The sequence below is a fragment of the Dasypus novemcinctus genome, chromosome 21, assembly GCF_030445035.2.
Source record: "Dasypus novemcinctus isolate mDasNov1 chromosome 21, mDasNov1.1.hap2, whole genome shotgun sequence".
Taxonomy (NCBI): Eukaryota; Metazoa; Chordata; class Mammalia; order Cingulata; family Dasypodidae; genus Dasypus; species Dasypus novemcinctus.
Genome location: NC_080693.1, coordinates 55,584,103 through 55,872,460, shown reverse-complemented (window position 1 = coordinate 55,872,460; position 288,358 = coordinate 55,584,103). Strand labels below are relative to the sequence as shown.

The 288,358-nt window shown below is 46.8% G+C and overlaps 4 protein-coding genes, 1 non-coding gene and 2 pseudogenes across 6 annotated transcripts; 5 read left to right on the top strand and 2 right to left on the bottom strand.

Annotated features, from left to right (window-relative positions):
* The first annotated feature begins 22,138 nt into the window (after positions 1-22,138).
* NGFR (nerve growth factor receptor) lies at positions 22,139-38,324 on the top strand. Its single transcript, XM_004455412.5, has 6 exons — positions 22,139-22,313; positions 28,670-28,811; positions 31,732-32,091; positions 35,709-35,967; positions 37,142-37,302; positions 37,904-38,324. Exons 1-6 carry the CDS (start codon positions 22,239-22,241, stop codon positions 38,203-38,205), a joined length of 1,299 nt encoding a protein of 432 aa, XP_004455469.2. The 5' UTR covers positions 22,139-22,238; the 3' UTR covers positions 38,206-38,324.
* Positions 38,325-83,600: 45,276 nt separating this feature from the next.
* Positions 83,601-91,398, top strand: NXPH3 (neurexophilin 3). The gene is made up of 2 exons (XM_004446587.5): positions 83,601-83,760; positions 86,015-91,398. Exons 1-2 carry the CDS (start codon positions 83,707-83,709, stop codon positions 86,717-86,719), a joined length of 759 nt encoding a protein of 252 aa, XP_004446644.1. The 5' UTR covers positions 83,601-83,706; the 3' UTR covers positions 86,720-91,398.
* Positions 91,399-105,173: 13,775 nt separating this feature from the next.
* On the bottom strand, positions 105,174-203,507 carry SPOP (speckle type BTB/POZ protein). The gene is made up of 10 exons (XM_058284020.2): positions 203,234-203,507; positions 127,981-128,124; positions 126,835-126,956; positions 124,847-124,998; positions 124,594-124,721; positions 116,970-117,147; positions 113,828-113,883; positions 113,199-113,321; positions 107,590-107,732; positions 105,174-106,455 (listed from the first exon to the last, which is right to left on the bottom strand). Exons 2-10 carry the CDS (start codon positions 128,056-128,058, stop codon positions 106,311-106,313), a joined length of 1,125 nt encoding a protein of 374 aa, XP_058140003.1. The 5' UTR covers positions 128,059-128,124; positions 203,234-203,507; the 3' UTR covers positions 105,174-106,310.
* Positions 143,493-143,562, top strand: LOC111765140 (small nucleolar RNA MBII-202). The gene has a single exon (XR_002797563.2). It is a non-coding gene; the product is annotated as a small nucleolar RNA MBII-202 (small nucleolar RNA).
* Positions 159,971-160,515, top strand: LOC101433458 (transcription factor BTF3 pseudogene; annotated as a pseudogene).
* Positions 198,566-199,282, top strand: LOC101430826 (U2 small nuclear ribonucleoprotein B'' pseudogene; annotated as a pseudogene).
* An 18,665-nt stretch (positions 203,508-222,172) lies between the features above and the next one.
* On the bottom strand, positions 222,173-279,292 carry LOC101428912 (protein FAM117A). Of its 2 annotated transcripts, none has more exons than XM_071210611.1 (15): positions 279,082-279,292; positions 250,574-250,743; positions 240,649-240,744; positions 238,689-238,799; positions 238,077-238,211; positions 236,663-236,864; positions 235,218-235,368; positions 227,422-227,537; positions 226,705-226,835; positions 226,378-226,408; positions 225,694-225,851; positions 224,658-224,784; positions 223,378-223,484; positions 223,067-223,220; positions 222,173-222,503 (listed from the first exon to the last, which is right to left on the bottom strand). In XM_071210611.1, the coding sequence occupies exons 1-15, from the start codon at positions 279,275-279,277 to the stop codon at positions 222,451-222,453; spliced, it is 1,938 nt and encodes a 645-aa protein (XP_071066712.1). In that variant the 5' UTR covers positions 279,278-279,292; the 3' UTR covers positions 222,173-222,450. The 2 variants fall into 2 exon arrangements, with proteins under 2 accessions (XP_071066712.1, XP_058140001.1); XM_058284018.1 differs by having other exon boundaries at positions 227,434-227,537.
* Between the last annotated feature and the right edge of the window lie 9,066 nt (positions 279,293-288,358).

The window sequence follows — 288,358 nt, the reverse complement described above, 5'->3', positions numbered from 1 at the left end:
GCACTGGGGAGGCAGAGTGCGTCCTGAAGGGGTGGTGTAACCGTGTATTAGTTTCCTTTTGCTCCTATAACAAACTACCACAAACTTAGTGGCTTAAAACAATACAAATGCATTCCCTTATAGTTCTGGAGGTCCAGCGTCCAAAATGGGCCTTACTTGGCTGAAATCAAGGCATTAGCAGGACTCTAGAGGCTCTGTTCCTTGCCTTTTCTAGCTTCTAAAAGCCACCTAGGAGAAGTGGATGTGGCTCAAGCAATTGGGCTCCTGTCTACCATATAGGAGGCCCAGGGTTCAATTCATGGGGCTCCTGGTGAAAGCAAGCTGGCCTGCATGGTGAGCTGACCATGCGGAGAGCTGGCCCATGGAAAGTGCTAGCCTGAGTGGAGTGCTGGCCCACATGGCAAGCCAGCCCGAATGGAGAGCTGGCACAGCAAGATGGTGCAACAACAAGAGACACAGAGGAGTGGCAATAAGAGACACAGCAGACCAGGGAGCTGAGGTGGCACAAGAGATGGAGCACCCCTCTCCCACTCTGGAAGTTACCAGGATCGGTTCCCATGCCACCTAAAGAGAAGACAAGCAGACACGGAAGAACACACAGCAAATGGACACAGAGAGCAGACAATGGCGGGGGCGGGGGAGATATATAAATAAATAACTCTTTTTTTTTTTTTAAGCCACCTAGGCTCCTTGGCTCATGGTCCATCCCTTGTACTCAAAGCCAGAAGCATTAACATCTTCAGATTTCTCTCTCTCTGCTCCTCATTGTCATAGCTCCTTCTCAGGCTCTTTTTAAAAAACACTTGTGAGTGCTCTGGGCCCACCTGGAAATCTGGGATCAGCTCATCATCTCACTCACATTGGCAAAGTCCCTTGGCCATGCAAGGTAACATATTCACAGGGTCCAGGGATTCGGAGGTGGACATCCTTGGGGAGCCATTATGTTTCCCACCACAGCAGATGATGCCCCCCCACCTTTCCTCATTTCTCTTGCATTTCCTCTTCAAGAAAGCCCTCCCACCCCCAGACATGACACGACACGATGGCCACAACCTGCTCCTCTGAATGTGTCCTATGCCCTTTGATATTGCTGGGACCGGAAGCAGGTCTTGCCCCATCAGACCTGACACCCCTTGAGGCCAGAAGATGTTTTTCTTCAACAGCTGCGGCTACCCCAGTGCAGGGCACTGGATCTCGGGGGCCTTCCCTGTGCTGGCGGCCCTCTTCCCAGGCAGGGGGTGTCTCACCCAGCAGTCTGAGGGTTGACCTGAAGGACCCTGTCACCAGCTTTCTCCGAAGGAAGATTTCTTTTTCTTTTTTGTTTCTTGACATGTTTGTCCTCCCTCTGCCCTCCGCTTACAGTTGGACAGCTGGCCCTGTCCCATGACTAGTCTATCCCTCTCCACTACCTTCTCCCCCATCCCACCTCACCCCACTGCCTCCCCCAAGCAGGAAGCCTCGGGTCAGATCGGGAGAGCCTGGGTGGTCACGGATGAGCGGTCCCCACCCACTCAGGGTCTCTGTGGTTTTGTAACGGCCTGGTGGCTTGTGGTTGGTGGCGCTGTTTGGGGTTTGGGGGAGCATCGGGACTGTGTCCTGGGGCCTAGCTCTCTCCGCACGACTGCATCCATCCCCTCCCCAAAGAGAAGGAGTGGGATTCCACCCCTGCCCCCAACTGGGGTTCCCCCCTCACAGGACACTGCCGACTCGACCGGGAAGTCCTTGTCACCTAGCAGCCAGCCACTCTGATGCAATTTGAGCTCCTGAGTGACCTGAGTGACCCTTACCTCCCAGAGGATTTATTTCCCTTCTCCCCACCCCACCACAGAGGAAACTGAGGTCAGGGGTCGGCAGAGAGGAGGCCAAGTTCATGGCCTTGGTGCTCGGAGGCCGGGGCCAAGAGGGAAAGGCTCTGATCTACAGGGGGCCAGACAAGGGAGACAAATCCCCATTTTCCAGGGGAAAAACTGAGGCCCCAGGGGTCTGCCTGTCTCACACCGTCATCTGGGGATCAGGTTCGTCCTACCGCTCTTGACCGCCCCCTTCCCCGGGGGCTCTTACTTCCTCAAGTTTCCACAGCAGAAGCCCCCTTCCCCAAGGAGAGCCCCTGAGGTTCCCATGCTCCCTGTGCCTCTTCTCTCCCTCCTTCTCCCCTCAGGAAGGCTGGACTTCCTAAAGGAATGTGGTGACCTTCGGCCCTGCTGGTGGTCCCTGCTGCCTCGGCAGGTGCCCACTCCTGTGGGAGGCCCTTCCTGACTCGGTGAGCATCTCTGAGCCTCAGTTTCTTCACTTGCACAGTGAGCCCAAGGATCCCTTCCAGCTTTGCAGCTTTTTGTTCTATGAAGTCCAAATAATTGGGGGATGGGAGACGGGGTTCAACCACATACTAGGGGTGCCCACAAAGGGGGTGCAAGCAGAAACTGCAGCACCATTCTGACATCTATCAGCGGGGCCACTCCCTGGTCTTCCTCATTTTATTTCTCTGCTGACCCTCTTCTTTTGGGGGGAGACATAGGCCCTGTCCCTTAAGGAGCCACCGTCTGTCGGGGAGGCTCAGGCCCTTTGGAAAGCAGAGCGCCCCCTGGCCTAGGTAACTCTTTCAGTCTTCTGACGTCAAGGCACAGACTCATTTCTCTAACACCAGGAGAGACTTGGCAGTCGCCCCACTTCCTGGGGGCTCAGAGAGGGTGAGACCCAAGTGTGAGACCACCCTGTGAGCGAGCCACCAAGGCTGGGAAGGGTGGATGAGCTCTCTGCTTTTCTCCATTCGCAGGGGCACCAGGAAAGGGGCAAGAAAGCCAGCAGGTTGAAATTTCCAAAGAATGCACCAGAATCCAGCATATTTTCTCAGCCATCCCTAGTGTGGTTTTAAATGGAAAACACAGCCCATCAGGGCAGGAGCATGTTTGGATGAAGGGAGCCCCTCCCTCCCCCACCCGCCTGGGAGCCTGCTTTCTGCTGAGGCAAACATGTGATTATATTTATTTCGCAGGCCTGGGAGGCCGGATTGTCACTCCTCCCCTCCTCCCAGCTGGGGGCACGCAGCTCTGGGCTTCAGCGCCAGCGGTTTCTTCCCCCAGGAGCTTGGGGGGTGGTATGTGGAAAGTTGCTGGGCTCAGAGAAGGCGGAAATCAGGGTTCCAGCCCGTGCTTTGGAAGAGATCTGGGGTAACTCTGAGCAAGTCTCTGTTTTCTCCATCTGCAAAGTGGAGGTGAGCAGGTCTCCTGGTGTAGCCAGCCTCCCTCACAGCCACAGGGAAACTCACCTCCAGGTACTCATGCTCTGTGTCCCCTTCCACATTAGGTGGCACGTGTCACCCATGGAATATTGCAGAAATGGCAATGTGTGACTCCTGGGGCACAAGGCTTCCTCCTGCTCTCCTGGATTACTCCCTCTGGGGGAAACCAGTTGCCATGTTGTGAGACACTCAAGCAGCCCTTGCGAGCCAAGGGAATAAGACATCCTGCCAACAGCCAGCACCAAATACCAGCCACCAAGTGAGCCAAGATGGACGAGGATCCTCCAGCTCCAGTCGAGCCTTCAGATGACGGCCGTCCCAGGTGACATCAGACTGCAACCTCTTGAGAGACCTCTAGCCACAATGGCTCAGGTAGCCACTTCCAGATTTTTAACTCTCAGAACCTCTGTGAGATAATAAATGGTCAAAATTGCTTTAGGCCTCTAAGTGTGTGGGGGGGAGGTAATTTGTTATGCAGCAGGAGATAACTAATCTACCCCAACGGTCCCTAATCCTTCTGGTTTGGAATACACCGGCAGCTGCCTTCCTGCTTCATGGGTCTCTGGCCCCTCTATCCCTTTCTTTCCACCTTTTCAATGCTAGAACCAGCCTTCTTTAGTTTTGATCACCTCTTAGTGTTTCCCACCCTTGCCTGAGTTTAGCAATCACCGAGGACACTTCTTTAAAAAAATACATAGTCTTTTGGGGAGTGTGTAGCTCAGTGGTTGAACACTTGCTTCCCATGTATGAGGTCCCAGTTCGATTCCTGGTATCTCTGCAAAAACATAATAAATAAATAAAAATAAAACAACAGTCTCCCTAAAGGGTGAGTCATCCCAGTGAGTCTTTTGACCAAGCAACTTTGGAAAACTTTAACCTGTGTGGAAGCTTCTTACATAGTCCCTAGCACATAGTTATTAAAAAATACCCTTTTCCCCCAAAAGCTCCATTTCCACTCTCATCTTCTCATGGGATACCACATAATGAACATATGCCACATACCAGGGACTGTGCTAAGCATTTGTGTATTTAATTCTCGCTTCCCTCAGGTCATCTGTGCTGGAAAGCTATAAGCCAGAATTTGAACCCACTCTTTCCCACTCCAAAGCCCATTCAGCCACACCCCCACCCCTCCTGCCATGTGAAGCAGCCCTCACCCAGTGTCTGGTGTCCCCGAGAACTGCCTTCAGACTCTTCTTGCACTGCCATCCAGTTCATTCCACTTTGACTCAACCCAATCCAGTCCACCATCTGACAACTCCCTGTCTCCCAATCACCTCCTTCACTAGGTTTCACACCTGTTGTTTCCAACCCCCACCCCTCCTCTTATCCTAAACCCTATGGCCCCCTCTGCCAGGAAGCCTGCTTGAGCTGCCCCCTTCATTTTCACCCCAGCATCTCCATTGCTGGGTCTAGGGTGGAACCCCAGGTACATCAGTCTGGATGCCCCCTCCTGCCCTCACCCACACCAGTCTAAAGGCTCCACAAGAACCAGAGATTCTGCACAAGAGTTGATCACTTCCACTGCAGCCCAAGAGGAGCTGTGTGACTTTGGGACTCTCGCTTGATTTTTTTTATTTTTTATTTTATTTACTCCCCGCCTCTTGCGGCTTGTTTGCTATCTGCTCTCTGTGTCCATTTGCTGCGTGTTCTTCAGTGTCTGCTTGTCTCCCTTTGTTGTGTCAGCTCTCTGTGCAGTGCGGGCTGTCAGCTCTCCGCGCGGTGGCAGCTTGCTTTCGCAAGGAGGCCCTGGGACGCGAACCCAGGGCCTCCCACATGGTAGATGGAACCCTTTAGATTGAGCCACAGCCTCTTCCCCCTCACTTGATTTTTTTAGCCTCAGTTTCCTTGTTCCTACAATGGAAACCTGCCTCCCATGGGCTATAGTGAAGGTGAGATGAGACCACAACTTTGAAACGCATTTGACAGATTGTAAAGTGCCATATAAATAGGAAATGCCAGCTCTCTTACCCCATATGCTCACTCACTTTGCTGCAGTCCAGGGGTCTGTGTTAGTTCTCCTCAAAACATCACGCCCTGTAACATACCAAGGTTTTGCTCATGATACTTCTGCTCTCTTTTGCCTCTGCCTGGCTTCCTCCTTGAGCCCAGCTCAAGGGTCACTGGCTCCACGAAACCCTGCTCTCCCCCCGGCAGAATCAGACTGCCATCCACTGCTTGTAACTGCCTGCTTAAGTATCCACCTCCCCCAATGGCCCATCTCATTCTCCTCTGTATCCCTAGTGCATGTAGCAGGCGCTCAACAAATGCACATTAGATTTACTTCCCCTGCTGTGCATTCCAGTCCTACTTAACAGTAGTCTGCTATTTTTTCTTGCTATCCACAAACACTTCCACTTCCAGATAGGTCTTTAGGATTCACTCCCACCCCCCTCCAAAAAAAGTCTCCATCAATTACCTGCCCTCTGCAAAAAGAGCCAAAACGAAGCGTGACTGTGGTCTGGCACTCAGCCTCTCTCCTGGGGCCCAGGACAGACAAGAAAGTCATGGGGAGGGGTGCTGGCGGGCAGGAAGCTCCGGCACCCACCCCCAGCGCACGGGGGAACTGGCTTTGGCTCCACTGTTGTGCAGATGGGGGTGGGGTGCGGGTCAGTGTTTGGTTTTCTGGCATTTCATTTATGCCTTGGAAGTTAGCTTGGGCTGTCGGGGGGAGCTGGGGAGGGGAGCGGGGCTGGTGGCAAGCGCTGTCTCCCTGAGCAGCCCCTGCCATCCCGTTGGCTTCCTCCCTGTGCTGAGGGCAAGATCAAACATCAAACGGGCCCTGCTGGTGCCTGGGCTAATGGAGCTAGGCAAGCGCCTTCCAGATGTGCACAGCTGTTTTCTCCCACTCCCCACCCACGACCCAGGGTCTAGGCTTGGAGACCCGTGCCAGCTGCTCTGTGGGTCTCATGTGCCCAGGTTTGGGGCCAGGGAGGCTGGCCTCCCCTTTTCCCCACTGCTCCCACCGTGACCCCATCCGCTGCCACCGGAGCCTCTCTTACCTCCCTCCCTTGCCCTCATGCTATCCAAGGAGTCTTTTCATGTGCTATTAACTGGGAAGTCCTTTTTGCTGTGTAGCTTGTATGCTTCCTGCTGTAAGAGCATGTCTCCTGGGACTGGAGGAAGGTAAGGGAGGGGAAACTCTCTCAGGCAGAGAGGAAGGAAAGAGGGATCATTTAAGAGGGGGGAAATGTGGGGAGATAATGAAATATGTGGAGCTCAAGTTAATTTGAAAATGGGAGCACTCCACTTCGAGGCCCTTAGCCATCAGAGAGAATGTCAGCCTCTCAGCCGCCCGCATCTCTTTTCCCAAATGCTATAAGCTTCTAATAAGGATGTAATACAATTGAATTTATTACAAATGTAATTGTTTACAGAAATTGACCCAGACTGGGAAGACTGGCCCAGGGGGAAGATGGGAGAGCTGGAGAAATGGAGGAGGAGAAGGGAGAGGGATGGAAGAGGAGGCGGGATGGAGAGAGGCCGGGGAGAGGGAGACACGGGGAGCATGAAGGAGGAATGGTGTTTGGAGAAGGAATGGGAGAGAAGGGAACATGGGTACAAGAAGGAAGCAATGTAAAAGAGAATAAGGGAAAATTCAGAGGAAATACCAGGGAAGCAGGGTCTCAGAGAAAAAAAGAAGAGTAGTGAAAAGCAGAGAGTGTGAGACACAAGAAGCAGGGAGAGGGGGGAGAGGGAGGGAGCCAGAGAGGGGTGGGGCTGGCTGCCCAGGAGGGATGGCCTCTCAGGCCCAGAGACCCAGGTCCCTGGCTCCCAGCCCCCCTCAGGGCAAATAGCAAAGGAGGGGGGAGCCTGGGGTCTTGCTGCCAGAGGGAGAGGGAGGAGTGTCCTCTCTAGGCCAGAGGGCTGGACACTGGACTGTTGTAGCAGTTCGATATGGTTATGAATTCCAAAAATAGGTATTGGATTATATTTGTAATCTGGTCTGTACCTGGGCGTGACTGAGTTATGATTAGGGCTTTGACTGGGCCACATCATGAAGGCATTGAGTCCCCACTCCTTGGTGGGTGGGGATCCACAGATAAAAGACATGGCAAAGGACAGAGTTGGGGGTTTTTGATGTTGGAGTTTGATGCTGAAGCCTTAAGCTGGAGCCCTGGGAAGTAAGCTCACAGGGGAAACAGAGGTAAGCCCCAGGAAGAGAGGAACCCTGAGCCCAGGAAGAAGGAAGCCCTGGGAAGAGAGGAACCCTGAACCGAGGAAGAAGCAAGACCCTGGAAGGGAGGAACCCAGGAAGCCTGAACCCTCACAGACGTCGGCAGCCATCTTGCTCCAACACATGACAATAGACTTTGGTGAGGGAACTCAATTGTGCTTTATGGCCTAGTATCTGTAAGCTCCCACCCCAAATAAATACCCTTTATAAAAACCAACCAGTTTCTGGTATTTTGCATTAGCACCCCTTTGGCTGACTAATACAACTATTGATCACCCTCCTCCAAGGTGGCAGGTGCCCCCAGGTGGGAAAGATAAGGCTTGTCCAGAAGGCCTCTGGCATCTGCAGAATCTGTGCTGAGGAGCTCCAGCCAGCTGCCTGCATCTCTCTGGGCCTCCCTCTGTGAGACGGGGGAGGATCCCTCTTCCCTGGCATCTCCCAGGAATACTGTGGCATTTGAATGGCATTGTCTGAGAGCTGGAAGGAGCGTCAGATCAGCCAGCGCTGCCCCTGTTTTCAGATGGGAACCAGATGCCCAGGCCAGGGGAAATGAGGTTTCCAAGATCACCCAGTGAGTTAGAGGCAGGGGTGGGATCAGAGCCCAGCACCATGCTCATTCTGCAACACCATTAGAGCATCTCGGTGTTTATTTTGAAGATGGCAGAAAAGCTGGAGTAATCTGGAAGTTTCCATTCACCTGAGACCTGGCCCTCAGCCTGTGAATTCCTGCTTCTCCGTGGCCCTGAGTCTATGGGCGGACGCTGTGATAAGTGGGTCCATCAGTCCCTCACTGCACTCAGGACTGGGAGGGGAGGTGGTATTGACCTCTTACACAGGTCCAGGTAGTGGCCAAGGCTTGTGAAAGGGGTGGAATTCCAGAGGCAAGCTTTCCGGTATTGGTGCGGAGACAGGTGCCAATGTGCGGAATGCTTCTGCAGGAAGGCTCATGGGGCTGCTCAGAGCAGGGGCTGGCCCTTCTGGCCATTCCCAGCAGGATCTAGAACCCTCCCTGACTATGGGCTCATATTGTATAATCCTTCCCTCCGGCTGTCCATTCCCTCACCGGACACACAGAAACACAGAGGAGCATACACTCATTCAAAAAGCGAGCAGTGCAGGCACCAAGGGCTGCTGTAGGCCCTTGGGCTTCTCTAACATGGCACCCATCAAGTAGCTCCCAGCCCATGGCAGAGGCAGATGGAGACAGTCTGTGACAGTGAGAGGTGCTGTACAGCCTGACACAATGAATATTTGTTGGATGAAGAGGGTGGATAGACTGCTGAGGAGGCCGCCCTGTCTGGGGAGCTCGCTATGCAGTCACTGGGGGGTGGCATTCAGGAGAGGCTCAGAGAACCTGAAAGTTCTTCTTAGGCAGGGGCAGTTGCTCTAGCCATCCTTGGATTCCACCACCCAGCACGGTGCCTGGCACAGAGCAGGAGCACGGTAAGTGACAGAAGAACGATGCATTAGTCAGGAGCATTTGGGGGGCCAGTGACAGAAAGCTAACTCGAACTGGCTTAAGCAGAAAAAGGAATCTCTAATTCAGCACAACTAAAATTCCATGGAGTAGGGTTAGGGTCAAGTCCACGCAAAGCTAGGTTCAGGTGCTAAAGAGATTTCTTCTGTGTCTGTTTCAGTCTCGGCCAGGTTCTTCCCAAGGAGTGGCAAGAGGGCTTACAGTATTCCAGCAGAAAGAGAGCATCTCTTTCCCAAAATTCCCAGGGAAAGCTCGAGGGCTGACTCTCATTGGGAAGATTTAGGGATGTTCCCATCCTTGAACCAGTCAGATGGCCAAGGGTATTTTTATGCACTATTTCACCAGGCCTTGGTCACATGACCATCCCTGGAGCCGGCAGAGGGGTGAAAATGGAGTGAAGGTAAGCTTCTTCCCACAAAAGAGTTGGAAAGAGGAGATTTCCCATAAGCAAAGGAAGGGTAAAGAGGTACTGGGCTACAAATTCCATGCCAAATGAAAGCCTGAATGATTGGGTGAATGAATTGGGCCTTGAAGGGTGAATAGGAGTTCACCAGGTAGAGAGAAGAGAGAGGGGCGCCTTATACGCATGTGTGCTCAGACACTGATTTCCCATTCCGTTTTCATTCTCATTCCTGGCGCTCATTCATGTCTGTCTCTCATCTGTGTGTCTGGATCATCCCGGAGGCCCCAGAGGGCAGGGACAATGTCTGCAACGTTCCATCTGGCCACAGCCCAGGCCTGTCCATTTAGACGTTTAATCAGGGCTCTTTGGGCCCTGCAGCTGCCCTGCCCTGTAAGCAGGGTGCTGTCTCCCTTGCCCAACAAATCTGGGCTGGGCAAGGCCACCATCCAGTCACAGGGAGAGGGTCAGAGCAAAGAGGGCCAGAGACATGGGAAGGGGATGGTGGGGAGCCCCTCTCCTCTCGTCTGAAGCTTCCTCCTGTCCACCAGCATCAGTGTGTTCTGGAAAAAGTCACTTGTGAGTTGTAAACGATAGCAGGGCATAAAAAGAAGGCTTGTTAAAAGGAAAAAACAACCCAGTCAATTGTTCCCTTCCAGTCCTTGAGCACATGGCATAATGAGTCTTGACAGAGTTGCAATCCCACTTTTTTCTACTCATTACTCTCGCTGTGCTGTCTCTTCCTTCCTAATTATAGTTTTTAATGGTTGCATAAATCCATAGACGGGCCACACCTTCTTTTACATCCCTGTTCCTCTCAAGTGCCTGTCTAGGCTGCTGTTGATTCATTCATTCCTTTATCCATGCATTCATTCACCCATAACTCTTGAGGACTCACTACCTGGGCCTGGCTCAGAGGCCATGCCCCTCCCCAAGGGGCTCAGCTTCCAGGAGGGGAGAAAAGGAGATCACCCACCATGCCACAGTGTGCTGGAGACAAGGAGGGAAGGAGAGGTGCCCAGGGTACCGGCTTGCTCTGGCTGGGGCAAAACAGAGGGCCTCCTGGAGGAGGTGTTGCCTGTGCCACATTGTGGAGGATGAATAGGAGGGGTTGAGATGATCCTCAAAGGAGACATGGAGTGAAGATGCTGGAGAAATAGAGGTAGTGAGGATCTCTGGCTTAGAGCACTTTGGCTGAATCCTCTCCCTTCCCCTGCTGGTACTACTTTGCTCACCTGTTGCTCACTCCCTCCTGCAGCTCATTCCTACCCGCCCCCCTCAGTGTCAGGCACAGGGTTGGGTCCTGTGTGGCCCCTCGGGGACTTTTGTCGGAAGCCATTGAAGTGGAGCAGCCAGCAGCCCCCTCTCAGAGTCTGGGGGTGTATGCTGGGTTTGGGGGGGGTGTATGGAAAGAGTGGGTTCTAGGGGAAGGAAGGGATGAGAGAGGAGATTCTTTACTAATAAGGAGAAGAGACAGCATTTTGCCCAAGTTCTGTAGCTGGGCTGAGATTGAGGGTCACTCCAAAGGCCCCCCTAAAGAGTGACTCCTTACCCCACCACTGGTCCACTGGAAGAGAGGACTTCGTGGAGGACAGGGATGGGAGAGGGACCTCAAAAGGCAAAGGAAGGAGAGAAAAGCCGCCAGGGGAATTACACGTTTCCGAAGCCGCCTGGGCTGCTGTAATGAGAACCAGAGAAGGGGCTAATGGAGAGCAGATTGCCCCGGGGCTGGCTCCCAGCAGCCCCCTCCCCAAGTGCTGAAAGGAGAAGCCGGGGGACAGGATGTGGACAGGAAAGGACCACTCTGCCCACCTGGTCCCCTCCTTCATCTCAGCTGGAGGAGGCCAGGGGGGGCCTATCAAAGAGCAAGTGGCCAGAGGCAAGGGGGAGAGTCAGAGCCGGCGAGAGCAGTGCCCTGGGCCTTGGGCTCCTCATCGGGCAGCTCTGGCCACGGGCATCAGCCCTCTGACCGCAAAGGCCAGGACGAGCACCCCCAAAGGAAGAAAACCTGCACTGCACCTTCCAGGACTTCTCAGCCCAATGGCAGAGACCCAAGGCAGGAAGCCCCAGTCTGGGGTGGGGGCCCCAGTCCCCGCCCGCCATCGGGGAGCCCAGTCTGGTAAGTGGGGTGGCCGGTGCAGAGGTCCTGGAAGCGCTCAGAGGAGGGGTGAGATAAAGAAGATAAAACTGGCTCTACTGCTACCGCCAGTACTTCTCTACTAGTATTCATACAATAACCGCAAACTTGAATTGAACATTCATTTCATGCCAGACCTTCAAAAAGATTGTTGTACGCATTTAGCCTCATTGACTGTTCACAGCAACCTTTGGAGGAGGAAACGGCTGGCACGACCACCCTTTTAGAGCCAGGGAAGCCAAGGCTCAAAGAAGGACATCACTCGGCCAAGGCCACAGTGCTGGATGGAGCCTCCCCACCCCCAAGTACGGCCCTGAGGGCTCAGGCACAAAGGGGCTGCCGGAGCCTCATCTCCCGGCCTCAGCTCCAGATGGCCCTGTCGCCTGGACACCGAGGGCCCAGGACCCACTGAGCCGGAGCCAGAGCCCTCTGTGGGCCCCAGACCTGCCCTGGCCCAGCGGGGAGCCCTGCCCCGCCCCCCCCTCCTGCCTTTCTCGCTCCTTTCTGCCTCTCCCCTCTCCTTTCTCCTCCTGCCTCCCTCTGCATCTTTCTCCCAGTCTCTCTCTTCCTCTCCTCCTTTCTCTGTCACTGCCCCCCTTTCTCCTTCTTGCTCATTGTCTCTCCTTCTTACCCCTCTCTTCTCCTCTCACTCGTTCTCTGCCAACCATTGTCCCCCACCTGGCACCCGCCCTCCTGCAGGGTACTGGAGAGGCTGTGGTCCAGGAAGGCCACAAGCAGACCCAGGAGAGGCCACGTGCTCTTGGCCTGGTCCCTTCCCCCAGGGAGCCAGGTGGTGAGATAAGCCTGCCTGTGGGGGGCTGCCAGGGCCACTTGGATGGGGCTCATGACTTCTCGAAGGAGCCACCAGCGCCCAGAGAGGAGACGGGCTTGGATCTCCGCGTGAGGCAGCTGGACAGGGGCTGTTGAGAACTCCCTGGGTCTCCTGGAGGGGCCACTGGGGCAAGGTGGAGGCGAACGTGCTCCTCGCCCTCCCCCGTTCTCTTTCTGCTTATCTTTCTTCCTCCTTCCTTTTTTCATCCTCACTCCTCTTGCTCTCCTCCTCTCTTTCTTTCTCCTCTCCCCTTTTCATTCTCTCCCCTCCCTGCACTTAACCTCGAGCTTGCACTTCTCCCTCTTTCTCTTTCTCACTCTCTCTTCCTCCTCCCTCCTTTCTATCGATCAGTCTCCCCAGCTCCAGCCAACACAGAGCCTTGGATGGTGCGCACAGTCTTGCTTTAAAATTTATTGCCCAGTAAAGGAGGCGGCAGATGGAAGTCTCCACCACCCCGCCCCCACCCCTCCGTCTCCTCATCCCAACAAAAGCCAACCTAGACGCGAATGTCGTCCATCAAATGCACCAATATGGGGTTATTTATAGGCTACCCCCTTGCAAGAAGCAGGGTGGGGTTTTCTCCTCCTCGCTCTCTTTTCTCTTTGTGTTTTCACAGCTCAGGAGTGAGGGGGACAGTCAGATTTGATATTTGAAAAGCTGCACAATGAGGTTCCCATCTCTCAGATTCTAGGGTAGGGGGGCGTAGAAGTGTCTTGATTGGAAATGAATTAATTAGAAGTGAGGCTCTTGAAGTCTCCGAGTTGGGTTATTTATAGTGTTCGGTTAATTTTGATAATTAACACTGGGGAGGAAAAGCGAGTTCCCGGCAATGCCGTGCCCGCCAACAGAGGCAGGCTTCCCGCCCGCCGGCTCCCCTCCCCACACGGCTCCGTTTGGACTCTGTCAAAATAGGCTACTCCCTGGTGCGGAGTCCCTGGCTTTCCTAAAAGTAGAACGAACGAGGGAAGGGGAAGGGCACCGGGGCCCCTTGGGTGAGTATCTGCTTCTGAGAAGTAGGGGACTCAGGCCACCAGATCCCGGGCTGGGTCTCGCATCCGTCCAGCGCCCGGCAGCGCCCTCCGCCCCCCTGCCCTCTCCTGCCAGGCTGCTGGTCTGGGCAGCACCTGCAGAGGCGGCCCATGGAACTGGGTGAGTGGTACAAGACGTGGCACAGAGGCCCGTTCCACTCAAGCAGGCAGGGAAAGAGGCTGGACTGGCCAGGGTGACAGGAGCAGGGACAGCTGGACCCGAGCCACCAGGTTGGAAAGGAGAGAGGAGGGGACCCGGGGAGAGATTCTCTGAGCAGCAGGGTTTTCCTGGGAGCCTGCTGCCTCCCCCGGGGGCAGAGAGGGCATTTCGGGGAAAGAACATGCTCCATCACCCACAAAGAAAAGGGGTCGTCAGGCTTTGCCCCCAGCGTGCCTGGCCAGCTCCATCTTGATCCATTTACACCCTTACTATCCCCTGCGCAGCCCTCAAACTGCTCGCTCGTTATTTCCACGCACCCCTCTCCCTTCCATGCCCCTCCCCCTTGCTCACGCAGCCCCCCCTTCTCAGAATGAGACCCCCGGTGAGGGTCTACCATGTTCCAGGCCCAGCTCCCAGGCTACCTTCTCTGGGAGCCTGGCTGAGGTGATGACTCCCCCCTCCTTGGTGCTCCCCTAACTTTGGGGGAATTCACAGTGGTAGCAGGGTGCCGGTGGTAGAGGCGAGTGGAAAGACATGGGGGACTGGCCTCTGTGGCACCCTCGTCGGCCCCCTGAGGAGCTTGTCCTCTGGAGGTGATGGGAACCTGCTTCCTCCGCCTGGGAGCTGAGCAGTGAGCTGGGCTCTGGGCTGCTCCTGAATGCCAGGGCGGTTCACCAGGAAGTGACCAGGCCCCACCCCTAGTGCAAGGCAGGTGGGACCCCCCCAGCAGGTACAGGAAGTGGTGGGAGGCTTTCTCTGGGCCCTGCTGACCCCTTCTGCAGCCTCCTCTCCCACAGGAGTGCAGAGGCCGCCTGGAACACGGAGAGCAACTTCAAACGCAACTGTCCTCCCTTACGCTCTCGGAGGGAAGCTTGACTCCCAGGCTTGCCAAGGGCTGGGGCCAGACCGGAAATGGGATTGGAGACCAAGGGCCGTGGGCTCCTGCGGTTCCTGCAGCCTGTGCCAGCTCCCCCGCCCTCCCGCCTCCCCCTGCGGATGTTCTCAGGTGTCCTGACCTAATCCCTTCCCCTGCTGCGGCTTGCCCTGCGCTCTCACTCCTGCTCCCTGCTGTGCAAGGAGGGCGAAGAGAAGGGGAGCCCTTCCTGCCTGAGGGCTTCTCCCAGCCCCACACCCCCCACCTCCTCCGCAAAACCGGCTGCCCTGTCCCTAGCTGGGCTGGCCCCCCGCCTGCAGCCGGTCCCCTCACGGCTTCCCGTTTGCTCTGAAGTCCCCCTGCAGAAAGCCACCGCCCTCCCACCGCCCGCTTCGCCGTTGTTCTTTCACTCTCCTTCTCTACATGGAGGTGCACCGGGCTTCTAGATGGGAAGTGCCCCATCCACTTCTCCTTTCCGTCCTTAATCCCCCACATCAGGGCCCAGCCCTCCTTGAATCCATGACCTGTGCCCCCTGTATATATTCTGGGGACTTGTGACCATAAGGTCTAAGTCTCCTCCCTCAGCCTGGGGGGCTCCCCAAGAGTGAGGGTCAGTGGTTGTGGCAACCCCCAGGTCCTGGGTGCTGACCCACCCACCGCCTGCCCGTTCTCGCCCTGTCCTGGCCCCGCTGCCTGCTCTGGGCAGGGCCTGCGGGCACCTGTTGGCTCCAGCCTGGGCCCCTGACCCCAAGCGGCCGCAGGCCAACCCTCAGGCACCTCTGAGGGCTCTTCCCTCGCTTTTCAGCCCAGGGGCCTTGGGGGAGCCGCTATTCTGTCTCCAGCTTCCTCCAAATGGAGAGCACATTTTTAATTAAAGTGGAAAAAGAGCTGAAAATCTGTTCGCATTTAATCATCTTGACGACCTTTTTGCTTAAGAGTTTCCAGCTGGGGGGTGGGGTGGGGTGGGGTGGGCATGGGGGGGGAGCAAAGGCATTTCTCGAGACTGGGTCTGGGTCGGGAAGGAGGAGGGAGAGCCTCTTACTGGGATGAATAATGGAACAGGAGCGGAGGTGGCGGGCTCGGATGCCGACTCAGCACTTCGCTCGCCTCGCTGGCTCCTCCGGGAGGTGCCCCACTCCCCCTGCCTCCCCTCCCCCAGGCACCCTGTGGGCTGGGCAGGGTGGGGGCTGGACCAGAACCTGGTCTCGGGCTCCCCAACGACTGGGGGGTGGCGGGCAGGCCGGAGCAGGGGCCAGCTAGGACAGGCAGGTTGGGGAAGGCGCCGTGGGTACTCTCGGGTCCGGCAGGGAGAAGCCCGGTCTCCTGCCCTCTTCACCTCGCCGGGTGGAAGCTGCTCCACAGTTGCCTTCCTGGCTGCTGGCCCATGTGCCGTGGAACCTGTTGTGCACATCTCCAGGGTACCTGAGACTGTCCCAGCTGGGAAACTTGCCTGTTTTACCCCTTAGACTAGGAGACCGCCAGGGCCCTGGGCTGTGTCTCGCCCTTCACCCTAGGGGCTGAGGTTCCCTCTGAGAGTGTGAGAGGAGAGTTTCGTGGGAAGCTCCCCTCTGTGCTCCTGAGGGAGAGGGACTGCAGCCCAGAGACCTTGTCTCTCCTGGCCCAGGGGACTTCCACGGTGAAGGCTGTCTGCACCCCTTCTGGCCAGGGGACTTTGAGAGCAAGGGCTGCGTCTCCCACCTCAGACTAGGCGACTTCCAGGGCAAGAACTGTCTGCCCCCTCAGACTGGCATTTCCCCCCTGGCCTGGGCTGTATCTTCCTCCTCTGAGTGGAGCCCGTGGGACAGAAGTGCAGCAAGAAGTGCCGACTTGGGTTTTCTGCTCTTAAATGTTCAGCCCATCTCAGCCCTTCACCCAGCAGACCAGACCTTGGGAAGGACTGGAACTGATCCTCCTTCTCCAGCGCCCCCCGCCCCTTCCTGAGCCTGGTAGGGGCCTGCCTTTGACTAGGGGACTTAGCTGGACTGTGTTACCCTTTGTCCTCCCTGGCTGGAACTGCACCCAGACAATTGCACTTGACCCCACTTCCCAGGCGCGCCAGAGTGGAGATAAGTCTAGGGCTGGGATGTTTCCTCCCCCAGTGATTCCCGTGGGAATTGTGTCCGAGCCAGGGGCCTGTTATAGCTCTGACTCTTATCTGCAACAGGAAGGACCCCGAGCCCCAATCTCCCAGTGCTGAAATGTCATCTCTCCCCTCTGCAGACCGGAAGTCACCAGCAGAATCAGCAGCAAATAGAACAAGACTGACACCTCCCCAGCTCCCCTGGCTTTCACAGCTCATTCACCCTCAATACCTCCTTGATGCCTCACAGTAATTCTTTGAGACTGACAGCTTATGCCTGTTTTGCAGATGAGGAAACTGAGGCTCAGAGCAAGGAAAGGACTGACTCAAGGCCACAAAGCAAATAAATGGTAGACTAGCAGCCAGGTCTTACCCTCCTGTCTTTCAACTTGATGACTTCACACTGCCTCTACAATGGAGTAACTCTGCTCATTTTTTTTCTTCACAGCATCTTTACTCTATCCTTGGATGCAAGAGAAAAAGTCTGCAGGAATGAATTCTTCAGAAATGCAGGGCAGCTCTGTGATTCTTCAGGGCTGGGAAGGACCAAAGTTACAAGTCTAGAGGAAGCTTCTAGCAGAGGAAGTGCCGTGCAGAGAAAAGGAGCAGAGAGGCTGGATGGAAAGGCAGGGGCTAGGGGTGGCCCTAGAGGCAGCAAAGACGGCTGCCCGAGGCAGGGCCTGCCTGACTGCTTTCCCTGTACCCTTCCCACAGTGCCTGGAGTCCTCCCGTCCAAGGACATTCCTCTGGCCATAGCAGTGCCCTCACTGGGCACCCCTTCTGCAAAACAAAGTTCTGGGGGAAACTAAGTCCCTGACAAGAGGTATGGGTGCAGCAGGGGGCATGGGTAGGAGAAGGGAGGTCTTTGAAGGAAGAGAGAAGACTACAGAAGGGGGAGATGTAAGGCTTCGACCAACTCTACTGTGAGAGGAGCCAACTCTCATGGGCTATGATCCATGCAAAAGCTCGGAGCTGGGAGAAGCTGGCGAACGTGGGTCCAATGGGATTCCTTGCAGGAGAGGGTAGAGGTAGGAAGGCAGCAGAGGCTCCGAGGCTGGAGCAGATGGCGGGGCTGGCCCTGCGGAATTGGCCCACTTTGACGCTTGAGTTCGTCTAACTGGACTCCAAAATTGACTAATTGCTCCCACCCCTCTCACTACTAATTAAGCTCCAGAGTAAACCACACTGACCCCAAACCAGTCCCAAGGCTTCGCCCTGCCCCCTCATCGGACAGGTCCCTTTGTGGCCCAGAAGGAGTGGGCTCAGAGGTAATCACCGCATCACGCTTCAAAGCCATGGAGCCAGCGCCTAATGGGGGGCAGCGGGTTTCACTTACCTTGCTCTGGACACCTGCCCAGGGCTGATTGGGTGCAGCTGGGGAGACCTGGCACCTCCTCTTTCCCTCTCTCCTTCCCCCTCTCCCTCGGATATTGCCTCCTTGTTCACCTCCCTTCATTCCTGTTCTGGCTGGACATTGGAAGTGGGGGGTTGGGGCAGTGATTTCCCCCAAATCAGGAAGAGTGAGGGTTCACTAAGAGAGTGTGGAAATCATGTCTTTGCTCAAAAGACACAGGTCACAGCCCTGGCTTGGCCCCACCCATCCTTCCCAGGCCCCCATCCCAAAATTCGGTGACTGTGTGTCAGGAGGGGTACCTGATAGGTAGCGGGCGAGGGCAGAGTTCAGCACTATCTCACTGGGGCAAAGGCTGGGGGGCCAGGATGGAGGGGAGGAGTGACCTAGAAATAGGGGGGTCAATGGCAAGAGCGTGACGGGGGCGGGCCTCGTGCAGCGCAGCGGCGCTCTGGCAGCAGTGGCATTGCTGCTGCCTGCTGGGGGCTGTTGGCCAAGGGGCTGAGCTGCTTCCAGCCTCGGGCTCTTCATCTCTAAAGTGGTGACCCCAGTACTGCCTTCATGGGGTTAAGGGAGATAACTGTGTGGATCTCCTGGCCCATAGGAGCTCTTCGTACACATGAGCTCTCATTTCTGCTTGGAAGTGGGTTCCCCAATGACTAGGGTCAGTGGGCACGGGGGAGAGGGGACCGAGGTGGAGGGTCCAAATGGCAGGGAGTGTGTGTGAAGGAGCTTGCCTCCCTGGTGGGGTAGGGGGAAGGCAGGGTGGTGAGGTGACTAGGGGAGTGGCCAGCCCCCCCATCTGGACACCTGATGACCCACCACTCCCACTCCCACTCCCAGGCAGAATTGCATTAATATTCTCAACCCTTCTGCCTTAGAGTCACTATTGGGCTCAGGAAGCCAGAGGTGTGGGGGGGGGGTCTGGTAGGGGAAAGGATCCTCTATGTGTGCAGCTCTATCGCTTCTCCTTGGTGCTGCCTGTCCAGGCACACTTTCTGGCTAGCTCCTAAGTCCCCTCTCCCTGTGTCCCATCCCAGGGCTGTGGCTGCAGGTGCTGAAGTCTGGGTGAAAAGGGCCTGGGGCTTGCAGGGCCAGGGAGAGATATTTGAAGAGTACTCGTGTTTGGGGCCAGGAGTCCAGACTAGCAAGGAGCTAAACTTGGGCAGGCAAAGACTCCAGGGGGCCTCCAGGACGGTTCCTAGGAAAAGGGATGGACCCAAGCACCCAGAAAGAGTCCACTCTCGTTAGGAACAGGAATCCTGCTGCTTGTGGTGGACAGATACGGGAAGATTGGTGGGGGGCAGGGTGGCCGTGGCCATGGCAGTCATGGTGGGGCTGATCACGGTGAGGATGCTGAAGATGGTGTGGCCAGGAGCGATGGTGGTGATGACTGTGGGGAGGGTCGGGGAGATGATGAGGGTGAGGGTAGGACTGGAGTTGGTGTAGACGGTTGTGGTGGTCGTCAGGGTGGTGATAGTGATCCCAGAAAAGGAGTATCCGCATCAGAGCCATGCTGTCTGTGGTGCGGCCAGGCCACGGTGTCACATTATAAAATAACCCTTCACATCCAATAATGAACACACTAGAACATTAGCTCCACGTGGGCAACGCTGTCATCCGCCGCTGAACCCCCAGTGCCCAGAACAGAGAGTGGCAGCTGGTAGGTGTTCAATAAATAAGTGTTAAATGACAGCAAGGGGCTTGAGTGTCTTGTGATTAGCACTAGGTCACCTCATTTGGTTCTCATTACGTCCCTTAAAGATGGGAGTTGTTTTTTTTTTAAAGATTTATTTTATTTATCCGCCCTTCCTTGTTGTCTGTTCTCTGTGTCCATTTGCTGAATGTTCTTTGTCCACTTCTTTTGTTGTCAGCGGCACGGGAATCCGTGTCTCTTTTTGTTACGTCATCGTACTGTGTCAGCTCTCCGTGTGTGCGGCGCCATTCCTGGGCAGGCTGCACTTTCTTTCGCGCTGGGCGGCTCTCCTTACGGGGGCACTCCTTGTGCATGGGGCTCCCCTACGCGGGGGACACCCCTGCGTGGCAGGGCACTCCTTGCGTGCATCAGCACTGCTCATGGGCCAGCTCCACACGGGTCAAGGAGGCCTGAGGTTTGAACCGCAGATCTCCCATGTGGTAGATGGACGCCTAACCACTGGGCCAAGTCCGCTTCCCAAGAGCTTTTTTAAATTCCCATTTTCTAGATGGGGAAACGGAGGCTGAGAGAGGCACAGCAACCTGCCCAAGGCCACACAGGGGCAAGCAGAGGAATCCCAGCCTAGTGTTCTTTCCTCCACACGCTCCATGGCCTCTCCCCGCCAGCTCACAGCATTACATCATGGGCTCAGGCTTAATCATACAAATACTGCTAATAATAGTAACAATTGCTCTTAGTGATTGTTCGAGTAAGGCTTAAATGATCAAGGCGATGGAAATTATTAATAAGCCAGGCCCAGCCATGGTACTGTGGGTCATATTCAATCGTGTTGAGATGGATAACCTTGGCAATAATAGTAACCGGTCATAAATTAATAACAGGAGTATTTAAATTAAGGCCACGCCGTCGATACCCTTGATAGTCAGCAGCCTGATGCTGTTGTTGGTACTAATGTTGCCCCGTGCAGCTTTCCTCGAATTCCACCGAGAGGACAGGCAGGGCCGTAAAAGCAGGGGAGGAGCAGACGTCTTAGAGATGGTCCCTGTCTGGGAGGAGCAAATCCTCGGGACTTCTGAAGAGGTGCTCAAAGCTAGCCAGGAGGCAGTGGCTCAGCACCAGCATGAAGGTCAAGGCCTCAGGACAGCCACCCGTCCCTCCCGGGGCTGTTCCCCAGACTTTGTTGGTTATTCGAGAAAGTGATTCAGAGGGTAAATTTCGTTTATCCATAAATGAGGTTCAGCTGAGCTAAGTTATCACTTGCCGAGCGATAGCGTGCCCCCTTAAGCAGTGCTCCTCATCTCCCCTCGTTCCCATTCCTCTCTTCCAAAGAAAAAACTGAGGTCCAGGCATGGCCAAGGTCAGGATGCTGGGGATGGGTGGGATTTGCCAACTTGCTCCTCACAGCTCTGTCCTCCTCTGGCTTCAGATCTGGGGACCAGGAAAGGATGAAAACAGTCACTGGGCTGGAGGGGACTTTGATTTGGACCCGCAGAACTTTCTAGGGGCTGGTGAGTGTGGTCCTGGGGAGACAGTCTGGCTCTGCTTGGAGATTCCTGCCCTCAAACTGCACCTACATAGTACATGGATGCGTGGACAGAGAGTGCATCTGTCTGCAAGTCTATCCAACCACTTATCCATTTCTTCCATCCTATAAACCTTTATTGAACATCTACTATGTACCAGACATTCAGACAAGAAGACAATGTGCTGCCTGCCAGGAGCTTTTGATCTAATGGAAACCATCTGTGAGATCTTTATTGTTAAGGGTATATCTGTGTGTTTGTGTATAGGTGTGAGTATGTGTTCATGAATGTGAGTGTCCACGTGTGTAAGAGACTATACACGTGAGAGCTGATGTGGATGTGACTGTGTATATGTGACATTGTACATGTGCATGGGACTGTAGGTGAGTATGTGTGTTTGAATGCTACATCTACATGAGGGATAAGGGTGCACATGTGCATACTGTGGAGGTACATGCTTGTTCATGGTTTCCCACCTGCCCTGTGTGTAGAATGTGCAGGTGTACACGAGTTCAAGAGGATGGAGTGGGCCTATGTGAGTGCAGGGGCACATGTTAGGTGGAAGCTTCTGAGTGTATTTGTGTGTATTCCTGCATTTCGTGTACACACCTACCTCTAACCTCTTCAAACCCATCATCTGGGAATTCAAATGATGTCGGTGGACTCCCTCTGAACGTCCCCGCTGCGCGCGCGCACACACAGGGTGAGGCCACCGCTTCCTCTCCTCCCCGCTGGGTCTCTGCGCTGAGAGCAGTGCCCGGGGCAGGGGCGGGCAGTGGGCACTCTTAGAGCTGAGGGCTGGATAGGGAGCAAGGCACGGGGGAGAAGCTGAGCCAGAGGCGGAGGAAGATGGTTAAGACAGTGAACCCTGTGGCGGGCGCCGCGGGAGAGGAACGCGAACCGCTGTGGAGACGCCCTGGCCCGGAGCGGCATCCGGACCCAGGCGCAGCTGCGCGGGCCGGGCCCAGGGTACCAGCGCGGCGTGGGTGAGTGGCTCTACGGCCCAAGGCGCAGAGAAGCGGCAGCAGGGCGCGCGGGCGCGGCTCTCGCACGCCCTCCCCTCCCCTCCCCTTCGCTCCGCTCCGGGAGGCAGCAGGGCGGGCGGGCGAGGTTCCGGGGGTGGGCGGGCTAGGCGGGGAGGAGGCGGGGCCGTCGCACTGGCTTCACCCAGCCCCGCCCGCCCGCCGTCAGAGCGAGCCGAGCCTCGGCCACCTCCGGCCGGCGGGCGCTGGAGCGCAGCGCTGCCCTGTCTGTCCGCGGAGCGGACTGAGCTGGAAGACGCGCGCTGCAGCGGGCGGCGGGTGATGGGGGCAGGTGCCACTGGCCGCGCCATGGACGGGCCACGCCTGCTGCTGCTGCTGCTGCTGCTGCTCCTAGGGGTGAGTGTTAGCCGAAGGGGAGCCCGCTTCCTTCCCAGGAATCGGAATCCCGAGGGGAGCCGGGCGCAGGGCGCCGCCACCCTAGAGAAAGAACAGAGTATGGGGGTCCCAGATGCTGGAGGTGGGTGCGCAGATGCCGGATCCTCAGAGAAGCATCTAGGGTTATCCAAGCGCCAAGGCGACCCTGTGTCCCAGGCTAGAAATGCCGACAAGAAGGGCGCACGGATGTCGGTCTTCGGGTATGGCAGGAGGATGCGAGAGAAGCTGAGAGGGGTGTCTCGGGAGGGTGTCATGGGGTTCTTGGATGCCTGAGTTCTTCGGAAGAGGGCTTTGAACGTGGGGATCCCGAGGGAACTACAGGGTGGTGGGACAGAACTGAGGGGAGATAAGGAGAGGCCGCGGGACGGGGACTCTAGATGCGAGTGGTGAGCGGGCTTGGGCGGGGAACCGGAGACGCGGAGATGGAACAATGAGGGAAGAGGTTGAGGGACTGGAGGCGGAGGGGACCGGGCATCGGACAATGGGGACCGGCCAGACAATGCGGAGGAGAGGTTCAGAGAGCTGGAGGGCAGTTTAGGGTTGGGGAGGGCAAAAAAGGGACAGTGGCGAAGGGAATAGGGAGTTGGAAGCAAAAGCAAGGCGATCGAGAAGAGGGTGCGACCCTAAAGCGGTCGGGGTCCGCCTGCCCGCTGAGGGATGGGGGGACAAGGGGAGACAGCGGAAGCATGGACGCCGAAGAGCCCTGGGGACGTGCCCCGCATGTCCCCCGCGCTCTTTCTCGGGGGCTTTGCCGAGTCTGGGAATTGTGGCTGGGGAGCCGGGACTGCGAGGGGAGCACCCACTTCGCCGGGGCGAATTCGCTCTCCGGATGCGCCCACGGCCCGCGGTCTCCGACGTCGCGCGTGGTCCCGCGGTGCGAGGCAGTGCTGCCGACCAGGAGGTTTGGAGCGGGCGTCGCCCGACACAGCCTGACAGCAGCCGTGCCTTGGGGTGCAGAACGCGGGGAGCACTAGGCGGGGACCGTCGGGGCGACGCGCAGTCGCGGGCCGCGTAGGCGGCCGGCGGCCGGCAGGGGGTGCTGCGGCGCGAGGGCTGTGTCACCCCGAGTTGCGTCCGCGCACGGGACTGCGCGCCGCAGCCCGCTAAGTTCGGTGACTGGAGCGCGGCGCAGGCCGCTCGCTCGGCTCCTGCGCTCAGGAGGGCCGGGATCCCGCCCGCGCCCCGCCCCGCTTTGGGTGGAAGTGGCTTGGCCCGAGCAAGGTTGGGGTGCCTGGACGTCTCGGCTTCTTTGGCGTGTCCTTAAGCACCCATTTGGCAAAGGACGGCGGGTCCTCGAAACATCGGAGTCTTCGCAGGAGTTCCGACAAGATTTTCAGGAGATGTGACCTGGAGGGTGGCTATAAACTGAGCGCCCTGGGAGCTTTGGCAATGGAGAAGGCGTTCTCACTCTCACTGCCATCTTCAAGATCTCTCATCGGAACATCGAGTCGCCAAATTCCCGTTTTATAATAAGGAAACGGAGGCTCGAAGGATGTAAACGACTTGGTCAAGATCCCTCAAGCAAGTTGGGGCAGAATCATAGCTAGACAGACGCCTTATCACCTGATTGCCCTTCTGACCCCGCATCCCTTAAGCGGCAGCCGGCGCCCCAGCCCAGGGGCGGGGCGGGGCTGACACCATCCCCTAAGTCAGATCCGCGGTGGTATATAGGGGTGCAGTGGGCAGAGGCCCTCTCCGGGTAGGGGCCCCGTTCTTGAATCTCAGCCCCGGTCCCCTGGAGCTGTCAGTACCTGTGGCTTCGTCTCCAGAACGTGCCGGCACGTTTGCTGACTAACGCTTCCTGGAGGAGCTGCTTCTCCAGGGGCGGAGGGGGGGGGGGGGACGCGGACTGGGGAGGGCAGCAGTGTGGATCCTGGAGGGCGCGGGGGCGGGGGCAGGGGCGGTAAGCTCGGGATCAGGCCAGGAGAGTGTCCCCCGAGTAGAGAAGAGGAGGGGGGGCAGCTGGGCTTGGAGGGCCTGGGGGCTCGGGGAGGTGAACCCAGCGCACAGTCCGCCGCTGCCGCCTTGCCGCCGGGGCTGCGGTGGTTGGGTCGCCTCTGCGCATCGCCTCAGTCCCGGTCCCTTCCTGGGCCGCGGCGAGAGAGCGCTGAAACCAGAGCGCTTCCCGGCGGGTCGGCTGAGCGCGTCCCGGCGGGTCGGCTGGCGGGACGCGCCGGTAATGGAGGCACTTTGTCATTCAGACGTCTGTAACCGGAGCCGCCGGGAAGGCTAATGCGCCTAATAGGGATGCAGCTAAGGCAGCAAATGGGCGGGCGGGAGAGGCCGAGCTTGGAGGGGGAGGGAAGGAAGGGGCCCCACCTGGCTGTACCAGCCCAGCCTGGTTCACACGCCTCGTTTCTTCCCGGGGGGTCGGGGGTGGAAAGGCAGAAATAATACAATTTGTTGGATACCTACAAAGTGCCACGCACGTCCTGAGTACTTCCTCTTGCGTCATTTAATCCGAGTTGTTCCCATTTTACAGGGGAGGAGGCTGGACCTCCCACACTTTGAGGCAGGAGACCAGGCTCCCCCAGTTAGTAAGTGGTGGCCCCTTGTTGGAACCCAGAATGCTTGGCTGGGAATCCGCTCTTTCCTCCTATGTCAGGGCACCATCTCCCCTCTAGGTCACGGCGATGGGTGCCCTGAACCCACACCAACCTGGCAAATCGGATCCATGCTTCATGCTCTCGGTCCCACAAATTTGGAACCTGATTCCCCCGTCCTCCACGCAGAGCCCCCACCTCCCACCAGGTGTCCACACTAGCCTAGGTCTCCCACCCTCAACTCAACACCTACCCAATGGGGGGCTCGTGCTTTCCCTGGGTTTGCATCAGCCTCAAAGACCCTCCAGATCTGGGGTTCTTAACAAAGGAGTCCATGAGCTTGACTCTAAATTTTTAAAAAATTCCTGTGGGGACATGTTGGTGCCGGTGGGATATATTCATCAAATAATACACAGTGTAGGGTCTGTGGTTTTCACCTGACTGGCAAAAGGGTCCTTGGAACAAAAAAGGTTCAGAACCCCTGCTCTAGATATTTGAAAAGCCCCCAGTCCCACTGAAGTGGCCGTGGTTCTGTTTACCTGAGGAACCCTTTGCGGACGCTGTTGTGAATAAGCCCCTGTCATCACACTAAAGCGTTCATATAGTACTTTTCAAATACTTTCAACTATTTTGGTGTGTTTTTCTATTTTGTCCCACTTTAAAAACGTTTTAAAGATTCTTAAAAGTCGTTTCAGCTAAGGGCATTTCCACCTTAGTTCCTTAAAAAGCCTTGAAAGGCTGAAAAATAGAAACAGATAGAAAATATTCCTGAAAATGGGATGAAACTCTATTGAATTTTAAATAAGTGTGATAAATACAAATTTTAGGCCAATGTGTCTATCATTTTGGTAAAGTGATCGTTTTGGATCTGATTTTGGAGCAGTTGACCTGTACCCTGGTCACCCTGCCCTGCCTCCAAAGATTGCTCAGCCTTGGACCTGAGGAGGGTGAAGCAGGGACTGCACATCAGGCCACTTGGCTGAGTGATCTGTCTGGTCCTGTTTGTCCATCTGTCAGAGAAGGATGAAGGCAATTCCTTAAGTCTATCCCCCTCAGCCTCTTGGCCTCTGGAGCAGTTGTTTGGGATGACATGTCTCTCCCTCATGGGACTGTGACCGCCTCACACACAGGTCAGGGGCCACATCTCATCAGAAACTTAGCAAATAGTTGTTGAGTCCGTATATTTTAACAATAGCAATTTCCCACCTTTCTTTGGTCCCCATGCCCTCTTCAGATTCTCCTTGGAAGGCAAGTATCTCTTGATGTATCTCCGGCCCCCTGCTCTCACAGCTCTCACCCCATCCAGAACTGCCGCAGACAGAGCCCCTCAGCTCTCAGAGCCCAGGGCTCTACCGACCACAAGTAACTGGAACACAACCCAGAGCCACAGAGGAAGAAGTCAGACCTTGGAGAAGAGAAAAGAGGGGCTCCCAAAGCCCCTTCCTCAGCTACTCATTTCATGCCTCCAGCAACTCTATGAGGCAGGCACTGCTGTTATTACCTAATGAGGAGGAAACCCAGGCACAGAGAAGTTCAAAACCTGCCCCAGGTCACTCAGCTCCCAAGTATTGAGCCAAGATTCAGAGCAACAGCAGGAGTTAAGGAGGGAGGCACCGACGGAGCTCACAGGTTTTACTCAGAGTTGCCCCTTCCAGATCCAAACCCTCTCTACGCTCACTTTTTAACAAGGCTAGTTACCTCGTTTCTAGGGATTCAATTCGACCTAATAAATTAGAATGGTGGGGGAGGAGCAGATTCAGGTCACACACCGGTAGCAGCAAAAATTGACAACTGATATCTAGACAGGAAGGGAGGGACAGAAAAACCATTTAAAAAGCTGACAGGAGGACTCACAGGTGAAAGTGTGGTCATTTGGGAGAAAGAACACAAGAGCTTCACCGCATTGCAGCCCAGAATAATCATTGGTATAAACCCTGAGTCATGGGGAAATTGTGAAAGTATGTTCCAGAGACAGAGCAAGGTGCAGCTGCCATGGTTAAAATGGACAACATTAGATGATTCGAGGAGCAGTCTCTTGACTCTTTGGAAACTCACCTATCCAGAAAGAGTCATTTTCGTGGTCTTAAATTCCATAGAATGTACATTGGGTTCCTACCATGTCCCTACTGTGTACCAGGTACTGTGCCAGACTCTGCCCTTAGAGAGCTGACAGTCTAGCAGAGTCAGTAAAGTACCAGGTCGAACCACAACAGTGGGCAGAGAGAGCCTCTCACCCGGCAGTTCAGCCTGGATCTGGGAGGGGTGGGGGCGACAGGACCATTTCCCTGAAATAGTGACATTTAAGTGTAGCCCTAAAGGATGAAAAGAAATCAGAGCAGACCCCTCTGGAATCCCGTGTCCTGGGGGAAAGCCTGCGTCTGGGGGCTTTCTGGGGGCTTCCAGGCGCCTGGTCTGCAGAAGTTCCCAGCACTGTGCGCTGCTGCCATCTGGGAGTGGTGGTGGTGACCCACTTCCCCCTCCTGCACTGCCTGGACCCTCTCCGCACACCTCGTGAGGACCACAAGCCACCTCTAGGGCTGATCCAGACCCCTGCCTGCTCGTTCCCGCCCCTCGAAAGCAAAGGGCTGGAGGGAACAAGCCCCTTGGCCATAACCTGGCCAGTGGGGAGGCATTGGCATGCCCGCAATCACCTTGGAAAGCTCCCTCCTGACTCCACGACCTGACAGCCCATACTTCCTCTCACCATTAAACGGGGGGCCGCATGGTTTGGGGCCAGGAAAGCAGGCTTTGGAGTTTTATGAGACATTAGGATTTTTTTAAGGAACAGAAACCTAAAGCAAGCCTCCAGCAGCCCCACCCTCGAGGCAATCTGGTGCTAAATCGTTCCATCCGTGGGCAAAGATGCTTCAGCAGCAGGAATCTGACTCCCCTTTCCCCTGGTCCCAGTGCTGTTCCCGGCGGCTGTGTGGGGGGCAGGGTGAGAGAGGAGGGCTGGTGGCTGGAGATCAACCCTGGGGGAGCAGGGCTGCTGACTGGTGAGAGCAGCCACTGTCCTGTCATTGATAACAGGCATCCCTTTCTCCCTCTGCTGGCACCAGAATCCTGCCGATTGGCTGGTCCTTTGCCCTGGCACCAAGCTGTCGCCATCTCTATCTGTATGGGAAAACATAGATGCCAGGAGGAACGGCCAGGCAGGGCAGGGTAGGCCAGAACTCAAGTGCAGACTCAGAATTCGAACCCAAGCCTCTTCCCTCTGCCATCTGCTCTTGGCTTCAGATACCTCCCACTTGACAGTGAACCTGGTGGAGTTAGGGCCCAGGAGTAGGGTGCTGCTGGCCTTTGGGTGAGTTAGAAGAAGGCTCTGGGCAGATGCAGCCCTGCAGGTGTGCGGCTTAGCAAATGGACATGGGCTGGATTTCAGCTCATAGTTGCCCCCCTGGCTGGGACCCCTCTGCATGCCCACACCTGTCCAACCATTCACGACATCCCTGCCCCAAGGTCCCCTTCTGGACCTCAGGCCCCTGCTCCATGTGGTGTATCCTTGGGAATCCAGGAGTTGCTGTAACCCCAAGATGAATTTGCAAAAGGTCAGCATCTGAGGCTCTGACCTCAAGCCCCCAGTAGCCTGCAGGGGTACATTGTACCCCCACTGTGTTTCTTCCCTGCCAGCTTTGATGTGTCTAATGCCTCCCTGGTGAGCTCATCCCAATCCAGGTGGTTCCAATAGAAGGCATTAGGAGCGGGCATCTGATCAATCAGAAGAACCCCCCCCCCCAACTTTCTCTCCCCAGTCTGACCCTCTGATCCCCCCAGGTGTCCCTCAGCAGTGCCAAGGAGGCATGCCCCACAGACCTGTACACCCACAGCGGGGAGTGCTGCAAAGCTTGCAACCTGGGAGAGGGAGTGGCCCAGCCTTGCGGAGCCAACCAGACCATGTGCGAGCCCTGCTTGGACAGTGAGTATGGGGTGTTTCAGCAGAGGAGAGGGAAGGGCCAAGGGGGAAGAGCCTTGCATGTGCTCTGCCTGCTGGCAGTCCCCTGCCCACCACTGCTTGGGCCCAGAGTAGGAGGCAGAAAGGAGGAGCTGAGAATGGATGAGAGACCTAGGCAGAGGGAGGAGAGGGACCTGATGGGGGATCCCTAAGGGATGCCCCTTCCCAGGCCCCAAGCAGAGAGGCCACATAGAAGAATGTGGCCAGGCAAGGGCGAGTAGCTGATGCTAAGACCAGCTAAAAATATCTACACTGCAAAATCAATGGTTGCCACTTACCCTCTGTGTGTTTGGGGGAAGGGGGACAAGGTTCAAATCCTGGTTGCCCTGGAGACTGACCTTGGGGGATCCTGGGGAAGGTGTGGCTACCTGCCCCCCAGACCCACTGCTCTCCAGCTTTGACCTAGGATGCAAAGCCTTCAAAGAGGAAGCCGGGTTGGGGGTTGGAGCAGGGTGAAGAAGGAGGTCCTTCCTGTGGGGTGATGTCAAGTTGTGGCGGAGGGGAGCTGTGGCCATTCCTGCCTGAGATTTTATTCCAAGGGGCAGAAACTGTTCCAGGGCTGGTGGCATGGCAGGTGTGGGCTCCCTGCCCCCAGCCTTATCTGGGTTCTGAATTCTCTGTGTTTTTGAGTCAGGCGTTTCTGTCTCTACTGGGTGCCCCCAGTCTTCAGAAACCTTTGGCTTAGGGCCTGCCTTTTACCTGGCATTAATTGCCCACCTGGAGGTCTGGGAGGTCGGGGGATCCATGGTCAGGTTATGCTCTAACCACGCTGGGGACAGAGCTGGCAATTCTCAGTTCACCTGCCTGCCTCTCTACCTACACACACACACACACACACACAGAGCCTATCTATTCTTTAGGCAGCCCTTACTCCTTAGTGTTCCCAGAAGCCAGTTTTCCCACCTATGGATCCTAAAGCTCCATCCCTCTCCTCCCCCAGCAGAGGGCCTCCTGGGCCTGGGCAGGGAGGCTGGACATGCTGCAGGGCCTTTGCATTTGCCCTGCCCCAGGGCTAAAAGGGTGTCGAACCCAGGGTAGGGTTAGCCAACCAGGGGCCACCCTGGACTGTCCGCAGTCAGCCTCTCTAGTTCATGGGCTCCAGCTCAGGGCCTCTCCTCCTAAATCTCCGGGACCCCACTCCCTTCTGCCCAGGGGTCCCTAGGGAGGGTGGGGGAGCCCTGCGGAAGAGGAGGGGAGGTGGGAGCAGAAGCAGATGCAGACTCTTCCTTCCCCCTCCTCCTCCAGCTGCATTAACAGGCCGCCTTTACGAGGCTGCTTTATGGGGTGGAGACCCCAGTGGACTTTCTCTCCATCCTCAAAATGTTTCCACAAGGAAACCCATTAAGCTCCTGCCTTCATTCTCTGCCAAAAAAGACCACATTTTTCACACCCCCTAAAACTCTCCCAGGAGTTTTCTGCTAATTTTCTACATTTTCCCATGGGTGGGGCTCCCACCTTCCCCTCCACATGTGACTGGGGCCACCCCCCTGCCTACACCGTGCCGGACAGATAGGACACTTGTTTGTGCAGCTTGGACATCCCATCTCAGCTGTTTCTGTCTGCAAGTCCTTGCTGCTGTCTGACTCCCTCCGCCACTGAAGTGTGCCTGTATTTATCACTGCCCAGCCCAAAGGGCCAAACCTTTAGAGAATCCCTGCTGTGCACCAAGTGCCTTACATGCTGGATTTCGTGTCTTCTTCACCACAACCCTGTGAGTGGAGATATGGAGATACATTATTTCCTATTTGGCAGAGAAAGAAAATGATACTTAGAGAGGTCAAGTAAAACATCCAGACTCACACCGCTAATAAGTAAGGAGACCAGGTTTTGAATCCAGACTTGCCATCTCCCTTGGAAGAGAACTTGCTCGGGAACCTGTAGTGTGTCTCCAGGTCCTTTTCCCTCTGTCCTTTTTTTCCTTCCCCCAATTTGTGCCCCTTTCACTTCTCTTTCCTTGTTTGCTTCCCTCCCCTCCCCAAGATAAAGGACCCTGGGCTCCATCCTAGCTCTGTGTGCCGTTAGCAAATGTTGAGCTTGGACTCCGCAGCAGGCCTCAGTTTCCCTCCAAGGGGACCCTGGTCTCTACTTCTGTTTCCACCTTCTGGGCAAGCCTTCCTTCTCTGGTTGGCGGGTTCCTAAACCCCTGCTCTTCCTGCCCTCAGAGCAAGGACCGCTTCACGTGGGCTCAGGTTGGCACATAGAAGGTGGAGAAGACCTGGCTCTGTGCCTGCCACCTCCCTGCACGCACGCGCGTGCACACGGCATCAATTAAGAGAGCATGAGTCAAGAGTGAGCTTGAAAATCTTCCCTTTATGCCAGTTGAAAGGGTAGAGGACTATCTCTGCAGGTCCTTCTTGCTTTCTAGCTTCAATCCTCCTGCTATACCTGAACTTTCTTGCCTGGAGTCCCATCCCCACCCTCAAGAGTCCAGCCCTTCAGGAGGCTGGGGAAGCGCGGTGGGTGGGAAGTCCTGCTGTCCAATCCTAGTTACTCCATTCAGACCACACCTGAGCCCCCACCTTTGCAGGGAGGCGGGGTGGGGACAGGAGACAGCCAGGCAGCTGAGGTGGGGAGGCTGGTAGAAGGCCGGCGATGCCTGGGCTGGGTTCACAGCCCAGCTCTGGCCTGCAGGGAGGGCTGGGTGGGAACCATGCTCGGATTATTCCTTAATTATGCTGGGAACAGGAAATTTACCTGCGGCAACTGGGCTACTCCACGGAGTCTCAGGGCCATCGCTACCAGGAGGATGGAGTTCCCCAGCTTTCACGGGCAGAGGATCAGGGACCTAGCAAGAGGGTGGGGCCTGCGGGCCATGGTAGCCATGCCAATGGGCAGGAGGCTGAATTCTGGGCTGGCTGCTCCCCTTCCGTCCTTCTGCCCTCAGGCGTGACGTTCTCCGACGTGGTGAGCGCCACCGAGCCGTGCAAGCCGTGCACCGAGTGCGTGGGCCTGCAGAGCATGTCAGCACCCTGCGTGGAGGCGGACGACGCCGTGTGCCGCTGTGCCTATGGCTACTACCAGGACGACACAACCGGGCGCTGCGAGGCGTGTCGCGTGTGCGAGGCAGGCTCGGGCCTCGTGTTCTCCTGCCAGGACAAGCAGAACACCGTGTGCGAGGAGTGCCCCGACGGCACGTACTCCGACGAGGCCAACCACGTGGACCCGTGCCTGCCCTGTACTGTGTGCGAGGACACCGAGCGCCAGCTGCGCGAGTGCACGCGCTGGGCGGACGCCGAGTGCGAGGGTGAGTGCGGCTGGGACGCAGGGCACTGCGCAGGGCGGGGCTGGGGCCGTGAGGACAGGCGCCCCTGGGGCCGAAGAAGAGTCCCCTCCTGGCCTGCTAGGGAGGCTCCGTGACCTTGAGGCAGCGGGCACCCTCCCTGGACGGGTCTCCTCCCTTAGGGAGGAGGTGGTTCCCATCCTTTCCTTACAGAAGGCCTCGGCTCTTTGGGGTATTTTGAAAGCCTCTGCCATCCTCCCAGTCTGTGGGTTACTACCCTGGGACTCATTCTCCAGGGCTTTGATGAGCTGTGGCTGCCAGCTGGCCGTTGGATTGGCAGGAGATGAGCAGCTCGAAGGCGGCAGCCCTGGAAGGGGGGTACTTTTGCCTAGAGCAAAGAGGAGGCAGCTTTCTGACCTGCGAGAGGTGCTTGAACGCCTCTGGAGTTGGGCCCCTTTGGCTCTGAGGCCTCTTTGGCTCTGAGTCTAGGTCCAAGGTGGTTTGTGGCTCTGGACTCAAGTGCCCTTTGGAACCTGGGGTGGAATCCATCTCAGGGGTTTTTGGGGGTCACCTTGTCTCAGACCTGTTTCTTCACTGGTCCTGTGGTCAGCAGGGTTGTTGTGGATTACGGGAAGTGGCTGGTCCACTTCAAAGTGTGGTATCTGGGGAGGGGTCGGCCATCATTGTGACAATCTAGTGAAAGATGATGTTGGACACGGGGACCCCTAGGAAGTAGGTGGGAGGAGGGGCTTTGGGGCAGAAGAAGAGGGGCTGGGAAGCCTGAGAACGGGGCAGGGTGCGTATGGAGAGCTCCCAGGTTCTGCATGGAAGGGAGTGGGGGTTCCCCACCTTAGCCAGGCACAGGACCCCAAGGAGATGCAGTAGTTCCCAGGTTGGGGCAGGAAGCTCCGGGGGGCCCTGTGTGCCAGGGCAGAGCTGTTTTGGTCTCTGGTGAGGCCTGTCTCATGGAGGGGGGTGGCCATCTGTCACCTGTGGTCTTGTGCCCAATTAACTCTTTGCCTCTGGGGACCTAGCCCTTAGAGTGCCCTCAATCTGAGCAGGCAGCACCGCCCCTCCTTCAGGTAGCCCCCAGGGTGATGGGAGAGAGACATCCTCTGCCCTCGGGGAGCCCCAGTTTAATGAGGGAGACACAGTCCCAGCACTTGGTCCCCAGCTGAGGGAGAGCACAGCCCCAACTTTCAGGAACCTCTATTCTGATGGAAGCAGCACAGCTTCTGCCTTCAGCCAGCCCCCCACCTGGTGGGGGAAATACATCCCAGCACGTGGGGAGCCTCCAGGCTGACAGAGGCTCCGACACACCCATGCCTTCCTTCCCACCACCCACGGCCTCTGGCTCAGGGAGCTCCTGGTGGAGAGGGCTATCAGGCTGGGCGGAGGCCATGTCTGTGTGTGAAGCTTGGGAGGGTGGGAGGACAGAAAGTGCTGGTTCCCCGGGCAATTGCCCTGGGCTGGGAGATAGGCAAGCAGTGCCAGTCACCAGGCAGAACACGGAGGGGGCTCAGCAGCCAGCAGCCCTGCTCCCGATCCACAGGCAAGTCTGGATCAGCCAGTGGGGTGCTTAGGGGCACGGTTAGAGCAAAGAAAGGCGCTGGCTGGGGAAGGGGTAGGATCTGCCTTTGGGAGCATTCACAGATTCCTCCCAGATACCACCCCATTCCCCCCACCACCCCGAGGGAGGAGGGTACCTCTGAGGGGTGGGTTTATCCTTGCCCCTCTTTCCCTTTCAGCTCCAGCCTCTGAAGGGTTAAATGTCAGCTGGAGAGAGAGGGCAGAGGGACCATTTCAGGAAATGGAATTTGATTCTTGGTTCAGTTGCCCACACCCCCACACACACACCCCTGTCCGTACTTTCCTGCTTATACATTTCAAATGTCAACATGGTGACTCACTCACCCTTGAGGAGAAGGGCTACCCCCTTGCCCCAGTGAAGTGTGGGTTTAGGAGGGGTAACCTGGTTCCTCCTTCCACTCCCAAGTCTGGCAGCTCCCATTCCGGAAAAGACTGTCAGGACCAGCCAAGGGCTGAGCGGGCTGGAATGCTGGTGGACAGGGCCACATCTGGATCTCATCCTCCTGCCCCCATCAGAGGGATGGAGAGATGGGGAGAAAGTGCCCTGGATGACGCTGTCTGCGCCTCTCTGACTTCTTCCCGCCCTGCCTCAGCCCTTCCCCACTGCTCACTAACCTCCATGGTGGCCCGATCCCCCCCACACACACACCCTCCGCACACACGCACACATGCACACACACACACCCCTTCAGCCTCCGGGCTGGGCCACATCTGAGCTGGGCTCTGTCTCCAGCCCTCTCAGCTTGCCCAGTCCCCTAGCAGGCAGGAGAAGCCCTCCCGGCCCAGCACTCTTTCTGGACTGCCTCTCCTCTACCTCCTGCCCCACTCTGTCCACCTCCTCCTGGGACTGAGATGGAGGAGGGTGAGGAGGGGTGGCAGGTGACAGCCCCTCCCCACCGCCAGCCAGATGGATTCCAGATTCATGTTTGGGGGCCTTAGCCCTCAGAAGGTGCTGGAAATGGGGGCCTTTGAAGCACCTGCATCTGGAGCCAAGGAGACCCAAAGACCACTGGGCAGCTTCATCTCCAACTTGGGTGGGCAGACTGTGGGCTGGGAAGCAAGGTGCCCTCCTCTGTACCCCGCTGGCTTGCTTTACCCCGTTGTCTGCTTTCCCTCCCTGCCCCAGGCATGGGAAGTGAGGATGGATGGGGTGGGTAACTTTGCCCAGACAGGTATTCCCGGGCCCTCCAGAGCCCACAACCCCTGGCACTGCCCCCAGCTGGGTGGCAAAATGGAAAATCCCTCCCATGGTGCCAGGAGTTGCTGGGTCCCCTGCCAGGGAGGCTGGCCATGCCCAACTGGCATGAGGGGGGCCGAGATGGGTAGTGAACCATGGGCTCCTCTCCCTGCAGCAGTCAGCAGTACCTGCTTTGTAGGCACTCCTTCCACCTGAGGTCTGCTTGCGCCCAGGGAGGCTTCTGATCAGACTGTATTGGAGCCAGGCAGAGCAGGAAACTGAGGCAGGTCACTAAGAACTGGCCAGAGAGCAGCAAGCCAGCTGGGCACCCACCTCCCCCCACCCTTAGAGCCTGGAACAACACAGGCTGGGTGGCAGCTCTCAGGAGGGGGTGTGGGAGCAGGCACCTCTCTAACCAGCCCTGAGTAACTCCATCCTACTTAGGACAAGGCAATCTGGGGTCGTCTCCAGCCAGTGAGGTTGTGACACTCGCCCAGAGTGACTGCATCTTGCTGTTTCCCTGTGGCTTACTCTCCCTTCTTCGTGTGTTCGTCTCCTTGCCAGGCTCTTGGTTACCCAAGAGAGGCAGAATAGAAGTCTAGGACCACAACCATGCCCAAGTAGGAAGGGAGCCAGTTGTCTGAACATTCCCATTCTGTAGATGGGGAAATTGAGGCCCAGAGAGAGAAGGAACTGGTCCAGAGTTACACAGCAAGACAGGGACAGGGAGGACGGGAACCCAGTTCCCCCAACCCCCTCCACCATCGTGGTGTCATGTGCACAAGCACCCGGAGCCAGGGGTGGGAGCTCAGGAAGATGAGCTGGGGGTCTGTGGGGTGGAGAGGGACCTCACTGCGGGGGCCCTTTCTCCCAGAGATCCCCGGCCGTTGGATGACACGGGCCACGCCCCCGGAGGGCTCGGACAGCCCAGCCCCCAGCACCCCGGAGCCGGAGCCGGAAGGACCTCCAGAGCCAGACCTCGTAACCAGCACAGTGGCAGACGTGGTGACCACAGTGATGGGCAGCTCCCAGCCCGTGGTGACCCGAGGGACCGCCGACAACCTCATCCCTGTCTACTGCTCCATCCTGGCCGCTGTGGTTGTGGGCCTCGTGGCCTACATTGCCTTCAAGAGGTGAGGAGGCGGCGCTGAGGACAGAGAGTGGGACCCGCACCCTCAAGGAGGCTTTGCCCTGATCTTGACCTGAAAACACCCTCACCCTTTTAACTCGACCCCAAACCGAGCTCACCTTACCCCCCAGCAGCCTCAGGTGCGGCAGGTCAGCGGGAGTGAGGGAAGGGGATTCTCCCCATCCATTCCTGGCCCCGGCACCTCCCCACTCCCAGACCGCTCCCCTCCCAGCCCCTGTCCCCAGCTGCACCCACAAGAGAGCCTTCCCCACCAGCTCCTGGGTCTCCAGCCCCTGCACCCCACTCACCCACACCATCCCCTGTGTGTGGACATTCCCCCTTCCCTCCCCGTGTCACACATGGGATCCCGTGGCACCCACACCCAGGAATCCAGGACATGCAAGAATTTCCAGAAGGGGTTTTACATTTTTTAATGCATTTTTCATTCTTAAAAAAAAAAAATCAAAGTAGCACATGCTCGTGGAAAATGCAAATAAGACCAACAGTAAAGCAAAAAGTAGAAGTCCCCTTTCACCTCCCCAGATCCTCCCCCTTTCCTCCCTGAAGCCTGTTTGGAATGGACGCTTCCCAAACACACATGTATATATTTTTTATAGTTATACATAAACACACAGGTTTTTTTTTTGTTTTGTTTTTTTTAATCTGTGGCATCACACCGTACATATTCTACAACTCACTTTTTCACTTAATCTCCCTCGGGAGAACTTGCCTGAGGACATATAGATTATCTGATTATCTGCAGCCACTCATTCAATAATATGGATGGGCCGTAATTTATTTAACCAGTCCCCATTGATGGACATTTGTGTTCAGTTTTTGTTATTGCTTCTCATTGCAGAGGAAATCCTTGTATATATCTCTGCACACATGTGGAAGTATTTTAGAAGGGTAGATTCTAGAAGCGGAATTCGTAGGAAGTCATTTATTTGCACTCCTTTCATTCCGTGAACACTTATTGACTGCCTTCGATGTGCACCAACCCCTGCAAGCACCCCCTGCCATCCGGGAGCTTTCCGTGTAGGCCAGGGGCAGATATGGGAAGAGACAGAACCTTGGATGGGGTGGTTGGGGTGGTGTCTGGGCACCTCCCATGCCCCCGACCCTGTTGGCCAGCACAGCCCCGTGACCCCGAGTCTGGGCCTGTCCTCCGGCTCCAGGTGGAACAGCTGCAAGCAGAACAAGCAAGGAGCCAATAGCCGGCCCGTGAACCAGACCCCCCCACCCGAGGGAGAGAAGCTGCACAGCGACAGCGGCATCTCTGTGGACAGCCAGAGCCTGCATGACCAGCAGCCACACACTCAGACTGCCGCCGGCCAGGGTGAGCAGAGGGACAACTGGAGGGACTAGGGTTAGCCTCTAGGAAGGCCTGCCGGAGGGGCTGTGTAACCGTGGGCTCCGTGGGGATGGATGGGAGAGGCAGGGAGCAGGGGACGGGCGGGGGTCCTTCCCAATGGGATGATTGAGGATGTGGAGGCTTTTACAAGTCGGAGCAACCAGACTCATCAAGCTAATTGTCCCCCCTGGGGCTAATTACTCCCCAAAGTGGTTGCAATTAGCCTCCTGCCCTGGACTTCTGGGGAACAAGTAGTTAATTATGTATCCTAATTACTAGCCCGGCTCCAGGACACTTGCTGCATCTGAGTCTGGGATTGAGAAGCCCAGTCTCCTTCTCCGAGGAGTCATCGCTGGGGGAGAGGAGGCAGTGGAGAGAGTGCTGGAGCTATGAGCGAGGAGGGGGCATGAGTCAGCGTCCCCTCCACAGCCCTGTCCCCCCAGGTCCCCCATCCAGGATCTCATCTTGGCCATCCCTCTGCCTCAGCCCCTTTTGAGTCTTAACCTAGGCCCCCATGCATACAGGGGAGGTCCAGGAGGGGTGGGTCCAGCAGGTAGGACCTGACTGGGCTCTGGGTTTTTGGCAGCCCTCAAGGGTGACGGAGGCCTGTACAGCAGCTTGCCCCCGGCCAAGCGGGAGGAGGTGGAGAAGCTGCTCAACGGCTCCGCGGGGGACACCTGGCGGCACCTGGCGGGCGAGCTGGGCTACCAGCCTGAGCACATAGACTCCTTCACCCACGAGGCCTGCCCGGTCCGCGCCCTGCTTGCCAGCTGGGCCGCCCAGGACAGCGCGACGCTCGACGCCCTCCTGGCCGCCCTGCGCCGCATCCAGCGAGCCGACATCGTCGAGAGCCTGTGCAGCGAGTCCACGGCCACGTCCCCCGTGTGAGCCCACCCGGGAGCCCCCGCCCTGCCCCCACATTCCGACGACTGCCGCTCCAGCCAACCCCGCAGAGCCCGCCCCCTGGGGCAGGCGGGCCCGCCAGAGCTGAGCTCCTCTGGCCAGTCCCTCTGGCCAGTCCCGGAGCCCAGGCCCCAACCACAGCCCTCATGCTTCCCGTGTGGTCCCTGCGCTTCCGGTCACTCTCCCTCTTCAGGCAGAGCAGTGCCCGCTGCCTAACCCCCACCCGCCCCCGCCCCCTCAGACCTTCTGCTCCCGTCTTCCCACACCAGCCCCCTCCCATCCTAGCAGCTGTCCTAACTGGGGGCTGACACCGGAGATGGTGTTAGGGGACGGTGACAAGGCCCCAGAGACTCAGGGGGCTGAGCAACCAGAGCTGTGGGCTCTCCACTGTGAACTTGGGAAGGAGGGAGCATCACAGTGCCCTGAATCCCTCAGCTCCTTCTCCCCGTCCCTGGCCTGGGAGGAGGGTGGGAGCCGGAAGGGAGTTGTGAAATCCAGTCCACCCCTTTGCCTCACAGACAGGACGGTGAGGCCCGGAAAGGTGACTTGCCCAAAGCCACCTGGCACTGTGGAGGCCAAGGGCGGGCTGGCACCCTCCTCTCTGCACGAGGGGCTGAGACCTCAGGTTTGTTCGAAGGTCAGGGGAGGGCAACTCCCCAGGGAAATGTCTCGAAGCCAGGTCGGCTCTGCCCTCCACCATCCTGGCCTCTCCACACCCCTGTGGACAAGAGATGCTTTACCCAAGGCCTGGCCCGCTAATCTGTCATGATCTGAGCCAGGTGTGGGGTTCACGGAGACGCATGGTGGTGTGGCATTTGTGCCAGAGAAAGGACCAGTGCTCTCCCTCCCCAGGTCCAACTCAGGCAGCATCTTCCCTAGAATCAGCCGTGGGGGTCAGTGACGAGGAGCCCTCCCCCAGTCCCCGCACCACACACATGCTGGATGAGGAATCTCCCTTTCCTCCCCGAGTTCCTTCTTTCGGGCTGAGACCGGATCCTGCCCAGGGCGGCTGCCAGAGAATCAGCCGAGGGAATTGAGCTCTGTGCGCTCTTTCCGCGCCCCCGGGTTTGGCTGGCCAAGGACTGCTGAGGCTTGAGCTGGCGTCTGTCTTCCGCCGAGAGCCTGCACGCGGAGGAATGCCCGCCCGGCCCCCCTTCCCATTTCCCTGCGAGCTGGGCTTTGGCTGGGCCTGGAGGCTCGTCTGGGTTGGGATGAAGAAGAGTGGACAAGAGGGGCCTGAGAGCGGCCGTATCCCGCGGGGTCTCTGCAGAGTCTAAGGGCCCCACGAAGGTTTGCTTCCCCCCAGCTTGGTGCCAGAAGGGGCCTTGAGGTCTCAGTGGCCCCTCCTCCCCGCCCGTCCTGCTCGTTCAGTGTGATGTTGGAATGAGTATGCCTCCCCCTCTACTTAGCATGAGTGAGCTGGGCGAGGTGCGTGTGGACAGCCCCCCTCTCCCCTCCCCAGCCCTGGGGACAGACTGGGAGCTTTGTATGTAGATGGCTTTTTCGGACCTCAATCTGTGACTGGGGGAGGAGACTCACCCGCTGGCCTCTCGCTCACGCACCTGGGAAGTGGGACAGTGTCTGAGTGTATTTATTTTCCTCCCCAGCGGGGCGGGGGGGATGGGAAGGGGGTTGAGGGGGCGGGTTTGCCAGTATGTTTTAGCATGTGCTCTGTTCTGGGGTCCCACGTGCCTCCCTTTGGGCTGAGATGGAACCCTCCGGCCCCCCCACTGGAGGCAGGGAGCTCCAGACCCCTCGTCACCCTCCCCGACGCGTCCCCATTGCATCCTGTGTAATCATTTCTTGGGCCCTCCTAAAACCTACAGATAAAACATAAATGATGAACATTAAATAGCAAAGAAAGAAAAATAGTGCAAAGATTTTCTGGACGTACACGTGGCTAGACTTGGTTGAGGGCGTATGTGTGTGGAAGGGACCCAGGTATCATTTCCAACTCAGAGAATTCCTGTCCTACTCCCCCCACCCACCACCACACACGCGCGCGCACACACACACACACACAATTGGGAAGTTTTAACAGAAATCCAGCAAATTCACATGTGCAGCCACGGAGTTAATTCCAGTGAGATGGAGAAAGGAGCGGGGGCCCTTTGCCCCCAGATCTTGGATAAGGAAAGTGAAAATGGCTGTGCAGGAAGTGGGCCAGCTGTGAACTTGACCAGATGTCAGAAGGGAAACTGACCACAGGGCGCCAGGGGCTTGGTAGGAGGTCCAGGTCATAACCTCAGGGCTCCCAGCCACCCACATGGCTTGGGAGAAACACACTCTGGATCTGGCTTCAGATGGCCAGCAGGAGGCTGACTGGTCTGGCTTGGAGTTAGGGAGGCCCCTCCCTCAAGGCTTTTCCAGGCAAGTCCTAGCAGCTCCTGCCGGCCTAGCTGTGAGCTCTGCGGGGCCCAAACCTGGACACTCCCCTCGGGTCTCCAGCCCCAGGCCTGTGTCCTTCTCCCAGGCTGGCTGAGCTGCTCAGAGCCTGCTGGTTGCTGGCTAGATCCTCTGGTGGGGCTGGCGGATGGTTCTAGGAGAAGGCAAGGAAGGCTTGCTTTTCCCAGAAAGAACAGCAAACAAGCCTTCCCCTGGCTGAGGGTTGTGAGGAGGCCAAGGGAGTTTCAGAGGACGTGAGAAATGATCCCTGTACTTGGGGAATCCCCCGTCCTGTCTGATGGGGTAGACATAGTCCCAGACTTGAGGATACCTGTAGTCTGACGGGGGAGGCACAATCCCTGTTCCAAGGTAGCCCCCCTTCTGATGGGGGAACGCAGTCTGCGCCTTGTCTGAAGGGGGAGAGCCAGACACTGTCTTGTGGGAACAAGGGGGACACGGGCCCTCCCTTCAGAGAGAATTCACCCCTGAAGGGGAGCCAGGCCCTATGTGGGGAGCAGTGCCTCAATATAGCGAGTGGGGGTCCCGACCCAGACCAACCCTGCTCAGGGAAGGGACAGCTAAACTGGGACCCTAAGGTGCCTTGTTAGTGAGCTAACAAGCTGGGGAGGGAGACTGTTCCTGGTGGAGGAAGCAGCTGGAGCGAGAGAGAACAGCATGCAGCGCACCTGAGGGAGGTCCTGGGCCTGCAGCACCTGAGGGAGGTCCTGGGCCTGCAGCGCCGGGAGCAGGAGAGGTCCGTGGGGCCAGATGCTAGGGCCGGGTGATGGTCTTAGAACCCTGGGGCCCTTGAGGGCTTGGGGGGCAGTGTGCGGCGACTAGCTCTGGCTGCAGTGTGGAGGTGGAGGTGGAGCAGGACAGACGGGCAGACCGAGCGTGGAGGTGAAGTCTGTGGTGGCCAGAAGTAAAGGAGGGGCCGTGGGGATGGAGGCACGAGGCGGAGTCTAAAAAGCTGCTCAGAGCACAGCAGGACTGGGTGGGGTCGAGAGGTGGCTGACACTGGCCTGGGACTCCTGGGGGGCGGGCAGGGAACCTTAAAGACATCCCATCCGAGATTCCTTCTTCACCCCCCTCCCCCCACCATGCACACAATGCAGAGGAACCTTTGTCCTCCTTCAGCCTACCCTCGACCCACCACCTCCAATTCACCCTCGAGGGCCTCATGCGCCCCGGGAAGGGCTGCCGGAGGCTCTTTCCTGCCTTGCTCCAGCCACCCTCTTCCTCACTCCTCAAATCAGCCTTCTTTGAAGCCTTCAAGCTCCCCTGTTCCCTCTAGCCACAGGGCCCTTGCATGTGTCGTCTCTTCTGTCTAGAACACTCTTTCCCTTCCTTTCCCAAGTTACCTCCCAATCCAGTGCTTTTTTGGGAAAGCCATCTCCACACTCTGGGCCCAAGTCAGGCATCTTCACTCCAGGTTCAGAAAATACCATGTTCCACTCCTTTACTTCAGACCACTTACCTCTCTCTTTTTAATTAGACACCTGTCTGAATGATTATTTAATTACTATAAACCCCAGGAATCCAGAGACACGGTCCAGCCTTGCTCATCTTCTTATCCCCAGCACCTTGCCTGGCAAATTGTTGCACTTAATACAAATTGTTTAATAGATGAATAAATATGCTCTAAACTATAATAATATGAGCAACATATGTCACTTTAAATGTTCTTTGAAAAGTAAAAAGAAACAGGTGAGTACATTTTAATAATATATTTTATTTAGTTCAATATATCCAAAATATTTTATCAACATATAATTGGCATTTAAAAATTACTAATGAAATATTTTACATTTTTTTTCCTACTAAGCTTTCAAAATCCAGTGTGTATTTTATGTTTCTAGCACCTCTCAACCTGGACCAGCCACATTTCCAGTGCCCAATAGCCCCCATGTGGCTTGTGGCTACCACACTGTCCCAGAGTAGGGACTCATTCTGCCTTCCTTGGGCTCAGAGGACAGACAGGGCCTCCCTTGCTTCTTCCTTCTGCCATCCTCCTGTGTTTGAGGCCCACAGTTCTGCCCCCTTCTCTTCCCTCCTGCCCCAGGCCCCTCTCCTCTGGGCTCAGACCCTGGAGCGCCTCTGGCTCTTTCATTCTCCAGGCTAAAGGATGAGTCCTTCCATCTTTGCTGCCCACCAGCGCCCCGTCTCCTCCTCTAGCACATCCTGGCCTCCCTCCTTTCTGTCATTCAGGGCAGTGAAGCCTGTGACTATACTTGGAACAATGTGAAAGGCCTCTGCCCCCAGTCGGGGACAGGTGTGGCGGGGCCACTGAAACCACGGCCCTGTGCGGCAGGGAAAAGAGGGGCCAGGCTAGAGATGGGTCAGGAGGAGACATTTCCCATGATGCACTGGTTTGGGGTCTGCTGACCATCTGTCTGGGGGAGGCGGCTCCTTTGATAATGCAAAGCAGATCCTTCCCCAGCATTGTGGCAGCTGGTGGGCAGAGGGCCAGGGGCCAGGACTAGGCCCCCAGGCATCTGGACACAGCAGAGCCGAGGCAAGGAGGGCTCCTTCAGGTTCCTGCCTCCCTCGCTCCGGGTCCCCCCAACATCCCTGCCCTCAGGCTGACCCTCCCCAGCTACACCAGGCTCCACTCAGCAATGCGCCTACTCCAGACCACGCCCCAGGCTCCAGACGGCTCGCCAGCTCCCTCGAAGATCACCAGCTCTTGGCACCCACGCGCTCTCAGCACCGAGTACCCCCATTCAGATGGGCACCCAACATTCTTCTTCCCCTGAGCAGACCTCTGTTTCCCCACTGGCTTCCTGGAATAAACCCCATCTCCGTGCCTCAATTCTACCTATTCCAGCCCCTCAGCCATCCCAGAGGAGGGGCCAGAGCATTTCCCAAAGGCTCCATCATGGAAGCACATTCAGGAACATTCCAATTCTCCCCTCCCATTCTTCCAGGCACTTCCCAATCCTTGCTCTCCCTTCCCTCCAATCCCTCCCCCAGCTGCTTCCCAGCAACATTCCCAAAGGGCTCCTGGGAGAGGTGGGATTGGGTCTCCTCCCTGGGCGGGGACTGTGCCCTTTGGAAAAGTCTAGGGATGCTCCCATGCCCCCTCCCATACTTCTAATGACTCAGAATCGGGGGCCCTGAGTCATCCATGGGAGCCTGAAGCCCCCCTGAGAAGCCCTCAACACTCGAGGCCCTGGGGCTGGGGCGCAGCATCCGCATCCCGGACCCCAGCCCTGCCCCACAGCCTGCGGCCTCAATCAGCAGTCCAGATGGTTCTCATTCTACCCCTACCTTGGATGCCAGCAGCCTGTGCTAGACGGTCGGGCCAGGGCACAGGGCAGTCAGGCTTCCATCCATCAGCCTTGGGCTAGGGGGTCACACCATGGCCTCCTGGAAGATGGTGTGAGTCCAGAAGCTGGCCACCTGGGAGCTCCCCTCGCCTCACCCTGCATACCAGTTAGGATTATTTGTGTTGCAAAAGGGAGAGAACCCAACCCAGGATGGTTTAAGGGAATTTCCTGTGTGCCGTAACTGGAATGTCCAGAGGCAGGGCTGGCTCTAGGAGCAGTTTGATTCAGACAATCTCCCCAGGCCCAGGTTCCTCTCTCACCATCCCTTGCCTCCATTTCCTCAGCTAGGCTCTTCCTGCTCTTGTGACGGCAAGAAGGCTGCGCAGCGTCACGGTCAAGTCCCTGGGAGACAGCCCCTCAGGCCTAGCAATCCCAGCAAAGTCTCCAGGGCTGTCCTTAGCTCGGATTGGCCATCCTTGTGGCCAGGAATGTGATCACCGACTGGCTACGGTGGAGGCCACATGCTCCACCCCAGAGGCAGGGGTGGTGCCCCACTTGATGCCTGGGGACCAAGAGGGGGAAACTGAGGTAGAATTACCAAAAGAGGGCCCCCCCAAAGCCACAAATGTGCACTCCAGCCCGCATCCTAGACCAGTACCTGAGCTCCTTCCTCTTCCCCAGGCCACCAAACCCCATTCCCTGTTTCTGTAAGAAGACCCTCTAGACAGCACATTGTGCAGGAGGCACTGGAGCTGCGAAGGGGAGGGAAGGCGCGTGGCTGCAGGGACCTGAGCAAGGGCCTGAAGGGGAGCGATGTGGCCCTCACCTGGAAGGACGGACAGGATTTCGTGCATGGGGATGAAAGCAGTTGGGAAGAAAGGTTGAGGCTGAGGAAACAGCCGAAGCAAAGGCACAAGAAGAAGGGGGAGCTGAGAGTTGACTTTGGCCAGCATAAATAGTAAGGGAAAACAGGGTGAGAATGGGGCCCGACCCAGCGGCCTCGGGCGGCAGGCGGGGACCTGGCCCCAACAGCGAGCTGTGGAGGTGAGCCGAGGAGGGTGCCCGGAGGGGCCGGCTGGAGGCAGGAGGCCCAGCGGGGCGCTGGTGCTGCAGGCACAGGACCTGGCAGTGGGGAGGGGAACAGGGAAGCAATTCAGGACATGCTCACGGGGCAGAATTAACTGGACTTGGCTGCAGATCCAACGGGAAAAGAGTGTGGTGGAGAGGAGTCTAGATGCCTCCCAGACTCCGTTCTGAGAACCATGGTAGAAGAAGGTGCCATCAGAGAGACGGGGAGCCTGGGGGAGGAGCAGGTTTTTGCAGGAGATGAAGAAATCTTGTGTTCATGTGGAGTTCGAGAAGCCCACGGCAAGTTCAGGAGAGAAACACAGGAGGCATCTGGTTATACACGTCAGGAGCTCAGGGAGATGCCAGCACCAGAGTGGAAGGCCTTAGGGTCAGCGTGCCACCAGATGCTTTCCTTGGGAGAGGCCTGCTTTGGTGACCAGAAGAGAATGAGGGGGCAGGGATGACCAACAAGGGCCGCTCAGCTAGATGGGGGGCCAGCATCTTTTAGCGTCAATGAGGTCAAGGGAAGGGGCATGTTTCCAGGAGGCAGCAGGCGGTCCCGGTGCAGGCGCTGCGAGGCGCAGGAGGGCTGGGTGAGCCTGGAAATGGACCACGGGGAGGGTGCAGGAGACAGAGGGCCGTGGTCAGAGGAGAGGGTGGCAGGGGGACAGGGGAAGGCCCCTGTGTAATTTGCCACCTAGAAGCATTGCGGGGAAGGGAAGGAGAGCGACAGGGCTCTCCCTGGGGGGACAGGGTGTCCCTGGCCAGGGCTCCCCTGGGCAGTCCCCTCGCTCCTTGGACTCTGAGGCCTCGTCCTCCAGCCAGGTCCTCTGTGTGCAGCTCCAGCCTCTAGAGCCAAGGCCGAGCTGAAGACAACCGGCTTTGGTCCTGACAGCCCCAGCCCTCTTGTCACCCCAACCAGTGCTACCCTTGACCCCCACAGCCCCCGCACGCCCACCTGGCTGCCATTTGTGTGGTGGGTTAATTAGCAGGACCCAGGGCTTTGTTCTCAAGGCACTCACAGTTCAGTTGAAATGAAGAGGGAAGCTGTCTTAAAAATCTAAACGGGCGTGGACTCTGCAGAACCACCACCTCTTTTCCCTGCCAACCTGCTAACTCTTTGAGATTTTAATAGGCAGCCTTAGGCCCTGCCAGTATGACCCTCACCCATCCCTCCCAGGGCAGGACTGAAGAAGCTGCCGGAACCACATTAGGTTCACGCAGAAGCCACCTCGGCAGCTCCGCACCGAGCCCCACCCACCACCAGCCCCTCTGGGGTTAGAACATTGTCTGGGCACGTGCCCAGAGAGAACCACATACCTGTCAGGCTGGGGCCTGCCTCGTGCCTCTCCAGGAAGGCTGCCACAAGCCCCGGAGCTGGGCAAACCCTAAACAATGACTCAGGTGAGGGGCCAGGTTGCACGCCCACCCCCCACCAGGTGCTAGCCAAGGGACAGGGGAGGGAGCGTAGTGGACTGGCAGTGCCAGAGGCAGGGGCTGGGTTCCCCATCTGGGAGCATGGCCATGTCTCCCCTTGGCAGGAGGAAAGTCTGCTTGACAGACTGGCAGAGAGGCTGCCTTGGGGAGACCCAAACTCAGAGTAGGCGCCCAGCGCCAGGTAGCCCTCCATCAACGAAGATCGAGAAAAGGGCAGCCATTGCCCAGGTCTGCTGGGAGGAGGGGGTGGGGGTGTCAGTGGAGGCAGAGCCTGATTCCCTAGACCCAGGCCCCAGGGTCTGGCCTCATAGTGGGGGAGAGAGCCTGGGCACTCGAGGGGCCTGACTGCTAACCAGAGCCACTGAGGCAGCTCAGCTGTGCAGCACGGCCACCGTTCCCTGGGGCAGGGCTTAATGATAACAGATAACATTTGTCCAGCCTTTTACAGTTTACAAAGCACTTTCACAGCCATAATTTCCCATGGTCTTCTCGTTAGTCCTGCTGGAGAGACATTATTGGACCCACTTTATAGACGAGACTGCTGAGGCCCAGAGATTTGCCCAGGGTCGCCCCACAGGCTAAGGCAATGCCAGCCTGGGAGTCACATCTGCCCCTCATCTCCTGTTCTTTCCCCCTGCCAGGCTGACTCTGCAGCCAAGGGGGCTGAGGGCAGGGGTGGCTGTGCTGCGAGTGGCGTGGGCATGGGCGATGTGGGAAATGGCTGGTCCAGGGAGGCGGGGAGCCCGGGGTGGGGACTGAAATTAAGAGAGGGGGATGGAGGTGGAAGACAAACAGACCCTATCTGAATTTTACCAACGTCTCCTTCCCCTTCCAATATCCCCTGCCCCCTTCCCCAAAGAGTGGCAGGGACAGCTGGAGCCCACAAGGCCAGGAAGAAAGGGGGTCCCAGTTCAGAGCCTAGAGTCTTAGCCCTGTGCCGCCGCCAACACCCCCTCCCCTCTGCTCCCAGCCCCCCATCCAGGCTGCAGGAGGCTGGCGCCACTGGGCGCCTGGCATGGAGCCACACAGGCCAGGCCTGGTGGAGAGGGCAGAGGAGCACGGCCACCCCGCAGACCCCCTTCCCCCCCTGGACCCCTCTGCTCATCCCCAGCTGCCCACTGCCCCATCCGTCCATGGAGATTCCTCAGGGCCTGAGGACGCGGGTGAGATTTACACAGGCCTGTCCCTCCCTGACACCCCCCCTTGGGTGCGGCTGGATCCCGCTGGGCTGCCCTATGGGAATTCTTCCTGAGGCCCACCTGCCAGAACACTCTCCCCACCTTTGCTGCTGGTTATCTGCCCCCACTCCAGGACACGAGTGGAAAGACTGTGGACTTTAGAGGCACGGAGTAGTGGGATCAAATCCCAGCCCTGCCACTTACTAGCCCCGGGATCTTGGCCAAGGTAGTGCCTCAGCCTCTCTGGGCCTTTGTCTCCTGAGCTATAAAATGGGGATAAACAGAACGCAGGAGATTCACGGTCAAACTTGCGGCTGATGCGCGTGAGGCTGGCTCCAGCTCAAGCTTGGCTCAGAGCAGACACTGCCAACACCATCGCCCCACCCAGCACTGAGGCTCACAAGGAATCCCACCATGCCCTTGCAGCTCTATTCCCCACCCCGCCCTTCTGCCCACCTTTCACAGCAGCTAGACTGTGTGACTCGTGTTCCCTGAATTCTGCCCACACTTTGCCATTTGGGGCCTTTGCCACCGTGCCTGTTGCCTATAGGGCCCTCTCCCTAACTCCTATCTGTAGGGCATCCCTCTGCCACCTCCTCCTGGATGCCTTCCCAGATTTCTCTCCAAAGCAAGAATATGCCTCTGGGGTCCTCCTTAGAGAGAATTCTCCTCTACAAGGATCTTTGGGTCCTTGTGCATATCTTTTATTAATCGTAAGCTGATTCATCTTTGTAACCCTCCCCATCCCCAACTGTGCCTCCCACAATGCCTTGTGCACAGTAGAGGCTCAGAACTCCCTCTTCCACAGTCCTCTTCCACAGAGCTCTCTGCCTCCTGTCTCCTTGGACCCACGTGCACAGGGAGCCTTCCCACCGTAAGGGCTTCATCAGCCAGCGAGGGCACAGCGTTGCCCTCCAACGGGAACCTGGAACGCAACTGTACCCTGGCGGATGGATAAAGAGGGCAGGAGAAAGGAGAAAGTTAAGGGGTCAGTCCTGTGACTTAACCCAGCCTGACTCCATTTGGTAAAAGCCATTCACGATTGTCCCTCGGGCTCTAGCCAGGCCAGCAGCTTGAGCCTTCCCCCACTCTTGGCTGATGACTTAGAGAAGGAGAAGCCACCCAGACACCAATTTGTCAGACAGACACAGCCTGAGCCTCTAGGCAAGAGCTGGAGGTAGAGTGTGGAGTGGGGAAAAGTCGGGGAGGGGTGGGGTAGGGGTGGGACCCAGTTGCTGAGCTCAGCTGCAGCTGGTACAGGGCTGGAGACAAATGCATCAGACACCTGTCTGCCTTCCAGCCTGCTGTCCCCACCCTCTTCCCCCGAACATCAATTCTTTTCAGGTTTTTGGTTAAGTCCCTTCTTCCTTTCAGCTGAACTGCAAGCTCCTTGAGAACAAGGGACCAGCTCTTACTAATTAATCCCCTGCTCCCAGCACTGTGCCTGATGAGTGACTATCAGTACAATCACCTCAATTTTACAGATGAGGAAACTGAGGCTCAAAGATTCTACGTGACTCACGCATGATGAACCTACTGGTGCACAGCAGAGGTGGGAACCCATTTGAGGCCTTGGGCCTCCGAATACCCTGAACTCTTCCCACGGCCCCTTGGGAAGGGCCTAAGGGCAAGGCATGCACTCCATACAGAAGCCCAACGCGCCCCACATTCTGGAGGGAGCAGGTTCCTTCCTCCCCATCCTGTGCCCCCAAGTCTCCCAAAGGGATCTCCTAGCAAGGTCCCTCACCCACAGACCAGACGCCAGAGAGGTCTCTCCCAGTGTTTCTGCCAACCCTTCCTCTCCCACCTTCCCGGGAGCGCAGGGCCTGGTGAGTAGCCTCTGCAGGAGACCGGACCCGCCTCAGGGGCTGGCTTCCAGGTTCCAGGCTTCCCCGCCTCTGAGCCACCCCGGGGTAAAAACAAAGCTCCACGCTCCCGCTTCACCTGGCACCTGCCTCGGCTCTAACCTCAGTACCGTCTGCTTTTAAGAACAGATAACAAATTGCTTGGGGGGCCTTTTCAGAAGCCCCAGACCGCTGAGAAAGCCGCAAGTCTTGTCTCTGGTCAGCTCCCAGACTGATGGTGGAAACAGGTCACATGGGGAGGACGGAGTGAGACCAAGAGCGGTGGGCGACGGTGCCGAGTGGGGTGACAGAGGTGAAGGTGGCACTATGGACTGGCAGGCCGGCTGCCCGCGGGTGTGGACTGGTGTGCATGGGGCCGGAGTAGACTCTGGCCCACGGAAGGACCTGGGGGAGCAGGGGAAGCTCGCGTGGGCGGGGGCAGAGGCGCCTGCCAGAAGCTTGCAGAGGGAGCCCAGGGAGCCGGGCGGCGGGCGGGGGCAGGACCGCCGGAGGCCCTGGACCCGGCCCCGGAGCTGAAGCCTTAGCCCGGGCCCCCCTCCCCTCCCCTCCGGTGCTAAAAAGCCCACGACATTTACGACTTCAGGAGGGTAAAGAGCCTGAGAAACTATCGCAAACCATATGGATTTGTTTCCTGGGTTTTAAAAAAATCCCTCTAATTAGGCCGGGAAAAGCCAGGGTCCTCCGCCGGCCGCGAAGCCCCTGGATTCAATTATCGCCCCCCCCCCCGCCCCACTCGCGCCGCGGCGCCGCCCGCTCCCGCGTGGGAGGTCAGGGTGGGCGCCCCGGGAAGGGGTGGGGTGAGAGGGGAGGGGGGGAGGGGGCACTCTTTATATGCGTTCCTGATGGACTCGACATTAAATCCCTTCCCGGCTGTCGCGAGCCCTCAGCGCCCAGCCCCTCCCGCCTCCCTGGGAAGGTCGGGCCTGGGACGCCCCCTTGGAGCCCCTTCCTCTCTCTGCCAGAAAAATGAGTGTCAGAGAAAACGGAACCCTTGAGCGGGTTGAGAGGTGGAATTGTGGATGCTTTAATCTGTGCATATCTATTTAAGAGTTGGTGTAATATTTTCCTACAGTAAATCGATGCTACCCGGGACATACTACCCGTGGAAGGTCCCTTGCTCCTGCCACCTGCGCCCGTTCTCGGCTGACCCTCGGTCCCCCCGCCTCGTCTAGAAACACCTTCCCTGGGCGCCGCTGCCCTCTCAAACTTGTCCTGCCCCCTTCCCTCCACAGTCACACTGCAGGCTCCGATAAAAAGCACACCCTCCTGCGCTCCGCCCACAGCCAGCAGCTCGGGCCCCGAGGCCCCGGGTGGCTTTGAACGCTTCCCTGCCCGCGCCGCGGAGGCGGAGCCCCCTCTCCACTGCCCCTTCCCGCGTCGGCGCCGCATCCCGGCCGCTGCGCGCCGCCTCGGCCCCTTCGGTCTCTCCGGCCCGTTCTGCCTTCCCCAGTAACATCACCCCTGCCCGGCGGCCGCCGCGCCCACTCTACCCGGCGCCCGAGGCCACGACCGTGGCACCGCTTCTCTCCTAGACCAAGTGCTGGGTGCCTGTTAGACATCGCCTTTTGTGTGTCCTACCTGCCACGCTCGACATTTTGTCATCATGTCTTCCTAGACTCATCTTGGCTGTGACAATTCCTCCGACTTTCTTTCCTGTTTTGGGGAGGGGGGCTGACAGCTTTGAGGAGTCAGGTGTTTTGTAAGATGTCTTCCATTGCGATTTGTCTGCTGTTTTTCTCATGATTAGCCTGGGGTGATGTGTCTGGGGAGGAAGATCGCAGAGGTAAAGTGCTCATCATATCCCGTGAAGGGTACATGTATCAACATGATTTATCACTTTTGATGTTAGCCTTGATCACCTGGCCAGGGAATTATTTGTCAGGTTTCTCCACTGCAAAGTTACTCCATTTATTTCCCCTTTCCACACTGTACTCTTTAAATGGAAATCATGATGCACAGCCCACACTTCAGAAGTGGGGAGTTATGTGCCACCTCCCTGAGGACAGAGTATCTATATAATTTATTTGAAATTCTTCTGCATAAGAGACCTATCTCTTCTTCCCGTTTATTTATCCATTCAGTCATTTGTTTAGATCCATAGAAACTCATGGGTATGTATTTTTATCCTTCAGTTTCCTTCCCCCCCCCCCCCAAGTACCAGAGATTGAACCTGGGACCTTGCACATGGGAAGCAGGCACTCAACTACTGAGCTACACCCACTCCCCTATCTTTCAGGTTCTAATCCAATACTACTTTATGTATTTTATTGCTTGAATTGCTCCAGCTTTGGCCATTGAGAGGTCTTTTGTTGACTCCTGTGTTCCCTTGAACCCCCATTACTGGGGCTTTGTTTTGTTTGAGTACTTTCTTACCTTCTGTATACTACAATATGCTCCAGGCTTATCTTGTATATTTCCTGTCCCCGTCCTAGAATCAGTCATTTCTTCAAGGCTCCTGGTTCCTTTTATTGGAGAATTGTATTAGAAAGCAATACCTGGGAAGCGTACTTGGCTCAACAAATAGAGCATCCGCCTGTCATATGGAAGGTCCGCAGTTCAAACCCAGGACCTCCTTGACCCGTGTGGAGCTGGCCCACGAGCAGTGCTGATGCGCGCAAGGAATGCCATGCTATGCAGGGGTGTCCCCTGTGTAGGGGAGCCCCATGCGCAAGGAGTGTGCCCCATAATGAGAGCCGCCAGCGTGAAAGAAAGTCCAGCCTGCCTAGGAGTGGTGCCACACATACAGAGGGCTGATGTAGCAAGATGACATAACAAAAAGAGACACACATTCCCTGGTTCCTGACAAGAATGGAAGTGGACACAGAGGAACATGCAGCGAATGGACACAGAGGGCAGACAACTGGGGGTGGGGGGAAGAGAAATAAATTTTAAAAATAAAAATAAATAAAAATTTTTAAAAAAGAAAACAATACCTGGGAAGTGATGGTGGCTCAACTGATAGAGCACCCACCTACCATATAGGATATCCGGGGTTTGGTACCCAGGGCTTCCTGACCCATGTGTTGAGCTGGCCCACGCACAGTGCTGCCACGTAAGGAGTGTTGTGCCAGATGGGGGAGTCCCCTGTGCAAGGAGTGTGCCCTACAAGGAGAGCCGCCCCTCACGAAAAAAAGCGCAGCCTGCCCAGGAGTGGCGCTGCACACACAGAGAGCTGACGCAGCAAGATGACACAACAACAAAAAAGTGACACAGGTTCCCAGTGCTGCATAACAAGAATGCAAGCAGACACAGAAGAATACACAGCGAATGGACACAGAGAGCAGACAATGAGGGGGGAAGGGAAGAGAAAGAAATAAAATAAATCTTAAAAAAAAAAAAAGGAAAGCCATACCTGGGCACTAGATATGCTTGTTGCTACTGGGGTGTGATTGCTTCTAGGCCCTCTCAACCAACAAAGCAAGGAAAGATTTGTGCATACACCAACCCATGTATATAAGCAGATCTATAAATATGCCCATATGCAACCATCAGTATCTGTTAAGTTTAAAAAGGAGTATACACTGATGTCTCCAACTCTAATCCATTACCACATAGATATTTCTATTACACTAGCCTCCTCTCCTTGGCTATCTGAAACCTCTGGCTACACAGTGAGAAACCTGGGTCCCACTACCTGCCGTCCATTTACTTAATCATTCAATTACAGTACACACGCCCGGCAGGATCAGAAATACCTTTGTCACCAAGAGCGTGGTGTTTGTGAACAGATTCTTTTGACTTTTGTCTTAAAGAGTCTACTCATTTCCAAAGTTGCGTAGGTCAGCACCTTTTTCTCCCACCCCCTTCAATGAGATTGTCTCATACATTTGGAATACAGTTGCAGTTAGATTGTTTTGCCACATACTGTGTTCCACCCTGGGAGCCCTGACCTCCAAAATGGTTTTTTAAATTTGCCTACATTAAGAATCATTCTTTGTACTATAAAGTTCTGTGGGTTTTGAAAAATGCGTCGTCATGTATCCACCATTACTGTATCACACAGAACACTTTCACAGTCTTAAAGGAAAAGCCCCCTATTCAACCCTTCTTCCTTCCCCCCAAACTCCTGGCAACCACTCATCCTCTTACTATTGCCGTTCTAATAGGTATGTACTGGAATCGCATTGTTCAGATTTGCAGTTCCCTAATGACAAATGATGTTGAGCATCTTTTCACGGGCTTACTTGCCATCCCTATGTCTTCTTTGGTGAGGTGTCTGTTCAGATCTTTGTCCACTTTTTTTTTTTAAGATTTATTTATTTATTTATCCCCCCCCCCCCTTGCAGCTTGTTCCTTTTCTTGTCTGTTGCTTCTCTGTGTCCATTCGCTGAGCTTTTTTTCTGTATCTGCTTGTCTCCCTTTTGTTGCGTCATCTTGTAGCACCAGCTCTCTGCGGCGCACAGGCCAGCTTTGCCTTCACAAGGAGGCCCCGGATGAGAACCCAGGGCCTCCCACATGGTACACAGGAGCCCAACTGATGGAGCCACAGCTGCTTCCCCTTTGCCCACTTTTTAAATTGGGTTTTTTCATTTTCTTACTATTGAGTTTTAAGAGTTCTTTGTATATTTTGGATAGAAGTCCTTTTTCAGAAATGTATTTTGCAAATATTTTCTCCCAGTCTGTGGCTTGTCTTTACATTCTCTTAATAGGGTCTTTTGAAAAGCAAAAGTTTGTTTCTCAATTTGTTCTTTTATGGATCCCGATTTTGGTATAGCATCTAAGAAATCTTTGCTTAATACAAGGTTACAATATTTTCCCTTATGTTTGCTTTTGGAAGTTTCATAGTTTTAGGTTTTACATTTAGCTCTATGATACATTTTGAGTTAATTTTTGTATGTGGTGCAATGTGTGGGTTGAAGTTTTTTTTTTTTTTTGCCTATTGATATCCAATTGTTCCAGCACCATTTGTTAAAAAGACTATCCTTTCCCCACTGAATTGCCCTTGCACTTGGTCGAAAGTCAGTTTCCACATATATGTGGGTCTGTTTCTTGATTCTTTGTTCTGTTCCGTGGATCTATTTGTCTATCGTTATGCCAAAACCACATTGTTTTGTTTTGATTCCTGTAGTTTTATAGTGGCTTGAAATCTGATAGTGTTAGTTCTCCACCTTTGTTTCTTTGAAATGCGGGTCTAGAGCAGTACTCAGTCTAGAGAGAACGCTTCCCACTACTGAAGAAAGACCTTCCCGTGTACTCTACCCAGTGCTCCTTAGATGATGAGCTTTACCAGCAGCTGGTGGAAAGAGGACCTATTCCCTCCCTGGGTGTGAGCATTGGCCCCCATTCTCTAATCTTCTTGACAGTTCTTTCCCTGACCTTGGGTACTTACCTCACACATGCATCCTGTTGGTACTCGGCCAAATACTCAAGGGGTCCCCTATGCAGATACGGGGGGTTCTCTCCCTATGTCGCTCTCCTCTCTGGTGCTCTGCCCTCCTACCTCTAGTCACCTTGGACTCTCAGTTCCATGTCCTGAGCTCAGGGAGTGGCCTGGGCTCCACTCGGCTCCTCTCCCTGAGCATGGCCTGCAAACCCACTCCAAACAGTAAGGTGGGGACATCTCAGGGCTCAGCTCATCTGTCTCTCAGGGCCTGTCGTCCTTTCAATGCCCGATGGCCTGTGTCGTGAAAACCATTGTTTCACATACACTCTTTGGTTGTTCCAAAGAGTAGATTCAGTCCTTGTTGCCTGGCAGAAGCAGAAATCCTCCACTAAAGGAATTTAAAGGCTCTCCCAGCTTTCGGTCTCGCTGTTAATTAGATTTTGGCCAGTCTGCATGCTGCATGCAGGGCTCCTCACTTAAACTGTCGGGTGGTTGTGCCAGGGGTGCAGAAGGGAAGGGATGTACCGGGAAGTGTGAGCATCCCCTGCAGGGCGTGCAGGTGACAGACTGCGGAGCAGGGCGTGTTTGGGGATGTGTGAGTAGGAAAGAGAAGAGCCCAAAGAGGAAAAGAGAGCTCGGGAGAGAGCAAGTCACGTAGCTGGAGGGAGAGAACAGCAGATGGAAGAGGGGTGGGCCTGAGGGGCTGAGGGGCTCAGGCCAATGAGACACAGCGAGTCACCCCAGAGCTCGAGCTGGTGCGAGGGGAGCCGGGAGGAACCGTCCAGATCAGACCAAACCACTCGTAGCCCTGCCCACCAGAGAGCCTGGCAGGAAAGGGAGAGGAGGAGGAGCTTGCCAGCCTCAGGGCCGCTGCAGAGGGCTCCCAGCCCCCAGGAGGAGCAGGGGAAGAGGGCAGAGCTGGGTTTTCCTGGGCCCACAGGGCCACTGCCCTCCAGGGGGCTGAGGGGAGCCCCTGCAGCATGAGGGCTGGGGCTCTCGCAGGGGTCCAGGGCTCCTACCCAGTGTGCCTTGTGATGCCAAGTGGGGGCAGGAGCTTGTGGCACAAGTGGTTGTGCCCTTGGAGGTTCTCGGGGGCGGGGGGTGGCCCTACAGTGTCAGCCTGGGAACCTGGGAAGGATTCAGTGGGGAGGGGTGGGCCTGTGATTTTGCTGCCCCAGGTGGCCAGGGATTCCATTCTGAGAAGCTCTGCTCCACGCAGAGGGTCTCTGTCCCCAGAGAGCTGCTGGCGGTCTCAGCTCTGAGAGTCTCCCAGTCAGGGGCCTGGTGGGGAGTCCGGGGCCTGGAGGGAAAGACAAGCAGGTGGTGGAGGCAAGAGCCCGGTGGCATCAGAGGTGAGCTTGGTGAAGAGGGGGCTGTCGGCACCCTTTAAAGTCCGTGTCCTGGGCTCTCTCCCATTACAGATCTTATCTCTGGGTGGCCAACCCCGGATGGAGCTTCCCCCGGGGCACCCCAGGACCTGTGGGCAGGGGAGGAGCAGATCAAAGCACAGTCATCGCAGGGAAATCTGAGATGCCTCCTTTGTCTGCATCCCAGAGGGGCCTGTGCCGGAACAGGACGGTGGGACCCCTGGGCCAGGGGCTGCTGAGGATCAACGGAGAAACCAAATCCTGCCTTATTCACTGTGGACAAAAGGAGGGGATCACAGAGGATGGGGCTGGCTTCTCTCCCCACCTGCTCTGGCTGAAGGCGTCAGGAGGTCTTGGGACATCTGGACCAAGTTCTCTTCAAGGCAGAAAAGACCCAAAGGAAGGGGCCGTTTGTACCCCTGTTGGTTGGGGAGCCAAGTCCCCTCACCCAGTCTCCCCTGCAGCCGATTCCAAGCTGCCCACACCCAGGAGGGGACCAAGGAGCAGAGGAGGGGGTGAGGGCGGCCTAGGAAGCACCCCCAGATTCTCCGTTCCCACGCCCCCGATCCCCAGCCCTTCTAGGAGAGCAGAACAGTTGCTTGGGAGTAACACTATCCCCAGGCTCTGGGCGCCCCCACATCTGGAGCCCCAGCTGCCGGGCGGAGGCTGTGACCCCTTCCCCGCAGCCTGCCCGGTCACCGCAGCAGCAGGAAGGAGCCGGCGCAGCAGCTGTCCGGGGCTGTCTGGGCCCAGGCAGGGGCACGGGCTCGGTGGAGGGCTGGGGAGGCGGGGGGCTGCACGTTCGACCTGGCCCTAGGGTTGGCGATAAGGTTGGGGCGTGCGCTGGGAGAGGGTTAGGGTCATCCTAACATTGGCTTCAACTCCAGGGGACCCAGAGACGGAGAATCCCCTCCCCCTACAAGTCACCCCCTGAAGCCAACAGGACTCCCCCCGGGCTCAGGGAGCACAGCCCGGCCAGGTGTGGGGTGGAGATGAGTGGAGGCTGGGGTGGCGTCCCCCCAAGGGCGGGTGGGTATGTGAAGGCCTGAATCCAGCCTCCTGTTCTCAAGGGATTGTCTCCCGCAGGACCCCTGCCCCCACCCCACGATGCTTCCTGAGGCTGGTTGTTCTCAGCCCCCCTGGAATTAGCTATCTGCTGCTGCGCGACAAATTACCACAAACGCAGCAGCTTTAAGCTTCACTTACTACCCCAGCGTTCCCACGGGTCAGGGGTCTGGGCACGGCCTACCTGGGTCCTCGGTATAGGGTCACACAGGGTCGCTAGAGTTCTTCATCCAAGGTCACAAGGCTGTGGGCAGAATTCAGTCCTTGTGGCTGTAAGACTGAGACGTCCCTTTCCTTGCTGACTGCCAGCTGGGGAGCTGCTCTCAGTGCTAGCGGCTGCCCACGGCTCCTTGCCACGTGGCCCTCCTTCAGACCTTCTCCCGTTCAGTAACTTGAAATCAACTGATTTGGGACCTCAATGATATCTGCAAAGTCCCTTCACCTCCGCCATAGCCTGTTGGCTAGCGCAGGCCCCAGGTTCAGGCCACACTCAGGGGGAGCGGATTGACAGCAGAAGGCTGTGACGCCCTGAGTGTCACCTCAGCGTCCCTGCCACCCCGTCCTGCCGAGAGCCCGGACGGTCAGCACACCTTCTGCAGACTTCTGCCATCTCTGGGCTGAGGCGGCGAGACTGCTGGTGGCCTGGGAGGGGCCAGGGCTGGACCCTGCCTTCCTGCGACTTCAAGTCGACAAAGGGCTTTCGAAGGAGCAGCGGCACACCAGAGGGGCGCGGGCTGGGGAGGCCTCAGCCCTGGACTCTGGGGTCAGGGGGAGGCTGACCCTGCGCAAAGAAGCCACTTGAGGTCCTTAGGGGCCTCCAGGAAAGCTTCTTAGAGGAGTCAACTTTGAGCTGGCCCTGGCGGGATTTTCAAGGCAACCAGGGTGGGAAGTGGGGAGGGAGAAAGGGCAGTTCTGACTAAGCGGGACCTTGAGCTAGTGAGTTTGGGAACAAGGTGAGGCCCACGTGGCTCTTGGTGGCAGGGCTTTAGACACGGAGGGATCAGCCTAGAAGGGCAGAGCGGGGAGCGCCGAGAATGCCAGGCTGGCCGAGAAGGCAAGGGGGAGCCAAGAGCGTTTGTGGGGAGGAGAATGACAGGTGGCACGTTGTCATGGACAGCCCTGGAGAATCCGTTTCCCTCTCGTCCCCCCGCACATCCGCACTGAGCTCCCACTACAAGCCGGATCTTGGGCCTGTGCTGGGGATGTGCGGTCCAATCAGCAAGAGGGGATCTCAGGGATCCTGAGACAAGTGGAGGACATGGGCGTGAACCAAATCATTCCCTCCACCTGGAACGTGAACTAGAGGGAAAGAGCAGGGGATTGTCAGAGCAAAGACCTGAGGACCTGAGCTCCTCTGGTGAGTGCAGGACAACCGGGGGTGGGGTGCCCTGTGTATGACGCCCCCCATATAGTCAGGCTGAGGTCAGTCTCCTCGTGCCCCACTCTTCTCCTTTCACAAAGCAACGGCCGCCAACGTGTACCGAGGCTTCCTGGGCCCAGCTCGGGGCCAGCACCCGCCCTCGGCCTTCACACACTGTGAGCAGGCTAGGAAAAGCCCCTGGCCCCGCTGCACGGGCACAGGGCCCTCAGCCTCGGTCAAACAGCCCCCACGCCGTGCCCCACCGCTTCGCTGCTCCGCGCACCCAGGCGCAGATGTTCTCACGCCCTGGCGCCCCCAGACAGCCCCAGACAGCTGCACAGCTGGCTGGCCGGTGCGTGGGACGGTGGGCCTGCCAATAACCCTCAGAAGGAGGCAAGAGGGGACACCTCAAACAAACAGAGAGGATTCCCTGCGCCAAAGCACACACGGGTCAGAGGCCTAAGCGAGCAGGGGGTGGGCTTAACCCCTCCTCTCCCAGTGGGGCCCCCAGCGCCTCCCATGTACTTGTCACTGCCATTCCCCTGCCAGACCCCTCAGCCCTCAAGCATCCCAGCAGACTTCTCTGGCTGGACAAGCAGAGTCCTTCCTTGCTCCCTGGAGGACAGATACATTCATTTATTCCTTTCTTACAGGGACAAGACCCAAGCCCCTAAATGCCAGGGTCTGGAAGTTCTTTCTGTTACCTGGCCTTGCTTCCACTCTCTGGCTTGGTCACAACTGTCCATCCACTATGGCAGCTATCAACTACTCCCCTCTGGCCAGTAGCACCTCCCTTCTGACCTCCAATTGCCCTCAGCTTCGAGGCACAAAAGCAGGAAATGGGTCTGGGGATATCAGGAGAAAGGGCCTTGGCAGGGTCCTTGTCCCAAGGATGTCTCCTCTGCTCTGGAGGCAGCGCAGTGAGAGAGTGAAGCTCGGGCTTCCATCCCGGCTCCCCTGCCCGCTGACCGCCTGCCTGTGCTTGGACAAATTCCTGGGGTCTCTGCTTCCCTATTTGCAAAATGGCAGTGAGCGGAGGATCTGCCTCCTGGGGTCCACATCGATTAACATCCCAGTGCATGCAGACTGCTCAACGAGTGCCCTGAGCTCTTTATGACAACAGACGTGCCACGGGCCAGCAGAGACCAAGTCTGCGCCAGCCGGAACGTCCACGCTGGCAGGTCATCCACAGAGACAAGCCAGCAAACCCGACCATCCCAGACTCACAAGGGACAGGAAGGAAACCATAAGGCAAGCAAGGGCCCTGATGGATGGCAAGGAGACAGCGTGGGCAGGGCTGGGATGAGCTGGCAGGTTCAGGGAGCAGGCATTTGCCCCACGGAGATGGAGATTCAGCAGGGAGTGGGCGCCAGGCCCTGTCCATGGCCTCGCAGTCCTGAGGGATGCTGAGGGAGGGCCAGGGTGGCCGGAGCACGGAGGCGGGGCCCCGTCCATCCCGCGGGGGGCGGTGAGCAGGGGAGCCCTGCGGGCCGGAGGTGACAGGCTCTGAAGGCCTGGCCAGGAATGGGGACCCTCTCCTGGGGCGGGGGGGAGTCAGGGGAAGTTTGAGGTCCAGAAGGGACTTTCGGGTGTGGGTTTGGGAAGGACCCCTCTGGCTGCTGTGAGAAGGGCCTGGAGGAGCTGGAGAAGAGGCCGGGAGCCCGGTAGGGGCCGAGTCAGTGTTTAGGGGGAATCTGGCAGCTCCTGGGGACTGACTGGACACAGAGGGGAGACCTGGACTCTCCCGAGGGCTAGACGACCCGCACCCTTCGATCCAATGCGTTCTCAGTAAGCATCTGCTGTAGGCCAGGTTTTGGGACAGCCCTGAGCCAGCCAGGCGAGAGGTCTGGGGGGCGGGGCAGGCCGCACCTTACAGGGGGAAGGAAGGCGCGTGACTTAGGAAGGAGAGGGGGAAGGGGGCTGTTGGCCTTGAATCTCGGAGGGCAGAGGCCATGCCTTCCCCATCCCACTGGAGACGCTGAGGGCAGAGCAATGTTTTCTCCACGAGTCTGGAGGCCGTGGCCTGGCTGCCAGCTGCCTGCCTGCCCTCCACACACCCCAGGGGCCAGAACGGAGAGGAGTGTGTCACGTCCTCCTGAGACACTCCCCAGCTGCCCTCCGTTTCCTGAGCTGAGTCACCGCTCCCAGAGCAGCAGGGCCACCTGCGTTATCTCACAAGCACCTTTCAGGGGTGTGGCCAGGCAAGATGGAGGCTCCTCTCCCAGAGGGTCCCACTAGGGCTAGGCCCTCGCTGTCCCCCGCACATCCCTAGCCCCGGCCTTGCTGGCTGCTGTCCCCTCGCCTTGAACTTACTCAGTCGCTGACTCCAGGGGTGACTGCCAAGTGGGGGGGAGGGGCACTGGGCTGAGGAGGGGCCTGACGGCAGGGCCAGGGCTGCAGGAAGGGTGTAGGGACCAGCAAAGGCTGGGAGGCAGGGCTGCCAGGCTCTGCCCCTCAATACCTGTGGGCAAGGCCCTCCCTTTCTCTTGGCCTCAGTTTATCCATGAGGGGAGGCCTGGGGTGGTCAAGGCAGTCTCTTCTGGCCCTCTTTTTTTTTTTATTCCAACAGGGACAATATGTCTTGGAAAACTAAAAGGTCAGGAGTTACCTCATGTGAGAGCTCCATGAAGCTAAATGCGAGGAAATGCCACACTGTGAGATCGAAGGCTAACACCCTGAAGGGACCTCCTGGGAGAAAAGAGGCCTGCATCGCTGCTCCCCGGGGCCGTCCGGCTGTGAGGGTCCTCTGGCTTATGGCAGGAGGGGCGTGTGGCCAAGGCAGCATCAGGGACAGCTCCAACCAGGCTCCCGAGGCTGGACCTCCTTTCCTGGCCTACATTGGGCTTGACCTTTGACCCTTGGCTTGGTCATGGGGCAAGGCTGTTTGTCCACTCACCCCGGATCCTTCGGGTCACCCAGGGCCTAGTGCTGGGTGCTGAGAGGGGCTCCCGGTTTGTCTGCTAGGGTAGACACAACCCTGCCTGCGGGAGGCTCCTGTCTGACGGTGGAGGCCGTCATGGCCCTAGAGGGCTCTGATCTGATGGGGTCACACAGCTCCTGCCTCGGGAGTCCCAGTCTGAGGGGCAAGTCACAGCCACTGCCTCGGAGTAGAGCCCTGTCACATGGAGACAACCCAGGAGTCAGGCCAAGACCAAGCCCCTGAGTCTGGAGGCAGCTGGGCCCAACTGCCCAGGGTGGGAGCCCTACTCAAGGCTGTGTGCACACCTGTGGGCAGGTGTTCTGGCACCTGTGCTCAGGCCTGCGGGGTGGGGGTGCTGGGTGCGCAGCCCTTGGTGCTGGTGAGCACGTGCCATGTAGATGCTGTGTGTGGTCTACAGAGGGTGAAGAGCAGGCGTGTGCCCTGCGCGTGTGGCACGTGTGTATGGCTCAGGAGGCACACACCCGGGCACGGGGACACGTGCCAGCCTGAGTGGGGGCCTGGGCACAGTCCCAAGCTGATGAAGGCACCTGGGTGATCCGCACGCCTGGCCTGGGCCCCGAGGCCCCTGCGTCCAGGGAGGGGGCCGGAGGGCTGTGTGTGGCATCCCCAGCTCCCTGGGAAAGCCCAGGGGCCCTGCACGCTGTCTCCTGGCCTTCTGTCTGCCCTGATCCCTCTCCCTGGAGCCCGAACAACTGGGCCTGACCTGTGAGTGCAGGCCAGGCCAGCTGTCACTATGACATCCATTCTCCACAGGGGGATCTGGGCACGTCCCCACAGCTCCCCCAGCTCCTGCCCAGCCCCCCTCCCACCATTGCCCCCACAGCTGGGAACCAGGCCAGGCAGCAGCTGGAAGCCTCCCCAGTCTGAGAGGTTTTGAGCCTTACGCCAGGAGCTAGGAGGGACCAAGAAGGCAAGGGGCTCTGCTCCCAGTGTCCCTAGAGTTCCACTTTCCTCCACCCACTTTCCACTGTCTTTCCAGAGCTCTGGGAGACTCCTGGGGCCCCAGCCCAGGCCAGGAAAGAGAAGCCCGTTCATTTGTATGTCACTTACATCTGATTTGCATACGCCTCCTGGTTGGCCATTTCTAGGCAACCCTGGACTGCTGGTCTTTTCTCACATCTCTGCTCCGGGCTTCTCATCATTCCTCCTTGACCCAGATGCCTCCTAAGGGACAATCACACGCGGACACATGCAGTTCCTTCCCTACAATGTCTGCATTTACACACCTGCCTCCACATACATGCTGAAACTCACACCTGTGCACACACACCCCCGTGCCCACGCAGGGATACACACTGATGCACACACGTTTACACTCACACACGCAGATGCTCAGCTGCTTATGTACGCCACATATACACACACATTTGCCTACATGTAGGTACACATTTTGCCATACCCATCAGTATATTTTACACAGGAAATTCAATGCAGAAACACACACAATTCAGCTTCCCACAGGGATCTCAGGGCCGACACGTGGTCCGTGTGAGGGGCTGGCTGCCACGGAGGTGCTCTAGGCAGCAGACCCCACTCCAGAGCCCTAAGTGGACAGGCCGGGCAGTGGTCTCAAGTGTGACTCCCTGGGGAGTGTGGTGGGGCAGCGAGTGCTGATCAAGTGGGGATTTTCAGTGGCTCCATCAGGGAATTTCAGTCCCTGAAATTCAACAGAGTAGCAGTTCTCTAATCAAAGCTTTGTCCTCACTGAACTGTGTCTCCCGCCTACAAGCTCTGGCTTATCTCCATCATTCCCCAACCAGGCCGCCGGCCTCATCAATCCCAAACACAGCTTTTTTGGGTGGCCCTGCCCTCTGCTTGTTCACCATCTTCTCCACCAAGAACAAACCCCTGCCTTCCTCCACCATAAACTCTCACACGTCTTGGCCTTTGCTCATGTCATTCCTTCCTCCTGATTGGCCTTCCCTCCCTGTCCACCTGGCAAACTCCTATACATCCTTCAAGTCCTACCTCAAATGTCCCCTCTTGGATGAATCCTTCCCCAGCTTGACCAGACGGAAATAATCGCTCCCTCACTCTGCCCATCCAGAATCAGGGGAGGGTGATGGAAAGAGAGGGCTGGCCCCAAATATCTATAGAGGAGGAGCTGGGGGCCGCAATGCTTTTGTAAGAAGGTGCCAGGGAAGTTTTCTGGAAACTGCAATGCATCGTAAGCATTTAAGTTGCATTTAAATTACATTTTGTTTCATCTCGGGGGAAAGAGCATAGGCATCAGAGTCAGACAGTCCTGCTTCCACTGGTCACCTTTTCCACTGTGTGCCCTGGGGTGAGTGTCTCAACCACTCAGAGCCTCTGTTTCCTGGTCTCTAACATGGGTTACCGTGGGGTGCTAAGAGGACCCAATTGGACATTTTGTGGCCTTTTTTCACTGCACAGGACAGACCAATTTGGCTCAAAAGAGTTGTGTTCCCTTCTCTGTCTCCCCACTGGACTGGAAGTTCACTGAGGGCAAGGATGTGTCGTTCTCCATCTTCACATTGGGACAATTTTAGGGTTGGCTCATAAACCTGCAATGAGGATTTAAGGAGTTAATTCGTGTCATGTGCTCAGAAGAGCTCCTTGGCTCTCCCTCAGCGTTTGCTGCTCTGATTAGCACATACCCTACCATTCGATTCCTAAACAGCCTCGTGAGGGAGACACTCTTATCCCACTTGACAGGAAGGAAAGTGGGGTTCAGAACGTTTGGACTTCCATGCCAAGGTCACATGCACAGCGAGGAAGTTCAGAGTCCAGTTTGAACCTGGACCTGTCAGAGGCTTAGTCACTCTGCATTCCTGTCACCCAGCCGTGGGTCAGGACCTGCCAGCGCTGGGGAAACTGACCGAATGCCTGGCTCAGGACTGCCTGCGAGCCCGCTTGCACGTGTCCGCGCTTGTCACTCCCAAACTCTCCTCCCCCCACTGTGCCTCTCCAGTGTGTAGGTAACGGAGGACGGCGTGGGGCCCTCAGCGAAGCAGCTGCCCACTGGCCAGTCCCCCACAGCCCTCAGAGGCCCATCGGGGAAGGCCAGGTCAGGGTGAGGGACAGCGGAGGGAGGTCTTTGGCCACACAGGCCTGGGGGTGCTAGCGGTTGAGCCCTTCCCGACACGCACAGCAGCAGCCTGGGCTGGAGCACACTCGTCCTGGGAAGCCTGCCCTGGAATGTGTTTCCTGGCAGCCCCACGGGCCAGGCCTCACGCTGCCCGCCCACTTCAGACCCCGGGCCAGCAGCCTAGGGGAGGCCCTCGGTCCCGGGGACAGCAGAAGGCCAGGAAGGGGGGGCGGGGGGGGGGGCCCGGCCAGAGAGTGTGTCCCCCAAATCGCACAGCAATTCTGGGCCCGTCCAGCCCCCCAAGTGTGTGGGAGCCCCCTGTCCTGCTGGAGGCTTAGACAACAGGTGGTCCTCGGACATTCTGCTGGGAGGCTGGTCCTACCGCAGTGCCTGGTCAGGTCCAGGCAGGGTAGCCTGGTGAGCCAGAATCCCAGGCGGGACAAAGGCGGCGTCTGAGAGGCGCAGCGCTTCCTGTCATCCTGGGACAACGCCCTCCTCCTCCCCAGGAGCCTGCCAGGCCTGGGATGGCAGAGCCAATGAGGCATGAGATGGGGAAGGAGAAACTTCCTTGGGATGAGATGAAGCGAGACACAGGAGTGAGAGGTTTACAGCTCGAGGCTAATCCTGCCCACAGATGTCTCTGGCTGGGGCCCAGCCAGCTCTGGGCTTGGGGAGTGGGGGGAGATGGGAGGCAGAAAGTAGGGGATTCAAGGCAGAAGGGAGGAGGGCGAGAAGGAGCCCGTGGAGGCGGCTGCAGTCCCACGAGGGAGGGGCGGCTGTCCAGCCTGTCCTGACCCTCGGGTCACCACCCCAAGGGCAGAGGGAGAAGCTACTCGGCACGCACCAGGAGGCTGCACCCCTCTCGGCCCCCGTCCCATTCCCAGATTTCTTGGGGGAAGAGTGAAAAAGTCTTCCACTCGGCCCCAGCACGTGGGGCGCCCACCCTGGCTGTTCTCCATCCCAGGGAGAAGAAGCGGGAAGGCTCCTCTGGGGGTTGGAGGACAGCGAGATTTATGATTTACTGGGCGACAGTCAGGCTTGGACGCCTGGGGTGATGGCTGACTCCCTCTCCTGGCTTCTTCAGCGCCAGCTCCTCCCGCCCCCCCCCCCCCCCCCCCCCCCCGAAAGCAGCACACATTGCTCGAGCTGCAGGAGAGGCTCAGGTTAGACGCCAAGACACCAGGGGTACGGACAGCGGGTGCGAGACGGCAACCTCTGCCCGAGGGCGCCACGGGGCTGGGAACTCCACCCGGGACAGGGGTAGGGGCGAAGGGCTTCTCCAGCCCCTTCAAATCCAGCCTGAGCTCTTCGGCCCAGGCCCAGAGAACTGGTCAGCACAGGGCTATAGAGAAAAGGATCCCGTGGACGAGGAGGCAGGGGACGCTCGGGAGACACCCAGGACCTTGGGTGCAGCGAACGGCTCAGAAGCGGGAGGAGTCGGTCAGGTGTGGCGCCGCAGCGCCCTCTGTTGGCCAGAGGCGGAGACAGCCTTGACGGGCTGCAGGCCTCTACCAAACCCCAGGAGTCATCTGAGCTGGGAGAACCTTGGAGACTCCTATTTGAACCCATATATATGGGTTCAAATAGGAGTCTCATATATTTTATATATGTATATTTTAAGACTTATTTTATTTATTTCTCTCCCCTTCCCCCGCCCCCATTGTCTGTTTTCTGTGTCCATTCACTGTGTGTTCTGTGTCCACTTGCATTATCAGGCGTTCCTGGGAATCTGTGTTTCTTTTTTTTTTTTTAAGATTTGTTTATTTATTTATTTCTCTCCCCTTTCCCCCGCCCCAGTTGTCTGTTCTCTGTGTCTATTTGCTGCATCTTCTTTGTCCACTTCTGTTGTTGTCAGTGGCACGGGAATCTGTGTTTCTTTTTGTTGCGTCATCTTATTGTGTCAGCTCTCCATGTGTGTGGTGCCATTCCTGGCAGGCTGCACTTTTTTTCATGCAGGGCGGCTCTCCCTGTGGGGCGCACTCCTTGCGCGTGGGGCTCCCCTACTCAGGGGACACCCCTGCGTGGCACGGCACTCCTTGCGCATAGCAGCACTGTGCATGGACCAGCTTACCACACAGGTCAGGAGGCCCTGGGGATCGAACCCAGGACCCTCCATATGGTAGATGGATGCTCTATCATTTGAGCCACATCCGCTTCCCTGAACCCATGTTTTATTGCTGGGAAGACTGAGACCAAGATAGGGACACGACTGACCCAAAGAGGGGGGCCTTCCTAGTCTGTGGTGGTACCAAGGGGTAGCAGGGGCTCCTTAGCCACCCCCACCAGCCATGCTCCTCACCATCCACCCCAAATACCCCACATCCAGCCGGCTATACAAATGCGGTTTCCATCTATACCTCCCACCCCTTCTCCCCAGACAGTGGGCCCAAACCCCTCCTATAACAATTCTAGGGAAATGTATTAGTCAGCCAAAGGGGTGCTGATGCAAAATACCAGAAATTGGTTGGTTTTTTAAAGGGTATTTATTTGGGGTAGGAGCTTACAGATAGCAGGCCATAGAGCATAAGTTACTTCCCTCATCAAAGTCTATTTTCATGGGTTGGAACAAGATGGCTTCCAAAATCTGCAAGGGCTCAGGCTTCCTGGGTTCCTCCTTTCCAAGGTCTTGCTTCTCTCTGGGTTCAAGTTCCTTTCTTTCCAGGGCTTGCTTCTCTTTGGGCTCAGGGTCCTCTCTCTTAGGAGCTGACTTCTCTTTCCTCTGTGAGCTCACTTCTCGAGGCTCCAGCTTAAGGCTTCAGCATCAAACTCCACCATCAAAACCCCGACATCAGAAACCCTCAACCCTGTCCTTTGCCTTGCCTTTTATCTGTGAGTCCCCACCTACCAAGGGGTGAAGACTCAATGCCCTGATGACATGACCCAATCAAAGCCCTAATCATAACTCAGCTATGCCCAGGTACAGGCCAGATTACAAACATAATCCAATATCTATTTTTGGAATTCATAACTATATCAAACTGCTTCAGGAAGCATCCATCAACCATGTGGGATCTAATTCCCCCCTCAATATAAAGGTGGAGTGGACATCACCATCCCAGGGTCCATAGGATGGAGAAATAAAATATAGATTAGAATGGATTTACTGGTATTTTATTATAAAACTATTGTGACTAGTAATGGAAGAAATTGTAGCATTGATGTGGAGACAGTGGCCACGGTAGTTGCTGAGGGCAGAGAGAGGGAAGAAGAGATGAGATGTGGGGGCATTTTCGGGACTTGGAGTTGTTCTAAATAATATTTCAGGGACAGATACTGGACATTATATATTCTGCCATAACCCACTAAATGTCCTGGGGGAGAGTGTAAACTACAATGTAAACTATTACCCATGTGGTGCAGCAGTGCTCCAAAATGTATTCACCAAATGCAATGAATGGGCCACAATGATGAAAGAGGTTGTTGAGATGGGTGGAGTGGGTGGGATGGTGTGTGTGGGGTATATGGGAACCTCTTGTATTTTTTAATGCAACAATTTTTGTAGTCTATGTATCTTCCCAAAAAATGCAATTTAAAAAAAGGCAAAAATTTCTAGGGAACCAGATGTAGCTCACGCAATTGAGCTCCTGCCTACCACATGGGAGGTACCGGGTTCAGTTCCCAGTGCCTCCTGGAGAAGATGAGCAAGACAGCAAGCTGACACGATGGGAAGGCGCGGTGAGCTGACACAACAAGATGATGCAACAAGGAGGCACAAGAGGGAAGTCAATGGGAGACACAACAAAGCAGAAACCTGAGGTGGTTCAAGCGATTGAGTACCTTCCTCCCACATGGAAGGCTCTGGGTTCAGTCCCCAAGTCCTAAAGAGAAGACAAGCAGACACAGAGAGCACACAGTAAATGGACACAGAGAGCAGCCTTGAGCACAAAACAAGGGGTGAGGGGGAATAAATAAATAAAATGAATCTTTTTAAAAAAATTCTAGAACCCCCTGCCTCCCCAGCAACCCCACTTCACCCCACCCCAACCCCCAGCCTCAGGACACACCAAGCAATTTCCCTCACATGAAGCCTTATGCTGATATCTCCCCAGGAAATGAAAACTTTTCATTTATTTCTTTTCCTTTTCCGAACTTTATTGGATTGTCTTATTATTAATTACAAACCATAGTACTCCATGTCCTTTGTATGAGGTCAAACAAACCAGAAGTATCTAAAAAAAAATTGATAATCCACTCTCTCCTTTGCAGCCCCATACCCTGAGGTCACTAGCACAGCAGAAGTGTCGTCCTTCCTTACATTTCTCTAAGGGTGACGCTCAACAAGTAACAAGCACTGAGACCTGCCCTGTGCGTGAAGCCTGGGCTACAGGCCAAGCAAGTCCACAGTCAAGGGGACTGCTGGCCTCACGGAGCTGATATTCTAGCAGAGACATGAGAGAGTGACTCAGAATGTTTCCAGTAGTGATGAGTTCGTGGGGAAAAATAAAAGGTGGGGTGACTCTGGGAGTGACTGTGCCCCAGGGGGCAGGGATGGCTGTTAGGTGGAATTGTCAGGGAGGGGCTCCATGAAGAGAGGACAACGGAATATTTGCGTTGAGCCCAGTAGAGGGCGCTGTAGACCACTGTAAGGAATTTAAGTCCAAGGTCACTTGGAACCCCCCCAAGGGCTTTGGGTGGGAAGGGAATCTGATCTGATAGTGAGCTGCACAAGGACCCCTTGGGTGTGCCCTGGGTGGAGACAGCTTGAGAATGGGCCATGGTGGTCGCCAGAAGACAAATTAGAGATAGAAATAGAGATTGCTTCTATTTATTTATTTATTTATTTAGGAGGATGAGGGATTGAACCCTGGACCTCGTACAGGGGCTCAAACACTGAGCTACATCCACTCCTGAGATTCCTTCTTTTTAAATAAAAATGGGCTCGGACAATAAATACACTTATTCTGCAACTTGCTCTTTTTCCTTCCAGTTCTTGACTCCAGAAATCACCAGGTCAGAACACACAACTCCAACTCCAAAGGGGCAGCGGATCCCAGTCCAGCAGCTAGTGCCCCACAGCTGCTGCAGCCCTGGTTGTTAATCTTTTTATTTTCCGAATTTAAAAGGTAAAAAATGTATCTCAACAATTTGAGCCACAAAGTAAATGAAATAGTATTGGATTATAACCCAAAGCATAAAATAAATATCTATGAGGGCATACTGATATAAATAAATGATTGACGGATTAATAAATAGGGGAGGGAAGCGGATTTGGCCCAACGGATAGGGCGTCGGTCTACCACATGGGAGGTCCAAGGTTCAAACCCAGGGCCTCCTTGACCCGTGTGGAGCTGGCCATGCGCAGTGCTGATGCGCACAAGGAGTGCCGTGCCACGCAGGAGCGTCCCCCGTGTAGGGGAGCCCCAAGCGCAAGGAGTGTGCCCCGTAAGGAGAGCCGCCCAGCGCGAAAGTTCAGCCGGCCCAGGAATGGTGCCACACACACCGGAGAGCTGACAAAACAAGATAACGCTACAAAAAGAAACACAGATTCCCAGTGCTGCTGACAAGAATGCAGGCAGGCAGAAGAACACACAGTGAATGGACAGAGAGCAGACAACTGGGGGTGGTGGAGGGGGAAGGGGAGAGAAATAAATAAATAGGGGAGAAGAGACAAAGCTCGCACGAAGAAAAATTCCAAATAAATTATTAAGATACTTCACACTGAAGGAGAGACTTCATAACACCCCACTCCTTAAGTGTGGGCTATGCATAGTAGCTTCCAAAAAATAGTGCGGAAAGGAAGGGGACTGAGAATGACTACAGTGGAGAAGCCTGGCAAAGACGACCTCAGTCAGGTGATCAAGGTCAGCATCAACTGTGATAAGTCATGTTAATATAGGATAGGATGTGATGAAAATGGCATTTTCTCTCACTGGTCTCCCCCTTCCCCCAAAACCAACCAACCAACCATACCCCAGTCTGATAAAAAAACATCAGACTAATCCCAATAGAGGGGTATCCTACAATGCACCTGACCAGTACTCCCCAAAACTGTCAAGGACATCAAAAACAGGGAAGTCTGTGAAACTGTCCCAGTCAGGAGGAGCAGGGTGACTACCACAATGTGGTCTCCTGGATGGGATCCTGGAACAGACACAGGACATTAGGTAAAAGCTAAGGAAATTGGAATAAAGTGTGGACTTCAGTTAATCATAATGTATCAGTATTGGTTCATTAACTATAACAAACGCACCACGCTAAACTAAGACATCACCCATAATGGGAGCCGGGGGGGTGGGGGCAGCACAGAGGAACTCGCTGTACAGTCTGTTTAATATTTCTGTAAATCTATTAATAAAAAATACAGCGTATTGTCGTTTAAATTGCATTTCCCTGACTCGTCGTGTTGAGGCTGAGTCTTTCTGTTTATTACTTGTGCATACCCCCTTTTGACTTTTTCTTATTGGTTTATCAACACTTTTTCATAGTTGGGACCATAATCCTTTGTGACATGTGTTGCAAATATTTTTCCGTCTGCTATTTGCCTTTTCATTTTGTTTACGGAAACTTATGCCCCTCAGAACTCATCTGTAGGTAATCTTTATGGCTTCTGGCTTCCCTGACTTACGGAAGAAGCACTTCTTCACCTTCCAGGTATAAGAATTCTTCTTCTAATATTTTAATAGAAGAATATTTTCTTCTAATATTTCTATCCCTTACTTTAAATCCTTACATCTTTAATCCATCTGGGATCTAGTTTGTGAATGGTGTCAAGTAGGGGGTAGGATCTGGCTTTTCTTCCAGACACGTCACCAATATATCAGCATGATTTGTAAAATAAATTGAACTTTCCCTTAGTTGACATTTCCTTTTTATAGATATTAAGCTTCCATGTAGATCCTTGGATCTACTTCCAGGAGACTATCTTCCCCCACATTCTCCATGCAATTGTCAATATCCAGTTCAAAAGTCCAGGAAAACAATGTGGTGTTTCCTCAGAAAGTTAAATATAGAATTACCATGTGAGCCAGCAATCCTGCTTCTAGGTATGTATCCTATTGCAAGCAGAGACTTGAACAGATTTGCACACCAACGTTCAAAGCAGCACTATTTCACAATTGCCAAAAGGTGGAAACAACCCAAGTGTCGATCAACACAAGGATGGAAAAACAAAATGTGATATACACTGGAATATTATTCAGCGGTAAAAAAGGAATGAAGTTCCATGCTATTATGTGGATGAACCTTGAAGATATCATGTTGAATGAAATAAGCCAGACACAAAAGGACAAATACTGTATGGTTTCACTTATGTGCAATATCTAGAACAAACAAATTCATTGAGACAGGAAGTAGATTTGAGGTCGCCATGGGGCCAGGGGGAGGACGGAAGGCCGATCATTACTTAATCAATATGGAGTTTGTTTGCCCAGAGTTTTGGTGATGGATGGTGGTGATGGTAGCACATTGTGAATGTAATTAACACCACTGAATCATACACATAAAATGATTGAAATGGCAACTTTTGTGTTCTAGATGTTATACAGTAAAACTCATATATAAATTAAAAAACGCTGAAGTCCACACCCATCTTCTCCATGACACTGTCCACCAGCCCCCATTCCCCCCACCTGGACTCCCATAGAACTCATTTAGGGCACAGAAAGTATTGAGCTCCTTCTGGGTGTCAGGTGCTGGAGAAGGGGAGGGCCAGTGAAGACGGCCGGGTCTCCAGGAACTCCTAGTCTGGGTGGGGAAGAGGGAGGAGGGGGGAGGGCAAGAGGAGAGCACAGTGTAGCCATGCTGTGAGTGGAAGGAAGCCATGCCGAGCTAGGGCAGGCCCTGCCGCAAAGTCAAGAAAGAAGGCGACAATGGAATATTATTCAGTGACTGGAATGAAGTTCTGACACAGCTACAACTGGATGAGCCCTGAGAATGGTATACAGGGAAAGGAGCAGACGCAAAGGGACGAGTAACGCATGATTCCCCTGTATGAGGTGCCTGCAGGAGATAAACTCAGAGACAGAAAGCAGAATAGTGGTTACCAGGGTTTAGGGGGAACGGGAGGGGGGTACATGGGAACTGTACTTTCTGGGTGGTTTTTCTATAAAGCTACAACTGCTCTAATAAAAAGAAGGAGGGTAAAGTCAGGCCTTGTACTCAAGTGAACAAAAAGTACAAAGTCCCTGAGGCAAGGCCGAGCCTGGTGTGTTTAGGGGGCTGTAAATGGTTCAGAGACCACAGCATAGGTGTGAGGGGAGGGGAGGGGAGGGGAGGGGAGGGGAGGGAGGAGGCAGGCTGGAGAGATAAGCAGGGCCAGAGCACAGAGCACTCTCAGACTAGCTAAAGAGTTTGGACTTTCTCCTGGGGAGCAATATGAGTAGGCTGACACTCATTTTTCCATATCCATATTTCATCTATATTATCACGTACTTAGTAGTTTTCTTTCCCTCTCCGCCCTGCCCCCTATTGGTTCCCTTGGCTGTTTGCTTTTTGTTTGCCTATTGTTTTCGGGGGTTTTGCTCATTGTCTACTCATTTGTTTTTGCTCATTGTCTGCTAGTTGTTTGCTCGTTGTCTGCTCATTGTTTGTTTTCTTTAGAAAGCACTGGGAGCTGGAACCCAGGAACTGCTTGAGTCACATCTGCTCCCTCTCCCCACCCCCTTTATTACTAAAATAAATGTAGGAAAGCAGATGTGGCTCAAGCAGTTGGTTGCCTGCCTACCACACGGGTGGTCCCAGCTCATTTCCCAGTGCCTCCTAAAGAAGACGAGCAAGACAGAGAGCTGACACAACAGGCTTGTGTGGTGAGCTGACATAACAAGATAACACAACGAGGAGACACAAAGAGAAAACACAATAAGAGACACAGCAGGCAGGGAGCAGAGGTGGCTCAAGAGATTGGGCGCGTCCCTTCCCAATTGGGAGATCCCAGGTCCGGTTTCCAGTGCTTCCTAAAAAGAAGATGAGCAGACACAGAGAGCACACAACGAACAGACACAGAGAGCAGACAGTGAGCACAAACAACAAGGGGAAGAGAAATAAGTAAAATAAATCTTTAAAAATATAGGGGAAACGGACTTGGCCCAGTGGTTAGGGCGTCCGTCTGCCACATGGGAGGTCCGCGGTTCAAACCCTGGGCCTCCTTGACCCGTGTGGAGCTGGCCCATGCGCAGTGCTGATGCACGCAAGGAGTGCCCTGCCGCGTAGGGGAGCCCCACGCGCAAGGAGTGCGCCCGGTAGGTAGAGCCGCCCAGCGCGAAGGAGAGTGCAGCCTGCCCAGGAATGGCGCTACCCACACTTCCTGTGCAGCTGAGGACTAGAGAAGCGGACAAAGAAACAAGACGCAGCAGACAGACACCGAGAACAGACAACCGGGGGAGGGGGGAATTAAATAAAATAAATAAATCTTTAAAATATATATATATATATATTTAAGTATTTTAAAGGGACAGTTTGTATCACTACCCTAAATGGGAAACCAGTATCCCTTGCCATAAATAGAAGAAAGGCCTTAAAAATAAACACATTTCTATTTAAATGTACTATAATACAAAAGGTACTCTCAGAACCAACACAACGTGTAGCTCACTTCAGGCCTCACTAGCATGGCAGGCAAAGGTGTTGCCTCTGGGAGCCAAGTCACCTGGGTTTTAATCCCAACTTCAAAGAGTCCTGGCTGTAGGTCCTCAGCGAGGTGCCTCGCCTGGCCAAGCCCCAGTTTTCTCATTTGTAAAATATAGCAGTAACAGCCCCTACCTCATTGGGTTGTGAGGTGGAAGGAGAGAATGGGGTGAGGTTGAGGGAGTGCTTTCAACTAGTGGGGAGCCTTGGGAAGCAGGAAAGGGATACCTTCACGTTTGCATTTTAGGACAAAACCTCCAGCTAGCTACAAGATGGGGGAGGAATGGTTGGGAGAGACAGTCAGGGCTCTGATGGGTCCTGAAACGCAGCCCAGGCAGAGGGGGGGTGGAAGAGAGGGAGCCAGGGAAGGTGGGGAGGCTGACAAAACTCGCTCCACAACCAGATATGGGAGAAAGTCCAGAGGCAGCATAGCCGGATTGCGCTAGGTTCTTGGCTATGTTACATAAAAGAATTTAAGAACACGTTGCTTTAGTTAGGCCAGTAGTTTATTAAGGAAATGGGAGAAGAGACTAGAAAAGGCGGAAAATCACAGATTACAGGTCCCCAGGTGTAGCTGCGGGCTGCTCCAGGCGGAGAGAGATTTGGTTTGTGCTGTTACTTTTCAAACCAGTAATTATTCCTCCCTTGCTAACGTTGGAGGGAGGGGTGCCAGCTGTTGCTGATTTGATTGATTACCCCACCCTCATCTGGGGGAGGGGTGGATGAAGGCCCCTTGAGAGCATCTGGGGCTTTTCCTTGACCCAGGACAAAAGCTCGTTGCACGTGGGAGATTCTCGCAGGGTTCTTCAGCAGCCTTCTGGTGAGGTCTTCTGCGGTCTGCCCCTCAGGGGTTTTCCAGGCCGGGTTCCTTGGCCACGTGTTTCCCGGCCCTGTTTTTCTGCCAGGTTTTAGGCTCCTCTCGCATTCCCTAAACTAGCCTGCCTGGCCCAGCTGGCCCAGAGATTCTAGTGAGATTGGGGGGGGGGGGGGAGGCGGTCCCGGCCAGACAGCCCGTGACCAGGCCGCTTTTAGGCCGGCTGGCCCTGCTGACCCTGCAGGGAGGGTCTGGGTGGCCGTTCCCAAGAGCCGTTCACCGCCCGCGCTGGCCCTCCGTGGCTCCGCTGAAACCTTGGGGTCTGGAGCGTCAGAGCACAAGGAAGACCCCATCTGGGGCAGGGGGTGCAGGGAGAAAACTCAGCGAGCAGCTCCTGCTTTCTTTTCATCGAGGGTGTAGAGGAAAGGCCCTCGCCCTGGCGTTCTCCCGTACCCCGACTCTTCCGTCGGCCGCCCGCCCCCCTCGATCCCTCCTGGCATCTTAAACCTCGGATCTGCCGTGGAATCGGAAGACCCTAGGCTCCATTTCCCCAAAGGAAGCCCAGGACAGTGGCGCTCGGGGCAGCCCTTCCGCTTCCCGGATCGCTCGCGCGGCGTGCGCCTCGCCCCGCCCCCGCCTCGCCCCGCCCCCGCCTCGCCCCGCCCCCGCCCCGCCCCGCCCTCTCCCCGCCCCCGCCCCGCCCCGCCCCGCCCCCGCCCCGCGACGCCCGGGGCGCCCGCGGGAGGGGAGCTTCTCCTCAGGGCTCGCTGACGGGGACCGCTGAGCGCTGCCACCTCCCCGGCCGCCAGGCGTCAGCAGCGGCCTGGAAATGCGCCCGGCGCCGGCCTGGGAGGGACGCTCCGAGCCCGGGGGCTTCTCCCGAGGCGGCTGCCCTCGGCGCTCTGGCCTCCGGGTCAGAATTCGGCCCCGGGCGGCGCGGAGACCAGAGAGGCCGAGCGGGGCAGGGGAGAGGGCGAGGACCCTTCCTCCCCGCCCGTCCCGGCCCCTCCTTTGAAAAGGAAGCGGGAACTTCTCACAACAGATGTTCTATTGACCAATTTCACAAAGACCCCGAGGCTCAGTTTCGGGGCCTCAAGCGGCACAGAGCAGTCGCCGCCGCCTCCCAGTCGAGCTGTGTCAACCGGGAGAGCTGCCTCCCTGCGTGCTCCGTGGTGCCAAAGCAACGCGTTAACATTTGTCATTGAATGAGTAAATAATGCGTAATATAATAATAGTCAGCCTTTATGGAGCACTTACTGTATGCCAGCAGCTTTGCACAACTACCCTGCACTAGGAACGGTTATTCCCAGGAGTAAACGGAGACACAGAGAGGTCCTGACTTGCCTAGGACACTGTGGCACATCCAGGATTGGACCCAGGGAGTCTGAGTCCAGAGTCCAAGCAGGTCAGCGCCTCTCATTTTTGTGAGGTGTCCCTTTTTACGGGTCTCTGTAGGCCGGGCACTGGTGAGGGGAAGGGGCTCAGCAGCGTGGGGGGGGGGGGGGGCGACGCGGAGGGAGCGCCCACAGGAAGTGCCCGAAGTGTCCACGAGGTGGCGTGCTGACCCCACTCGCCTCGGACGCGCCACACCCGCGCGGTCTCTCCAGCGTCCCCTGCGGGAGCTGGCACCAACCGCAGTGGCCTGGGGCCAGCCGACAGGTGGCCGAGGGAGCAGCCTCTGATTTGGTGCCAGGTACTGGTTCCCTGCCAGGTGCCCAGCAGCCTGGCCTCCCGGGTCTGGCCCTATTTTCTCTTCCTTGCTTCTCACCTCCAAGCACCCTAAAATGTAGCAGGAAGGAGTGTGGCTAGACTCCTTTTGTTCACTGCTTCGCTATCTACAGAGCACTTTCTGCCAGCTAAATTCAGACAAAAGACCAGAGCATAGTGCGTGCCCAGTATAGTGCCAGATGCTTTCACACTCGCCAAGTCCTCACCCCAAGAGATGCACAGTATGATCCCCTCCCTTTTTTTTTTTTTTTTTGAAGTACTTCTTATGTGGGAAGCCGACCCTCAACCACTGAGCCACATCGGCCCCCTGAGTTGGTTTTTTCATTTGTTTGTTGTTGTTTGTTTTAATTTTTTTATCAAAGTTAATAGATCACAAGGAATGTTTCATTAAAAAACATTAAAAAACAAGAAACATAAGAGGTTCCCATATAACCCACTCCCCACCCCCACCACATCATTTTTGTAAATTGTATTTTTTGAAGATATATACATCACACACAAAAAAATGTTACACTAAAAAATATAAGAGGTTTCTATATACCCCCCACCCCCCACCCACTCCTCCCACCCCAACAACCTCCCCCATCATTGCGGCACACTTATTGCACTTGGTGAACACATTTTGGGGCACTGCTGCACTACACAGATAATAGTTTTGCACTCTCCCCCAGTACATTCAGGGTTACGGCAGGCTATATAAGGTCAGTATCTGACCCTGCAATATCATTGAGGACAACTCAAAATCCCAAAAATTTCCCCACATCACATCTCTTCTACCCTCTCCCTGCCCTCAGTAACTACTGTGGCCACTTTCTTCACCTCGATGCTAAAATTTCTTCTATTACTCAACACAATAGTTTTATAGTAGAATATCAGTAAATCCACTCTAGTCCATATTTTATTCCTCCATTCTGTGGACCTGGGAGGGTGATGTCCACTCCACCTCAATCAAGAGTGGGCTTAGATTCCACATGGATGGTGGATGCAATTCCTCTGCTTACAGTTGTAGGTGCTCTTGATTCCCTGGTGTGGTGGTTGACCATCTTCACCTCTCTCTTAGCTGACCTGGGTAAGTCCAACAAACCAGAGAGTAGGAGTTTCCACTCTGCTGAGGCTCAGGGCCCAGCTGGCACATGGGCAGTCCAGAGATTCAAGTCCCCTGAGTATGCACCATCCCTAGCACCAACCACAAGTTCAGTAAAAGTGACAGAAGAGACATGTGTAGGAAGATCACATCCGAGTCCAGCTCTGTCACACTTAGGAGCACAAATTCCAAAGTAGGGTCCTCTGACATGGCACAGAGCTCCAAATCCATCTGCAATGACTATATACCCTGTGGATCTCCGTAGCCTTCAGGAGAGCCAGTACCTAGGGTTGTATATTGTTTGTTTTTAAGGAAGCACTGGGAACCGAACCCAGGACCTTCCATGTGGGAAGCAGGCGTTCAACCGCTTGAGCCACATCTGCTCCCAGTATGATTCCTTTTGCAGAAAGAGGAGCTGAGGCCCAAAGAAGACAGGTGGCATGCCCAAGATCACCCAGGGAGCCTAATCCAGCCCTGCTGCACTCCACGTTCCACACCCTTACCACTCCAGCATGGCATTTGGGAGCCTTTAAAGCCAGGAAAGGGTCTCTTCTGGCTGGTGAGATGCTGTGAGAGGCAGGGGGATAAACCAAATGACCCCTCAAGGCCTGAGGCAAGCACAGTTCTGGCATGTTAGTGGCAGCTGCCCTCCAGGCTCTCTGGGCTCCCTAGCTCCCTCTCCTCCCTGGCCTCCCCTCTTTCTTCCCTCCTTCCTACATTGTTTGCCCTGGCAGCCCCGTTTCCTCACCTCCCTGGTGCCCTGCCCTTTACCACCTCCCCATCCACTGCCCAGTCCTGACCATGCAGCCCAGGCTCCTCTCTGCACCCGGCTGCTCACGGCATCCTCCAGCACCTGACACCACCCAACCAGGAGGCAGCGCCTCATCTTCTCCTGCAAATGTTCTCTTCATCCTGTGCTCCTCAGCCCGAGGGCTGGGGCTCACCTTTGACTCCTCACCCCCCACGTCCCAGAGTCTAAGTCCTCGCCATCCCACCCCTTACACGCCGTGGCCCTAATCCAGGACCCACCGCCTCTCAGCCCATCCAGTCTCATCCACCCCCTCAAATCCCCACCCCACACTGCCACCAGAGCCATCGTTCTACAGTGCAAATCTGAGCCCTGTTTCAAACTCGAAAGAGTGAGAGAGAAAGGGAGGAAGGAAGCGAGGGGAGGAGGGAGGGAGGGGAGAGAAAACAGGAAAAACCTTACAGGATGAAACCCAAGCCCCTCACCAGGCCCACAGCGCCCTGCCGGCCTCGCCCCTGCCCTCCTCTCCACTGTCCTGTGCCACTCTCCCCGTGGTCACTGCTCTCGGCTTCTTGCAGCACCTCCAGCTCCTCCAATGCACGAAGTTCTTCCTGGTCCCAGGCCTCGAGGGCCCAGAAGTTTTGCCCCCCAGCTCCAGGGCTGGCCACCTTGACATGTCACCTCCTGGCAGAGGCTCCCTCTCCCTCCGTAAGTTAGGACTCCTCGTTCGTCTCTCTCACTCAGAAGTCGCTGTTTTCCTCCTTCACACCTCATCTCAGAGCGTGTGTTTTCCTGCGTTTATTTACTCGGGCTCTCCCACAGCCCACATTCTGCATGAGAACAAGACTGCAGTCTCTCCACTCACAGCTGTATCCCCTCACCCAGCCCAGGACCCGACATAAAAGTAGACATTCTATACCTATTTGTGGAACAAATGAGTCTTTCATCTCGTCCTCATCAGAAGCCCATTCCCAGGCTCTCTTTCATCTCGAGCCTTTGCAGGAGTTGCTTCCTCTGCCTGGAAGGTTCTTTCCTTTCCCTCCCACCTGGGCTGATCCACACATCATTTAAGACCAGTTTCTCTGGGATTTGTCCTTGGGGCTTCCCTTGTACCCCATACATAACATTCTCTCATAACACCTCAGACTTGCAAATTGCCAGGTAAACATGAAAGATTATTTAAAATAATGATCTACTCTCGCCTCTCCCCCTGGACCTCTCTGCTCCAGCTGGCTCAAGGGCATCCACTCGCTGCCTTTCAAACCATCAGGAGCCCCATCGCCCATTCATTCAATAAGGACTGGTCAGGTGTCCGCTGTGTTGTTTTCTTTCCTGCATCACTGCGGGGGGAGGGGGTAAGGGGGGATGCAGCAGCGGTGGTGGTGAACATAGACAGGATTCTTGCAAGGGTGAGATGAAGCAGGTGAAAGCCACAGAGGTGCTAAGCAAATCCCAACCAACCCACCTCGTGGCAACAGGGTCCACGGAGGAGGCTGGGGCTGAGGGGTGGGACTAGTCCCTTCTCAGGGAGCATCTGCTGTGTAGAGGGCGCTGTGGTGGAGGCTTTGGGGGATGCAGGCCCTCGGTGGCAAACACGCGCCCCAGCCTTACCTCCAGCAAACCTGTTGCTGTGCTTGGTCCACAGCAGAGCTTCCGGTATCTGAGGGCTGCCTTCCTACCCCGGGAACAGCCGGAGGGACCACGGTTGGGTACAATGCCAGAGGAATCATATCCAAACTCAGCAGCCACTTTTCTGCCTCTCCCTCGCCGGGCCGCCTGCTCCTTTGCCCTGTTGCTCATTCCTCGGTGCTGGCACTCCCTACACCAGGGTCTATGAAGGTGCGGTGGAGAGGCCACCTCCATCTGAACTGCCTGGGGTGACAGCAGAGGGTAGAAGCAAGGTTCCTGGACTCCCAGGACTGATGAAGGCTTCCCGGGGATGGGCTCCTAGGATCTGCCTACTGCACCCCTCTCTACCACCACCCCTGTAGCTCCCGGGACCAGCTCCTGCTGTCCTCCTTCCCCCTGGATGCCCGTCCCTCCCCAGGATCTTTTGGGGCTGCTCTTCCTCCGTCCTCTCCTCTAACACCAGGGTACCTAGAGCGCCTCTTGTACCCTCCACACCTCCAGCACCCCAAGCCAGACTTCCTTCTGCCGCAGTGTTGTCCACAGCACCCAGGTTTGACATGACCAAAGCTGACCTCACCACCCTCCTTCCAGTCTCCGTTCTCTGCGCCCCACCTGTGGTGCTCAGCTCAGCCGTCCTCCAGCCTCTTGCCCAAGCCAGGAACCTGGAGGGCATACTCGACTCCCTTTTCCCTAAACTCGGCAACAACAAATCCCGATGCTTTTTCCTCCTAAAGACATCTTCAGTCTCCCTTCTCTTTTACTCCACATCACTGCATTCATCTCCTAATGGTTCCATCCCTCCCGCTAGTCTCTCCTCTTTCCAGTGAATTCTCCACAAGCTTTCTGAAATGCAAATCTGTTATCACCAGCCCCTTAAAACCCTTTAAAGTCTCCTCCTAAACAAAGGACCCAACTGCTTGACCACATCCCAGCCTCCCTCTCCAGCCTCCGCCTCCAACCTCCCCCTTTCCCTCGGCGCTCCAGTAACAGCAAACTGCTTCCCGTTCCAGCCTCCAGACTTTGATCTTTCTGCGCCCCCTGCCAGGAATAGCCTTTGCCTGGTTGACTCCTCCTCACAATCCAGCATCACCTCCTCCAGGAAGCCACCCCTGACCTCCCCACCCCCATACCTTCCTTGGTGCATCCGTAATACCTGTACAAGGAACTGTTGTTATTCCACTCACCACACTGTGATATAGCTATTGATTTTTACGTCTCTGCTCTCCGCGAGTAGGTGAGATCCTTGAGGGTAGGGTTGATGTCCCATCCATCTCTGAATCACAACCCTGGCTTGGCTCCTGGCACTGAGGACATGCTCCGCCAGTGGTTGATGGATGAAGGCAGAGGGAGAACCTGAAGGAAGTGAGCACCAGGACTGGCCAAGAGGGAAGTGAGGGCAAGTCTGGCAGGAAGAGCAATCGAAGCAAATGTGTGGGAAGCAGCAAAGTGAGAACTTCCATTTATTGCACTCCTACGACTGCCCGCTAGCCATTGTGCTGCACTCTGTTTGCACATTTTATCTCATTTAGTTCTTGCAACAACAGATCGGGAAACTGGCATCAGAGAACCGAAGCAACCTGCCCAAGGTCACACAGCTAGTCTTGGGCAGAAACCAGGACCATCTGGCCTGATGCCTGTAGACTTTCCACTGGGCCACACTGCTCTCCAGGGGACAGGACCTTCTGGAGATGGACAAGGAGTGGGCCCAGCTACGCCTCCGCCTTGCTGAGTGCCGGAACCGACTGCCCACGCTCAGGCCAGCAGCTTCTTCCTCCCAGGCAGACCAGAGGCGCAGAGGCCAGCCCAGGAATTACCTGTGCCTTCCTCTCCTGGCTTTTGGGGGGAAGGGGGTCTTTGACTAGATATTCACGCCCACCACCACCACCCCACCAGGGAAGGGCTGCTGTACCCTGGCGCGACCAACGGGTGCTGGGGAATGCAGGGGGCTCTGTGACACTATCTGGGCTCTGCAAAATCTCTCTCCCTCATCGTGCTTGGCCCAGGCTGATATTAAGATTCATCTGCATTCCTCGCGCACCCGCCTGGCAGATGGTGGGGGAGGAGGCTGGGTGTGCGCTGGGGCCTGCAGCCAGGGACAGAGCTGGCCTCAGAGGGCCACAGAGGAGTGCCCCCTCATTGCATCCCATGGGCCCAGCGCAGGCTGGGGGGCCACCCCAAATCCTGGCTACACCCTCACCCTCACAGCCTCCAAGCAGTGCTGGGGCCTGACCTCTGATTTTTCTAAAGACTAAAGGGACCCTGGAATTCCAGGAAGGAGACCTGGAGATAAGGAGCAGGGGTGGTGGAGGGTGGCTCCCCATCTGCGGTAATCTCCAGTCAAGGTCTTCCTGCCCAGGAGGTTTGCAGAGGGCTGAGATAACCGGGGACCCCAATAGGATGGGAGCCCCCTCCCAGCCTGGAGAATGGAGGGCCCCCCCCCCCCCACAGAGCCCTGACCACCCCACTCCCCAGCTTCACAGTGGGCTTTCTCGGGACCCAGCCTCAGAATCCAGCCTGCTCCCTAGTGGACGTCCTCTTGCCAAGGACTGAAGAAAACCAAAGCTTCCTGTCACACTGGCTGCATTGGGAAAGTCTGGGGATTATCCCAGTCCCTCCAGGTAAAGTATAAAAGAAAAGCCACTGCCATTATAGCAAATGGAGTCAAGGCTAGACACCTAGAAGAACTTCCTTCAGCACAGGTTAAACAGGTCCTGCAGAGAAAATGGACTTTCAGCTGTGGGAACAGGCTATTTCGACTTAAGAAAGACATTCTTTTTCAGCTGTTAGACTGGGTTTGGAAAAAAATGACCTTTCCAAATTCCAGGTCTCCTGGGGGTAGAGGGTAGGGCCGCAGATTGCAGGTGCCCGCTACCGGGGAATGGGCGCCCTGCCAGGGAGGTGGAAAAAACCGGCTCTCCTTTCTCCCCAAGAGTTACGCTGCCCTTGCGTCCTGCCCTCTTTGGACTGGAGAGCGACTGTCCTAGGCCCCCGGCTGCGGGCCGGCAGGGGAGGAGTTAACGCAGGAGGTACTGACTGGGCTCAGTACCTGCCGCCGCCGCCGCGGGTGGGAGGGACGCGGAGCGCGAGCAGCCTGGGCGCCAGGAGCGCCCCAGTCGAGGCGGGCGCAGCGCGGGCGGCGGGCGGCGGGCGGCTGGGGCTCCGCGCGGCCGGGGGCGTCCGCCAGGGGGCGCGCCGCGACGGGGCGGGCGGGGCCGTTGGGTCTGGAGCTGCAGCCCCCGGGACGGGCGCGCGCGCGCGGGTCTCCAGCACATCTGGGCCGGAGCGGCGCCGCTGGAGCCGCGGGGGGCGCCGAGCGCGGATCCGGAGCAGCGAAGCCACCGCGCAGCTGGGCCCCTTCGAGGCGCTCGGGGCGCACAGCTGGGACCTCGATCGGGGGCCCGCGCCGCGCGCAGCTGGACCGGGGGCGGGGGAGCGACAGCTGCACAGCTGGACCGAAGGGGGCGGGGTCGGTCCAGACGCCTGTCAGAGGGGAGGGCCGCGAGTGGCGGGGACCGGAGCATGGGACAGCGAGCCTGAAGAGGCGGGGGCGAGGAGGGGGCCTGGGACGCAGAAAGGAAAATAAGCGAGAGAAGAGGGCGAGAGCCGAGGAAGAAGATGCAACTGACCCGCTGCTGCTTCGTGTTCCTAGTGCAGGGCAGCCTCTATCTGGTGAGTGGTCCACGGGGAGCTGGGCGGGGGCGCGGGGCGTGGGGGCGAGCCCAGAAACTTTCTGCCTTCACCCCGACATCCCAGGGCCGGAGGGGAAGGCTGGAGGCGGGGGGTGAGGGCGGGTCCGAGGCGGGAGACTGGACCAAAAGGGTTAATAGGGGCGGGGAGAGGGTGCTGGGCTGGCCCACCCACTCCGCTGCCGCTGGCGCGAGGTGCGATCGGCGCTAGGGAAACGGCCGGGGACCGGGTCGCCCCCGGCTGCCGACCCCTGCGCGGCGCCCCCGTGCTGGCGGAGAGGGTTGAGGGGTGGGTTGTGGAGCTGGTGACTTGTCTGGTCAGGGGGGCATGGGCCTTTCACCTGACTTCGTGGACCCAGAGAGCCCCGGGCTGCGGTCCCCCGGCGCGCAGAGCCGCGCGGGGCACGGGGAGGCCGGGCCCGGTCCCTCCCGCCCGCCCGCCCGCCCGCCCGCCCTCCGGCTCCCTCCCTCCCCGCCTGTTGTTTTCCTCTCCTCTCCCGGCTGCGCGCGGCCCGAGCCCCACAGGACCCGACAGGCGGCTCCCGCCCCGGGCGCTCGCGGCAGCTGAGCCTGGCGCCCCGAGCCTCGTCCCCGAGCTCTCACTCGCGGCTTCCCCGCGGCCCAGGACGCCCGGGAACCCCACCCCGGCCCAGCCCAGGGCTTAACTCCCCTCTGCTCCAGCGCCCGTCGCCGCCCGCCCCCCACCCACACACACAAACACAGTCCTGCGTGTCAGTCTCACAACTGGATTTGCACCTTTCCTCAAAACAAGAACCCCCTTTGCCACCACCCCTATCCCACAGAGTGCACGGACCCTTCCCTTCCCACATGCCCCCCTCTGCTCTTCTCTCTATCCCCAGCTATTCAGGTGGGACCCCAAGGGCCAAGTGCACACAGGTCTGAGCCCTGAGCCTTGCATGTCCCCCCCTCCTCTCCTGGCTGCCCCCCACCCCAGCCCTGGGTGCTGGCGGGCAAGGATAACCTTGAGTGTGATGCCAGCACATATCCGCAGGCATGGCCAGGGCCAGAACAGAGGCCTCAGGACCCAACCCTCTTTGGAGCCCTCCAGTGCCAGGCTCACCTGGCACCCCTACCCCCACCCCTGGGTCACCAGCAAGTCCAGATGCTGCCCAGCTGTGAGCTGGTGCCCTGGTGCTGGTAACAGACACACAGGTGATAGCTCTCTTTCAAAAGCTGAGCAAACACACGATGGGCAGCTGTCCTTGTCACCAACCCGATGCCCTGAGAGCTTCCCTGTGACTGAGCTGGGTCAGGCCCTTTCTGCTGGTCCTCCGCTCAGCTCCACCAGGAAGTCCCCAGAGATTGCCTGTTGCCATAGCTGAGCCTGCAGAGGCAGGAGGAGCCTTGGCAGGGTGTTTTACTGGAGATGCTGGGTGGGGATGGGGCTTGGATAAACCCCCTTTAAAAGGACACGTCTGGCCTAGGAGGCCAGGTGTGTGCAGTGTAATGGAAGGGCTGACCTGGCCCATGTGACCTTAGCCTTGTAGTGATGCGACCTCTGAACCCCGGTGTCCTCATCCGTAAAACGAGAACCACAAGAATTCCTACCTCAAAATGCAAGGGAAGTCTTGGCATGTCATCATCAATGTTCCAGAGGGGTGCCTACTTTCCATCCCCTTGGCCATCGGGGATGTGGAATTGGCTCCAGGTGTCCTCCTCCCAAAACCTAAATTACATTTGAATTGAATTTCACTGGGTGCTGGCTCTCTTTGTGTCTGAGGGTAGAAGCCATCAACTGGGGCCTCTCCCAGGATGGGATGGAGCCCTCCCCCATCAGCCTGGGCATTGGACAGAAGCAGGGATTTTGCCTCTCTTATCAGTCAGAGGGCTCGCAATACCGAGATGAGCCTCTGCCATCAGATGGCCCCGTCCCATGATCAGGAGCTGGGCCTCCTCCATCACACAGGGGGCTCTGTGGGTCTCTGGTGCTGTGGTCCACAGAGAGAATTCTCAACCATCCTTCCAGGCTTTGAGGAGAGGCCAGAGGAAGGACAGTAGGGCAAGGAGGTGGGAATGACCTCATCAGAACAGGAGATGGGACTGTGAACTCAGCTGAGTGCACACTCGGCCCCCAGGGTAAGTAGGGGACCCCTGGGTACCAAGTCAGAGCAGAAGGGACAGGGTCAGAGATGATGCCGGTGATGGGGTAGAGTGGCCTACACCTCTTGGGTCCTCTGGAGATAGGAATCTCACTCTGCTCCCAACTCCCTCCATAGGTCATCTGTGGCCAGGACGAGGGTCCCCCCGGCTCAGAGGGCCCTGAGCATGATGACCACGAGAGCCAGCCCCGGCCCCGGGTGCCTCGGAAGCGGGGCCACATCTCATCTAAGTCCCGCCCCATGGCCAACTCCACCCTCCTAGGGCTGCTGGCTCCACCCGGGGAGTCATGGGGGGTCCTTGGGCAGCCACCCAACCGCCCAAACCACAGCCCCCCACCCTCAGCCAAAATGAAGAAAATCTTTGGTTGGGGTGACTTCTACTCCAACATCAAGACTGTGGCCCTCAACCTACTCGTCACAGGGAAGATCGTGGACCATGGCAATGGGACCTTCAGCGTCCACTTCCGACACAACGCCACGGGCCAGGGCAACATCTCCATCAGCCTCGTGCCTCCCGGTAAAGCTGTGGAGTTCCACCAAGAGCAGCAGATCTTCATCGAAGCCAAGGCCTCCAAAATCTTCAACTGCCGGATGGAGTGGGAAAAGGTGGAAAAGGGCCGCCGGACCTCGCTCTGCACCCACGATCCAGCCAAGACCTGTTCCCGAGACCATGCTCAGAGCTCAGCCACCTGGAGCTGCTCGCAGCCCTTCAAAGTCGTCTGCGTCTACATCGCCTTCTACAGCACAGATTATCGCCTGGTCCAGAAGGTGTGCCCAGATTACAACTACCATAGCGACACCCCCTACTACCCTTCTGGGTGACCCTGGGCAGGCCACCAAGGCCAGGCCAGGGCTGGAAGGGCAGGTCTGCCCATGCAGGAAGCCATCTGTCTGGACACTGGGCAGGGAAGGGGAGGGTCCTCAGGCAGGGAGGGGGATGGAGAGGAGAAGAGCCCAAGAGGGGCCAGGGCCAAGTTTCAAGTGGCAGGGAAGGGGTCCCAAAGGCTGGTCCCCACCTGAGGTTGTGGCGCGACTAGCACACAGGTGCACTGGAAGAGGAGTGGGTTCCTGTGTAGTCTCAACAGGCAGGGAGACCCCTGGGGCAAGTGGACCAGCGTGGCCCCAGGGAATGTCATGGAGAAGAGCCCAAAGCCTGGGCTCCTGCGCTGCCATCCAGAGAAAGGACGAGAAGAGGAGGGATTTCATCAGTGTGGACACCATGTGGGCACCTAGGATGACTGAGACAAGGATTCCTGAGAGCCAGGTGTCGGCCATGGGCTGTGGCAGGAGGAACCCTCCAGCCCAGCCCAGGGGGCAGTCCTAACCCCTTGTCCTGGACTGAGCATGGAATGAGGCTGTCATGGTGACCCTTGGGGGCTTGGAGGTCTTGATCAATAGAGCATCTGCCCCCAGCCAGTCTGCCCCTCTCCAAAATTCCCTCTCCTGTCAACGTTCCCCCCGCCACCCACCCTCTGCTGATGGCACACCCGTCCTTGAGCTGAGACAAAGCAATCATGGTCCTCCTAGCACCAAGGCCGTGGTTGGAAGCCCATCTGTGCGCCCTGTGCCCCTCCTTGACCACACCCCTTGCTGGCTCCACTGGGAGCCTCCTTGTCTTAGTGAACGGTCCCGTCCGCTCAATAGTCAGCCTTGCCTGTCAGCTCTCCCAGGAGTGGGACAGTGCCACCCTTTTGGGCCAGTGGGGCTACCAGCAGCTTGGAGCTGGGTGAGGCTGCCCTGGGGTGCTGGGTCTGTTCCATAGTGTCTGTCTGTGGGAGGGGGGAGGGAGGGAGATCTTGTGAAATCACCTTGATTGTTGGCTTCTTGTTCTTGAGGCAGGGAATAAAGATTTCCCCGGGGGGCACTGAATTCTGAGTTGTCCAGGGGAAAGGGTCCTTCCCATCCAACCTTCCAGCCAGCATTTCTTCATCGGTTGCAGGGCATTTCCTGGAGCTGGAGCTGCAGGGCTCTAACAACTGTTGGAGCTGAGGTTCACTAAAGGCTTCCGGGCTTCCATCTCCAGCCCCCTTCTCAGGCTATCACACCCAGCACTGAAAAGCCAGAACGACTGCATTTGGCATTGGTAGGGGTGGGGGTGGCATCTGCACAAGTAGCCCAGAGAGGAAGAGCTAGCAGGTGGATTGGGCCAAATAATGGTGTATCTTATAGCCCTCCATGACTCACCACCTGGGTAAGCCCTGCAGGGCCAGAGGCCTGGGGCTGGGGGCTGGGGGGTGCCCTGCTCTGTCGTTTGCACTATGGCCTTGGGCAAGTCTGTTCTCTCTGGGTCTCTTTCAGTTTCTTCCTCAATAAAATGAGGATCTGGCCTAGCCCAGTGGTTCTCACATGTGAGTGGGCGTCAGAATCACCTAGAGGGTGTGCTGAATCACAGATGGCTGGAACCCACCTCAGCTAATAATTTAGTAGGTCTGCAGTGGGGCTAAAGAATTTGCTAGAGTGAATGCCCAGGTGAAGGTGGATGCTGCTGGTTCAGAGGCCACACCTTGAGAGCCACTCAAATGACCTCTAAGTTCTTCTATGGCTCTGGCTTACTAGGATGAAGAGACACCACCAATGCTCCCTCCCAGTTGTAATTTCCATCTGCTTCTCCTGGGGAAAACCTCACAGAATAGGGGCCTTTCTGAAAATTACAGGTATTGGGTTTCATCTGACCACATGCCGGTGAGGGAGCAGGCCTGGGTGGGGACATAAGGAGGCTTGGAAGGAGCCATTCCTTCCCACTCAACCCCACCGGAGAGGGCCTCAGACAGGCTGGCTGCTGGTGCACCTTGCCAGGGAGGTTGTGGGGCCCTTTTGGACAAGGTGTGGGGAAGGCTGAAAGCCCCACTGTCAGATCACACACCCTTCACTGGAGATCATCCACCTCTGTTCTAGGGAGGGCAGTGTTTAGGTCCCCTGGGTCCCTTTTGGTTGGGTAACCACAGTGAGGACTGCCCTAACATGAGATTAAGGTGGTCTCACCACCCTCAGTCTCCCTCCACTGCCACCAGCACTGAGCAAGGACCAATGCCCCTCACAGACTCCAGAGCAGAGCTAGATGGGGCCTTAGAAGCCACCTTGCTGCAGACCCTATTGTATGAAATGACCTGGAAGGGGAGAGCACTTGCGCTCTCGCTCCTGTTTCAGCGATTTCCCCAGCACCATGCTTCCCAGGGCCATCTCTCCTGAGCACTGGGACACACACCACCAATTCTCCACCCACCCACCCATGCCACTCTCTCCCTTCTCACCCTGGGGACAAGGTGGCTTGGGCCAGGGGCTTGGGTCCTGCCATGGGGGCTTGGAGCTGCTGGAATCTGAAGTGTTCTCCCACTGTGGACACCCATTGGACACCATCTGAGAGCATCTCCCACAGCACCCTGAGCACTGTCAGAAGAGAGGGAGGAAGCAGCAGGGCCTGTGTCTTGAGTCCTTGCCCCATCTGGCCTGGCTGAACCCTCAGCAGGACCTGGGGGCACTCTGACCTACCGCCTCCTGCTCTTCCCCTCCCGTGGAGAGCCAGATGCTGCAACAGCTGAAGGGCCCAGCCTGCTCAGCACAGGTCTGCCTGTGCAGGGGATGGGTTCATTTTAATAACTTCATTTCACCTGCACACTCTGCCGCTTTGCCCTTTCTTTTCTGCCTTCCCCAGTAGCCCAGCTGCCAATCTCAGCTAGGATCTTGTTAACAGATTTCTTTCTCATCTTAAATCTTTGGAATAGCCCTTTGGTCCCTGCTATTGCCATCACCAAGTACTTCCTGTGCCCCCTTGATCCTCATGAGTGTAAGGCGTCCATCCAACAGCTTCTGGCTAAGAGGCCACCACTCCCTGCCTCCTTGGTGAGCAACTTCTATGGCATTCCCTGGGGAGATGGACCCCCAGTTACCACAAAGTGCTTGGCGTTCCTGACCCATTCTTGCTATTCAAGCATGCACAAGAGAGCAGATTCCTCGGGAAGGAACTGGCCTCTTCCCTCAGAAAGAACATCTAGATCCTCATCTCCACCCTGAGTCCTCCCCTACAACTGCTCTAGGCAATCTGGAATCTCTTCAGACTGCAGCGGCAGGGCTGCTGGTCCCCACGGTCCTGCTCTGGCAGCACCCGCCTAGCTGGGGAGCTGGTGCGCAGGGGCCTCGCCTTCCCCACCAGAGGGAAGCTGCTGGGACAAGCCTGCCGGGCTGAGCAGGCTCCTTGAGCACACGGCCTCTAGCTCCCCATCAGGCTGGGGAACCCCTGAGGCCAGGCCCATGCCTCCCTCATCAGACTGAGGGCCCCCTGAGGGTAGGGCTGGGTGGCCCCTTCAGACTGGCGAGTTCCTGAGAGCAGGGGCTGTGCTTCCCTCATCACATTAGAGTCACCCTGAGGCAAGGACTGTAATATGGACGAAGGGGGAAAGCTTGTTCTTTTCTACGTGTCAGCACACCTGGAGGCTGCCTCTGTCCTTCAGCTTTGCACAGACCCGCTGTCTAGTCCTTATCGTTCCCATCACTAGTGGGGTGAGTCTTCCCAGCAGTCTGTGAAGCGAACAAGAGGGCATAAATGTTAGGCCAACTGGCAGCAGTGCTGAGTCTTTCTCCTGATGAAGCTTAAGGCAAAAGTGAATGGATGTCTGGGTCCCTCCTCCCTCTCCCCCACCCCCCATTCTCTTGTTAGGATGAGCAAGCGGGAACTGAGTCACCCCCTTCCCATCCTTGGCAGGAATGCTGGTGGCCTTGTGTATGGCAGGCTCCTGGGTGAGGCCCATCGCTCAAGATGCACAAGGGGGGTGGGTGGATATGGAACCTGGGGGAAGAGGGCTTATGGGGATGGAGGCAGCTGAAGGTCAGGGACCAGGGACCTGGGTCATCAAGTGAGTATGTGTAGGGAGTGTGGGGAAGCAGTTGCTCTGTGTTGGGAAGTGATCCAATGTCATGGCTGGGAGTGGGAGAGAGAAATGTTACTTCCGAAGACTCTGAGTCTTATGGTACTGCCAGGAGAACTGGGGGCTGAGTGGCGAGGAGAGGAGCCACCAGCCCCACGAGGCAGAGGCAAGATGGGGTGGGGGCGGCACCTGCTGATTATGCCAAAGTCCTGGAGTGGCAGCTGCCACCATCACCAAGGCACGAATATCAGAGAGGACCTGGTGCTCATCAGTTGGGGGGGTGGGTTCTGGTTTTACAGGGGACCCCGTTTCCTGTGGCGCTGCCAAGCTCAAAGGCTGGCCTGATAATACAAGCAAAGGAAGCCTAGTCCAAGGGTGCCCAGTTCATCATCTCAGGATCACTTGGCTAGGTGGTATCAAGGGACAAGGTGGCACGTCCTGAACCATAGAGGCTGCCAGTGAACTGGCAGCACAGGTGATGCAAGAAGATATACCTGGGCTCCAATTCTGGACCTGTCATTAATTAGCTGTGTGACCTTGGGAAAATTACATAACCTCCTCTTTACATAAAAAACTAGGACTCCAACTATCTTGGAGCATTGTTTTAATTAAATTAAATTAAATTAGTTACTCAACAAATGTTCCTTCCCCCTACCTGTTTTTACCTGTTAACTTCAGCCTTGCTCCTGGTGTGGATAGGTAAAAGGGCCCCAGGCTAGAGGTAGGAGATCTGGATTCCTGTCCTGTTCGGCTCCGTGATGGCAGAGACTTTTAATTGTCCCACAATATCCATCTCTCCTTTCTCCACAGTGATGGGATCCTCAGTTTTCACCCGGGCACCAGAATGTGCCTGAAATACGTACTACATTTCTCAGCCTTACTTGCACTGAGGTATGGCCATATGACTAACATCTGGCTAGTAAGTGACATGTAAGCTGAAAGGTTATATGAAAGCTTCTAGGAATCTTTTTTTTTTTAAGATTTATTTTTTATTTATTTCTCTCCCCTTCCCCCTCCCCCAAGTTGTCTGCTCTCTGTGTCCATTCGCTGTGTGTTCTTCTGTGACCACTTCTATCCTTATCAGCGGCACCAGAAATCTGTGTTTCTTTTTGTTGCGTCATCTTGTTGTGTCAGGTTTCCATGTGTGCGGCGCCATTCTTGGGCAGGCTGCACTTTCTTTCTCGCTGGGTGGCTCTCTTTACGGGGCGCACTCCTTGCACGTGGGGCTCCTCTATGTGGGGGACACCCCTACGCAGGGGACACCCCTGCGTGGCAGGGCACTCCTTGCGCACATCAGCACTGCTCATGGGCCAGCTCCACACAGGTCAAGGAGGCCCGGGGTTTGAACCGTGGACCTCCCGTGTGGTAGGCGGACGCCCTATCCATTGGGCCAAGTCCACTTCCCTCTAGGGATCTTAAGACAGTTGATGTACACTCTTTCCCCTTTTTCTTTGCTCTGTCCTCTCTCCTGATCCCTGAAATATGTATGTGATTTCTGGAGCTCTGTCATCTTAGACCATGGTGATAAGAGCTGCGTCCTAGAAATGACTGAGTGGAGAACTAGAAGAAGTATTAATTCCTGAAAATTTTGTAAAACAGAAACACCATACCAGTTCTAGGCTGCCTACCTTCAGATTCTTCTGTGAGAGAAAACCAAATTTCTCTTATTGAAGTCACTGTGTTGTGGGTCCCCCTTTCTTGCAGTTAAATCATTTGGCCTGATTCAATGGATGTGTTCTAGCACATCTGTAGAACTGAGACGATGCTTGGTACACATCAGAGAGGTTTTATAGAGTCACAAGCAAGAATGAACTTGGAAAAGTTCTAGTCCTCCTCCTCCTCCTCCCTGGCATCTAGGCATACAGCCTCCATTTTTGAGATGGAACAAGTTGTTGCCGTATTGCAGGGAGGCCCTGAGGGGTTCAGAAGCGTTCCATAAACCTGTCTGAAAGGCCTTCAGTCCCCAAATTCAGCTCCTACACATCTGAGTCCCCATCCACATTCTAAGGTTGGTGATACACAATCCTCATTAAGGGCCTAACTGATCCCAGCCAGATGGGATCCTAATTTAATTAAAACCCTTTAATTACCTGCAACAACACAGTTTTGGAAGTCCAAAGCAGAAGGGGGCCTGTGATGAGAGGAGAATGTTGACAGGGCATAGTAGTGGCTGCCCTCTCACCACTCAGGGTGCCAGGTTGGCAGAGTATTTCTCCCACCCTGATTGGGCACATGTTGCAATGAACAGCCAGTATGGCCTGTGGCCCTGGCTTGGTCTACAGGGTGCAGCCAAGCAGGGGATTGGGGCAAACCAGGCCCTCAGGAACAGAGCACGAGCCTCTGAGCCTGAAGCTGCCAGTGTTGGTTTGTTATCACACTGAGACCAGCACAGCCCTTTTAGGCCCAGGTCTGAGTACTCGGGAGATGCTGGGGCTGACCAGTTCACTCTGGGTAGGAGCAGGCATTCTGCTTTCTCCTGGATGGGCCTGGCTTCACAAATAGAGGGGTATCTCTGCATCCACCAAAGGAATACCTTGTCTGAGCAGGTCTATCCACAAGGTGTCCTCTACCTGGGGAGAGATGAAATGGAGTGGCTTAGGTAGACTACAGGGGCGTAATGTGGCTTCTTAGGATAGTAAGGACCTTCTTAGTCCTGGGTCTTAACTGGCTCCTCCCCATGAAGGCAGAAGGTAGGACCTCAGGGCAGGCCAGAGCCTGCCAAGCCCTGGCAAGGGCAGACCCAGAAACCTAGACCATCAGCTGGGTTATTTCTAAGCCTTATAGACATCATACTTTAATATCCCTTCTGTTCTCCCTTAATACTTATTCATTCGACAAACACTGCTTAATAATGACTCTGAAAGTTCCAGCTGATCTCCACCATGCCCAGTGATCCAGGGGAAGAGTTTCAATTCACACTTGAGCCATAGCTTTAAAGGAAGAGAAACATTTCATTAGGGTCAGTGTGATGCCAATGCCTGGAATTGAAGCAAGAAACCCTGAAGGGAAGAAGAACCTCAACAGGCAAGAGGTGGAACCACTAGGACCAACCACGCTATACCTCAAAGATCCTCGAGAAGCTAAAGCCGAGGGGTCTGTATTTCCCTTTACTGAACAAGTTCCCCAATACCTGCCCCTTTCTGCTCCCATCCTTCTCGTCCCCCTCCCTTTTCCAGAATCCTGCCCCAACTCCCCATTCATCTTGCTTCCTGTTACCCCTTAATGTTCTCAGCTCTCTTTAAAAGAGACTGCATCTCTTGGTTGAGTGTAGAGTACTGTTTACTTGCCAACTTGGAACCCTCAAAACAGAAACTGTGGGCGCTCCCCTCTAGACAACTAGAGACTGAAAACAGATGTCTTCCCCCTCAGGCTGGAGACTTTTTTAAAAATTGATTTTATTGATACATATTCCTAAGTCATACAATCCATCCAAAGTCTACAATCAATGGTATTTGGTATAATCACATAGTTGTGCTTGTGGAGACTTCTTGAGGGCAGGGGCTATGTGCCTCCTGTCCAGTTGTCCCAGAGTCTTCCCAAAGGCAGGACAGCATATTTAACGAGTTACCCATATCCAGGCATCCTGGCACATCAAACTTTCCATGGGAGGTCATTCCTGATATGCCTCATTGGACCGTGCACTGAGGCATGATCACAGCTTTCAGTCCACCAGCTTGGGAGAGGAAGTGAAAACAGAAGACAAGCTGCTGCATCATTAGTGCTCCAACATTCCCAGGTACTCCTGGCTAGCAGAGAAGATGGGACAGGAAGGGTAAGGCAGGAGAGGATGAGGCAGCATGCCCATGTTGGCATATCCCTCTTCCCACCTGTCCCTGATATTGTATGTTATCCTCTCTAGAAAGGTTCTCAGAGACCTAGGTTAGCTCTTGGGGTAGAGAGGTGCAGAGCTTTGACCTGGATCTCTCAGTCAGAGGAAAAGATCCTAACCCAATCACTTCTCTTTCCTTTGCCCCAGGTTTCCTTTGTGGCTTGGAGAAGCCCGATCTGGGAAAGAATGGCCTGCTCAGTCGTAGGAGACTTAGTGACAAAGCAAGGCCATGTCCCAGCTATGATGTGTCTGAGGAGAGTTGGGTTTGAGTCTTACCTTGTCATCTTGGCCTAGTCACAATCCCTTACTGGGCATTGGATGGCAATTCTTCCACCTGCCACGTGGTTGCTGTGAGGCTCAAACTGGCTCTGTAAACTATGTAGTTATTGCCGTCTAGCTCCTGCCTGGTCCACTCAACCACCCACTGGGGCTCAAGGGCATTCCAGAGAACCTGGGGGCTATAGGACCCAGAGCAAGGAAAGGGCTGGTTTCTAATTCTCTTTTCAGGGCAGGCAGTATAGCACTATGGTGCAGAGTAAGGACTCTGAAGCCAGGTTGCTTGGATTCAAAGCCTTGCTCTGTTGCCACTTCCTAATTGTATGACCTTAGGCAAGTTATTGGACATCTTTCTTTTTGAAAATCTTTCAATTTTCCCATCTATAATATGGGGATTATCTTTACCTCTACAGAGGCTTAAATAAGTTGAGATTTAAATAAATTGGAACATGTGAAGCACTTGGAACAATGTTTGGCACAGAGACAGTGCTCAAGATTAATTGCTACAATTACAGTCCCATACTATAACCCTTCCTGATCCTAGTCATGCCCACATGGGAAGGATGGAAACCAACGGTCATCATGCCTTGCCGCAGTACGAATGTGCAGAAAGAACCCATAGAACCCCCTCTAATTAGAGGTGGCCTGGGCATCCCCATCCCAGAATCTCCAGGATTGGGGAATGAACGATAGACTAATAGACTTACTGGTATTTTACTATAGACTTATTGTGATTCTAGCAATGGAAGAACTTTTATCATTGATGTGGAGGCAGTGGCCACTGGAGCTTCTGAGGGGAGGGAGAGGGAAAAAACAAGTGTAATATGGGGACTTCGGAATTGTCCTGAATGACATTGCAATGATAGATACAAGGTATTATATATCTTGTTATAACTTACAAAATTGTGCAGGAAAGAATATAAACTACAATGTAAACTATAATCCAGGCTTAGTGGAAATGCTCCAAAATGTGTCCATCAATTGTAACAAATGTACCACATTAATGATAATGTGGGAAAATGTGGGAGGGGATGAGAGTGGGGCATATGGGAATCCCCTATATTTTTTATGTAACATGTAATCTAAGTATATTGTTTTTAAGTATAAAAAGTATATTTAAAACAAAAACAAAAATAAAACAAAGTAGGCCTGGATTGTCAGGTGGACCTATCCCCAGGTGAGCTAGGGGACCACCTTTAGACCAAATAAGGGGGGAGGCAGCAGCATTTCAATGAAATGAGCTCCCCAAAGCCACTTTGGCCCTCCCCCTCCCAACTAAAGTATTTAGAAGTCATCAAATTGCACCTAAGACAATACAACCATTTATGTAAATGGAGAAAACAAATGCATTATTAAAATGGAAAAAAAACAACAACACAAAAACACCCAAAGGAGAGGTCAGTTGTGGTCTGCAGAAGATGACAGAAGGAATCTACTTTTATTTTCCTTGATTTTGGCCAAGAAACCAGGCACCTGGTCACATTCCTACTGCCCCTTGGGTGCAGAGTCCCAGAAGTCCCTTCGGGTTTGGCCCCTATGGGCCATCCAGAATCTCCTTCCAATGCACAGAGGGGTTTCATTTGTGTAATGTTCTCTGGGACTCCTATCCATAAACATAATACAACGCTAGAGAGAATGCAGATGGCCAAAAGGTCTTTATTTAGAAGCACACAGAGTTAGATGTCCAGTGAGCAGTCAGTCAAGTGTATTATTCCCCAGGATGAGAAGGCCCAAGCCTAGGACACGCTCCTGTTTTATCTTAACCCAGAGCCCCGCCACTGTCTCACCCCAAACCACGTATGATCTCAAATCCAGCTTCCTTCTCCCTTTCTCCTTTTCTTCTCCTCCATCTTCCTCACTTCTACTTAACTGATCATGGTTTCTCATAAGCCTGGATATGGTGCCGTCTGTGAACTTGGTGTGTGAAATATGTTCCTGTATTGGACTGTACCCTTGAGGTTCTGCCACATGGTGAGTTCCCCGAGGACTGGGCCTTGTGTGACCCATACTTTGAAGACAGCTGAGTACACAAGGTACACACCACACAGGGGCTCATCAGTAAATCCTGTTGACATATGAACTATGAATTCAATTTTTATTATGGGAGTCTTTCACAGGGATAGAGAGAAAGAGAAGTGACACAGGTAAAGAGGCAGCTAAACTGTCAGGCTGTGTCTGTAGTAGATGAGGATGATTCTAGTTTGGGTGAATAGGTGGTAGGTAGGATACAAGATTGTGGAGAGGTATATAAATGCCCCACTTATCAGTCTTGGCAGCTCCCAGGCCTGGAATAGGAGGGGGCCTGCTGCAGCTCCGTCAGGCTCTGCCATCTGCCACATCTCAGTGGAGATCAGAGCTGGAGGGCTCGTTGTAGGCAGGCTTTTTTTTTTTTTTTTTTTTTTTTTTAATAATGCAGCAAGATGTCACTCTAGTAAGTGGGACTGGAGACAGGGGATGGGCACGAGGGGTGCGTATGTCAAGGAAAATGGGAGAAATAAATATAAGTTTCCAGGTTCCAAGGAGGGAAGAAAAGTGGAGGAGGAAAAAAGAAGAGAAGCAAAAGAGGATCGTGTAGAGAAGATGGGTAGGTTATACCCATCTTTCCCAGGCCCCTCAGAGGGCAGCAAGCAACAACCAAGAAACAGGGCTCTTGGCTCCTCTCCCCAATCCGTATTTCCACATCTACAAGCTGAGGTGCTTCTGCCCTGGCCCTTACCTTCCTCATTGGGACGCCTCACGTCAAGCACTCCTAGTTTTGGAGATTATGGCAAGGATGATCGTAAATGAAGAGCAAACGCTATTTCCCAATGACTGACAGATTCAGTGCAGGCTGAATCTGCTGGGGCATCTGTAGGCTCTTCCTCTTCCACATATTCCATCAGGTGGGAGCTTGAAAAAACTCAGGCTATCAGGCTAGCTGGTCTACTCACGATGCTTTTTCCAGAGTTATTTCTGCTTCAGAAGATCCCCATACTCCCAAAGGTGCCCATTTCAGTGTCTGATCATTGATTTATTCCAAGGATCCTAAAAGGAAATGGACTCAAAAGGTCACATATGACTTTGGTAAGAAACCAAAATAATTACATAGCAAGCACACTAACACTTACCTTTCTGGGTCCTTTACTCAATGCCAGGCACCATGTTGAATAATTGGCATGTATTTTCTCATTACTTCCCCATGAGAACCCTATGAGATACATCCATTTTACACATGAGAAAACTAAGGCCTACACAGGTGAGTACTTTGGCCAGGATCACAAGTAGTGGAGGGAAATAGGAGCCAGGTTCTTGGACTTCAGGTGCTGTGCTCTCAAAATACCAGTGCTCCTGGACCTTCGGAGCCACTTGCACTCTTATCAATGCTCCCCAACTGTAGTTTAGATCACACCTCCAGCGCCCCACCCCCCTTCCCCAGGAGTTCTTAGCCATTGACCAGGTTTCTTAACACTGAGAAACATGTAAGTTCACCAGCTGCAAATTTGCTCAGCTTCCCACTACCAGACAAACCAACCTACTTGTTTCTGCAGGATTCTCCTCATACCAAGAGAAGTCAGGGAAACGGACTTGGCCCAGTGGTTAGGGCGTCTGTCTACCACATGGGAGGTCCGCGGTTCAAACCCTGGGCCTCCTTGACCCATGTGCAGCTGGCCCATGCGCAGTGCTGATGCGCGCAAGGAGTGCCCTGCCGCACAGGGGTGTCCCCCCCATAGGGGAGCCCCACGCGCAAGGAGTGCACCCATAAGGAGAGCCGCCCAGTGCGAAAGAAAGTGCAGCCTGCCCAGGAATGGCGCCGCCCACACTTCCCGTGCAGCTGACTACAACAGAAGCGGACAAAGAAACAAGGCACAGCAAACAGACACAGAGAACAGACAACCGGGGGAGGGAGGGAATTAAATAAATAAATAAATCTTTAAAAAAAAAAAGAGAGAAGTCATCGCGTGTTTTCCTATCTAAGTCTCATGCATCCCTCTCTTAGCACTCTCAGAACTTCACTGTACAGATTATCTCCCTTCTTGGAGCTTTAATAGCTTTCTTTACTGGATTCTTCCCATTAGCCTTAAACATGCTCATGTCTCTTTAATTCTATAGAAAAATAAAAATAAAACAACTCACTGCACTCACTTTCTTCCTCCAGTTATTGCCATTTGTCTTTCCCTTCATAGCCATATCTGAGGCTTGGCCTGTACTCCCTGTCTCCATTTCCTCACTTCCTACCTGCTCCTTAGTGCACTCCAATAGGGGTCCCTCCTCTGAAATAGTCTTGGCTAAGGGCATATCAATAACTTCCATGTTGCTAACTCTAATGGGCATTTTTAAAACTCTCTTATTCAACAGCATTTGACACTTTTAATTATTCCCTCCTCAAAACATCATTCTGCTGTTGTTCTCTTGACTTCATGTTTTCTTCCTATGTATCTCTGGCTATTTCAGCTCATCCTTTGTGGCTAATCTTTCTTTACCAGTCTTTAAATGTAGAGTTCCTTAGGGTTAAGTCCTGGATCCCTTCTCTCCTCCCTCTATACTCATTCTCAGTGATAGAACACAACCTGGGGCTTCAATTCTACCTATAAACTGGTACTTCCCAGAGCCATCTTGCTAGCCCTGACTTTTCCTCTGAGCTCTAGGTTCATAGATCCAATAGCCCATGTGATAACTCCATTTGGAATTCTCAAGGCATATCATAAGCAGCAGGCGCAAAATAAATTAATGGTCTAATTTCTCTCAAGCCTGTTTATCTTCTCATTGGTTTTTATTTTGGTGAAACGATCCTAGTCATACAAGCGAGAAACCAACTTGTCCTTACTCTATTCAATCCATCATCAAGTTCTGCCAAACTTGGCCCTAAGTATTTCTCAACTGTATTTACTTTTCTCCAGCTCTACCTCCCCTAGTTAGAGTTCCATCACCACTTGCCCTCCTCCACCTACAACCCCAATGTTAACTTTTTTGCTATAATCAGAGATCTTATTAAGATGCAACACCTCCCTCCACTCCTACTTAAAACTCTTTAATGGTTTTTCCATTGCCTTTAGTGCAGAAACATAAATTCTAAATGAGACCTATGAGGACTTGCCAGATTTGGCTTCTAATTTGTTCCCATACCTCTCTACATCCAACCACCCAGGCTTCTCTGGGAAACACTATGTTTCCTCCTGCCTTACAGCTTTATATGATGTGCTTCCCTGGATTGACCAACTTGACAACTTGGTTCTTTAGCTCACTTCAGAACTGCTTTCTTAGGGAATTCTTTCTGGATCCCCCAGATCAGATCAAGTTCCTGCTTGTAGGCTTTCATGGGACCTTGTACATTTCCTTCAGAGCACTTACTATAGTTTGACATTATGTATTTGTGTGATTATTAACTATGCCGGATTCCCTTTAAACTATAAGCTCTATGAAGGCAGGAAGCAGTTTTATTCACTGTTTTATCTCTAGTAACTAGCACATTGTATATTGTAGATATAAATGAACTATTGACAAAGAAAACAGAAAGGGCTGTAAAAATTCTTTCTTGAAAGGCTAAACCAAGGCTCAGGTTCTTTAAACTTTGTTGGGAGCAGAAGGTTCTGGGATGACTCAACAGATGCTGACCACTCTCAAAAGCCCTTCTCTTTCTATTTTAAAAAAACTTTTTCAGAGGTAATGGAGGCAGGGAGGATATATGGGACCATAACCCCCTGGAATGACTGAAGATGATGTTGGATAACATGTTGGTGGGGATGCCTATTTTTCATCAGTGTTTCAGTAAAGTAGCTACACGCTTCAAATACTGGTAAGAAATAGAAATAAATGGGTTAACTTACCCAGAGATATTAAAATATGTAATAAGATTATTGATCCATGTTATCTATGTCATATAAATATTTTAAAAGGCAGTATTTTACCATTAAGCTACATAAACACATTTTTAAAGTGCTGGGGTATAATGGGAAATGAGGCACAGAGATGTCAAAGACAACTTTGAAACCACATCAGTGGTGTGCTGGAGCTGGCTCACATGGCTCTCTAGAGCTAATTGTTACAGTTTCAGGAATTAAGAGTCAGTTATTAAACAGCCATTACTAAAAATTAAGCTATATAAACTTACAATTAAAAGCAAAGATAAATACTCAAAGTCCATCCTAATTATTCTAACTCCATTTTTATGATTATCTATGTTCTTAAGGTTATTTACATCTATTATATGGTAGAAATACAATTAAAATGGCATGCTACTGCACATGTCTTCCTAACTCCACATTCAGTGATGTCACCTTGATAGTCTGAAATCAGCCATGGTGGGAGTATTTACACCATGGAAATTGGCAAATGCTACAAATCAGAGCTTACATTTTTGGGATGTTATATACCTTTAGAAGCACAGCACTGAATCAAACCACCAGCCCATAGAAACATTTTAAGGTTTTATGGTAAGTGTGAAGCTAACTTTTATTTGGAAGATGGATAGGCTGAAGAAGTATAGAAGCATGTCTGTCTCTAGTAAATCATTCTCAAAATTATGTGAGGGTTTTGGGTGATCATTTTCTTTCTCAAGTTAAGGCTATAATTACTCTACAGACACAATTTTCATCACAAATACTAGTCACCAAAGTGTATGTAATTTTGTGAAACAACCTGTATACTATTACTTCTAGAAAACATGGATTGATTAGATTGAGACAGAAGTTCCTAAGAGTGGGAGAGTTTCCCTTCCTCTCTTCCTGCCAACATTTCCCAAAGTGTAGTTTGTATTCAATCCATGTTTGTTTACCTCATCAGTCGGGCCTCTGCTTCCACCATTTCACTGAAATTGCTCCAAGGTAACCATTGATCTCTTTACTGCTGAATTAATCGCTTCTACTCAGTTCTCAATCCCATGACCTCTGCCTTGTTTATGTGGCCCAATACCCTGGCTCCTCCATTAGATTGAATTACTAGATCAGAAATCTTACCCTCCACCCGCCCCAGCCTGGCACAGTGTCTGGCACATACCAGCTGCTCAATAATTGTTTGCTGAGCACAAGGTCTGGCACCTGGCAGATGTCGAGTAATTGTTTGCTGGATTAGTAGCCCAAGTCAACACTTAACTTCCCTGGATATCTTCTTTCTCAGGCACAAAAATAAAATGAACTACGTGAGGGCCCCTTCTTTTTCCTCCAGTTGGTCAAGGGTTCACCTTGAAGTGTCCTGGAAGGGCCAAAGCTCTCCCCATTGCAACTGAACATTGCGAGCTAATTACTTTACTACTAGGCAAACTCTTGGATTTTCACTTTCTCTTTAGTCCTTGGGCCTAAGCCCTAAAGCTACTCTTTTGCCCTCTTTGTTTCATGGCTCAGAGCCAGGTTGTGTGATCCTGAAGTTACATTACCACCTTCCCAAACTACATGACTGGGATGAATGGGAGGTACACAAAAGAGATTAGAAAGTGTTTAGAAACCCTGTGAGATCTGTGAGCTGCAGGTACTGTTGCTACATTCCCATACTTGAGTTATGCATATTTTATCTTCATAATGTTTTTCCCCTGGAGTTGATCCCCTTCAACTCCTTAATCATTTCTGTTGCTTGTACTGAATTCCCTCAAGTCTAAAGCTCCTTTTTTCCTAGAGCTGCAGCCAAACAGTATTCCAGATGTCATTTTACACTCCAGCATTACAGGACTTACAGAGGGGGAACCACCATTTTGCTAACGGCTTAGCGGCATAAAGATCCCATCAGTAGACAATATTCAAGTTTCCACTCTCATCTGGAGGTCAAAGCTTCTGGTTCTTCCAGCTCATTATCCCATCCTACTTTTGCTTTCTTGCTCACCGTCTCCATGAGGTGTCTACCTATTGGGTCAAAGGCTCTAACAGAGTATGGTCACCTCTGAAATTAAAAGGGGTATAATACATCCACCATGTGCATACACATACATAAAGGGCAGTCCAACGATACTCACCTGAATGTTAGATTAGCCAGCAAGCCATCAGAAATGAATCTAAATGATGTGGGGCAGTTCAGGGAAAAGTCATAAAATAAAGGAAAGACGCAGGGCCCAAGCTGATTAAAAAGATAATGAGTTGGGGAAAAGAAGGTTGGGTTCCAGCCAAGAATTTGTCTTTGGTAAAGATAAACCGAAGGATCCAATACAGTCATGTTAGGGGGAGGGGGGACTGAGTTGTTCTTTTACAGGAGTTGAAGAACCAAAAGGAAGGAACAGTCAATTTCAAAGTGCAGCTCAACTTCCCCCTGTGTTTGTTGTTCTGTTCTTAAACACACAAGCTGTTTCCTTTCATCTGCACAGGCTCACACAATATGGAGAACCCACAATAGGCTTAAAACAGATTTTTAAATGAAAGCACAGAATGGTGGTCAAGCCAGAGATCTTTTGGTCTAAATAAGCATCTTGACATCTCTGCCTGGAATATTAAAAAAAAAAAAAGTAGAGAAAGCTCTTTAAGACCTAAAAAGCTGGCAGTGTTACCAGTGATGAGAGGCATCTCTTATTCAAATTGTTCAAACTCATAAAAGTGTTCGAGATACCTAATAACCATACAGAGAGGTTTAATCTCCACATAGAAATGGGAGACATTTTTCCATGGCTGGCCAGATATAGGGGCTGACACAGGGAAGGAGGGGTGGTGGGGGAATGATGCCAGATATCTGTTTGGACCTGAATTGCAACTCCAAAGGTTCTGTGAAACTACTTGCCTGAAATATTGTTTTGATAAATAAGCCATATCCTCGTGGAATTGAAATCTCCAACTGTTCTACTGGCACGGCCATCTCTGCAATGACAGCACATGCCCCAGATTGTGGAGTTAACTTGAATTAAATTTCAGTTGTGGGGGCGCTAAGGGAGGGGGTGGTAGCAGTGGGAGGTTTATGAATAGTATGCTGGGGCTCTGATGTTGTCATAACCAGATGGCCTGAACTGTATCATTTAAAACAAAAACAAACACATCCAGAAAGAATATAATAATGACAGAAGAAGCATCAAGTAGCTTCACCTGTACCTGAAATCCTACCGGCTGTAGACCCACAGAAAAGCCCACATTGGAAATTTCATAAATATTGACAAATCCCAGAAGAACCTTCATCTTGCTAGAACTTAGGTGCCAGGACAGCTGCCTTCCTGAGGGCATATTCCTTGAACCCAGCAGCCCCCAACACACAGCTTTCTGTGAATTAAGAGGAAAGCAAAATAATTAAATCAAATTAAAAATTAAAAAAAAAAAAAAAAGAGGAAAGCAAATCTCAAGCCTGGTGTGTCCTATTGAATAGACCAGAAGATGTACTTTTCCAGAGCTTGCTTTTTGTTATTCCCACAAGAAGGAGGCTTTCCCTCAGATTTCTTACCTAAACATTCCACAAACATTTCAGAAGATTGCATTATAATGCTCAGGGTACTACATTAAAAGATCTGACATTTATTTAGACTGTGTGATCTTGGGCATGTCATTTAGCTTCTCTGGGTGTCAACTTTTCTCACCTATAAAATGGGGAGATGTTGTCTACTCTCTGTCCTTCTAAACTCAACAAGATGCTGGGAAGGTAAATTATGATCCAGTATCTGAAGGCTTGCTGAAAAGTGAACTGTTGAGCACCTGCAATTACTGAGGCGGTATAGAGAAGATTTTGTGTATACGCTGATTCCTGGATCTGTGCACTGATCTGGAAAGCTCGGATTGAGGAGACGCAGGACAGGAGTCAGAACATGAAGACCTGGGCACTTCCTCACAAAAGTGATGCTTAGGAGCTAACTGGGACATATAATGCAGTAGTTTTGAATAAGCAAATGCTTATGCATGCAGATTGCCAAAGCATTTTCCAGTTTACCCCACTGTCCTGCCCTGCCTAACACTGCTAAGAGAAAGGGAAGTAAGGAGCCCCAGAGCATTCTTGTGAGCTCACTGGGAAGTCAGACTTTAACTTTTCTGAAAATACATCAACTCAGTGACAAAGCCAGTCAGAAATAATAATTTTCCTTTATTTAACCTCCACACTCATGTCCCCTTGATCTTTTTATACTTAGGAGATGGGAGTTTGGAGGTTGGCTCTTAAAAAATATAGGGTACAGAAAAGCCCACTCCCATTATTTGCCTTGGCAGAGGTAGGGGCTTGATCCTTCATTAGGACGTGGAGAGTGAGGTACAAGAAGGATAAGAGACTGGCAGATGCTGGTAACACAAGGAAATGTGAGATTATGGAAACTCAATAAATCTCTATTGCTTAGACATTTCAAACATAAGCCTCTGCAAGTTGAAGGATCAAACTAGGCCTTCAAAATCTCTTAAGACTCAACAGATAAGCTAGGTGAGTTAAACAAAAGACCAGAGATACCACACAGTACAAAATAGTAATTATTTATATTTTCAAAAAGAAAAAAATTAACATTTGGAAGTTCTCCCCTGTAGAGAGGGGTTAATTGGAAGGAACAGGACTGGCTCCTATGCAGGCGGCAAGTCAGGTACAAACAGCTGAGCAATCTGGGCTGGGATTGTTCTCACACAGCATTAATAAACAATAAAATTTCCTTCTCTTTTTTCTTCTTTTTGTTTTGTTTTTGTTTTGTATGGGTTCTTTTTTTGTTTTGTTTTTTGTTTTTTAGAAAAAAGGGGGTGTGAGAGGAAAAATAAAAGCACAGAAAAATGCCAAAAAACATTTTCCACAATATCTAAAAACAGAGAACCATAGTTCTTGTCAAGACAGTATGAATTCTGGATTTTTTTTTTCCAGTTTTCAAAACCAATAAAGATTTTTGCAAAAGTTACCACATCAGAATATTCATCTTCCAGATCAAATAACCACCTTCTCTCTTTTACCCTCACTTGTCATTTTTTTCATAAAAGGATAAATGAATGTATTCTGATCTTGCAAACAATAAGTGCTAACAACAAGAGAGCTCTTCTGGTAGTTGTATGGTGGTGAGGAGTTTTCACAAATATCCAAGTTTTAGCACAGTTGGAAAGACTAAAATTTGTTTCTCTCAACATAAATATTACTGGAATTCTCCATCAACTGATTTTTGAGAAATTCTGCAAAAATTCTTTCTTCTTTCCTTTGCTTTTCCCTTCTCTGAAAACTGTCCATTTTTTTCTTCTTCATTTTGCTCCAGGCACCTGACGATTAGTTCTGCTCAATCAGATGCAGACAGGTTTCTCCGAAGTACCACTGCTGTGATGTCCTCGGGGTCAGTGCCTAAACTGAATCCCCATAGTATTGAACTCGGCCAGGCCAAAGGGAACACAGTGACGCAGCAACGGGGTTTTCATTAGGTTGAATAGCCCCGACTCCCGGGCCCTTCCCTCCCCCCATTTCCCCAAGTTACTTAGTGCTGTTTTAAAAGTCTGGTGCCACGATGCAGTCTTTTCCCCCCACAACAGAGTAAAAGCTCCACAGATTGCGCTGTCTACCTGGTGGTCAGTGGCAGCAACAGTGGCTGCTGCTTCTGGGAAATAAATGGAGTCTTACAACAGGCAGGATCTTAGGACTGCTTCAGGCGTTTGCGTGGGGGCCCCAGAAAAGGGCACTGTGCTGAAGCTAGAGAGCGGTATGCCTCAGCCACCAAGTGGGGATGTGAAACCACCATTGACTTCCACCCGGAGGTCTCCAAGACATCCGAAGCATGACTAGGAGAAATGGGTTACAAAATAAAGGGAGTCAATGCAAGAAACACTCAGACAAAAACCTTAACATGCAAGAGAATTTGCTTGTTAGACAATGTGCAGACTGGTAACTGGTTGTGGCTATGGGAACTTGAAAACCAAGGCTTTGAGCCACTATACTCTCAATTACAAAAGGTGGGATGCTCCTCAGGCTATTCTCTACATTGTCAATGCTCTTTATGCAATCCCAGAGCAGATCATTACCTGGGTCCTATTTAGTTATTTAAAAAGTGGAGCTGATACACTACAGTTCACTGAATGATTAACAGTTAAAAAGCACCAAGCAAGTGCCCAGCACATAGAGAGCACTCAACAGAACTAACATTTATTGGCATTCTCTCTCTTCTGCCTCAACTGGCAACTCTTTAGAAACAATCTTAGAAATGGACTTAGAGAACATTATTCCCTCTCTTTGGGCATTTTCTGTGTTGAATACTGTTCACTGATCTACCTGGCAATGTCTTAGTTTGTTTTCCTCCAGAACTGCTGTTGTGAAGGCTTTATAAAGCCTGCTTTTCTTCCTTGGGTTTTCTACCTTTAGTATAGTATGTTCCCCATCAGGCAAGGGAGTAGAAACATGCCCACTGCCACCCCTACCTCCACTTTAAATTAGTTCAAAAAGTTATATGGTCATCTGTCACTTAAGATGAAGGAACAGATCTATTGGAATTAACATTTCTTTCTCAAGTCATATTTAATGACCTCATCTACTGATTATCCCTTCTCTTTTCTCCATTCCATAATACTAACTCATGAAAAACATATTTTATTCTCCTAGAGATCTAAATGTCTTTTATTAAGCTAGGGAATGTAAAGTAAAGATGCTAACTTTTGGGCACACAAATTTTTCAGGCCAGCAAGTTATAATTTTAATCAATTCAGATCACTATGAGGAAGTAAAACACTTCACTCATCAGTACCACTGGATCCATGAAAGAAAAATCATTTTCCATTACCATCAAACTGAATGGAAAGATGAAAATTCTATACTTACTACCAAAAGGTTAATGAAGCTACTTGTCTGTTATACTAATTCAAAGTCTTTCTCATTTCTCTAGCTATCCCAGCTATCCTGAAAGAAGAAAGATGCCAACTTACTAGTTGATGAAATCCACTGCCTGAGTTTTCAACTGATCTGCGCTGTGGAGGTCAGCCAGGATGAGAATTTCTGCTGCGTTCTCCACGGAGAGGTTACTGCAGAGGGCATCCTCACACATGACCTTTAAACGCTCCAGGGCATACTGTAAAACACAAGCACTGCCATCCTCAGAGCAGGATTAGCTCTGGGCTGACTGCTATACAACTTGGTTTTTTCCAACTGTACTGTCATATAACTGGATACCTAAACAGAATTGCATAAGTCATGAAAAGGCTACTACTACAATTATAAAACCTAACCATATTCTGCAGGCTAGGTGTTTATGTCTAGAATGAAGACAGCTAAACTAGTTTGGGTAGCTGCTATTCAAATTCTAAACTCTACCTATAGGAAAAGGGCAATTATGGAAGAGACCTGTATTCCAAAGTTTATCCTATCCCCTGTATAAAATTAAAGTGTTTCTTAGACCATCACAGCCTACTTTCTTTTTTTAAAGTTTCAAATTTCAAATACATAAAATTTGCCATTTTAACCATTAAAAAAAAGAAGTATCTCTCCCCATCCCCTCATTGTTTGCACTTGCTGTGTCTGTTCATCTTGTTTCTTTAGGAGGCACTAAGAACCGAATTCAGGACCTCTAATGTGTGAGGGAGGCGCCTATTCACTTAAGCCACCTTCGCTCCCTGCTTTATTGTACTTCTCATTGTTTTCCTTCTTGGGTCTCTTGTTGTGTCAGCTTGCCATGTTTGCCCGTTGTGTCAGCTTGCTGTCTTGCTTGTCTTCTGTAGGATGTACCAGGAACCTCCGCTGCATGTTTTGTTGTATTTCATTATATTTTTTTCTTCTTTTGTCTCTTGTTGCATCAGTTTTCCGTGCCTGCCTGTTGTGCCAGGTCACTGTCTTCTTTAGGAGGCACTGGGAACCAAACCAAGGACTTCCCATGTGGTAGGCGGGAACTCAATCACTTGAGCCACATCCGCTTCCCTTAACCATTTTTTAAGAATACAATTCAGTAGCATTACTTACATTTACTACTGTACTGTAAATGCTGTACTACTATTACCATCTATTACCAAAACCTTTTCATCACCTAAAACAGAAACTGTACCCATTAAGCAATAACTCCTCATTCTTCCCAGCACCTGGTAATTTCTAATCTACTTTCTGTCTCTATGAATTTGCTTCTTCTAGATATTTTATATATGTCACCACTGCCTACTCTTACAATGAAGCATTACTCTGCTTCAACTCAACAGGGAGATTACACTTTCAACTTCTGCAATCCTTTTATTTAGAGCCAGACTAGAGTGAAGCACTGTTCTTATTTCAACCCCTTCTACTTAAGCATTGTCACCAGCTCTGCAGGATATTTCAACTGGCCCAGAAGGCTATGAAAAGGAGCCCTGTGGAAACTTTTACCAGCATTTCTGTCATTAGTTACTCCTGAATGAGGGTTGACCAAAGGCCTCATTTTAAATAGAAAAGGATAAATGGAGTCCTATTTATTGGGGCTGAGGTTAAGATTCTCAGAGTACAAGGACAAAGAAGTAGAGGTTCCTGATCCAGTTTCAGCTTAAAAACTTCCTATTTTTCTAAGTAAAAGATCTAAATGTTCTGAAAATGGAGGTCTGGGTTAATTAAAGCTGAGCTCACCAATCTAGTTATTAGTTTGATGCAACTGCACTACTTGCTCAGTAATATAAGAATATGAGTTTACTAAGGAGCTACATGGATAGGGAGGAGGAAGGAAATAAAAGGAGGCAGAAAGTGTCATTAATCAGTTCACAGGAGAATGGTTCGCTCTGAGGCTATCCATGGTCTTCTCATAAGGTTCCAATCTTGAAGGCCTCAGAACTCGATGACAAAAGACTCTCCAGGCTAATCATGGCAATCAACCAGGACAATTTTACTTTTATGAATTCTGGGTGAGGAGACATTTCTTCTGGCACTCTGATCTCCTGAAGCAATAGGAGATGTTTACTGGTTTTGGTGCAGCTTTAATTTTTTACATTTGAGTAACTAGAAAACTATTTCCATGAAAAATAGGAATGACACTAAACAAGCAAGAAATTAGGTTTCAATTCTTGTTTTAAAAGGTTGAAAAAAGTTGAGTAAATGTTCCATCTTTATATAGTGCTATATAGAATATTCCTTCCTCAATACATTCTTTTAAAAGGACATTTCCTGTGATAGTTCTGATCCCTAGTGCATAATTAGATAAAAGTAGCCATTCTTGTCTCTTGAGGGACAAAGTTTTTTTTTTTTTTTTCTTAATTATGCTTCTGAAAAACCTGCTTAATGGCAGTAGTTACCCGAGAGATTGAAATTGTGTCTCCCAGGACTGGCTAGCATGTTTTGTATTGTTTTTGGTCTAATTACACATGCTCCCCACGTGCCTGGAAAAGCTCAGAAGAAGCTGTATCAACCTCATGGGTAAATTCTAGATGTTGATGAAAGATACTCTGTTTTTCTAAAGCTCACAGGGAGGTGTAAAGGTAAAAATGTTTTCAAACAGGCTTGGTGCAAAGATTAATGGAAAATTCTGAATGGAATTTGAAAATGCACACTTCAGTTACTTCTCATTCATAAATTTAAAGCATGTGATTCAATGCTTTATCTTTTAAAAATGTAAGTTAACACATTATACTGAAAATACCATTCTTGAAATGGCAATTCAGGCTGATCCCCAGGCCCTGTGCACTTAGAAAAGGATAGAAGCAACCTGGTTCTCCAGTTGATAAACAAGAATGAAAACTGAGGGACACAGAAGCCTACCCTGGGCTCTTACACTGAGTCTTAGTATTTGCCTAAAAAATACTACTCATTCTAAAGGATCTAGAAGATGAGGGGGATAAATGCCCAGTGCATATAAATTTAAGTAACAGCTCCACTGAAATCAGAGGACAGATGAGGTAGAATCATCATAAACTTTTGTTTATAAAATAGCTGGCATTGGGTTGTGTCTTCTACTTCCCCAGAACTTGTGAGTATCTTCTTACTGTCTCAACTGAAAGCAAGGTTATACTGGAAGGATATGAAATGTTCATACTATTTAATCATACCAATAAAGTTCTGAAAGATGATTAAAAAGGATACAGCAATCATTCTAATCCTCTTCATCAGTAGCACTAACTGAGTTTACATGCCCCATCCTCTACAAACACTCCACAAAGTTCAACAATAAACATAAAATCTCCACCTGTAAAGAGAGGTCACAGGTGCTTCTTCTATCCTCAGGGGTACAAAGAGGTGAAGGGAGACCATCCCCATAAGCAAAATCCAGGGAAAGCTCTGGTGCCCTTAGGCTGGAGCCAGCTTTTTCCTCAGATGGGTGTTGAGCCTTTATGTTGGGAAAAGGAGGCACTTCCAGCAGAGGACCATTTTCCTCACCGAATCTACTGCTGGTGGAATTTAAGCACTATCAACACTCTTGCCTCAACCAGCCTGCCCCGCTAACCCCAAAGCTTCCACAAGGGCAAATACTAAACAAAAAGCAAATCTACCTCTCTACCCACCCCCCTCCTCTCTCTCACACACAAACACACACATAACAAGGGCGTGTTTCTGACAGGCCACAGAGCTCTCCTTGATATACCTATGGACAAAAGTCAGTTTCCCAGAATGTGTATTAAACCCCAGAGGTGATCACTGAGAAGGATTCTAAATTGGGGAAATGTTGTTTATTATACTCCCTTTTAGAAAACTCAAAATACACATTAACATATTAAAAGTTCTGAAAAATGGAGCAGTAAAACAGCAACACACACACACAAATCTATTTAACTTGGTTAAACCTTTCCCTTCGACTTAATACCTCATGATATTTCTCCTTATTCTGGGTATATTGGCCTAATGTTTTAAGGTAGGCACCATATTTCAATTTTAAGACCTACATTTTTTTTAAGGAGGTACCAGGACTTGAACCCAGGACCTCATAAATGGGAAGCAGGCACTCAATCACTGAGCTACACCCACTCCCCTAATACCTACATTTTTAAAAAAAAGATTTATTTTATTTGTTTCCCCCCTCTGGCCCCCTAGTTATTTGCACTCGCTATCTGTTCTCTGTCTGTTCATTGTGTGCTGTGTCTGCTCATCTTTTTAGGCAGCACCAGGAATCAAACCTGGGATTTCTCATATGGGAGGGAGGTGCCTAATCACTTTAGCCACCTCTGTTCCCTGTTTGTCTCTCATTGTATTTCCTCTTTGTGTCTCCTTGTTGTATAATCTCATTGCATCAGCTCTCCATGTCAGTCAGTTGCATCAGCTCGTTGTCTTGCTCATCTTCTTCAGGGAATACCAGGAACCAAACCCAGGACCTCTCATGTGGTAGGCAGGTACTCAACTGCTTGAGTCACATCCACTTCCCTAAGACCTACATTTTTATTTTCACATTCTAACATTTCTTAAGTCGTAGTATGTCTTACAAAGAATATACATTTACTATAGTAGTGTCTTTTTTTCATTCTTCCCCACTCCCACCCTGCTGTTTTTGCTGTCTGTGTCCATTCGCTGTGTGATCCTCTGTATCTATTTCTCTTTTGATCTTCTCTTCTCATCTTTCTCCTCTAGGATTCACCAGGATTAGATCCTGGGGACCTCTGACGTGGAGAAGTTTCCTGTCAATTGTGCCAGCTCAGTTCCTGGTCTCTGCTGCGTTTCACCTTGGCTCGCTCCTTGGTCTCTCTTGTTGTGTCATCATCTTGTTGCATGACTCACTTTCGTGGGCACTGGCTCACTGCGCAAGCACTCAGCTTGCTGTGTGGGCACTTGGCTCACCACACGGGCACTGGATCACCACGAGGACACTCAGCTCACCACGAGGACACTCAGCTCACCACGTGGGCACTGGCTCACCGCGCAGGCACTCATGTGGGCACTCAGCTCATCACGCGGGCACTCATATGGGCACTCGGCTCACTGCATGGGTACTCAGCTTGCCACACAGGCACCCACACAGGCACTTGGCTCACTGCGTGGGCACCCGGCTCACCATGTGGGCACTGGCTCGCCACACAGGCACACTTTTTCTTCTTTTTTACCAGGAGGCCCCAGAGATCAAACCCGGGTCCTCCCATATGGTAGGTGGAGGCCTTATCACTTGAACCATGTCTGTTTCCCAATAGTAGTGTCTCTTTTAAGAGTTATTAACCAATGTAATTTGAAAAAATTATAAAATCTCTACCTAAGAAAAAGTTGAAAATGCTAATTAGAATACTGGATAAAGATTATTCTCTTATAAGTTTAAATAAGTTAATGAATTCAAGAACATTTTGCAAATTATTAAGCATTACCCAAACGTTAATATCAACAGAATTTTTTATTTCACCGTGGTTAAATTTGAGATGGGGAAGAGAAGAGAGGTAAACATCAAATTTATCCTTCTTTACCATAGTTAGGGTGACCATCCAAAGCAGGACACTTAGGAGAATAAAAAGAGTACTATTAGTCATTACGTTGGAACAAGAATAAACGAGGATCACCCTGGCTAAACTAGGATAATACAGGCCTCACCTTAACCCACAGTGCAACATAGAAGCTGAGTCACGAAACTCAAGAGATCATAGTAACTCCTTGTCCTATGAATATTTCTCAATTCTTATCTCACCTTGTCAGCAGCTGCCAGCAAATCATCAGCCATTTTGTCAAGGTTCGGAGCCTTTCCCGTGTAAATGAAGCACATCATTTCCTTAAAAACTTCAGGCTCCACATCATTGATTTCAACCCGATTCTATGCCAGAAAAACTGAAAATGAGAAACATTTCAACAGAACAAAATCCCTATACTATTTTCAGATTTTAAGCCCCGGTTGAGTAGAGAAGCTTGTATAATTTAAAACCTAACATGAATGGAAAATTTCTCTTTGCTCTATTTGATTATAATAGCTTTTCTCTCTTAATACGTACCACTTTTGCTTTCTAACATACAACAGCAAAACAACTCTATTTTTGTTTATTCACATTTATCTTCCCAAGATTTCTGAGCAGAAATACATTTCTACTACCCTTACCCAAAACTTTCTAGATGACCTGCATGGGATGAAGTGAACCTGCCTTACCCAGACTACTTCCAGACCACCTTTCTCTGCTCTCAGAAGGTGTTTGTCAGGGAATTGGACTCCTCTTTACTAATACACTAAGGAAAATATAATTAGGAAAATAAATCTGCTGCCAAATTGGTAAATCATCGGAATATAGTCATCTAGCCACAAAGACATCTCTCCAACTTGTCACATACCTTCTTGCTCTCCTCCATTTCATGTTCAAACATGGCACTAAAAACTGGAGAACGAGCTACAAAGTGAAAGGAGAACAAAAACAGATAAGGTTACCACACTGGAATCTCTCAGTTCTTTTCAGATATGATGAAGAATTTTTTTCCCATCCCACTGGTATGGGAAAGGGTCTCGGTCTCAAATTACTACCAGAATTATAAAATTTCTTTCTTCTTATGTTATATGATGAGCAAACTAGTAATTATAATGCTTAAAGGGGGAAAAAACCCCACTATTTTCAAAATAATTTCCTATTAGCTTCATTCCAACCATTCATATTTAAAGGAAATTACTCAACTTACCTGTTGGATGACAATGATATATTCTCTAGGATAGACCTGAGGGTTCAAATGGACGGTCCTCCATGTTATTAGCAGGGTGTCCTAATACCTGGAACACTGACACCATGCTTTCTCTACCTCCAAGGACCACACAGCAAGGAGGTCAGGAACTGGACTCAGTGGTACCTTCTAACTAGTGAAATGCTTGCTCATTTATGGCAAATTGATTGTTACTCTAAGCAACACATTCTCAGTGGAGGTTGTATTACCTCTAAAGGGTCAACAAAAATTATAGGTATTACAATGGTTTGTGGTCCTCTAAAGCTCAACCCTACCTGACAAAATCTTACTCCTTAGTATTTAATTTCTCTCATTAGGCAGAACTTAAATTGTTTTTTTCCTTGGTGGGGGGGCAGTGATAATGAAAATGATTGAGAAACACTGCTCTAAGCCAGGTCCACCGTCTAATGAACACTACGCAAAAATAGGTTAACTTAATTTTAACCATGAAAGTAATAAAATGGATAGGAACTCAAACGTTTCTATGTCCAATAAATGAGTGGTGTTGGTGAAAGTTGAGACTTCTGACTACCAAGACTATCTAAGGGTGGAGGAACCGATGGAACATGCAATAGGGCTTTGAAGCAAAAGGGAACTGGGATTTTTGGCGTATAGTTGATCTCAGGAAGGACTCACTTTAGCTCACTGTTTCTAACCATGTAATCTTGGGCAAATCAGTTTAAGCCTCTTAGCCTTGATATTTTAATCTATACCATTAGGATATTAATTCTCATTGTTTTCTCAGACTATAAAAAATAAATTAATATATTATAGAAGTTGAAGACCAAAGGGCTGATGTTTTTAATAAAAAGAAAAGGGTCCAAAGCTGCAGATCTGTCTTAGGGGGTCATTAGTGGATAGACACGAGCTGATGCCAAGGGAATAAATAAAATCACCCAGGGAGAATATGTAGAGTGAAAAGAGAACTGAAGCAGAGCCTCAGGGAACACCAATAATTAATGAGATAAGTGAAGAGGTAAGTTACACATTAGAAGTCGCCAGAGAATGAGGAAAAAACCCGGAGAGAGGCATCAAATAATACATGAATTAAATAGTTCCTCAAGTTTGGGAACTAACAGGTCACATAACTTTAGAAAACTGCTTTAGTGGCAAGAGAGGGGAATTAAGAAGAAGTGGGTAGAAAGAAGTAGAGATAGTGATTGTGCTCAGGGAACTTAGCTCTGAAAGAAAAAGAGAACAACTAGAGGGAGAAGTTTGAGAATGTTTATAGGCTGAGGGCAAAGAGGTAATAAGAAAAAGACACTAGATAATACAAGATACTAGATAACATGTTGAAATCCTAATGCCTGATCCTGTGAATGTGATCTTATTTGGAAATAGGGTCTTTAAAGGTGTTATTAGTTAAGATGAGGCCACAATCCAATATGACTGGTGTCCTTATAAGAAGGGTAGAACTGGACACAGACAGGGATGAGGAAGAATGCCAAGTGACCAAGGCAGAGAATGTCAGAAGCCAGGAGAGAGATATGGAACACATTCTTCTCTACAGACTTCAAAGGAAGCATGGCCCTTCCAAAACCTTGATTTTGAATTTTTAGCCTCCAGAAATGTAAGATGATAAATTTCTGTTGTTTTAAGCCAACCAGTTTTTGGTACTATTTTAGGGCAGCCCTAGGAAACTAAGAAAAAGGATATAACACAGTAAGTTTTCTGAGAAGGCAGGATGGGATAAGAAACAGTGCAGATGTAGAAAAAAACAGGCTGTTTTGGACACGAGGAAGAACACCTCTCCACTGAGAATGCAGGGAAAATGCAGGTAAGGTGAGAAGCAAGATAAAAGTTCCACAGAAGGGACTCTATTTTCTTTTAGTAATAGGCAAGGCCATTTTTTGTGAGTTGGTAAAGAAAGTGGTAAAGGTCTGAAATATCTATTATAGAGAAAAACAAACAGAGATGACTACGTATCTGTAAAAAGATTTGCTGGCAGTGCTGAGGGTCTAGCTAAGTGTGGAGACACTAACCTAGAGAATTAAAGATTTCCTTGGCATTACACAGAAGCACCTGGTTGAGAGGGAATAGGAAGATGGTTAGATTGAGGCAGATTGGGTTTTGCCAGGTAGGTATGTTGGAATGGCAGAGTTTAGGGTTAAGAAATCTGTTGCCCTGAAGCTTCATGTGGTCTCCTCTTAAGCCTGAATAGCAGGTCTATGGCTGACAACTATCCTTTCACCTAAGGTAAAGTCAATTCTCCTTTATCAGTTCCACTTCTGTGTCAGTCTTTCCAGTCTTAAAGACAGAGGGCCTACCAGAGAAAGACCTGATCCTCCATGTCAGTGACTACATTCTCATTCTTCCAGTATGTTTTTCCTTAAGAGAGGGCCCAGTCTTCCAGGGCTGGGGACTTAGCTAGATGGTGGTTTAGTTCTTAGTCCAGATTCCTCTGCATCTACATCTTATACTCCTGTCTAGGGACTTGTATATGTATCCTGATACCTACTCTTGACCAGAGTTTTGACACCTATTTTATAGGTACAAAGGCATTCAATACGACATCTTCATTCATTCCCTAAAATCAGCAGCTTCATCCACAACAGAGAGGAAAAATAGAAGGGCCATTTTTATGGAGAGCAGCCTTTTTGATTACGGACACTAATGTCACCACAATATAAAAATATATTTAATTGTAGTTTTTTTTGTAGCTGAGTTTAAAAAAAAAAGTTGAACTATTCAAAAGGTAACTATGCAGCCATTTTGTCTCTCCTTATTTCACCAAAACTAAAGCTCCCCATGAATAAATACCAACCTGCTAAGATAGCTTTGTGAGCCTGGAATTCCTGGCCAGCAACACACAAACAGCAGTCTGTGAACCGGGAATTCTCCCACAGTCCTCCTAACTCATCTGCCAACCGGCATTCAGGGACTTTCACCATATTCATAGTATTCTGGCCAGAAATGTTGACAGAGTCTTGCACCACACTCACCTGTAAAAGACAAGGAAACACAGGCCAAAGTTTTTGATACCAGGAATTTTATTCTCAGCAGGGGAAGATATGAAAGGCCTTATACTTTTACATTGTTGCTCTCGTACAGTCAAATACTCATAATCTCTTGAAACTATCGTCACAGAAATTACTTGATTCAATCTATCATGATGATACTTATTCTATACCATCTCAGGATAGTGGGGAGAGAGCCCCACAAACCACTTCTCTTCAGCTTCAAATAAACTCCACCTCCCATGCCCTGCAAAACTGAGCAGAGAAACTCTAGGAAAAGAACTGACAGAGACAAATGTTAAGCATCAGGTATTTACCTTATTCTTCTTTAAGTAAAAGGCTAAATACAAAGAAATTCATAAAAACTACCATTTAAATTAAACTCTTTGGAGAAATAACTTAAAAGGACTTCATTTATTTCAGTTTAAACTCTTTGGAGAAATAACTTAAAAGGACTTCATTTATTTCAGTTAGGGCTGAAACATGACAATAAAGTTCAGCTTCTATAGTTCCTGGTAAATCAAATGGCCCTCCCCCCCGGGGAAGCGGATGTGGCTCAAGTGATAGAGCTTCTGCCTACCATATGGGAGGACCCAGGTTTGATCCCTGGGGCTTCCTGGTGAAAAAGAAGAGAAAGCGTGCCCGCACGATGAGCAAGTGCCCACACGAGTGTCTGCATGGGGAGCTCAAGTGTCTGTGCAAGTGAGTCACGCAGCAAAATGATGACACATCAAAAGAGAGATAAGGGGAAAGTCAAGATGAAGTGTAGCAGAAACCAGGGACTTAGTGGCGCAACTGACAGGGAACCTCTCTCCACATCAGAAGTCCCCAGGATCGAATCCCAGTGAATCCTAGAGGAGAGAATATAAGAAGAGAAGACAGGAAACAGACTTGGCCCAGGGGTTAGGGCATCCGTCTACCACATGGGAGGTCCGCGGTTCAAACGCCGGGCCTCCTTGACCCGTGTGCAGCTGGCCCTTGCGCAGTGCTGATGTGCGCAAGGAGTGGCCTGCCACGCAGGAGTGCCCCTGTAGGGTAGCCCCACGTGCAAAGAGTGCACCCTGTAAGGAGAGCCGTCCAGCGTGAAAGAAAGTGCAGACTGCCCAGGAATGGCTCTGCACACATGGAGAGCTGACACAACAAGATGATGCAACAAAAAGAAACACAGATTCCCGTGCCGCTGACAACAGAAGCGGACAAAGAAGAACACGCAGCAGATAAGACATAGAGAACAGACAACTGGGGTGGGGTGGGGGACAGGGAGAGAAATAAAATAAATAAATAAATCTTGAAAAAAAAAAAAGAGAAGACAACACAGACAGCAAAAAAAAAAAAAAAAAAACAGCAAGGCGGGAGGAGGGGAAGGGGGAAAAATAAATAAATCTTAAAAAAAAAAAAAGGCACTCCCCCAAAAATGTTAATTTAATGAACATGACACTACTGATTCACTACCAATAAGGACTGGGCTTGGAAGATCTTTCTAGTCGTGATAACTTGGTGGGTATTCCACACCATTTGGACTCTTAGTAATCTGTGGCAATGATACAGAGGATGGCTGCTGCAGCAAGACATGCATTTGTACTTTTGGAACAGAATGATGACAAGAGGCTTATAGAAGGATTCAGCTTCTTGCTATGGCTTCAGCAGTTGCATGTTTTAACCCGTTGAAGAAATTATGCAAAATTATAAAATAAGTATGTGAGTACACTGAACATATGACTCTGCTGGTCAGTCCTCTGACTACAACTTCTACATATCTCATAGGATTAGAATTATTTCAATCAAAGCAAAACATACATTTTATGAAACAGCTTCCATTCTTACTATTTCTAAGAGTTAGATAGGAAAAAAAGCCCAGGAACATCTGAAATGACCCAAATTTCTTTTAACCTTCAAGATGCAAGTCATCCTTTCAATGCAGTCATAAACCCAGAAGCAAAGTGAATGCACCATCCAAATGACCCGTAGTCCCTTCTGTGTAGGAGTGAGATCTTTATCATCAGGTCAGGAAATGTATTCATTTAAACTAGCCGTTTCGGTCTTGAGTCACAATGAAGCAGCTGAGTTAAGCAATTTTGAGTGTGCTTAGCATTACCAGCACAGTTATCAGAGCAAGACTGTAATATTATTTACTAGCCGAGGACCTGGCACAAACCAGCTCAGAGAGAGTCCCTCCTTGTCCTGTGTAAGATCTCTAATTTGGTTTACTCACTTTCTCATATTAACACCTGTACTTTTTTGACATAATATTAAAATCAATGGTAGAAGATACCTGTTTCCAGTTATAGCTTAAAAATACCGATTAAAAAATAAAAAAATGGAAAAGAATTAAATCCAATTTCCTCATAGGGAAAGGCAGGAATCTCCTGGGATGGACAATGAAGGAAATGGAGAATGCCTTTGGCACTGAGTTCCTATAAACCAGGTTGACAGGAGCCCAAAGTCATTAACACTTGATGGCAATTTAGTAGACTGGATAAAATGAATTGGCAAGAGCAAGCTAAATGTCACAATCAAACTCTGGTTTACACTGGACCCTCTGCGGGAAAGAAGCACACTTGGTAATGAAGAGGTCCCGATAGCTGTGCTTCCTCTCATTGGAGCAATTCCTCTCCCCAGACACAGATAGGAACAGAGCAGGAAGGAGAATGTACCTTTACTGTCTGAGCCAGGCTTGTTCTGCAGATATATAGATGCCTCAAGTCCCCAGAGCTATGAATGTCTGGCACTTCTTACCAACATTAAATACGCTTAATTAAAAATAAATTTTAAATGGCATTCACAAATGAGTCTTCAGAGCCCAAACTTTTAACTTAGAAAGGGATTGTTTTCCTTTGCAAATGATGATGCAAAATGAGACCATTTTGAGAAAAACTAAAGATTTTTTTTAATGCCTATAAAGCTGACTATGGAGACTCATTCAGAACTGCAGCTGTGAGAATGACGTGACTGACATTTATGTCATCTTATAAATGACTGTATGAAAATGTCTCAGGAAGGCTGTATAACCCCCTAAATTTCAAGTTATAAGAAAGGCTTCACACTTTTAAAGTCTATTTCTTTTCTTAAAATTCCTTTTTTCCTTTTAAAGTCAATTCTTTTCCATTGAAGATTAAAGAGTATACCAATACTTGCACATTTTTGCTAAACATAAAGTCAAAGTAAAACCAATGGAGATACATTTTTAACTTCTATGTAATTAGATCAAGAAATGAAAATAAACAGACTCTGCATATAGACTATTTATAGCAGCACTATTTCTAACAGTAAAAGACTAGCAACAATCCAAATGTTCATCAACAAGAGGATGAATAAACGAACTATTGTATATTCACACAACAGAATACTATACAGTACTAAAAGTGAATGGCCTATAAACATACACAACACAGATTAGAAACATAATGTGTAAAAATCAAGTCCCAGATGACCAAATGCAGCATGATACCATTTTTATAAAGCTCATGGTATACAAACAATAGATAAGGGAATGATAACATAAAATTCAAAATAGCCATTTATCATCCTCTGAATGGGAAGCTAACAGGTCTAAGGGATAGGGGAAGAAGCATATATATATGTTAGTTTCAAATCACTAGTGATTTTTCTATTCTTGGGTTGGGTGGTAAATTTACTACATTATTATGCTTTATAATCCTCAACAGTGTTACATATTAAATTGTTATCTTTGTAGGCCAAGGACAATCAAATATTGGCATTTTCATACAGTTTAACCTAATATGTCCAAATAATCCATAAAAAAGATAGAAAGAAAAAAAAAATGAGTAGACCCACATATTTAAAATTTGGCAAAAATACATATTCCCAGGCTAAGAAGGGATAATCTACATTTGAAGAGGGAAGGGATGCTTTAAAAATAGTTAAAATAGTTCATTAGAAATAGGGTATTTCATATTTTAACTTAAATTGCAACATCACAAAAAAACACTGGAATTTTCTACCTGTCAAAGGCATATACAGTGATAGAGGAATATATGTATCTTCATTCCTAATAGCTGCATGTTTTCAATATAAATAATTGGAGCAAAGGGTCAAGAGAAGCGTGAACATTTCATGAAGATTTTCTATGGTCCAAATTATTAAAGAGAAAATTAAAAATGTAATTTAAACATGTTTTCATATCTTATCTCATTACAAAAGCAGATACTCTGTGGAGAAAACTTGGTAGAGCCCTGGGCTTCTTTGGATGTATGGCATTCAGTTCCACTTAGGGTATGTAGCAGACTACAGATGGACAATGGAGAGCCAACATGGCCCTGACACTAGTTTGCTGTACAACGTTAGGAAAAATTACCTAACGTCCCTAGACACTGCTTCCTTCCTCTGCAACATGAAGGGAGGAGAACCTAGCTTAAAGGATTGTGGTAAGAGACCACGGAGGGAATCCTTTGAAAATGTTTCCAAATAAGTTAACTCAACAATATTAACTTGGGAAATTGCCACATTTCCTAAGTCAGACAAAAATATCACCATTGAATTTAACACTGAGAATTGAAAGTGAACCCAGCACAGCACATTATAAATAAGACTTCCCATTCAGTATTTTCAGTTTGCAATCTAATTTCATTTAAACATTAGTTAACAGGAATACCACCGAAATAAAGTCCAAACACACAAACGTGTGATTCTCAGCCTTTCACCTTAGAATTCCCTCTTGTGGCCTCTAGGAACAGCAAAAAAATCAAGAAACAACTATATTATTGTATTAGGGCAGGACAGAGGACCTGAGTCAAAGACTGAGTGAGGAATGAAGCAGTAGAGTCACTCATAACCTAAATGTGTACATGGACCTCAACTTCATAAAAGTCTCTAAATAACAAGAAGATACTAATTAAACCCATAATAAAATATAAATATGAATTAAAATCAATTTGTTTAAAAATATTCCATTGATAGAAAGGAAGCAAAAGGTCAAAGGGATAGAATTTGTACCAAAGGATGATCTAGCTATTAAAAGTGCTAAGAACTCAGATGATCTGCAGACATTTAAAAAACCCACACATCCAGTACACACCCCCACGCAACTGTCTTGCAATGATGTATGCTACTAAGTCCACAGAGAGTCTTGGAACAGAAACAAGTCTCACTAGGCACAAGCCCAAGTATGAGAAGCAACACTCAGTACCTGTGGCCAACAGAGAAGTGTGAAAGGAACAGATGGCACACCTGGTTTGATGGTAAAAAACCGATGGCATCAGCAGAACCCAGCAGACGTTTCCCTGTTCAACATCTCCCTATTTCCAAAGTGTCATCTCACTTCCCTTCTAAGTCAGTAAGGCAAATCTAAACTTAACCACAGGACTTCTCCTGAGAGAATCTCACATGGAGAAGTGGAGGCAGAGAGAACTGGAATCAGGCCTTGGAGTTAACCAGAGGATAAGAGATTGCCAAGATTTCAAATCAAGAAATGTCATTAGAGAGGTTGGGGCAGTTGGAAAGGATATGGAGGGAAGCATCTGAGAAAGGGCTTGGCCCACTGTGGACTTGAAATGTCATAATAAAGGATGTATAAATATAAATATAGGTGTGATATATATATAGATATAGAAATAGATACATTGCCTAAAACACCTAATATAAAAAAGGGGATGGTTAGAGGCAATATTTAGAGGAAATTTATCTTCCTTTAGGAAAACAGTTTAAATATTGGCTTTCATTGCCAAGAGAAATTAGGATTTTCCTTTATTTTTAAGTCTTTTTGAAATACAGATCATTAAGACAGGTAAAGATTAGAAATTTTGGCCTGGGCCAATTTTTATATAACAACATCTAACCTCACATTAAACCACTAATTATTCCTCATTTCTTGACTCGGGCAACTGAGTATGATCTGTGACCATTCAGACTCATACAGAATTCAAATTTTAGGTTCATCAGATATAAAACAACTGGAACATTACATATTTACATACATGATATCACTCTAGCGTTTTGATTTTTTTTTGTACTTAGCAATTAAAACAGAGAGGAAGGGGAAGCAGATGTGGCTCAAATGATTAGGCTCCTACCTACCACATGGGAGGTCCCTGGTTTGGTTCCTGGTGCCTCCTAAAAGAAGACAGTGAGCTGTGGTGACAGACAGGCGAGGTGAGCTGACGCAACAAGATGACACAGCAAGAGACACAAGGAAACATAATGACAGACCCAACAAAGCAGGGAGTGGAGGTAGCTCAAGTGATTAAGCACCTCCCTCCCACATTGGAGGTTCCGGGTTTGGTTCCCAGTTCCTCTTAAGGAAACATGAAAAGATGAACAGACACGGCAAGTGCAAACAATGAGTGGGTGGGGAGAAATAAATAAATAAATCTTTTTTAAAAAAGAAAGAGGAGGTAGCTATTATGCAAACCATATTTTATGTATTCGATATAGTATTATTTTAATGAACCATGCCTCTAAAGTTTTCTAATCACTAGCACCTATTCTGCTGAAATATTCAATGAGCAGTGACTTGGAAAAGATGCCAGCTACAGCCAGCCAGGCCTCTTCTGCCAAAGAGTATGATTACTAGGGTACACCCTACCCTGCTGCACCCTGCCTGTGGAAGTGTCATTAACCCACAACATAAGCATACTATTTGACAGAGTATTCTCTTCACTGGTAGCTGGGGAACTTGCCTGCAATGTTCCTCAAGAACATACAATGGTTATTCTCATCAAGTAGCGGTGCTCAGAAGTGGTTACCTGACCATATGATGTCCCAGTTTGCTGAAGGGTTTATTCATTTATTACATTGTAATCTTACGAGTATTTATAAATGTATTGATAACAGCATGAAATGACTCATTAGTACACACTCATTAAAGAAAACACTTTCTAACCTACTCTCAATTTGGGAGTTTTACCTCAAGGGTTTTCCAGTTGGCCTGCACAAGGTTCTTAGGTCGGTGGTGACAAGGACTCTACTAGCTAACTACAGTCAGAGAGCTTTACATCTCCTTGATTCTAGAAAAAAATGGTTCTCACCTTCCTATTTCAGGCACTCAGCTCCTTTTAAGAGTCATAAAAGAAAGTGATCTATAGTCAAATACCCGTGGACTTCATACTAAAGGAAGAGTAAAAAGTTTAAGGAATAAATAGACATACCTACTTGTGGGCCATTGTACTCAGTCTAAGGAGACAGTCCTTCCAAATGCTATCTGAAAAGACCCAGAATCCTGATCCAAACATCTCAACACTCACAGAGACCAAAATAGCACATGATCTTTGTTTTTAAGAACAGTAACAACTAGGAGGTTGAGATGTCCAACAACCTTGAAATCTTGAGGCAGTTTTTGGTCACATAAATAACATTTGTGAAGTACCGAGAGAATTTGGGAATTTTCACTCTCCATATCTGCTACAATACAATAAAGTCTACCAATACCCACCAGGTCTGGGAATTGCTAGTCTCACAGTAGGTAAAAAGACTCACCTCACAGAAAAGGGTAAGTTTGTCATCAGGGAGAAGCCCATTGGCCTCATCTAAGAGAAAATCTCTTCGGATGAATTTTTTGAATCCCCAGTCCTTGCCTTGCACAAACCTATAAGCCCGTTGACTCTCTGGGGTGGGAAAAAAAAAGTCATATTTAGGGTTACTCAAAAACCCAGATCAAATACACAACTTGTCAGAGCATGAAGTTGCTGAATAAAAAAGTAAAGAGTCAAACGAAGAGGAGAACATTTACCCATAGCTTTGGTTTCTTCTCCCTTGGCATTCAGGATGGAGAATTTGAATTTTGCCCGAACCTCACTCTTTGGACAGCTGACCAGTAACAGGTAAAGTGACAAATAATCTTTGCTTTCTTCGTCTAGCCCTTTTGGGTTTACTCGCAAACACCTACCCAAAACAAATAAGGGAAAAAAGTATGTTGAAGGCATCCATGTTTTACAGGTTCATGAAGTAAAAAGATGGACCTGGAACATCAGAATCACCAGAAGAAACGTTTTTTTTTTTTAAATCCTAGGCCCCATACCAGGAGATTCTTATTCAGTAGAATAAGTACTTGGGAACCACTTTTGTGGAGCAATCTGGGTCACCTTTTAAAAAGTAAACAACAAAAATAAAGGGGCATTCTAGAATCTGATAACACATACCTTAAATTTCTGCCTCTTTCCTCATAACCTCCCAAATCTTACTTACCTTTTTCCCTCTAAAATATTTTAAATTTTAGTCTATCTTGCTCTATTTTAATCCTCAATCTCAGGGAAGGCAGTCCAATTTTTTGGGGGATTGTAGAGAAACCATGGGGGGAAAAAAAACCCACAAAAAAACAAACAAACAAAAACTCAGTGAGCCCTTTAATAGCACATCTCAGGAGAGAAAAAGTATTCTTGAGAAATATGTGAATAGTACACAATCTTTTGTAGATATTTTACCAATCTTGTCATAACATTGTAATATTAAAATAAAGGAGGCAGTAGGGAGGAAGGACAAAAGTAAATTCCCACCACCCAAGGTAGAGTTTCAAGCCAGGCTTCTAAACAGGGTTAGAGATGCCAATCTGCTACCAATGAATCAAAACAAAATTCAGACAGAATGTAATAGGTTCAACTAAGTCATAAATGTCATTGATTTAACTACATGTGGTTCAGACATTGCTTCTACCACATATAAAACATAAGACATTTGTACCTTAGGCTGTGCCAGTGTACGACACCTCTCTCAAACAGGTGGTCCAACCCAGTGCTTCTCTTGAGAGTATATGTGCCCCTATAGCACTACGCACTATGCTAAGGATGTGGATTTAAGTACAATGCCTATGAACAAACATTCCTCTCAACTTCTTATAGTACACAGTTTAATATACATAGCCAAGAAATACCAAATGAATGAATAAACAATTTTCAGTCAGATATCAAAGGTTAAAAACTGGTGTTTCCCACACATGTTTTTTGGTCCTTGCAGTGGGTATATGATTATCTATCTCCTTAACTGCCTGCTCCTCCTCAAGAAGACACATGGTTTGAATGGGATTAGTCCAAACCTAAATCAATCAGTCCATGCATGACATATCCTTGGCCACAGGAAACTCAAAGACTTTTTTTGTATGGTAACAGATTATACCCATTGTTACTGCCAGCCATTCTTCAATCAAAAGAGAAACTAGACTTGAGACCTCAAACTGTGTGGACAGAGCAGGGCAGAGTTGAGAGAGATGGGGTCCTTAATCTAACTACTGGGTTGCTAGATCAAACTATTTTCAAACCCATCCTACATCCTAGTCATTCCAGTTACATGAGCAAATAACCACCCTTTATAGTGGAGATTTTATGCTAAAATCTAGATCGCTTGTTTTTTTAAATCAGAAAATCTAGCAATGGTGAGCTTTTATTCATGCATAATCAGCTGGAGCTGACTAACCACAACCCCCTTTAGAAGGACACACACTTGCCAGTTTGCCAAGTGATCGCCACTCTTACATACTTGGATATCATTTACAACACTGGCCCTCTAGACATTTACATTACCCTATAGCCATTTGGATTTGCTGTTTCCAGATATACATACTGAATTAATTCAATAAATATTTAATAAGCATCTATTGTGTCAGAGAACACAGTATGAACAACTTCCCTGCCTTCATAAAGCTTCCATTCTAATATGTGTCCTGTAAAATCAAGAAAAAGAGGCAACATTTAAGAAAATTTTACAGCTAAATGTATTCTTCCTCACCATTTCAGTTTATCATTGGCTCCTGATGAAAAGGTTGAACTTTTAATGACTTCACCCATTTCCTCCCGGCAAAAGCTAAAGTTATTGATGGTCCACATGTAAGAGAATTTTACTACCTTGATCTGTTGAAAGAAAACCAGGAAGCAATTAAATAGGAAGTGGGCAACCTAAAACAACAACAACAAAAAACCAGGTTAAAGGTCATATAATTATTTCCCCTCCCTCCGCATAGGAAGGGAACACTATTTGGCTAGCGTAGAGGCTCAGTTTTTTCTCACTTCAGGTTCTTCATCCACATATTATGAAATCTCACACTGACCAGCTGCTTTCATAACTTTCCTTGGCTTCCTGAAACACTGGATGGCAAGTGAGAAAAGCCTGGACATAGTTGGAAAAGCAGATGATAAAACTACACCTAAAATTAGCTCTTGCCTCAGAGCAGTGTTTGACAATTGAGATGTTGATGCCACAGCCTGGGCCTGCAAATCTCAAATTGGTTTCCCCTTGACTTACCCAACAGAGAAACCTTAGAATACATTTCCATCGAGGGGGATATAAGAGGACCTAGTTTCAAGATTCCCCCTTTCTTTTTTTTTTTTTTTTCTTTTTTTTTTTTAAAGATTTATTTATTTATTTAATTTCCCTCCCCTCCCCTGGTTGTCTGTTCTTGGTGTCTATTTGCTGCGTCTTGTTTCTTTGTCCGCTTCTGTTGTCGTCAGCGGCACGGGAAGTGTGGGCGGCGCCATTCCTGGGCAGGCTGCTCTTTCTTTTCACGCTGGGCGGCTTTCCTCACTGGGGCTCCCCACGCGGGGGACACCCTTGCATGGCACGGCACTCCTTGCGCGCATCAGCGCATGGCCAGCTCCACACGGGTCAAGGAGGCCCGGGGTTTGAACCGCGGACCTCCCATATGGTAGACGGACGCCCTAACCACTGGGCCAAAGTCCGTTCCCAAGATTCCCCCTTTCAACCTTTATTGAAAAACCCTAATTTAAAGTACCTTACCTGTTATCAGCTAATAGGCAGTTACATCCCAGAGAGCATAGGCAGTACATATTTTGTAGAGTAAGAAACCCATATTGTTCTTTTTTTGAACACCAAATCCTCCCAAGATAAAAAATTTACAGGGTAAAAACATGAACTTACCTGTGTGTAGCACCAGCTCTCAGCTACAGGGCCACTCGACATTTCTGCCGGAGGAGGAGGACTTGGAACCCTTGACATCGCCAGTTTGAAGGCTAAACGAGATTTCCAAAGTAAGGAAGCAAATATCTCTATTCTCTCTTCACCCTGGCCAGATGCAAGAAGCAAGAAGGCTTTAATTAGATTGATGGTGTGCTATCTATTTCTGTTTGGCCTTCCAGTGACTGGAAACATTATCTCCTGGTTGGAAAGTTCTACCCTAATCATTCAAATGGCTCCTAAGCATTCAGGTCCCAAATTTAAATGTTACCTCAGAGAAGATCACCTAATCTAAAGTAGTTTAAAGTAGTCACAATTACATCATCCTATTTTAATTCTTTGCACAATACTGAAAATATCTTAATCAAATGAATTTACTCAAAGGGCATATAAATTACATCTATGAAAAGATTGCCTGAGAGGAGACAGCATAGTTAACACCAGCCATACCCTTACCCCTGGCTCCTTCCCTTGGGATACAAATACTCCACTCCTAAGGGAAAATAACCTTGTTACCCCTTTAGTTACTGCCTCATCTTCTACACTTCACTGCAAACATAAGAGTAGTCTTACATTCCTAAATCCACTGCTACCTGCTCTCTTAAAGGCAGTATTTATACCTTTCTTAGATGCGTTCAGTTCTCTACAGCATTAGAAAACTCTCCCCTTTACAATATGGTACCATTCTATTTTCCAGATTCTTCTCCTTGCTGTTTTCTGATCATCTCTCAATATCTTATTGGATTCTCTTCCTTTACTGCTGTTCCTCAATTATTGTCTCACTCTACATTCTCTTTCATGGCAATCCTACCCATCTCAACAGCATCTCAATGTCTGTTTTTTACAAATGCTCCCCCAATTTTTCTAACTCTGACCCCTTTTATAAACCTCGGACCACTTTCAAATAACTATTATATTCCTCAACAGGGTGTCCCAGTAGCAAATCAATCCAACTCAAAATTCTCCCCTCCAAGAAGGCTTTTCAAAACACAAAAGCCATTCAAAAAAGTGCTTTTGGGTAGAAATAAATTTTACTATAAACACCATAAATAAAGCCAAAGAGCAAACCACAAAAAGAAAGAAAGAAAGAAAGAAATACTTGTATACAACACATAACGAAGGGGTGACAATGTGAAATTATTTACCTGAGCCCTGTGATCCTGGAAAATGAGGAAGGTTAAGAAACACCCCCACCTTCCGTATTCCAGAAAGTGGATTATTGCAAAGAACGATCCTTCCCCATATGACTTAGGTAATACTTGAGAATGCTCCCCTTGTTTGCTTATGACAAGGCCAGACATAGACCCTCCACACTCCTTTTCTTTGCCTCATAAATGATTAGCTGAACAACTTGTCTCCATTGATCAATTGGATCAAGATGCTTATTAACCACACATTGGTTAAACTCCTCTCCTTCCTTCAGACTCCTGAATTTCAAGGGTGTCTCCCAGAAAACAGGCTGTTTCAGCATAAAATATTCTCACCTTTACTACGTGATCACACCAACCTTTCATCCCACTTCCCTACATCCAGTTCTTTCCTCTCTATAAAAGTGAAACTCTTTTTGCTTAACTCTTGAGATGCTTGCAGACCTTATGGTCAGAGTGCTCTTCCTATTACAATTAGTTCCCTCCCTCTTTTGGAATAGACCCTTACCCCCTTATAATAATCCTTCTAAATAAAGCTTTTCCTTACCAAGTCCATATTTATTTTTCATTTGACAGGAATATTTTTATTAATATATATATTGATGAACTGTTTCTACAAAATCAATAAGAAAAAGGCCAACAACCCTATATAGATGCTTACAAAAAAAGAGAAATACATAGTATAAAAATAGTTCTTAAACATTTCATACCTATCAGTAAGAAAAAAATCAATCCTTGCCATGCATGGAGAAATGGGAACCCTCCTACATTACTGGTGAGTATATTATATATTATAGATAGGAATTTTGCCATATCTAGTAATATTGAAAATATGCATACCCTAAGACTTAGTAAATCTACTTTTAACTACATATGCACTAAATCAGAGATTCTCAAACCTAAGTATGCATCACATTCACCTGCTGAGCAGACTGCTGGGCCCCATCCCCAGGGTTTCTGATTCAGAGGTCTGGCATGGGCCAAAGAATTTGCGTTTCTCCCAAGTGATCCTGATTCTGCTGAACTGGGAAGCATACTTTGAGAACCAATGCCCCAGAGAAACTCTACGCACAAGACAACATACATAAGGGTGTTCAATGTGGCACTGTTTATAACAGTGAAAAACTAGAAATAAATTAAAATTCCACTAGTAGGGTAAACAGGTATCTTTAAATCAGGTCATTTCCATGTAATGGAAAACTATATTTTGGGATTTAAAATTGTTCATGCAATTTGTGATTCCAATCAAGAAAAGAGATCATCTGCTACTGTAATAATCTCTAAGGTAGGCTTACATATGGTGGAAAACATATAATCACAGAACTGTTTCTTTGTCCAGTAACAAGTAAATGCACCTCAGGCAGTATCACAAATTCCAATTACCATTACTATCAGTAGGAGCCAGTAAAAAATTCAAAATTCATACTTAAAACTACTCTTTGGGGAAGCAGATGTGGCTTAAGTGATTGGGCTTCCGCCTACCACATGGCAGGTCCCAAGTTGATGTCCTGGGTTCAGTTCCCAGTACCTCCTGGAAGTGAGCTGGCACTGCAGGGGCAAGCTGATGCAACAAGACACAACAAAAGAGACACAAAGAGGAAAAACAATGAGAGACACAACCAGGCAGGTTAGGTGGCTCAGGTGATAGAGCACCTCTCTCCCATATTGGAGGTCCCAGGTTCGGTTCCTGGTGCCTCCTAAAGAGAAAGAGAGCACACAGCAAACTGACACAGAGAGCAGACAGCAACGGCAAAACAATGAGGTCGGGGAGTGGGACAAATAAATAAAAATAAATCTAAAAAACAAAATTTTTAAAAACCCACTACTTTTTGGGTGGGCTGACAATGAAGATGTGAATTTTATGTTAGGTAAGAGCTTAAAATTTGGCTCTGGAGATATGGGTTGCAGGCTCAGCACTACACTGAATGATCATAAAATACTAATTCAAGCTTCTTCTGAAGTTAAAAAAAAAAACCTGCAAATTTACCTAACAATTAACAATTTAAGAATTCTCTAAGACTAAGAAAAGACCAAATATTAAAAAACAATTCATTTTTAATACCTTAATTGTTGCTACTGAACCATGGTCCATTATTACATTCAGAAAAAAAAATACTACTATGGTCTTGGCTACTTTTTTCACCTTTTTTCCTTCTGACTTGTTTTGTAAACCAAGTATTCCTTTTTTTTTTTTTTTTAAAGATTTATTTTTATTTATTTAATTCCCCTCCCCTCCCCCGGTTGTCTGTTTTCTGTGTCTTTTTGCTGCATCTTGTTTCTTTGTCCGCTTCTGTTGTCGTCAGCGGCACGGGAAGTGTGGGCGGCGCCATTCCTCGGCAGGCTGCTCCCTCCTTCGCGCTGGGCGGCTCTCCTTATGGGTGCACTCCTGGCGCGTGGGGCTCCCCTACGCGGGGGACACCCCTGTGTGGCACTGCACTCCTTGCGCGCATCAGCACTGCGCATGGGCCAGCTCCACACGGGTCAAGGAGGCCCGGGGCTTGAACCGCGGACCTCCCATGTGGTAGACAGACGCCCTAACCACTGGGCCAAAGTCCGTTTCCCAAGTATTCCTTTTAATAACATCACTTTCTTCCTCCCCGCCTCCCCTTTTTTCCTTTTAATGTCCAAAACACAGTAGCTGGTAGAACGGGGAGAATGAGCCTCAGATTCAGAGGAGTTCTAACCACATAAAGTGCTGAGAGGAAAACTGACTTGGACAGCACAAGTCTAATTTCACTCATAGCAGGTGTCACTGACAAGTGTTCATCAGCAAAGTAGCCTGGTGCCACATGAACTCTAGCACTTTCATGCCAGTTGCTGCAGACACTGAGCAGAGAAACAATTTTAGAAAGGAAAGGTCTATGGGTCACAGTTTGAGAACTTTTGCAGGAAACAACTAGCACCAAAATATATTGTTCCTGGTTTCAAACAAAGTTCAGATAAGACCGTCAAAGTTCTCTAATGTGAAATTTATTTTCCAAAGCTTATCAAACTTCCTAGTATGCTGAGAACTCTGAGGCTGAACACATCTCAGTTATATACCATCATTTATTTCTCTGCTCCCTCTATTAAATCCTGACCTGTAAGGATAGATCTCTTCTGAGTCACATCAAAAATATACTTTGAAACACCTCTATTGCTGTGATAGTGCTCAAATTCCAATGTAGGTAATATCAGCTAGTAACTAACAGCAATCTAATAGAATGCTTCCTAGTAGGTATGAGACCAGGAAGAAGTTACTCATTCTTGAAGAGTCTTCAAGTCAGTCAGTCATAATACGTCAACAGAAAGGGCCTAATTCTCATGACAACGACCACTGCACGTTGCACAACCAAGGCTTCAAAAGTTGAACAAATTGGGCTATGAAGTTTTGCCTCACCCACCATATTCACCTGACCTCTTGCCAACTGATTACCACTTCTTCAAACATCTCAACAACTTTTTGCAGGGAAAATGCTTCCACAACCAGCAGGATGCAGAAAATACTTTCCAAGAGTTCGTCAAATCCCAAAGCATGGATTTTTACACTACTGGAATAAACAAACTTAATTCTTTTTGGCAAAAATGTGTTGATTATAATGATTTCTATTTATTAATGGTTAATAAAGACATGTTTGAGCCTAGTTATAATGATTTGAAGTTCGCGGTCCAAAACTGCAATTCCTTCTGCACCATATACTGATATATGTCATATATATGTCAATATAACATGATTTCTAACTAATGTTAAACTTTGGGATATAGACAGAAGTAATAAAAGTGTATTAATACTGTCTTGATACACAGATAATGCTTTCAACCTACACAATGTACTTTTCTGCTTTCTTTTTTTTTTCTTTTTTTTTTTTTAAAGATTTATTTATTTATTTAATTTCCCCCCCCCTCCCCTGGTTGTCTGTTCTTGGTGTCTATTTGCTGCGTCTTGTTTCTTTGTCCGCTTCTGTTGTCATCAGCGGCACGGGAAGTGTGGGCGGCGCCATTCCTGGGCAGGCTGCTCTTTCTTTTTCACGCTGGGCGGCTCTCCTCACGGGCGCACTCCTTGCGCGTGGGGCTCCCCCACGCGGGGGACACCCTTGCGTGGCACGGCACTCCTTGCGCGCATCAGCGCTGCGCATGGCCAGCTCCACACGGGTCAAGGAGGCCCGGGGTTTGAACCGCGGACCTCCCATATGGTAGACGGACGCCCTAACCACTGGGCCAAAGTCCGTTTCCCCTTTTCTGCTTTCTTTTACACTATGAACACTTCTGTTGTCTCCAGCAGTCTTTAAGTTCCTTAAAAGGGACTTGAAATTATTCTATTCTTTGTATCCCCTTACTATCTAGTACAGCCTGCCAGAAACTGAAGGCATTCAGTAAAAATACATGTATGGCCGAAACATTTATCCAGTTGCATTAACTTCTTTTCTGAAAAAGGCACTATGAACAATGCTGAGTGTACCAGATTTGCAATGTAACAAAAATCATTAATTTGCTCTCTTGGATGAGTTATATACAAAGCCAAAAACTCCTAGCCTGCCTCCTCAAGTCCAAGCCCTGGTAAAAGTGAGTTTTTCATCCAGTAACAAGTGTGTATCTTCACTTTACAAATAAATTTTATACAAATCAGAAACTAATTTGACTAAACTCTTAATAATCAGAATCCTTTCAGGAATAGAATATGAATTCCCTGTAAAATAGGGACACATGTCCCAAAAGTTTAAACAGCAGTAAATGCAGAGCTAAGCTAGAACACTGTCTGAAAAGTGTTACAGTCATTTTTCTCTCTCATTTATTCTCTATGAGCATTTCTCTATCTTCAATCTAATCCACTCAACCAGAGAATTAAAAAAAAAATCAACACAAAGTTAGGTATATCCTATACATGCTATCTATGCGTTAGCCTTATGTCCATTGGTCTTAAAATGAGAGAAATAAGGGAAGCAGACTTGGCTCAATGGATAGAGCATCCACCTACCACATGGGAGGTCCGTCATTCAAACCCAGGACCTCCTAGACCCGTGTGGAGTTGGCCCATGCGTAGTGCTGATGCGCACAAGGAGTGCTGTGCCATTCAGGGGTGTCCCCCGCATAGGGGAGCTCCACGCACAAGGAGTGTACCCTGTAAGGAGAGCCGCCCAGTGCGAAAGAAAGTCCAGCCTGCCCAGGAGTGGTGCCGCACACACGGAGAGCTGAAGCAGCAAGATGACCCAACAAAAGGAGACACAGATTCCTGGGCCACTGACAAGAATAGATGTGGACACAGAGGAACACACAGAGAGCAGACAACTGGGGGGGGGGGGGGGAAGGGGAGGATTAAATAAATAAATCTTTTTTTTTTAATTAGAGGAATAAGATCATGGAGATAAGAGATTTAACCATAAAATTGTTGTTTTACAGGTCAAAAAATAGTCAAATACTGGCAATTTCATACAGTTCAATATAATACACAAACACGCACAAGTTAGATGCTTAGGAACAGAGCTTCTTGGTTTGTTAGGGACATTTTAAAAAGCCTGTCACTTTTTTTTTTCTTTTGGTTTAAAGCCTTGTACAGTTTCCAAGTAAGGAAAAATCCCAGAGTCATAACTATTTTAAACCTGAGAGACGTTTGCATTTTCCAAAGGGAAGATGCCAAAAAAAACTGTTGACAATAAAAAGAAAAAACACTATGGAAAGACCTGGGTATACTCATTTTTGAGGAACTTATGTGATCTTAAAGGAGTTTTTTCAGTTCTTCTGTTACAATGTCCTGAATAATATACGGCCCAGGAGGTAATAATTTTTTCCTTATTATCTCAAGGACAGATTATTATTACAGGTCACACTGACTTCCTCTGTTGCAAGGTTTGAATGACTTTTGAATATTTGTTATAAGTAAACTTTTTGCAGTCCAATCTAGTCCAACAAAATACTAAATGCACTTTAAAAAATATTTAGAGAGGGAAGGAGATGTGGCTCAAGCAACTGGGCTCCCGTCTACTATATAGGAGGTCCAGGGTTCGATTCCCAGGGCCTCCTGATGAAGGCAAGCTGGCCTGAGTGGTGAGCTGGCCCACACAGAAAAATAAATAAAATAAATAAGTCCAGAAAAAAAAATTGAGAGATACTTCTTAAAATGAAACTAAGGGCAATTAGGAGAGACATCAATCAAAGGACTGAGGTCTTTCATCAGGTTCATGCTTTGTAAAATTTACAAGTTAACATGACTATTTTTTTTTTTAAATCCTTAACACTATACCTTTAAAGAGATTTATTAACAATATTAAGTGAATCTAAATATCAAGAAGAAAAAACACCAACAGTCTAAAAGAAAAATGGGCAAAGAACCAATGGTTTATAGAAATGGCAATATAAATGTCTTACATATGTGAAAAGATGCTCAACCTTCATTCAAAATAAGATAAATGAAAAATTAAACCACACAGCCACTCACACTTTGAATTGCCAAAGATCAAAATGTTTGATAACACTTGCCCAGGGTAAGGAAAACATTTCTGGTTGAAGTATAAATTGCTACAATCTTTATGAAGGGCAATCTAGTAGCACCTAACAACAACAAAAAAGTGCACACCCTTTGATCCAGCAATTCCACTTCTAGAAATGTATCTCTACTGATATATATATATATATATATATATATATATATATATATATATTTTTTTTTTTTTAAAGATTTATTTTTATTTATTTAATTCCCCTCCCCTCCCCCGGTTGTCTGTTTCCTGTGTCTTTTTGCTGCATCTTGTTTCTTTGTCCGCTTCTGTTGTCGTCAGCGGCAGGGGAAGAGTGGGCGGTACCATTCCTCGGCAGGCTGCACTTTCTTTCGCACTGGGCGGCTCTCCTTATGGGTGCACTCCTTGAGCGTGGGGCTACCCTACGCGAGGGACACCCCTGTGTGGCACGGCACTCCTTGCGCGCATCAGCGCTGCGCATGGGCCAGCTCCACGCGGGTCAAGGAGGCCCGGGGTTTGAACCGCGGACCTCCCAGGTGGTAGACTGACGCCCTAACCATTGGGCCAAAGTCCGTTTTCCTCTACTGATATATTTTAAATGACAAATATAAACGTTTATTCAATGTCACTATTTGTAATTACAAAATACTAGAAATAAACTAGAAGCCCATCAACAGGGGATTAAGTAAATTATGATACCAACAAGCAATGTAATAATAAGCATCTGTAAGAAAAGGATGAGGAAGGTCTTTCTATTTAAAAAGGGCAAAAAAAAAAATGTTTTAATATATAAAGAATATTTCTGAAGAGCTACACAAGACTATAAGATTACCAGTTACTTCCAGGGAAGGAAACTGAGCACCCTGGGTGGTAAGGAGTTAAGTCTTGTGAATATATTACCTATTCATCTTTTTTTTTGTTGTTTTTTTTTCTTTTATTATTATTCAAATAATCAAAATATTTAAAAGGGGATTAGCAGCCTTTACAATTAACTTTTCCAAGTTTTGAGACAGGTTATAAATCAGACCCATAAGAGAGACAAGATGCTAATTTTCAGTGGCTTCCCAAGGCTATCAAACAACATCCACACTTCTTGTCATGACTGCCACAACCTCTGCCTTCTTCCTTGGGCCTCCCAGTCACTATGTGTAGTAGTCACTTGAACCTGTAATTTTGTTCTGTGAACACATCAGGCTCTTTCCTCAACACGGAAAGCACTTTCTTCCCTCAGAACTTTTCAGTTGGCTCCTTCTTGTCATTAGTTTCCCTATTAAATGTAACATCCTCAGAGCAGTCAGTCTTCCCTGACCACCCAATCTGAAGGACATCACTTACTACCACTGTCTGATTAAAAAAATTTTTTTTTTCACTTGTCTTCCCCACTACAAGTTAAGCTCAATAGGAGAACAGCATTTCCCAGAGCCTAAAATGGTATCATAACAGGCATTCAATAAATACTTGTTCAATGAAATTGTTGAATAATTAGAGTCTTTCTCTTTGGGAAATTATACTCTTCCTTAATGAGTTCTAGTCAATAAATTAAAGTTTGGGAGTTGCTGAACAGATAATAGCTATAGGAACCCAGAAATACTTATATGGCAACAATAACAAAGAAAAACTATCAGTTAATTACTCCAATTCTGAAGAACTCATGGAATACATTCTAAAGGTCTATTTAGACCTTTTTCCTTTTTTTTTTTTTAATTAATTAAAAAAAGAAGTCCAAGAGAACTTGGAGGAAAACAGAAACCTGCAGGGTCAAACGGGGAAGTTCCTGAACCAACAAAATAACAATAATATAAGAATATTTCCTAAAATAAGTATATGTCAATCCTGGTTACAGAAGTAGTACCATTACTACTGCAGGTGTTAGGAACTCAAAATGTCCAGCATTCAGGCCAGATGTCTAAGTTATTTCAGGTTAAATTCTAAACAATAGAATTCCAATACATTGATAAAAGTGAGGTAGAGCCTTACCATTTTCTTAGATTTCACTTATAATTTCCATACCTGACATGAAGTTTGAGTCCCTTAACAATAACGTGAGGAAAAGATATTTAACATTAAATACATACACGTGGCATGTGTATACACAGGCACTTCTTATAAGCATATCTAGACACATAACTAAGTTTTTTCTATACCAGGCTAAGACATAGCCTAAAGTAAAACATATTTCTGGCATAGCCAAATATTTATCTAATTAAGAGATGAACTGTTCTTGCAACTCTTATATATAAGGACATTTCAGAAACAAGTATTTTATATTATTACATACGCATGTCAGTGCCTTTAAGATTTTCCCAGCTTACAAATATCTCCTAGGCTGGCATAGACTCTAAAATGATTGTGAGGATTAGACATGCTTTTGCACATAAAAAGACTAATTTTTCCTCATTCTCTTCAATCTAAATATTCTAAGAGTTTTACAGAAATAAACTGGCTACTAAGGCTCATCCAGACAAAGTCAAGTTGAAGATGAATGAGAAAGTACATGAAAGAATCTCAAACTTCTGAAAGCAGTGTGATAGCCAAGAGAATGCTCCCACTGTACCAAGTCTCAGTGAGCAAGGGCTGTTTACAGCTTTATGGCCTTTCTCTATAGGTTATAAATAACTGCAAGTGGTCTTGTTCCCAAGAACTTAGCAGCCACCTTAAAGGTTAAAATGCAGAATAATTCTCACCTTGGATGCAACTTTTTCAGTAACAAAAAAATCAAAGAGCAGAAACATTCACTGCCAATTAAGTTAAGAGTTGGGGTTATCTCTCCCCTTAAAAACTAGCCATTATGCAAGAATTGTTGATATAGATATATTAGCATAATTCCCTACCCCAAAAATACGTCCAGGGAGAATGGAATGCATGCTCTGCTCCAAATGCAGAGGTTTATCCTGGAAAGGGGCAGATACCACTCAACTGCCCTGTGAGATTTTAACTCCAGACATTAAAAGACTTCTTGAGTTTTTATTTTGCTTCTTAATTTAGTCAGAAATCACTAGTGACTAAAGTGACAACATCAGAGGAAAAATTCCTGTCTCCACTTGGCTGGAATCCAGGAGAATAAACAAGAGCTGCAACAAGCACAGGCTTCACAAGGTTAATACTTGTCAGACGAAGTACTGCTAAGTACAGAATCCCTGCTAGGAAGAAAAACTCCTCCAGCTGCTTTACGAAAAAGAAGGAAGAAGGAAAAAGGAAGAAAAAGAAGAGGAAGAGGAGAAGGAGGAGGAGGAGATGGACAGACAGAAAGAGGAAAAGGAGGAAGAAGAAAGCAGCAAATAGAGCTCATTAGATTAATCTTATCCACAGAGAAATTTCAAAGTCCCTCATGTGAGAGATGTCATAAATGGAATGGTATGCACCCAAGTCAGAAAAAACCTGATTATAAAGGGGCTGTTTCACCTCAGAGTTGGTCCCAGTTCCAAGGAAAACACCTTTAGAAATGAAGTTAGAGGAAGCGGATGTGGCTCAAGTGATAGGGCTTCCGCCTATCATATGGGAAGACCCAGGTTCGATCCCTGGGACCACCCAGTGAAAAAGAAGAGAGGGAAGTGGATTTGGTTCAACTGATAGAGCATCTGCCTACCACATGGGAGGTCCAGGGTTCAAACCCAGGGCCTCCTGACCTGTGTGGTGAGCTGACCCTTGTGCAGTGCTGATGCGCGCAAGGAGTGCCGTGCCACACAGGGGTGTCCCCCACATAGGGGAGCCCCACAAACAAGAGCGCGTCCCGTAAGGAGAGCCACCCTACGTGAAAGAAAGCGCAGCCTGTGCAGGAGTGGTACCGCACACATGGAGACCTGACACAGCAAAATGACGCAACAAAAACACAGATTCTCGGTGCCACTGACAAGAATACAAGCAGACACAGAAGAACACACAACGAATGGGCACACAGAGCAGACAACGGGGGGGGGGGGGGAAGCAGGGAGAGGGGAGAGAAATGAAAGAAAAAAGAAAAAGAAAAAGAAGAGAAAGCATGCCTGCACTGTGAGCCAGTGCCCATGTGGCGAGCTTAGTGCCCATGCGGCAAGAGTTCCTTCATGGTGAGCCAGTGCCCATGCATGTGAGTCATGCACCAAGATGATGGTGCAACAAAAGAGAGACGAAGGGGAGAATCAAGGTGAAGCACAGCAGAAACCAGGAATTGAGGTGGCACAACTAACAGGGAATCTCTCTCCACATGAGAGGTCCCCAGGATCAAATCCCGGTGAATCCTAGTAGAGAAAAAATGAGAAGAGAAGACCAAAAAGAGAAATAGATATAGAAGATCACACAGCAAATGGACACAGACAGCAAAAACAGCAGTGCAGGGGAAGGGGGAGAGGAAGGAGAGGGAATGAAATAAATAAATACGGAAACAAATCTTTTAAAAAAAGAAAAGAAATGAAGTTAGAAAGGCAAAACCAGCAACTTCTCCATTCCCACAAATTATAATAATGTGTTGATTCCACTGAATGGCTTGGGCAAAATCTCTAAGGCCAAAAGAGCAAACTTGGGGAGAATGAAGATTTTAACGCATTCCACACGTTATCAAAGATTGCTCCTCTGGGCTGAGAAAGTTTACTTATTCTGAAACAAGAGCTAGATAAGAATAAACAAAACAAAACAAAAACCCTAAGAGGAGTAAGTGGAGGGAAAAAAAACTCTCTGGTTAAGAAGATTCTATTTACTTACATAGTTTATCTGTTTTTAGATTTGAAACACTATGGTCTTTCATCTTCTCCCCTCAACTACAATTATGAAGATCCTTAGAAAACCCAAATAGCAAACAGATGAATTAAACTGGAATCTAATTAAATTGGCCCTAATAACATTTAAGCGTGTCCAGTCTGCAAGGAACTCAAAAACAGAAGAGATTGAACCCAGGACCTTGTACATGGGAAGCAGGCACTCAACCACTAAGCCACATCTGCTCCCCAGAAGAGTCTTTTCAGTGAAACAAACAGGATCGCATAACCCCACAGGGTCTGGCTTTCATAGAAACCAAAATCAACAACACATGGTTCTCTTTGGTCATCTATACTTTGGTTAGGTCATTTAAAAATATTTCTTGGTGATACAATTTGGCAATGGAAAGGTCCCAAAGAATTCATTTCAAAGGAAAAAGGCTAAATTGTAAGTTAGTCTTAGGGTATACAATTTGGAATAAGTTCACTAACTCAGAAGCTGAAAAGGAAGGCCTACTGGGAGCAGAGGATTCGGTACATTACAAGGGCAACCAATTATGTTCAGCATTAACAACTAATATCTAATAGAACGGAATTCAGTATTCCCTGGAGGCTTTTTCTTTATGAGAGATACCTAGATCTCCCTCCAACTGTGACAGAGATCCAGGTATAAGTATGCTTTCAATCTTCTCCTTTTACAATGGTCTTAAATGAAAAAATCTGACTACTGTTTACATGGACAAATGTTCCTTACCTAGAAACCATCTGCAGAAAATAAATTCCCTCTTCCTCTAAAGTTATTTTTTTTTAAAGCCAATCTCTACGTCAACATTAATGTTCTAACTAAATGGAACAAGGACAGGCAGGAAATTCCTAGTTTAAATGTTCATTCCAAAATTCATGACGCAAGGAAAAAATAAAACCACAGAGGGAGACAAGATAGGGGAAAGTTAGAACGTCTTTCTTAACTGGATTTCCCAGCTTCTGATAATTTCTGTCAGAATTTAAAAGATTAAGACAGGCGGTGGACTTGGCCCAGTGGTTAAGGCGTCTGTCTACCACATGGGAGGTCCGCAGTTCAAATCCCGGGCCTTCTTGACCCGTGTGGAGCTGGCCCATGCGCACAAGAAGCACTGTGCCACGCAGGGGTGTCCCCACGTACAAGGAGTGAGCCCCGTAAGGAGAGCCGCCCAGCGCAAAAGAAAGTGCAGCCTGCCCAGGAATGGCACCACACACAGAGAGCTGACCCAGCAAGATGACGCAACAAAAAGTAAACACAGATTCCCGTGCCACTGACAACAACAGAAGTGGACAAAGAAGAAACAGCAAATAGACACAGAAAATAGACAACCAGGGTGGGGGAGGGGAAGGGGAGAGATATAAATAAATAAATAAATCTTTAAAAGATTAAGACAGGGAAGCAGATGTGGCTCAAGCGATTGGGCTCCATCTACCATATAGAAGAAGGTCCAGGGTTCAATGCCCAGGGCCTCCTGGTGAGGGTAAGCTGGCCCATGTGGCGAGCTGGCCCGTGCAGAGTGCTGGCCTGTGCAGGAGTGTTGCCCAGACAGGAGTGCTGGCCCATGCAGAGAGAAGGCATGGCAAGATGACGCAACAAAAAGAGACACAGAGGAAAGATAATAAGAGATGCAGCAGATCAGGGAGCTGAGATGGCACAAGAGAATGATTGCCTCTTTCCCACTCTAGAAGGTCCCAGGATTGGTTCCCGGAGCTGCCTAATGAGAATACAAGCAGACATAGAAGAACATATAGTGAATGGCAACAGAGCAGAAGATGGAGGGAGGGGGGATAAATAAATAAATCTTTTAAAAATAAAATAATAAAATATAACAACATGTATTTTAACAAAATTCTGTAAAAGCATACATAACCATTTGAGGCAAGAATCTCATACTTAAAAAGTAAAAGTTTTAGGATGGCAGCCAGAAGGGCAGAAAATTTTTTTGGTTACACATAGAGAGATGGACTCTAAGGTATATACACAAAGGTAATCTGCTCAGACTCAAACTCCTTTTATATAAGATAACTTCATTTATAAACCAAAATTCCAATTTCCCTGAAGATCTTTTCTAGGTAGAAAAATACTCTTATGCTAAGATCTCCAAATTATGTATTACCAACCATTGATTAAAAATTTAAATCCAAACTTCTTTTCTTCTCTCTACCATCAGTGTAAAGCTTTTCTTATATACAGTAGTCACCAGAGAAGAGCTGAATAAATAGCTTTGGTTTACTCCAGTCAAGAAAATTTAGAATAAAACTTCTTTTGAAGACACTTATGAAAAATTTTTCCTTAACACTGTTTGCAATACTATTTAAAAAAAAAAAAAAACAACTTACCTGTTTACTTTACACATCTTCAACTTTACATATCATTTGTATTTAAATGAAATGATAGATTGCACTCAAAATGTGGATTTTTTAAAGCCATGGCAAATATTTCTATGCATCTCATTCTGCTTTTTCCTTCATGATCTTAAACTATGTTTAAAATAAAACTATGTAAGGGAGCGGATGTGGCTCAAGCAGTTGAGTACCTGCTTCCCACATGGGAGGTCCAGGGTTCAGTCCTGGTGCCTACAAACAAACAAAAAACCAACTCAGGGGATCCATTGTACGTCAGTGGATGAGCATCAGTTTCCCAATACAAGTTCCCAGGTTAACTCTAAAGATGATGAATGAGACTTTTTAACCAAATTCTGAATCTCACACAAGTATTTACTTCAGGATTTCTCAAAAGAAAATCTCACAAAAGCCAATGATATATTTGCAAATAAATGACTAGTGAAAAGGATTTACTAGTTAAAATTACCATTCTTGTATCTTGCCATTAACTACAAATGCTGTTTTTTTTTTTTTTTAGTGCTCTCTCAAAATTATACTTAATACTAATTAAGTCAGAAAAATCCAAGCTAGTTCTTCTAGTGAACTGGTCTTTGGGAGAAGCAAAAATGAAATGTGACTCGACCTGTCTGTTAACATTTACAAGAAAGGAGTGATTACTTTTGCCAGCTATGTCACACAATGTAGAAGATATTACTATAATTTTTCTTTATGTAAATTCCCCTTTTAAAAAGTGTTCTGGGGGTAAATTACATCAAAGCAAGACACATCTAAACAAAGCCATATATCTTATGGTCTTAATAAAGAGCCGCCACCACTGAAGGCTTTTTTTGGGGGGGTCTTTAAAGACTAGATTAATCAAATGATGACATTCTCCAGAATCACCGTACAGCTTTGATAAAAGTACCTCTGAACCCTTTCCATCTGATGACCATGAAAAAAAAAAAAGACTAGATTAATACTATTATACAAGACAAAGAGGGAGGTTCCCATTGAAGACTGGTAGGTATCTTAGCTAAGCCATAATACCAGTCTAATAGCTACCATATCCTGCAAAATGACTCAAAACAAACAGGCATAAGCAAGAGTAATGGCAAGGCTTCCAGAGCTTAACCTGGGCAGAAAATTCTGGTGCTTATCTTCCCATTTGTGGGGAAATGAATACTGCATAAATTACGGATAAGTGATTCTTTGAAAATAAAGTCTTTTCCTGAAAATGTGAACACGTACTTTAATAATACACTGGTACAAATAAGCTTCTCTTCTGATATAGCAGATTTTTGTAAACCAAGTCTGTTTACTATCAGTAACAGAATGTATCCTCACCAAAAAATGTCCTAAAATAATGAAGCTAAAATAGGAGACTCTCCATCAGTACCACAAAATAAAGCCTACAAAAATCCCATAGAGGGAAACGGACTTTGGCCCAGTGGTTAGGGCGTCCGTCTACCACATGGGAGGTCCGCGGTTCAAGCCCCGGGCCTCCTTGACCCGTGTGGAGCTGGCCCATGCGCAGTGCTGATGCGCGCAAGGAGTGCCCTGCCACGCAGGGGTGTCCCCCGCGTAGGGGAGCCCCACGCGCAAGGAGTGCACCCCATAAGGAGAGCCGCCCAGCGCGAAGGAGGGAGCAGCCTGCCAAGGAATGGCGCCGCCCACACTTCCCGTGCCGCTGACGACAACAGAAGCGGACAAAGAAACAAGATGCAGCAAAAAGACACAGAAAACAGACAACCGGGGGAGGGTAGGGGAATTAAATTAAAAAAAAAAAAAAATCCCATAGAGTTCAGTTAAAAGTAGGAAGAGTCAGGTTAATTCATTCAACAAATATTTAGTGAGCACCAATTATATAAAACATTCTTTGGGATGGGCTGGTAAAAAAGGAAGACAAGGCTCCTAACTCTCTGAGGTTAAAGAGATAAATGCCTTTAACATTTACCCAAAGAGGGTGACCACAGTTTAAAAAAATAATTTTTTTTACATAGGAACTAAAAAAAGCTTCATAGCAGAGGTTCCAGGGAGAAGGGGGGAAATAACAAATCCATGGGGTTATTGTTCCATATAAGAACATAACTTTCTTCTAAAGAAACATTTAAAACATTTCTCTGCAGCATAAAATTTAAGGTCAATGTGGCAAAAATCATGTAACCAACTCCATTCAAGTTTAGTGATGAAGATGACAGAGCAAGATAACTACTTGGTGGCAAGACAGATACTTGCCAGCACTCAGAGTTTGCACTTTTAATGAAATACTTCACTCAAGTGAAAGCAGGAATAATCCTAGATCCAAAGGGTAGTTTCCAATCACAATTCTTGTGACCTGAATGAACGACATGAAGACAGGATGACACGAAAAGAGCTGAGAGAAAACACACAGGTATCTGCTATTCTACAGCTGAACTTATTACCCTGACTTCTATTTTATGGGCTTATCTAGTATATATTTTTAATAATACTAAGCAGAATTTTCCCCCAAATTCTTAAAGATAGTTCGATATATTCATGAGACAGGTGGCTACCCAAACTAGATGCTAAGAAAGAAGTCTTACTCAAACACTTGCAGTAAGCACACTATATTAGAGAAGAGTAACAGTTTTCATTTGTAACACCTCAGGATTCCAAGTACTCAAAAATCTGAATAAGATCCAAGTTTAAAGGGGAAAAAAGCATGGAACATAAAAATGAAAAATATAATTTAAATTCATTATATAGAGTAAAATACAGTGGATTAAAGATTCCAGGAAAAATAATTATAAATGAAAACCAATGGTTACTGAAATATTTGGTCCCTGAACAAAATTTATCTGTAATAATTCTAATCTAATATTAAGGTGAAGACATATTTTTCAAATGATTATTCTGGCTAAGAACGATCCAAGAAATTCTTCTATAAATATCAGTTATATCTGGATCATGCTGAACTTTTAAAAGTTAACACACTCCTGTGACTTTTACCGGAACTATAGTTGGTGCTGGGGTTTAATGTATACCCAGGGGACCTGAATCTCTGGACTGACCATGTGATAGCCAGGCCCTGAGCCTCAACAGACTTGCAACCCCTATACTCTGGTTTATTGGACTTATCCCACTCAGCTAACATGGAGGTGAAGAAGGTCAACCACCACACCAGGGAGCCAAGAGTGCATCCAGCATCCATGTGGAATCTAAGCCCCCTCTTGATATACATGTGGAGTGGACACAACCATTCTAAGGTTCACAGGATGGAGGAATAGAGTATGGATTAGAGTAGACTTACTGATATTCTATTCATGAACTATTGTGATTAGTAATCGAAGAAAATGTGGCATTGGTGTGGAGAAAGTGGCCATGGTGGCTGCTGGGGGTAGGGAGTGGGAGGAAGAGATGTTGATGTGGGGGCATTTTCAGGGGTTGGAGTTGTCCTGGGTGGTGCTGTAGGGACAGTTACCAGACATTGTAGGTCCTTCCATGGCCCACTGAGTGGACTGTGGGAGAGTGCGGGCTATGGTGTGGACCATTGACCAAGAAGTGCAGTGGTGGAAACGGACTTTGGCCCAGTGGTTAGGGCGTCCGTCTACCACATGGGAGGTCCGCGGTTCAAGCCCCGGGCCTCCTTGACCCGTGTGGAGCTGGCCCAAGCGCAGTGCTGATGCGCGCAAGGAGTGCCCTGCCACGCAGGGGTGTCCCCCGCGTAGGGGAGCCCCACGTGCAAGGAGTGCACCCATAAGGAGAGCAGCCCAGCATGAAGGAGGGAGCAGCCTGCCAAGGAATGGCGCCGCCCACACTTCCCGTGCCGCTGACGACAACAGAAGTGGACAAAGAAACAAGATGCAGCAAAAAGACACAGAAAACAGACAACCCGGGGAGGGGAATTAAATAAATAAAAATAAAATCTTTAAAAAAAAAAAAAAAAAAAGAAGTGCAGTGGTGCTCAGAGATGTATTCACCAAATGCAATGAATGTCTCATGATGATGGAGGAGGTTGTTGTTATGGGGGGAGGAGTGGGGTGAGAGGGCTGGAGGGTATATAGGGACCTCATATTTTTTTAATGTTACATTAAAAAAATAAATAAAGACAAAAAATATTTTTTAAAAAAGTTAACACAAGAACTTCATGAACTGGTTTGAAGATCATTCAGTAGTCATACATTTAGGGGTGAGAAGTAGGCTATTAGTTTAAAAAGTAGTAAAAGAAAACTCAGAAGGGAAAAGGTTTAGGGGAGGATTTAGTTATTAAAGTTTATGAGAAATAGCTATTGGATATGAGCCAATAAAGATGCAAAATATTAAAATGCGAAAGTTGCCAAGTTTATCAGATTCCAAAAAGACACAGAAAATGTCAAAGCCTCTGGCCCCTTATAAAAGAGGACCAGGATTCCAAGCTATGAGAGGTTTTCCTCATCTCCTTTGCTCTCTAATAATGACGATGAATACAAAAATACTGAAGCAAATGAGAGAATTCAAATAATGAGATATTCAAGACAAAATCAAACCAGAGAAGCTAAAACAAACAAAAAAAGATGGGTTATGTAAGAGGTGGTTCTTACTTTATATATAATGGTGAAAAATGAAAACAGTTTAATGTCCTCAAGGAGGCTATGGACAAAATAAACTATGAAATATTCATTCATGAAACAGAAGGATGTAGATCTATATTTATCAGCATGGATAAAATCTTGAAAAACAAAAATGAACAGGGAATCGATGTGGCTGAAGCCATTGAGCACATGCTTCCCACGTGGGAAGTCCTGGGTTTGGTTCCTTATACCTCCTAAAAAAAACAAACAATAAGCAAAACGAATGAAAAACCCAATTCAGGGGATCCAATGTGGCTCAGTGGTTGAGCGCTGGCTTACCACATACAAGGTCCAGGGTTTAGGGAAGCGGACTTGGCCCAGTGGTTAGGGCGTCAGTCTACCACATGGGAGGTCCGTGGTTCAAACCCCGGGCCTCCTTGACCCAGCCCGTGTGCAATGCTGATCCGTACAAGGAGTGCCCTGCCATGCAAGGGTATCCCCGTGTAGGGGAGCCCCATGCGCAAGGAGTGCACCCCATAAGGAGAGCCGCCCAGCGCAAAAGAAAGTTCAGCCTGCCCAAGAATGGTGCTGCACACACTGAGAGCTGACGCAACAAGATGACACAACAAAAAGAAACACAGATTCCCGTGCTGCTGACAACTACAGAAGCGGACAAAGAAGATGCAGCAAATAGACACAGAGAACAGACAACTGAGGTGCGGGGTGGGGATAAAAAAGAAATTTAAAAAATCTTAAAAAAAAAAAAAAAGGTCCAGGGTTTAATCCCCAGCCCCCGTATCTAAAAAAAAAAAAGAATGAAAGCAACAAATGTAGAATTTATACATATATAAATATATATTCATATATACATATAAATATAATTTATTGTGTAGAAATTAATCACTTAAAGTATACCTTTCATGGATATATAAATACCTACACTGCACTGGATGGATACACACTAAATTCATGGTAATAGGTTCTCTCTGTGGAGGGAGGATGGAAAACAGAACTAAGAAAGTAAATAACACCAATGTTTATAGCAGCAGTACACAAGAGCAAAACGTGTCCATCAATAGATGAAGGGATAAGTAAAATGTGGTCAATATATACATATTATTCAGCCATAAAAAAGCAACCTTGAAGACATGTTAAATTAAATAAGCCAGACACAATAGGACAAATACTTTATGATCTCACCTATATAAAATAACTAGAACATGCAAATTCATAGAGACAGAAAGTACATTACAGGTTAGGAGGGGTAGAGGGTACAGAATTTCTGTTTGGAGTGATGAAAAAGTTTTGGTAATTGATGGCAGTGACAGCAGCACAACATTATAAATGTAATTAATACCAATGAATTGTTTATTTGAAAAAGGCTAAAATGAGAAATTTTATGTTGTATATATGTTACCACAATAAAAAAAAGTTTTAAGTGAATAAAAAAGACTCTCTTCAAAAACCAATAAATTCAGGGGAAAATACAAATTAGAAAAGCTAAAAAAAACCTTCAAAAACAAAGCAATATTTTAAATATGCAGTAATGTACTCTGAATCAAACTAAAAAGAGCCAATGTTTTCAATCCAAATCTCACTAATGAAAATACTAGTTTTTGTTGGTAGAATAAATATTTTTTCCCAATTGACAGGAATTATATATAGCACTAGGGTTACTTAAACAGAGGGAGGAAAGAGACTGACTTCATAAATTCCATTTAGAAAGCTTATAGTAATACAGCATTATCTTCATAGGGACTAAATCCTTATAAGGAATGTTTCCATAGAGCCTCTTCTCTCCTCTTGCCACCATTCTACCTTCAAACCTCCTTAAGAGACTTATTTCCCTCCCGTTCCCTAATATTTCACTCATTCCCCTCTAAAGGACCAATGCCCCCTTCTTTAATCACTTCCAATTTAGTACCTGAACTCAAAGATTAAAAAACAAACAATAACCAGAGACTTGTTTTTGCCTTTTCTCCCTTTTCAAAACATGTTTTTCCTCCTCCTTCCTTTCCTTTTTCCATCCTCAACCAGTTTTCTTCCTTCTGTTTTCTAACTGACCAACAGCTGCTTTCAACTGTCAGCAACCCTTGGCATGTTTATACTGGTTACACTTTTCGCTTCTTAAAGGAAAAAGATAACTTCCAACTAAAACAATCCCACTCTACAGTCCAAAGGCCAAATAAAGGGGGGGAAATGAAGTAAAAAAAATACCTTATTTTGCTGCCTTTCATTCTGACAATATGGCTAGGAATAAAGCTTTAATTACAAATAAAAGATCAAAACCAAACTTACTCTACCACTTGTACATTTTATCATCTTTATGACATTTAACTTTATCTGGATCCTCTACTGCACAAGTCACTTTGGTTAAGCATTATAAAGCCACCTAGTACAGGTTTGTCCAATTGAGTACTATAATTTCCATAACCTCAAAATTCACATTATAGATATAACCCATGCACCCCACCCTTACCCCTACCCCCATCCTCCAGGTTTCCTTTAAAAGGACTTCGAAAGTCCTTTTGTGTTAAGTGCTTTAGGCTATATAGCCACTCTCTCACAACCAATATTCCAAGGTACTTTGACATTCATGGTCTTATTTTGGATTTTTAACAGCTCTAGGAGATATACAGGGCAGGTATTTTACAAATAACACAACAGTTCAAGAGTTACAATTTATCATAGTCAGGTGGCTACAGTCACATTGCTTGAGGTCAGAATTTAAGTCTTTCAACTCCTAATCCAATACTTTATAATTCCTGAGACTAGATGATTCTTAAATAACGTATGGTCTTTTATTAAACATGTAGGAATTAGAAAAATATCTGATAGAGATACATTTATATATCCAAGTTCTCAATTCTAGTTTCATTTTCAAATGGCAACCCCTGAAAAGTATGTTCTTCCGTTCTAATAAATTCTGAGCACCACTATTAATAGAGACTTCATTGAATCATCTACTTCTAAGAATGGACCTTGAAAACAAATCCTATAACCTTGTTCTTTTAGAATTAATTTCCATCATTATCATTAAGTTTTTAAATAAAATGCTTTCTTTTCTAGAACATGTTAGAGTTATTTTCTGACCTGAGTTTACAAAAAACCAGGGTCTTATCCCCCAGATATCTGCATTTCTCCTCTGCTATAAGCTTATAGAATTAAAAGGAACAATTTCTACCATTCCTTAATTATACTCATTTGAGGTATCTAACACAACTATAGCATCAGATGGCACCACTTTCTACTCAATTGTTCAAGCCAAAAACTCTTTTCTCATATCCCAAGACCTGTCAATTGCCCTGCTTCCCAATATATTCTGCATTTATCCATTTCTGTCTAAACCACTGTTTTGGGTCACTTAAACAGGGATAACTGGTTCCTAACTGATTTGCCAGGTTCCTCTGTAGCCCAATCCACAGTGAGCTTTTAAAATGTAAATCAGGGGAAACGGACTTTGGCCCAGTGGTTAGGGCGTCCGTCTACCATATGGGAGGTCCGCGGTTCAAACCCCGGGCCTCCTTGACCTGTGTGGAGCTGGCCCACGTGCAGTGCTGATGCGCGCAAGGAGTGCCGCCCCACCCAGGGGTGTCCCCCCCACGCGCAAGGAGTGCGCCCGTGAGGAAAGCCGCCCAGCGTGAAAAGAAAGAGCAGCCTGCCCAGGAATGGCGCCGCCCACACTTCCCGTGCCGCTGACGACAACAGAAGCGGACAAAGAAACAAGACGCAGCAAATAGACACCAAGAACAGACAACCAGGGGAGGGGGGAAAATTAAATAAATAAATAAATCTTAAAAAAAAAAAAAAATGTAAATCAGGTAATACCACTCCTCTGTTTAACCACACTTAGCAGTCCAACCCTCATCCTTCCTAAGGGTTTGTTTCATGTCAGTCAATCCTCTACACTGTTTACAGTATACACTGTGATCATCTTCTGGGTACATTTATAGTGCAAGGAGGCAAAGACTCAATTGAGAAAAAACAGTCTTTTCAACAAATGCTGGGAAAACTAGATCACCATAAACAAAAGAATGAAGGTGGACCCCTATGTGACATGATAAACAAAAACCAGAAGAAACTACAAAACTCCAAGAAGAAAATGTAGGGACGCATCTTCAGGATCTATTGTTGTTAGGCAAAACTTCTTATAGACTTTATAAAGTACAAGCCAACAAAAGAAAAAAATAGAGAAATGGGATTTCATCAAAATTAAAAACTTTCATGCATCAGAGGACTTTATCATGAAAATAAAATGACAACCTATATATAATGGGAGAAAACAGTTAGAGGGAAACGGATTTGGCCCAGTGGTTAGGGCGTCCGTCTACCACATGGGAGGTCCGCGGTTCAAATCCCGGGCCTCCTTGACCCATGTGGAGCTGGCCCACGTGCAGTGCTGATGCGCACAAGGAGTGCCCTGCCACGCAGGGGTGTCCCCCGCGTAGGGGAGCCCCACGCGCAAGGAGTGCGCCCCATAAGGAGAGCCGCCCAGCGTGAAAGAAAGTGCAGCCTGCCCAGGAATGGCGCCGCCCACACTTCCCGTGCCACTGACGACAACAGAAGCGGACAAAGAAACAAGATGCAGCAAATAGACAGAGAACAGACAACCGGGGAAGGGGGGAATTAAATAAATAAATAAATCTTTAAAAAGAAAAAAAAATAGTTAGAAATTACACATCTAAAAAGAGTTTAATACCCAGAATATATAAAGAAATCCTACAACTCAAGAACAAAAAGACAAACAATGCAATTAAAAAAGGTGCAAAAGATTTGAATAAACATTTTCCAAAGAAGACATACAAATGGCTAAAAAGCACATGAAAAAATCACTAGCCATTAGGAAATGCACATCATAATGAAATACCATTTCACACCCACGAGGATGGCTATGAAAAGAAGAAAAGAGAAGAGAAGAGAAGAGAAAAGAAATCACAAGTGTTGGAAAGGATGTGGAGAAATAGGAACACTCATTCACTGTTGGTAGGAATGTAAAGTGCAGCTGCTGTGGAAGACAGTTTGGCAGTTCCTCAGAAAGCTAAGTAAAGAACTACAATATGAATTGGCAAACCCAATTTTAGGTATACAAGCAAAGGATTTGAAAGCAGAGACCTGAACAGATATTTGCACACCTATACCCATAGTAACATTATTCACAATTGCCAAAAGATGGAAGCAAACCAAGTGTCCATTAATGGATGAATGGATAAACAAAATATGGTATATACACACAATGGAATATTATTCAGCCATACAAAGGTATGAAGTTCAGATGTATGGTAATATGGATAAACCTTGAAGCAAATGTGTTGAGTGAAATAAGCCAGACACAAAAGGACAAATCTTGTACAATCTCACTGATATGAAATAATTAGAATAACAAACTCACAGAATCAGAATCTAGAATATAGGTCACCAGTGGACAGGGTACAGGTAGAGAATAGGGAGTTAATGTTTATATTATACAGAGTTTCTATTTGGGAAGATGAAAAAGTTATACTAATGGATGGTGGTGATGGTAGCACAACATTGTGAACATAATTACCAGCACTGAATTAAATATTTCAATATGGTTAAAAGGGGAAATTTTAGTTTATATTTTTGTATTACTTGAATTAAAAATTCAAAAATAAATCCATGAGACTATACAACATAGTGAACCTGTAAACCATGGACTACAGTTACTAGTATAATTATAAATTTTGCTTCCATCATTGTAACAAATGTACCACACAAATGCAAGGCATTAATAATAGGGTAGTATATGGGAACCCTGTATTTTATACAAGATTTTTCTGTAAATCCACAATTTCTTTTTTTAAAAAAACAACTCACTAGACAGTTTCAAAATATTTGAACATGTAGAAGAAAGGAACAGTGAACTTGAAATAATATAGTGTGAAGAGCAGAAGAAAAAAAAACCTAATGACAAAAAATGAACAGAGCCTGTGGGACCTGTGAGACACTATCAAGTGTACCAACACGTGCATCCCTGGAGTCTGAGAAGGACAAGAGAAAAAGTATTTGACAAAACAATAGCCAAAACTTCCCAAATATGAATGATACACACCCAGGAAACTCTAACTACAATCAGGATCTAAGAGATCTAAACCAACACACATTACGTAGAACTGACAATATCCAAAGACAAAGAGAAGATCTTGAAAGCAGAAAAAGAGCAGCAACTTGTTATATATAAGGGATCACCAGTAAAATTAACAGCAGATTTTTCATCAGAAACCACGGAGGCCAGAAAGAAGACAGTGCAATGGCATACTTAAAGGTTCCATATCTGGCAAAATTAGCTTTCAAAAATAAAGGAGCTGGCACTGGCCATTTTATCCAGGTTGTGTGGCCATTCTTGCAAGATCGTTACTAAAATTCTTTTCTCCTCAAGGAAAGAAAAGAAAAAAGAAAGAAAAGAACAGAAAAGAACAGAAAAGAAAAGAGAAAAGAAAAGAGAAAAGAAAGAAGTTATGGGGGAAGCGGACGTGACTCAGCTGATAGAGCATCCGCCAACCATATGGAGGCTCCAGGGTTTGATCCCAGGCTCTCCTGACCCATGTAGTGAGCTGGCCCATGCGCAGGGAGTGCCTTGCCAACAGGGGTGCCCCCGCGTGGGGATGCTCCACACGCAAGGAGTGCACCCTGCAAGGAGAGCCACTCCACGTAAAGGTGCCGCCTGCTCAGGAGTGGCACCAAGCTGACACAGCAAGATGATGTAACAAAAAGGAGATGCAGTTTCCTGATGCCAGTAAGGGTGCAAGCAGGAACAGAAAAACACACAGTGAGTTGACACAGAGAGCAGGTGGCGGGGGGGAAGGGGAGAGAAATAAATAAAATAAATCTTAAAAAAAAAAAAAAAGGAAGTTATGGGAAGTGGATGTGGCTCAAGCAATTGGGCTCCTTCCTGTCTACCATATGGGAGGTCCAGGGTTTGATTCCTAGGGCTTCCTGGTGAAGGCAAGCTGGCCTATAAGGCAAGTGAGCCTGAGTGGAGAGCTGGTCCACGCAGAGTGCTGGCCCACACAGCAAGCTGGCCCAAGTGGAGTGCTGGCCTGAGCGGAAGCTGGCACAGCAGGATGACACAACAAAAAGAGACAAAGAAGAGAGACAACAAAAGATGCAGCAGACCAGGGAGCTGAGGTGGCGCAAGAGATTGAGCACTCGGAAGGACCCAGGATCGGTTCCCAGTGCCACCTAAAGAAAAGACAAGCAGACACAGAAGAATGCACAGCAAATGGACACAGAAAGCAGACAATGAGGCAGGGGGGGAAATAAATAAAATAAATAAAAATCTTAAGAAAAAAAAAAGGAGCTAAATAAGTGCTGGGAGGGAAATTTATAGCCCTAAATGCCTACATTAAAAGAAGAGTTAAAATCAAAGACCTAATTGCACATCTGGAGGAACTAAACAAGATCAACAGACTAATCCCAAAAAAAGCAGAAGGAAAGAAATAAACACAAATAAAAATAAAGGAGAGGGAAGCAGATGTGGCTCAAGCAATTGGGAGGTCCTGGGTTCAGATCCTGGTGCTTCCTAGAGAAGAGCTGGCGTGGTGGACAGGCATGGCAGCTGACACAACAAAAGAGACACAAAAAGGAAAGACACAATAAACCAGGAAGCTGAGGTGGCTCCGGTAACTGAACACCTCTCTTCCACATGGGAAGTCCTGGGTTCAGTTTCCTAGTGGCCCCTGAAGGGAAGACAAGCAGACACAGAGAGCACACAGCAAACAGAGACCACAAACGACGACGGGTGGGGGATAAATAAAATCTTCTAAAAAATAAATAAAGGAGAAATTAAGACATTTACAGATAAACAAAAGCTAAAAGAATTCATTACCAGAAGACCTGCCCTACAAGAAATGCTAAAAGGGAGTCACTCAGGCTGAAATTAAAAAGACACTAGACAGGAACTCAAAACCATAAGAAGAAATGAAGAACAATGGTAAAGGTAATTCCATAGGTAAACATAAAATCCTGTATTATTGTACTTTTAGTTTTTAACTGCTTTTTTCCCCCTGATATGACTTAACAGGTCAATCCTGATATGACTTAACAGGTCAATGTGTAAAATAACAATTAAAATCTATGTTAATGGGCATACAATGAATAAACATGTAATCTGAGACAATAACAATATAAAGGGCAAGGGATATAGATATAAAGCAGTAGAGTTTGTATACTGCTGAAACTAGGTGGGTATTAGTTGAACCAGGTTATTGGTTTAAGGCAGAGGTTTTTAACAAGGGGTCCATGATCTTGAATTGAAATTCAAAAAAACATTATTCTTGTGGGGATGTGCTGGTGTGGGTATATTTATTAAATAATACATAGTATAGTGTGGACCCAGTAAGGGGTCTGTGATTTTCATCTGACTGGCAAAGAGGTCCACAGAACAAAAAAAGGTTAAGAAACCCTGGTTTAAGATGTTAATCATAATTACAAAGGCAATCACTAACTAAAAAATACAGAGAAAAGGAATGAAGAAGGGAACCAAAATGACATACTATAAAAAAGCAACTAAAGACAAAAAAGGGCAGTAATGGAGTAACTGAGGAACAAAAAAACATACGAAACACAGAAAACTATCTAAATGGCAGAAGAAAATCCTTCTCAGTTATTATTTTAAATGTCAATGGATTAAACTCCCCTATTATAAGAGAGAGATTGGTAAACTGGAAGAAAAAGAACAATCCATTGATACGGTGCTTACAAGAAATTTACTTTAAATAAAAAGATACAAAGAGATTGAAAGTAAAAGGATGGAAAAAGATATCCCATGCAAATAGTAATCAAGAGAGAGCCAGAGAACTTACTGGTATTCTCCTGTAGACTTACTGTGATTCTAGCAATGGAAGAAATTATATCATTGATGTGGAGACAGTGGCCACTGGAAGTGCTGAAGTCAGAGAGAGGGAAAAAGAGGTGTAATATAGGGGCATTTTCAGGACTTGGAATTGTCCTGAATGACACTGCATGTCATTTTTCCTGCCATAACCTACAGAATTGAGTGGGAAAGAGAGTAAATTACAATGTAAACTATAATCCATGCTTAGTGGCAGTGCTCCAAAATGTGTTCATCAATTGCAATGAATGTACCATACTAATGAAAGAAGTTGTTAATGTGGGGAAAGGTGAGAGGTGTGCCGAGTGGGACATATGGGAATCCCTTATATTTTTTATGTAACACTTTACATAATCTAAGTATCTTTTAAAAAAAATTAAAAAACATACTAATAAAAAGAGAGAGAACTAGAGTGGGTAAAGTATTGTCAGACAAAATAGACTTTAAGTCAAAAAAGTATACAAAAAGACAAAGGATATTTTATATTGACAAAAAGCTCAACCAAAATAAAGAAAAAATAAAAAATAAATAAAAATTAAAAAAAACAAAAAACAAACAAAAAAGTTCAACCAGCAAGAAAATATAATGACTATATATGCACCTATATGCACATCAAAACAATGCCACAAAATATTTGAAGCAAAAATAGTTCAACAATAATAATTGGAGGGAAGCAGATGTGGCTCAATGGACAGAGCTTCTGCCTACCACATAGGAGGTCCAGGGTTCGATGCCCAGGGCCTACTGGCCTGTGTGGTAAGCTGGCACACATGGAGTGCTGCTGTGCACAAGGAATGTCGCCCTGCACAGGAGTGTAGCCCACCCAGGAGTGGAGCCACCCACACGGGGAGCTGACGCAACACAAAAGAGACACAGAGAAGTGACAATATGAGACACAACCAACTAGGGAGTTGAGGTGGAACAAGAGAATGATCATCTCACTCCCACTCCGGAAGGCCCCAGAATGGTTTCCTGGAACCGTCTAATGAGAATACAACAGACAGAGAAGAACACACAGCGAATGGACACAGAGAGCAGATAACTGGGGGTGGGGTGGGGGAGTGATAGGGAGAAATAAAATAATAATAATAATTGCAGACTTCAATACACCATTTTTAATAATTGAGAGAACATCAATAAAGAAACAGAGGATTTAACACTATAAACCAATTAGACCTAAAGGACATATATAGAATATACCGCTCAATGACAGCAGAATATACATTCCTCTCAACTGCACATGGAACATTTTCCAGGAGAGACCATATGTTAGGCCACAAATCAAATCTTAATAAACCTTAAAAATACTAAAATTGGGGAGTAGGTGTAGCTCAATGGTTGAGTGTCTGCTTCCCATGTATGAGGTCCCATGCTCAATACCTAGTACCTCCTTAAAAAAATAAAAAATTCAAATCATGCAAAATATATTCTTAGACCACAATGGAATAAAGCTAGAAGTCAATAACAGAGGAAAACTGGAAAATTTACACATATGTGGAAAATAAACTATATCCAATTAATCAATAGGTCACAGAAGAAATCACAAGGGAATTTAGGAAATATCTTGAGATGAATGAAAACAAAAATACAACATACCAAAACTGATGGGATGCAATGAAGGCAGTATCAGAAGGAAATTTATAGATCCAAATGCTTACATTAAAAAGGAAGAAAACTTTCAAATCTGAGGCCTGATTGACAATAGCCAAAAGTGGAAGCAATCCAAGTTTCTTCATCAACAGATGAATGGGGAAAAAAATGTGGTATATCCATGCTATGAAATACTATCCAGTCACAAAAAGAAGAGCTGGCATACATTATGACATGGATGAACTTTGAAGACATCATGTTGACTGAAATAAGCCAGGCACAAAAGATAATGTATGATTTCTCTTATATAAAATACATAGACTATGCAAATTCACTAGAGACAGAAAGCAGAATAGTGGTAACTAGGGATGGAGGAAGGGAAGAATGGGGAATTATTGCTAATTGTGCTTGAGTTTTGGTTTGAGATGACTGAAACAATCTGGAAAAAGTGGTGAAAGTTATACAATACTGTCAACATATATAATGTCAAAGAACTGTCCACCTGAAATGATTTTTACGTATATTTTACAATTAGAAATAAATTATTTAAAAAAATCAATTTATCATAATGGGATTGAGGAGCTGGGTCTGTTTTCTGGAATGGGAAGTTAGCTTAAAAAAAGAAAAACAAAAGGCAGAAATAAGAGGGGTTTTTTTGGGGGGGTGAGGCAGTAGAGATGTAAAAAACACTACCATTTTAACAAAGTGATTAGTGTTAGTTATAGTGAAAATCTGAGACAACTTGTTATTACTACTTAAGTCTTCAAGAGTTAAAGACTAAGCTGATCTGAATAAAGTAAGAAGGAAGTTCCTCCTTATTAGTTGAATACTTTGAGAGCAAGGGACAGGTGGCAGACTTGGCACAGTGGTTAGGGCGTCCGTCTACCACATGCGAGGTCCGCTGTTCAAACCCTGGGCCTCCTTGACCCGTGTGGAGCTGGCCCATGTGCAGTGCTGATGCACGCAAGGAGTGCCCTGCCACGCAGGGGTGTCCCCCGTGTAGGGGAGCCCCACGTACAAGGAGTGCGTCCCCTAAGGAGAGGCACCCAGTGCAAAAGAAAGTGCAGCCTGTCCAGGAATGGCACCGCACACATGGAGAGCTGACACAACAAGATGACGCAACAAAAAGAAACACAGATTTCTGTGCCACTGACAACAACAGAAGCGGACAAAGAAGACGCAGCAAACAGACACAGAGAACAGACAACCGGGGTGGGGGGGAAGGGGAGAGAAATAAATAATTCTTTAAAAAAAAAAGAGAGAGCAAGGGACAAGTCTCAGACCACCCTGTATTGTGCCTAGCACACAGAAGATGTTAACAAGTATCTGATGAATACAATAATTCTAGAAACATAAAAGGACCTTACAAACATCCAAATGATTTTGTTTCACAGATCAGGAAACTGAACTCCCAAGAATCTCAGTGGCTTGCCCAATGTGATATATTACATAAAGGGGGCCAGCAGCAGAGCTGAGGCAAGAACCCAAGCTATCATACATCTCCCGACAGTTAAGTTTTAAAAAGTGAATGGTGGGTAAATGAAAGAAAATGCATTGGTGAGAAAAAATCAAACTCTGTAATTAAGGAAATGGGTTTAAAAATGCAAAAAAGACCTTGGTGAGGAACAACAGATACCCATTATGTAGAGTTTAAATCAGCCAACCAAATTCTCATTATCAAAAAGGATAATGAACACAAACAAAAAAAACACACACACAATGTTGACAACCCCCAACTCAGCTTTCCAGGCTCACCTCCTGTGTCTGTTCAAATTAAGTCAACTGTCAAACTACCCAGTTCCACTGCTGTCTATATTTACAACAGAATTAAAGTGGCTATACAAATTGGATTTCCTTCATAGGATGTGAGGTTACAAAGATATAAATTTATAACTTTATTTGTTCTTGACCCTCTATAACATTTTCTCCCTTTAAATTTAACCAAACCTATACTAATAAAAACAATATAGACATGACTATATAGCATCCTCAAGATGCTAAAAGGTTTTATTTCTGGAAAACCCTTCCTTAGAAGCAAAGACCCAACATCCAAATCAAAGTACTGTCAAATATTTAGCGTGCCCATTTTGAGATAGGTGTATAGATTATGTAATTTTTAGAAGAGTAAATTTTCCCCACCCATACTAACAGTGAAATCACAAAGACAGATTTTTATTCTAAATCCAACAACTAATCTCAACATTCCCATACATCACCCCTCCACCAACACCTTGCATTGCTGTGGAACATGTTACAGATTATGAAAGAACATCATTAAACTATCACTGCTGCTCTAGCTGCCATCTTCCATCTGCGTGTGTGTGTGCCTGATCTCAGCTGGCCTACCTGAGATCCTGTGAGCACCAACCCCTAATGCCCTGCACAGCCCCATTTCTGCTGCAACAAGATGAAAGAAACTATCATGAACCAGGAAAAATTTGTCAAACTGCAAGCACAAGTGCACTTTGATGGAACTGCTCGCACAAAGAAGGTGGTTCAAAGAACAGCTACAGCAGATGATAAAAATTTCATTTCTCCTTAAAGAAATTAGGGATAAACAGTATCTCTGGAATTGAAAAGGTTTATATGTTTACAAACCAAGGAATAGTCATCTACTTTATCAATCCTAAAGTTCAGGTATCTCTGGCAGTGAACACATTCACCGTTACAGGCCATGCTGAGACCAAGCAGCTCACAGAAATTCTATCCGGCATCTTAAATCAGCTTGGCAAAGACAGTCTGACAAGTTTAAGAGGAATAGCTGAAGCTCTACTCAAACGATCTGTGGATAGAAAAGCAGCACTTGCTACTGGAGTAGATGATGATGATGAAGTTCCAAGTCTTGAGGAGAATTTTAATGAGGCTTCCAAAAGAATGAGGCAAATTGGGTTGAGTCAATTTGGAAAGAAGACAGAACTTAAAGTTACTTGGAGCTGCTATTTTATATTATGATTGCTTTTTAAAATTGTTTTGTTCTAACAAAATCTAGATCTCTAATATTTTTAAGCTAAGGCGCCATGGACACTGCCGCTCTTTTCAGTTTTGCTTATATCCAACTCCCTTGCCCCCGCTCCTCCCTCCCCGGGCCCTAAGATGGTTCCCTCATCTGTTTGCTTGTTGTTTTTGCTTGCTGTTGTTTGCTCGTTTCTTCTTTAGGAGGCATCGGGACCTCCCATGTAGGAGGTGGGCATCCAACTACTGCTCCCCTGCTTATACACAATTTGATTCTTTATAGCTAACTAAGCTAAAGAAGCCTGGAAGTTTGAAAACAAAGATTAATAAAGTTCTTTGCACAGTTTAAAAAAAAATTACTGCTAACTATAGTCCATAACTTACAATTAGTGTATTATTTCTATAAACCCCATTAACACCAAATTTTAGAATGTTTTCCTTAGTCCAATGGAAAAAAATTCCATACCCCTCGATTATTGACCCTTAGCACTGATAAAGTACCTTCTTTGACACTGATGTAAAATATTATGATATTGCTGTTAACTATAGTCCATAAATTGTATTAATTGTATTTTCGCCATGTATCACCATATTCTTATCACTTTGTAATAGTGATGTACATGTGTTCATAGAAGAACATTCTTGTATTTGTACTATTAACCACAATTCTTATCCACCATCAAGTTCACTGTTATATAATCCCTAGATTATTCTTTAGCTTTCTTTCAACTGACAGTTATGTCCCTAGACAATCCCTTTCAACTAGTACTACTCATTATAAATCACATTTATAATCAGCAGTGGCAGTTATACTCACTGGATTGTGTTACCATCAACTCCACCCATTTTCACACTTTTATAATCAAGCTAATTAAAAATTTTATACACATTAAGCATCATACATCTTTTCAGCCCTCATCCTATCTTCTAGTAACCTATACTGTAGGTTTTAACTCCATGTGTTTTATACTTGATATTTAGTTCATATTAGTGAAATCATAAAATATTTGTCCTTTAGTGTCTGGCTTATTTCAGTCAGCATAATGTCCTCAAGGTTCATCCATGTTGTCATATGTGTCCCAATTTCATTTCTTCTTACAGCAGCATAGTATTCCACTGTATGTATATACCATATTTTGTTTTCCATTCGTCGGGTGATTGACATTGGGCTTTTGGCAATTGTGAATAATGCTGCTATGAACACTGGTATGCAACCTACCATCTTTCAAAGTAGATTTTGCCATTTAAAATATTTCCTATCTCCTACAAATCACTGATTTACAAACCACTAGGAGATATTTTTCAAGTCACAAAGACAATTTCTCTATATAGTCACCCCTGGATAACAAATGGAACAAAAACTCAGTAAGGTCAATTTAAAAAATCTAGAATAGTCAGTTTTCAGGTAAAAACAGAAGCTCTGGACTCTAGACATAAATTCACTTCAAATAATTAAATTCTTAAGGAACTCATTTAAAAAACTACATTTCAGGGATTGGGCCCCTCAAAGTTACAAATTTGGGAGTTAATATCACCGCATTATCTTTACTGTCAGAGGTAGTTAAGCTACTTGAGAATTAATTGTCTTACAAAAATCAACATTTTATTGGGTCCTCTAAAGTCAGTTCTTCATAATGAGGAGAAATGGACATCAGCTAAACAAACTGTTAGAACAAGAATGGAACAAAGCAATACATTCTTAAGATATTGCTGTTCTCAGGACCTGAATTCTAGTGTGAGCTTTGCAGCTTCTTTCCTAAATATGAGTTTTTCCATCTTTAAATTGAGAACAGTAGTTCAAGAATCTCTAAGGTCACTTCCAGCATTAGAATTCTATGCTCCTTTGGAAATTCTTTTGAAACTGTATCTGCCTCACTTCATATATGCTTTTTAAAATAAAATATATATACAACACAAATAAAGCAAACGTTACAGAAAACTGCACTTGAAAAGGCAAAACTTCCCCAAGACTCCCAAAGCCTTTTCTCTAAAGCCTAAAGACAACCACTGTTTTCTTTCATATCCTCAAGAAGATAAAAAATAAAGCACATATATATTCCCTGTCAGCACACATAAGTCTCTTTCTTCCTAATGGTTGCATAGAATTCTGCTGTACGCCTGAACCCTGATGTGTGGTGTTCAGGTTTTCACTACTGCAAACAGTGCAGCAAACAGTATATCTAAACCTGTGTACAAGAATATCCACAGCATAAATTTCCAGTAAACAAAGTATTGAGCCCAAGAGCAAGCCCAAGAGCCTGTGCATTGTTTATTTTGACACCTATTGCCTAACTGTGCTCATAATGTTGTACCAATACATATTCCCAATGTGAATGATTCTCCACACCTTGAGCATCTCCCCACACTTTTGACATAGGATGGCCAGATAACTACTTAAAGCTGAGAAAGAATTACAGCACAGTGGGTACAAACAAAGCTTTAAGCAGAAAAGTCAGTGAGATATAGATCATAAAAAGGCCAGAAATACCTTTTACGAATTAGGGGACAAACTGTAACCAAAAATAGAGCAGACATGATATGTGGTACTTTGTTCTTTACAAAATTTAAATGTAGATGTTTCCTTGAGGTGCTTATAAAAGAAGATATTTATGTAAATGTTTCTATTCAAGGAGTGAGTAACTTGCATTGCAGATTCTATGAATCCCAAGGAGGCCCAGTTATGTTATAGGTCACGATGTGGATTTAATAGCACATATGGCCAAATTCCTCCACAAATAATCTGGCCCCTTTCACTATGGGTTGTCAGCACAGTGAAAAGTGAATTTAGGGAAGCAGATGTGGCTCAAGTGATAGAGCTTCTGCCTACCATATGGGAGGACCTGGGTTCGATCTCTGGATCCTCCTGGTGAAAAAGAAGAGAAAGTGTGCCCGTACAGCAAGCTAGTGCCTGTGAGAGGGCCCACGTGGTGAGCCAGTGCCCACACGAGTGCCCGCATGGTGAGCCAGTGCCCCGCACAAGGGAGTCACACAGCAAGATGATGACGCATCAAATGAGAGACAAGCGGAGAGTCAAAGTGAAGCGCAGCAGAAACCAGGAACTGAGGTGGCACCATTGACAAGGAACCTCTCTCCCCATCAGAGGTCTCCAGGATGGAATCCTGGTGAATTCTGGAGGAGAGAAAATGAGAAGAGAAAACACAGACATAAAAACAGCAGGTGGGGAGGAAGGGAAGGGGAAAATAAATAAATTTTAAAAAAACAACAAAGAAACATGAATTTAGTTCCTAGTCTTCACTACTGATGAAAGATCCCTACAATTCAGCTGTTTATTCTCAAATTAAATGGGATCATGCATGATTCCAGAGGTAATAAAAATGTTAATACAGCACATAGAGAGCAGTTTTGGGGATATTTTTAAGTTTTTTTTTTTAATTGAATAATTGGGACAATGTCTAGAATGTAGTAGACAATAAGTAACTGTTAATTAAGTTAATTAATGGCATCCACTTTGAGAATTATCATCTTAGTTTAACAGGAATTACTTGCAAGGGACCACATAAACACCAGGTAACTCTGTGTTACGTTTGGGGTAAGGGTGAGGGTGGGGAAAAGCCTATGCGTTTCTAAACACACACACACAAGTTCTCATTTTACTTTGCTCTAACTTGCTATTACTAATATTTATTATATCCTCTGCTGTCACTGAGGGGCTTTTGGGGGGGGGCAGAAAAAATAAAATACTTTTAACACTGAAATGTGAAAAAAAAAAAGTACATGGTATGGTATATCTAATGCCATATATTTGTTTTCAAAATTAGAGGCTCCCTCTAATTTTATAGGCGAAGTGGGAGTATATATTTCAGAAACATCCAATATGATGCTACTCCTAACACTACTTTTTCCATATCTCACCAAATAAACCAACCATATCCAACACAAAATCTGCTAAGAAAATTGCCCCCAGTTTCTTCTATTATCAAGCAATCATTAAAAACTAGCCTCATCAATTTTAAGCAATAATTCAAAGCACTCAGAATCAAGGTCAACCTTACATACACCTAAACATAAACAAACAAAGAAAAGTATCTCTTTCAAAATAAGGGTGGTCTTCGAGCCCTTACTGACATCACCACAAATTATCCACAGGGTCCAATTCTAGACACTAGGCTCAGAAGCAGAAAGTTTCAGGTATCCACGAGAGGGCATCAACTAGAAAAGGGAGGGGGAATTGAACTAAATGGAATGAAAAGACCATATATATGTGTTACTTGGCAAGGGTTACTTTGCCTAGGGTTGGTCCTGTCTATGGTATCCAAAAATTATGTGAGAGGTCCCCAAGTTCTACCACTAATTAAGAAACCCTTACCTGGCTGGCATATGATTTGGGTAGGCCCTTTAAAAATGGCTGAAGCTGAAAGAAAAATTCAAGTCTTCTAGGTGCTGGTAAATTCTACCTAATGGATTTCCACCTCTCACCAGACTGAATTACAAAGAAAAGCAGGAAAAAATTTTAGGTTAAGAGTTTTCAAATAATTTTAAACCAAAAAGAAACAAATATTCCGATAATACAATTAAAGAGGCAGGCCTCAGAATGAAATGATAATTACATCCTTCAGTACAATCTACTGTTTCCAGGATATGAAATAATCTGTTTCTTAGATTTGAGACTGGTATCAAGTGGGAATGGATCAAGGAGAAAAAAATAAATGACTACTTGAAACTAATCTAAAAATCAAATACAAAGACATGCAATTTAACACTGTGCTTGCAACGTTTGGCTGAGTTCCTATGTTAAGCAGCAAACTACTATGACATAAAAGAGAACAATGGCTCATGATTGGCTGTAGACAGTCTGGTAACCAAAGAACGTATTCAATGGTTACTGCCTTTGCCTGCCAGTAAAGTTTATCCAATCAGACAATATAATGCAAACTTCCAAAAGTAAGTAGTTTTTAAACTGATGTCCAATATTCTTGAGACTTCCATATAATTTACAATTAACACAATTACATCTATAGATAGCTCATGTTTATAAACTTTGAGAGACTTTCAGAACTGATGATAATTTAGCTAATTCAAAAGATCTATGTATTATAGTTGGCAATAAGATGATGCTATTATTCTCATCTTTTTTCCTGGCATTAAATTATGACTTTTATTTCAACCCCTAATATACTTGAAGACAAAAAACTTATTCTATACTAAAATCATTCACGATTTTTGAAAGAAGAAAAAAAAATTCAAGTCAGTACAGTGCTTACTATCAAGTTAGTAGACCGTTAATTCCTTTCTTGCCTCTCTGTCTTCGAGTATTGATAACCAAGTAAGGAAAAGAGAGCAGATCAAATCAAATTCACCCATCTTCTTATTTGTGAGCTTAGTCAAAGAACTAGTGGGAAAAGTATAGAAAAAATTTTTTAAATGAGGTTTGTGCATAATAAAAAGATTTAACCAGATTCTGTTAAAAGGGTGTAACAATAGATCATCCACAGAATTCTGGATGCTTATTTTCTTTTCTAATATTTTTTACATACAACAAAATTTACTTTTTGGTTTACAGTTCTGTGAATTTTGACAAATACCTAGTCATGTAACCACTGCTGCAATCAAGACACTAAACAATTTTTGGATAGCTTTTAGAAAATTAGTCATGAATTATCTAAGGAACTCACTACAAAAGACAAGATTTCGGGAAACGGACTTTGGCCCAGTGGTTAGGGCATCCGTCTACCATATGGGAGGTCCGCGGTTCAAACCCCGGGCCTCCTTGACCCGTGTGGAGCTGGCCATGCGCAGTGCTGATGCGCGCAAGGAGTGCCTTGCTACGCAAGGGTGTCCCCCGCGTAGGGGAGCCCCACGCGCAAGGAGTGCGCCCGTGAGGAAAGCCGCCCAGCGTGAAAAGAAAGAGCAGCCTGCCCAGGAATGGCGCCGCCCACACTTCCCGTGCCGCTGATGACAACAGAAGCGGACAAAGAAACAAGACGCAGCAAATAGACACCAAGAACAGACAACCAGGGGAGGGGGGGAAATTAAATAAATAAATAAATCTTTAAAAAAAAAAAAAAAAAAAAAAGACAAGATTTCTACCAAGTCAAAAGAAGAAAACCAGGACTTAAAAATCTAAACAAGGATTTATTGAAATGGAGGAATAGTGACTCATCTACTTTTGCCCCTGCGTTCTAAGCAATCTAAAACCACTCCCATTTCATTGATTCCCATGGCTTCAGTTACTACTGGCATCCAGCTTGTGTCTTCAACCCAATCTTCCCCTGCATTGCAAATTAACTTCCAGCTACTAGAATCCCTGTGGCTAGTCTATCCTGTAAGCCTCTCAAACTCAAAAAGTCCATGGCAGCCCATGTTCCTCTAAAAAAAATTTGCCTTTCAGTGATCCTACCACTCATCTCATCCAGGTGCTCAAACTAAAAATCTAGTAGTTAGCCTTCTTACTTACTACTCCCACCTCCACTTCCCACTCCCAATTCAGTCAATCACCATGTCTCATCAATTTTACCTCAAAAATAAATCCCAAACCTGTTTCTCTTGATCCCCATGACCCAGGATATTAGTGTAATATAGAATTATCTCAATCACAATATTTTTCTCTTCCTTTCCAAGTAAGACTTTTGTTTGCCAGGACATGTTTGCATTAACTATTGCCTCTATTAAACTAGAATACATTTTCCTCATCTTTGTAAACCTCTAATCTCTCCAAGTAAAATTAAATGTCTCCTCCTCTGTACTCTCTATGTGTAGCTCTCCTGCTGTTGTAATTATTTGTTTTTTTTCCCACTAGACAAAGTCCTTGGAGGGACCTTATATAAGCTATAGCCAACTTGATAATCCTGATGTCTAGGCAGTGACTAACAAATAGTAGGTGCTTAATAAATCTTTGAAAAAGGAATGAATGAATTAATTTATCATGCTCTAGATAAAATGGCCTCAAGGAATTTCACTTCCCATGCTAACCAAATGATATTTTGATTAGTAAGGTGCAATAGTTACTAGCTGTAGGATCTTAGGCAAGTTACTAAAAATCCTCTCTGTGGCTCAGATTCCTCACCTGAAAACTACAAATAAGAAGACTGAGAAGCGGACTTGGCCCAATGGACAGGGCGTCTGCCTACCACATGGGAGGTCTGTGGTTCAAACCCTGGGCCTCCTTGACCCGTGTGGAGCTGGCCCATGCGCAGTGCTGATGTACGCAAGGAGTGCCCTGCCATGCAGGGGTGTCCCCCGCATAGGGGTATCCCCCACGTAGGGAGCCCCATGCACAAGGAGTGCGCCCTGTAAGGAGAGCCGCTCAGCACGAAAGAAAGTGCAACCTGTGGAGCTGGCCCATGCGCAGTGCTGATGCGCGCAAGGAGTGCCGTGCTGCACAGGGGTGTCCCCCGCGTAGGGGAGCCCCACGCGCAAGGAGTGCACCCATAAGGAGAGCCGCCCAGCGCGAAGGAGGGAGCAGCCTGCCGAGGAATGGCGCCGCCCACACTTCCCGTGCCGCTGACGACAACAGAAGCGGACAAAGAAACAAGACGCAGCAAAAAGACACAGAAAACAGACAACCGGGGGAGGGGAGGGGAATTAAATAAATAAAAATAAATCTTTAAAAAAAAAAAAAAAAAAAAAGAAAGTGCAACCTGCCCAAGAATGGCACCGCACACACAGAGACCTGACACTACAAGATGACGCAACAAAAAGAAACACAGATTACTGGTGCCGCGATAAGGATAGAAGTGGTCACAGAAGAACACACAGTGAATGGATACAGAGAGCAGACAACTGGGGGTGGGGGTGGGGGGAAGGAGAAAGAAATTAGAAAAATACATAAATAAATAAATCTTTTAAAAAAAAAAGGCTTCCCTCATAAGGTTATTGTGAGATTAAATGAGTCACATGCATGTAAAATGTTTAGAGAAGTGCCTGGCACAGAGTAAGCACTCAATAAACGTCAGCCTGACACTAGGTGAGGAATGGACTGAACGGGTACACATTTTTCTAGCATTCTGGCATACCGGTTTATCTTTCAGCCCCTTATGAGTTTGGTTAGTCACTTCTCCCGAGACCCATCAACTCTGGTTACACTGAAGAAACTGAGTTTACCAGCAAAACTGAGGAATGGATCCTGAAGCTTGAAGATCCCACTAAGCTAACAGTATCCTGAAAGGGCCTGTCAGAAAAGCTATTTGGCCACCCTAGCTGGTTGGATACCTTATCTTGGCTCTTTATTAAATGCAACATTTTGGTCAAAGGTAACAAAATTTACTAAAAAGAATGTGATACTAGGAGGGAGATATTTAGAGTATGCCACTGATTAGCTCTGAACATTATTACTATGTACTATAAAGAGGATTTCCTTAAATTTAAAAATTACTAGTCTGGTCTCAAGTATCCACCCTAAAGGAGGAGAAAAGTGGTATAAATAATTTTTAAAAGTTAAAAAAAAAAAAAAAATCTTAACACTTTACTTTGGAACGCATCATTAAATTTTTCCTATAGATTTACATCCAAAATAATATCTTGACTGAATGACTAAGAAAATGCATTTGCATAGCCTGGATATTTAAAATTGACCATCATATAATAATTCCTCTCACCCTTTTATCAATCTCATAGCCTCCTCCTAAGGTGCAATCTTTTTTTTATTTTAAGATTTATTTTTTATTTATTTTTCTCCCCCCTCCCCCCACCAGTTGCCTGCTCTCTGTGTCCATTCATTGTGTGTTCTTCTGCGATGGCTTCTATCCTTATCAGCGGCACCGGTAATCTGTGTTTCTTTTTGTTGTGTCATCTTGTAGTGTCAGGTCTTCTTGTATGCGGCGCCATTCCTGGGCAGGTTGCACTTTCTTTTGCGCTGAGTGGCTCTCCTTACGGGGCGCACTCCTTGCATGTGGGGCTCCCCTACGCGGGGACACCCCTGCGTGGCGCGGCACTCCTTGTGTGCATCAGCACTGCGCATGGGCCAGCTCCACATGGGTCACAGAGGCCCAGGGTTTGAACCGCAGACCTCCCATGTGGTAGGTGGACGCCCTATGCATTGGGCCAAGTCCGTTTCCCTTGAGGCACAATCTTAATGATAAAATTCTTTTAAATGAAAATCCCCAAATGCCATTTAGAAATGAAAGATAGGAATAACTGAATTTCCAAAGGTGAACCAATCTAGACCAAGCAGGCCATGAAGACAACCACCCAGTTGAGGATTTTTGTTCCCACAGAGGATTATTGCTCCATAAGGATCTAGATGTATTAGCCTAACTACAGGCACAACTTGTCATAAAATCAAAATATTCTGAAAGGTTATGTAACAATCTCAGCGCCAGAAAGGACTTGAGTGACCATTTTGTCTAAACCCTTGGATTTTTATAGAAGAAAAGATCCATAAAAGTTGCAATATGTCTGTCAAACTATATAAGAAAATAAATATTTAAGTATTAGGAAGTTCATTATTTAAGTAACTAACTTTATAAATGAATAACTCAGCGGCGGACTTGGCCCAGTGGTCCTGTCTACCGCATGGGAGGTCCGCGGTTCAAACCCTGGGCCTCCTTGACCTGTGTGCAACTGGCCCACGCGCAGTGCTGATGCATGCAAGGAGTGCCCTGCCACGCAGGGGTGTCACCCGCGTAGGGAAGCCCCATGCACAAGGAGTGCACCCCGTAAGGAGAGCCGCCCGGTGCAAAAGAAAGTGCAGCCTGCCCAGGTATGGCGCCGCACACATGAAGAGCTGACACAAGATGACGCAACAAAAAGAAACACAGATTCCTGTGCCACTGACAACAACAGAAGCGGACAAAGAAGACACAGCAAATAGACACAGAGAACAGACAACCAGGGTGGGGGGGAACGGGAAATAAATAAATAAATAAATAAATAAATAAATAAATAAATAAAATAAAAATAAATGAATAACCCATCCTCTATCTTGTAAAGAGAGATTTTACTGTTTTCTGTTTGCTTAAATTGGGCCACACCTATATTCTGCTCTATCTTATAGTTCAATACTGTATTAGTTCAGGCATGCTAAATATAAAATCACAGTCCCTGGGATATATCTTAACTCTTATACAAACCTCCATCACACCACAACATGAATCCCCTCTCCAGTCTCCCTCTAGCAGCTAACCTCTAACCTATTTATCAGCTCATACATACAATTTATGTACCTTCCTCAAATTTGTTCATATAATTCTGAAAGCTGGGAAGGTTCTCCTAACTCCTATTCCCCATCCCTACCCCCAAGTCCTGGAGCATTTCCTAACCATCCCAGTTCACTCTGAATTCCAATCATACTTATTGTCACTTTCTTGGCAGTTAACAAATGTTACTTAGGAATCCTTACCTGACAATTAAAATAGGATGCCCAGATTTGTAATTCTTCTGTCTCTGTGTGTTTATGTCTTTTCCTATCGCAAAATTCTCATTTAATAGGTTAGTGAGACCTAGGAATAGATACTTAAAAAAAAAAAGGGGGGGAGGGAGCAGATGTGGTTCAAGTGATAAGGCTTCCACCTACCATACGGGAGGACTCATATGGACCCAGGTTCAATCCCTGGGGTCTCCTGGTGAAAAAAAAGAAGAGAAAGCGTGCCTGTGCAGCGAGCCAGTGTCCACATGGTGAGCCAAGTGCCCACACAGTGGGCCAAGGGCCAGCGCAGTGAAGTCACTGCCCACGTGGGTGCCTGGTAATACGAAAGCCCATGCAAGCGCCTGTGTGGCAAGCTGAGTGCCTGCACAAGTACCCATGTGGTGAGCCAAATGCCCATGTGAGTGCCCACGTGGTGAGCCAGTGCCCATGCAGTGAGCCAAGTGCCCATAAGAGTCCTCACGTGGTGAGCTGAGTCCTCGTGTGGCAAGTCGAGTGCTCGCGAGTGCCCACGTGGCAAGCCAAGTGCCCATGCAGTAAGCCAAGTGCCTGCGCAGTGAGCCAGTGCCCACACAAGTGAGTCATGCAGCAAAATGATGACACAATAAAAGAGAAAGGAAGGGGAAAGTCAAGGTGAAGCACAACAGAGACCAGAAACAGGTGGCACAATTGACAGGGAACCTCTCTCCACATTGGAGGTTCCCAGTATTGAATCCCAGTGAATCCTAGAGGAGAAAGATGAGAAGACAAAAAGAAAAATAGATACAGAATATCACACAGTGAATCGACACAAACAGCAAAAATAGCAGGGAGGGGGAGGGGAAGAAAAGAAAAAAATAAATTAAAAAACAAACAAAAACAAAAAACCTTAGCCACTGGTTTTTAAAACGTCCACCAATCAAATCGGAAGAGGGAAAACAGCTGGTAGAAGAACAAAATAGATTTTTCCTTGATTAAAATGTCCTTTAATGCTGTTTAATTATCTCTTCAACTATAAAAAGATTTAAAGAATAATTAGGAAAAACTTTAAAATAGCATAATACCTTTTAACATAGCAATTACATTTCAGGAATCAATCCTAAGGAACTAATCAGATCTGTGTATAAAGACATTCCTTTATGTCTTTATACATGCTCATCACAGCATGATTTATAATAGCAAAAAAAAAGTTCATTAGTTGGGGATTGGCCAAATAAAATATAATGCATCCATACAACAGAATTCTATGTAGTTATTTTTAAAGATTTTTTTTAAAGATTTATTTATTTTATCTCTCCCCTTTCCCCCCCACCTGCCCCAGTTGTCTGTTCTCTGTGTCTATTTGCTGCGTGTTCTTCTTTGTCCACTTCTGTTGTTGTCAGTGGCATGGGAATCTCTGTTTCTTTTTGTTGCTTCATCTTGCTGTGTCAGCTCTCCGTGTGTGCGGCACCATTCTTGGGCAGGCTGCTCTTTCTTTCGCGCTGGGTGGCTCTCCTTAGGGGGCACACTCCTTGCGCGTGGGGCTCCCCTACGCGGGGGACACCCCTGCGTGGCAGGGCACTCCTTGTGCACATCAGCACTGTGCGTGGCCCAGTTGCACACAGATCAAGGAGACCCGGGATTTGAACCGCGGACCTCCCATGTGGTAGACAGATGCCCTAACCATTGGGCTAAGTTTATTTTTTTTATCAACATGCCAAGAGATCTACACTATATTAATGAATTTTTAAAGCAATTTTTAAAGCATCATATATAATATATCCCAATTTTTGTAAGGATATAAACATCTACATGCACTTATTTTTTTTTAAGTTGTTGTTTTAAAGATTTTTATTTATTTCTCTTCCCTTGGCCCCCCCACCTTGTTTGCTTTCTTGTGTCCATTCGCTGTGTGTTCTTCTGTGTCCACTTGCATTCTCAGTGGCATGGGGAATGTGTCTCTCTTTGTTGCATCATCTTGCTGTGTCAGCTCTCCGTGTGTGCAGCGCCACTCCTAGGTGGGCTGCGCTTTTTCACGCTTGGCTGATCTCCTTACGGGGCGCACTCCTTCCACGTGGGGCTCCCCTAGACCGGGGTGGGGCACCCCTGTGTGGCATGGCACTCTTTGCGCATGGCAGTACTGCACAATGGTCAGCTCACCACTTGGGCCAGGAGGGCCTGGGTTTGAACCCTGGACCTCCTATATGGTAGGCGGACGCTCTATCAGTTGAGCCACATCTGGTTCCCTCTACAAGCACTTATAACATTAGGAGAACTGTAACTCTGGGTGATTGGATTTTTGGGTGATTTTTACTTTTCTTTTTATATTCATATTTTTCGATGAATCACTTTATAATCAGAAAAAGCAAATACTTTTATTTTAAGGAAAATACAGTGTAGATTTTGAAATCACTTACAACATTTTTAAAGAATTTCTATGTATAGTGCGTTACTTGTATTTATTATTATCCCTGCCACTTACAGAGTGACATGCTAGCTCATTAAGAGATACAATCCTGGGAAACGGATGTGGCTCACCCAATTGGGCTCCCATCTAAGATATAGGAAATCCACGGTTCAGTGCCCAGGGTCTCCTAGTGAGGGCAAGCTGGCCCATGCGGCAAGCTGGCCCACACGGAGTGCCAGCCCATGTGAGAATGTAGCCCCACACAGGAGAGCCATCCTGTGCAGGAGAGCCGCCTCACATGGGAAAAAGCTACCTGTGTAGGAGTGCTGGCTGATGCAGAGAGCTGGCGCAACATGATGATGCAACAAGAGACACAGAGGAGAGAAAATAAGATGTAGCAGAACAGGGCAGCTGAGATGGTGCAAGAAAGTAATCGCCTCTCTCCCATTCTGGAAGGTCCCAGGATTGGTTCCTGGAGCCACCTAATGAGAATACAAGCAGATACAGAAGAAACACAGCGAATGGACAGAGAGAGCAGACAACAGGGGGGTAAATAAATAAATCTTAAAAAAAAATATATATATATATATATATATATATATATATATATATATATATATATATATATATATATAAAATCCCTAACAATGTGTCAAAATTGATACGCCACCAACTTCCTTACTGTTTTCATGTTATTTCTTCAAGCCAGAGGTTTGTGAAAAAAGGAGTTTCTCATCTATGCAGAGGGTGTTTCCATAAGTGGTGACTAGATGGCAATGAGCCAAGTCATCACCAAGTCAAGCTATATTCCAACGGTCAACCATCTCCATAGTCACCACCACACTACCCTATCAGCACCCACCAAAATGGAGGAGAACCCCCTCTGATCTGGCATCTCTGGTGTGTAGAGGGGTATACTGAGTCCAACATAGTACTCTGGGTCTTGGTGTCGTCAGGACTTCAATTTCAATGGTTTCCAAAGCCATTCTACTCCAAATGCTCATCCATACTCTAAAACCTTAGGAAGATCTCTTGGAAATTTCTGTACTTCCCAGTTACCAACTTGTAAATTTACTACCCCTCAACCAAGGGGAAGGGAAGATGAAGAAGGTTAAAGAGGGAAACGGACTTGGCCCAGTGGTTAGGGCGTCCGTCTACCACATGGGAGGTCCGCGGTTCAAAGCCCCGGCCTCCTTGACCCGTGTGGGGCTGGCCCACGCGCAGTGCTAATGCGCGCAAGGAGTGCCCTGCCACGCAGGGGAGTCCCCCCACTAGGGGAGCCCCACGCACAAGGAGTGTGCCCCATAAGGAGAGCCGCCCAGCGCGAGAGAAAGTGCAGCCTGCCCAGGAATGGCGCCGTCCACACTTCCCATGCTGCTGACGACAACAGAAGCAGACAAAGAAACAAGATGCAGCAAACAGACACAGAGAACAGACAACCGGGGGAGGGGGAGGAAAATAAATAAATAAATAAATCTTTTTTTTTTTTTTAAAAAAAAGAAGTTTAAAGAAAAAGTAAAAATGCCCTAAGAGAGAACCTAGCTGGATATATTGAAAGAAGGTAAAGAAAGCCAGTGTCACTAGAACAATGGTGATCAGAGGAAAACACTCTATGAGGTAAGAAATAGGCAAGGACCGTATTAGAGAGGACCTAACAGGTCATGACAAAGACCATGGATGATGTTCATAAACCTTACCACTCCCAGGGTGAATCATTTTTACATAAATATTTCAGACCTCATCTGCTTTTTCAAAATCCAGTGCAACAGAACCAACTGCCTGCCTTCTAGGCAGGCTCTACAAAATGCCAATACATCCAAAGCCAAACACCATCTTTTCCCCTGAAATAGTCCCTCCTGACAATTTTTGTATCTGCTAATGGACTGTTGATTCATCTTGGCTTGGTATCTCAAAGCCATCTTTCTTTCCTTGCCTACTGTTCACCCTCGCTACATATGGGCTCCACAGGTCCTCAAATGTCTCCATGCCCACTCTTTCTTTTCAAGTTCCATTGCTATCATTCTAGTTCAAGCTAATACCAATTTTTGCTCAGACTTCTGGAATAGGCTAACTGGTTTCCACACCTCCAGATCTTTCCCCATCAAATTTATCCTATGTGACATTATTTAGACACTTTTGAGACCATCAATAAACAGATGATACAAAAATTACCTCAAGCCCTGATTTCACTTCAGACTCCACTCACACATCTGACTACTTACATTTATATTTAGATAGCTTCATCTGCATCTCAAACTTAACATGTCTAAAACTGAACTCCTGATTTTTTATCTTTTCTTCAAATTCCACACATATTCCTCCTAATCCTCTCTAGCCTCCCATCTCTACCTAAGTAAGTGGCACCTCTACCCATTCAGTTCCTTGAGCCAGAAACCTAGGAGTCATGCTTGACAATTTCCTCTCCATCAACCCCCATATTCAATCTATAATTACATGGATTCTTTCTCAAAATCCATCCACTTCTCTCCAATCTCCTCTGCCACTGAGTCCCACCTGCTAAGGTTCCTTTTTTTTGGGGTATCTGGAACCAGGGATTGATCCTAGGACCTTGTATGTCTTGTATGTGGGAAGGTGGCACTCGACCAAGCCACACCAGCTTCCCAAGTTTGTTTTATCAAGTTTGTTTTGCTTGTTGTTTTTTGTTTTTTCAGGCGGCACCGGGAACCAAACCCAGGACTTCCCATGGGGGAGGTGGGTGCTCAACTGCCTGAGCCACATATACTCTGATCTGGGGTGCAACCCTACTTTCAAGATCCGTAAAACCTCCCCAAGTGAGCCTAATATGCAGCTCAGGATTGGAACCACCGTTCTACAGGATCTAGACTTCCATTAACCTCTATGACCTCATTTCTACTACTTTCTTCCTTGCTCACTCCTCAACTCTAACCTCACTTTGCCTCCTTACTGCTTCCCTGAAGAGGCCAGGCACAAACTTAATGGCTTTTGCCCTTGCTATCCCCTCTGAGTGTTCTTTCCATTAGTTATTTGTATAGTTCATTCCATCTTCTACAGCTATTTATTCAGTATCACCTTTGAAAGTGATTTCATGTGGACTTCCCTGGACATTCTATCTAAAATTGCACCCCCCACCCTCCATCCCGCCACTGCTTATCCTTTTCTCAGACTTTTTATATTTCTCCATGGGACGTAACACCTTCTAATATACCATATACACCATATATTTTGTCTACCTTGTTTACTGTAAGCTCAGTGAGTGCTAGGATTTTTTCCTGTTTTATTCCTCAACTGTATCCCCTGTACCTAGAACAGCATCAGGAATATAGTAGGTGCTCAATTGTTTGTTTTTTTAGAAAGTACCAGGAACTGAACCTAGGGCACATACGTAGGAAGCAGGTGCTCAACCACTGAGCTACATCCACTCCCCAATGAGAGCTGGTTCTTATCAATTGTTTGTTTTTAGGAGATACCAGAGATCTAACCCAGGACCTTCCTACAAAGGACACACACCTTCAACCACTTGAGCTACATCCACTCCCCCCAATATTTAACTTCTCAGCAAGGCCTCTCCTGATGCCTGCAAGTAAATTTAATTCCCTTATTATTCTCCCTAATAGCAATTTACTTCTTTCCTTCATAGCATGTATAATAGTTTGTAACTATTTTTGTGTTAGAGGAGCTCCATTCCTAAAGTGTAAATTCCATAAGAAGAGGGATTTTCGGTTTGGTTTACCATTACATATACTGCGGCACATGATGTATCTGGCACAGAGGAGCTATTAAAAAAATACTCGCATGAATTAATAAATGAATAAGGTTAAAAAAAAACTTTTTTGAAAGAATACTCTGATCATGTTATTTCTTTGATCAAAAACTTTGTTTCCCTTGAAACTATGCAAGTAAACCAACACCTTGGATCTATGATGTTCTCAAGATATTGCACTTTAATTTCCAGACACTTAAAGAACACTGGCATACAGATTGCCAAAACTATTATCCTTGAGTGTCTTGTTAAATATTCCAAGAAAAATAATTTCTTAAAGATGGAAATGAATTGAGGAATAAAAAATTTTTTTCAATAGAAGCTTCAGGGTTCTGCTCCCCCACAGAAGCTTTCAACAACCAGCAAGAATTGGCAGAAACATCTTTCTCAAAGCTCCAGAAAACAATTAAAGGACTGCAGTAACAGTATGAGCAGTGAATGAATAAAAAAGCTACTTAAAATAATCTCCTGGTACCCTGGCTGGCCCCTCCCAACCCCTTATCAGCTTGGCACCTGGCCTGCATTCCCAGTGCAAATCCCTTGTCCCAGAGTTCAGGAGGGAGCAGAGTAAACCTCATGTGCTGTACTGTGTACACAGGGGAATTCCTAGGAACAAATGCGCATGCCTAGTACAAGACACATGTGCAGAAAGGACCAAGGACCATAAGCTTTGGCCTGGAGCTATTCTCTAAACTCATGGTATGATAAATCCTGAAGGAGAGGACTGCCACAAGTCAACCCAATCTGCTAAAATTGGAAAAGCTGTTTTCTTTTCTTCCTTTGTTAGCTCTTGGCATTCAAAGAAAACTTGGTCATAACACTAAGCATAAGGACAGACATCTCAGGGTCTAAATTCCAGTGATGAAATGTCCAAATGTCCAGGTTTCAACAAAAGATTAGAAAAGATACAAAAATCTTTTGTGAGGGCAAGCAATGAAGATGTAATGAAAAGGAAGTGTGGGGTTTCTGTTTTGGGTGACAGGAAATAGAAAGTGATGGCTCAGGCAAAGAAGAAAATTAAATCATTAGAAATAATCAATAAGGAGGATTAGACCTGAGATGTACCAAAGATTTTTCTTAAATGATCAAAGAGCTAAAGGAAAATATGGACAAAGAACTAAAAGAAATCAGGAAAACAAGAGATGAACACAAAAAGAATATCAAGAGAGAGGTAGGAATTATGAAAAGGAACTGAACACAATTGAAGACCACAGTAACGAAAATATAAAATTCTCTAGAGAAGTTCAACAGCATATTGGAAATGATGGAAGAATCAGTGAAGTTGAGAATAAGATAATTGAAATCATTCAGTATGAGGAGCAGAAAGAAGAAAAATGACGGGAATACGGCCTGAGGAACTGGTAAGAAACTATCAAGCATACCAATATATGCATTTTGTGAGAGTCACAAAAGAAGAGAGAAAGAAAGGGGCAGAAAGAATATTCCAAGAAATAATGGGTGCAAATGTCCCAAATTTAATAAAAGACTTGAGTATACATATCCAAGATGTTCAAACTCCAAACAGGATAAACCTAAATAGACCCATGTTGTAACATATTATAATCAGACTGTCGAATGCCAACAATAAAGACAGAATTCTAAAAGTCACAAGAGAGGTTAAGTGTCAGTAAGACATCTCTAAAAATTCTTTATCTGGTAAACCTGTCTATCAAAAATTAGGGAGGGATTAAGACATTCCCAGATAAACAAAAGCTGAGGGACTTTGTCACCACTAGAATGGTCCTACAAGAAATTCTAAAGACAGTTTTGCAGTTTTAAAGGAAAGGGCACTTAGGTCACTTGAAGTGACTGAGGTTCACTTGTAGAAATAAAAATCTCTGGTAAAGATAATGACATGAGTAAATATAAATGCCAGTACTATTTTATGTTTTATTTGTAACTCCACTTTTTACTTCCTACAGGATCTAAATGGCAAATGTATAAACTGAAATGATAAATCAATGGTTTTGGACTCATAATATGTAAATATGTAATTTGTGACAAGAACTATAAAAAGATGGGGACATGAAGGGATACAGGAACTTAGTTTATTTATGCTATAGAAGTTAATTTGGTATCAAAACAAATGAGATTATTATATGGATTTAGGATGTTAATTTAAGTCCCATGGTAACCATAAAGAAAACATCAAGGAATATACAAACTCATAGAGACAGAAAGTAGGCTATAGGTTACCAAGGGTGGGAGTACGGGCAATGGAGAAGTAATGAAAAGCGAGTGTAGAGTTTCTGTTTTGGATGGTGGTGAAACACTGTGTGAAAACATTGTGAATGTGATTAATCCCATTGAATGGCATGCTTGGGAGGACTGGAATGGCAAGATTTACAATGTATATACATTTCCACAGTTAAAGAAAAAAGAAAGATAAACTAAAGAGATAATGGCACTTAAATGCAACAAATGATACTGGATGGGGGAGGAGAAAAGGCTCAAAAGGACATTATTGGGACAAAACATTGGAATACACAATGTAAGCTTTGTATTGATGTTAAATTTCTTGAACTTGATAACTACACTCAAGGTGATTATGTAGGTGAATATCCTTGTTCATAGGAAATGTACAAAGAAGTACTGGGTGTTCAAGGAATATTATGTGTGATACCTGCTTTCAGCTGATCCTAAAAATAGAAAGATAGGAAGGGAGGGAAAGAAGGAGGAAGGAAACAGCAAAGGTGACAAAATGCTAAAATTGGTGGATCTGGGTATCTGGGAGGGTGAGGGTATGCTGGAGTTCTCTATATGAGGTTTGCATTATTTCTGCAACTATCCTGTAAGTTTGAAATTATTTCAAAATAAAAAATTTTAAAGAGAATAAATAAAATGATGAGGGGAAAAAACCTTTCAATCTTCACCACTTACCACATTAACCCAAACTGTCTGACCCTGGCAAAAACTCATCCATGTTCTAGGCCAAATTACGTTCAAGGCTTTAAGCCATGCATCCTTTGCTTCAGTCATATTATAGTTATTTCCAGTACACACCCTATACCAACAAATACTGCATTTCTCCACCTCCACATTTTTGCTCATGACATTCCTTTGGCCTGAAATCCTTTTCCCATCTCTGCCAATCAAAATTCTAGCCTTCAAAATACCTACCATTCAAAACCCAACTCGAATGTAACCTTCATGAAGATAATTCCTGACCCCCGATCCCAGCCTCCCCAATAGAATGACCTCTTCTAAATACCAAAATATATAAAACTGATTCAATCCCTTCTCCCCCCACCTTCTACAATGCCTTTTGCTTATAATCATTGTCGTAGTTTGCCAAAGGGCTCCCAATGCCAAGTACCAGAAATGGGCTGGCTTTTATAATGGGAATTTTTTTTTTGAGATACTGGGGCTGAGCACTGAACCCCAGAATCTCATGAGGGAAGCCAGCACTCAACCATTGAACCATATCGACTCCCTTGAGTTGGTTTTTACATTTGTTTGCTTGTTTTTTGTTTTGTTTTTGTTGTTTTGTTTTTAGGAGGCACCAGGGACCACATCCGGGACCTCCCATGTGGCTCAAGCAGTTTCCTATACTGGGAAATTTATTTGGATTAAAAGCGTACGGTTCTAAGGCTATGAAATGTTCAAATCAAGGCAGCAGCAGAAATATTTTCTCACCAGTCAACTACTGGTGATTCTGGGGACCTGCCACAGGGTGAAGATGGCTGCTGATCAATGCTGAGGTCCCTGCCTTCCCCTGCAGAATCTACCATCTTCCGGAGTTCAGCTGTGGGTAATCAGGAATAAGGCTTGTCTCTAACTGGGCCTCCTCTCTCAGTCTCAGCTGTTCCACTTTCTTCCAGGGTTCAGATGTGAGATATCAGGCATATGGCTCATCTCTTCAGACGTGAGCTACTGCGTGGGCCCAGATTCTTGGTGACTTCATTCTTAAGGTTTGGCTCCTAGTGATCTTCAAGTGTTCTTTCACATAGCAGGGTCAAAAATGGCAGTGCTCCCTTTTCCTATGTCTCTCTGTTTAGCCGTTTTTATTAGTTCCAGTAAGAGGGCAGAGGCTCAACCTGAGTCACATCTCATTGATGTATTCTAATCAAAAGGGTCTCACACCCACAGGAATGGATTAGTTAAAAAACATAATCCTTCTCTTTTGGTAATTCATAAAAGAACTTCAAACTGTTACTGTCACTCAACAGATTTCTGCTGAAATGAAGTCAGTTATCACTACTCCCTTCTACCTCTAGTAAAACATATTTCAATTGGGGGGTGGAGGGGACTTCTTTAGCAAGACCCTTTTATGACCAAAAGATACAGAACTGGAATGGTGGAGTCTCAGCCTTAGCCCTCCCTCCTATGACTCTTCTGGAAAGGTAATCTTTCCAAATGCAATTTTTGGAGTTCGGATTTCTTAATATATCAACTGCTTAAAAAACGTTAAGCTATATGTGCTATTATACAATGATGAAAAAAATTCTATAAGCTTTATAAAATGGGTTATCCTTCTAAGATTACTGTATGTTTTAAAGAATATCTGGCTGAAAAATCAAATTACCTTAAACTCTGTTGTTTGAAGACGATAGTCCTAGAAAATATTTCTGTTCAAAAAAAGAAATATGAGACTTCTTATGATCTTTCAAAATATCCCACCCATTTCTACCTCATGTGAAGTAATGCTAAGTGACTCTACTAGCAATCCAGAAAAACCCTACCATGAAACACTGTTGTACCTTAAGTAATATTTTGTTTCTCCCACTAAACCCTCTCCTAAAGACATGGTTCTTCAAGTATGGTTGGCAGATCCCTGGAGGTCATTGAAACCCTTCCAAGAGGTCTATAAAATCATAACAAGGTCCATAATACTAGAAAATTATTTATCTTTTTCACTGTATTGATATTTTCACTGATACAAAAGCAATAATGGATAAAACTGCCAGTGTCTTAGCATGAAGCAAGGTAATGGTAAAGTCATTGTATCTTTTACCACCTTGCACAAGAGGTTTAAAAAAAAAAAGGGGGGGGAAGCGGATTTGGCCCAATGGATAGGGCGTCCGCCTACCACACGGGAGGTCCATGGTTCAAACCCTGGGCCTCCTTGACCCGTGTGGAGCTGGCCCATGCGCAGTACTGATGCGGAGTGCCATGCCACACAGGGGTGTCCCCTGCATAGGAGAGCCCCAAGTGCAAGGAATGTGACCCATAAGGAGAGCTGCCCAGCGTGAAAGAAAGTGCAGCCTGCCCAAAAATGATGCCGCACACACGGAGAGCTGACACAACAAGATGACGCAACAAAAAGAAACACAGATTCCCGGTGCCGCTGATAAGAAGTGGTCACAGAAGAACACACAGTGAATGGACGCAGAGAGTAGACAACGGGGGGGGGGCAGAACTAAATAAAAATAAATCTTTAAAAAAAAAAAAAGGCAATTTCACTTAATATCCTTGTTGAAGCTGTAAGAATCATTAATTTTATTAAATCTGAACCCAATATAGAGGACTTTCAAACATTCTATGTGATGAAATGGGAAGAATGCATAAAGCACTTTGCAGATATTAAAGTTACAATGGTTGTCTCAAGGAAAAGCACTTGTAATTCTGAGTTGTGAGCTGAATGAGCTGTTTATTCATGAACACTACTTTTACTTGAAAGACAGGGAACAAACTGGTTATTCAGACATGAGTATTCAGTAGACATTTTCCTGAAAATGAAGTGAGTCTGTTATTTCAAGGAAACAACAGACAGTATTTGTTGCCAATGATAAAATATGTGGGGTTTTTTACATTACACCCTGAAATGTGTCCATATCTGAAAGATTTACATATTCGGTGAACCAATATTTCCCAAATAACCCACATGTGGTAATATAAAATCATGCATGGGTAAAAGAGCCATTTGGAAGTATAAAGGGAGCAGATATGGCTCAAGTGGTTGAGTGCCTACTTCCCACATGGGAGGTCCCAGGTTCAGTCTCCAGTGCCTCCAAAAAACCAAAAAACCAACAAGCAAACAAATGAAAAAAACTAACCCAGGGAAGCCAATATGGCTCACTGGTTGAGCCCCAGCTTCCCACATACAAGGTCTGAGGTCCAGGGAAACAGATGTGGTTCAACCAAGTGGGCTCCTGTCTACCATATAGGAGGTCCAGGGTTTGATACCCAGGGTCTCCTGGTGAGGGCAAGCTGGCCCATGCAGCAAGCTGGCCCACACGGAGGGCTGGCCCTGCAAAGAATGTCACCCCATGCTGAAGTGCCACCCTGCATGAGAATGCCGTCCTACGCAAGAAAGCTGTCCCGTGCAGGCGTGCCAGAGCTGGCACAGCAAGATGACGCAACAAGAGACACAGAGGAGAGAAAATAAGATGTAGCAGAACGGGAAACAGAGGAGGCACAAGAGAGTAATCACCTCTTTCCCACCCTGGAAGGTACCAGGATCAGTTCCTAAAGCCGCCTAACAAGAATACAAGCAGACACAGAAGAATATACAGCAAATGGACACAGAGAGCAGACAACAGGGGGGCAGGGATAAATCAATAAATAAAAATATTTAAAAAAAAAAAAAAAAAGGTCCGAGGTCCAGGGTTCAATGGCCCTGGTACCTTAAAAAAATTAAAAAATTTTAAGAGATGAACTTACCAGGTGCAATGGATGTATCACGATGATGGGAGAGAGTGTTGCTGTGGGGGGAGTGGGGGGCGGGGGCGGTGGGGTTGAATGGGACCTCATATATTTTTTTTAATGTAATTAAAAATAATAATAATAATAAATATTTTAAAAATTTAAATAAATAATAATAAAAGAAAGGAACATGTAATAGACCAATGGATTTTAATGTAACAGTACCATCAATATAGTTTCAAATTCCACACTTCAGCTTAGTTTATAAGAAACTACTACTTGTCAAAAGTTCTGGTGTAGGATCAGAGAAGAGTATGCACAATTATCTGAAAAGACTATAAAATATCCCTTCCTTTTCCAACTTCATATCTTTTTTTTTTAAAGATTTATTTTATTTATTTCTCTCCCTTCCCTCCCCCCCCTCCTCCCCCAGTTGTCTGTTCTCTGTGTCCATTTGCTGGGTGTTGTTCTTTTTTTCCGCTTCTGTTGTTGTAAATGGCACCAGGAATTGGTGTCTCTTTTTGTTGTGTCATCTTGCTGCATCAGCTCTCTGTGTATGCGGCGCCATTCCTGGGCAGGCTGCACTTTTGCGCTGGGTGGCTCTCCTTACGGGGCGCACACCTTGCGCGTGGGGCTCCCCTACGTGGGGGACACCCCTGTGTGGCATGGCACTCCTTGTGAGCATCAGCACTGCGCATAGGCCAGCTCCACACGGGTCAAGGAGGCCCAGGGTTTGAACTGCAGACTTCCCATGTGGTAGGTGGACACCCTATCCATTGGGCCAAGTCCACTTCCCTTCATATCTTTTTAAGACTATATTCCCTTCGTATACAATCTATCATCAAAAATACATCACATCAGATGGAATGTAGCAGCGATATGGGAATCTGTTTTAAGTCAGATATTTAAGAGATTTGCAGACATGTAAAAAAAATTCCAATTTTCTGATTTTTTTGAAAAGTTTTTTGAAAAGTTTTGAAAAGTTATGTTAACATGAGATAGGGGAAGCAGATTTGGCTCAATGGATAGAGCGTCGGACTACCACATGGGAGGTCCAGGGTTCAAACCCAGGGTCTCCTGACCTGTGTGATGAGCTGGCCCATGCGCAGTGCTGATGTGTGCAAGGAGTGCCCCATTGCAAGGAGTGCACCCCATAAGGAGAGCCACCCAGCACAAAAAAAGTGCAGCGTGCCCAGGAGTGGCGCCGCACACACGGAGAGCTGATGCAGCAAGATTAAACAACAAAGAGAGACACAGATACCCTGTGCCACTAACAAGAATACCAGTGGACACAGAAGAACACACAGTGAATGGACACACAGAAAGCAGACAACTGGGGGGGGGGGGGGCGGGGAAGGGGAGAGAAAAAAAAACAAAAACATGAGATAGGTTTATTTATTTTTTAATTAATATTTTAGAATTTTTTGTTTTAACTTCTAATTCAGAAAATATCAATAGATAATTAACACACATAAACAAAAGTTCTTTGGGGTCCTCAATTTTTAATGAAATTGCTCTAAAATTTTTTTGTGGTGATGAATGCACAACATTGTGATTTTACTAAAAGCCACTGCTTATACACTTTGTATAAATCACATGGTATATGAATAATCTCAGTAAAACTGGTTAATAAATAAATAATTGTACAAGAATAGCCGGAAATAGCAGCTGTGAACAGCAGGGGACGCATAAAGAGACCAAAGGGTGAAGAATTTTCTTGTTAGTTTACTACTTGCTTTTTGTTCATTTTTATTATTGAAATAATGAAAATGCTCTAGTGATGACTGAGGTGATGAATGCACAATTATATGATTATAACAAATAACACTGATTGTACACTTTGGATGAACTGTATGCTTTACAAATTTGTGTCAATAAAATTGATTTGTTAAAAATAGTAATAATTGGGAAGCAGATGTGACTCAACCGACTGGACTCCCATCTACAATATGGGAGGCCCTGGGTTCACTTCCCAGGGCCTCCTTGTGAAGGGAAGCTGGCCTGTGCCTGTGGACAGCTGGCACAGCAAGATGACACAACAAAGGGAGACAAGCAGACATGGAAGAACGCGCAGCAAATGGACAGAGAGCAGACAGCAAGCAAGCGGCAAGTGTGAGGGGGTAACTAAATAAAAGAAATCTTAAAAAAAAAACAGTGATAATTTTTAAGCATGTAAAGGAGTCCTGAGACCAAAAAGATTGAAAATCCCTGCTCTAAGAGAATCTGTCTCTCACTCTAGCCACCCCTAAAATTACTGTTTGTACCAAAATTTCCCAGCCCCATCTCCCAAGACAGGTTGAACCTGGGGCAGATATCAGGCCCAGGGGAAATCAAACCCTTGACTAATCCAATCAGATCCTTCTCAGGAATTTGAAGTATGCCTCATGGAGGCTGAGTCCTATTTACATCAAAACACTAGAGGTTCATTAACTCTTATTGCTGAAGACCCTGGAACTGGTATTGTCCCAGGCGTTTCTGAAGCCTAGCTGTTCAGCTTTCCTTCTGAGTCTACAACAGTTATTTCCTTTTGATATATCTCCTTTTATATGAGCTAGTTTAAGTATGTTGCTATTCTTTATGATCAAGAAAGCCTTAACATCATAAAACCTCAAAGTCTTTATCAAAAGTGTTTTATTTGGTGTTCTTATCCCAGACAAAAAACTTTAACAAGGTTCCCCTCCATTTGAAGACCATATCCTTATAAAAAAGTGAAAATCACTCCAACAAAACTAAAAATTGAATGGAAATTGTAGGCTCACTCAGAACAAGAGACAAATTTAATGATCAGATATTAGATAAGGGAGACTTGATTTTTTTTTTTCTCTTTTGGAGAAGGCCATTATATATGATGCCAATGTATTTTAGACAGCAAATGCTTTCATTAAAATGGACCAACCTGACAGTTCTTCAGGGAGCTATCTTGATGAGTGGAAAAAGAACAATGCAATGGGACTTGCCCTACCAGATATGAACAATTATTATAAAGCCATGATAATTAAGACAGGCAAACAGACCAAGTGGTACAGAATAGAGAATGCCAAACACGAATCTTCATATATAAGGAAACATACATGTGCCATTACAAAGTAGTAGAGCAAATGGGCTATTCAATACATGACACTGGGATGCCAGATTTTTCCCATAAGGATAAACACATTTTTCCTTATGGAAAAAATATTACATTCCTACTTCAAACATCAAAATAAATTCCAGGGGATCAGAGGCCTAAAAGTGAAAAGCAAAACTTTAATACTTTCAGAAAAAAAAAAATATATAACTTTATTACATTAGTATAGGGGAAGATTCCTTTATCAAGAGACAAAAACAAACCATAATGGAAAAATGTAATAAATATGATTATATTAAAGTTTAAAACTTCAATAAAATATTTTAAAAAGTTTAAAAACTAAAACAGGAAGCGGCTGTGGCTCGATCAGTTGGGTTCCTGTCTACCACATGGAGGTCCTGGGTTTGTGTCCAGACGCCTCCTTGTGAAGGCAGGCTTGCCTACAAACCGCAGAGAGCCTTCAGCCCACAAGTGCCATGGCCTGGCACTGTGGAGCACCAACTCAGCAAGGTGACACAACAAAAACAGAGACAAGTAAAAACACAGAAGAGCATGCAGCAAATGGGCACAGAAAGCACACAACAAGCAAGCAGCAAAAGCGGGGGGGGGGGGGTAGAAATAAATAAAAATAAAAAATACAGACACACAGAGGAATGCACAGTGAAGGGACACAGCAAGCAGGCTGCAAGGGGGGAGGGTAAAAAAATTAAAGAGCACTTCACACACATCACATTGACAAAAATGAAGAAATCTTATAAACCAATTGTTTCCTAGGATATAGGAAAATCAAAAGTCTCACACAATTTTCTGTGGAAATGTAAATTGATTTAACCTCTAGAGAACTAGCCATAGCAAGTAAAGTTGAAGATGCTTATAACCTATGATCCAGCAATCCCATTTCTAAGCACATAACCAAGAGAAATTCTAGCACTTGCCCAAGGAGCCATGTACAAGGATGTTTATTGAAGGTTATGTGTAATAATGAAAAATTGGAAACACCTTAAAAATCCATTAACAGAAAATAAAGTGTGGTTTAGTGTACTTGTACAACAAAACATACATTAAAATGCACTTAAAAGGCATTTAATGAATGAGAGAAAAATAATAAAAGTATAATCAGTGCAAAAAAGCATTTAAATGCACTAAAAGTATTTAAAATATAGTTAAAATGAATCTGAAATTACATGTATCAACCTAAGTAAATCTCAAAAACCATACTGATGACAAATATCAAGTTATAGAACAGTTTGGGAAGTGGATGTGGCTCAAACGACAGGGATTCTGCCTACCACATGGGAGAACCCAGGTTCGATCCCTGGGGCCTCCTGGCGAAAAAGAAAAAGAGAAAGTATGACTGCACGGTGAGCCAGTGCCCCTACGGTGAGCCAAGTGGCCACGCGAGTGCCCATATGAGTGCCAGCATGGTGAGCCAGTGCCCACACAGTGAGCTGAGTACCCGCGCGGTGAACCAGTACCCTTACAAGTGAGTCATGCAGCAAGATGATGATGCAACAAAAAAGAGAGAAAGGTGAGTCAAGGTGAAGCGCAGCAGAAACCAGGAACTGAAGTGGCACAGCTGACAGGAAACCTCTCTCCACATCAGAGGTCCCCAAGAATGAATCCTGGTGAATCCTAGAGGAGAAAAAATGAGAAGAGAAGACAAAAAGAGAAATAGACACAGAAGATCACAGAGTGAATGGACACAGACAGCAAATACAGCAGGGCAGGGGGAGGGGGAGAGGAAGGGGGAAAATAAAAATTAAAAAAAAAGTTATAGAACAGTACATCTTTGATTGTAACATTTATATAAAATTTGAAAATGATAAACATGAAAATTCAGGATGGCTGTTCTGAGGAGAGCAATTGAAAGGAATACACCAATGCATCACTTTATAATGATGTTTTATTTATTTTTAAAAATCTGGAAACAAATATAACAAAATATTAAGATTTGATGAAATTGGGTGATGGGTATATAAGTGATATTCTGTATTTTTCTATATGTATAAATTATTCCATAATTTTAAATTTAAGGCAGCACAAATGATTTTCCACATTCAAAAATTGTCATTTTTATATACAGTACATTTCTACATGACTACCTTTTTCTAAATTCCAAGAAAAGGAGTATATGAATCTCAATTTAAGGATATGAATGATTACATGCACTTTTTCTCTTACCAAAAATAAATATGTAAGAGAAATTAGAGGCTTCAAGAGAACTACTGCAAGCCCTTCTCTGATGTAGCCTCTACCACAGCAGGAAGATTTATGCCAACAGCTTCGTAGAAAGAAACAGCCAATAATACAGGTTGTCATCACACAGGGTATACTTCCCGAGTTTAATTCTCACTCTGAGGTCTGCATCCAGCCCTCCCTAAACTTCATGACCAGCCTTTGCTACATAGAACACCCAGACAACTCCTGCCAGTTCTATTAAAGTGTGACCACATTTCTAAGAATGAAGAACCAAGCTTTTCCTCAAGAACCTGTACTTTAGAAGTTCTTTTCTGGTTAAAGAAGCTTGTCAGAGACAAAAGTAAAAGAAGCTACTGGAGGGGAGGAGATGTGGCTTAAGCAGTTGAGCACTTGCTTCCTGCATGGGAGGTCCCCAGTTCAGTTCCTGGTGCCTCATAAAAACAAAAACAAAACAACAAGCAAACAAACGAAAAAAACTACTCAGGGGAGCCAATGCAGCTCAGTGGTTGATCGCCGGCTTCCCATATATGAGGTCCTGGGTTCAATTCTAGGCCCTGGTACCTCAAAAATAAATAAATAAAATCTACTGGATCTTATTAGCAATGTGTCAACATAGCCTTTCAGAGATTAGCCATGCCCCCATACAAACAGAAGAAACAGGTGTGCTTTTCTAAGTACACAATCAAAATTTAATATGGGGACAGTATTGTTATGAAACCAGGGAGAGAATATAACCATGTAAAGTCTGGAAGTAAATATGACAAGATGGTAAAAAGAAAATGGAATTTCATATATATATCAGAATACCATTATTGTCTAGCTTTGAGTTAACTTGAAATGAGATCAGATTTCTCAAAATACCAATACAAGGTAGAAGTCTAATAAAACATTTTTTGCTAAGGCAGGACTTAGTCCAACCCCTAATAAAAGCATCAGAATGCCATTCCACAGTATCTTTCGTTTGTGTTAGTGTGATGGATTTTCAGAAAGCACTGTGAATGAACCAACATTTCCCAAGTCTACAGTATACAACAGAAATTCACAGGATTCATCCTTATTCCAGACTCAGAGTTAAGAGAGACAGATAAGAACAATTTGTCTCACTCCTTTTTCATGATGAGAATCTAGTGATAATGAAAAAAAAATGCTATTACAGGATAATCTTACATAACACTCCAACTGTGTGGAGAAATGAGTGTAAGCAAATAAGGCAAAGGGAGGAAAGAAAAATATGCATGCATATACAAAACTTTTTATATAACCATCAAAGCCCCACATTCCTAATAAAGCTTGGAAACACAATTTGCTTCGAAATTTCATTCTGTGTACCTTTCATCTCAGAAAAAAAGACTGCTTATGAGAGAAGAAATTCCCACCCAGCTACAGGTAGCCTTATGTTAAAGGGAGACAAAAAAAAGGAATGTTCGCTTCAGAGATACTGTCCATCTTTCAGGAAGTATTCAAGACAAGGAATCTGAATTCTAAGATCCAGAATCCATTAATGCCACAGGCACAAGTGTGAATCAAACACTAGGTGTCTTGTGTTACAATAAAGGACCTTTAGTTTTTAGAATTTGGCTCCAAATGCTCCATTAAGGAGGTGAAAAACAATCTCCTTAAGGGGAAGAAAATGTGATGTTACAGAAAGGTATAGAGATGAGGGTTCCACACCTAGAACAGGAAAAATACAAAGTGAGCAGGAACTTCTTGAGCCACAAAGTCAGGGAGCGCTCATATACCAAGCCTGAAGAGCCTCCCACAGACCAAATATGAGACTTTTTGAGCATCAAAAGGAATAGTAAAATACATTGGTAAAACAGAAAATAAATTAAAATCCATGAGTTCATAATAATACTAAGAGAGTGAGAAAGAATTCCCTTACCACAACTGGAGGTGACTATGACCTTACTCAGGAAATTAAAGGGAAAGAACTAAAACTTTACCTCAGACATTTATTGAGAACCCACCCTCTTCAAGATGGCAGAGATACTTCCCGGCTCCACCTACCACAGAAGCTTTGAACAACCAGCAAGCACTGGCAGAAACAACTTTCTCAGGGCTCCAGAAAATATTTAAAGGACTGCAGTAACAGCATGAGCACTGAATCAAGAAAAAACCACTTCTTAAAAGCAATGGGGCTGGGGTAGTGGATATGGCTCAGGCAACTAAACTCCTGCCTACAACATGGGAGGTCTGTAATTCGGTTCCCCCTGCCTCCTGAAGAAGAAACCAAGCTGGTGTGACAGGCAGGCACAGCAAGCTGACACAAGAGACACAAGAAGGAAAAAACATAATGAGACACAACAAAGCAGGGAGCAGAGGTTCCTGGTGCCTCCTAAAGAAAATGAGCAAGACAGCTAGCTGATGTGACAGGCAGTCATAGCAAGCTGTTACAACAAGATAATAAAAGAGACACAAAAAGAAAAAACAGGGAAATGGACTTGGCCCAGTGGTTAGGGCGTCCGTCTACCACATGGGAGGTCCGCGGTTCAAACCCCGGGCCTCCTTGACCCGTGTGGAGCTGGCCCATGTGCAGCGCTGATGCGCGCAAGGAGTGCCGCCCCACGCAGGGGTGTCCCCCGTGTAGGGGAGCCCCACGCGCAAGGAGTGCGCCCCGTAAGGAGAGCCGCCCAGCGCAAAAGAAAGTGCAGCCTGCCCAGGAATGGCACCGCCCACACTTCCCGTGTCGCTGACGACAACAGAAGCAGACAAAGAAACAAGACGCAGCAAACAGACACAGAGAACAGACAACCGGGGGAGGGGGGAAATTAAATAAAATAAAATAAATCTTTAAAAAATTAGAATTAAAAAAAACATAGTGAGACACAACAAAGCAGGGACAGAGGTGGCTCAAGTGATTAGGTGCCTCCCTCCCACACTGAAGGTTCCGGGTGCAGTTTCTGGTGCCTCCTAAAGACACACAGCACACAGCAAATGCAAACAACAAGAGAGAAATAAACAAATAAATACATAAAATATTTAAAAGAGAAAAGCAATAGGGAGGAGTGGATATGGTTCAAGTGGGCGAGCTTCTGCCTCCCAGATGGGAGATGCCAGGTTCAGTTCCTGGTACCTCCTGAAAAGAAAAAAAAAAACATAAAACCAAACAACAAGCAAAACAAACTAAAAACCAACTCAGGGAAGCCAATGTGGCTCAGTGGTTGAGCACCTGCTTCCCATGTACAAGGTTCTGGGTTCAATCTCCAGTACCTCCTAAAAAATAAGGAAAGAAAAAAACTTCAAAAGCAAAGAAAAAAACTTCAAAAGCAATAAGATCAGGGAGTAAGTGTAGTTCAGTAGTTTGAGCACCTGCTTCCCATGTAAAAAATAAACAAACAAATAAATGTAATAGGATCTCATGGTACCTTGGCTCCCCCCAACCCCCGCCCCACATTAGCTTAGCCCTGAAGCTGGCCTGCGCTCCCAGTACAAATCCCTGGTCCTGGTTCTAGCGGAAACTTAATGACCTTTATGCACATGCATATTGTATTTATGGTCCAATCTGTCTGGTGGTAGCCTGAGGGACTCACTGTCCCAGAATTTGCCCTATGTGTACAAGGTGGTACATACACCTCTCATAGAATGCTGTGGGATAGCACTCAAGTCATGCTGCCTAGGGCAAGGAATTGTTAGCTGTAGGACATATAGTGCAGTTTGAGACCATGAGGTATCCAAGGGAAATTTGTGGAACCACACATACAGAAAGGATCAAGGAAGCCCCTAAGATTTGGCCTGGAGCTATTCTCGTGCAACCCATTGTATGGGTAAACCCTAAAAGGTAGCACTTGTACAGGTTAATCTGCAAAGACTGGGAAAATTGTTTTCTTTTATTCTTCTTTTTTCATTTGTTTGTTAGCTACTGGCATTCAAGGAAAACTCAGCAGTTAACACTAGCTGGATATAAGCTTAAGGAACAGACACTGCGGCCTAAATTTCAGCAATGCACGTTAAAATACCAAAATGTCCAGGTATCAGCAAAAGGTTACAAAATATACAAAGAAACAGGATGCAATGGCTCAGGTAAAGGAAACAATAAAAGAATTAGACCATCAATGAGAAGAATCAGATGGGACATTCCAAAAACTTAAAAAATGGTCCTATATATGCTCAAAGAGCTAAAGGAATACTTGGACAAGGAATTAAAGGATATTAAGAAAACAACAAAAGAACACAAAGAATATCAATAGAGATGAAAGTTATGAAAAGGAATTAAACAGAACTGAATCGCTAGTGGGATTCAAGAGCAAAATGGAGCTGGTAGAAGAATCAGTGAAGTTGAAGATAATCGAAAGTATCCAGTCTGAGGAGCAGAAAGAAGAAAAATGCTGTGAACAGAGCCTGAGGAACCTATCAGAAACCAGCAAGTGTACCCAACATATGCATTTAGTGGAAGTCTCAGAAGAAGAAAAGGACAGAGAGAATATTCAAAGAAATAATGGCTGAAAATGTCCCAAATTTAATAAAAGACATGAATCTACACATTCAAGATACTCAACAAATTCCAAACAGGATAAACCCAAATAGACATGCTTTAACATTATAATCAGACTGTTGAATGCCAACAATAGAGAGAGAATTCTAAAAGCCACAAGAAAGAAGGAATGTGTCACGTATAACGAAGCCTCAGGATTAAGTGCCAATTTCTTATCGGAAACCATTGAAACAAGAAGGCAGTGGGATGACATATTTAAAGTGTTGAGAGCGAAGCAGCTGTGGCTCAACTGATAGAGCGTCTGTCTACCATATCATATGGAGGGTCCGGGGTTCGATACCCAGGGTCTCCTGACCTGTGTGGTGAACTGGCCCATGCGCAGTGCTGCTGCACAGAAGGAATGCCATGCCACGGAGGGGTGTCCCCCACATAGGGGAGCCCCAGGCGCAATGAGTGCACCCCGCAAGGAGAACCGCCCCACATAAGAAAGCGCAGCCTGCCCAGGAGTGGTGCCACACACACGGAGAGCTGATACAGCAAGAGGACACATACACACACACACACACAAAGAGACCTCATATTTTTTAATGTAATATTAAAAAAAAGAAATAAAGACAAAAATAAAAAAGTGTTGAGAGCAAAAAATTACACCCAAGAATTCTATAACTGGTAAAACTGTCTTTCAAAACTGAGGGCAGGGAAGCGGACTTGGCCCAATGGATGGGGCGTCCGTCTACCACATGGGAGGTCCGCGGTTCAAACCCTGGGCCTCCTTGACCAGTGTGGAGCTGGCCCATGTGCAGTGCTGATGCGCGCAGGGAGTGCCGTGCCACGCAGGGGTGTCCCCCACGTAGGGGAACCCCACGCACAAGGAGTGAGCTCTGTAAGGAGAGCCACCCAGCGCGAAAGGAAGTTCAGCCTGCCCAGGAATGGCACCACACACATGGAGAGCTGACACAACAAGATGATGCAACAAAAAGAAACACATATTCCCGTGCCGCTTACAACAACAGAAGCGGACAAAGAAGAGCACTTAGCAAATGGACACAGAGAACAGATAATTGGGGAAGGGGGGGAAGGGGAGAGAAATAAAAAAAATAAATCTTAAAAAAAAAAAAAAAAAGAGGGCAGGGAAACGGATGTGCTCAACAAATTGGGCTCCTGTATAACATATAGGGAGTCCAAGGTTTGATGCCTAGGGCCTCCTGGTGAGAGCCAGCTGGCCCACACAGAGTACCAGCACACGTGGGAATGCTGCCCCATGCAGGAGCGACGCCCTGCATGGGAATGCTGCCCCGCACAGAAGTGCTGGGCCGATGCGGAGAGCTGGCTCAGCAAGATGACACAAGAGACACAGAGAGAAAATAAGAAGACGTAGCAGAACAGGGAGCTGAGATGGCATAAGAGAGTAATCACCCTTCTCCCACTCTGGAATGTCCTAGGATTGGTTTCTGGAACTGCCTAATGAGAATACAAGCAGACACAGAAGAACACACAGCAAATGGAGAGAGAGAGCAGACAATGGGGGGAACGGGGGGGGGGGGGGGGTGGGAACAGGGAGACATAAATTTTTTTCTTAAATCTTAAAAAAAAAAAAAAAGGAGCACATGATTAAGACATTCCCAAATAAACAAAAGCTAAAGGAATTCATCACCCCTAGACCAGCCCAACAAGAAATGTTCGAGAGAAGGGTATGTTGGAGTTTTCTCTATGGGTTTGTATTGTTTTTGTAACTTCCCTGTAAGTTTAAATGCGTTTCAAAATTAAATTTCTAAAAAATTGTTTTGATTTACCTTAACTTTTTAGTAGAAACTGTCATTTATTCCTTATTGACAAGGAAAATCTTTACAGAAGGTTGGTAACTAATCAATTAAAAGGAATGGCAGAATTAGAAAAATCTCCATTTTGCAACAACCAATGAAATAACTGATTCAGGCAAGGATTATCAAAAGATAACATCATGGGAAGCGGACATGACTCAACTGATAAGAGCGTCCGCCTACCATATAGGAGGTCCAGGGTTCAATACCCAGGGCCTCCTGGCCCTTGTGGTGAGCTGACCCATGCACAGTGCTGTTGTGTGCAAGAAGTGTTATGTCTCACAGGGGTGGGCCCTGCACAAGGAGTGCGCCCCGCAAGGAGAGCCGCCCTACGCAAAAAACACAGCCTGCCCAGGAGTGGCGCTACACACAGAGAGCTGACGCAGCAAGATGATGCAACAAAAAGAGACACAGATTCCCAGTGCCACCTGACAAGAATGCAAGCGAACACAGGAGAACACACAGCAAATGGACACAAAAAGCAGACAATGGGGGAGGGGGAAGGGGACAGAAATAATAAATAATAAATAAATCTTTTTAAAAAACCATAACATCATTAGGTGACAGGCTGCTGGAGAAGTATAATAGTATAATGCTGTGAAGCGGATGTGGCTCAAGCAACTAGGCTCCCGTCTACCATACAGGGGGTCCCAGGTTCAGTTCCCTGGGCCCCCTGGGGAAGGAGAGCTGGTCTGCGCTGTAGTGAGCTGATGCAACAAGATGACACAACAAAAAGGAGACACAGAGGAAAGACAATGAGAGACACAACAAGCCAGGGAGCTGAGATGGTTCAAGTGACTGAATGCCTCTCTTCCATGTTGGAGGGCCCAGGATCGGTTTCCAGTGCCTCCTAAAGAGAAGACTAGCAGACACAGAAGAATGCACAGCAGATGGACACAGAGAGCAGACTGCAGGCTCAGGAAGCAAGGGGTGGGGAATAAATTTAAAATAATAATAATAATAATAATGGTACAATGCCAAAATATCACCACCCTACAGATTTGGTGCTAATTACAAAGGGAAAAAATGTCTTTACAATAGAGAGATCTGGTATTCACCATCTAAAACAAATGATCGAACTAACCCTCATTAACAGTGGGACATTATGACATTATGTTTCTCCTATTGTGATGCAATATAAGTTACAAAGCAATATCTAGGAAGTACTTTTATCAAAAAACATTTAAGGGAAGCAGATGTGGCTCAAGCAATTAGGCTCCTATCTACCATATAGAAGCTCCAGGGTTCAATACTCAGGGCCTCCTGGTGAAGGCAAGCTGGCCCGTGTGGCGAGCTGGCCCACGCAGAGTGCTGCCTCATGCAGGAGTGCTAGCCCACGTAGAAAGCTGATGCAGTAAGATGACGCAACAAAGAGACACAGAGGAGAGAGAACAAGAGACGCAGCAGACCAGGGAGCTGAGGTGACGCAAGAGAATGATTGCTTCTCTCCCACTCCGGAAGGTCCCAGGATCAGTCCCAGAGCCACCTAATGAGAATACAAGTAGACAAAGATGACAATGGAGGGGGGGGAGAAATAAATAAATCTTTAAAAAAAAACCCATCACATTTAACCTGAATTTAATCAAGCCTTTAGACCTGTCAGGTTACACAAAATACAAGGATAAAGGAACAAATTAAAAGAGACCATGAGAAAACAACCAGAAAACTCCAGGATTGGTATACTACAAACAAGTAGCCTGGTCTCTTTAAACAACCAATAACACGTGGCTTCTAAATAAATACTTCTACATTTTTTTAAAGAGACATAACAGGGAAACGGATTTGGCCCAGTGGTTAAGGCGTCCGTCTACCACATGGGAGATCCGCGGTTCAAATCCCGGGGCCTCCTTGACCCGTGTGCAGCTGGCCCATGCGCAGTGCTGATCAAATCCCGGGCCTCCTTGACCCGTGTGGAGCTGGCCCATGCGCAGTGCTGATGCGCGCAAGGAGTGCCCTGCTACGCAGGGGTGTCCCCCGCGTAGGGGAGCCCCACGCGCAAGGAGTGCGCCCCGTAAGGAGAGCCGCCCAGCGCAAAAGAAAGTGCAGCCTGCCCAGGAATGGCGCCGCCCACACTTCCCGTGCCGCTGACGACAACAGAAGCAGACAAAGAAACAAGACGCACACAGAGAACAGACAACGGGGGGGGGGGGGGGATTAAATAAATCAATCTTTATAAAAATAAAAAATAAAAAAAAATTAAATAAATCAATCTTTAAAAAAATAAAAAATAAAAAAAAAGAGACATAACATAACATCTGACCATTGTTTGGGCTCTAGTTTGTAAAAAATAATGCAAGAAGTTAAAGTCATCTTTGAGGCGAATGGGGAAATCTGAATATTAGATGGCATTAGGAAATTACTGCTAATTGTTTTAACAATGATAATGTATTATAAGAACAATTAAGTAAAGTAATGTCTTTATTTTAAAGAAATGTATCTAAAGTATTTAAGGGTAAAATGTCATGATGTCTGCAATAGAAAATGTATGTACTTTATAACATGCATATATACAGAGAGAGCAAATATAAAATATGAACAATTGTTGAACATAGTTGATAGTATAAAGACGATAATTATAATATTCTTTCAATTTTTTTGTCTTTAAAATTTTTCACTTAAACACTTGTAAAAAATAAAAATGGGCATAAAACGGACTTCTTCCAGGAAGGCCTCCTCAATGGTTGCTCCTCTAAACTTTAATTATTCCTTTATAATGTCCTCCCAGCAAGGAACACAGTGAATTACTCTTCTTATTCTGTATTCTAACTTTTCTCTTATTGTTTCATACATTTGTAGATACATTTTTAAATTTTTTAATTCTTTAAAGCTCATAGTGAAGTGTTCTGCAATCGCAGACTTTTAAAAAGTGCTAGTATCAATACTCTGTGTAAAGATAGCCAGCACTGAGTAAAGTACCTTAACTAACTGGGTTAGCTTTTCAACATCACATTCCTCAACAGAACAGCAATTCACTTATAAAAACAATTTTGGGGAAGAGGATGTGGCTCAACTGATAGAGCGTCTGCCTACCATATAGGAGGTCCAGGGTTTGGTACCCAGGGCTTCCTGGCCCGTGTAGTGACCTGGCCCATACGCAGTGCAGCCGCGCACAAGGAGTTCCATGCCACACAGGGGTGTCCCTGCGTACGGGAACCCCACCCACAAGGAGTGCGCCCCACAAGGAGAGCCGCCCCGTGTGAAAAAAGTGTAGCCCACCCAGGAGTGGTGCCATACACACGGAGCGCTGACACAGCAAGATGATGCAACAAAAAGAGACACAGATTCCAGGTGCTGCCTGACAATAATGCAAGTGGACACAGAAGAACACACAGCAAATGGACACAGAGAGCAACAACGGGGGTGGGGGAGCAGGAAGGGGGGAGAAATAAATTTAAAAATAAATCTTAAAAAAAAAAAAAATTCTGAATCATAGCTATCAGATAATATACAGTTTCCTGATTTTAGCCTGTAAGAGAGATAATGTAGGCCTCAGGTTATTTGATCAATTTAACCCAAAACATGGATATCAGGTCAAATTATACAATTTACATCAATAATATGAATGACAAAATTAAAAAAGAAGAATTGAAGCAATCCCTCTATGTCCTGTTTTTTCAATTTGGCCATGTGGTAAATATTGCAGCTTTAAATGAAGATGAGAAAGCAGGGCTTCCTTATATTTAAAGAAGTGGGCTCATCCACGAATAACCTTGAGGCACTTACAAGGATTTCCATTTAATGGTAAACCAATGCAAATCCAGTATGCAAAAACAGACTCTGATATACTATCTAATATGCATGGTACATTTGCTGACAAAGAAAAGAAAAAAGCCAAAACTATGGAACAGACTGCAACAACTGCAAACAAAAGGCCTGGTCTGGAAACACCAAATTCAGCTAACACCCAAGGAAATACAACACCAAATCTTCAGGTTCCTGATTACCCTCCAAACTATATTTTATTCCTCAATAATTTACTAGAAGAAACTAATGAATGGGTGTTATCCATGCTGTTTAATCAGTTCCCTGGTTCCAAGGAAGTCGTTTGGTACCTGGAAGACATGACATTGCTTTTGTTGAATTTGAAAATGATGGGCAGGCTGGAGCTGCCAGGGATGCTTTACAAGGATTCAAGATCACACCATCCCATGCCATGAAGATCACCTATGTCAAGAAATAACATTTGGAACAGTCTTCTTTAAAGGACTTGGTTTTATTTATAGTGTTTGTTTTGATAATATTTGGTCAGGTCATTTTTAATAGTTGGGGACGGTCATAATGAAAACAGAATTTTTGTGAAAGACTTAAATTATCCAGTCTTTCTTTAGCTAGACTGAGCTGTGAAATACAAAGGCCTTAATTTTGTACAATAAACTTACATTTGTATTAAAAAAAAAAAAAAGATCATATAATATCATTTACAGGCTTACAAAATTTCACATAGAGAAATCAGCATCTAAGAATTGGAGGAAGGGTCCACAGAATGGAGGAGTGGAGTATGGAGTGGAGTGGACTTGCTGATGCTCTATTCTGGAATTGTTGTGATTAGTGATGGAAGTAAATGTGACGTTGAGGTGGAGAAAGTGGTCATGATGGCTGCTGGAGGTGGGGAGTGGGAAGAAGAGATGTGATGTGGGGGCATTTTCAGGACTTGGAGTTGTCTTGGGTGGTACTGTGGGGACAGTTACTGGACATTGTGTGTCCTCCCATGGCCCACTGGGTAGAGTGGGGGAGAGTGTAAACTTAAATGTGGACCATTGACCATGTGGTGCAGCAGTGCTCAGAGATGTGTTCACCAAGTGCAGTGAGCGTCCCATGATGTTGGAGGAGGTTGTTGTGGAAGGAGTGGGGTGAGGGGGGTAGGGGGATATATGGGGACCTCATATTTTTTTAATGTAACATTAAAAAATAAAGACAAAAAAAAAAAAAAGAATTGGAGGAAGAAACTGGAATACAGGTTCTATATGTCTTCCTAGCACTGTCATGGATTTGCTGTGCTATCCAGGAATATGACTTTTTCTCATGACATTATTCCTCAGTCGAAGAATACCCTTCACCCACTAGTTGCAAAAACAGTGACAGTATTTATCCACAACTCCTCAGTGTAATGAAGCTTAATAAGCTACAAAATGAACTTTAAAATCTTAGATAATGACTGTATAGAGATTAAAAAAACAACTTGATAACAGCGTTGTGAGGAAACAGCCATACACTCACTACTAATAGGCTGGAATATGTATTGGTACAACCTTTATGAAGGCCATTCAGCAATATCTAATAACATTAAAAATGCACATACCCTTTAACCTAGCACTTCCACTAGGAATTTATCCAACATCCATGAACATAATAAACACATTCAAGGAATTCATTTTAGCACTGGAAATAAGCTAAATGTCCACTAGTAAGAGCTACCTGATATACATCTATACAATGTATATACAGTATGGAATGACCACCAAGATATATTAAGTGCAAAAAGCAAAGTGCTGAATAATGGATATAGCATCTCACTAGCTGTATAAAACAAAAACAAAAAAACACCGAAGAGTACATAGGCGTATATGCTTGTAGAAGCAGGAACTATCTCTGGAAGGATAAACAAGATCCAGGTTAACAACGGCTATCTTTGGGGAGGGTAATTAGATGGATGACAGGGGTCTAGAAGAGAGACTCCATTCTTTCTTGTGCTTTTTTTTCCTTTTAGAGAAGTGGGTTTACAAAGCAATTACGCATAAAATATGGGATTTCCATATACCACCCTATTATTAATACTTTGCAATGGTATGGAACATTTGTTACACGGTAAATAGCACATTTTTCTAATTGTACTATTAACTGTAGTCCATGGTTTAACTTAGGATTTCCAGTTTTTGTAGTGTAGTTCCATGTATTTTTTTTATTTGTATTCTGTTACCATTTATAAAATCTAACATTTCCCCTTTTAATCACATTCAGATATATATATTTCAGTGCTCTTAATTACATTCACAATGTTGTGTTACCAACATTTTGTACCTTTTGAATTTTGCATCATATGTATGTACATGTGTTACCCATTTTAAAAGAGTAAATTTTTTAAACAAGACTCTGCACCAATACAAATTTTTTAATGATATTCATCTTTATCCTAAAAGCACTTCATGTCTGCAGACCCTAAAAATTTTAAATGAGGCTTGGGTAAATTCAACCAGATAAAATGTTTCCAAATAAGAACAAAGCATCCTAGATGACAAAGTCCACTGAAAAGAAAAACATTTATTACCTCAATAGTTTCACTTCAAGATTTTACCAGAACCTGATGGAAACTTGGACATAAGCAATATTAAACATTTTCAAGTACCAAATTAGTTACTCTGAAGAGCTCTAAAAGGAAAAGCTGTCACCAAAGAACCAAATGGACACCAAATGTCCTCATCCTAAATGTGGGGTTGTCCCAATAACTTATAGTCCTCAGTGTTCACACAAGGAAAAAAAGATGAGTCTCCAGCTCTTTTCTAGAACACAGGATGATATTTGTACCCCAAATTTCTGTGCTTCCTCTGTGTCATCTTGAATCCAACTGTAACCATGACAACAGTATATACTTTAAGGCCCAAGAACATAAGGTCCTAGAGTTAAGAATGACAGGGAAAAAAAAAAATCCTGAGACAAGAATGACCCCCCACAAAGGAAAAAGAATAGAAAATAGCCTAATACTTCCCGTTCCTAATTATCCAGAAAGGTGGGAGAATCCGCACAGATAATGCATCTCCCCAAAAAAACAATTTAGTTTTTTATTTCAATGCTATCTAGCAAAGCTTTTTCTAGTAAAAGTTTATCTTTTCCCCACCCTGTTTTAATGGCAGAAGTAAAGAGCAGCAAAGTATCCAAAAGAGTAGCAAGGGAGAAGCATAAATTAAAGGACAATGAATAAATCTGTCAACTGAAAATCCAACTGATAACTGAAAAATTATTGTATTTAAAGTTCCTCGTTGGAGCGGATGTAGCTCAGCTGGTTGAATGCCTGCTTCACAGGTATGAGGTCCTGGGTTCAATCCCCAGTTCCTCCTAAAAAAAAATAATAAAAAAATTAAAGTGCCTTGCTTTAAGTTTCTTTTTGTTGTCTGCAAATGTAAAAGAAAACAGAACTCTTACTACTTAAAATTAAAACCTCACTTGGATAAATTATCTCTACCAGTAGTCTCAGCTTGCTTTTAAACATCAACAATACACAAATAAAATGAAAGCACCAAAGATCTTTTACAAAGAGACAAATAGGTCACATAAACAGGAGGACTGGCAACTGAGAACTCTGATGTCTTGATTTATAGTAATTACCCTAAGCCTTATAGTGTGCTCTTTACCTCTACATATCTAGTTTTGTGAGGATATTTAAGAATTTTGCTAAAAGGAAATCCCCTTTCTTTTTTATGATCCTTAGTCCTCCTTAGAAAAGCTATCAAAAATCCCAGCCAGAATAATCGAATGGATTGGGGCACCTAATCCTACATTTAAGAGAGGCTTGTACTAAAGGTACACCACGATGACAGGCGTAGAGGAAAGGAAAGGTAATCCTAGAACTAGAAGTTGCAGTGACAGTTTCAAAAGACAGGTCAGTGTGGGACACGCTGGCTCTGGGAGGCGTTTGTAACCTGGAAGTTTCTGACACAACACCAGATGCAGAAAGTGCTTTGTTCATAAATCCCTCAAATAATTTGAATCCTCTCTTTTGGATACGAGCAACAGGCTATCTGGCAGCAAGTTCAGCCCACTGCCTGGGAAGAGGGGCGGCGAGTGGTCTACAGAGCTCTTTATCCCGCAGGTCCCTGCAACACAGCGATGCGCATGCGCCCCGAGGACAGCAAACAAGCACCCAAAGCTCGTTCACACTCGCGCATGCGCAGTCACCCATCTCGCCGCAGGCGACAGCTCACTATTTGGCAAGGGGGATGGGGCTGGGAAAATGATGGGGGGGCTGAAGGCAGGGGGCGCGTTTGTGTCTCCTGAATGCTTGAGATTGGGAGAAAGGACGGTTGATTAAGCTCTGGCTCTCACAGGCCACGTAAACCGGTATGGGGATATGGGGCAGAGAGAGTATATGTGTGTGGCAGGGGGGAGTGGGGGTCAGTCACCTTTTTAAGGGAGGCGCCCACACACACTCCCAACAGGACAACCCCCTCCCTCGACTCTTCTCCCTCCACTCACCTGAGAGCGGCGGCGACAGCTGCTGGTCCCCGTCCCCCTGCGCTCGCCTCATACTGTCCGCAACATCCGGGACCTGCGGGACCGCCGATACACAAACATACACTCGGAGCGCGCACACTCACACACACACATACACCGACAAACACCGGCCGGGGCGTCATGGCGTCAGCACGTCGACGCAGCGAGCGCGTACCCGCCGAGCCCCACCCCGCGCGGCCTCCCTCTCTTCTCTCCCTCCCCTGCCTGGATTCTCCTCCTCCTCCTTCTACCCCAAGTCTCCGCCTACTTGCCCTAGTGCGCAGGCGTCTCGGGACCTCTCTGGGGCACCGGGATTTGAAAGGAAGGACGGGCCTACGAAGAAAGAGGCGGGAACTGGAAAGGGGTCGCATGCAGAGCGGGAAAGGACTGTGTCGAGGTGCGAGGACCACATAGAGGCTTACCTAGTTGGGGGTGGGGGGCTTTAGGAGATAAGCGGCGTAACAATAAAGGCATTTAACAACAGCAACCTATATTTGCAAGCAGTGGTGGATTACCAACTACTTTTCATGCAACTCATTTTTTTATTCTTAAACCAACTCTGTGTTAGTAAAATATTTTGGGGACTTTTATGGTAATGCTAAAGACCATTCTTTTTTTTTTTTTTTTTTAAAGATTTATTTATTTATTTAATTTCCCCCCCTCCCCCGGTTGTCTGTTCTTGGTGTCTATTTGCTGCGTCTTGTTTCTTTGTCCGCTTCTGTTGTTGTCAGCGGCACGGGAAGTGTGGGCGGCGCCATTCCTCGGCAGGCTGCACTTTCTTTTCACGCTGGGCGGCTCTCCTCACGGGCGCACTCCTTGTGCGTGGGGCTCCCCCACGCGGGGGACACCCTTGCGTGGTACGGCACTCCTTGCGTGCATCAGCACTGTGCATGGCCAGCTCCACACGGGTCAAGGAGGCCCGGGGTTTGAACCGCGGACCTCCCATGTGGTAGACGGACGCCCTAACCACTGGGCCAAAGTCCGTTTCCCAGACCATTCTTATTAAGTTTTAAATTTTAGCATTTGGAAACAAAACCAAGAAGAACTATTTCTTGTGGGGGAAAGGCAGGGTATATGGGTGGCCTAACTGAAAGGAAGCTGATTCAGTAACAATTCTTGTCTTGGACACCTGGGTCCCCAGTTTGGCTCACATCCCAGGGGCCATCACTCATTCCTGAGTTGAGTTATATATTGAGAGCTGTCTCAGAGCATCTAGGCCCTGGGAGAAAAGAAATCACCTCTGTGTTGAAGTAATAATGTCAAAGATGGAATGTTTGTTATTGTTACAATTCTTTCCTTTAGCTTAAACTTTCAAAACATCATTCTTACTGAATCAAGCCAAATAATCCAGAGCCCTAAGTATAGGCACTGTCTCTTCTCCCTACTGAGATAATGTCATTAGGCAGATGGTTTTACAAACACATACACTTACATGACATTGGACCTGAAAGAGCAACACAATGTACCTCTGGGTCACAGGGTGACTAAGTATGGGCCCTGCCTTACGAACAGGTTCCAGGAGCCCTACTGCCTCTCAGGCTTGTGCAACTGTCTCCAGGATACGGGCTCACTGTCTCCTGCCACATGTGTCCTGGCGCCAGGTGACTGGCGAGTCTATTCAGCAGGGAAGGCTGGGAGCCCTGAGCAAAGCCTCAGGGGTTTAGAAAGAGTGGCCTGGCAATGCCAGGTTGCCCTCCACTTTCAAATACACAAGCAGACCCTACAATTCCACAGTTTAAAATTTCCTAGGAATCATAAGAATCATGGACATTTTGTGTGATCTATGTATCTGTTTTTAAGAAAGATAATAAAAAAATAATAAAAACAAAAGGATCATGGACAAAACACTCCAAAATCTTAGAATGTGCACAACTTGTATTTCAGCCAAAATGATCAAGAAATGGGGATCCCAAATTCTGCAATGATGTAGTTACTAATGCACCCCACTTAAAAAGAAAAACAACTTTCATCACCTATTAGGCTGATGCTTTAAACTTTTCAGTTAGATTTCACTTGTCACCATTAATAACAAATATTCATTCCTTCAACCAAAAGTTTTGGTCCTTGTGAAAATCCAGAGGTAACCCAGAAAACATTTTTTTTTAAGGAGGTACAGGGGATTGAACCCAGGACCTCACAGATGGGAAGCAGGCACTCAACCACTTGAGCTACATCAGCTCCCCAACCCAGTAAACATTGACAAGTTACTGGCTCCTGCATGCCACTGGACTGTTCAGATTTTATTGGGAGAGAAGAAAGAAAAGGGGTCTAGTGGGAGGGAGAAGGATGGTGGTGGAGAAGGGTGCAGAAAGAGGCAACTGGAGGCATGAGCAGCATACTTGCCATACCTCACAATTAGAGCTAATCATTAGTTTGGCCAGACTCTGCCCAAGACGTGAGAGAGAACTCCCTGGGGCCTGGGAGTCTGTGCCAGCAGTTGGCTGAGCTAGGCATCAGTCCCCAGTGATTGGAAGAACAGAAGAGGTCCTGTCCCCATCTGTATCATGGTGCAATAAGTCTCCTAGTCTCCTGTGGAGACCATGCCACCCACCTGAGATGTGATCACCAGCCTCTGGATAAAGGACTTTGATTCAGTGTGGAGCTGATTAAATGATTGTAGATGTCCTTGGAATCACTGTGTGGAAGAATTTTAAACAGCTTCTCCTTTTTAATATGCACTTCCTCTTTGGTTTTAATTATTTTGTTCCTACATTTTCCCTTTCAATTTACTAAAATCTAGAAATGTAATTAGAACAGAGGTTGGGCTCAGAAAAAGCTGCCAGGATTTCTACAGCATGATTAAATATACCAGGCATCCCTTTAGTGTAGGACGGAAAAATAGGCTTCTCATTATTATGTTTCCCTTATCCAGAAAAGAATCGGCACTGCGTACAGATACAGATTTATTGAAAAATGCAGCACTAATTAAAAACTCACCCAGCCTTTTGACGAGGTTTGGAAGGAAAAAAAAAAAAACAGTGGAGTTATTTAATTATTTCCTTCATTTACTGTTTTGTTGTTTTTGTAACCACAACAAGAGAGAAGTCCCCCCTCACTCCTCTATTCTCAAAGTAAAATTCTTCTCTGCTCCTGAGGGACTTAATGAGGCTTTTATCTATGCAACAACAATCACGTTTACAATACCACCAATTCAATTCATCCTTCCTGGTGATGGTAGGAAACATGCAGAACTCATTTTCTTAATCTAAAAGACAAAGGACAAGTGTTCATTAGCCATCAGGAGCCAAGTCTGGGCAAATGTTCTATCCCCAAAGACCCTGAGATATCTGATATTTATTCTGCCAACAAGGATCTTTTGCTCCATTTTACAGGTCTATAAGTAGAGGCCTGGTTTCCCTTGAGGCTGTAGTATTAAACAAAAGATGGGTGCAAAGCCCCACTTTGGTTGAAAGCACTGTTAAGTAGACCATGTCTCTCTCCTCTCGCTGTATAACTGTACAGTTGCTCAGTCAGTGAACCCAGTGTCATGCCCTGAGCCCATATTGACATTGGAGATGGAGATGCAGGAAGGAGGATGCTTAGTAGTGGCATGGTCCTGTGCTCTAGAGGCCCCTACTTTAATGAAAAAAGACAGATAGCACAACCCAGGACACAGGAGTAAGACTATACTCAAGGAAGTATGCCAACAAGAACATATCATGCGGATGTGCTGGGGTCACAATGGATTGCATAGAATATTAGCAATGGAGAAATATTTGATTGATTAAAATTCATATCATGGCAGCTGTGGCTTAATGAATGCACTCCAGTCTTCTTGTCTAGAGACACAAGTTCAAACCCAGCACTAACACTTCTTTATTGTAATATTAATTTGGACAAACCTCTTTAAGCCTCAGCTTTTCCTGAACAATGGAGAAAATCATGCACAACTTTTCATATTGTTGTGAGGATTAAGTGAAATAGTACTTGGAGATAGTGCAGTTCTGGGCATAGACACCCACTAAATATTTATGGGTTTGTTACTAACCGTAAATTTGAAGTAAGTGTTCCAATATCTGCTGGTCTGTAAGCCCCACTCTACTTGGCACCGTGCTCTCTCCTTTCTTCTGTGCCCTTCTTTAGGATTTTTCAGGAAGCATGGAATGGAGAAAACAGCCAGAACTCTTCCACTTGCTAGCTGAACAAGTTTTTCAGCCTTAGCGTCTCAGTTTCCTCACAGATTAGTCAGGGTTCCTGGTTGTAAGCAACTGTACCAACTCTGGTTATATACACCAGAATTGGAATTTACCAAAGAAATATTGCTTGCTCCCAGAATCAATCAACAGGATCCGAAGAAACAGACTTGGAAATTGGGCTGGAAGCCAAGGGCTAGAGGGAGGAAGAATAACCTTCTTTAGGACAGTCTGGCTAGGAGGTCTGACAACCGGCACTGCCGTGGAGTGCCACTACCAGACATGCAGCCACTGTTGCTGCTGTGGTGGTGTCGAAGAGTATCTACCCTCCATCTTTGTGCCTCATTGCTGCAAGCCCAAAGCTCTAGACAGCAGGGCCTAGTCGGCCAATCCTAGGCCACATGCTGAGCCCTGACCATTACCAGGTGGGAAGGAGAAAGGCCTTCAGTTCACAGCGTAAGGTGTGGCATTCTTTCTCACCAGCATTATCCACAACAGGATCCCATACAGGAAGCAGGATCAGTCACTGGAGTGCCAATCCCCTCCCAACACATCTATGAAACAGGGCATTCATCAGAGAATAACAAGTAGCATTGAATGACATGGTATTTGTTCAAAACTACTTGGCATGAAAAAGGCATTTTGTTATTTTACTTCCCTCTTTAATAAGACAAGAGGCTTGAATGATAAGATTATCTAAGGATTTGATCACATGCTTATAGAAATTGAAGTTCTGAGTTTTTAAGCTGGACAATGGTTGGAAAATATATCTGAAGGGTGGAGTGCCAGGCTAAGAAGCAGTAGAAAAGAAAGGAGAAAAAGACAGGTTTGATCCCTAATTTTTCTGTGGTTTTGTCTCTGACTCACAATGCAACCTAAAATGAACTCCTCTCCTTCTCATGCATCTTTAAAATGGGTCAAAAACTAACTTGAAGTCATTACTTCAAAATAAGTTTTAGAAGGTTAATGGTTTGTTATCAACAAAGAATATATTGACAGAAATAGATTATATTCACTGTTATGAATTTTTTTCAGTGGCATTTTCAGTCCTATTCTGAATGAGATTGATCCATCACCTATTGGCATTTGCCCTAAATAACATTTACCTAAATGTACACAATTGGTTTAGCAGAAACAATTTTTTTTTTGCCTTAACTTTAATAGAAATTACTTCAGGTTTTTATAATTTTGAATTATTCTTGCCATGGCTCTACTTTATCAAGGTGAATTGATTTCAATTGAAAGTTTACTCTGCATTAGAATCCCATTTTAAAAGAGGAATTTAATCTAAAATTCAATTATGGAAGGTCTGTGCCAAAGTGAACAGTCAGCTAGCACTTACTGAACATTCCCCAGGTACAGAGAGCTCTGCCCAGGTACTACAGGATGAGTCAAAAGAAATAGAAATATTGTCCTTGTTTGCAGCAAGTTTTCAGTTTAGAATAAAGGAATTTCATAACTGGAAGGGATATTAGAGATTTTTGAACCAGTGATTTTGAAGGGTGCTTGTTCCTCGAGCTCTAGTCTTTTGAGGAGTCACCCCCGGGGCTTTAAGGATAGATCACATAGGGCTAAATCATAGGGCTAAACCTGATTCTCCTACTACTCTCCCAGGCCAGCAAGTAGGAATCATCTTGGGCTCTTCCTTTACCCTAATTCCTCACATCTAATCCATCAGGAATTCCCAGAAGTTCTATGGCAAAATCATCTCTTGAATCCATTCACTTTTCTCCATCTCCTCTGTTCCATTCAAATTCTAGCCGTCATTCTCATTTGCCTGAACAATGGCAAGAAGGTCTTCATTAGCCTTCCGAAGTCTCTGTTTGTCCCTTAATCCATCCTTTACTAAGGGGCCAAGACAATCTAATTAAACCTTAAATCAGCTCAAGTTACACCCTGCTTAAAACCTTTCAGTGGCTTTCCATTGTGCCAAGAATAAAATCCAAACTCGGGAAACGGACTTGGCCCAGTGGTTAGAGCATCCATCTACCACATGGGAGGTCCGCGGTTCAGACCCCGGGCCTCCTTGACCCATGTACACCTAGCCCATGCACACTGCTGATGCGTGCAAGGGGTGCCCTGCCACGCAGGGGTGTCCCCCACGCAGGGGAGCCCCATGCGCAAGGAGTGTGCCCTGTAAGGAGAGCCGCCCAGCGCAAAAGAAAGTGCAGCCTGCCCAGGAATGGTGTCGCACACACAGAGAGCTGACACAACAAGATGACGCAACAAAAAGAAACACAGATTTCCGTGCCACTGAAACAACAGAAGCGGACAAAGAAGATGCAGCAAATAGACACAGAAAACAGACAACTGGGGTGGGGGTGAGGGGAGAGAAATAAATAAATCTTTTTAAAAAAAAAATCCAAACTCTACCATATCAGACAATAGCCTCTTCTCCAGCTACCTCTCATGTTGCTCTTTTTCCCTGTCCTAGCTCCAGCCACACTGGCCATTAAGCAATTCCCAGAATCCATCAAGCTCTTGCCCTCCACAAGATCTTTACAGTTGCTCTTCCCTCTTCCTGGAACACTTTCCCCCTAGTTCTTCACTTGGCTGGTTCTGCCTCTTTTTCAAGGTCTCAGCTTAAGTGTCACATTCTCAGAGAGCCTTCTCTGACCACCCACTCTATGCAAAATAAAGTCCATCTGTTATTTTCTATTACAGTACTGTTTACTTCCTTTACAGCACCAACAACAATTGGTAATTGTTATTCTATGTTTATTTATTATTGGTCTCCCCCACCAGATCAACTCCATGGGGGCAGTGACCTGCTAGTCCTGCTCTGTCCATTTTGTCCCAGCATCCAGCACAGTGCTGGACAGACCTAAGTACTGAATGAATGGACAAATTCATAATAGAAAGCCCTGGCCATGTCTGGAATGTCAAAAAGATTTGGGCAGAGGTTGGAAGAATGAATGGAAGGTTAGTAAGCAAAGGAAGTGGAGAAGGGTGGGGGAAGGAAAGCAGTCCAGACAAAGATCCTAAGGTCAGAGAGGGCATGGGGTTTTTGAAAAACTCAAAGAAATTCTAGAATGATTGGAGGTCAAAGAGAAAGTGGGGGCTTATGTGAAATGAGTCAGGAGAGCCACTCAGCATCTCTCCCCTAAGACCCAAACCACAGGATTTAAAACAGGAGAGGAGTGAATTCCTCAAAGGAAAACCAGGGTGCTTTTGGTCGGAGAAGGGGTAAATGAATGCTCAAGGCCAACCACAGAAGACCACTACTCCGGGTTTTCCTCCTCCCTATCTACCTACCCCATCTCAGTCTTCTTTATGGGTGCTTCCTTTGGCCATCCTTTTATTATCAGCTTTCCTGGGATTCTGTTCAGCTTTTCTTCTCTCCACTTGTCCTCAATTGTCTTGAGATCACGCACTCACTGTCATGGCTTCACTGCCATCCATCCGCTAAAGAACATTCCAAATCTGTCTTGAGGCAGGTATATCTCTTGAGCTCTAGACTTAGAGCATCCAACTAACAGTCTGATATCTTCACTTTGATATCCTGTAGGCACCTAATATTTAGCAGGTCTAAAACTTGCTCCTCTAGTTTCTTTGTCTCACCAAGTAACTTAAGCCTGACAACTGGGCAGTATTCCTGACTCCACAAGCCTACATCCAATTCATCACCAAGTTCAGATAATCCCACACTTAAGTCATCTCCCAGGTCTGCCTACTTCTTTCCACTGACACATCCCCAATTCTCCCCTGGATCACAATAGCCTCTTTACTTCTAGCCTTCTAGTCTCTGGTGGCCCCCTTCCAGTTCATTCTCTGCTCTGCTGCCAGAGCCAGCTTTCTTAAATGACAATCTGATCAAGTCACTTCTTTGCATATGACCTTTCAGTGGCTGCCCATTGCCCTCAGGGAAATGTCCAAACTTCCGAACAGGTGAAAGGCTCCTTACCAGTGGTCTGTGCTTTCATCTTTAGGTGCTCTTTTATCTTCCCCACCCTACTTATCATTCTGCTTTCCAACCATACACAGAACCCCTTTCAATTCCCTTGAGTAAATCAAGTTCTCTTTTTCAGTCCTCTGCACATGCCATTCCCTCTCCCCAGAATAGTCTTCTCCATACCTTTCTCTGCCCCCTCTCCCAACTTCCTGGTGTTAATTCTCTGCCTATTTTCAGACTTTGATATAGTCACCTGTTCCTCCAGGAAGTTGGGCAAGTTCTTCCATGACCCTAAGCTAGGCCTTCCCATACTTCTCCCATATTTCACCCACCACCGCAGTATCACCCTGTATTGTGATTGTCCGATTCCCTCTATTTGTCCCTTGCTAGATGATAAGCAACTTGGGGGCAGGGAATTTATTTTTAATTTTTCTATGGTGTTTCCAGTGCCAAGCAGCTTTCCTAGCACCTAGTAGGTATCCAAATAAGTGCTACAGAATGAATAAATGAACTAAATAACATTTCTTCAGGAACAGGACAGAAGCCTCTAGCAGTTTCCCCTTCCTGCACCCACTGTTTAGCCACAGGCTGGTTGGTCAGCAGCCTGTGAGAACCCTGAATATCCATCCCAGAGGTTTCTTGACTCAAACCCTCTGCTGGGAGCCAGTCATCCCTTAAAAGGCCACCTTATCGGAAAGTGCCCATGATGGCATTTATGAGCTCTATTTTTATCTATGTTGGAAAAGCCTCAAAGTTAATTCCCAAGCCAAAGACATTAAACTCAGGAATGCGGACAAGCAAGGAAGCATCTCCGTCATGCCTGTGAGTTATAGCTGCCCTGTTTTCAGTGGCAAGGGCCTGGGTTCCTCTCCATCACTGGGCTCTTGTTTTTAAAGACTAGTTGACTCTTTTGATCCCACATTCATTAAAACTAGATCCTGCAGCCCTTAATGTATCCTCTTCCCTAAGACTCTCGTAACTCTGCTGGGGCCTTTGAGCAGAATGCAGAGCATAATGCCAAAAATCATATTTTCACTTGGGGCTTCCCACCTCCACCCCCAAATGGAAGTGAACTGAGGGCCATTGCATGGCTAGCAGCATAAAGGAAGGAGGCAGGGGTGGTCAGAGAGAAGGGCTCCCAATGAGCCTCGCCAGAAAGATAATTGGACAGAAACTACAGAAATGAGGATAGTAACACAGCAGGCCTGGTGAGCACGTCGAGGGCCTGTGCCAGGGAAAGGATTTGCCATCAGAACAGGAGATGGAGAAGGGAAGAGTGTGGAGAAAGGAAAAAGTCAGCAAGGGATGGAAGGCAGGTGGGAGGGAGGAAGAGAGGCAGGAAGCAGCAGGAAGGGACAGGGTCATAGGTAGTGTGTGGGGAAAGAGAAAGGGGAGAAAGGGATCATCTCAGTGGGTGGTTTGGGAAAGATGGTTTAGACAGTCAAGTGGAGGCCCAAGAGAGATGATCAGGCACAACTCCCGGACTGGGAATGAGAGCGGGGTGGATGTTGAAGAGTGCTTTCACTCCCAGATTCAGGGCACTGACTTTAGCACCATCCCCGCTCCTGGGAATTTCAGAAGGATCCGTTTTGTCAAAGCATGGTAGATCCAGCCACACGGGTGGCTTAACTGCCACGGAGTATGGGAGGACTCAAGCCACTGTTGACTCTCCCCTTTCCCTCAGCAAAAGCTTAAGTAAGTCAGGGTCCATGCCCACTCTCTCTGCCTGCTCAGCTGCCTTCCCCAGTAGCAAGGGCATGCGGCCCATGGCCCTATCCCCTACTCCTCTGCTCTGCCATCTACTCTGGGATGGCGACCAGACCTAATGTTGGAGTCTGGTCTGAGTCAACAAGACCTATGGAAGAGACTGCTTCCTGGAAAGCCTTGCTTCAAACCTGCCTGGCCTGGCACTGGGTAGGGAGCACAAGAAATCGTGGAGGATGGAGGTGGCTTCAACTTTCAAGATACCGCGCATAAGAGAGTGAGTCAGGGGGCAGAGCTTTCCACTGTCCAGCCTGAAGAGTGACTCTGACATAGTTTAGGTTACCCCAATACCCTCTCTAATTCAGAAAATCACATTTTCTAGGCCTCACAAGAGATTTCAGTGCCAAGACAGATAATAATATATACAAGGCAAATAATATATACTTTCTAAGCCTCAGATGTCTATTTTCTAGAGCGCAACCTCACTCACTGGAGCAGCACACACAGGGAGTGGCCCATGGAGCAACATAGCAACCTCTCTTGAGAATAAGGACATGATACAATTAGAGGAAATCAGCCCCTGGGAGGCTGGGATGGGAAGTCTAAGTAACTCCCACTTTTCTCTTTCACAGAGGAGCTTTGATCTCTCTTAAGTGCCCTCCCCCAAGGCAGGATGAAAGGTCATTTTGAAGACCGCTGTGGATAAGGGAGAAGAGAAAGCGTTTCATTCTGACCCATACAACTGCTTACTATGCAGTGGGCACTCTAGTGGGTAGGCAGTGGGTGGCAGCAGCTGCCAGACGACTTCCCCCGAGAATGCATCAGTTGGTGCCAAAAGCCTATATAAGCTCTTTCTGATCTCTGTGCCAATGAATACAGGTCCTGGAAGGAAGCCGAGAAGTCCATCTTGCACCCTACATTCTTCACCTCCCCCTCCCCCTCCCCCGCCGATAGGGGGAGGGTTGGCTTGGGAGTCCACCAAGAAAGAAGCTGACGGTTCCTAGACACATTTTCCAGCTACCACACGTCCTAACATGGGAACTTAAATTCACACACACATACGCACTCAGCAATAATCCCATTTCAGGCTTTCTTGTTCCATCTGTCCCATGCCTAAAGCAGTAGCAATAAGAAATCCCATCAGCAAACTATTGTTCCCCATTTGTCTCCTCCCTTCCTCCCTCCCACAATTTTGTTAACGCTTACCATGCGCCAGTCACCACTTGAAGGGCTAAAGATATACAGATTCCATGTTGGGGGAGAAAATACATATAAATATGAATCAGATGGAAAACAATGATAAAAGTATCACAGTAGGGTTTCTGGCAAACTGGTGGCCAGAGACCAAATCTGACCCACTGGCATATTTAGTTTAGCTGGTGAAGAATTTTAAAAATTGGGAGTATTTATAAACAAATCAGGATTTCCACCTTCCCTTGAAATAACAGAGCTAGCAACCTTTGGGAGGAGGTGAAAAGCCACTGCCCGCTTCAGACAGGCACTCTCAGTTCACCGCAGGCACCCTACCATGCCCTGCTGACTTACACTGACTTGCTTCATCCTCAGTGTTCCCTGCAATGATTTGTAGTTTGGGACCCTTAAAATGAAAAGCCATCAAAGGATACAAAAGAGGGAGTGGTCAAGTCTACTTGAGGAAGCCAGGTCAGTTAAGCCTCAAACTAAATCTAAGTATTTTATTTATTTTGAATTTTTATTTTTAAATTTATTTTTATATTTGCTAGTGTATTGCTCCCCCATCCCCTTGGATTATGAGCTGCATAAGAGGAAAGGATCTATTCTAGAAGCCTGCCCAGAACACAGCATAGCACACAGTCCGACTCAATACATATCTGTGAACCATGTGTAATGAACCGAGTCCCTAGAAGCACCAAGTGGAAAAGGGAATTCCAAGCAGAGGGAACTGTTGCACAAAGTATGACAGTTAAGTGGTGTACAGGGAAACTGCAAGTGGTTCATGGTGAATGGGGACGCCTGAAGTGTAAAGTGAGTGGGATGGGTATGGTGGAAGTACCAGGAATTTAAGTAGGGAAGAAAGACTCCAGTGGGATCCTGAAGGGCTTTTTACGCCACCTTGAGAAGGCAACCGTGGAGACTTGGAAGTGACTTAAGGAGTGGTGACAGGCTCAGATTCTTGGTTCACAGAGATAACTCTAGCAAGGTAGTGAGTGGGGAGAAGTGAGCTCTAGAGGGAAGAGAGAAGCAGCATAACCAAACTTCAATACCCACATCCCTTTCCCAGGCCCCGGAAACTAGACTGTGGACCGATTTTAAGAGAATGGTGCCCTCTGCTGACAAAGTCTGGGCTTGCACTTTCCTGGGGCTATGAGGGAAACGAAAATTTTTGGCCCTGAAAAACAAGCACCTGGAAGCCCTATGCATAGAATTGCAGGTGGTGATTTATCTAGTGCCTTACTTTTTCTAGGGAGAGAGGACCCTAGGAGAACATTAGTGATGATAATTAACACCACAAATAGTGTTGCCAAGTAAAATACAGGAAGCCCAGCTAAAGGTGAATTTAGATAAACAGCAAAAAACTGTTTGGTAGAAGTATGTCACAAACATGGTATGGGATATACTCAAAAGGAAAAAAGAAGTGTTTATCTTAAATTCAAATTTAGCTGGGCACCTTGTATTTTTTTCCCCTTTTAAAAATACATTTTTATTTATTTTTTAAATTAGAGAAGTTGTAATAGGTGCCCTGTATTTTTATTTTTTTTAGGTACCGGGGATTGAAACTGGTGCCTCAAATGTGGGAACCCAGTGGTCAACCACGGAGGCACATCGAATTCCCTGAATCGGTTTTCTCATTTGTTTATTCAGGATGCACCTGGAAGCAAAACCAAGATCTCCTATGTAGGAGGTGGGAGCTCAATTGCTTGAGCCACATCCACTGTATTTTTACTCGCTAAACCTGACAAACCTAGATAGAGTGTGCAGACAGGCCAGGAGGAAACTAGAAGTAAAATGAGACAGGTTTGTTTGAATAACTGCAAACTCAATCTCACCCCTCTTATACAAGAAGCCCTAGGATGATGCTTTCTCCCATTCTGCAATGGTGCCCAGTTTTGGGAAATCACATTGAATTAAATGAGTCCCGTGATTACTAGACCCTGTCTATGGATCCCTTATGAGAATCCAAAGATGGCTGTGGAGCATTTTTACAGAAAAATGTACCTACCAGTTTGGCATATGGGTAAGCACTTGTGCCATCATGCTCACATACACACATACACATGTACACGCACACTTGCACTCTTTTACATAAAACTTCAGGGAATTCCCAACCTTCATGTGAGAGTGCCACATTCCCCTCTAGGGCTGTGTCTGAATGTGGCAGTTCTAAGGTCCTGAGTAGGAAAATAGTTTCCGGACAGAAAGTAAACTGAAACGTGGTGCTACTCTCGTACCATGACAACACAGAAGTGGGCAGGAAGAAACACATCACCCTTCTCTTTGGCAAATTCCTTAAACCACTTCCCCCTTCCACCTCTCCCAAAAATGACAGGGAGGCAGGCATATTTGGATAGAAAACCCGCCAGTCTTTGCAGACTTGTGCTTCAGCCCAGTGGAAGGCACTGAATGAAGTCACTCCTTACTCCAAGAACCTTTCTTCCCCCTTCCTACCCTTTCTGCCCATGGTAGGCCAAGTCAGCTGGTTCTCAGTCTACAAACTGTGTCTTAAAACTGGCTTTCAACAATATGTGGCAATGCTCTGGACTGGGCAATCAAAGCCACGCCTGAGCATACTGGGGGTAGAATTGGAGCTAGGGTGTCCTTGGCCACCTTCCAATAGCCTTTATTATAAGCCCCCTGAGCATTTACAGCCTTCTTTCCTCCTGGCCGTGCAGACGGAAGGCAGAAGTGGCCAGAGGCTAGGGAGATGTTATTTGCAAGCTCTCAGGTGGTTTTTTTTTTTTTTTTTTGAGTTATTTTATTTCTCTCCCCCACCCCACGCCCCAGTTGTCTGCTCTCTGTCCATTTGCTGCGTGTTCTTCTTTTTGTCCATTTCTGTTGTTGTCAGCAGCACGGGAATCTGTGTTTCTTTTGGTTGCCTCATCTTGCTTCGTAAACTCTCCATGTGGCACCATTCCTGGGCAGGCTGCACTTTCTTTCGCACTGGGCGGCTCTCCTTACGGAGTTCACTCCTTGCACGTGGGGCTCCCCTTTGTGGGGGGCACCCCTGCATGGCATAGCACTCCTTGCGTGCATCAGCACTGCGCGTGGGCCAGTTCACCACATGGGTCAGGAGGCCTGGAGTTTGAACCGCAGACCTCCCATGTGGTAGACAGACGCCCTATCCATTGGGCCAAGTCCACTTCCCTCAGAATGTTTTGAATTACATGAAATCTCATTGGAGGTTCCATCTTTGTCAGCATGCTTATGTGACATTCCAGCTCCACTGGACTGCCCCCAGACTGGCCAATTTGTATCAAGCAATGAAATGCCCTGCAATATACTATCATAGAGTAATATTTTATGTTGAGCATTTTCTATAATTAAAACTTTATTTCTTATTAAATAGTGGATGTAGTAATAGGATTTCCAACTGTCATTTCTTTGGAAGTAGCTCACTGAGGGTTAAAGAGCTAGCTGAACCCTGATACATGGGAAGCAGTGGCCTCAGTTCCGGCTCCCACCCTCCTGCTGAGTCAGCCAGTGACTTTCAGCTAATGCACTTTGGTGGGTTTCAAGCACCCTATTCCAAAATAAGGGGAGATTTGTTTTTGGCCTAACCTCTGCCCACGGGTGTTCTAAGGACAAAATGTCATACACTAAAGAGCTTTGGGAAAGGAGCTCTGTAAAGATAGATTGCTATTCCTAAAGACAGCTGGTGTTTTCAGTGGGAAGGGCTGAATGATCCTGCAGAAACACAGGACAATTAGTCTGCCAGGGCATCTGGGGAAAATGACCAGTACCACTCATAAAATGTGCAAACTGTTCCACTGCCAACTGGGGCCAGACGGTAGAGGCAATGGGCCTCTTGAGGAGCTTATCCTCCTGCCTGAGGGCACAGGTCCAAGAACTCAAGGAACCTCAGTTCTAGCTCATCTTTCAGGGACCTGCTGTGGATCACCTAACCTTCCCTATTTGGTTTTTCCATCTCTAAAAGGTACAGATCAATTTGCTCAGGTCTCTTTATACAAAAGTGTTACAGGGACATGAGAAAACACAATTCATTCCTTAACGCCCTACTTGATAGATTATCCAATTAATGGTTAATTCCTGACACTTTAATCCTTTACCTTTTAAAAAAAAGTTTTTTTAGTTATCCACAACCCCCCCTTTCCCCGTCCCCCAGCACCTCATTGTTTGCACTTGCTGTCTTGTCTGCTCTGTGTGTCTGTTCTTCGTGTGCTTTGTCTGCTTGTCTTCTTTTTAGGAGGCCCTGAGAACTGAACCTGGGACCTCCCATGTGGTAAGCGTGTGCCCAACTGCTTGAGCCACATCCACTTCCCACTTCAATCTTTTAAAAACCAATATATACTTTTTATTTCTTTGAACGTTTAATCCAATTTAGGTTTCCCTCTAGTTGTGCTCAAATTGTGGGTCACTGCCCTTTTCCTAGGTTGACAGGTGTGCAGGAAATGTAAAACCACTTTACCATGAGCTGGAGCATGAACAATGGAGGTGGACCTAACGCTTTGACAAAAATAGACCTAAGTATAACATATCCCAACTCAAAAGGGTTTAGGGAAATTTGTGCACTGGTTTCCTCCCTTTTATACATAGCTGAGAATTAACTGCAGATGACAGGCCTTTGATCTTTAGAAAGCTGCGGCTCAGGCCGCCCAGTGTTAGCTGATCAAAAATACTTCTGTTTGAACTTTCTGGTGTTTCACATTTATCAGCTCTATTATAACCCAACAATGTTACTGACTTTAATCAAATTTGGCACTCTTAGTTCCTGTGATCCTACAGATAAATATGCCACCTTGAACAAACTGGCAGCTTATAAAGCATCTTCAAACTGAGTTGGATGACATCTCATTTTAGAGGTACTCACCTGCCCCCGTGTTCTCACTTGAAATTGACCCAGAAGACAGGAGCATGGGCTGAAAAGGAGAGCCGTGAGGCAGTTTAAAAACCCATCTTCCAGGGAAGTGAACTTGGCCCAATGGATAGGGCGTCCGCCTACCACATGGGAGGTCCGCGGTTCAAACCCCGGGCCTCCTTGACCCGTATAGAGCTGGCCCATGCGCAGTGCTGATGCGCACAGGAGCGGAATGCCCTGCCACGCAGGGGTGTCCCCCGCGTAGGGGAGCTCCACGCGCAAGGAGTGCGCCTCGTAAGGAGAGCCGCCCAGCGTGAAAGAAAATGCAGCCTTCCCAAGAATTAAAGCCGCACACACGGAGAGTTGATGCAACAAAAAGAAACACATATTCCCGGTGCCACTGATAAGGACAGAAGCAGTCACAGAAGAACACACAGCAAATGGACACAGAGAGCAGACAACCAGGAGGGGGGAAGGGGAGAGAAATAAAACAAACAAACAAAAAACCCATCTTCCAGGGAAGTGGATGTGGCTCAACTGACGGAGCGTCCGCTGACCATATGGAGGGTCCAGGGTTCCATACCCAGGGCCTCCTGACCTGTACAGTGTTGCCACATGCAAGGAGTGCTGTGTCATGCTGGGGAGCCCCCACGTAGGGGTGCCCCATGCGCAAGGAGTACGCCCCGCAAGGAGAGCCACCCTGCATGAAAAAAAACACAGCCTGCCCAGGAGTAGCACCACACATGGAGAGATGACACAGCAAGATGATGCAATAAAAAAGACATGAAGTTTCCTGGTGCTACCGGACAATACTTGTGGATGCAGAAGAACACATAGCGAATGGACACAGAGAGCAGACAATGGGGAGAAGGGGAGAAAAATAAATAAATAAATAAATAAATAAATCTTAAACAAACAAAAAATCCATCTGGCGGCGGACTTGGCCCAGTGGTTAGGGCATCTGTCTACCACATGGGAGGTCCGTGGTTCAAACCCCGGGTCTCCTTGACCCATGTGCAGCTGGCCCACGCGCAGTGCTGATGCGTGCAAGGAGTGCCCTGCCATGCAGGGGTGTCCCCCGCGTAGGGGAGCCCCAAGCGCAAGGAGTGCGCGTAAGGAGAGCCACCCAGCACGTGCTGCCTGCCCAGGAATGGTGCCGCACACACAGAGAACTGACACAACAAGATGATGCAACCAAAAGAAACACAGATTTCCGTGCCACTGATGGACAACAGAAGAAGACAAAGATGATGCAGCAAACAGAAACAGAAAACAGACAACCGGGGCAGGGGGGAAGGAGAGAGAAATAAATAAATCAATCTTAAAAAAAAAAAAAATCCATCTTCCACTTGGCAGTGGAGCCAAAGCATCATATCTTCCTTTCATTTTTCCACACTCTCTTCAGCCTAAACTTTGCCTTGCCTGGACATCTTCCCTTGTTGTTTCAGCATTTTTTTAAGGTGGTACCAGAGACTGAACCCAGGACCGTATATGGAAAGCAGGTGCTCAACCACTGAGCTACATCTCCCCAATGAGCTGTTTTTTTTGTTAGTTTTTAGGAAGTACCAGGAATTGAACCCAGGACCTCATACATGAGAAGCAGGCACTCATCCACTTGAGCTATATCTGCTCCCCTGTGCCTGTATTTTTGAGATGCAATGGTTTTTTAACCTATCTCCCTACTAGACTTTGAATCTCCCAGAGGGCAAATACTAGTTGTACTCAAGTTTGATTTCCAGCATGTTCATTACGTGTGGTACACAGAAAAAAATGTTAGAGGAACAAACAGGCAACCAAACGAATATACCAGAACTGGGCTCCTAGCCCACCATTGGTAGGAAATCCTTTCTATACAAGCTGTTTCCCTATTGGGTGAGAGCTATGCTGAGATGTCGAAAATCTTCCTTGCTCTTTGTGACTAGTATGAATTTTGAGATAACCAACTGGCAAGGACAGGGGATGAGGAAGGAGTGTAAGGGGTCAGTTTGCTGGCTGAGGAAAATGTCTCTGGTCAGAACAGGCCTGGATAAAAACTACTTAATACTGGTAATGTATGCTAACCACTAACTAATCTACACAAGATAGTCTGGAAGAACTCAGTCACAGTAGGGAAAGCAGCTAATTGATGTAACCTTCAGGATGGAAAAAACAGACAGGAAAGGAAGGAAATTCGACCAGATGTACTTAAAATCTCATCTTTCAAGGAGAAGTTCAAAATGAGAGGGGAACTTTGGGGGCAGAGCTGTAGTGACATGCAACCCCCTAAAGAGCAAGATGAGTACAAATGGAGCGGGGCTTGAAAGGCTATGTAGGGGGTGGTGAGGCAGCTGCTCAGGAAGGAGGCTGGGCTCCCATCTGGAGAGCCAAGGGGCTGGGACTGCTGAACAGATGGAGTGAAAGTTGCAGCTGGTGGAAATGCACTTTCATGTGTAAAGTTTGGTCCTTGGAGGATTGCGATCTCCAACTCTGAAGGCAACAGTGGGCGGGTGGCTCTGTTCCACGCCCCGCCTTTTCCCCCCATTGCCACCCAGAAAACTCAAAGAGGCTCTGTGCCAAGACTCAGCTACCACGTCTTCCGCCAGTATCTCTTTCAATAGGCAGAAGCTGGCAGAATGACACCTTGGCATTGCCAGGATGGCAGAGGGCTACAATGCTTTAGCAGTTAAAGGAGGGAAAGGGATAGGAAGGATTAATCCAGACTCCCCAGGAAGGGAGCAGGTGGACTGAGAACAGATGGAGAGACAGAAGAATGGAATCAGGAGAAGTACATCCATAGACCTTTCAGAGCTTTTCACAATACACACATTGGGTCTCCACTCTGATCCTGGTCTAGCTTTGGCTGAAGGAGAGTCAGTGGGCAGTGAGAAAATGTGAAAGCACAGCAGACTCTGAGGCTCTGGGGTCATTTTAAGCCCAACCTCAAGAGAATTTCTTGAGAGAACATACCTTCAGCTTTTCATGAGTATTTGTTCATCAGAGCTTTAAAAGAGATAAAGTGATTTTTATATTCTCTGGCCCTAACAGAGAGCCACCTGTCCTGGAGTATTTAGGACCTCACCTATTGGGACAGAGGGTGCTGGTGCTAACTGTACAATCTACTGAAGTTCCTTCCTCTAATGCCCAGGCTCTTGGCAAACCATGCACCCAACCACATTAACTACACCCAAGAGAAAAGCAGCTTGGGTTAAGTGGGCATCAAATAGTGCCTTTCTCTTCTCTCTTTATTTGAGCTAGACTGTGCTCCAAATCATCAAGAACAGAAACTGCCAACTCTGTCTTGTTAAAACCAGGTGCTTTTTTAAGAATATGTGATTTTACTTCTTTTGTTGTTGCTGTTTTGCTTTTTTAAAAAAGATTGGAACCAAGTCCTCTGTCCCTACCGAGTCCATTTTTGCAAGAGATGCCACTGTTTGAGATAATAAGTTAAATATTCTTGGTGTAGAGGTAGTCTCTCTTCCTAGTGGGATGTCTTCTTGGCACCTTTCCCAAACTTGGCATCGAGACCGAGACCTATAAAAGAGGAAATAATAGGTTTAGCTTTTTAGGGAGAAATGAAACCTACAAATGACTGGAGGTGGTGTGGTAGGAGGTAGGGTCAGCAATGGTATTTCAAAATTGGGGTTTTAAATAACATTAAGTTCAGAACGCTTGTTTTATATAACTTTCCCTGAGGAAATAGAACAGCATCAGATAAAAATAAAATCACCAACATACTAGTAATTACACACACACACATACACACATAAAACAGTAAGACTGAAACTTAAGAATCAAAAATTCTAGGCTACTTCTCTCAGCTCATCCATAGTAGCATCAGTTGGTAAGGAATGGGCATAATGATTCTATTATGCTCAGTGTCTAGGGAAATCCAAGTCACTGGGAGGAAATACCCTGAAATGAAATGCTCTTTAGGAAAGCTGGATTAGAAGTATTACTTCCTTTTTGCTGTTAGAAGGTTTTCCTATAACTATATTTATTTCACACAAGTATAAATTTTAGAGAACAAATATACTGCTCTGAGACCATCTCTCTTTGTGGCCTGGAGAGATACCGGCTGTCTGGAAGGCACTTACCCAGGAACACAAGCACAGTGCCCACCCACTGCATGGGGCTGATGGGGTTGGCAAAGAGGATCACAGAGGCCAAAATGGTGAAGAACTTCCGAGTCGTGGTGATGATTGAACAGGTCAAGGGGCCAAAATACACAACTGTCATGAAGATGAAGCTCTAGAAAGAAAGGTGAGGTCAGGCTGGTCCTTAGGCATCTCTGAGATCTGAAGTCTATAATAGAGCCTCAGGGTTAATCTTGCCATGCCTCCACTCCCATCCAGGAAACCAGCTACCACAGAGAGGAAGCCAAGCTGTCCCCTCTGAAGGCACTCACCTGACCCAGGGCACTGGTCAGGCCGAAGAGCAGGATGTTATAGATGATGGCAGGGTATCTCTCAGCAAAGCTCAAGAACTCCCAGAGCTCTCCAGTGAACAGGATTCCTCCAAGAAGAAATGGCAAAAGATGAATGGCACATCTTGTGTGCCCATTCTTGCACACATCCTTGCACATGGCCCACTAAAATCACTCTGAAGGAGGGTGGTGTGTGGCAAGTGTATGAAGTGAGTTTGTATTATCCCATAATGCAACCTTCTCCTGTTTTTTTTCTGATTAGAGAAACTGAAGACTCTCAATTTTGTGGGAAAGGATCAGAAGTTACTGAGTTACTTCTGCCAAAGTGATTTAAAGTGATTTCATGCAGAGATCCTCAGATGCTGTAAAGAAACTGATCTACAAATTCTTAGATCAAGGCAGCCCTAGCAATGGTCACTTCCAGCCATGAGCAGCTTCCTCCAGTTACCTCAATTTGTATACAAAAATACTTTCCACATGTGCCAAGATTTGAAAATGCTGGGATACACTGATTTAAATCTTGGCCCAGTGGTTAGGGCATCCGTCTGCCACATGGGAGGTCCGCGGTTCAAACCCCAGGCCTCCTTGACCCATGTGGAGCTGGCCCATGCACAGTGCTGAAGTGTACAGGGAGTGCCCTGCCACGTAGGGGAGCCCCACGCGCAAGGAGTGCGCCCCATAAGGAGAGCCACCCAGTGCGAAAGAAAGTGCAGCCTGCCCAGCAATGGTGCCGCATACACGGAGAGGTGACACAACAAAAAGAAACACAGATTCCCGTGCCGCTGACAACAACAGAAGCAGACAAAGAATATGCAGCAAATAGACACAGAGAACAGACAACTGGGGTGGGGGAAGGGGAGAGAAATAAGTAAATTAATAAATCTTTAAAAAAAATAAAATAAAATATAAGCAAAAGCATTCCTCTTTGAACAGACTTAAGTCTGTTTCCAGTAAGTACCAAAACCAATGTCTCATCTCCCTCAAAGGAGGATAAGTTCTTGAGGAGCCCTGTGTTTTACTACTGTGTGCCTCCCGTGATACCTGGTATATTTAGTCAAATTCTACCCCTCTGATTGTGCTGATAACAAGAAGTAGATGCTGCTGGTGAAGGTTTCTATAGGTTTGAGGGAAAAGGGCATCTTAGAATCAAGTCCAACTTTGCTCTTGAACTACGCAAAGTTGCCAACTGACAGCTGAGCTGGGGACCAACTAGGTGAGGCCCTCTGGTGACAAATGTGTAGAAAGGCAGAATTACTTCTTACCGGCTCCCAGCAGCAACGTTGACCAAAGGTTGATATTCAACATCATGTGGTTGGAGCCTGTTTGGTAATGAGCCCGCATGTGGTCCTGGGAAACACCTGTCAGTCCATCCAGGGTCAGAGACAATAGCTGGGAAAGAAAGGGTGCAGCCTGCTGTGAGAAGACCCCGTCCCTATCCCAGGACAGGATTTTAACTTTCAGGCTTCTCAAAAAGCCACTGCCTTACTCAGCTTAAGATTTTGCCATTTGAGGAGGTGGGAAGACCATGTTACACCACAGTGTCATAACTCAGTCAGTGTGGAGCAGGAAGTCTACCACCTCCCAACACAATGCCGGGGAGCCTGGTGTGTGGGAGCCTAGTGTGTAGGGGCCTTAAACAGGCTGTGGTGAGTCTCACACATTCCCTGTTAAAGCTACAGAGGGGAAATCTAGGTCCAGCAGGTTAGCCTCCTGGCTTGGAGTGTAGTGCTCCAGACCCAGGACTCTGCGATCTGACTGAGATGAGTAGAATCCTGACTTTCTCACTTAATAGCCACGTGACCACAGCAGGTAACTTAACCTCTCTGTGCATCAGTTTCTTCATCTAGAACATGGAGATAATACTATCTATGTTATGAGATTATTGCTATAAAAGCTAACCAATTAATAAATGAAGCACTTGGAACAGAGCCTAATACAGAGTAATACATAAATACTGTTGTATTAATCTTTAACTACAGTTTCCTAGTTTCTCAGAAAGCCACAGTGGGAGACATACTACTGCTTCCCTCTTTGCTCTCAGGTCTGTGTCCTCACACCAGCGTTCAGACTTGGGTCTCAGGCATTACTTCTCCAGAAGGAAAGCTGTAGTGAACTGTTTCAGACTTTCCACTATGGCCTTAGCAAAGCCAAGGGCCCTGCAGCAACAAAGATCAGAAATGAGGAGCAAGGAGCCATAACTTCTCTCAAGACATATAACTGGTCTTCTGCCTGACCAGGTGGAATGTCCCTCACTTAAACTTGCTGGAAAAGGCTGTCTTCCCCACCAGGATCACATACCAGGAGCAGCTCTCCATAGCCAACTGTGTGTTCTTCCATTCCAACCACTTTCTTGGGTTTGTACATGAAAAGAGCAACTCCAGCCACAATAAGTAACACGCACAGGTACTTGGCCAGTGGGTACTTTTTCTTCAAAAGAGTTACCCCAAGGAGCATGACTACAGGGAAGAAACAGTGGAAGATTCAGACACCTATAGCTGACTATCCATTGTAACACCTTCCTCCGTCACAGGAGAAAAGAATGTCTGAGAAGGGAAACATACAAAGGACAAGAAGAAGGGACTAGGCTGGAAACTAAGTAGAGATGACTGAGCTATAGGGTTGACCGAAGAGTATAAGGCAGGAAAAAGGTACAGAACAAAGGTGAAAGGTCTAGGAAGTAACAGGGAAGATGGGGGAAAGTGGGGAGGAATGAGAGGTTGAGACACTGAAATAACTGACCACATGAAGTAGACTAGGTCAGCCTCCAATTCCTTTTAGGGATTACCAACTTCTGCACACCCACCACCACAGGAAGTAATACATATGACAGGATAGTCAAGAGGAAGGGATGAGAGAAAGTCCCTGGAGATAGTTATGATGGAATGGTAAAGCCCAGGGGGACACAGAGTTCTAGTCCACAAGAAGAGAACTTACTACAGCAAGAGTGAAGGTGGAAGATGGAAACCATCTTCTTCTGCTTACCTGGGATTGGCTTGCAGGATTTACCAAGGACCTGAAATTAAATTCAGCAAATAATTTCTGAGTATCTGTGTCATGCTAGTACTGTAGGAGGTGCTGGGGATGAGTAAGTGTGGGGCTTGCATTAGGGACCTCAGCTTCAGATCGTAGTCCTATCACAGCCTGATCTACTACCACTAAAACCCCAGCTCTACGGTTCTGCATGCTCTGAATATCTCACACTTCTTCCCGGGCTGCTTCCTTTTTATGTAAGTCACAGACCTGAAGGAAGACACTTAGTCCTTTTCAAATAACTTCTGCGCCAACCCCCATTCCATCCTGGGGTTTCACCTGAGTTGGGTAGTTGACAAACTGCAGTGCTGAGTTGCTGGAGACCATGGCACCCAGATAGGAGATAGAACAAGCAGCATAGAGCCAGCTCCGGGTACGATCCACCCTGGCAGTGTCAAAAAACTGGATCACTGGGAGAAGAAAAAAAAAACAAAAACAGAAACAAAAGAAACCTGGTGGGGCTAGGATGGACCCCAGAGCAAAAACTGAAGCCACATGAAATTAATTTGCTTGTCAAATAAGAAGTGAAACTCCCAGAGAGTACAAGCTCTGTTTGTACTCTTAGACTGGAAAATCAGTGAGGATTGTAAGTCCCACCTAAACATAACACAAGACTGCCTGCAGGGCACTCATTCAGTCCAAGGGACTAATTACCCCTGCTTTTCATCCCCAGAGAATGAAGAGAAAAAGCTCAAAATGTGCTTGAAGCTGATACATAAAGGAAAGTTAAAATAAAAAAAAAAGATTTTCTTGTGAAGAAATCTCAATAGGAATGTGAAACAGAGAGGACCTATTTTTGGCACATTTCTGACTCAAAAGTTGGTTTAATTTAAGGAGTTAAATGCGAGAGGTTAAAAGGAGAGGCTGTGAGAGCAGTAGGTATGCACACTAGAGAGGGTGGGGGCAATGGGAGTTAAATTCCAAGGTTGAATCACCATCCCTGCCTAAGTACTAACTAGAAGAGGTGAGGGAACAGAGGACACAATAGACTACTACCTAGGTACTCACAGATCTTGGCAAACACAGCATTGATCACACATTGGATGAAGACCAAAGTTAAGGCAAAGGTGAACGTCTCCTGCTTGGCTCCCTCCCCATATTTTCCTCTTGTTCTAAGAAAAAAATGCACCAGAGAGAAGGAGGAGTTAGTGTATTTACTTCACTTTCATCTATTATGTCCCAAGAGACTAAAAGTTTTGAGCTTATCTTGCCTTTCTGGATGTTGGGAGAATTTGGTAAGGATTATTCCCCCCATTTACTAAAGGGGCTGATTTTACTGGGTCTAGAAATTAGGACATTTCAGTCGCCTAGCCTGTTGCCTAGGAATAAGAATATCCGTGAAGGATGGAACTAGAGAGAGAGAGAAAGACAGAGAGAGAGAAAGAGAGAGAGAAAGGATAATTAGATAGTGAAGCCAAATACCCCAGGCAAGAAAAGAGATTTACGCTAAGACAGCAAGGCCGAGGGCCAAAAAATTAGCTATCTGCAGGCCATTGGGAATTTCAATGAGGAGCCGTCCCAGATCAGGGAAGATTGTTTGGGTATAAAAATCTCAGCCTGTAAAATTCAGGTCCTTAAAACCAACAGGGAAAAAAGAAGCTAAGGTAAGAGAAAGAACCAGGACCCGAGAACCCAGAAACCAACTCTCGGGTTTTGGAATTCTGGTGAGGCTCAGCCGCGGGAGAGGCGGGCTTGAAGATGAGGAATGCCCACGGTCTGGGGCTGGAGGCCCGCAAACGGAGCCAAGGCTGGGAGAGGGAGCGTGGTGGTCGTGAGGGCTCTGCGTCCCGGCCCCGGGGATCTGCTTACATCTTTTCCTGCAGGATCCCATAGTAGAAATAGCAGACAAAGACGCCCAGGAAGCAGAGCGGCAGGCGCAGCCGGTCGGGCACGAGGGAGCTGCTAGCGGCCATGAGACGCCCGGACGAACCGACCGGAGCCCCGCTCACAGCCGGCAGCTGCTGCGGCGACAGCTCCAGTCGGACATCGCCGACCGGCGGCAGGGGCCTCATAGGAGCTGCATGCGACCGCCGCTCCACAGGGCCCAGCAGCCACCTCTAGAACTGCCTGCTCAGGCCCGTCGAAGGGAAAACTCCTCCGAACATATCAACTTCTTCCAAGGAAGGAAGACCCGCCCCGGAACCTTGGCTTCATATCTTCTGGTGGCCAGTGGAGCAAGCAGCCTTGAGGTTAATGCCTTGTCATCGAAGTGTCCCTATCAGGCATCTCTGAGGACACTTGCGACCCGGAGCCCGTAGGGGAGGCCTAGTAGTTAGCCGGGCATAGAGTGATGACGTATACGGATGTGGATGTAGCCAATTGGCTCCACAGTGCGAGGACAGCCAGGTGGGCGGGGAAAAGGTGAGATCGGCAGAGCAAATCAAAGTCTTTTTCCCAGTTGCCGGTGAGGCTTTTACTGGGTCCTAACGCCAAGAAACTCTTAATGGAGCCTCAGCGCCCTCTAGCGCCGCCCAGCGTCAGCGACTCTACTCCCTCAACTTTACCCACAAGGTTATTCAAGGCCTGGCTTTAAAAGAGCAGACTCTCCGGCTGCCCGCCCAATGCTAGGCTTGCAAGAGGGAGAGTTTCATACTGTACGGCCCTGCTAGATCAGGACTCTCGTCCCACCTCTGTAGCGTAAAGGCAGGGTAACCGACGCGTGTCACCTAAATTCTGAGCCACGGTTTCCCCAGTCTGTAACCTAGGAATAATTAGTAATAGCCACCTTGTCTGCCTCTTGACTATTCTGATAGGATGAGCCAAGGTTTGTGAAAATGTTTTATGAAGTGTCTAGTGTGCTGTGCAAGTTTAAGATACTACTCATCATTACTCTTTCTCAACTCTGATTTTATTTCCTCAACTCTTGGAGATGGAAATGTAAACTTACTGAAGTGAATTTTTTCCAAACCCTTATAACTCACCAACAATGGAGCAAAAGGCCAGGCACTGCCAGATTCTTTCCCAATAATGAGCTCCTTGTTAGACTGGTCATCCATCCAAGTGTTAGGCTTCCACCTGCCTCCAGAGCTAGGGCACAATTGACCCCATGTCCTTTCACTACCATCCCCATGTCCTTTCCCCTTAACAACTGGCCCAGATCTCAAGCTGCCTGTTAGACCCGGCTGCTAAATGAGTAGCAGCTCCTTCTCCTCTTCTGGCAGCCTGCTCCTTTGGCACAGCCTCAGGCATAGGAAGGAAACGCAGGGCAGCACCACACCCACAGCTCCAGGCGTGACTCAGTAAGGCTTTGGGGGCAGGCCAGACATCTCTCAGGGGGAGAGTAAGAGATGGTAGACAAATGGACAGTGTGTTGTTAGCACTACATTGTGAATGTAATTAACACCTCTGAAGTGTATACTTCAAAGTGGTTAAAATGGAAACTGGTATAAATATTACCATAATTTTAAAAAGAGAGCAGTTAAGATCTGTCCCCACCCTAGTGTCTCCTTTATATTAGTGAGGGAAGGGGAATGGCCACTTTGCTATCTTGCCCAGTGATTTAAGCCACTGAGTCATCTCGAATCCAGGGTATTGAGCAGCAGCAGGGGCAAAAGGAGAAGTAACCTAGCCAGGAATGGGGAGACCTGGCTTCCAAGCCCAGCTCTGCCTGTTACCAGCTGGGAACTTGAAAACAATGCACTTGAGCGCTAGTTAAGTTTCCTCATCTGAAACTAATGGGAATAAAGGAATAAATATTATGGGCAAGCAGGAGAGTACTGTGGTTAAAAGCTTGAACACTGGATTCAAATGATCTACTTTCCACTTCCAGCTCCCCATGTTGTATCTACATCTCTTAGGGAAATTTATTCAATCTTTCTCTAAGTATCCTTCCCTCATTAGAACAGTAGGATTTAGCACATTTCTCTCATTGGGTTGTTGTGATATTTTAATGACATTTTATGTAAAGCATTTGACACAGTATCTGGTACTTACCAAGAAAATGAATGGTAGTAAGAATAACCTGGTTTAGGAGTTGGTAGAGAGGTCTTATGAGATAGATCCATGTGAAAGAACTTACGGAATACTATGCAGTTGTAGTTATTATGACTACCCTTGAGGTCAATTTTTTACCCATACAATGGGGATGATGTGTCTTTGTGAAAATGCTTTATAAATTCCAAAGCACTATCAGAATGTTAGAATATTTATTCCCATTCTCTCCAGAAGCCTAAGAGCTCTTTACAGCTAGGCATGGTAAACCTGAAGTTGCAAAAGGACAAGTTTCTTTCTACCCTCCAACACTTCACAATTTGTTGTAGGTACTCATGGAAATGTAAGAGAGGAAAAATACCCAAAAGGAGCTAAAGCTTCCCCAAAACTGTGCCAAGAGAGTCAAGCTGAAGGTCATTCTCTGGTCCTGTTCCCTATATTGGAGCAATGAGCATCTATAATACCAAACTGTCTCCCCTTGGTCCCAATCATTTTCTCCCTGAAATCTACTTGTGGTAGGAAGCTTTTCCAGACTCACCCAACAATGAACAACTTCCCCACTGATTCCTTCACCCCACCTCCAAGAGACACCATGCTCTTCATTCTGGACACCTTTTTATGGATCTACTGTTTATATATCCATGTAAAGAGTCCAAGCCTGGAGGTCTGAGGCCAGGGACTCTATATCCACCCATACAACACCCAGATCCACATAATCGTGTGTTAAGAAAAGACTCCTTCCCTTGACAGGATTTATCAGTACAATATCCTCAATCTTCACCTCCCATTCCCGGAAAAAAAAAAAAAAAAATTAACAGAACCTCAAGCTGCTGCGAATACTTATTTATTTATTTGGTCTATTAACACCAAGATCTGCAAAAAACAACCTCTAAACACAGAATAAGAAAACTTGAACATTAACATTCTTCTTCAACTTTTATGTAAGCTCTGCAGTACGGAAAATATACAAACTTCAAACAGCTGCAAAAATAGTGTCTTTGGGTGAAAATAGAGTTTCTACATCAATACAAGAAAAATAGGCATTTTTCTAATCCAACCCGGATATGGGCAGGTGGAGAGTATAGTTGCCACTTGCCACCCAGAGGAATGCCAGCTCTTCCTCTCCCCCACTACCCACCTGGGGCTTGGACAGACCGGGTTGCTACTTAAGACAATCTTTAGTCAGGGTAAAAGTGAGATGAAAATGCTCCCTCCTCTGCCAGCAGCTGAATTGGTCGAGTGTTATGGCCCTATAGGGCTGCTTTGGTCAGCTCCTCTAATGAGAGGGCGGCATAGGGAGGGGGCTGAGAGGACAGGGCATCTATCTTCTGGTCTCCTCTTCTGTGTGTGTGGAGGAGGAGGAGAGGGAAGGCAAGCCACGGCATTCCATCTCCTTCGATCATGGCCAGCTTGCTCTATGACAAGGACAAGGGCCTCATATATAGTCCTTTGGTCTCACACCTAAGGGTGTGGGACCCAAGCCCCTACTGGGTAAGTTTTCCACCAAATGAGGGAGGCAGCAGGAACACAAGTGTGAGTTGTGAGCTGCCTAGCCACTAGTGGAGAAGGCAGGTCCCCTCACGTTAGGAGGGGCTGGTATCCATCAGAAAGAGGACCTGGGATTTTGACACAGAAATGAAAGTGCTCGAAGGCCGAGAGGAAAAGGCCCCTCCATCCTCCATCTCAGAGGGGCTAGGAAGGGGCCTGCCACCAAGGCACTGGTATCCACGGTAAAGTAGTAGGGCTAGGGGCCCTCAGACCACCAGGGAGCTCTGGAACAGCACAGGCTCTTCTGATGGTGGGGTGCGCTGCCATGGCTCGAATGGCAGTGGGGAGGCCTTGGAAGCCTCTGGATCCTTCCGAGGCAGTGGCCTGGGGCTGGAGGGGGGAAGGGGAGACCCTGGAGTTGAAGGGCAGTTACGGAAGATGAAGCCCATGCTGGGAAAGAGAGGCTTCATCAAGCTGACAGGACAGAAGGCTGAGCCGGTCGGGTTGAAATGGACTTTGTTCTTGTCAGGACAGGAAGTCAGGAAGGTCAGGTCAGGACCTGGGGACCTAGAGGAGATATATAGAAAAACACACAGACATACAGATATACAGAGAGAGAGAGAGAGAGAAATAACCAATGAGAAAGGATAAGAAATATTACAGGGAGTAAGGGAGCTGGGCCTCTCTACAAACATTTCATTGACCAGAAAATGAAAGCCTTAAGGCTCCTCAGTTCTCTACTTTTTAGAAATATGGCTAACAGTAGGGAATATACTTTAGCTAGCAGCAGGAAGGATTGAAGCTTGACAGGAAGGAGAACTTCCTGACAATGTGATTCGAGAAGAGGACACCAAAGAACCTTTTGAGAGGTTTCACCAATAAGGATGTTTTGAGGGCAGACCACTTGCTTGAAAGCAGAGATCCAGGCAAGGTGACTTCCAAGACTCTTTATAGCCTAAAGGTGGGTTTCTCAACCTCAGCACTACTGACATTTGGGACCAGATGATTTTTTTGTTGTGGGGCTGTCCTGTGCATCAGAGGATACTTAGCAGCATGCCTGGCCTCTACTCACTAGATGCCAGTAACACTTTCCTTCTCCCCACAAGTGGTGACAACCAAAAATGTCTCCAGACATTGCCAAATGTCTCCTGGGGGCAAAAATGAATCTAATTCTTAAGCACAGTTGAAAGGTGTGCTTCCAAATTCCAATGCCCTTGCCGAGAGAAAAGGCTAGTGACAATTAGGGGAAAGGCTAGACCTTATCGAGAGACTGAGCTCACTGTATGATCTTGGCCTTATCTGTCTCACTTTTAATATTGGAAGAATTGTCCCTATCCTTCCCACCACTTAGGGAAAATGGAAGGATAAGAGGAGGCCAGGTTAGAGAGTTCTAGAGGAAGGAATCCTTATGATGAAACAAAGAGTGACTGACCATGCTTAGAGGGTCATGGTTGTGGGGATTTTAGGTAAGAAGACAAATGTGGGGGAAGATGGTGAAGCTCTGTCACCAAAGGTTCCCATGGATAACGTTTTTCTTTTTTACTTTTTATTGAAGTATCGTATATATACAGAAAAATGTCCTTAGTGTACAGCTAGATAAATTGATTAACATTTTAATTTTAGAATTCTAACAATTCCAAGGCCCAGAAAGAAGAGCAAGGGAGAGGAGGAAGGCAGAGACTGGCACAGAGTGCCAAGAGGTGGATGGAAGCAAAAGGCCGATATGCCAGGTGTTTTTGGGAAGGCCTGGGGGTCCCAGAAGACCCCTGACCGAGGTATCCCCTGACCAAGAAGGGTTTAAAAGAATTCCACCTTATGGAGGTATGGAGCATGGGCAGGAGAGGAAAGGCTCTGGGTACACGCACACGCATGAGGAAGGTGCCAACAGCAGCCCAAGCAACACTTAAAAGAACCAGGGCAACCAAGTTGACCCTGAACAGTACATCTCCTTCCCTGGGAAATCCAGGCAATCGCAGAGGATAGAGCAGCAAGGAAGAGGAAACTGTGGCCGAACAATAGCTAAACACAAGTCAGTCTTCCGAAACGAAAGTTGATAAAATGAAGAGACAACAATGAGCTGAAGAACTATCTTAGGATATCTTAGAAAGTAATTGATGGATCACCACCTTTCTAAAGGATTAATGCAAATGCCAGAAACTAGTTCAGATGACTTTAAGACCTTTACTAGCAATATGAGTCTATGCAGGAATCAAGACGAACAACAGCCTAACTTTCACAAGCTAATTCCAGATCATAATCACTCCACTATAATATACCACTGGGGTGGGGGGTGGGAGTTTAAGAACCCTGAGACTCCTTAAGTTACAGGGTTTGGTCTCTTCTCTCCACACCTACCAGAAGATCCAGGAGTGCTGAAGGGAGACCAGGCAACAGTGATGATGTTAGCAAAAACCCTAGTAGTGATTGTTTTCTCCATAACCCCTACCCTGGCTTATAAACGTGTCTTCTGCTGCCATCATAGAATGTCCCTTCCCTTATTTCAGATACAAATGGTTTTCCTCACGACCCAAAACCCTGTCCCAGCTAAACCTCCACTCACATACCATGACAAAACTTCCTGTCTGCGATCAAAACCACAACTTCCAGTGTGATGCTGCCTCGACGGATATTTGGTTGGCAGGGAGAAATGTAATTAGCTCTTACAGTGCCTGCTAAGGGGGACTGTCTGGGTACATTTGGAAAGGTCAGCTCTCAAACCTCTCTGCTAATGTGAGCAAACTATAGTAAAGAAATCAACATAAGAATGGATTCTGGATGATGTGTTCAGGTTTGGGACTATTCCATAGTCACAAGTAAGTTGCAAGGACTAGAAATTTCTGTCTGGGAATTCATGACACTTGAACCACACTATAGTCACCGGGTGAAGACTTGACTCAGAAGCAACTGGAAAGCTGTCTAAGCTCCCCATTCTACCCCAGTGGAAATGAAACACTTCCAATCTCTGCCTAAAGAGAACAACTGAGTATGTTCTTCCTCCCTCTCTCTCTCTCTTTCTCAGATTATGGCCTAGCCAATTCTCACACCTTCCCTGGGGATGGAAAAAAATAGAAGAAACAAAGGGTTTAGGTTTCAGATATCTTTCCTTTCCAGCTCCTGCTATGCTGGTGGCTGGCATGTGGGCAGAGAGCAGGTTTCTATGGAGATAGTGATAAGCAAAGATTTAAGTGCTCAGGGTAGGTAATGTCAACAAGTTTGATCATGGAAAAACTGCAATACTGATAATCTAAAATTGACAACACCTCCATGACCAGAGAGAGTCCAAGACTGAAGAAGGGCCTGTCAGGTGAGGAAAGTAGGGCTGACCCTCTCTCCCTGCCCCTCCCTCCCAATCCTGGTCCATCTGATGTACTCACATGGCCTCTTCAAACACACGCACTCTCTCACAGCCTTCTGGGGGCTCCCGTTTGAAGACATAGCTGTGATTGGGCCGGGGGGAAGCAGCAAAGGTAAGAACTGGAGATGGGCTGTCATCTTCAAGAAAGGCTGGGTGGCCTGGAGAGGAGGCTGCAAACAGAACAAGGCTTAGTCCAGAGGAACTGAAGAAAAGGTCTCTGCTTTCCTTGGCTCAGGCGTTGGGTATAAAGGGGTAAGGTTGGGAGACATGGTAAGGTAGGTAGTAGTGGTTATGCTGACCCAGTTTGTTTGTTTATACTTTAGTCCACCTTAAAAACAAAACAAAACAAGAAGCCTTGAGGCCGTGAACAGAAACACAGAATATAACAGGATTTTAAAAATGCAGTTGAGCAGAGCAGGTGCAGCTCAGTGGTTGAGGGTGTGCTTTGCATGTATGAGGTCCTGGGTTCAATCCCCAGTACCTCTTTAAAAAAAAAAAAAAAAAGCTGTGAATTGATGGAAAAATAAGGTATAATATCAAATCTGTGTTCCCAGGAGGTAGACTGAGATTGGTACTGCAAATCTCAGGCTGAAAGTAACCATAAAGTCTGCCCATCTCTCTTCTTCCAAGACCGCAATGCCCTGCCTGCCAACATACCACAGCTTATTCCTTTCCACAGACTTGAAAATCTATCCCTTCTTCCAGGAAGAGCTCTTGTACTGACTCAGAGAAGTGATCTTTACTCAACCCCACTTGTAGCCTAGGATAAAATTCCTCACTTACCACACAGCACATGTACTTTGGCTAGACTGCAAATATTGACTTTATCTGTATTTATCTCGCATTTATTCCTTATTACTCTGTGCTCTATTTACCTATGTGTATTGTTACATCTTGCCCTTGACCATTCTGCCTCCTAGGGTTCCTAGGGTTGCTCTGAGAATCAAATTAAGACAATGCAAGCAACAGTGCTTTGTAACGTAAAGACCCTTAAAATTATAAGGGAGGAATGCTATCTCATTCTCAGTGAAGCAGCCACCGCACAGAAGAAAGTAGAGCTTTGGTGTCAGAAAACTTGGGTTTTAGTCTGGGTCAAACTCTATGACCCTGGGCAAGAGATCATATTGTCTTATTTTATATAATTCAAACTACCATTGAAACCCATCGCTAGTAACAGGTAGAGTAGAAACCTGAACAGAGACTTTCCAAACCTGAGCCAAAAAATAGGGACATGAAAGATTGCTTCTTTGGATTACAGTGAGGATTAAATAAAAGTTTAGGTGCAGAGACTTTATAAACTAAATCAGAAAATAATATAAAGGACCACTGTTATTATTGGTATAATGTGCGAAATAAAGATGATTCCTAAAGATATTCTGATTGGTTAACAGGTAAATATACTGGGTTGAAATTGGTTAGAGGTACCCCTATGTTGGCCCTGCTGCCTCGGCCTCCTCAGCTTACCTTTGTCATTGGAGATGAATGCTAACTCCTCAGTTGTAGCCCGGTGTTCCTCACGGCTGACCCGGCCAGAAGGCTGGGGGGATGCCAAGGGACTAGAGGGTGAGCTGGTAAGGTTGCCAAACTCCAGGGGAAGGAGGGAATGATCACAGCTGCCACTCTGGGGAGGAGCTGGGGCACGGTGCCCATCAGGGACATCGAGGATCTGATGGGGAAGGAGGTGGATGAAGACACTCAATTCTGTATCTTTTCGGGCAGTACTGCAGTGAGCCTAGTGTACTCTCCTTGCCATTGTTCTCATCCTCTATGCACAAAGCAGTGACAACAGAACCCTACTTTCTCAAGACATTTATTTCCCCAGCCACCCTCTAATGTAATATAGACCCTTCCTGTTTCTCCCACAGCACTTTGTTCTTTTCCTTCACAGCACTTGCAGCCCAATCTGTAATTAAGTTGTTTATTTATATGATTTGATCAATGTGTCACACACACACTCCCTCTCTACACACTAGGCTATAAGACTCATGAGAGCAGGGACCTTCTGTGTGCTTGGCTCTGGGAACACAAAGATGAATAATATATGGTGGCAACCCTCAAGGCAGGCAGTTTCATGAGGGAAGCAAACCACCAGAAGGGTATCAGTGCTATATACCATTGCAGGACAAATGTGCAGATCATTATCATGCATTAAATACTCTCCCCTGTACCCCCTTTTGTTTTTAACATTCATTGGCACTTGTACCTACAGCTTATCAGATTGTGTGCACATGTTTCAATGTATAAAAAAGTACATATATATCCAAATTAAAAATACAACCAGTAAGTAAATCATAAACTGAGGGGTATGACCATTAGAATTATATTAATACCGTCCAACTGGCACTCCCCAGTGGTACTGTGCCAGTATAAAACTGCCTTGAGAGTGAAAAAAGGGTAAAACATAATTCTGCCTGGGAGGAGGGCAAGGTAGAAGGCTGCACAGGGGCATCTGTGCAGTGACAGATGCATGCATTTTACCAGGTGGAGATGGAGGGAGGGGATGTGGTAACACAGGCAAAGGGGGCAGCATAAACTGAGGCATGGTTGGGTGATGCTGCCAAGGACACAAGGAGCAGTAAGCTGGCAGTCTGACTAATGAATGATGCCTAGCCCATTCTTCCCAGCTGGGGACTCTTTGCCCTGCCAATCCTTGCTCCTTCTCTTTCTATACACCACCACAAAGCTTTCCCTGATTACACCCACCCATCTCTGCTGTCCCTATAGCTAAGTGCTTTAGGACTAATAAACTCAATTTGTGTTCATTCACAGACTGGTGTCCATGGCCTATGAGGCCCCAAAACCCAAGACTCCCATCTTCACCCCATCCAAGGCTCAGTAAGGTGACCATCAACACATCTAGGGTGCAGTCACCACTCACCCTCAGCAGCTCCTCTTCACCCTGTTCCTTCACAAACACCTCCTCCAGCTCTTGGTTGAGCCCTTCCAGGCTCCTATGCAGGCAGGGGCTGAGTCGCAAGACAGAGGACCCTGAGAGGAAGCTGGGAGGGGACACCTGAGGAGGAGATAAATGAAGCAGTCACATAAGGTCCCACCTATAGTCATTGGTTAATAAGGTGGTACTGAGTGCTTCTGAGGGTCATGTCTACACTGCAGAACGAGTGCTTCTGAGGTTCATGTCTATACTGCAGAACCAAGTGAATAGAGAAGGATTTGGGGACAGGGACCACTGCAATAGGTCCATTAAGTAGGGGCTTTCCCAGAAGTTAGAGCTTTGAGAAGCCTACATTGTGTTTTCAGAGTCTGCAGGAAACATAAGTACCTCAATTTTATAAGCAGTGGGTGGAAGAGAGAGAAATTCAGAAGAATGAGGAGACCTTCCAATGTCACTCAGAAAGTCCAAGTTTGGACCAAAACTTTACCTCACCATAGAGCATGCAACGTGGTAGTGCTCAGTGGCTACCAGACCTGAGAGAACTCTGCCCACACTGGGGAACGTGACTTGGAGAGGGACAAAAGGGGAGAAACATACCTTCACTGCTCCCCGCAAAGCATGATCCCCTTGGAGTGGGGAGCCCCGCTCCTTCTCTTTCCCGCTGCGGCTCAGCTTGGTCCTCTGCAGCTGCTGCTTCAGCTTGGAAATCTGGCAGCCCAGAGAGGGAAGAAGAGAGGCAGGTAAAGCAAAGCAGAAATGCACTGGGTCTCTCTTCCCAGGTGTGGCCCTGCCAGAGGCCCATGAAAATATATATAAAAGTCATCGTCCATCTCAAAATAGCATGGTGGTGTTAAAATCTGTGATGATAGGTTCCTCATACAACCTGGAAACCTTACCAACTAGATTATTTGATTTTTTAAATTACCATGTATTACATATATGGATCCGTTTCCAAAAAATCAAAACAATACATCACTGAAATAATTTTGCCTTTCACAGATTCCAAAGGCATGGAATATTACTCTATTAAGAAAAACGGAAAGTGATGTTTCTAAATGGTAACAGTAATTTACTCAAAGTACATTCACAACTATCTCAAAGTCCCTGAGACCAATTTTAAAGTAGACCATACCGAGCAAGGAACAGGTTCTCAATAAGGAATATCAGATTTTATACTGGGTTCCATATCTTGTAACAATTATGAATTATCAATGGTAATTTTGAGTATTATCTCTATCGCATTTGTAATTCTGGACCTACTTGTTCTCTGCTGGCTGATGCTCAGAGGATGCAAAGCTATTTAGATGTGGACTTAAGTTAAATGGAATTCAGAGAGGAGAGCTGCTGCCCATCACTGTGGAATTTATGACTACAAAGAAAGTGCTTTTAGATTTGCTACTGTGATTCAGTCATACCATGAATCCCTGTCCTTGGTATTTACAATTTGCTTCTTCTGATAATGGAAAACTTTAAATTCTTTGTATTCCCCACTAGTCTTAAATTCAACAGTGCATTTTTTACATTATATTTAATTTTATTGTTGTTCTCAGCAGCAAGGAGGGCTGAAGATACTCTCCCTGTAAAGGGGCTGAGGTCCTAGCAAGTTGACCCACTCAGGAGCCATCACACAACAGCCAGGGCAGAACTAGTTTGGGAGCCCTGGAATTCTAGCCTATGGCTTTCTCTACTTAACCTCAATGACTTGGGCATTCCTAAGGGAAAGGGAGAGCCAGGAAAAAAGTACTTGCAACACAAAACTATTTTTCTCTTCTTCTGAAAACCAAGCTGGATGAAAAAAAAAAATTTTTTTTTAAATTAAAAAAAAAAGCAGGCTGGGTGAAGCAGATGTGGCTCAGGCAACTGGGCTCCTGCCTACCACATGGGAGGTGGCTGGTTCAGATCCCAGGGCCTCCTAAAAGACGACAGCGAGCTGGTGCGATGGGCAGATGTGGCAAGCTGACACAACAAGAGACACAAGAAGAAAAAACATAATGAGAGACACAACAAAGCAGGGAGCAGGGGTGGCTCAAGTCATTAGGCACCTCCCTTCCATATCAGAGGTCCTGGGTTCGGCTCCTGGTGCCTCCTAAAGAAACAAGAAAGATGAACAGACACAGCAGGTGAAAAGCAACAAAGGGGTAGGGAGAAATAAAGAAATTAATCTTAAGAAAAAAAAGGCTGGATGAACAGTTAAGTAGTCAGTAAGTCAGTGAGGTTGGGGGCTTCCAGCCAGTTCCCAGAAAGTCACTCCCTATCTTACTTCAGTCTCTGAATCTAGAACCCACCTCAAAGCCAAGGGCAAACAAGGCAAAATCAGGTCCTATGCTTGACTGCTGGTGGGCACCAGCAGTGCTGGCCCTGGCAGAAGGGGCTGGGCTCAAGGCCTGGCTACTAGTGGGCTGGGAGTCAGATACCAAGGAGCCATCTCATCAGGAAAAAGCAAGGTGGTGGCAAGCAAGAATGGAAAAGTGATTCCACTTTGGAGCAGACATATCAACTGCTGGGGCGTTAGAGAAGAGGCAGCTATTCTAGCCAGGGAGTCCAAGGGAGCAGTTACCTCTCTTCGGTGGTCTGTGCTGCCCCAGGATGCCGAACGTTTGTGTGTACAGGAGCTGGCCTGCTCACCTTCCTGCTCTTGCCAGGATAGAGGGGTCTGCATGGAGAAAAACATAATGAAACAGAGTTACTTCTCAGGCAGGCACTGGGAAAGGAAACACATGATTTCTTGGTCAAAAGCAGTGGGCCATGAAGTCTTCTCATCAGCCTCCTGAACACCTGTTTTAATTCTTTCAAGTTTTACCCCTCTCCTGCCTCTTTTCCAATCCACATACTCCAGGAAACCTTCCTGATGAACTAGCAGGGTCAATCTGATCTTTGCCCTCTTAATGACTTTTTTTTTTTAGCTTCCCCCTGCAGTTTTTTGCGTGTTGTCTGCTCTCTGTGTCCGTATTTATTTTTTTATTTATTCCCCCCACCCCGCTTTGTTGCTTGTTTTACTGTCTGCTCTCTGTGCCTATTCACTGCACGCTCTTCTGTGTTTTTGCTTGTCTCCCTTTTTGTTGCATCACCTTGCTGAGTCGGCTCTCTGTGGTGCTTGCAGGCTGGGCAGCTCTCCGCAGCATGTGGGCAAGCCTGCCTTCACAAGGAGGCCCTGGAACACGAACCTAGGTCCTCCCATATGGTAGACAGTAGCCCAACTGATTGAGCCACAGCCGTTTCCCTCTTAATGACTTTTTTATTTTTGTTTTTATTTTTTATTTTTTTTAAGATTTATTTATTTATTTAATTTCCCCCCCTCCCCTGGTTGTCTGTTCTCGGTGTCTATTTGCTGCGTCTTGTTTCTTTGTCCGCTTCTGTTGTCGTCAGCGGCACGGAAAGTATGGACGGTGCCATTCCTGGGCAGGCTGCACTTTCGCGCTGGGCGGCTTTCCTCACGGGTGCACTCCTTGCGTGTGGGGCTCCCCCACGCGGGGGACACCCTTGCGTGGCACGGCACTCCTTGCGCGCATCAGCACTGCGCATGGCCAGCTCCACACGGGTCAAGGAGGCCCGGGGTTTGAACCGCGGACCTCCCATATGGTAGACGGACGCCCTAACCACTGGGCCAAAGTCCGTTTCCCGACTTTTTTATTTTTATTTTCAGGAGGTCTCGGGATTGAACCCAGGACCTTGTACATGGGAAGCAGGCACTCAACGACTGAGCCACATCTGCTCCCCAACCTCTTAATGACATTTATCCATGTACCATAACCCCAGTTATGCCAGGTGCTCCCCAAGGACAAGGACAAGTATTGTCCCTCCCTATCCCAACCAACTCCAAAAGCAGAGATTCTAGGAAACACTGGCAGTCTTTACTCTCACCCTCTATGTGTCTAGCATGGGCTCAGGTTCTGTGGAGCCCGGTAGAAATGAGTTGGCAGATGGGACTCCAATAAGGAATCTTTAATTGATAGAACAGGAGGAAAGTCAACAGAAGACCCCTGTCCTTAGTCCCCAACTAAAGCAGGAGATTCTTGTATAGTGCAATGCCTCCAGGCTGCACACAAAGTAAGTGTTTGAGGCCCCCAAAGTCCTCCTAAACAAGCAGGAGAGAAAATACTTTCAAAACTCTGGACCCAGACCTGATTCCTGATCCCTCTTGGCTTTATTACTACTTCTTCTCCCAGGCCCTGCTCTGCCCCTCATGACAACAGGGCTCTCAGTCTGCCCTCCTCCCTCCCTGCTGCATGGAAAACAAAAGGCCCATGATCAAGGCAGGGGGAGTTGTGGGTCCACACTTTCTAAGCCCCTACTCAAGGGTGTGGAGGGTTGTTGGCTCTAACCATGAAGTGGAGGAGGACTAGATCCCTCCCCACCACCAATTATCCTCACTTTCATTCCAAGGGAGGGACCCAAGAGGGATTGCTCCAATGGAACCAGCTCCTCTCTAACTTCTTTGCACAAGCTGCCAAAAACATGAGGGCCTGGGAATCGTCTCCTCCAACAGATCTGCTGACCTCCCCCAAGAAGTTGTTGCAAACAGAAAAGAGGGAGGATAAGGGGAAAAAAAAGACACCACCAAACAGCTGTTAAGAAGAGCTTGGCGGGGGCAGTCTGAGCAAGACTGTGAGAGCAGACTGCCTGTGAGACAGCTGCAGTGGAATGGGCCCCAAGGAATTGAGTCTCCCTAGTTCCTCCTTCTCCCAGATGCCCACTGATCAAAAGATTTACTGGGCTTGAGACACAACCACAGTGTGATAAGTGCCCTCATTTCCTTGGCCTCATGCTAGCATCCCAAGAGAGATTATCCAGAGATCCATTCTCCCACAATTCCCTTCTTTAGGAAAAGGTCAGATAGTACACCCTTCAGGTCCATACCTTAAGACCTATATCCCCCTCCTTTCCGGAGGTAATGACCTCCCCATGAGAACATGCCTCTCGTAAAGGACCTCCTCCATCCCTCTCAGAGGAGAAAAGAGGAAACACAAGAAGCAGTGCCTGGTGCAGAGCCCCAATTCCTACTTCATGATGTAAAATGCCCAGGATGCTATAAAGTCACCACGGTCTTTAGCCATGCACAAACAGTAGTTTTGTGTGGGGGTTGCTGCACTGTCCTCTGCCAACCTACTGGAGGAAAAGCAAGGTTTACAGAAGGATGCTCCTTCAGATGGAAGCAGCACTAAAAGTACCCTGAAGGAAGATGAGTGGGATACCATCCCAATAAACATTTTGGATCCAAAAAAAAAAAAGACCTATACCCCAATGCCCTCTAGGTGACTCTGACTCTGATAGTACATGGAAACCAAGCAGCTGTTCTACTTCAAAATGCCCATGCCCCTCTAAGCCTGGGTGTAACCAGACAGAGCCTCAGAAAAGGCTGCTGCTTATACTGAAAAATGAGGAGGAAGACATTCTCCCCAACAATCACCTCAACCTGGACAACACCTCAACCCAGAGGACACATGAATAGTCCTCCCTTCCCAGCTCCAAAGCTAACCATACAGATTGCTAGCTAATCTGTTAATCAAAGCTCTGAGTCTAATGCAAGCCCATTATCCCTGAAAAGGTGGCAGAGGATATAGATGGGATGACAAAGGTGAAAGAGATGATGCCCATTTCTCCTCCTCCAGGAAGGTACTGTACCCATGGGTAGGTAGTGAGAAGTTGAGAACAGCCACACTCAGGTTCAACTAACATCTCCTGCAATCTCTTTAACGGCCCTCTTTCCTCTGGGATATGTGAAGGGTTGGAAGTCTGACATAGGCTAGCACAAGAATATACAAAGGATGTGAAAATCATGGAAACCAGGATCTTCTCCTCTCTTAATCCATTTCATCCCACCTCTCTCTGCTCAACATCTTTCAGCAGAGAGGGTCTACTCTGTGTAAACTGTACAGCCAAGGCCATCTCTTCTGTCTCAAGGCTCTGGTCAGAGAGACCACCATGTTTACCTTCAGTTCTGGGCTTTCCATACTTGATTCTTTGTCCTACCCAGGCCAACATATCTCCTTTTTCTTACTTTACCCCCTGACCTCTGGCCTTCTACAGGCTGCACTCCCCATTCAAGATACCCTGCCCTGCCAACTCTTCTCATTAGGGTTCCTTCCCTAACTTATCTACCCAGTGCTGACTACCCCTTTGCTCTGTGTCTCATCTGTACATGAGTTCAGGATATATGTCATTCACGCATTCAGCAAAAAAATACTGAATGCATATTGTGTGCCAGGTACTAGTCTAGGCACTGGGATTCAGCTCTGCACAAACAACAAAAATCCCTGTCCCATTTGAGTTTACATTCTAGTTGAAGGAGACAGTTTAAACAGTGATAAGTGCTAAGGAGAAAAATACAAAAAGAAAAGGGGGAGGAAAGTTTAGTGGGGGATTATAATTTTAAATGTCATGTCAGGGGAGTCCTCACTGAAAAGGTAACATCTGAATAAAAACTTGAAGAAAGTAAGGCAGTGAGCCATGGGAATATCTGAGGTAAGAGTGGTCCATATGGAGGAAACAGCATGTGCCCTGAAGCAGGCGTGAGCCTGGTGAGTTTAAGAGTGAAAAGGGGGAAGCGGATTTGGCTCAACTAATAGAGCATCCGCCCACCACATGGTAGGTCCAGGGTTCAAACCCAGGGCCTCCTGATCCGTGTGGTGAGCTGGCCCATGTGCAGTGCTGATGCATGCAAGGAGTGCCGTGCCATGCAAGAGTGTCCCCCTCACAGGGGAGCCCCACGCGCAAGGAGTGTGCTCCGTAAGGAGAGCTCCCCTGCGCGAAAAAAGCGCAGCCTGCCGAGGAGTGGTGCTGCACACATGGAGAGCTGATGCAGCAAGATGACGCAACAAAGAGAGACTGGTGCCGCTGACAAGAATGCAAGTGGGCACAGAAGAACACACAGTGAATGGACACAGAAAGCAGACAACTGGGGGGGAAGGGAAGGGGAGAGAAATAAATAAATCTTTAAAAAAAAAAAAGAGTGAAAAGGAAGCCAGTGTGGCTAGAGCAGAAAGAATGAGGGCAGAGTAATAGGCAATGAGGTCAGCAGTTGTGACGGGTTGAAAAATGGCCCCCAGAGATATCAGGTCCTAAATCCTTGGAATCTGTAAATATTACCTTATAAGGTACAATTTTTGCAGTCTTGATTAAGGTAAGGATCCTGAAATGGGGAGATCATCCTGGGTTATCCGGGCGGGCCCTAAATGTCATCCCAAATTGTCCTTAAAAGAAGGAAGCGGAGGGAGACTAGACAGAGAAGAGGAGGAGGCATTGTGGCCCTGGAGGCAGAGACTGGAGTGATATGGCTATAAACCAAAGAATGCTGGCATCCACCAGAAACAGGAAAAGGCAAAGAATGGATCCTCCCCTGAGAGCCTCTGAAAGAGCATAAATTTCTGTTGATTTAAGCTACTAAGTTTGAGATGATTTGTTATGGCAGTCTCAGGACCCTGATACAAGTAGGTTTTCTTGTGTTTTAACCTATTCTTTAGGCAGGCACATGCATAAGCGTGGGCTTTGAGCCCTTTCCATGGAACTGGGAGCGTCCAAGAGAGGGACCATGGCCTGTCCCTGATTTCCAGTGCCCCAGGGTGGATGGGGCCTTGCTCCTCTAGATCTCACCACACAGGTGTGGAACAAGGTCTCCTCAGAGCACAGGAGAGTTACAGCTAAGGAAAGTACCCTTCAAATAGCTACACTTCTGACCACAAAGATCAAACTACGCTGCCCAATAGTACTGTAAATAGTCATTCCAAATCATCCTGGAGCAGGGTAGGGCTCAAGCTCAGCAGACCAAATTTGTCAAGGTAACTCATGCACTGCAACAAATTTATTTTGAACACTCTCGTCCAGGGGGAGCCACTTAGGGAGAGGTCAAGATGCATACTTACTAACCATGAATGGCCTCAGTACACTGTGAAAATGCTGCTTGAATTATGCAAAACTGGATGTGAGTTAGACCAAGAAAGCCTTGCCTGAGATTCTGAGATCCAAGAGCAACATGTAGGAGAACTGAGGGTAGGAGTGAAGGGCAGCTTCCCAGAGAGCAGCCTAATATAACAAAAAGGTGGGGGCAGGATGGAACTGAAAAACTTCCAAACTGTGACTGTTTTTCTATCCCCAACCCAACTAGGTTTCTATCTGGACTCCATGACAGAGGCAGGAAGAGCATAGCTCACGCTGTCTCAGTGACCTTGGCAGCTGAGGAAGCTCCAGGGGCAGAGCTAGGCTGGCACTGGGGCATAACCCATGCTACCGATCAGAATGGTATGGATGGTCAGTGACCATGTGTGCAACTGAAATTCAGCAGGGAATCAGCCCTTAGAACTCGAACCAAACAAAGAGGCAGGAGAAGGCTCTGAGGGTGGCCTACTGGCCAAAACCCTGGCTGCAGGTAACCGAAGTTGCCTTTTCTGGCCCTATAATGACAACAAAACCCTCAGATTAAATATCATGGCCCTATTTTCAAATATTCTCTGCTGTCATCAAACCACATGCTGAACACCTGGGTCCTGATCTCAGTATGTAAAATAGGTGCTATGCCTAAGCCCCCACACCCACAAAGGAAAACATTTTTAAAAGGTCAGATGGAATGGCATATCATCACCAAATGTCGAGGTACTTAACTTGGGAAAAGGAGGGCAGCGTCCAGGAAGGGAAAAGAAAGGGAAATTTTCTCAAACAAGCATGACCACCTCTGCCTCTGGCCTTCATGATACTCTATGAGGCTTGTCAAGGAATTAAGCTATTTTTTTCGAAAGATTAAGTCAGGTCTGAAGAAAAAAAGTCTATCATAGTGGATTCCCCACCATACCTGGAGAATGCGAAAGAAATGGAGCTGGGCAGTACAGGTACCCAGGGCCCTGTCTGCTTGCAGGATGAGAAGACCAGCAGGGGAACACTGCTCAGTCATTCTAGCTGTGGCAAGACCACTTCCTCCCTCGAGAAGAGTGCAAGAAGACTCAAGTGCTTTGCACAGCAACAAGAGAATGGTGACCGCAGCCACCGGCCTGTGCTGCCATCACCTGCCTGGGCCTGGGCCTGGCAGCTAGGAGGGGCCAGCCCAAAGCACTTGGTGGGCAGCACTGGTTTACCAACTGATCTGGAGGGAGTGTGGTCCAAAGAGGCAAAAAATAGTCAGTTTGACCGGAGAATCCTGACAAAGGCCTTCAAGACACAAAGAAAGCTCTTCCAGATGAAGGTGATTCTGGACAGGAGCCTCCCTAGTCTCTCCTGGCTAGCCACTCTGTGTTCAGCTATTGCTGGACCAAACTTCTTCATGCTCACTAAGTTGACCTCTGGGAGACTCTGGTCCCTCTCCCATTGCTAATCCTGGCTCAAAATATGCAGTATATCCAAAGTACTCCTTCCCTGATTAACACACTCACACCTTCTCCTGCTACTTAAAACACCAATTTCCCAGATGAGATCCATCCACATCTTTCTTCTCACCCGCTCCCTGTCAGACTGTAAATATCCTGAAAACTACCTATAGGATAGAAAACCCTTTGTACTTGCCTATAACACAGCTAAGCCTAGGAAAAGAATATTAGGCTTGTTGGCAATGTGACATATTAAAGAACTGAGAGATTTTAACTTTGTCCTCTGCTCTGTGAAAAAGTCTTGCTACACCACATGCATGGTGATCTAAATGACAGGGATTCAGCAGTGTTTGCTGCCTGGGTTTGAAACTCACTTGGAATGGGTAGGGTCCTGGCCTGCTCTAGGGGATTCAGAGAAGGGAGCTGCTCAACCTAAATCATAATCATGACTGCTGATCTCACTGCAAGGCATGCCCCCCTGGAATGCCAGCAGGCTAATGTGGTCCCAAAAACAATCTGGCTGCTTCTTCTGGGGCGAGAGTGGGGAGGAAAGGAGTAAAGGAGCTGCCAGTCATGGTGGTATGCCTAGAAGAGAAAGGGCAGAAGGTGGGAGGTAGGGGTGAGAGGTGGCAATAGCCACACTTTAGCTCAAAGCAATTGGGGAAAGGTTCCGGTAGCAACCCATTTTAACAGCTTAAAAGCTCTCAAGGGCTTTGGTAGATACTGCCTCCCTATTATCCCTGTACCCTTGTATCTCTACAAGAAAAACCTCTCCCTTGTCTCCAGTACTTTCTGAGTGATACACTGGTGCTCAGTAGTGATGGAACAACAATTACTTAGACAGATATAAGGAGAGCCTCAGGCATTCCCAGTGTAATACCAGTGTCATAGAAGGTAGCCTGTACCAGGCCAGAGGGCTTCAAGCAGGAATTTGAATGGTGCCTGAAACCTAAAAGCAGAAAATTTCCAGAAGGACAGGAATGAAAGATGGGCAGAGTGCATATTTTGGTTTGGATGTCTATGCTGATCAGAATTCTCCCACCTCCTGATGGCAACCACAATATTGACAGGTTGCTAAGAGTTCCTCGAGGGCTGGAGCACATCCCAGGGAAAGAGGAAAGCTGCGTGGCTTGGCCTTGCCAGACCCATGGAGGAGCATCACTGACCTCTGTCTTGCTGTGGCAAGAAGCCCAGACTTGTTATATAAAAGATCTGGCCTGCAGCTGGAGCCTGAGCAAAAACACAGTCTAGAGCTTCATGCCTTTCAACCCAGCCAGAGAATATCAGAGGCCAACCCTGCCCTTGATTTGACAAAGAGAAAGAGCTATATGAGGAGTGGGTTCAAGTGTTCCTAGGAAAGCTGGTAGCAGGAAAGGACAGGACAGGAACTGGTGGGCTACATAGAAGCCTGCTGTCTGACAAAGGGGGATGCAATTACGAGCTAACACGCCTGAAGCAACCTCAAGTCCTGCTTCTCCAGGAAGCCACTGCTTGACTAGATACAAAATATTATTTGGTCTGAGTATTTGCCTCCAAAGAGAAATGGGTGTGTACACACATGGGAGTGGGGGAAGCAGAACCTACTCTACTTGTCCTCTGCAAAGGATACAGGTAACAACAATGCCCCGGTTCCCAAGAAGTAACAGACCTACTCTGCTACCTAGAGTGTATTCTCCCTACACATTCTGTTCATACAGCTGAAGAGGGTCATTGATTTTAACTGCAGGAAATTCTTGCTGGTTCAAGGTGGGATATTCCTATGAGAATTCTTTTCTTCCTCCAAATGGGTCAGATTTTTGGCCCCATCTGATCCCTTGGCTGTATCTGTTTTCTGGCCTTCATAGAACTGAAACCCAGTTTGAAAGAGGCCAAAGCTTTGCTCATTTCCTTATTCTTTACTCCAACATTCCAAGAACAGGACTGGGCATCCAAACATTCATGAATAACATTTGGGAATGGATCTCATTTAAAAAATAAAAGAAAGGAACTGACATGATGTGCTCAGAAGAGGAGGAAGCGCAAAGTGAGCTGCACAAAGCACTTTCACACGTCATTTAGTCATCGTGCCACCTATGAATAAGCAGAACAGGCACACTCCACCCATTCTGTAAAGGAAGAGCTGATTTGCCCAGGACCACCCAGAATTAAGGCCTGTCTCTGAGCCTTTCTACACTCAGTGACCTCCATCTGGGATGGCAGAGGGGAACAACTCATTTGTTCTAAGTTAAACATGAATGGGTTTAAACAGCATCAAAAGGGAGGAAAATTGACTCTTAAAAATTTAACTAAGAATGTTGACATCCTGAGTCAGATTAAGAAATATCTTTGTATAATTTCACAAGGTGACTTCTTTTTCAGGCTAATAATATCTTACCCAAAAACTGACAAATGGACTGGATGATCTCCAGAGCTTCCTTCCAAGTACAGAATTCTTAATAAAAAGGCTATCCTGAAGTAAAACACCGAAGGAGAAGAACCTGGGCTCTACAGGACCTGAATGAGTCCACTGAAATCCCAGGCTAGCATCTGCCAGCCCTTGGGTGGGTGGCTAAGGGACAACTCTCCATTACCTGAGTACTCCTCACTCCTATTGCTCCAAGGGGACTCTGTCCTGGCTTAGTATACTTTTGGGTCACTTTTTCCAGTTGTCCAGGGAATGCAAAACTCAACTGAATGTTGGCCTCAGTTTAATTTTAGCAAGAATAAATTCTTTAAAATTTAAAGAATAAATCCCAAGGTTAACTCTCAGTTACCCATGTATGAATACTCAAAAGCCAAAGTGAAAAACCCATGTTAACTTTTCTGTCAGGTGGACTGCAAACTCATTTTCATGTAAGTTTACAGAGAAAAACAAGCTGGTAAATGTTCAATAGTCGATAAAAAGCTACTTGGTAAGTATGTACAGTCAAAATCCAGGATTTCACTTCAATGACAGAGTTGATAAATAGGTCAAAAGTCTTCCATTTCTTTCTTTTCTTTTTGGAGTAATGAAATTGTTCTAAAAATTTCTGTGGTGATGAATGCATAACACTGTGAGAATACTAAAAGCCATTGATTGCACACTTTGGATAGATTGTATGGTATGTGAATACATCTCAAAAAAGCTGCTTTAAAAAAATAAAAGCCTTCCATTGCCAGCTAGCCCTCCCACCCCATCCTTATCCCTCTCCCAAAAGGAGAGAGTTTCATTACCTGGGTGGCCTTGTCATTGGTACAGCAGGTGAAGGCCCCATCAGTATCTCGTGGCCACTGGCCCAGAAGGTAGGAGCTGAGGATGGTGTCCAGGGAGAAAGTACGTCGGACTTGGGGTGGCTGAGGCCTACACACTGATTTTTCTGGGGCCACTGAACATGGTACACTGGCTGGAAAAGAGCACAGCCCGCACATCTTGGCATCAGCATGGAGGAAAGAGACATATGGTAACCAACCCTCTCTCTTCCAGTAAGCCTCACCTAATAGTCACATATCCACCTTCCTCCCAAAAGAATGTGAAGCAGCCTACAAAACCATAAGAGTTTCCCTGACTTACCTAGCCTTTATCACTGCAAACAATTTATACCATTTTACTTTGGACTTAGGTATTACTTTATAAATGTCCTCTACCTTTTTCCTGTTCCTACTGGACTATGAACTGTGAACTCCTTGGTCCTAATACTGTTTCCTGAGAGCATTAAAGACGGAAACTTGAAGACAACATCACGTTTTCTTCTAACTTTTATGTCCTGCCCTTCTTCCTCCCCCAGCACCCATTGCAGGGCTCCTTATACATTGTACAAATTCAACCCAACTAACTGAAGGGCTTTTCACACTTCCTTTAGCACTGGGAACCCAGGTGACTGAGATGAGTAGAATGACACAACTATTTTCAACTCTCCAGGACTGAGGAAATCCAGTTTAGAAAAATATCCAAGTTTTGGTTCTCTCCTCTGCCTCTGACTTCTATCTAAACAGTACAAAAATAAAGGAACCATAAATCCATTCATTTACTTCTAAATGAAGTTTTTGGTTAAGGCTTTCTGACAGAAGGTAAAAGTTGAAAATATTGATAAAATATAAGGGTTTTGGATCTTCTGTAAGTTTCAATCCTGTTGACCATCACCACATTTAAAACACTCTCTCTTGACTTCAAGTGTTGGAGAGGATGTGGAGGAATGGGAACCCTCATCCACTGCTGGTGGGAATGTAGGATCCAGCCATTCTGGAGGAGAGTTTGGCAGTTTCTCAAAAAACTAGCTATTGGCGGTGGACTTGGCCCAGTAGTTAGGGTGTCCGTCTACCACATGGGAGGTCCATGGTTCAAACCCCGGGCCTCCTTGACCCGTATGCAGCTGGCCCATGCGCAGTGCTGATGCGTGCAGGGAGTGCCATGCAGGGGTGTCCCCTGCATAGGGCAGCCCCACGCGCAAGGAGTGCACCCCGTAAGGAGAGCTGCCCAGCGCGAAAGAAAGTGTAGCCTGCCCAGGAATGGCGCCGCACACACGGAGAGCTGATGCAGAAAGGTGACACAACAAAAAGAGACACAGATTCCTGTGCCGCTGACAACAACAGACGCGAACAAAGAAAAAGATGCAGCAAATAGACGCAGAGAACAGACAACCGGGGTGGGGGGGGAGAGAAATTAATTAATTAATTAATTAATTAAAAAAAAAACAAACTAGCTATTGGGAAGCGAATTTGGCAACTGATAGAGCGTCCACCTACCACATAGGAGGTCCAGGGTTCAAACCCAGGGCCTCCTGACCCATGTAATAAGCTGGCCCATGCGCAGTGCTGATGCATGCAAGGAGTGCCATGCCACACAGGGGTATCCCCCACATAGGGGAGCCTCACATGCAAGGAGTGCACCCTGCAAGGAGTCGCCCCATGCAAAAAAAAGTGCAGCCTGCCCAGGAGTGGCACTGCACACACGGAAAGCTGATACAGCAAGATGAGGCAACCAAAAGAGACACAGATTCCTAGTGCCGATGAGAATGCAAGCGGACACAGAAGAACACACAGCGAATGGACACAAAAAGCAAACAAAAGGGGGGAGGAAGGGGAGAGAAATAAATAAATAAATCATAAAATAAAAAACAACAAACTAGCTATAGATTTGCCATATGACCCAGCAATTCCACTGTGGTATATACCCAGAAGAACTGAAAACAAGGACACAAACTGATATATGCACACCAATGTTCATAGCGGCATTATTCACTATTGCCAAAAGTTGGAATCAACCCAAATGCCCATCAACAGATGAATGGATAACCAAAATGTGGTATATACATACAATGGAATACTACTCAACTGTAAGAAGGAATACAATACTAATGCATGGGATAACATGGATGAATCTTGAGGACCTTAATGTTGAGTGAAGCAAGCCAGGCATCGAAGGACAAATACTACATGACCTCTCTGATATGAATTAAGCAAATCAAGCTGTCTCAGAGAGCTAGAGACTGAAAGACAGGCTTAGAGGAAATAGCAGGGGAGTGGAAGGTTGTGAGCCAACGCCTACATGGGCAAAATCTATGATAAAGTGGAGGTCAGCTAATAGGGAGGCAAGGATGGTCAACCACCACACCAGGGAACTGAATCTACAGCTGCAAGCAGAATTCCATCCATCAGACATGTGGAATCTAAGCCCCTCTCTATTTAGAGGTGGAGTGGACATCACCATCCCAGGGTCCTCAGGATGGAGGAGTAAAATACGGATTAGAGTGGACTTACTGGTATTCTACTATAGAATTATTGTGACTCTAGCAATGGAAGAAATTATATCATTGATGTGGAGACAGTGGTCATGCGAGTTGCTGAAGGCAGGAAGAAGGAAAAAGAGGTGTGATATGTGGGCATTTTCGGGACTTGGAGTTGTCCTCAATGATATTGCAGGGCAGATGCAGGGCATTATATATCCAGCCATAACCCAGTGAATGGACTGGGAGAGCGTATAAACTACAACATAAATTATAATCCATGGTGTGTAGCAGTGCTCCAAAATGTACTCATCAAATGCAATGAATGTACCACACTAATGAAAGAAGTTGTCAATGTGGGAGGAGTGGGGGGTATGGGAAGTGGGGTATATGGGAACCTCATATTTTTTAATGTAACATTTTTTTGTGATCTATGTATCTTTAAAAATTAAATGAAAAAAAAAAAAAAACTACAAAACACTCTCTCTTAAGATCTGTGAAGCTTTCACATCTGTAGTAATTCCTTGATAGTTCATGTGTACATTAAGCACAGCAAAAAGAACTGGGGATTGTAGATATAAATAAACTTGAAGGGCTTTATATTAAAAAGACTTAACAATACTATCTACATTATACAAATTCACCTATTTATATACATTATAACAGTTGTAATCAATATGAAATGTACAATGCTATGTTTTGCTTCATTCTACCCATTTCATATACCCATTTCCAAGTCTCAACAATCATTATATCTAATGAGTACATAGTTGATATATAATAGTACGCTTTACCACTTACATATTTTGGGACATTTGAGAGGTCCCCTGCCCCAATTTAGATATCAAAATGTTACTGAATGGCCTTCATTCTCAGTTTTATCTAATCCCTAGCATATTTCTAGTTCATCTCCATCAGCATTCATGATACATATTTTTCTGTAACTCACACTTACAAAGGTAGTGTGAGTTGCAGAAAAATCAGGAAAAATAAACAATAAGAAACCAGAACCTCAAATTTCAATACCCAGAGATTACTATTAATGCCACTAATACAATACTAATATATATATGATCTTACCTTCTGCATATATGTATGTATGTATGTATGTGAGATCATACTACACATATTGTTTTGTAACGTGTTTTCACCTTATCAAAAAACGTCTTTCCACATCAATAAAGCCTTCCAGTGGAACCCTGATTATCTGGTCCCACTTACCTTTCTTTTATACTTTACTCGCCCTCAAGGTCTCTAAATCCTGGACAAACCGCACAATTTCCCAACCAAGTCCCAGGGCTTCCTGACACTGAGGTTCGGTATATGAGCTCAGGGTTGAAATCCAACCCATCTGCCTCAGCCTCCACGAAGCCACTGGAGGGAATGCCTCAGAATTTTTTGTTTCCTTAGTACTTTGTACTCTTCTAGCATTTACCACCCACTCTCTTGGATTACAGGTATTTGTTACTTCTAGATAATAAACAACCTGAGGACATGGACTGTCTGATTTATCTTTGTATCCCCCACAGTGCCTAGACCATGAGCTGGCAACTGGCCAGCACCCAAATATTTGAATAAAATTGAAAGACTGATACTAGAAAGATAAACCTCCTCTAATTTACTGTGTATTCTGAAGTTGTCTGTTTAGTTATTCATGTTTTTCTCACTTGCCTCAGCTGCTTGTTTTTTTACCCCTCTGAGGCTCAGAAAAGGTCCAAACTCTTTCTTACCTGTTCAGTAAGTTAGTGACAGGCATGCTAGCTTCAAGTCCCAACTTTATCTTCTACACTAGGATTTTAATCACTCATTTTCCTATTCTAGGTTTAAGACCAAAAGGTGGCAATCTGGATATTTCTGGGAGGTTCTGCCTGACATCAGCAGCTAGGTCAGACACCAAACGCTGCCACATGGCCTTCCAAAACTATAATAAGAGCCCACTGATGAGGCAGAGGCCCTGGAAAGCAAATTTACAAAAGTTACATGACAGATTAACCAGAGAGGCAGGTGGGAAACAGATAGCATAAAGAATGAAGTGTCTTGGGAAACGGACTTTGGCCCAGTGGTTAGGGCGTCCGTCTACCACATGGGAGGACCGCGGTTCAAGCCCCGGGCCTCCTTGACCCGTGTGGAGTTGGCCCATGAGCAGTGCTGATGCACGCAAGGAGTGCCGCGCCACGCAGGGGTGTCCCCCGCGTAGGGGAGTCCCACGCGAAAGGAGTGCACCCATAAGGAGAGCCGCCCAGCGCGAAGGAGGGAGCAGCCTGCTGAGGAATGGCGCTGCCCACACTTCCCATGCCACTGACGACAACAGAAGCGGTCAAAGAAACAAGACGCAGCAAAAAGACACAGAAAACAGACAACCGGGGGAGGGGAGGGGAATTAAATAAATAAAAATAAATCTAAAAAAATATATATATATAGGGGAAAATGTTAAAAAAAAAAAAAAAAGAATAAAGTGTCTTAATTCTAAAAACAGCTTCATCATTGTTTAGAAGGAAGAGGACTGCGACTCCAGGGTAGAGAAATAAGCAATAGGGAGAAAGATTTCTTGGAGCTGCCTCTCCCCTTCCCTCAGCAGGAGTTGCTGCAAAACTTCCCTTTTAAGGAAAGTGGTTGTGGCTCAACTGACAGAGCGTCTGCCTACCATATAGGAGGTCCAGGGTTTAGTACCCAGGGCCTCCTGAACCATGTGGTGAGCTGGCCCACGTGCAAGGAGCTTCCGCATGCAAGGAATGCCGTGCCATGCAGGGGTGTCCCCCACGTAGGTGAGCTCCACACGCAAGGAGTGCGCCCCGCAAGGAGAGCTGCCCTGTGTGAAAAAAGTGCAGCCTGCCCAGGAGTGGCACTGCACACACAGAGAGCTGACACAGCAAGATGATGCAACAAAAAAGCAACAGTTTCCCTGGTGCCGCATGACAAGAATGCAAGCAGACACAGAAGAACATACAGTGAATGGACACAGAGTGACAACGGGGGAAAGGGGAGAGAAATAAATAAAATAAATCTTAAAAAAAAAAAAAATTCCCCTTTAAATTTTTTCCTTATTGGGACCCTTAAGAACTATCTTATATTTATGTAATACTTTTAAGTTCTGCCCTGTCCCCAAAAGTACTTTCAGGGCGCAATTCCCTTTAGCTCTCCTATTAGCTCTGAAAGGACTAGGGAAAGAATGTTGTATTTTCTAGATGAGGAAACTAAGACACAAGGAAGGTCAGTCTCCGACTGGACTCAGTGACCAAAGAAGTCAGCAGCAGTCCTAGAACTAAATCGAAGCCTCCTTCCCCCTAAATCCATCTTCTTTCAACTATTCCCTGAGGTTCCTATCCCTCTTACATGAGGAACACCCTTTGGGGTTGCTGAGACACCTGCATAGGATTGCTGGAGGATGGATTGCTTCCTTAGCTCCTTTTAAGGGAAGGGGAGTAGGAAGGAGATGGAACCTGACGCCCTGGTGCTCTGCAATGACATTTTTTTAAAACCTAGGGTAAAGGATTCTACTATCTGCCAGGAATGATTTCAGCCACACCTATTTTACATCAGTTTCCATCACCCTTCATACACCACCCATTCAATGAACTGCAATAGGAGGTCAATCTCAAGTGTAATAATCACTGGTGAACCTTACTGCCAGTACTCACAGGACTAGGAAGTATCCAGAATCCTGGAATTTGGTGTCAGAATCCAACCATCCATTTTGGTCAATTCTACATTCTTTCCAGACACCTTGGATTAAAGCTATTCACAAACCACAAAGACTCTGAGGACTTCATGAATCCTGACCTGTTCCTCCATATACAAAAAAATAATACCACCACCACAAACAGGAAAAAAAAAAAAAAGAGAAGGAAGGAAGGAAGGGTATAGATATCAAAGTAACCCCAATCCAAAACCCAACACGTCTGACTCACTCTCCATTGGTCTACCTCAAGGATCTCACTGCATCTAAGTCAAATGGGAGGATTTGCCTCAGTTTCTTTAACTTGTACAAGGAGACCGCTGGAATTCAGACTTTTTTCTAAGACGACCACATCTAACAGAGTTCTGGCACAGCCTCCAGCTAGCCACAAGATGACAGAATTACTTTCTGTCCTAGAGCTCTTCAGCCAGGCTCCACCTCCTCTCCCAAACCCCTAAATTTTAAGATGTCCAGCTCCACTGAGGAGACTAAATGCCACCTTAACTTCATGCCTAGGAAATAAAGGAAGGGACATTAAAAAAAAAAGACTAGATTTTGACAGGGAAAAAAATCTACCACTTATTTAAAAAACCTCCCCCCAGATGGTTTTGTGAGCACCTGCTAATTTGGATACCAAAACTGATTAAGGGCTACACCAAGGTGTCAAGGTCCTCAGAAAGGCAACACAGACCAAAGTCAAAACCAGACATTCTTGTAGGGGCTGCAGGCTGGATCAGTCAGAGAAAGAACAGTATATCCCCCAAATAGCTGGAAGGGGCTAAGGTGGGCAGAGTGTCATTCTGATTGCAGCTGGGTCATCTCTGTGTGCAACTGCAGCCAAAACTACACAACCTTACAAGGCCTGCTCTCCCGTCTGGCAAACAGGAACATGGAGATTCTGCCTAAAGCACCTCTTAGGGATGCTGTAAAAAACAGAAATGAGGTACAAATATGCTTTAAAGTCTTCATTAGGAAGATTATGTCAACTCAATTCATGTCACTTGATGCCCCCTAATCAAAATCTTTTAGGATTGAAAGTGAGGGTGAGGGCACCCAGAAGGAGGAGACCAGCCAGAAAAGATGTGTAAAGCGAGTTCTAGCCCCCAGATCCACAGGCCTGTGCTATCCTGGTACCTCAGAAAGGTACACAACACCCTGGAGATGTAAGGCATGCCTTCAATATCAAGCCCTTTCACTTTACTAGTGACAATCTACCCTAGTCATGGATACCACCTTGAATAAATGGTTCAGGGGAATTAATCTGCTTTTAGGTATGGGCTTCAGTAGCCACATATCAGCACTCAAGTTCTGCTGCCCATGAGACCTACCTCAGTTGAAAATGTCCCCTAAAAAATGTCACCTTAAGTGAATATAGTTGAAACAGCCATTCCAGCCCTCATGGGCTTACAGGAAAGATCTGAGTGTTGGGTTCTGCCCAGCAATCGTATGATTATGATTAAAGAAGCCTTGAGAAGTCACAACAGTTGACTGCGGTTGGAAGATGAACTGGTTTTATTTCTGGAAAGTACCCTTCTCAGATTTGGGAAACGGGGAAATGGGACAACTGGCTCCCCTATCAGAGAAAAGAAGCCCATATCATGACAGGCCATGACAAAGCAGCAGGCTGCCAGGCAGCAGCTGGGTGGCTGCAGGAGGGTGGAGTGTCCTGTTTACAGCACCATGGGGTATTATCGGCCCATCGCATGCAGCAGCCTCCACAGCCCAACCACCTGGCTATGCACCCTGGCAAGGAGCCCAGCCATTTCACCATGCAGCTGAGTGCTGGCGGATGCTTTGGTTCCTGGGCAACAAGAAGTGAAAAAGAAAAAGGGCACACACCAAAGATAAGAAGCCTTAAGTACTATCTTCCAGAGCCACTTGGCCCTGTCTCCCAACTGCTGTAGTATGGCTTTGGGCAAAGGAGGATATGACTGGAAAGGGCCAGAAGTCAAGGGTCTGCCCATTGGGGGATAGTCAGTACGGTGGAAAGCACACAAACAGCAAACAAGATAGTAAACCAAGAGTGGAAGAAGGGTCCATATACCAACAGATTGATTCCTTCAGCAAACAATTTTTGAGCACCTACTATGAGCCAGCTTCTGTGATAAGCTCTGGTGGTACATGAGGAGTAAGACAAGCTGCTGCTGCTGGGACTAAAATGGGGAAAGCTAATGTAATACCTAAGTGCCTGGTTGCCAGGGAGGATCCCTAGGGGCTACCCCACTCCACAAGTGCCTCTTCAAAAGAACCAGCAATGTGTCTCTGCTGCTTCCTCATAGGAATTCAATTCAGGCCTGACCACACCCACATACTCCCACCATAGGCACCTGAAGGAGAAAATGACAGCTATTGGAAGAAGAACTGGGATGGGGTGAGGGGAAGGAGGACAGAGACAGATGATGAAGGAAGTGAGGAGCTTTGTGGCCAATGATGGACTATGCGGGTGGAGACTTAGCAACTTACAAGAAACCAGTCCCTGACCAACAGGTATTCCTAGACATCTAGAGGGGCTATTTCACTTACTTTACTATCTTTGGAGCACTGTGGGATATAGAAGTTTGGGAAATAAAGACAAGGCTGCTCTCCAACCCATCCTCTTTTAGCACGAGACCTTGTGATCCCAAAATACCCAAGGCCTACAGAAGTTAAGAGAGAGACAGCCAACAAGGTCTCACACATGGCAAAAACTCAACAACTAGCTGGTTCAACAAACAAGTTATGAGTCATTTTTTCATCCTGCTAGGCTTTGAAGCATTATGAAGCATTATGAGGTCTTCTCGCCTCCTCTCTTAAAGAGAAAATAGCTCATTATAACAGAAGCTGTACACATTAGGGGGAATAAGAAAATGCAGGAGCAAAAACTAAAAAATAAAAACTACTGAGATCACCATTGTGCGCATCCTCCTGTTCTCACTCCCTGCACATGTATACACATCCATTTTTAACAAAATGAGATCATATTATACATACTTTCCTATGACCTGCTTTTTTCAATGACTTCACTTTTCCATTTCAGTAAATTTTCATCTCATCTAACACCCAACTCACACACAAGTTTCTCCTCAATGTCCCCAAAGTGTCCTTTACAGTTGATTTATCCATTATGCATTCTAAATGGTTACATTCTTTAAGCCTCTTTTTCTAGCCCTGTTCTTTTATGACACTGATTTGAAGAGAACTGGTAAATTGTCCTGTAGAATGTCCCACTTTCTGGATTTGATCCTCCCCTCTAGTAGTTCTCTCTTAATAGCTCCTCTTTTCACCCAGGTCAAACACATAAATACACAAACACACATACTCTGCTGTACCTTGACTGCTCTCTTCAAACACAAAGAAAAAGGGGAAAAAATTTTTAGAGCCCCAAGAGATAGATTTTCCTCAAGCTTGCAGTCTGATTTCTTTGCAGAGTTTGACCTTAATTTTAGAGCTGTGGTGGGAAAGGAATGGAGAAACCAGTAGGAGCCACCATAGTTGCTTCCTGAACTTGAGAGGAAAAGCAGGCAGGGGGTGGACAGCACAGGAGGCTGTGGAAAGGTAGTGTGCTTAGACATCCAGGGAACAGGCTCTACCCTGCCCTAACCCATAACCATGATGCAGCCCTTTTGTGGCAACAAATGTTAATCTGAAAAAGAGCACAGTAAAACAGGGATTCAAAATTCCTAAACATTTCCCCCGAAACAGATTTGCATTAAGTAGGGGAAATTCCTCCTAACAGCTTCCCAGGGATTATTTTTCTATTTTGGTAGTGTGTTGGGATTAAACAGTGCAGGCAGTCTCTGAGCTCTCTGTGGTCCAGTGTCACTTAACTGGTTTAACTCAGGGTCACTTAGGTTCTGGAGGGAAGTTGTGGTCAAACTGAAATCCCCAAAATGACTCTACAAGAGTTAGAAGCCCTCCTTGGAAAGCCCAAGGAGACCCCATTCATCCCAGCTGGGAAAATTAAACCTGGAGCTTTGAACAATTCTTTCGAAACCAAACAATAGCTGATTTTAGCCCAAACATGGAGAAGAAACTAGAATGAAAAGAATAATAATAAAAAAAGGGAGTAACATCAGTCTCCTGTACTAAGGTGGCTTACCCAAACAGAAAAAAAAAGAGCACTGATACTTGTATACCCATGAAAAATGTCTCTCAGCCAGGCCCTCAATTAATTTTAAAGTGTGCAGCTCAGGTTGTGAGAGCCAATGAAAGCATTTCTGGCTATGTGTCTGACTCCCCAGGATGCAGACCACATCTGTAGCAGCTGGAGAGAAGAGCCAGGAGAAACCCATCTGGAGATGTCATTGTGGGGGAAAAAATAAGGAATATACTAACTCTTCAGCTCAGGCAAAGAGGAAAAGGGTGACTTCAAAGTGTATGTGTGTGTATGTATAAAAGGAGCAGGCAGACAGCATTTACAAAGACGTTTGTTCAATTCTCAAGAAGCTGCAGTTAGAAGAAAAGGAAGTGGTGTGAACTTTTCACCTTTTATCTGAATTCTCTGAAGAGGAGTTCTGTAGGATTTCAACATTCTTAAAATAAAACAAAACACTAGTTACTGATTGGAACATGCTTTCCTTTGGGATCTACTTGGCCTTTATAAGAATAGCATAAATAGCACATAGTCTCGTCCTCTCTTCCTAAAAAATTCTCACCATACTTATTTGGAAGTGATGGATTTCTGGGTGGCCTATAAACTAAGAGGACAAGCATAAACCCTTGAGTATCTTTACTTCCCACAACAATCTGATTCTGATCAAGTAAAGATAAAATCATAATGTCCAGTTTACTCTTAGGTAGTCTTAAGATAATGAGATGAAGGAAAACCCAGATATTGGAGAGGTCCACCTATAATAAATGCTGCAAAAGAAAAACTGCAATTGAAACTGTACTGTAATTTTTACTCTGAACATGTGTACCCCATACATGCTCACAAATTCTCCTATGGAAGAAGGGGCAGAATTTCCAAGTTGTTATAGTTGGGAGCCCATGACACACTCCTAGGTAGAGAGATAAACTAATTTCTCCAAAGTCACAGAGCAAATTGAGATTTATTCAGGCCTTTTGCCCCCAAACAGAAGATTAAAAGTACATTTCTAACCCTTGTGTTTCATTGTCAGACTCAATTTGTTAAAACAGCCTGGCTGCCTTTGTTCAGGAACTACCCTGTGGGATGGAGAGTTCTCTTCCCCTCCCTTGCCAGGAACCAGGACAATCATAGCTGGTGCCATGTTGGGTGGCCCAAAGGGAGGAAGAAGACTATTTAAAAATAAGGGATCCCTTTCCTAGTGAAGAAATGGAAAGTGAAAGAAAGAAAAGGAAATAAGGATAGAATTATCGATAACTTTCAAATAACTATTATAATTTCTATTTTGTGAACATACCATAGCTTATTTTTAGTTCCAGCCTACCTTCCCCTGACCTCAAGCAAACTGCCGGACAGCAATAAATATTTAAACAATACTGAATTTAATATCAGCCAAAGTCACACAAAATACCTATATCCTTTGACTGAAATTGGCCTGCCTGAAGGGCCAGAATTTGATGGCCCTTCTGTTGCCTTCTCCTCCAAGATTTCAAAATCTAAAAGAAAAACTTTTGTTATTCCCTTTTGGAACTGCTCATGTCAATACTCACTTCCATTAGTGTTCATTCAGAACTGGCTTTGTGCAACTTTTAAAGTAATATCTCAATTTGGAAAATATCAACTGATGATAAAATCACTGGGTGAAAAGTTTTTAGGGAACAGAATATTCACATAATGTCAAAGTAGCATCCTATAAATTACTACAAGAAAAATGTATATTTAAAATGAGAAATCTGGTGGTTCTACCTCAAATGATCAAACTTAGCATTACTAGTAATGGACATCTGACATTTTAAGCCTCTAAAGCAGGGGTTCTTAACACCCAAAGGGTCTGTGGAAAGATTCCAGGGGATATGTGAGCTTGAATTGAAAAAAAATCTACTTATTATCTTTATTTCCTCTGAGCTCTCAAATCTAGCATTTCCTTCACTTGTGAATGTATGCAATAAATCACAGTAGTATTCATTTCATATTACATTACAGTTGCTGGGTATCTTGAAAAATTGCTTACTCATCCATCCTTCGAAATTACAGCAGTTGTGGGACACAGATGTAGCTCAAGCAATTGGGCCCCTGGTTACCATATGGGAGGTCCCGGGTTTGGTTCCCAGGGCCCCTGGTGAAAGTAAGCTGGCCTGCGTAGAAAGCCAGCCCACGCGGCAAGATGACACAACATGACGCAACAAAAAAGAGACACAAGAGGAAAAGACAGTGAGGGATACAACAAACCAGGGAATTGAGGTGGCTCAAGTGTTTCAGTGCCTCTCTCCCATGTCAGAAGGTCCGGGATCAGTTCCTGGTGCCTCTTCCTGGTGTCTCGAGAAGAGAAGTCAAACAGACACAGAGGAATGCACAGTGGATGGACACAGAGAGCAGACAGTGAGCACAAGTGGTGGGGGGGGTAGGATAAATAAATACAATAAATCTTAAAAAAAAAAAAATTACAGTAGTTGTTAGACCCAATGCTAGTTGAGTGTCATAAACTATCTGCCACTACATTCTGAGACGGGATCCATGGTTTTCACCCAATTGGAAAGGTGTCCATGGAACAAAAAAGGTTAGGAACCCTTGCTCTAAAACAATATATAATACGAAGTACACAATTTCACTCATGAAATATTCTTGCAAAAAATGTTTAACCTAAATTGAACCAGGTCTCCAGACCTAACTATCCATTTACAGGAAATATAGAGGATAGAAGAACAAGTTAAATACCACCATTAGGAAACAATCAGAAAAATTCAGAATATGAGGAGAGCTAGAAGACAATTTTGGTCCACACTCTTCAAAAAAGTCAGTTACTTAAAACAGTAAAAAAAAAAACCCTATAAAGTGTGTGTGGGGGGTAGAGTTCTAGAACAAGACTGAAAAGACAAAACCAAATGTAATATAAGATCCCTGACTGACTCCAGCTCAAAAACAAAACAAAAGAGTGATCAAATGGGAAATTGAATTCGGACTGGATATTAGATAATACGGAATTATAGTAATTTCCTTAGATGTAATGATGTAGAAGAACATTCTTATTCTCGAGATGCCCCTGAAATAGTAAAGCATGAAGCATCTGATATCTGCAACTGACTTTCAAATAGTTCAACAAAAAAGTGCATAGAGATGCACACATGCATGTATTTCTGACACTCACATATCAGACTCTTTACACATAAAGAGGAAGAGAGAGAAAACAATTGTGCCAAAAGGTTATCAATTAATGAGTCTAAGTGAAGGATATGTGGTTGCTTACAACTTTTCTGAGGTTTGAAATTTTTCCAGAATAAAAACTTGAGAGAAACTAAAGAACTGGCTTAATTTGGAAAGACAGAAATTCAATTCATTCCTGAGCAAGGACCCAAAACTTTTAGCATTTTGACCTTTGCAGGCTAGCCACAATTCAACTGGATCATTGCTCTGAGTTTCTACTCTGTGGAAAGAGAAGGTGGGTAAAAAGAAAGGAAATAATGAATGAGGCTTAACCTGAGGCAAGGAAATGGAACTATGGCACAAAAATGTGAGTACAAGGTAGAATAAAGATACTAAGTGAAGGAGATATTAAGCCAAATTAAGAAGGGTCAGATCATCCCCGGAACAAGACCAAGACTGCAGGCAGAAATAGTTCCTACAGGTCCAGAAACACAGTTGAGATCGAGTGTAACTTCAGATATACTCAGCTGGTGGGCATCCATTTGCCATTATTCTTCAAAAGGAATGTAGAAGCCAGCAAAAGCCCATGGAAGAAGGGTAAGAATGGCTAGAAGGATGGTTGCTAGGTCTTGGGGAAGTGTAAACAGTTTATCAGTTGTCTTCTGTGTGGGTATAAAAATGAAAGGCAAGAAAAAGGCTTTAGTTAGGGAAAGATTTTAGCTAGATAAAAGAACTTCTTGCCCACTGGAAATGAATGAGGAAGGCTACATGGTTATGCCCCTGAAAAACTCCAGGAACTGTCCCCACTAGTTGTCCCTAGCTTTCTCAATATTCACCCTCTAAAGGCAGGAGACTGTACCAAATCAGCCAAGCCTTCTCTAGTTCTAGAATTCTCTAACTATTAAAGAGGATGGCATTATTAATAAGAGATGGCTACTGACCAATTTAGCTGAAATGAAAGCTCAGAGCCCATGGTATTACCTGGGGCAAAGACAAGGGGGAAAAAAGGCAAAAAGTCTAAGGGAGATTTGCCTTACCTAGGCTGATCAGACAGCTGTGTTGTGGGCTCCCAGATGATATCTTCCATTTCCTCCCCCAAAGCAGGAGATATAAATAGTGCTCAATTTACCTGTGGCTAGCCACAAGCAGAAGGTCTAGTCACATGACTGGGCAAGCTAGAAGTAACCACTCAGTAGACACCAACGTTCACAGAGGGCAGGTTGGCTCACTTGCCACATCTCATTATGTTACAATCTGTCAGGACCCTCTGCTCTTAACCCTGACTCGAATTCATTTTGCTCTGGGGACAGGGAGGGAGGCATAAAACCCTGAAGTCTCAGCTTTCAGAGTCTAAAATCCGATCAAGGTTACTCTGCTCCCCTCTCCCTCCCTTGGAAACCTGTGTGAACCACCTTATCCCATTTATAAAAAATCTTTTCTGATCATCTCCACCTCCTTACTCAACTCTCTTCCTAACCTCAAAGGGAGATATCTAAGAGATTACCTCCCACCTAGTGATTCCCTTCTTGGCCTCTGATATTTTGGAACTGACCTGGCCTCCAATCAGTGGCAAATTCCCTTGCTGTGCTCTAGTTGTGGAAAACCCCAAATTGTGCTGGATATTACTAGGACAGCCCTTGTTCCAAAGTCTTGGTCTTGACAGTGGTTCAGATTTCCTAAGGGGGGCTCAAAGGTTACATAGTGCCTCCAGGGTGAGTCTATTCTGAAAAACAAGATTGGGCGACCCCTCTATAAAGAATTTTGAAAGGTAGGGCATTAGAAAGATTTTTCCACCCTCAGTGTGTGCCTGAGACCACTGATGGCCTCATAGCAGAAGGATACTTGTCATGTTACCTGACCACATGGGCTTCCAGAGGCAGAGAAAATCAAAACAACTCACATACTAGAAGGTAAGTCACATCATCTTCCCCGATATATGATAGACTTTGTATCTGCTCTTAAATCAGGAGCTGTCTAATGGTAACCTCACCTTCTTCTGTAAATCAGGTAAAGAAGAGGCTTAACTTCTTGAAGCAAATTGAGTATTCATTTGATGCAGGGAAACAGTGTGGGATGTCAGTTACCAAGACCTCTTACCCAAGCCTCTAAGAAGTGGGTGGTAAAGACTCAGTTGTTATAGTCTGCTTTAAGCAGACAGCTCTGGTTATTTGCATAGGAGCTCCAACACAGACTTTTAAGCTGCAAACGATCCAATATGAATTTGAGGGTAGCCTTTTCTCATGCTCCTGCAACTTGCCCTGTTTCTGGTTGCCATTCACACAGCACATACTTTGGGGTAGGACAGAACCAAAGTCCTGGCAGAAGAATCAGAGAATAGTGGAGATAGCCTGTATAACTTGATAATTGCGTAAGGACAAACAATCTAAGTATATAAGCTGGAGTAATAACACAGTAAATGCTCATAGTCTATTTCAAATCACTGGTTAGAGCCCATGAAAAATGTCTTTTGATGAGAACATAACTACCATTAGGATTAAGTCTAGGGTAGCTCCAAGTAGGCATTTCTGTAAAGGACACAAATTTAAGATTTTCAGAAGACTGTTGTTTCTATGTTAAGAAGTATACTAGGGGAAGCGACGGTGGCTCAATCAGGGGCTCCCGTCTACCATATGGGAGGCCCTGGGTTGGCGTCCCAGGGTTTCCCTGTGAAGGCAAGCCCGCCCACAGACGCCGTGGAGTGCTGTCCTGCCCACAAGCACCACAGAGAGCAGACTCAGCAAGGTGACGCAACAAAAAAGGGAGACAAGCAAAAACACAGAAGAGCATGCAGCAAATGGACACTGAGAGCAGACAGCAAGCAAGCTGCAAAAAGGGAGGGGAAATAAAAATAATAAAATACAGACACAGAAGATCGCACAGCAAATGGACAGAGAGAGCAGACAGCATGCAAAAAAGCACAAAGGTGGGGGATAAAAATTTAAAAAAGAAGTATCCTAGGACTCATTCACTTATCCTAGGACTCATTCACTTACCCCAGTTCTGGTGGCTAGTGGAAAAAGTATCAGGGAGCAAAAAGGAGAAGACTAATTCAAGTGCCTTCAACCAGCACAGGCCGATGTCCAACAGGTTGTGTGAGAGAAAAAGGGTGTGGGAGAAAAGGGGTTGGGAAACAAATGGTAGTGTCTGAATCTCTCACTGTTGGCCCCACTTTCTAAACCAAACTCCATTCCTTTTCCCTTCAGTTCTCTACTAAATAAATGTGAAGTAGTATTACTCCACAGCTCTGGAACAAAAAAGCCTTCCAATTTCATGTATTTTAAGAAATGAAGTGTTAAGGGAAGAACACAGTGAGAATATTTCTTAGAATAAGGAAGCAGTTTTCCCCAGAAGGTATCTGGACATCCTGAATATGCTCAGTGCATTTCAGCCGATTCTTCTGCTATGTCAGTGTAGGGCATGGACTGGCTCAGGCACATGACAGCAGGCTCCCAATCAGTTCTCAGAATCTGATGTCAACCATGGCCAGCTCAAGCAGTAAGAACAAGCTGCAGTCCCCTGAATGATGGCCTACTATAATGGTAAATACCTGGGCCCAAAGCCTGCCTCCGCCCCACTGTGCTAAATGGACTCAGATGAGTCATTTAACTTCTCTGGATTTCAGATGTTCCATCTGATAAATGGGGAGAATAAGAAATGTCATAAGGATCATAGAAGAAAACTTCCTTTTTCTAAAGAACTCCTGGTACAATCAAATTAGTCTACCATGATTTTTAAAATTTTTTAAAAAAATTTTATTTGGAAATAATTTCAAACATACAGATGCAAGAATAAGAACAATACATAATACATATATACCCTTTACCCAGATTCACCAATTAACACTTGCCCCATTTGCTGTACCATTTACTTTATCTCACGTGTACCTTCTTTTCCACATACACTTTCAAACACATGTTCCTGCATTCATACACAAGGCACCACATGCCTACTATCAAACACACACACTCACATTCAGATACACAAACACACACATACTCACATACTCTCCTTGGCCAGATTTTTGTGTGGTACGTTCTCTTTGAAAAGAACAGGGAAATTTCAGAGGGTAGGAGGTTCGAGGTGATGACACTGCTACTTGGTGATGGTTCCACAGCTCAGCTCCTTTCTCCCAGCCTCCAATGCAAACAGCAAATACTCAAGTGTTCTGGTTTAGAGAGTTGAACTATTAGATGGACAGGAACCAGAAAAAGTACTTGTTATATATGTTTGTTGGTTTCTCTTTTTTTTCCCTTTAAACAACAAAAACCACAAAAAATAACAACAAAGCACTTACGTGAACCATGCAAATAGCTTTATTTATACAGAATCATTTTTGTAATATTTGTTATGATGGGATTTTGCCTTATGAGGTTGAAAAGTAATTGGGGGGCAGCAAACTTGGCCCAGTGATTAGGGTGTCCATCTACCACATGGGAGGTCCGCAGTTCAAACCCCGGGCCTCCTTGACCCGTGTGGAGCTGGCCCATGCACAGTGCTCATGCGCGCAAGGAGTGCTGGGCCACGCAGGGGTGTCCCCACGTAGGGGAGCCCCACGCACAAGGAGTGTGCCCCGTAAGGAGAGCCGCCCAGTGTGAAAGAAAGTGCAGCCTGCCCAGGAACGGTGCGGCACACACGGAGAATTGACGCAACAAAAAGAAACACAGATTCCCGTACCTCTGACAACAGAAGCAGACAAAGAAGAACACGCAGCAAATAGACACAGAGAACAGACAACTGGGGTGGCGGGGAGGAAGGGGAGAGAAATAAATAAATAAATCTTTAAAAAAAAAAAAGAAAAGATAAGTAATTGGGAAAGAAAGGTTCCACATATGCATATGGTTATTAGAACATTAAAGAATCCTAGGCAAAATCTGGTTTGAAGGTAAGAGATGCCGGTAACACTCCTCCCGGGAGGGATAGGTAACCTCTATGAAGCAAACTAGGCAATTCTCAATGCCACCAAGTCCTTAGATGGAGTTTTCTTTCCCAGGTCAGGTCCCTGCCATCTGCCATATTGGGCAAATGAGTGTTTTAGAAAGAGCTCTATCATACAATGTCACAATGACCCCGCTCCCAGTTAACCTCAAGCTTAGGCAGATCATATGCTACCAGGCCTTGTTCCTGTCAGAAGTGTGTGTGCAAGGAGGGAAGGGGATAGTTTGCACCAGGGGTTCCTTACTTGAAGCAGGAGGCAGACTAAGCTGTCATCATGATTCAATGTCCCCTGTACCTGTCCCTGGCCATGAGAATGTGCCATCCACATTGATTCCCAGATACTTTTTTGGGTTCCACACAGTCACACTTATGAAAGATATCCTTTCCTACAAGATCCTTCCTAAAAGTGTCTCCCTGACATAGCCCCAAGCTCAGTAGCTGTGACCATGACCCCACAGAGGTAGGAATACCCCTCCTGACTCCTGTGCCCTATCTGTCCCAGGTTAGCTAGTCATTCCACATGGAAAATGCTTACCTCAAACCAGCTAGAAACACTCACAAAGCCACCACCATATCACACACAAAATGTAATAACCGTCATCTTCCCATTATTCACACCAAGTGAGTGCCTATGGTATGAATAGTCACTTACAAAGTGTTGGAGGAACAGACTTCTCTGCAGCCCTCTTTCCTTTCAAATTCTCTTTTGGTCAGTTTAACAAATAAATTTTTGTTTCTGGAATATAGCTGGAATATCAGAATGCAAATAGAGGGGAACAGCTACAGGTGTGCTGTGCAGACAGGAGAGGATGGCAGCCTGGGATAAAATTCACAACAGACATTAATAGGAAGAGTCCTGGACCAGGAGCAAAAGGGCTTTCTTAGTCACATGGTCTTGTGCAAATTGCCTTCTTTCTGCAAAAAATAAGTAAATGCCACTTGCACCTGCAGGACTGTTGGGAGGATGAAATTTAAAAACACTTGCGAGTACTGATTATGGGCACCAAAGAGCTAAACAACATCGTTCAAACTAAAGCTATCCATATTTTCAACTTCCCAGAAAAATACAGGTGAATTTTGGGGCCTTCCAGAGTTGGGATTCAGACTCTTTCTTTCTGAGGATGCAGCTCTTTCATTCTGTTCTTGTGAACATGGAACCACCAAGATTACTAATAATGAGTCCAGGTGCTGATCTCAGCACAGGGAATGTGCACATACCTTGTATATGTGGCTCATAAAGTCCTCCTCTCCCCAATCTCAAAATCAGACTACCTAGTATTGTGAAAGCCCTCTAGTTGCTTCCACCATGCCAAACATCAACCTCCCCACCCCCAACCCCAGCTTGTATTCTGTATCTGATGGGCCCCAGTTAAAAAGACAATCCCCAAACAGAGTCACGTCTCAGGTTGTCAGGCAGCCTGCAGCTGTGGAGCTGGGCATGCACATGGTATCAGAGGTGGTTCTCTAAGCTGTGTGGGCGATCAAATGCTCACAAAACACAGAAAACTCTTACAGCAGGGGTTCTTAACCTTTTTTATTCCAAAGACCCCTGTGCCAGTCAGGTGAAAACCACAGACCCCTTACTAAGTCCACCCTATACTGTGTATTATTTAATTAATATATCACATCTGCACCAACATGTCCCCACAAGAATAACGTCTCTTTGAATTTCAATTCAAGCTCATGGACCCCTGGTTAAGAACCCCTGTGTAAAGGAAAGGGAGTATGTGGGATAGGCAAAAGGACAGAGGAAGAGCAAGGAGACGATGCCTTTCCTCCCAATCACATTTTTACTCTTTTCAAAGTTACACTCAGTCAGGAAGGTTTACAAAATCATTACACCAAGTCACCAAGCCCATGGTTGGCAATCTTAAAGGCAGGGAACACAGACTCTGTGGACAACAGTGTATGTGTCCAGGGCTTGGGGAATGATGAAGAGCAGCTTTTTCCAGCATTTTCTCATTTGATGGAGAAAGAGGAAAGCAGCAGCGTCTGGGCCTCCTGGGATGGTGCGTGGCTGAGAAGAGGGGGGCTTCCAGTCTGATCATACCTCTAAAGCCACACCTGGGCCAAAAGATTAGAAAAGTCACTGATGCAGATTTCCCTTCTGCTTCCCCGTGCTAGGAATTTGTTACAAATCCACCTGGAATGAAAGGACATCCAGCATTCATCTTAATCTTCTTGGCCTCTCACACACATCTACTTCTAAGCCTAAAGCCAGGTAGTCTGGCTTTTTTATAAAATCATAACAAAATCTTAAACATTGACTGTTTCCATGGATCACCCTGGTAATTGCCCAAGCTCACCCACTGGCATTAAGTCTGTGGGGAAAAGAACCTACAGGCCTAGCAATGACATCCGTGGAAATGCCACATCTTTGCCATCAGCTGGGCTTCAAGCCCAGTGACCAAGATGAACAGGAGACCAGTGATTTAAGGCGAGAGAAAATACTATCATGTCAGAAGTTTTGCATTATAAGTAGATGAAAGAGGTATTACAGAGGGGGAACAGTGTGAGGGGACCGGAAGTGGAAAGACCACTACAAGTGAGCTGGGGGAGGTGTGGTACATTCTCCCCACCCCCACTGCCTTTCCAGCAACTCAAGTGAACAAGTATTTATTGAGTATGACATTCCCCAACTGCCCTGGCCTCCTCTCTGCAAAAACACTCAAATCTGTTCAAGCTGCAGGGTGAGTTCCATTGCACTTGAACTTGAAACATGAGGTGCCTGCCTCTTAAAAAGGTAGGCACACAATTTCCAGGATGGGGCTGAGGGGACTAAGGAGGTTTGAGGAAGTTAGGGAGTATGGCTGATCAGACAAGGCCACCTTGATTTCAATTTTGAAACAGAAGGGAAGGAGAAGAAAAACAAAATTTAATCTTAGAGAGGATAATACACTGATTAAAAAGAAAAAAGCCTACTCAAAACATATCACCCTAGTAGTTCTCTAACTTCACCTAACATTGAATATTTATTTGTATAGTCTCCTCCAGATTGAGTTTATAATTTATTCACAGTTATATGTTAACTATTTGCTTTTCAAGTAGCATATTTAATCCTACCTTTGCCTCTTTAATCCCACTTTGTCACTTAATCTTCAATGGTCTCCTGCATGTCATCATTTAGAATCAGATGATAAGGGATTCAAATGGCAGAGCCAGTGGCAGACTTGGCTGTCCCCTAACACGTACGGTTCCTCTGGAAAAGCCACACCATTTGCAGGACAGGGAGCTCAGGGTCAGAGAAGAGGTATCCCAACCTTACCAGTTTTACAACTGTGCCCTGTCAAGTCCTGTCCATCCTCTAAGGAGCCCCACTCAGGCAGCTTCCAAGAAAAACTTCCCCAACCCCTGACCACAGGCCTGCTGCTTCTGGTTCCAAGCCTCCCCCAATCTCCACCCTTTTTTTTAGGGAGCTAGAAGCACAAACTGTTAATTCAAAGGAAGAGCTGAGCTCCATCCACCCCCAGTGTCAGCTGCTTAGAGCTCAAGAGCAAACCCATAACCTGTGTGCCTGAGAGAAAGGTAAGTGTCTGTACATGGCCTCAACTTCAGTTCCAGGTTCCCCAGGGGCTGGAGTTAAAAGTTCTCCTATTATGAAATACTTTGCTAGCATTTTTTTTTTTTAAAGTTCATTTAAGCCACCCTGGATTGGCTGTCATGTGGTAAAAGCCAACTGAGGCTTATTTGGGCCTGAGGACAAACATTTAAATAACTCTAAAGCTGGGCATTAGGCTTTGTTGTAGTGATCCTGAAGAAAGGTGTGGAGCACAAAGTACAGTGCCAGGAAGAGTTAAAAACTAGGAGGTTTGGTGGGAAACATAAGGCATGAACCATGAACCATGCAGCCAGCGGTGAGAGAGCCTCCTACCATACAGCTGTTCCCAAGAAATCCTGCCCTTTCACAATCTCCATACTAACAGAGAGGAACTGGGACCACAGATCATTTATAAACTCCAAATATACTCCAAAATATTTTAATCTAGGATTCTTTAACTTAACTTTGTGAATAGGGTTAATTCATAACCCTGCAAACTAAATCACAGAGCTCTCTATGAAGATTCAACTCAGGCAGAAGTGGAAAGTTGACTAGATTTCCCACTCATCCCAGCTCTGTTCCCCCCTTTCCCTGCCCCCACTCCTACGTTAGGAAAGGGCAACATCTCAGAGCCAGGAAGAGCTGAATGTACAAAGAGACTGTCCACTCTCACTAAACTAACTTGCTGGTGGGCACTTACTTTCACTATGAACTGGGAAGGAAACAAAGGTTTTCCTATCCAGCCCCTGAAAATGGCTCCAAACTGCCTAAGGGATAAGAACAAGAGTAAGCACAGATAAGTCTAGTCAAAGCACTTGACTCAATATTATGAGCTAGTGTCAAATAACATTTGATACACGTGATAGTGTCAATAAAGAACTTGAAAGCCAGACCTACCCCCAGAACATGCCATATGCTTAAGTCTGAATCTTTTGGTAGAAATCTTCTACACAAGAGTTCTAAGAATCTGGAAAATGACACCCTATTTCAAACAGTTCCATTAAGAAAAAGGAATAGTATGTGTGGCCCTGATGTCCATCACTCCATTCAATACAAACTAGCAGACAATGCAGGTGAAGTGTTCGCTGGCTGGCAAAACCCAACAACCATCCTTTGAAAAAACACTCAGATTGTCTGTCACCATCCCTATAAAGTTTTGCAAGCGTACCCCAAATCTTCTAGAGATCTACATTTGGAACCAGCGAGAATGAGGTCCTCTTATCACCACACCCCACTGTTATTCTCACTCCTTCTCCATGGTCCTCAAATTGTTTAAAACTCCGATCTCTGTGTTATAAAAGTGAAGAACTTCCAATACCATACAATCCCTTGCAATCCAAAAGACTAATGAACAATGTAGCTACAAGCCCACAATTTCAAGAAGGTCATCCCTGGTGATAATATTTGAGAATCAGATATTCCATCAGCGCATTCTGCCAACCATGTGCCTGGTACTAGCAGAGCTGTCAAAAGCAGTAATTGGCAGTGTCACGCTGGGAAGTGCCTTGTCTTTAATGCCTCCCAAACAGAAACTGTCTCAATCACAGGTTGTTTTTGTTTTTTTTAAGATTTATTTATTTATTCATTCCTCTCCCTTTCCCTCCCACCCCGGTTATCTGTTCTCTGTGTCTTCTTTGTCCGCTTCTGTTGTTGTCAGCGGCACAGGAATCTGTGTTTCTTTTTGTTGCGTCATCTTGTGTGTCAGCTCTCCGTGTGTGCAGCTCCATTCTTGGGCAGGCTGCACTTTCTTTTGTGCTGGTCGGCTCTCCTTACGGGGCACATTCCTTGTGCATGGGGCTCCCCTACGCGGGGGATACCCCTGCATGGCATGGCACTCCTTGCGCGCATCAGCACTGCGCATGGGCCAGCTCCACACAGGTCAAGGAGGTCTGGAGTTTGAACCGCGGACCTCCCATGTGGTAGATGGACACCCTAACCACTGGGCCAAGTCTGCTGCCCCTCAATCACACGTTTTTGAAGGACAATTGTAGGTCTTAAATGATTTTAGCTGCACCCCCAAGCCTCATTATAGCAAGACAGCTCCTTGGCATAGAAAGGTCATACTCTATTCTAATCTCAGGCTGTCTAATCTCAGCCAGAAGGACCATGGTTTAGTGAGGGCAGTCTCTCAATCTCTAATAAGCAATCTCCTTTATCTGGTTCCATGCCCATCTACAAACCCAGGCCCCAAGGACTGAGTTATCAAAGCACTGCAAGAAAAGAAACTTAATAATTACCAATAGCATTGCTAGTAAGAATGTCTTTTTTTTTTTTTAAAGATTTATTTATTTATTTCTTCCCTCTCCCTCCATTGTCTGCTGTCTGTGTCCATTCGCTATGTGTTCTTCTGTGTCTGCTTGCATTCTCATTAGGCGGTTCCAGGAACCGATCCTGGGACCTTCTGGTGTGGAAGAGACATGATCAATTTCTTGTGCTACCTCAGCTCCCTGGTCTGCTACATCTCTTATTATCTCTCCAGTGTCTCTTTTTGTTGTGTCATCTTGATGTACCAGCTCTCCCCGTGAGCCAGCACTCCTGCGTGGGGCAGCACTCCGCATGGGCCAGCTCACCACACAGGCCAGCTTGCCTTCACCAGGAGGTTCTGGGTATCAAACCCTGGACCTCCTATATGGTAGATGGGAGCCCAACTGCTTGAGCCATATCTGCTTCCCAAGAATGCTGCTTTATATTCCTTCAAATGGCCATCCTGTGTAGCCTAATCAACATTTGATATACCCTACCTTCCTATATCCCTGTGGAGAAGCCAGTATTTTTAGGACAACCACGACCATTGCAAGCTCTCAATGATCTCTTCAGGAAAACAAAAGCTAACAAGAAAAATCTAAAACAGGAGATAAGTCTAAATTAATTTCTAACTGATTTTGCAATGAGAACACTGCAGTTGTGGGCTCTTGGGTTTAGGCAGAGAGGTGGCACAAAAGAGGAGGGGAAGCAAATTTACCTAACAGTTAAGCTTTTATGTAAATTCAAACTAGTTTGCTTCTACTGAACACATGTCACCTGCCTGGATTCACATATGATCTTCCACAAAAACTAAGAATTGGCTGGAAGCACATTACTTCCCTTTTCTCCTAAAATTTGAGTGGGGATATATGCTTGTTAGTTTTTTTGACCTCCTTAGATTTTACGTTTATGAGAATGGGCAAATATTACACACATTTGAAACTGATCTTTATACAGGATTATTGGTCAGGTGTATTGTTTAAGACAAAGGTGGACAAGCATTTTCTGTAAAGTGCCAGACAATAAATATTTTAGACTTTGTGGGCCATACAGTTTTATCACAACTACTCAACTCTGCCACTATAGCATAAAAGCAGCCATAGACAATACCTAAATGAAGGAGAGTAGTCATGTTCCAATAAAACTTTATAAAAACAGGCAGATGGCTGGATTTGGCCTGTAGGCCATAATTACTAACCAAACCCTGATTTAAGAAGATTCTGCTGGGTAGAGGAGGTGCAAGGGCAGCACCCCAGCACCCAGCCGGTCCCAGTGGGGCTAGTGCACTGGAAAAATAATTTGCAAAGCCGAATTAAACATTATCTTCATTCTAGAGATATAGAGACAGGGAGAGTAAAGAGAGTAGGTAAGACTGGAACTCACAACAGTTCATCCATTTTGTCCAACACCAGTGATCCTGGAAGAACATAAAAGTTAGCAGCTTCCGGTTGACATAAAACAAGAGAGAATTTAATTTAAGGGGGAATTTCAATAGAAAAATTATCCTGGGTTTCTACCACTAGTGGCTCTAGATTTCTTAGAGTTGATCTTCATTTTCCCCTCCACTATCTTCAGCCGTCTTCATCTCTACACCAGGCTCATAAAAATGAAGCCATTCCCCACTTTATGAAGACAGCCCTTACGGATGAATGGCCACAGAAAGTAAATCCCACTCTTTACACTATAATCCTTTTTACAAGGTCTAATGCATCTTGTCAAGTGCACAACAGGGTGTGTGGCGGGGAGATAACTGCACAGCCCTGAGCATTACATCACTTTGAGATGGGAAACAGAAACAGTGATGACACTTAATTGTTCCTGAAACTCAGTCCCAGCTTACATGCCTTTTTAAATAGTTGGGTTTCAGAGCCCTATTTAGAAAGCTAATTTTAAAAGATGAGGGAATAAATGTGCAAGGGAAGGCCCTGAAATTCTGAAACTTGCAGTACTGGTTTCAGACCAACCTGGGTTTGCTCTTTGAAGCCTGAAAAGGCAATGGGCTCTGGCCAACAGTGCTCTCACCTTGGTGAGGGGGAGGGAATAATAACAATATAAGCAGTAGCAAATTCTTTTATAACACCCTCTACATGCCAAGCACTGTTCTAAGAACTTTACATCTATTAACATGTTTGATTCTTATGATGAAGATATCGTTATCCACATTTTACAGTGAGGAAAATGAGGCACAGAAGTAACTTCCTCAAGGCCATACAGTCAGAGAATGGCAGAACTTCAATTTGAAACCCAGGCATTCCTCATTCCCAATGCCAGGCTTTGAAGGGCTTATGACAGCAAGGGGTTTTCCTTTATCACATATATCCTACTGGCCTAAAGGAAACTGCCCCTGCCATTTCTCAAGGCCAAGGAGTAGAAAGTCTAAACACACAAAGGTTTACGTTAACGGCATGTTAACCTGATGTGTCCCCGAACCAAAGGCCAGGAACATTCCCCTAATGTCTGGCCACAAAGAAGTCCACAGGCTCAGACTACTCTTTCCATTTACTTTTCCTCTCTCCTGCCTCACAGAAAATCCACAGATAATCCTACTATTCACCAGGCAAGTGCCTTATTAATACCTCTGGGATACTAATAGGTGGAGAAATGATCAATCAGTCCAATCCATAAGCAAGCATCTACTCAACTTGCCCCAAATCACCTGACAAGTTATTCAGAGCTTAAGTTTCCTATGTTTTTACCAGTATTTTAGGGCACCAAACCTACACTCCTCCCCCCTTCCACAGCATCCACCAAGTTTACCCTTTTAATATTAGTGCTATGGTAGACACAAAACTACTGCTCTTAAAATATTAGTGCTAGGAGATTTCCAGTTACTACTTAGGCAGGCTTTCTGTTGATTTCTACTAAAAGTGACTAAGGTTCTGGTGCTTGCTGTTCTACTAACTTCCCTAAATTCCAAGGCAGCCCAAACAAAACCAACAGGTTTGAGTCTTGTGGTTTGCTTTACAGCTCCTGATAGGTATAAGTCTATCTGGGCATTCATTGCCTGACTCTACCCTGCCAGGTTCTATACATACTTTTACTACTCTGTCACCATCTTGCTACCAGATTTGACCAAGTTTCTGTGTTTCAAGATGTGATGCTATCATTTACAGTAAGGTCTTAGGGACTTTCCACCTCAACGACCCCCTAATCCCATTCCTGCTTAGCAAGGCACTGTAGCAACTATATTTTGAGGAGGTGGTGTGCAGCAAGTAGTCAGAAAACTCTCAAGAAGACACTGGTTTAGAGAATGTCATTAACTGTTAGATGGCAGGGACAACGACTTTTGTATGTTAGAAGAACAGGCTCTGAGGCTGTGTAAGTGTGCAATGATCTTTTCACATCTGGTGTGAATTAAATGCTAGCTTCACTTTCAACTTAATGCCAACCTCCTCATGCAAGTAGTTTATTTTCCCTTTCCTAACTGCCTGCATTTGTGGGACCCATCACAGCTTTTCCAGTGTGAAAGCAAGGTTAAGCTGGCTCCTCCCTAGTTTCCTCACACCCACCACATCAAGCACCGTTTCAGTGCTGTTCAGAAAGCGGGGGTATTTGCCACAGTACACTAATGGTTGCCCTCACCTTACTGCTACGTTGGCTGGTACTACGCAGGACAATACAACCTTGGTGGGGGGGGGGAGGGCAAGGCCGGGGGTTAACTGTCCAGGTCCTACACACACGCGCATACGCGCACGCACTCACGCTGGCTGAAATGAACACCCATACCACGCAAGTCAGTGACCTGGGAACACACGACTTCTGGTCCACAGCGAGAGGAATCTAGGGAATTGGGAGAGGAGCGTTTGTACCGCCGTAAAAGCCGTTAAACTTATTCCAACCGCTCAGATGAAACCGGCTCCAGGGGGTGGCAAAAGAGGAAACGCACGTGAAGTGGAGGGAAGAACTCCAGAGCTGGAGAGAGGGATGCTGGGGCCAAACTCAAGTCGGGAGAGGAACACATGGTTCCACGGGGCTCTCCTCCATGCCCCTCCCCCTCGCCGTGCAGGCGTCCAGCGCCCACCGGCTCCTCGCTCCCAGCGCCAGCCCTCCCCACAGGCGCCCCCCATCACACGCCACTCCTTCCCCACACCTCGCTCTCACCCTCGGCAACTTCCATTCACGTCCACACGACACTTCTGCCCACTTTTCGGTTACGCCCCCAAAGCCAACCTCCATCTGCCAGGTCCCTCACCTCACCTCCCCGCCCCGATTCCCTGCACGCTGGGTCCCGGCGGTGCGCCCCAAGTTCACTGTTCCCCGCTCTCTCTTGTCCGACCTCGCAGACTTTGCACCCCTTTTACTCTTCTCTCGCCCCCATCCACTTCCCCCTCACACTTCCCCCCCACCCCTCCCCCTCCGTCACGCGCCCCCCCTCCCCCAACGGCTCCTCCCCCCGCACCCGCTCCAGGCCCGGCTCACCTGCGCGGCCACCCCCGTCCCGGCGCTGGTGCGGCTGCTGCAGCTGGAAGGGGACCGTGGCCCTGAGCGGCTGCAGCCCAGCCCGGGGAGAGCCGGCAGGGGCTGGAGGAGAGCAGCCCCGCCGGAGCCCCCCGGCCCCTCCACGCCCCGGCCCCCAGACACCTCCGCCTCTGCCGCCCGCTGCGGCCCCCGCCATCGCCCGCCTGGCTGCCGCCTGCCTCAACCCCACGGCGAGCCCCACACAGCCCCCCAGGCCCTGCTGCCGCTGCTTATCTGCCCTACGGGGCGGGGACCGGCCCCCTCAACTCAGAGCTTTCATTGGCTTACGGACCCCCAGACCCCTACCTCCTGACCAATCCGCGGGCCGCTCATCTCTTTTCTGAGGATGATTGGTTTATATGCCTAGCGATCCAACCCAAGACCCCACCCCATCCCGCCCCCCGCCTGCTTTCCTACGTCGGAGGGGCTGCTGATTGGTCTGTCCTGAAGAGGGCTAGTTCTCCGGCGGCGCCAATGAGAAAACGCAGAAAGGGGGAGCGTCACACCCAGCCCCAGGTAGTATGCAAATATGGTCGTGTGACGTCAGGGTGTGCGGGAGGCGGGCCGGGTGTAGGTTGCAATTAGGCACTGGGTAGTGAAATTATAGGGGGTGGGGGGATGTCAGGTTTGTAAGCCTCTGAGTCCCGGCAGCGCCGAGAAAGCGCTAACTTCAAAATGCATTACATTTGCTTTAATCTAAAAACCTTATTCAACCTTTACAGGATCTCAGTGCTCGTTTGCAAGCGCCAAACTAAGAGTCTACAAATTAATGCAAAATTTGCGTACATTTGCATGCAATTTACATAACAGTCGTGCACTTAATGGCTCCCGTGCTTCATGTGACACCACATTTGTCTTTCTCCACGTTTCCAAGTTCCTACTTGGTGTTGGTCCAGCCTGAAACAGCTGCTAGGCTGCAAATTAAACTGAAACTCTGAAAAGGAGGAGGGAATTTCCCTTCAGAGTCGTCCATTCCAAGTCTAGCTCAGCAGAGTGGAAGGAACAAAGTGACTGAGGAACTTCCCCAAGTTTGCAAAGAGACCTCATTAGCAAATCCTAGTTTTCCCACTTCAGTGCTCTGTCATATAAGTCAAAATGAGACTGGGTGGTCCCCAAAAAAGAATGCATGCAGTTGTGAAAAATCACATGCTATAATGTATGTGGAGGCATTTGGGAAAGAAAACATATATTAGGTACTATTAAAAATTACTACTCTATATTTATTAACCATTTTGTTCTTTACATGGAAAAAGCAAAGACAATCAATCCTGGGTTGTCTCTGTTAAGGGACCATCCAAATAATTAGATAATTCCCTCCAGATTTATATTTAGCTGTGAATTCTATTTTTGATCTTGCCTCAAATTTATCTTTCTATTTCTGTTTTTGCCCAGTTTAATGTTAAAATGAAGGTATCCCTGAAGACATATTAACTAGTCAGAGGAAAGGAGGTAATCTGGGGCATGCTGTGAGGCAAACAGAGGTCATTCTGGGATGAAATATTGAAAGCAGATCATATACAAAGTGGAAATTCATGAGTGGCTGAATATTAAATCAACCTACATATAAAGAATGAATACAGGCAATGGAATCTCCTGAAGAAAGGTTATCTTTGCAAAGAGTACACTCTTGCAGGTTTGAAGAATTTACTTCAAGATCTGACATTCAAAGGTTTTTGTTTGTTTTGTTTTGTTTTAACTGAGTGAGGAAATGCTGTATACTTTTTTTCAGTGAAGAGGATAACCTGCCTAAAGGCAAGTAGGAATGAACAAAAACTGATGAACTGAAGAAAACTCAGTCTTTATAAAGAATTCAGTGTTTTTTAAAAAATCTTACATTTATATTGTCCCACAATTCCAAATAGTTCAAATTCTTCATATACTTTTTTAAAAAATTCTCATAACAATCTGGAAGAGGAAAAATATGAATTCTTTCCATGATGCAGATAGGGTACCTGAGGCCCAGAGAGTTGAATCCTTTTGATTCCTAGATCAGATCTCTAGCCACTAATGGATCACCCTGCATCATATCTTCATTAATAAAATCAGTAATGATAGCAGCCAACATTCATTGAGTTCCTCTCTCCATACCAGCTGCATGTTAAGCACAGTGTGGTGCATACATTATTTCATTTAATGCTCATGACCATGGTGTGAGGTGTGTATTACCTCCTCTTCATTGAGGCTTCAGAGAGAAATAATGTTTCCAAAGTTACCCAAGCAGCCTGATTCCAGAACCTGAGCCACAAATCTCTCTGCTTATAAAACTTTCTTGCAAACACAGAAGGATTACTATTTATATTTTACATAGGGTCTCCAAAGATGCAAATCTGGCTGAGATGTTAAAATTAGTTAACATTTATCTAGTCTAGTGCTTTGTAGCTTTCACTTACACCATCTCATTTAATTCTAATAGGCACATAAGGTGAGAATGAAGATTTTATTGTACCTATTTTATAGAAGGCTAAGTCACAGAGGCTTAGATGACTTACCCAAGATCATTCAGTTTGTAAATGACAGACCCAGGACTTACAACCAAGTCTTCTGACTCAAGATTTAATTCCTTTCCCAACCAACACTGAATTTTAGTTCATTGGCCCTGCCTAAGGAGAAATAATGGGCCAGTTGGTCTCTTGAAATCTGTTCTTCCCTGACATCTTATACAATTTTAGGATCCCTCAACCTGTAAATTCTCAGGCAGTTCAGTTGATGATGGATGGTTTTATAGGTTGACCCATAAAGTGTATGTTAGAGGTAAAAAGACCTGGGATGAGGATCTTGAAACATTTTGGGCAAGTGACTTCATCTCTCTTTGCCAGGATCACCCCCACTCCATCAACCTTACAAAGTTGTTCTAAAGATAAAATGAAATATGGTACAGATAAATTCTTCCCTTGCAGAGAAGAGTAATATGGATGGTAATATGAGGTTAAAAATTCTGCTCCAAAGCCAAGGTACCAGGATTTGCAGACCTAAACAGTGGAGAAAGAGCCAGTGAAGGTGGCACAACTGATGAACTGGATCTTCTGAGTCCAGAGAGTCATGGTCGTTCCTGATAAATAAGGCAAAAGGCAGTAAAGTTGGCCCCAGCTAGAGTGAGAGGGTAGACATGCCTAAGAGAACCCAGTCCTTTCCTTCCCAGGTATCATACCCAACCAGCTGTCTCTTATTCCCTTCTCTATCACTAATAACTTCTTCTGGCAAGGGCATGATGGGAGGATTAGGACCTTATCTGAAGATCAACCCCTGTCTGTTTCCTCTAGCAAAAGAAGTCATGGCTTTGTAGGGGCTGTGTGTTGCTAAGGGAAGATGCCTTGTTTTACAAAGCATCCTCTAACTGGCAAGAAAACGTTTGTCACTATCCCCATTGTCATCCTATCAACAGCACTGTCATTAATCACTCATCACAAATTTGTAGAAATGCCCATTATGTGTGAGACACATAGGCATGAGGGAATGGCATTAATATTCAGCAACATGTTCCCCACCGTAGAGTTCACAGCCTAGCAAACTTTGAATTGTCTGTAGACAGAAGTGGCTCTTTTCTGATTGACAGACATGACCTCAGGGACTTCAGGTCTAAGGCAGCCACTCAAAAACATCAAAAGTGGAGGGTGACATACACCAAGTATATCAATAAACTGTTTTTCATTTTTGAAGAATGATTTGCTTTCTGGAGTCCCAAGAACAAACGCTCAGTCCTCTGATCCCAGGCTGCTCATAGGATGTCCCTAACTGTCACAAATAAATGAGAACTCAGAAAATGTGAGTTATTTTTTCTATTAGTGTGAGTCAGAGGTATGGCTACTTCCCAAGCAGTCCTTATAAAGCCTGGGGCCTTAAAAGCTGCAGGAGTCTGAGGGGCTACTGAGAACAAAAGTCTGTGGGGAATTTTGGCAGATGAGAGGATCAGCACGGAGGTCTTGACCTGCTGGCTACGGATGAAGAGAAGGCTGGGGTGATCATAGCCAAGAGAGACTTTCTAATTCTGCAGGCACTCTCTGGCCCTACTTCTAGGGTACCTTGAACCCCCATCCCTTGTTCCACAATAACTAACAAGAATGGGAGTTCCAGATCACCATTCTTACCCTTCAAAATATTATACCCAGTAGCAATTGTTCAGGAGAGAATAGGGAAGTCTTGATATTTCTTAGTACCTGGGGGACTATCTCTGAACTTGCTGGTAAATGTCTAAGTGCCAACATCTTTAACCTCCCTCCCTGCAGTTCCAAAATAATAAAACAAAATAAGATGATGCAGACACACAATGTCTCCTTCTGACCTCCCTCCTTTAACTCAGCCTCTGAAATGTCAGAGCCAGCTCCTCAGGGAATGAGATCCTGAGAAAATGGGGTCAGAACTGAAGGAGCAGAGCAGCCTGAGAGGGATTGGGAAGGAAGGTTGAGGGAATGAATGAGGTTATGGGAACAGAGTAGGGAGGGTATCCTATCCCTCAGCACCTCTTCCTACCCTGGTAGCCTCCCTTCCCTTCCCCTGTACCCCTTCCTTCTTACTCCCAGGGTAACCAGATGACCTGGATTTTGACCTTCAAAGCTTTCCCTGACACACTTTGTGCCTTGCTGTGGCCCACCACTTTGTCTTCATTCCCAATTCTCTTACTTGCTCATGTTCCTTCATTTAGACTGAAAGACATTCATTCCTTTACTCTTCTTTTGCTCTCAATAGGAATCAAATTTTCTTTTCTTTTTAAAGGTTTTGTTTTTTAGATTTTTTAAAAAATTTATTTCTCCCGCCTCCTGCGCCCCTCCCCCCCCCCGCCAGTTTCTGCTCCCTGTGTCCATTCGCTGTGTGTTCGTGTCCACTTGTATTCTTATCAGTGGCACCGGGAATCTGTGTCTCTTTTTGTTGTGTCATCTTGCGGTGTCAGCTCTCCATATGTGCGGCACCACTCCTGGACAGGCTGCACTTTTTTCATGCAGGGTGGCTCTCCTTGTGGGGTGCACTCCTTGCACGTGGGGCTCCCCTTTGGGGGACACCCCTGTATGGCAGGGTACTCCATGCATCAGCATTGCACGTGGGCCAGCTCACCACATGGATCAGGAGGCCCTGGGTTTGAACCCTGGACCTCCCATGTGGTAGGCAGACGCTCTATCAGTTGAGCCAAATCTCCTTCCCAGAATCAAATTTTCTTCGTAAACTGCAGCCTTAAAAATTAATCTATCACAGTGAAATTCATATAACATAGAAGTTACCATTTTAAAGTGAACAGTTCAGTGACATTAAGTACATTCACAATGTTGTACAACAACCACCTCTATCTAGTTCCAAAACATTTCTATCACTCCAAAGAAAGATCTCATACCCATCAAGAAGTTCCTCCCTATTTCTTCCTCACACCAGTTCCTGGCAAGCAACAACCTGTTTCTCTCTCTATAGATTTATCCATTCTGGGTATTGCATATAAATGGAATCATACGATATGTGAACTTTTGTGCCTGGCTTCTTTCACTTAGGATGTTTTGGAGGTTCATCGCATTGTAGTATGTATCAGTACTTCATTCCTTTTCATGGCTAAATAATATTCCATTGTATGGATATACCACAATTTATCCATTTATCTGTTAATAGGTATTTAGTTGGGCTGTTTCCACCTTTTGGATGTTGTGACTAGTCCTGATATGAATATGTGTGTGCATGTACTAGAGTACCTATTTTCAGTTCTTTGGGATATATGACTAGGAGTGGAATAGCAGGGCTATTTGGTAATTCTATATCTAACTTTCCATAGCAGCTGAACCATTAGCAGTCCCACTAGTAATATATGAAGGCTTAAACTCCAGCTTTTGGGAGCGGGTGTATCTCAGTGGTTGAGTGTCTACCTCCCATGTATGAGGTCCTGGGTTCAATTTCTGGTACCTTCTAAAAATAAATAAATGAAATTAAAAAATTAAAAAATAAACTGCAGCTTTTAAAAAGTTGCACTTACATCCTTAACCATAAAGGATAAGGTAACAGTTTTAAAATAAGTAAAGGATAAATATGGGATCAGAGGCATACAAATTCAGGAATACTGAACTTAGTGATACTCCATGAAAAATATGAAGTAGATTTAAAAAAAAGAATTGGAAGAGGCTTTATAGATTATATATGACTCAGCCCCTCAATTTACGGATGGAGAAATGGATGCTTGGACAAAGGAAAGACTTTCCAGAGGCTACTTAGTAAATCAGAACCAGGGCAGGAGATCAGCATCCTGCAGCCAGTCCAGTGTTACCTCAAAACATAAGTAGCTTCTAAAAGAATTTAGCTGGAATACTATTCAGCAATAAAAAGAGAATGAATGAATAAGACATGCTACAATATGGATAGACCTCTAAAATATTATACTAAGTGAAAAAAAACAGATGCAAAAGACTACATATTGTATGACTCTATTTATATTAAATGTCAGAAAAGGAATATTTATACAGACAGAAGATCAGTGATTGCTTAGGGCTGGGGGCGGGAGCTGGGATTACCTGAAAACAGGCACAAGGGAACTTTTTGGGGCAATTGATTGTGGCAATGGTTGCACAACTCTATAAACTTACCAAATATCATAGAACTATACATTTAGAGGGGTAGATTTTATGGTATGTAAATTATACCTTGATCAAGGCTCATGATGTGTGGGAGACTCTGCTAATCCTTTTTTTTAAAAGATCTATTTTATTTATTTCTACCCCCTCATTGTTTGCACTCACTGTCTGCTCTGTGTCTGTTTGTTGTGTGCTGTGTCTGATCATCTTATTTTTAGGAGTCACTGAGAACCAAGCCTAGGACTTCTCATGTCTGGTGCCTAATTGCTTGAGCCACTTCCGCTCCCTTTTTGTTGTATCTCTCGTGTTTCCTCATTGTGTCATCTCATGAGGTCATCTTGTTGCATCAGCTCGCTGCACCAGCCTGTTGCATCAGCTTGCTGTCTTGCTCATCTTCTTTAGAAGATACAGGGAGCTGAACCTGGGACCTCTCATGTGGTAGGTGGGGGGCCAACTGCTTGAGCCACATCCACTTCTCCCTCCTAATCTTTTAAGGGGACGTCCCAGGAAATATATACCTACTGTGGCAGTTTGAGATTATTGTATGACTCCCAAAAAGAGAAAGATTATGTTTGTAAACTAATCTTTTCCTCAGGGTGTGATATCCTTTGATTGTATTAAATTTAGTTAGGGGCCTCTGATTAAGTTTACTTGATAAAATCAATTTAGGGCTTTTTTTTTTTTTTTTTTTATTAATTTTTTTATTTTTTATTGACTTTGTAATAATATTACATTAAAAATATATATGTGAGGTCCCATTCAACCCCACCCCCCCCACCCCCCCTCTCCCCCCCCCCAACAACACTCGTTCCCATCATCATGACACATCCATTGGATTTGGTAAGTACATCTTTGGGCACCTCTGCACCTCATATACATTGGTTCACATCATGGCCCATACTCTCCTCTATTCCATCATGTAGGCCCTGTGAGGATTTACAATGTCCGGTGATTACCTCTGAAGCACCATCCAGGGCAGCTCCATGTCCCGAAGACGCCTCCACCTCTCATCTCTTCCTGCCTTTCCCCATACCCTTTGTCCATTATGTCCACTTTTCCCAATCCAATGCCACCTCTTCTATGTGGACACTGGATTGGTTGTGTCCATTGCACCTTTATGTCAAGAGGAGGCTCAGATTCCACCTGGATGCTGGATGCAATCCTCCCATTTTCAGTTGTAATCACTCTAGGCTCCATGGTGTGGTGGTTGTCCTTCTTCACCTCCATCTTAGCTGAGTGTGGTAAGTCCAATAAATCAGATTGTAGGTGCTGGAGTCTGTTGAGGCTCAGGATCTGGCTATCACATTGTCAGTCCAGAGATTCAAATCCCCTAAATATATCTTAAACCCCAACATTAACTGCACCTCCAGCACATTAGCATGAAAGTCTTATGAAGGGAGATCCCATCTGAGTCCAGATTCATCACACATAAACACCATTTCCAAAGAGGGGCCATCTGCCCTGGTAGTTAACCCCATCGGCCATGACCATAACTCCCATGGGTCTCTTTAGCCCTCAAAGGAACCAATATCTGGGGGTTGTATCTGCTTTATCTGTCTCTCTGACTCTGCTCAGTTGTGCATGAGGGCAAACCTTCTGCCAGCCTCCAGACTCTTTTTTAGAAACTCGTAGCCATATAAACTCATTTCTCCTTTCCATTTCCCCCTTACTTTAGGTCAAACAGCATTTTAAAGTCATGGTATTTTATGTAGACATGGATATTCTGCTGATCCGCATTGAACCTTCCATATAAGGTCATTTTCCAGTTGCATCATCAGTTGGTAGTTGATAGTGGTCCCTCGTTGCCAGGGAGGCTCATCCCCGGGTGTCATGTCCCACGCTGGGGGGAAGGCATTGCATTTACATGCTGAGTTTGGCTTCGAGACTGGCCACATTTGAGTAACATGAAGGCTGACAGAAGGAAATTCCCAGGCACAAAGTTGCTCTAGGCCTTGTTATTATTTTGGGTTTATCAGCTCACAAGCATAGTCATTAGTATCAGGGGCTCACTGTTGAACCCTCACTCCCTCCCGGGCTTTTGATTAGATCCCATCAGTAAGGTCTGACTCAGGTTGAGTCCCCACCCCCTTAGTGGGCTGATATAAACAGAAACTCACTCAAGAAGACACACGGGAAGAGAGAGAGCTCTGTCATGTTTGATCCTGGGGTTCCAGGAAGAGATGAGCTATTCACCTGATAGTTTGCAGCTGAGAGAGAGGAAGACCTGAAAGAAAGCCCTATGCCATCCTACAGCTGAGATGGGGAAGAAACTGAGACCATGGAGTCATTTTTTTTTAAAGATTTATTTTTTATTTATTTTTCTCCCCTTCTACCTCAGTTGTCTGCTCTCTGCGTCCATTCACTGTGTGTTCTTCTGTGACCACTTCTATTCTTATCAGCGGCACTAGGAATCTGTGTTTCTTTTTGTTGTGTCATCTTGTGTCAGCTCTCCGTGTGTGCAGCACCATTCTTGGGCAGGCTGCACTTTCTTTTGTGCTGGGCTGCTCTCCTTACGGGGCGTACCCCCTACGCGGGGGACATCCTTGCATGCATCACCACTGCACTTGGGCCAGCTCCATAGAGGTCAAGGAGGCCTGGGGTTTGAACCGAGGACCTCCCATGTGGTAGGCGGATGCCCTATCCACTGGGCCAAGACCACTTCCCTCATGGAGTCTTAGGAGGTTAGAGGAAGCCCAAGAAGG

What these genes read in the sequence shown, in the direction of transcription:
- NGFR (XM_004455412.5), top strand. Translation starts at nt 22,239, where the DNA reads ATGGGGGCAGGTGCCACTGGCCGCGCCATGGACGGGCCACGCCTGCTG. An exon ending in TGCTGCTGCTGCTCCTAGGG is followed by an intron (nt 22,314 to 28,669) that starts GTGAGTGTTAGC and finishes TGATCCCCCCAG; the next exon opens with GTGTCCCTCAGCAGTGCCAA. An exon ending in GGCGGACGCCGAGTGCGAGG is followed by an intron (nt 32,092 to 35,708) that starts GTGAGTGCGGCT and finishes CCTTTCTCCCAG; the next exon opens with AGATCCCCGGCCGTTGGATG.
- NXPH3 (XM_004446587.5), top strand. Translation starts at nt 83,707, where the DNA reads ATGCAACTGACCCGCTGCTGCTTCGTGTTCCTAGTGCAGGGCAGCCTC. An exon ending in TGCAGGGCAGCCTCTATCTG is followed by an intron (nt 83,761 to 86,014) that starts GTGAGTGGTCCA and finishes CTCCCTCCATAG; the next exon opens with GTCATCTGTGGCCAGGACGA.
- SPOP (XM_058284020.2), bottom strand. Translation starts at nt 128,058, where the DNA reads ATGTCAAGGGTTCCAAGTCCTCCTCCTCCGGCAGAAATGTCGAGTGGC. An exon ending in AGAGCTGGTGCTACACACAG is followed by an intron (nt 126,957 to 127,980) that starts GTAAGTTCATGT and finishes TTCTTTCAACAG; the next exon opens with ATCAAGGTAGTAAAATTCTC. An exon ending in GCAGTGGATTTCATCAACTA is followed by an intron (nt 106,456 to 107,589) that starts GTAAGTTGGCAT and finishes CATTTCTCCTAG; the next exon opens with TCATGCTTCGGATGTCTTGG.
- LOC101428912 (XM_071210611.1), bottom strand. Translation starts at nt 279,277, where the DNA reads ATGGCGGGGGCCGCAGCGGGCGGCAGAGGCGGAGGTGTCTGGGGGCCG. An exon ending in CCAATGACAAGGCCACCCAG is followed by an intron (nt 240,745 to 250,573) that starts GTAATGAAACTC and finishes TTCTCCATGCAG; the next exon opens with ACCCCTCTATCCTGGCAAGA. An exon ending in GTGAAGAGGAGCTGCTGAGG is followed by an intron (nt 236,865 to 238,076) that starts GTGAGTGGTGAC and finishes CTTCCCCATCAG; the next exon opens with ATCCTCGATGTCCCTGATGG.